General features: G+C 39.4%; 4 protein-coding genes across 4 annotated transcripts; all 4 read left to right on the top strand.

Moving 5' to 3' along the window:
- Nucleotides 1-1,507: 1,507 nt before the first annotated feature.
- parp4 (poly (ADP-ribose) polymerase family, member 4) lies at nucleotides 1,508-28,453 on the top strand. The gene is given in 42 exon segments (XM_080038611.1): nucleotides 1,508-1,619; nucleotides 2,184-2,320; nucleotides 2,762-2,984; nucleotides 3,750-3,864; nucleotides 4,249-4,327; nucleotides 4,413-4,517; nucleotides 5,180-5,338; nucleotides 6,039-6,176; nucleotides 6,636-6,818; nucleotides 7,445-7,596; nucleotides 8,002-8,133; nucleotides 8,620-8,718; nucleotides 8,942-9,125; nucleotides 9,624-9,765; nucleotides 10,246-10,388; nucleotides 10,743-10,874; nucleotides 11,286-11,372; nucleotides 11,829-11,993; nucleotides 12,241-12,287; nucleotides 12,610-12,691; nucleotides 13,021-13,158; nucleotides 13,671-13,860; nucleotides 14,746-14,816; nucleotides 15,244-15,431; nucleotides 15,920-16,019; nucleotides 16,409-16,501; nucleotides 16,503-16,583; nucleotides 17,156-17,236; nucleotides 17,563-17,643; nucleotides 17,748-17,843; nucleotides 18,023-18,190; nucleotides 18,545-18,709; nucleotides 19,519-19,578; nucleotides 20,347-20,505; nucleotides 21,599-21,655; nucleotides 22,096-22,212; nucleotides 22,821-23,201; nucleotides 24,198-25,429; nucleotides 26,075-26,141; nucleotides 26,615-26,717; nucleotides 26,811-26,943; nucleotides 27,381-28,453. Coding segments are annotated over 41 exon segments (6,462 nt in total). The 5' UTR covers nucleotides 1,508-1,619; nucleotides 2,184-2,194; the 3' UTR covers nucleotides 27,589-28,453.
- A 26,117-nt stretch (nucleotides 28,454-54,570) lies between these two features.
- trim45 (tripartite motif containing 45) lies at nucleotides 54,571-64,387 on the top strand. Its single transcript, XM_080038111.1, has 8 exons — nucleotides 54,571-55,054; nucleotides 55,850-56,141; nucleotides 56,582-56,727; nucleotides 56,887-57,206; nucleotides 61,732-61,861; nucleotides 62,450-62,564; nucleotides 63,102-63,228; nucleotides 63,729-64,387. Exons 1-8 carry the CDS (start codon nucleotides 54,576-54,578, stop codon nucleotides 63,881-63,883), a joined length of 1,764 nt encoding a protein of 587 aa, XP_079894237.1. The 5' UTR covers nucleotides 54,571-54,575; the 3' UTR covers nucleotides 63,884-64,387.
- A 24,308-nt stretch (nucleotides 64,388-88,695) lies between these two features.
- man1a2 (mannosidase, alpha, class 1A, member 2) lies at nucleotides 88,696-202,016 on the top strand. The gene is made up of 14 exons (XM_080038233.1): nucleotides 88,696-88,899; nucleotides 90,979-91,525; nucleotides 108,729-108,990; nucleotides 126,359-126,455; nucleotides 145,186-145,304; nucleotides 156,442-156,525; nucleotides 174,446-174,540; nucleotides 176,352-176,475; nucleotides 176,739-176,832; nucleotides 186,672-186,787; nucleotides 187,836-188,055; nucleotides 188,678-188,850; nucleotides 195,463-195,578; nucleotides 197,730-202,016. Exons 2-14 carry the CDS (start codon nucleotides 91,212-91,214, stop codon nucleotides 197,863-197,865), a joined length of 1,950 nt encoding a protein of 649 aa, XP_079894359.1. The 5' UTR covers nucleotides 88,696-88,899; nucleotides 90,979-91,211; the 3' UTR covers nucleotides 197,866-202,016.
- Nucleotides 202,017-213,194: 11,178 nt separating this feature from the next.
- On the top strand, nucleotides 213,195-214,346 carry tent5c (terminal nucleotidyltransferase 5C; the record flags this gene model as incomplete). The annotated part of the gene is made up of 1 exon (XM_080037754.1): nucleotides 213,195-214,346. The coding sequence occupies one exon, from the start codon at nucleotides 213,195-213,197 to the stop codon at nucleotides 214,344-214,346; it is 1,152 nt and encodes a 383-aa protein (XP_079893880.1).
- Nucleotides 214,347-234,822: the final 20,476 nt, after the last annotated feature.

Below are 234,822 nucleotides of genomic sequence, written 5' to 3'. Positions count from 1 at the left end.
CCTCTGGGTTGGGCTTGGAGCTCTTTTTCTTTTACGGGACATATTTCTCTGTAATATAGTGAATGCATTTAAATGCAGTGTGAGGAACTAAGCAGAAGAACTCTGTTGTCCAGCTACTGTATCTTTTTTTTCCACAGACAAGGCTGAAATAGGCTATAGACTATACACAGTGTATGGGCAACTGAGGGCAGCCCCATTTCCAATTGTTTTTAAATAAACTCAATACACACTGTGCATGGATGTGAACGTGACATGATCAGATAATTTCGGATTTCCTCCCAGATGAACTGATTACATTTTTAGGCTATTAATTATCTAGACCAAAACATTTTATTCCTTTTTTTGTATGATAACTCACATTTGCACAATATGATGTTAATATCAAACACACAAACTAAAAAAAAAAAAAAAAAAAAAAAAAGATATATTTTTTTTTTTTGGAGGGGGCCCCCCAGGCAGTCGGGGGCCCTAAGCGGCCGCTTAGTTCGCTTATGCCTCGGGCCGGCTCTGTCTGCAATATACTTATGGTTATTACAGAGGGATTTGTTCATACGTTGTTAATTGTCTGATTTATGATACATTTTCCTCTTTAAAACATGCAGAACATGAATGCTTTAAAACCTGTTCCATTGTATTTGTATTTATCGTATAGCGCTTCATCCAGAGGAGGGCAAAGTAGAGCAGCCCATGTTGATTACTGGAATTTGCACTGGACCAGGAAGACGCACTCTGACTAACCCGATCAAGTTACAGAAATTGACAGTGAGATGACTTCCGCTTCTTTCAAACACCTTTCAAATTAAAAGCCAGACTCAAAAGCTTCCTCAATTGAGAGAAAGAAAAGAAAGGGTAAATATAATTATTATTTTTTTTACAACATCAATGTTTATATTTGTATTATGACAATTATTCCTTATGTGTTATTATAATAAATGCTAGTAGAATAACAAAGGGGATTCGTTCTACTTTGTTCTTATTTTGTAATATGTTCAAAGCAAAACCCTGGTTTACTGATAGCCATGCATGTTTGGAGGGGGGATTATTCATCAAAGTTGTGAATGTTGTGATTGCCTAACTATTTTCGTTTTAAAGTTGCATCAAACCTTACTATGTAGACATTAAATAAAAAGTCTAATTTAATTCAGAAATTAGCATTTAAACCCAACTCTGCAACATTAAGTTGGATGTATCAATTTGGAGACACCATCATATTTTCAATTTATCATATTGTCTTATATATGAATAGTTTTAATCTCTTACTTTTGTACCGTTTGAATGCACGACCCTTTGGTGTTGCTATACTATTATTACTTGAGGAAAAAACATACTTCTACCATTTAAACATACTTATACAATTTTTTTAATATTATGATTGTAAGAATGAGTTTATGTGAATGCTGCATCTTCTTTTCCCACTTACACGTTAGGACCTTTATTTTGACAACCTAAGCAGACCGGAAGCTAAGACTGTTGTGCTGTGAGCTTTACACTGATATTATCTGGATGACGCAGTTGGCAGTGAAAGCTCTGTTTATTTCTGCACTATCTCTCATGCAAGAACGATTCTCCACTTTATAATCTCTGACAACTACCGCAGAAGCATCGGCTGCATGTTTACAGTAAGTGAACCTCGGTAACCTTATTCGACCAGACGTTGGACAACGACATAATGGCCTCTTGCTGTTATTTGTCGAATGTTTACAAAGAGTTAAGCGTGTTTTTACTGAATAAACACACAGCCATAGGCTACACAGGACATTTTCGTTTCACTATGACTATATTTGTTTGTTAATTGTTCAATTCGATTGATTTGTGTGTTTTATTTGTTTCCGTAGTCGTAAAATGTGTGCGTCGTGTCCAAAACTAATTCGAAAGTTGTCTAAAGTAGACTAATGCTGATTCCACTGCTTCCACATGTGATTGCAATGTGATAGGTTAAGTTTTATTTAAATGTTTTAAAACATTTAGCTTTTTTTTTACAGCGTGAATCTGCTTCCGCGTTGGTTTAGAAATTAAAGTGGGTGTGTCTGTCTGTTTATGTGCGTGAGTGCGTGTGTGTGTTTCTGACTTAGGTGACTTTTGGGGACACACACAAGACGTAAGAGCAGCTGATTGGGGGACTGCTTGTTCAATGGGGACCCCAATTGCTTGAACGGATATTTGACCCATGTGGATGTGTCCAGTATTTACAGGCATGGCTGTGTTTGAGAACTGCTACGTGCTTTTGGAGCTGAAAGATTTACCCTTCAAGGAGAGGAAAAAGCTGAAGACGGCAGTAACAGAGAATGGAGGCAACATTTCCTTTGTGGTCAATAAACAGGTCAGAGGATGTGAATATTCTCATCTATATACAGTATGGTATTCACATGTGTGTGTGTGTGTGTGTGTGTGTGTGTGTGTGTGTGTGTGTGTGTGTGTGTGTGTGTGTGTGTGTGTGTGTGTGTGTGTGTGTGTGTGTGTGTGTGTGTGTGTGTGTGTGTGTGTGTGTGTGTGTGTGTGTGTGTGTGTGTGTGTGTGTGTGTGTGTGTGTGTGTGTGTGTGTGTGTGTGTGTGTGTGTGTGTGTGTGTGTGTGTGTGTGTGTGTGTGTGTGTGTGTGTGTGTGTGTGTGTGTTCTGTGAGAGAGAAAGAGAGTGTGTCTGTTTGTGAATTTGTGTGTGTCTTTAAAAATGGTGTTTTCCTCCAGGAGAATTCTGCCTATTCATTACAGTAACAACATTTCAATTTGCATTCTGATTTATTTTCTGCCTACATTTCCCACAGTGCTCTCTGGTAGTGACCAGTGATGTGTCCAGCCTGAGCTCCAACCGGCTGCGCAGCATCCAAAGATACCAGACGCCTGTAGTCGGGGTGGATTATGTTCACAGCTGTCTGGAGAGAGGAGTTCTGTTGCCTGTGGATGAATACAAACTGGATAGTTCCTGTTGTGATGTGTCACCTCCTCTACTTATTTCCTCACTGAGTCAAAGTCCGCTGTCACATCAAGGTATTATTGGAAGAATGTAAAAGGAATGTGCACACTGTTTGCATGTCTAAGTGACTTATGCTATTCAACTGAATCAGGGCACCATAGTTATAGCTCAAAATAAAGTTACAAGAGGGAAAAATGTATGGATAGTCTACACATTGGTTTGTGTAATGAGTAAGTGGTTCACTGTTTTGACTGCAGTGAATAGAAGAAGAACGTGCTATACTGTACTTCTGTATGAGACACAAATGCTGGAGGCATTATCCCTTAACTCAACTTTCTGGCTCCAATTACAACCCAGTTCCAACACAATGAGCCATGATTCCTCTGGGCCATTGCTTTTATTTGAACTATTTGAACACAGAATCAATCATGAGTTTCATGTCTTTTCATCACTGGTTCAATAGTTTTGTCCTCCCACTCCCACTCCCACTGTTTCAACATTGTTATACTTTTGATTACAAAACAGAATGAGTTGACAAGTTTAACTACATAGTCTTTGGGTTTGGTGGAATGTGTGTGTGTGTGTGTGTGTGACAGTACTTTGTCCAACACTCAGATCTACTTCAGAGCTTCTTCTTAAAACCTGCAGCAGTGTTGTCAAAGGAGCGCTTTGTGAAGTGCATATGTATGAATCCATATGTCACCTTGTTCACACAGCCTATGTGTTCTTCTCAGGTGTTCAATGCATACCTGTTCTAATACATGTATTGCCCAACATGTGAAGTGAGGGTTGGGTGTGTCGTTAATGTGCATGTGTTCTTGTGTCATGTGCACCTTTAGTGTCCAAAGTACCAACTAGCAAAGCAGTTTCTGAGCCGTCCAAAGGGCCGACCAAGCCTGTGGCCTCTGTCAGCCTGAGCCAGAAGGAGGGAAGAAAAGTCCTGGGAAAATACAGGTGTGAACATATGCTCATCCTTAGCCCTGACATAGTGTTTAATATTAACATTGTGATATAACTACAATACAATCTTATTCATTGTACACCAGGTTAAAGGGGAAGCTTTTGCATAGACTTAAGAGTGAAGGCAAGCAAAATAATGATAATTTTGAGAAATAAAATCAGAATTTTCCTTACTTCAAATCTCTCTGTTATCCATTCAAAGATGATTTGACACCTCTGGTATAATATCCAATACTCACAGAAGAAACGACTGGAGAAAACACACAACGATAGTTTTAACAACCAAGTCAACATTTAATACACAATAGAAATTACAACAGATACAATTTAATTGTTTGCACTTCTCATTGTCAACTGTTTATTGTTGAAATTTTACAGAATTTATACAGAAACTGATTCTGATCTTCCGACGTATCCGGATAATTTTCAAGTGGCCAAGTATTCAATCTTTCAAAAGGTAAAGCTACAATATTTGTTCAGTTGTTCTGTTATACTATAGTAGTGCATAACAATTTTTAATGTAATATACATTTTGTCCCAAGACAAATAGCAACACCTGGTGCGTGCTGGAGCTACAGAGTTTCAAAGGAGAGAAAGGATGGAAGTACCGTGTGATCACGTACCGTAAGGACGATATACAAGCCAAGGTATGAAGCCTTCTTGGTATTACTGTTTGTGCTGCACAACAGCTCACAAATGACCTCATTAGTGTGTTAGTAATATAGCAATATAATCATTTTGAAGAGCTTGATGATGAAAGCAAACAAAGATAATTCAATCAACACTGCAAATAGAATCACTTTTGATAAGTTTTCATTGTTTGTATGCTTTTCATCTTTGTGTTGTTGATTGATTGATTGATTGATTGATTGATTTGATTTGACCATTTTGATATAAAATATGAACAGCACTGTGTCATACATTAAAATACATAAATAGTCAGGGATGACACAATAAAGCCCGAAGGCTTATTTCCATTGTGGTCCTTGTGGGGCAGGAGAAGAGGGCGAGTAGCAGAAAATGTTTGTCTGTTTGTCATAATAATTTACTACTAAATTGTTTTTTGTTTTTTAATTGATATAGGCCTACCTGTAATTTCACAAAAGATTATGGCGTCGTGTTATTTTCTACTTAATTCTATAGTTATGCTATAAAAGTAAACTATTTAAAAAAAAGTATGTTACATGTTAAAGTCACACCCTCCTCTGACTCACCTGTCAAATATACAGGTGTGCAGAGATTTTCTTTGGTATTTCAAGAAAAAATGTGTATACCAAAATATGTATAAAATGTTAACTTATAATATCAGAAGGGTGTGGTGAGGGACACGCTGGTGTTTCTGTCCACGTCAGAAGAAGCTCTAGAAGTGTACAAGACCCTGAGAGAGACCCTGCAGGACACTGGTCTACAGCTGAGGAGCACCATCCCTCCACAGGCCCACGACCTGGCCTCTGCCCCCCTACAGCAGGTCAGACACACTCACCGAACGCTTCAACAGAGTACACATTTTGCTCACCGTCTTATCCAAAGCAAGAAACAGTACAGCAGTAGGAAATGATGAGATGGATACAATACTGTACCTTTAAGAGTGGATTGACCTGAGTTACTACAAGGGATTGTGGGTGATGAAGTTGTATTGCTGCATGTGAGTGGTATTTCTAAAGTAAAATATCTGGCCAACATGTAGTTTTTCAAGATCTGTGTGTCTTTTATTTATGTATACTAATTCATTTATTTTTCTGTCAGTGACACATTAATAAAATAAATGTAATATCAATAGTGATGCATTTTGTAATAAAACAAAGTCAACCTAGTAAAAATGTTACAATACAAATGTTAATAATACGTTCGTACATACTGTATTTGTCTTGAAGGTTACATATCTATGACTAACTATACAGTATATTGCCGTTGCCTAGTTAGCATCACATACTAGATCACCAACGTTAAAAAGCGACCCATCATAATGCACCATAAAATCTGTGTTTTTGCATACCTATAATTGAAAACGTGAGATCAATAAAATGCATTCAAGACTCTATAAGGTTATATCACGTTTTACTGTGTGTTAAAGTCTTAGGAGTCACTACTGCTGGACAATTGTGTACAGTATCTCAATCTTGTGTAAGCTGATCAGTAGATGTTCTGGTTCCTTGTTTGACCGTCAGCTGCTGCTGGAGGAGAGGCTGAACACGGGGAGCTTATCGGAGGATGTGGGGGTATTTGTGGAGCTCCTGTGGACCGAGGCCCTGGGCTGCCTTGGCAACATCCTCAGCGTTTCGATCGACAAGCTAAGCCTCAATGATGTAAGGTTTTTTCTCTGTGGATTTGTTCTGTTTTTTTTTCAGTGCGTGTGTGCTGTTGTCAAACATCAGACTGTGCCATCAACCTGTTGTCTGTTTATATCACCTCATTGGAAAAAGGAAGTGCAATCATGAACCTAATTTAGAATAATTAGAATAGAATAAGGCTTGTGCTCCATGATTTCTGTAAGGCAAGGCAAGGCTAGTTTATTTATATAGCACAATTCAGACACAAGTGCTTTAGAGAGGCATGACAAAACATCAAGATTAGACATTAGAAATTGCATTAAAGAGATGATAAATAAGAAAATAGTAAAAACAGGCAGACGCATTGTTAAACATTAAAATAAATTGCATTCAAAAGATGATAAAAACATGCCAATTAAAAATATATATATATATATATATATATATATATATATATATATATATATATATATATATTTACTGTTTCATTTGTAGGTGAGTCGGGCGGAGGGCTTGCTTCTTCAGGCCCAGAGGAAGCTAATGGACGGGGATAACAGAGAAATTGGGCTCGTTGAGGTTCGGTCCCTCCTGGATGAGGTCCTCACCCTGCTGCCCCTCAGAGATCCAAACTTACCTCCAGACACCAAGATCATCTCACAGACACTGGACCTCTGTCAGGTAACACGGAACAGACACACAGGCACACATATGCAGATATGAACACATACACTTAAACAGTGCGGGTTTTTTTTTGTTTTTGCGGCTAGTTCAGAACAAACTTGGTAGAAATAGAATATGATATTCCTAAGTCTTTTTTAATTGGTGAATAATCGCTTGAAAATAAAAGTGTTTTTTTGTTACCTTAGAATGAGCCATTTCACAATAATATCCTGATAATTATCCAAATATTCTTAAACTCTTTAAATAGCTATGAGACATAATGAAACCACTTTTCCTGACGCTTTGTTAAGAAATATGTTTAAACACTGATGAATGCTCTTATCTTGCTAAGGGTTGTCAGTTTAGATAAGATTAAAATCTGTTATTGTTACACACCCACGTTGTTTGTGATGGTTGTCATCTTTTATGAGGTATTACAGGCTTTGCAATTTTTCTCTGATCTTCTGGGCTTCCATATTTGTCATTTGTATTCAACAAACACTATACAAATCAGAATTTAAATATTTAAATGTGTATTCATTGCATTTATTGCATATGCTAATTAAAACCTCATATTAACGTCAACACTGTCCTCTGTATATATTGAGTCCAACATCAACACGCTCTCATTTGTGTTTTTGTAGTTAATCCGAGATGTTCTGAACGTGAGTGAGATGAATCTGAGGAACCCTAAGCCCTCATGTGTGGGGAAGTACCGCGCTCTGAGGTGCAGCATCGACTCTGTTCCCCCAAACAGCTCAGAGTTCCAGGCTGTGACCGCTCTGCTACAGGACAGGTAGTGTACTGCCTAAGTCAAGTCAAGACACTTCATTTATATGGCACACACACCAAAGTGCTTTCCAGTCAAAGGCTTTAGAAAATATTTGTATGTCAGATATTTTGGTGGGGACCAGATGTTCTCTGGACATACGAATACAGATAGTAAATTGTTCACCCAGTACTTTATATAAAGTAACAGGGACATGCCATTTAAAGTAACTTTAACATAGAGATTTTTGTTAGTGGTAGAGATAGTCGTTTTTGAGGTTAGTGTCTATGTGCCACACACAACCCAGAAACCTGAAACACAAGAATGTTTTGTGTTTTTCTTAAACCTTTTCAATGGTGTCCATCCATACACTTCTTCATTTAATTTATAATATATTTATATAGTTATATGTATGTATGTGTGTTTGTGCAGCAAAGTTCAGATCCAGCAGGTTGTGCGTGTCAGCAGAGGGGTGGAGCTTCAGACGTTCAGGAGAGAGATCGGGAACGTTAAGCCCCTCCTCCACTCCTCAAGCCCCAGCAACTTTGTGGGAGTCCTGTCTCGGTGAGATCACACACACACACACACACACACACACACACACACACACACACACACACACACATACACCCACCCACACACACATGCACACGATAAATGTTTTGTGTTACTCAAAAACTATATATCCATTCATGAAAATTTACCTCTGTTTCTAAAACACAAAAGAGATTTAGCTTATATATCAAACTTCCTGTAGTAGTATTATTATTATATATTTTTTTAATGATAAACTACCTGTACTAGGCTATACATTGGATCGAGTTTTGCCAAGGATTCATGAATTAATAAGTTCATATTTTCAAGCAGAGCCTTTTCAAATACACTATATGTAGTGACAGTTAATCAATATTTTGTCCTAATTCTATTCATGTGTATATTCCATAGTGATGTGATATATTTGATGTTGTTGTAATGCTGACAGCCTGATGAAGTATCTATATTCATAATCGATACATTCTGTGACTCAGTATTTCCCCTCCCTCTCTTCAGCGGCCTGCTGCTGCCCCGCGTCGGAATGGAGCATCATGGGATACAGCGAACAGATGTCGGTAATCTAGGCAGCGGAATCTACTTCAGTGATGCCGTGAGGTAAATAAAAACAACGTGACGAATAATGTTGATCAACAACTATGACGAAAAGTTAGTTCAGTTTTCGTTGACAAGACGAGATGGGACTAATATGAAAGTGGTCGGCTAATGGACATTCAAAATGCAGGATGTTTTCCCTCAATTGAACGTCTATCCCCAAATGGCAAAAACACGGTCTTCATAAGTAAGCATATATTTTGTTCTCCATATTTTCCATCCACAGCACCAGTTTGAAATACTCCAAGCCCAGTGCGACAGACGGCTCTCGGCTGCTTCTGGTGTGTGATGTGGCCTTGGGAGAGTGCAAGGACGTCCGTAAGAAAGACTTCACAATAACCAAGGCTCCTGAGGGACACCACAGCGTGCACGGGGTCCGTCACACCCCTAAAACCACCTCTGAATTTGAGGTAGGAGTGTCTGCGTGTGAATTAGGCATCCATACATCTGATTTTCATTCCTAATATGGAACCCGAATCAGTTATTTATCATGAACTAATTGATTTCTATTCAAGAATTCAAGATTTTCAACTCTGATTCAGGCCCTTTGTCACGTGAACTTGTCACTAAGATGTGAAATAAAGGCATATGTGACCAGACAAAATAGATACCATGTCTCCCTGTTTTAACGATCTTTTTTTGCAGTTGATCAAACGAAATATGATTGAATGACTGAAACTAGAAATTAATGATTTTACCTATAAGTTGTAACATCCAAATTATAAATGACTGTTTGTGAAGACTGTTTGTTGTGTTTGAATCCTCTCACGGCTGCAAAATACGACCACATTTTTAATATTGAGGTATTCTTTAAAATTTGCTTCAAGACTTAACATTACTCCCCATTAACACATCTTTACACTTACGTCTGTGTGCACTCTAACATGTACTTTTATCCTGTGCTTCAGGACGATGAGTACGTGGTGTACAGTCCCGATCAGGTGAAACTGAAGTACGTGGTTCGGTTCAGTGTGGAGGGAGACCAACTGAAGGAGTTCCATCCTAATATCGACACCTCTGCTGAGCCTAGTCTGCCTTCTTCTGACCAAGGTAAGAACCAGACAACTGCAATATATGTTAAAGTATAGTGCACCAATTATTAAACAGTTAAAATGTTACAGACTGTATTATTTTTGGTGATTGTCTTGTTTTATATACAAATGTTTAAAACAAGCGGAAATTGTCACGTGTACATTATTGTCTCTACTTAAGTTAGCATGACAAATGTAATCCAAATGACATACCCACTATCATGTATGCAGTTTAAGATTATAATTGCTATTTTTAGTTTATTTTTAAAACTGATCCCTCTTGTAATCTGTATTAGATGAAGTGGTAGCATGTTCTAAATAAACATTACTTTATTCATTACAGTTTTATTTTATTTTATTTTATTTGAGTGTGAAGCAGCCCATGAAGGCATGTTTATTGTAATAGTGCCTATCGTGTCAATAAATGCATTTAGATAAAAGAAAGATATTCGTCATATTAAATCCACTTTGCATAAATATTCTGTGTCCGTGTGTGTAGAGCTCAGAGTGGAGGATGATGGCGTTGAAAACATTAAAAACCCATTGGAGGATGTGACAGCTGGACTGTTGGACAGCTCAGGCCAGCAGATCCCTCTGCAGGCCGTACATGTGAAGTGCAAACTGGTGGATATGCTTTCTCAGGTAAGACCATAGATAGTATATAAAAGTAAGACAAACGGCTACATCCAAGTTTTTTTTATTCATTATTTAATTGCTGTGATTACAATTCTGTGATCTTGATGAACAAAAATATTGTAATAAGCATATTTGGCTGTTCACAAAAAATGTACAATATGTGGGTTGGTTTTTATTTACATATTCCATTATGTATATTTAAAGAACATTAAATATAATGAATCTGACTAGACCTGACTAGGCAACTGGATATATCTAGATGTTACTGGCTGCTGAGTTTACCAACTCATGTCTCAAATAAGCAAAGGCACTGTCTCTCATCAGTCCATAAAATGTGTCCTCATTCCTGTTTTCTTTTAGGTCATAATATTCCAAAAATACACCAATCTGAGTTCTGTGCCCATTGAGGCAAAGTATGTCTTCCCTTTGGATGATTCTGCTGCCGTGTGTGGATTTGAAGCTTTCATCAATGGAAAACATGTGGTGGGACAGGTAACACAACTCATCTTTTCTCTAAATACACTTATTTTAGTTTTTTTTTTACCTCCTGTACTATTACTATTTCTTAATCATTTGATATTTGATTTATTTATTATATTATTACCATTGTATTATTACCATTGTTATCTTTATTCTGAGCAGTTTTCTGAGATCATATTGTAAATGTCGCTACTGTTAAATCTTCAAAATTAAAAAAGCTTGAGGTGTATAGTTCAACATTGATGCTATCATTTTAAAAACTATCTTTATTGTCTGCTCAGTGAAGGGTTACATTCTCATGCAGTAATTGTATTTCACCGCATGGCCTAGTTTTTTGTTAGTTTTACCAAAGAATGAAACTAACATTATGGATTATATTTAGAACCCATTTATGATATTTCTTTGTGTTTGATTGGATCTCAGGTGAAAGAAAAAGAGAAGGCCCGCAAGGAGTACAAGCAGGCCATCGAGAAGGGCCACGGAGCCTACCTCATGGACCAGGATGCCCCCGTATGTTCACACAAACACACACACATCACACTTACATACGCTTTTACTGACATTTAAGTTTATTTAAAATGCACCTTGGGAATCAAAGTTAACTCCTCCGTTGAAATGTCGATAAACCCTTTTCCTTCTGTCAAAGAACCAGATATTTCTAGCATTGATTTTATACTTTTGGTGTGATGATTAAATATTTATTTAATGATGCAATAGTTCCTCCAACTAAGCAAAACTTAAACTTAAAATTGTGTCTATGTTGTATTGCCTATTCCACTGTGCAGTAGCTTTCTGGACAGTTTTCCTTCAACGCCATACTTTGATTGATGTTTTATTGTAAATCTCCAAAGCACTTTGAGTTGGTTTTGTGTATGAAATGTGCTATACAAATAAAGTTCCCTTTCCTAATAACTCTATTTCTTCACTAGTTGTGTTGTGATGTCATTTGTTTTGTGCTCCCTTCAGGATATGTTCACCATCAGTGTTGGTAACCTTCCGCCCGGTGCGAGCGTGCTGATTAAAGTTACCTTTGTGTCTGAGCTGATTGTGAGAGACGGGAGTATCCTCTTCTCTCTGCCTGGGAGCGTGGCACCCTGGCAGGAGAGTGCAGCCCTCAACCAGACCACACAAGTATGGAAGAAACAGCATTACAAAAACAAAACAAAAAAAATCCCACTTTTAAGTACCTTTTAAATTGTTTTCTTAGATAGTGCTGTATTATGTCTTACTTTTTGAAATGTAGTTTAGAAGAAAGGCGAGGATACTAGATTTTATATTACGTGTTGGGCTTTTGACTGTTAATAATCGTGTGTGTGTGTGTGTGTGTGTGTGTGTGTGCGCGTGTGTGTGTGTGTGCGTGTGTTCTATTGCACGACAGGTCACTGTGGACAAGGTGTGTGTGACTGATGAGGCAGCCAGTATGAGGTGAGTTACGGTATATTTATGTGTTTGGACTATTTTAATTCAACTTTTCAATTTTTAATCCAGGTGATAGTTATTTTCAAAAATCTGACTGCCTTTATAGTGATGCATGTTTCATGGTGTATTGTTGTGTGGCATTCGATCTATAGACCAATTGATCGCCAAATATTTTGTTAATTATTAATCAACTACAGCATCTGGATAGAAAAGTGTGTTTTTCTTCTAGTGTCCTATGTGTTCTTCCCCATATTGTTCATTTAAAAAACATTCACTTAAATGTGTAGCTAGAGGCTTTTTTCAATGCGTTGTTTCTCTTTTTATTCAGAGAGTTCACCCTGGACATGTCAATTGAGATGCCCTATGAAATTAGCAGGCTGAAATGCATCACTCACCAAGTCAAGATTAAGGTAAATTGGCTGTTTTTACATTTTATGGATCAGATATATTTTGAGAAGGCAGATCTGTTTGATGAAAGTCTGCAAATGTGTGTTATCATACCAGAGGTTGATTTTCTATCTTTATCTGCTGCTCAGACCGAATATATTCAGGTCTTAACTTTGACTTTTAGAATCGTATTATGCAGATTTATAATGACATTTGATGATTTTAATACTGAAAAGACGAATCATCAAAACTCTGCTTAATAGATGAGAGAGGTTGTTTTTTCTCGATACAGGAGCGCTTTGTATTTGCTTTTCTTTTACAAACAAAGCTGTGTGCGTGTGTAATCCTTTAGAAAACTAACTGTAACGCAGTGGTGAGCGTGCTACCAGGAGAGGTCATGACTCCAGAAGGCTTCCAGCTGTCAGTCACTCTGTCTGAGGTTCACATGCCCAGGATGTGGGTGGAGAAGCACCCCGACAAAGACAGCCAGGTCTGTGTTCAATTTAGATTTTTTTAGCTATTTACTTCATTTATTTAAAGACCTATACTTCACCGGTGGGAATATGAATGTGTATTGAACTCTGAGATCATATGTAGTATAAATGTGCAAACATTTTTGAAATCGGTTCATCCTAGCCTGAGAAAAGGCAGAAGGAGTGTATTATGGTCCCACTGTCTAACCCTACATTTTACTAGTGTGACATCACACTGGTAAAAATGTAGGGTTAACAGGACAGCTGGGCCAAGGGAAGACTGAGGGAAGAAAAACCTAATTCATTATATTATAATAGCGATTTTATAATGATAGAATGCTGTTTCCGTATCGGTGAAGAGAAGTATTCCTTTAATGTTTATTTGTGTAGCATACACCAATGCCACACAGCACAGCATAACCAATGCTAATTTGCAATGTATACCCCTAGCTGAGCCTTCAAAAAAGACTCAGCAACAATACACAAATAACAATACTCTCTGGCCATCTCTGACTCGCTCCCCTTCCAGGCCTGCATGTTGGTGTTCTATCCAGACTTTGAGGTAAACTCCAGTTCAGAATACGATGAGGTCGTCTTGTTGCTGGACACGTCTGAGTCCATGAAGGGAGATTCCCTCCGCACGGCCCGGAGAATCGCCCTGCAGATACTCAAAACCCTCCAACACAACCTCAGGGTCAATGTCATTCTCTTTGGCACAGGTCAGTTTAAGCCTTTATAGGGGTTTTGATTATATGTAGAAAAGGAGAGAGGAAGTTCTTGTTGACAGGGTGAGACAAAGTAAAACTAGCTCACCATTCCTTCTAAAAAGTGAATATTCAAGGTATGGACTTGATGGAATTTCAAATCTAGATATGTTCAAAAGTTCTCATAGCTTTCTTTAAACATTCTAAGATGAGAAGACAGCAAATAATCTAAGATAAAAAGTATTTGATCACATTTATGCCTAGCAAAGCTGCAAAAGTATGCAACAACTTAATTCAAATACGCAGTTACTGGCACTACCCACATAGAGTGACATTAACACATTCATTAACAAATGCAGTCACCTTAAACTAAAAGTCTCTGTGCCAACAATCTCACAGCTTCTTATTCAATGATATATTTCCTTTTTGAATTGTGACATTTAAAAATGTCAAGACGCAACCAAAGATGGGTGCAAACAGGAAAATGAGGAGGAAAATTATGTAACCATAAAAATGTAGTAAAAATGGCATGACACAGTTGAATTAAACTTGCAATCCTTTGTTTTTGGATAATCTTAGTTAAATAGTTCAACTCTCTTACATATAAGAGTGTTTCAACACTCCTTTATTTCACATGAGCTGAGTATTATATAAAACATGTGATATTAAGACGATTTGCAAGCAGTTCACTTGACTACTGTACCTGGAGAGGTTTTGCCAACCAACTCCCCCTTTTTACATGAAAGATTCCTCCTGATCAAACACAGTTTGATGATGCTTCAAACACTCTCACACGTCCTGAGCCTGTGTAACGTTTGGTAAAAGAAACTAGAGATTTTTCTACAGCTTTCAGAGGTCATTTCCCTGACTTTGACTTCCGACTCTGTTTCTGTCTGTCAGATCACACGGAAGCGTTCATGACAGCGGGTCCGCTTGGTGAATCTCGCCAGGCAGCCGAGACCTTCATCAAGGTGAGTTTATGACACATTGGCAAATTCTTTCAAATTATTACTTCAACCTGGAAGCCGTCCCTATGAGGAATACTGAGTGGGCGGATTTGAACTAGGAGCAGACATGTGATGTTTTTTTTTAAAATCAGAATTAGAAGGATGCAGGTGCTTTGGTGGTTATGTCCATTGTTTCATCTAATTGACCTAGTTTGATCCGATATGGTCATGTTGAGAACAAAAAAAGTCTTGTTTTATGCTAAATCGTCTTCTTGAATGTAATTCTAAGTAGCATTAATAAAAGTCTTCAATACAATTCTTATATCTAATTTCCCTGTAAATACAATCTTATAAAATGTGTCAAACCTATACTTATATATGTTATATCAACTCGCCTAATGTTAAGTAATGAAATGTATTGTAAAAGCCTTGCTCCTCTCCCTCCTTCCAGCGCTCCCCTGCCGTAGGGGGCAGCACTGAGCTGTGGCGGCCCCTGCGTGCTCTCAGCCTGTTGCCTCCATCGCGCGGCGTCAGGAACCTGCTGCTGCTGTCAGACGGACACATCCAGAACCCCGAGCTCACTCTGCAGCTGCTAAGAGACAACACCCAGCACAGCCGCCTCTTCACCTGCGGCCTCAGGTATACGAGTCAATCCAGGGGTCATAGGTCATGGCAGGGTGTGAGGATATATTAACCCTGCGTTCCAAATCGCATACTCTATTGTTTTTTTACTGTCCTATATAATGTCCAGACAAAGTATGCAGTAAGCTTGCAGGAGGCATACAATTTGGGACACACTTTTACTTATTTATTTCAGCATAACATCTCAGTTTATATATCCGTCACATTGCTGGTTGTTTTCACTCGGAAGGCTCTGTCGATGTGACGAAACTTCCGCTGTGCAGTAGATTGTGGGTCAGAATCGCCCAAAAAGCATACTGGTTTCCACGCTTAAAATCCCGACCGGATGTAATAGGGCATCTGGGTATTTTTTAAGCACGCGGCATCTGACTACATGTACATGGGACATCTTACATCTTTTTCTATCTTACTAAATGGCAGGGAGGTATGTATGGGTAGTGGAATGCAGGGTGAGTCTGTCCTTACGTTAACTTTTGTCATTTCAGCCCGACAGCCAATCGGCACATGCTGAGAGCCCTGGCCCAGGCGGGGGGCGGAGCCTTTGAATTCTTTGACACAAAAACCAAACACAACTGGACAGAGAAGGTGGGTGTGAGATCTCAAGAGGATCTTTCTTATTCTAAAGCATTTTAACTGTGGCTCAGTTGGTAGAGCGGGTCGGCCGATGATCAAAGGGTTGGAGGTTCGATCCCCGCCCTGCCACCTGTGTCATAGTTGTTGTGTCCTTGGGCAAGACACTTCACCCTCCTTGCCTCGTGTGAATGTAGATAGTTAGCCTGCTATCGGTGTATGAAAGTGTGTGTGAATGGTAACGTGGGAAAGGAAAACAGGTCTCCCTTGCAAAAGAGTCTTCGGACTCAATGGGATATACCTGTATAAATAAAGGTAAAACAAAAAAAAACATTAGAATAGAATGTGACAAATACACTTTACAAAAAAACACTGTTCACCCTTGTTTTTGGTCTTCTTTGCAGGTGGCGTGTCAGTTGAAGCGAATGGCGTCTCCCGGCTGCAGTTCAGTGTCTGTTAAGTGGCAGCAGTTTAACCCGACGGCCCCCCCTCCTGTCTGTGCAAGCCCCCAAGCAGCTCCATGCCCTGTTCAATGACTGTCACACCCTGGTCTATGGCTTTGTGCCGCACTGCACTCAGGTAACAGCTTCAATGAGTGACTGCAAACTGAATTACAGAGGAACTGTGTTTACCCGCTTGTTGCTTGCAGGTATACACAGCTCTGGGAATAATTGAGAGACCAATCCGAAAAAATCCGTGTCTCTGATGTAACTTATTGTAGGCTGTATGTTTTGGATTTATTCTATAGACTAATGCCGACATTTCTCACAAGTACCAAAAAAGATTGTCATTTAGGGCATTTCCATTGATGAATGTAGAGAGATGTCGATTTAAAAAAAGTTAGATTGGTCTCTTTTTTCATATTTATATTTTTGTGACATTGTGTGTGTTATTTTGAATCTCAGTTAGGCCTGCAACTGACAACAAATGATCCTTCTTTTACTGTTCAATGTTTAATTAATTTCATATCCGAAATAGGTGAAGAAATATGGCAATCATAATTTGCCAGAGCTCAAGGAGACAACGCAAATGTATTGTTTTTTTCTTTGACTCAAACAGGAGCTTATCGTCATATTTGAGAGGCTATAAACCGAGCAAATATTTGCCATGCTCCCTGAATGAATGACTGAAATGATTGTTCCTTCACACAGGCCACCCTCCTGGGAAACCTCAGTGGCCAGGAGCTGAAAACCATGGTGTCCACCAGTGAACTGCAGAAGACCAAAGGCACTGTAAGAACTCAGACAATTAACAACATATGAAAAAATCCTTCTGTATTAACCTTCTAAATAGTGCTATGAATGATTATTGGAAGTTAAGTTTATGGAAGTGCTTTAGAATTTGAGATGTGTGTGTGTGTGTGTGTGTGTGTGTGTGTGTGTGTGTGTGTGTGTGTGTGTGTGTGTGTGTGTGTGTGTGTGTGTGTGTGTGTGTGTGTGTGTGTGTGTGTGTGTGTGTGTGTGTGTGTGTGTGTGTGTGTGTGTGTGTGTGTGTGTGTGTGTGTGTGTGTGTGTGTGTGTGTGTGTGTGTGTGTGTGTGTGTGTGTGTGTGTGTTCAGTTTCTTCACAAGCTCACAGCAAGGGCCCTGATCAGGGATTACGAAGACGGGAGCCTGGATACCAATGAAGCCGAGCATGAGGTGTGTTTGGGTCTTACTGAGTTTGATTTCCACCAAAGTTCAATTGCCCTACGGGGATGAATACAGTTGTTTGAATTTTGAGTTGTGTTTTTATTCTTTTTCAGGGAAAGAAAGCCGAGCTGAAGAACTTTATCATCGAGCTAAGCAAAGAGTACTCCATCCTCTCTCAGTTCACCAGCTTTGTGGCCATCGAGGAGAGGGTTTGTGAAAATATCAGCCTTTTTCACATTTATACCGATAGCTCTGTAACTTGTATGGCAGCCATCCTTCTAAACCACAAAAATTACCAATATGTCTATAGACTAAATCTTAATATACCGCCAAAATGAACCCTGTTTTGTGACATCCACAATCCTAAACTCATTCTTGTTTAATTAAGGACTCGGACCAAGCAGAGGAGGGCTTCACCGACATCCCCAAGCTGATCGCAGAGGAAGATGTGGACTTCCTGCCCTACATCAGCTGGATTTCTCCTCAGGATACTGATTCAGAAAAAGAACTAGAAGGGGCCATAATATACGAAGATTCAAGCAGACTTTTGAGCATGGTAAACACTGCCAATCTGGGAAATACTTTATTGATTATGCGGGGGGGGGGGGTGCAGTGTGTTACAGTTGCTCCAATTTAGAATAGAAACATGTAGGAAACAAATGAGTCGTAAAGAATATTATGTGCCTAATGCCACAAGGTACAGTCAAACAATAGGAGTCTAACAATAGTATAAGTATAAAAAGTAAATCAGTATGAACATTATACTACAATATGTACACCATTTACAGTATGTAATGGAAATATAGTGTATGAGCTATGTATTGTGTAAAAACAAATATTGACACTAAATTGGTTGTGGCAACTTGCATTTTTTCACTTTTTACGAGCTGCTTTTGTGTCTCTGTTGTAGGAAGAGGACCAAGATATTCCTGAGCAAGATGACATGTGCTTTGACGAAATGGAGTTGGACTCTTGGGAGGATGAGGAAGAGGAAGAGGAAAAGGAACAGAAGAAAGTTGTTGTTATTGAAGATTCAGATTCTTCTGATGATGACATGGGCTTTGGGCTATTCAGTGTAAGTCCCTTAACTGCTATTCTAAAGTCGCCTAGTCTGCACTTCTGGAGAAGGCTTGTTGTCAAAATCAGTGAATATCTCCTAACGATCCGCTCCCTAGTGTGCGCTGAAAATACAGTAAATCTGGTGTTAATACACAGCCTAGGCTCTTTAAAGTGGTATGTAAACAAAGGGGCACTATAGCTAGCAACATGCCCATTTACAGAACCTAGGCTTTGTATTAACACTGGATTTTTTTTCCCCAAGCTCACACACAGTGCGTACAGGTAGCAGATCGTGAAGGAGATATTCACGGATTTTGACTAAATGTTTTTGACAACAAGCGTTCTCCAAAATAGCTAACTCCACCTTTTTAAATGAATGAGTAATGTGAAAAATACACTAATTAATAAAACGTTAAAGTTTAACATGCACCACATAAAGATGTGCGACAACACCAGTGGGGGATGGGGTGATTGATTCTTATCGACTTGCTACAGATTTGCTCATGATTTGGATATCAGTGTTTATAAGTGAAATGGATCCGTACATTTTGCAAAAACATGAGTCCTTATTGGGTTCAAGCAGCACGTAAATTAGTTGTGTATTCATATGATTGTATCTTTTTATCTCGTTTGCCATTCTTGTGAATAGCGGCGATACTGAAAAGTGAAAATAGTGGCCAAATATTTCCAATTTTTAAAAAAGTTGTTTTAACGCTAACTGTGTGTATAACTGTGTACTGCAATCGGGGGAAGGAGACAGAAAATTGCTTGTGGGGATATACAAATGTTCACTTTCTATGAGCTGCTTTTGTGTCTCTGTTGTAGGACGAGGATCCATTCCCTACAAAACGTACAACCAGGGGTACTCCCCAACGTTCAAAGAAGGTACTTTTTCGCTATTTAGGCTAGACAATTAATGCAATTTTAGATTACGCTGCTATTTTAAATGCATATACAGTGTGAACAATAAACAAATGAATAACAATTTATAGGTACAAACAAATCAGCGTCAAAACACAGATATGCTATTGTTAAAGCAGGACAATGCCCTTCCATTAATTTGTCAGAGTTACTTGTAAAAGTGTAAAGTACAGTAGTATCACCTGAAATATTGTTTTCTAGTTTGTTGTTACCTGCCGCTTCTTTAATTGTCGATATCAGTTTGATTTATTCTCAGTGTAGTGAAGCGGAAGTGGAACAAGAGGCAGAATTTTTCTAAGTTTGAACTAAAAGTTGTTTTCTAACGGTAGAACACTGTATTGCAGTCGAGACATATTGCACACACAGATCTTTCTGATGAAAGTGATGATCCCATTTGTGGGGCTGCAATGCTTGAAGAAGAGAATATGGGTACTGTGTGCTACAGTTGCTACAATTTAGAATAGAAACATGTAGGAAACAAATGAGTCGTAAATAATAGTATGTGCTTAATGCCACAAGGTACAGTCAAACAATAGGAGTCTAACAATAGTATAAGTATAAAAAGTAAATCAGTATGAACATTATACTACAATATGTACACCATTTACAGTATGTAATGGAAATATAGTGTATGAGCTATGTATTGTGTAAAAACGCATATTGACACTAAATTGGTTGTGGCGACTTGCATTTTTTCACTTTTTACGAGCTGCTTTTGTGTCTCTGTTGTAGGATGAGGACCGAGATATTCCTGAGCAAGATGACATGTGCTTTGACGAAATGGAGTTGGACTCTTGGGAGGAAGGGGAAGAGGAAATGGAACATAAGAAAGTTGTTGTTATTGAAGATTCAGATTCTTCTGATGATGACATGGGCTTTGGGCTATTCAGTGTAAGTCCCTTAACTGCTATTCTAAAGTCGCCTAGTCTGCACTTCTGGAGAAGGCTTGTTGTCAAAATCAGTGAATATCTCCTAACGATCCGCTCCCTAGTGTGCGCTGAAAATACAGTAAATCTGGTGTTAATACACAGCCTAGGCTCTTTAAAGTGGTATGTAAACAAAGGGGCACTATAGCTAGCAACATGCCCATTTACAGAACCTAGGCTTTGTATTAACACTGGATTTTTTTTCCCCAAGCTCACACACAGTGCGTACAGGTAGCAGATCGTGAAGGAGATATTCACGGATTTTGACTAAATGTTTTTGACAACAACCGTTCTCCAAAATAGCTCCACCTTTTAAATGCATGAGTAATATGAAAAATAGACTAATTAATAAAACGTTAAAGTTTAACAAGCACCACATATGGATGTGCGACAACACCAGTGGGGGATGGGGTGACTGATTCTTATCGACTTGCTACAGATTTGCTCATGATTTGGATATCAGTGTTTATAAGTGAAATGGATCCGTACATTTTGCAAAAACATGAGTCCTTATTGGGTTCAAGCAGCACGTGAATTAGTTGTGTATTATTCATATGATAAGGGAAAGACTTGTATCGCTTTATCTTGTCTGCCATTCTTGTGAATAGCGGCGATACTGATACTGTGAGCGTTTACAAAACTCTTCAGGGAATCCATCTAAGGCCAGGGGCTTTGTTATTTTACACTCTTTTCATTTTTATTTTTTATTTTTTGTATTCTGTGGGTGTAAGTGGAGCATCTTGAAATTCAGATTGTCCTTTACTCAGTTTGGATAATGTGGTGTTATTCAAAAATGGTTATAGTCTGTTGGTCATCTGTGTTATTACCTACTTCTTCTTTATTATATTGTTATTTGTTAGATTTCTCTTCAGGATAAATCAGAATGCAGAAGTGAAACTAGTGGCCAAATATTTCCAACTTTTAACAAAAAGTAGTTTTACAACGCTAACTGTGTGTATAACTGTGTGTACTGCAATCGGGGGAAGGAGACAGAAAATTGCTTGTGGGGATATACAAATGTTCACTTTCTATGAGCTGCTTTTGTGTCTCTGTTGTAGGACGAGGATCCATTCCCTACAAAACGAACCAGGGGTACTCCACAACGTTCAAAGAAGGTACTTTTTCGCTATTTAGGCTAGACAATAAATGCAATTTTAGATTACGCTGCTATTTTAAATGCATATACAGTGTGAACAATAAACAAATGAATAACAATTTATAGGTACAAACAAATCAGCGCCAAAACACAGATATGCTATTGTTAAAGCAGGACAATGCCCTTCCATTAATTTGTCAGTTACTTGTACAAGTGTAAAGTACAGTAGTATCACCTGAAATATTTTTTTCTAGTTTGTTGTTACCTGCCGCGTCTTTAATTGTCTATCAGTTTGATTCATTCTCAGTGTAGTGAAGCAGAAGTGCAACAAGAGGCAGAATTTTTCTAAGTTTGAACTAAAAGTTGTTTTCTAACGGTAAAACACTGTGTGTATTGCAATCGAGACAGATTGCACACACATTTTTACTTTTTATAAGTTATTTTGTCTCTCTGTTGTAGGACGAGGACCGAGATATTTCTGATGGACTTGTCGATTGTGGGGCAATGCTTGAAGAACATGATATGTATGCTGGCCTAGTCCTAGCCTCTGGTTACGGGGGTCTCAAATGGTCAAAGGTATTATTTCAATATTTCAGCTGGCAAATAAATGCATTTATATTGAGCTGATATTTTAAATGCATTGACAGTGTGAACAATAAACAAATGAATAACACTTTACACTTCATATGTACCAACAAATCAGCACCAAAACACAGATATGCTATTGTTAAAGCAGGAAAATGCACAACCTTCCTTTCATTTGTCAGTTACTTGTAAAAGTGTAACGGTATTCATCGTGAACGGACTTAGGCCTACTCAATTCTTTCTGCATGTGTTTCACAAGCAAACTCAATGTTATGTGAAGGCAGTCTGTTATATTCAAACCTAGTTCAAAAGTGTTTTATAATAGCAACTTCATCAAAAGTTTGCTTGATAGAATTTTTTCTTATTTTTAAAAAATTGCGTCCTCTTGTAATCATTATATATATTTTATAAACATGCACATCCTTGTGTTTTTGGTGGTGTTTTAGCCAATTCACTGCCAACCTCTTCACTTTGAAACTTTCCATCAAAAAAAGCCCTCCCCCCCATACTACTAGCTGTAGTACGATCTGGCTGTGCGAGACTAGAAGTTTAGTGGTTGAGTTTACATTTTTCCTAACTTTTTTTCTCTCCTTTTGCAGCGTAGTTTGGATTCTATGAGTGTCCAGGAAGGAATATGTTCCGCTAGACCTTCTGAAGTTTGTCCACCACAAGCAGCAGCACGTCCTAGCACGGTTGATGAACTCCTCTCATTCAGTTCTTCTTCTGGTCCACCTCACACTGCACTCCCTCAACCTCCCGCTCTTTTCGCTGGATATGACCAACTTGAATCATTAACTCGACCTCGTGTCATTAATGCGCAGACCCTCTCACAAGGTGATTCCTTTTCCCCTCAACCTCCTCTTCCTCCCCTTCGTGGCTTCCTTCCTCCAGCTCCTTCTTCCATGGGCCCCCCACCGGAAAGAAAACACCACGGGTCTGTTATCAGGACAGGTGGCCCACCCCCACCTCCTCCCTCCCAGGTACAAAACAAATCAGCACGAAAACACAGATATGCTATTGTTAAAGCAGGACAATGCCCTTCCATTCATTTGTTACTTGTAAAAGTGTAAAGCACAGTAGTATCACCTGAACTATTTTTTTCTAGTTTATTATTACCTGCCGCGTCTTTAATTGTCGATATCAGTTTGATTCATTCTCAGTGTAGTGAAGCAGAAGTGGAACAAGAGGCAGAATTTTTCTAAGTTTGAACTAAAAGTTGTTTTATAACGGTAAAACATGGTGTGTATTGCAATCGAGACAGATTCCACAGACATTTTCACTTATTATAAGTTATTTTGAAGCCTGTTGGTGGGGCTGCAATGCTTGTAGATTTTTCTGTAGCTGATATGGGTGCTGGCCTAGTCTCTACAGGGGTACTCCCAAACGGTCAAAGAAGGTATTATTTCACTATTTAAGCTGGCAAATATTTATATTGAGCTGCTATTTAAATGCATAGACAGTGTGAACAATAAACAAATGAATAGCACTTTATAGGTACCAACAAATCAGCACCAAAACACAGATATGCTATTGTTAAAGCAGGAAAATGCAAACCCGTCCATTCATTTGTCAGAGTAACTTGTAAAAGTGTAAAGTTATTCATTGTGAACGGACTAACTCAATTCTTTCTGCATGTGTTTCACAAACAAACCCAATGTTATGTGAAAGCAGTCTGTTATATCTAAACCTAGTTCAAAAGTGTTTTATAATAGCAACTTTATCAAAAGTTTGTTTGATAGAATTGTTTTCTTATTTTTAAAGAATGATGTCCTCTTGTAATCATTATAGATATTTTTATAAACATGCAAACCCTTACAACTAACTTCACTTGGAAACTTTCCATCAAAAAAAGCACCCCCCCCCCCCCCCCCCCCCCCCCCCCATACTACTAGCTGTAGTACGGTCTGGCTGTGCGAGACTAGAAGTTTAGTGGTTTAGTTTACATTTTTCCTAACTTCTTTTCTCTCCTTTTGCAGGGTTCCTATCATGGTTCTCTCGTCGGTAGTAGTTTCGTGTCCAGGAAGAGTTACGGTGGCCCTACAATCGTGAGTGACGGTGCACAGATGTCTCTAGAGGTGGAAAGTTTGAAAATTCAGAAACGACTTCCTCAAGGAGAGACAAGCGGCCTTTATGACAAACTTGCCTCAGGGTTATCAGGCCTCCAAACGCGCTCCGCTTCCCTTTTTCATCATAGAGCGCAATCTCAAGCTCCTTCTGGGCCTCTTCTCGTAGGAGCTGCTGGAGCTTTCTCATTCCATTCTCATTCTGATTCACTCCCACCCCAACCGGTTGCCGTTAATGCTAGCGCTACAATCCAGGATGACTCCACCTACACCAGCGCAGTTGATATGAGGTCTGATTACAGAATACATTCCGCTGGACCTTTTGGTGTTCGTCCATCACCAGCAGCAGCAGCACCTCCTATCAAGGCTGCTGGAGGCTTCTCATTCAGTTCTTCTTCTGTTCCTCCTCACACTGCACTCCCTCAACCTCCCGCTCCTTCCTTCCTTCCGCAAACCTTCAAATGTGCTTCTTTTGATAGTCATCCCCACCCAGCGCCGCCACCTCCTAAAATGGGCGCTGGACTTGTCCCACTTGGTTCATTTCCTCCCCCTCCAGCTCCTCTACCTTGGGTCGTTAATGCGCGGACCTGGACTCCTCCACCTCCTTCTTCCATGATTCTCCCACCCCCACCTCCTCCACCTCCTTCTTCCATGATTCCCCCACCCCCACCTCCTCCTTTTGCAGTATATGGTTCTGATAATAATGCTTCTGCAAGTCATCTTGGATACTCCCTTGATTACTCCCTCTCACGTGACCTGCCCTGCGAAGAAAACGCACTCAGGGTTAGAGCAGACCCAGTACAGCGATCAAAGCTTTTTGGAGCTCGTGAGATGTCCTTGTCACCTGAAACAAGAGAAATCTCTGTTGGAGAGGGGTTATCGGCCCTGAAGCGCTCAGCTCGTAAGGCTAGGGGATTTGGTTTTGGGAAGGATGCGATTGGTCGTTGTTCTGGTAGTGGTGGTTTCGGGGGCTCAATAAAACATCAATCTCAAGAAGAGGATTCCTCAGAAAAGGACGTGATGTCGTATGTTTTGTTTGGATCTTCTGGTGTAGAAGATCTGGCCCAGAGTGATGAACCTGCACCTAAAAGAGAACACCGCAGGTCTGTTGGCAGGACACGTCCACAGTTTCAGCGACCTTTCGAGTGAGTACCTTGTTTAACAGTTGCCAAAATGTTTTTCGTACGTTAAGGTGGAACTCTGCAGGGGAATATTTTAAAGTGATAGTTATCGTCATGAAACATTGCTAGTTAATAATGTACATTTTACGTTATATATTTTATATTTTGTAATGCAATTTTCAGAAATGTTTGAATACATATGATCATTTTGACAATTTATAACTTATTTTCTCATTAAAAACTAAAAATCCAGATGTTGGATAAAGCAAATGGTAAAAAAATATTTATTTAATTTTCACAACATGTGTATTAGTATTTTCAGCCTGTTTTTTAGAAGAAAATGTATCATAAATCAGACAATTTGCAAACAAATCTTTCTCTAACAACCTTCAGAATATTTCTTAGAATTATTATGGAAAGTTGTGTCTATGTAAGTACCTTAGAAGTTTGGATTTTCGGTTCAGAGTGTTGAAGAAAACTAATGATGACAAAAATGTCAGAAATGTTACAGCACTTGCAGTGTCTCGCTTTAAATGGACCACTGCACTGTAAGTCATGTGTGCATGTCCTTTGTTTACATTCCTGGATGAATGTGTGTTTTTAGTATACAACACACTTGTGTCCCCTGGTAACCAAGAGTGTCCTGCTGCGATATTTTCTTTTTTTCAGGAGCTACTCAGTACTTTTTGAAGCACCGAAGCTGAGTTGGACAAAGATCTTCGGGCTGCAGCATTCAGTAAGATATGATCAAATTTCATCAAACTCACTTTAACTTTGCCACTGAAAAGATAACACTAGACCTTTCTGAAACTATTAACATCATAAATGCCTGCCTTTTTATTCGGGTGTTTGCCAATTCCAGGGTTATGATATTTAGTTTACCGGCTTTTTACAAAGGTTTATCAATGAACCATAAAATGTTCAAAATAGTTAGTCATTTTCTGTTCATTCATCCATTACTTTAATTCTGAATAAAATAACCACTTTACATGGGAAGTTAAAAGTGTGTGTGTGTGTGTGTGTGTGTGTGTGTGGGTGTGTGTGTGTGTGTGTGTGTGTGTGTGTGTGTGTGTGTGTGTGTGTGTGTGTGTGTGTGTGTGTGTGTGTGTGTGTGTGTGTGTGTGTGTGTGTGTGTGTGTGTGTGTGTGTGTGTGTGTGTGTGTGTGTGTGTGTGTGTGTGTGTGTGTGTGTGTGTGTGTGTGTTTTCAGGAGGGCTACTGGGAGTCGACCACAGAACTGGGTGAACTCATAAATGTCGACGTAGACTTCTTTGCCAACGTGTTCCTGAAAAACAAGGGCATCCATTCTCTTGGTGAGAACACTCATTACCTGTTTGCTGTTTTAGGCTTTCAGTGTGGCGATACTTTTGACTCATTTTTCTCAACTTTCTGTGTGTGTGGTGTAGGTGTGAAGGCCCATGCAGACATCCTGAGGATGGTGGCGACTCTTCTGGTTCTGCAGCTGATGCGGGTGGAGAAACTGGAGGAAGGCAAGCTGCTCCGCACGCTCTTCTGCCTGGAAGAATCCGTTGGTCCCAGGTACAAAAACAACATGAAAAAAATACAGTGTATAGATTATTTGTTTTATGTATTTATAATAAAAAAACATACAACAGTCTAAGTGTGATATTATACATCAAAGATTCAAGCGTACAGGTTTGCATCGTCAAAATAGGAACCAATCTGTAAAAGGGAGCAAAAGTATCAGCACTTTATTTAAACAATGTAAGTAAGACAGTTAATCTTTATTTATAAAGCACTTTTTAAAACACACAATTTCAAAGTGCCTGGTTTTACCTATTGTTATCAGATGCTTGATAATTTTCTGTAATGTAATGTTCTTCCCCTGTAAATTAGCTGTTAGCACGTTTTATTGTGAAACACTTTGAGTTGCCTTTGTGTATGAAATGTGCTACATAAATAAAGTTCCCTTGCCTTGCCTTTTGGTAACGACTTACCCTTTGTTTTCCTTCCAGGCCTGAGCATTGGGAGGAGGTGAAGAGGGCAGTGGACTGGGTTTGCTTTGCCGACCGTCAGTATCCATGTGTCTACAGCCGGCTGGAGTTTGGTATGAGCTGGGAGTCCTCCACTCGTCAGTTGCTAGGCTACGAAGGCCTCCCTCCATTCTCACCTCTGATTGGTCTGACCCTGCAGAAGACCGCTGTGCCACTGTTGGTCCACTGAGCAGGACAACACTTGGGTTTCTTGAGAGGCGCTTTATAAAGAACTAAGCTCTTGTTCTTATTAGGGAAATGGGAGAGAAATTTTGGAACCTCTTGCCTTTTTCTTTTTTTCGGGGAGGGGGGGGGGGTGGTGGTTTTAAGGCTTTATTGATAGTGCAAAGAGACAGAGATGAAATGGGACAGAGAGGGAATGACATGCAGAGAACTGACCACGGGTCGGATTCGAACCCGGGTCTGCTGCGAGGCCTGAGCCTCTATGGGGGGGTGTTCTCTAACCACTACACCACAAGCGCCCCCCGACCTGTTTGCTTCTTTAAGGGGATGAGATTATCTTCTTCATTTATTTTTGCATATATAGTATATATATCATACACACTTGTATTTGCCTTACCTAAATCCCTTTGTAACTGTGTCTGACAGTTTATTAAGGCGAACCACTGCAGGTGAATAGGCTTGCAGATGCAGCTGGCTTTTTTTGAATGCAAGAAATTCAGTTTACTTAATCACAGGGGTTTAAAATTTCCCCAGCCCGATTTATTCTGGGTGAAAACTCTTTTTTTAATAATGCATATGGGTTTCTAATCGTCTTTTTATATGTACATGTCTTTACCGAAGCCTCTAGAAGTTGAATTATCGCTGTCAGGGCCGACCAACAGCATAAAAAGAAAGATCATCACAAGTAGCAATGCGTTCACGTTCACAATAATTCCTACCAAAATCCAACTACAGCTGAAAGAAACAGAGCTTCTTTTAGAAATAAAAAAATAAGTGAGTTTTGATTTGATTTGATTTTGTTGGCCGTCTGAAATACACATACTGTATTATAAATTAATTTCCAAAATAAGTTGCAATGAGTTGCAAAATCTGATTATTGCCATGCTTCATGTTTATGCATTGTGTTGTCTGATTACAGAGTGCATGATTTTATACTGTGTGTTTGAAAGTTGTTCTGTTGTTGCACCTCGATGACTTTACTGTAGGCTGCTGGTTCAAAAGATAAAATGCAAACATACTTAAATAGAGTAAAAATATAATCAAATGGAATGAAAACATATTCTATGTGGTAATTTAAAGGACATACATCATGTTGAATCCACACAGTCATTATTGTCTGTCGCTCATTTGCATATTTTGTTTTGACCTGAAACAACAAAGACAACAATAAATAAAATAAAAAAAGCTTGCAACACATGCCATTGCTGTTTTTTTATCACACAAATTGTTTCAAACATCCAGGGTGACAAAACTTAACAAGATACATATCTAGAAAATATTGGGCGTGCATTAGATACGTTTTCTCAGTATTCCGTTTAAGGAAGTTAAAAGACAAATTGTGTTTGAGATAAAAAAAAAACTTTATCACGTCGGTTGAAAAAGTTACACGCAACACATGTGTGCTATTAGGCCTTGGTGTGACTTGTTGTTCATGTCTTATGGTTATTGTAACTGATGTTATTTTCAAGAACAGAATTCAAGTCTTTTCAATAGTTCCTTAAATGCCTGAATATTTTCTCTTGTGTTTATTATCATTATAATAAATTGATTCAGTTCGTAAGTGTTTCAAAATGAAAAAAGAAATTCGATTATCTTAATGCTGCTATGTGTCAGAATCTGAAAGTAAAAACTTCTCCATATTCATTAAGGTTATTTGGCATGATCGGATGTATTTCCAAAATAAAACGCTCAATGGACATGCATTTGCATTTTGGAGGAAGGGGGAGCACATTTGTGTGGAAAGAGTCAAGACAGAAAATATTGTCAGTAATGTACTGTATATCTCAGCCTGGTTTTGTTTTTACTTCTGAATGTGGAGAAGCAGGAGAAAGACAAGCTGCTCCACACCCTCTTCTGTACAAATAATTTAATCAGTTCTGAAACGTGTGACTTCCTCATAAGTTAAAGCGATGAGACATTGAAACCAAAAGGAGTATCTTCCTTTACATGTATTGCAGTCTGTGCTGCAAAGAGCGATGGAAGAAGAAATCTATATCAATGTTGAGCTTGCAACTAAGCCTGTCGACCCAAGACCTTCAACAAATCAGACAGGTGAGAGACTTCAGTGAGACAGAGAGGCTGATCATCTGTTGTGTCTCGGGTTGTATGAACGTGTCTTTTTTTCAGGTCCCATACGTTCGAGGAGGCGATTTCATGGAGCTGTTGTTCTGTGTCTGGGGCTGCTGAGTGTTTGCCTGCTGGCTGGGCTCGTCGGCCTGGCCGTCCACTGTATGTTTGACTTCACGCTCTTACTGTCTTATTTTTTTGTCAATATAAAACCTAACTAAAAATATAAACATGCATGTTTAAGCATCCAAGCAGTGAGGCCACGTAAGTAGTACTCTGTATTAACACACACTCAAGCAGATGTCATGTCTATCTGTTGGCAGTTAAATATTGTAAAATGTAACTTGATTTCTGAACATTTTGACTTCTTTAAGTCTAGTTACTGTTCTTGTATGACTTAGATAAAAAAGGTATTTTGTGTTCAGGGGACATAATAGAAGATTAATGATGATAATAATAATTATTATTATTATTATTATTATTATTATTATTAGTAGTAGTAGTATTATTATAATAATTATAATAATTGTTATAATAATAACACAAGACAAACATTAAATAAGATCACATTTAATTCAAGTCAGAGGATATATTCTGGACAAAAACAGCGAAAAAACAGCAAAAAATAATTTATTACATCTATATTTTTTTTAATTAAATATACTAATAAATGTAGTAACATTTTAACTGTTTAGCAGTTCCTAACTATTTAACTAACTATCTAACCTAAAATTTTAATAAGAACTACATATTCGTACTTCCTACAGTCCAGGGAATAGGTATATGTAGTTCAAATTTAGAGTATTGGGCCTGCCATATAGTCCAGCAGATAGGAATTGTGCTTTTGATGATACAAATATGAGCTTTGGCACACTGTTAGAGCATGCCTTAAGGAAGATTTTTGGCTATAGGGCCATCAACAATTTTTCCTATGGCACCAGTGGCGGCCAAATGGCCGCCGACGGTTGTTATTTTACATGTAGCTTAGCTTCTAGACCACCTAGGATCTTGGTTCTGGTGGCTTATCCTACATTGTTAAAGATGAGGAACACAGTGGCACTATTTAAAACATGCTGGAAACTACTGAAGTACATGTACATGGTATTCAGGGAACAAAATGATGGTAAAACCATTGAATAGCGGAATTTTACATATTTTCCAGTATCAGGCAAGGTAAGTCGCTAGCAGAAACTTATACTCACATAAAGATTTATGTAACACCCCAAAACATGCAGAGGTTATATGGACAATATGCTAATAACTACATACGAACACATATGGCATAAAAGGAATTCAATAACTATACAATAATTGACAGATTTATAATTATTTTTGAAAAAAACAGCCCACATCAGTGGCAGAGGGCATTCCGCTGTCCACTGCACCCCTTTTGCATCCACAGCAGAGAAGTTCACAACAGGCCTGTATCGATCCTGGTATTGCGGCCCAGTGAAGTTCCCATCCACCTGTGGCCTTCTTGGACTTGCCTGATGCAGTTACCTCTGCTCTCCCATGTGACTGTAGTGACATTTGAGAAACATTTCTGGTGGGTTCAGCGTAAGGTGGAGTGGTGGGGCTAGAACTAGTACATTGTTCTCAAGTAGCATAGTGCATTGAGGGACCATGGCCAAACTATTCAAGGTGGTGGATCCTAATGAGCAAGAATGATCAGAATGCCTGGCCAATAACCTGGAACAAATGTGTTCCATTTCAGGAAGACACAAATGATATGCTAAAATGTCCATCTAATTTTGCATGTGGCACAAACCCCTACTTGACTTAATAAATGTGTCTCTTGGTTGGTCTATACTATGTGTCCTTACGATGTTCAGATGCAGAACTCTCCGCTCTTAAAGCTGCGGTGACTGAAGAGAGAGACCTGCTGAATGCCCGCCTCCTCAACATGACTAGAGAGTTGAACAGACTGAGTAAGTAGCCTTGTGTGAGTGTACTTTGTAAATGGTAAATGGACTCCACTCATATAGCACTTTTCCCTGGTTTTTCACAGACCCAAAGCGCAATTTTAAGCAGCAGCTACCACGTAGGGGGCCAACTTACTAACGGGAGCAATTTGGGGTTCAGTGTCTTGCCCAGGGACACTTTGACATATAGCGGGGAGGAGGGGGATCGAGCGACTGACCCTGCACACCGGTGGATGACAGCCCTACCTCCGTCAAAGCTGCCCTACTTTGTGTATCTCTGCCTCGTGTTAATTGACCAATAAAGCAACTTAACTTAAATACCTACTTCACCGGTGGGAATATGAAGGTCCTATCCTAGCCTGAGAAAAGGCAGAAAGAGTGTTTTATGGTCTCACTGTCTAACCCTACATTTTGCTTACTGTGACATCACAGTAAGAAAAATGTAGGGTTAGGATTAACAGGACAGCTGGGCCAAGGGAAGACTGAGGGAAGAAAAACCTAATTCATTATATTATAATAGTGATTTTATAATGATAGAACGCCGGTTCCGTATGGGTGAAGTATTCCTTTAACTTACTTGTGCACAGGAGCAACAATGGTGAAAATATAAATAGATAATGTGTTTTTCTGTAATCTCAGTTCTGCAAAAGGTATCTAAAAGCAACATGTGTGGTTTAAGAAATGTGGAACCTAATGTACACTACGCACAGCAGACATTTATCTGATCATAGCAATGAGAACACAGGACACATTAGTACCACATCAGAGCAGTATTGCCTGAACTTCCAACAATTCACCTTAGATGCATCTTATTTACAGCAAAAGTATGTTTAATATGACTTTGTCTTTCTAAGTCGGAAAAATCTTTTTTTAAATGGTTACAAGTTCCTCTCACATATCTCACTGAATAATTAGGGTGTTAACATCCTGTCCATCATGATCTGGTCAGAACTTGTGAAACCTTGCAGGTTGTGATAGTTATTTTTGTATTTTTAAAATACACTTCCAAGACTGAAAAGGGGTTTTCATAGTCATCTCGATGAGGTATACTTTTCTTGTTAACTCATCAAATAGGCTACAATGATTAGCAAGGTGAACCAAAGGTTAACGCAACAACAGTGACTAGTTTTCCAACATGTATTTCATAGGATCCAACATAAAAAGAATTAAACTGAAGATAAAAAGATGATAAAAACTGCTCTGTGTGTGCAACTTCATTAGGCAACAGGGTGACACCATGCCCCAACTAGTTCCATGTATCCTCAACAATCTTGGCTCTCACCCTCCAGTATTTGTAAGAGAGATAGAAAGCGATCATCTTTGGCCCATATTCTCGTCTTATTTGTTATAGTTTTATAGTTTCGTTGTTTCTTACTGTCAACGAAACTTTGTTTCATTATAGTATTATAATATTTAATGCATTACAATACTCTTATCTTGCTAGTGAACTTTGTCCTAGTGAACTTAGGAGCCTACGAGTTTATGGCTCCATACATGTAACAGATAATGTGTCTCCAGTGGATGGGGGCAGACGGGAGCTCCCTAGGAATTCTGCCGGTGCTTGTTATTACAGTACGATTTATTATCATCCTGGGGAGGGAACAGACCCCCTCCACATTCTTTCTGGACATTGTACGAACTGTAACATCTGCTTTTGGATAACATTGGACACACGGACCTGGTGTTTTCGCACACACCTTCTTTACTGCATATAATCCTGCACAATTGTTCAGTTCTTTGTCTCAATCATGATGCCACACTTGTGACGTATGTTGAACCCTTGCTTTTGGCTGTTTGCAAGTAAAAACCTCACCTGCTTTGAAGATGCCTTGACTCAGTTTCTCTTTATTTGTTTTTTGATAAAAGAATTCCTTTAACACTTACAGAGCCTTGTCCTGGAGGATGGATGAAGTTCACTCCTAGCTGTTATCGCCTCTCTGAGAAGTCTGATTCTTGGGACAATGCTAGAAAGGACTGCAGGTCCATGGGAGCTGATCTGGTGGTCATAGACAGCGCTGAAGAACAGGTACTGTGTGTGTGTGTTGATATATTCCTAAATTTTTCATTAAATTTTTTTTTTCGTTAACAGTTTACAATAAGAGTACATTAATTAACTGTTTTTAGTTAATGCTATGAATGGTTAGTTAATGTGCAGTTAATGTTCATTAAGCATTAACTAACTCTGAATGCTTATTTGTTAACGGTTAGTTAATGCTTTGTAAATGTTTTAAAGTATCAACTAACAGTTAATTAATGTAACCTTATTGTGAAGTGTTACTGGCATTTACTTGCTAAATGCTGGTTTAGCATGTTATCATGCAAACAGTTGTTAATTTGCACTTCCAATCCAATACATCCAATAGTTCCATAAGAATGTCATGTTTGTTTTCATGAACCAAACTATTTGACAAAAGTAAATATTTGACCTGAAGCTCACACAACGGATAAGGATAAATACAAGAACAAGAACTGAATTTCACCTTATAATAAAACACAAATACAGAATATCATTTTATGTTAATGAATCGATAAAGTTTTATTAACAATGTTTACATTGAACATCTTGAAAACATAGAAACTAAAGTATGAATTCTGTGATTTTCTGTCATTTGATTGAGCAGGAGTTCCTCTATAGCTTCACCAAAAAGAACATTATGGCCTGGATTGGTTTGACTGACATAGTCGAAGAAGGTACCTGGAAATGGATCAATGGAGCTCCACTGTCTCTACAGTAAGCAGTCTGTGATCATTTAAATCCGGTATAATAAAACATGCAACAACAATTTCTAAGTGTATTCACAACTGTTAAATTGAAATGTTGTGAGTGGGCAACAATTTGACTCACAATATACAGTATAATATACTGTACAGTATATGATGCCATCAAACACTCTACCACTTAGTCCAAATATACAGTTTTTTATCTAGTTACACCAGCAGATGGTGCTTATAATCAGACTTGATACAACCCCAATTCCGAAAAAGTTGGCTGGTTATGTAAAATGTGAATAGAACAGAATGTCATAATTTCCTGATACTTTTTCGGCATGTATTCAATATCAAACAGTACAAACACATTGTATGTATTGTTTATATGTTTAAATGTCTCTTTTTTTATAAATATAAACTAATTTAGAATGTTGTGCCTGCAACACGTTTCAAAAAAGTAGGGACAGGGGACCCTTTCTTTAACAACTATGAGTAAGCGTTTGGGAACTGGGGACATTAATTGTTTTTTTTGGGGCATTTTTGCTTTATTAGACAGATTGGGGAGACAGCGTTGAAATGGGGCAAAGAGTAGAGGACATGCAGAGAACTGACCCGGGCAGGATTCGAACCCGGGTCCGCTGCGGGGCCTTGGCCCGGGGGGGGGGGGACACACCCTATCAACTGAGCTATGGGCGCCCCCAATTGAGAGGGGAGGACATGCAGAGAGCTGACCCGGGCAGGATTCGAACCCGGATCTGATGCAAGGCCTGGGCCCGGGGGCGACGCTCTGACCACTGCGCCACGAGAGCCCCATTAATTCCCATTCTTGCTTGAAATACAACATCAGATGCTCAACATTCCGGGTTCTTTACATGACATCACAACTTTTTGGGAATTGGGGTTGTAAATATATTCCAAAATACACAGGTACACATCCCAGCATCACACTGAACAAAACTGTTTAAGTCATGGTACCAGATCCTGGTAAATATCATAAGTAGGATCATGTGACCATTTCAAACATTAACAGCCTTGTTTGTTGATCTGTTAGGTACTGGCGTGAAGCACAGCCTGATAATGGAGCAACTCCAGAATACGGGGAAGAGGACTGTGCCCATATCTATTATCGGGAAGGTTCAAATAAATGGAATGATATGTCTTGCAATAAACGTTTGAGAGGGATCTGTGAGAAAATGGTTTAGAATTGGTGCATAATTCTAAACCATTAGAATTAATGAGGCTCACTCAGAACGGGTTTGAATCCGACCCGTGGACTCATTGATTGTCATTCCCCTCTCTGCCCCATTTCATTTCTGTCTCTCAGCACTTTCAATAAAGCATTTAGAATGCAAAAAAAAATCCAAGAAATTGTATTTGGTGCATAAAACGTTTTGAGATTAAAAGCTTGTGGGTAACTGTTTAGATACTGAACAAAAACCATCTTGGCTCAGTTGATAGCAAGGACATTCATGAGAATTATATCATTAAGTTAATCCAAATGGGTCTTGATTCTTCTTCACAAAACTGTCGAAAAAGAAACTTTCCAATATTGCTGTGATAGATTACACTTCTTGCTGACCAGACCATATACAGCATCTCCAATGAATGATCCTGAGTTACTTTAAATAGAAATCTGAGCCTCAAATATGCTGCCAGGCTTCCAAAGCGTTGCTGTTGACATTGTTGTCGGCATCACACAATGTCTGCTCCTGATCCCCAATTACTTGAAGGTATGGCTTACAGATTGCCTCTGCACTTTCTGCTGCTAGTTTGGTCAGTTTGCCTTTTGTCCTGGATGATATAAAAATAAACTTGTAAATAAATTGGCTATCATTTGTTGCAACACTTCTACAATTACAGAATATTTAAAGCTGTCACTGGAGATTCAACATCAGCCATACCTACTGTATAGTACGTTTGTGTTATTGCGAAAGGTCAGTTTGAACAAAAAACTATTTAAGTTCAGCTAACTACATTGCCTGTGTTGAGTTTTAGTACCCAAGATCAGTCTTGACCACATTTTGAAGGACTTGGTCTGGTCTCGGAATACACCACATTATTTATCTGTCTTTTCTTGATCTCAGACAAAAAGGACATGGATTTTATTTCAAGTCCGGTCATGACCCTAACTGTGGGTGATATCAATAAATTAAATTGCCTGTGCATGTGTCTGATGTATTTGTTAACATCATTATTGCGATCAGATGTAATATTTCCTTTTTCAAAGGCAACCAATGACTTCAGGCATTTCTAATCCAAATTGTAGTTACTGTTTAGGACACCACCCATCAGTGTAGGGCTAGTCTGGTCCAGGTCTTGACTCAGTCTCAAGCTGCATTGGTATTCATCTTGACTTGAAGCCTAAACTTAAGCCTAACCCTACGTCTTGAGCCCAGTCCTAATTGCCCCCTTACCTTTAACCCTGAAGCCTACCATTCCAAATTCACCCTGCGTTCCGAATCGCATACTCTTTCTTTTTTCTATTCTACATACTACATCCAACGATAAAAATAATCTAGTTAGGATGCAGTAGGCATACTATTGGGACATAATTTTCCTCTTTTATTTTCATCATAACATTGCGCCTTGATCTTGCCTGCGTCGCATCCCCGTTTGTTTTCATATGGAGGCTTCGTCGATGTGACGTCACTTCACGTGCGCACTGGATTGGGGGTCAGAATCGCCCAAATAGGATGCAGTTTTCAACACTAACAATCTTGGCCAGATGAAGTAGGACATCCAGGTACTTCTAACCATCCACAAGAATCGGGACATCCTAAATCTTTTTTCTACATACTATATAGTAGAGAGTATAGAGTAGTAGTATAGAGTAAGTATGCGATTCGGAACGCAGGGTGTGTGTTCACCTGTGGGGGTAGAGTGTCTCGATTTCCTCTTGCATCGAGGATTAGGGCTAGGGCTCAAGGGTTAGGGTCGCAACACTTCGGGTTCTGCAGCCGATGAGGGTTGAGAAGCTGGAAGAAGGTAAGCTAGCTGCTCCACACCCCCTTCTGTCAAAAACAGTGAATCAGCTCTAAATCTTGTTACTTCCTCATGAGTTAAAGCAATGAGACATTAAAACTAAAACGAGTTTCCTCCTTTACGTGTGTTGCAGTCCGTGCTGCAAATAGAACACGATAGAAGGTACTTTAGTTGTACAACTTATAAGCAATGGAAGAAGACATCTATGTCAATGTTGAACTTGCAACTAAACCTGTCGACCCAAGACCTTCAACAAATCAGACAGGTGAGAGACTTCAGTGAGACAGAGAGAGAGAGAGTGTGTGTGTGTGTGTGTGTGTGTGTGTGTGTGTGTGTGTGTGTGTGTGTGTGTGTGTGTGTGTGTGTGTGTGTGTGTGTGTGTGTGTGTGTGTGTGTGTGTGTGTGTGTGTGAGGTTGAATAATGAAGTTTTGACTTTGCATGATATCAACATCTGGTCTTTCTGTTGTATATTTGATCGTATTGACCAGTCTTCTCTCTGTTCAGGTCCAAATGGCTCTAAGAGGAGATTTCATGGAGCTGTTGTTCTGTGTCTGGGTCTGCTGAGTGTCTGCCTGCTGGCTGGGCTTGTCGGCCTCACCATCCACTGTGAGTCTAAATCAAATTCAGGAATCAGGGTTATGATTTGTGATCGTGATTTATTAGGATGTCTGTTTCAGTTTTTTAATCTTACCCTGACGTTATGCTCTTATTCCAAAAATATTCAAATATTTTGTGAATATAAAACTACTAAAAACTTCAACATATATATTCAAGCATGGCTGTAAAGCTTTGTACTTGTGTTGAAAGAGCGGCAGATGTGGCATATTAAGCGAACAAATACACAGCTGGATATTCAAAGTAGTCCATCCAAAAGTTTACTTCATAACCACATTGTTCTCTACCACAACTGAACCTCATCTGGTGCTGTGTCAAGTTATTTGGTATTTGATTTTGAGAAACTGTAATGTGCTTTAAAGTGTCCTTTGATTGATTTTATATCTTTCCATACTATGTTCAGCTGCAGAAGTCTCCGCTCTCAAAGACAAGCTGACTGAGCGACTCCAGGCCAGTGATGACGCGTTTTCCTCCGTGACTGAGGAGAAAGACCTGCTGAATGCCAGCATGGTCAACATGACACAAGAGAGAGACCTTCTGAATGCCCGCCTCATCAACATGACTACAGAAGTGAACAGACTGAGTAAGTATGGCCACCGCAGCACAAACACACTCTTTCACAGGAGAAACTATGGTGAAAATAGAAATAGATAATGTGGTTTCCTGTCATCTCAGTTCTGCTATAGCTATCTGAAAGCAACATGTGTGGTTTAAGAATTGTTGAACCTAATGTCGAGTCAAGCTGATACCATGCGGTGGAAAAGCGCCACATCGGCGCCACATTGGCGCTTTTCCACCGCATGGTATCAGCTCGACTCGACTCGACTCAACTCGCATTTTTGGCGTTTCCACCGCATTTTCATGGTACTTGGTACCTGCTACCGGCTGCTTTTTTGGTATTGCCTCGCTCTAGGTTCCAAGCGAGCTGAGCCGATGCTAAAAGGTGTGGTTTAAGAAATGTTGAGCCTCACAGTAGACATTTGTCTGATCATAGCAGGAAGAGCACTGTCAAATAAATGTCATACCGTTGCTGCATTTCATGCCGTTACCACCAGTTTACCACGGTGACATTTAAAAACTAAAGTTCTTACAGTTTTTTACGATTGCTAAACCACAGTGGGCACAACTGGAACGACAAGTGCAACACTCTAACAACAGTATGCAGAGTAGCGGTTCATTCGGACCAAACTGCAGCCTGTTTTTCATTGCTTAAACACAATTTTCAAAACTCTACACACCTATCTCATGGCTTAACCACAGCCTGCACAACAATGTGGATTTCCAGCACCTTTTTCAAATGCTAACACACTGCTGCCACAACTGTAAACCACACATTCAAAACAGAATTAATGCCTTTCAAACACTGCAGATTGCAATTTCAACTGAAACACTAAGATGTCTTGTTTTAGACTTGTCCATTGGGGGAAATGGACCAAGGAAGACAGGTTCAGATTCAGATTCAGTCTTTATTGTCATTGTGCAAACAGTACAACGAAATTAGGGTGGTGCTCACCACCCACAGTGCAAATTAGCATACATGCATACACAGACAACAATAGACAACAATAATTTAATAAACTATGCTAAATAAAAAATCTGAGTTTCTGTTTTTAAAAAAATAGAGGATTTCTTATGTCCAGTAGGGGACGGGGGGACGGAGGGGGGCGGGGGGCGGGGGTTCAGGCATTTAATAGGCGAATAGCCCAGGGGTAAAACGTATTCCGTAGCCTGTTTGTTCGGCTCCCAAGGGACCTGTATCTCCTACCGGAAGGGAGGAGTTGGAAATGGCTGTGGCCTGGGTGGGATGGGTCAGCCATGATGCTCCTTGCCCTATTTAGTCCACGGGAGGTTGCGATGTCCTCCAAGGAGGGCAGGGGGCAGCCAATGATTTTTCCTGCTGTCTTTATAACCCCCTGTAGGGTTTTCCTGTCTTTGGCTGCGCAGTTTGCGTACCACACTGTTATGCCATACCCAACAACGCTTTCAATGACAGAGTGGTAGAAGGTCTGCAGCAGCTTAGTCTCCACCTGGCATTTTCTCAACAGTCTTAAAAAGTAAAGCCTCTGCTGAGCCTTTCCAACCACCGCAGCCGTGTTGGTGTGCCAGGTTAGGTCCTTACTGACCTGCAGCCCCAGAAACTTAAAGGAGGAGACCCTCTCCACGCCGACCCCGTCTATCTGCAGTGGGGCGAGGTCACCTCTCGTCCTGCTCCAGTCGAACACCATCTCCTTGGTTTTGCTGGTGTTCAGCAGGAGGTTATTTGCTGAACACCAAGCTGTGAGCCTCTGGACTTCCTCCCTGTACGCTGACTCGTCATTGTTGGAGATCAGACCCATCACTGTAGTGTCATCCGCAAATTTGATGATGACATTTGAGTGATGGGCCGGGACGCAGTCATGGGTGTAGAGAGAGTACAGGAAGGGGCTCAGCACACAGCCCTGAGGGGAGCCCGTGCTGAGGGTCAGGGTGGAAGATATTTGTGTTCCCATCCTCACTGTCTGTGGACGGTCCGTCAGGAAGCTGTAAATCCAGTCACAGGTGGGGGCAGGGAAATCCAGGTCAGTCAGCTTCCTGATGAGAATGTTCGGCACGATGGTGTTAAAAGCTGAACTAAAATCAACAAAAAGCATCCTGACATAATTCCCCTGTTTCTCCAGGTGACTCGCTGCAGTGTGGTGGACAGTGGCGATAGCATCAGCTGTTGACCTGTTTGCTTTATAAGCAAACTGATGCTGGTCAAACCTTTTAGGGATGCAGGACTGAAGATGGTGGAGGACGAGCTTCTCGAAGCACTTCATGACTACAGAAGTTAGTGCCACTGGTCTGTAGTCGTTTAGACTGCCTATGGTGGATTTTTTAGGAACAGGAACAATGGTGGCTGCTTTGAGGGATGGTGGGACCGTAGCCTGTACCAGGGAGGTGTTAAAAATCCTTGTTAGGACCCCTGACAGTTGGTCTGCGCAGGCCTTGAGTACTTTCCCCAGTACTCCGTCTGGTCCTGCTGCTTTATGCGGATTAACAGCCTTCAGGACTCTTCTCACCTGGTGTTCCTGCAGCTGGTGGGTGGTCAGGGGCTGGGAGGTCAGAGGAGGAGGAGGAGCAGGAGCAGGGTGGGGCTTTTTAACTTCAAAGCGGGTGAAAAAGTTATTCAGCTCTTCCACCAGCGAAGTGGCAGCAGTTACCGCCTCCGATGGGGTGCCCTTGTAGTTTGTCAGGTGTTGTAGACCTTTCCACACTTGCCTCGGGTTGTTGTCAGCCAGATGGTTCTCCACCTTCCTCCTGTAGTCCCTTTTAGCTGTTTTGATGCCTCTTCTTAGGTCTGCTCGTGCCATGCTGTACTGGTCCTGGTCACCAGCCTTGAAGGCAGAGTCGCGTACTTTCAACAGTGACCTCACCTCAGCTGTCATCCATGGTTTCCTATTGTTGAAAACTCTGATCTGTTTGTTCACTGTGACATTGTCTGTGCAGGTCTTGATGTAAAACAAAACAGTCTCAGTGAGCTCATTTAGCTCCAGGTGATCAAAAACAGCCCATTCGGTGTGGTCAAAACAGTCCTGTAGCTGGTTGAGTGCTCCCTCAGGCCAGATTTTTACAGTTGTTGGAGGTAGAAGAGTGGCAGTGAGAGTGTGGATGTGTGGAGGAAGACCTAGAAGACATAGAGCTGTAATGTCTGATGAAATACAGTAAGGGCAACACTGATAGACCATGTTGTGAATCATGGTCTCGCATTGAGAGAGGCAGGGTTGAGAGTGCAACCCAATCTGCAAAAATCTAAAGTTGCATCTGTAATACGAATTTTCCAGCAAACAAACAGCTTAGAGTTGCATCCTTACAGTAAATTACAACATTACAGGAATTGATTTCTGTATTACAATTATAGAATATTTACACAAATAAATACTACATTTGGAAATGTTTTCAATAAAATATACAAAATGTGTATCTATTGAAGCAAACTTCTGATTTTAATTTATTTTTGTTTTCCTAAAAAAAAACTGGTATGTTATAAAATAAACAATTTCATGTGAAATAATTTCACCCTTTCATCAAAGAAAATATTATGTAATTTGTGTGAAATAACTAAAATTATTCAAACTGTAAAGATTAAAAGTTTGTAATTTGTGTATTGGGGTTTGATGCTAGTCTTTGTGCTCTGAGCAGGTTCTGAGTGACAGTGTGTGTTATCTCAATGAGGCTGGTTCATAGTGTTTGCTGCACTGAACCTGTTTTGCAGGTGAAGTGAACTGTTCAGCTCCAATGACTGTTGGTAGTGCAGACTGTAGTTAGAGTTTTGCACATTGAGCTACAGTTGTGCCCACTGTGGTTTAGCGATCGAAAAAAACTGTAACTGCATCTAATTTACAGCAGAATTAGTAAGTGCCAATGCTGGAGTATCCAGAATTGTTATCTGAATTTAAAAAAAAATCTTTACGTTTTTTGGCTCTCTGTGACTATGTTCGAAAATCCATACTTAAGTCCTTCATCCTACATACTTAACATGTATATTCTCCATACTGTCTACTTAACAATCGATTGTGTATGCATGGTTCGTCGAAACATTCACACTGAAGTATACACAAGGCATAAAGTATAAGATAAGCGTATTACCGACCTCCACAGGTTATATTGAACTATATTTTTACAAACAGTTCTGTGTTGTGCAGGAAATGCAGAATAAAGAATGAAAAAAAAAACTTCCTTGTCGTTTGAAAAGACGCAATTTATTGTCGGGTGGCTGAGTAGGAAAAGTATCCAATCGATCCATACACAAAATCTTCCCGGAAGTTAGTACTCATCCTGGCATTTCACGCCTACCCAAACTAGCATACACAACTGTCACATACTAAAATTGATGTCCAAATGAGTATGCGTAGGACCTAAGTATGGCTTTTTTTTGTTACACTTTAAAGTTGCATTGCTTCTTACAGAGCCTTGTCCTGCAGGATGGATGAAGTTCATTCCTAGCTGTTATGTCCTCTCTGAAAAGTCTGATTCTTGGGAAAATGGTAGAAAGGACTGCAGGTCCATGGGAGCTGATCTGGTGGTCATAGACAGCGCTGAAGAACAGGTACTGTGTGTGTGTGTGTGTGTGTGTGTGTGTGTGTGTGTGTGTGTGTGTGTGTGTGTGTGTGTGTGTGTGTGTGTGTGTGTGTGTGTGTGTGTGTGTGTGTGTGTGTGTTGATATGTTCCTATATTATCCCCTCAGATTTCAGAAGGACGTACTTGAGCAAAATTCTGGTTAGGCCTATTGACATGCAAACATATGCTAATAAGCACTTGAAAATCAAACTAAGTCTAATGAGAATGTCTTGTTTGTTTTCATGAACTAAACTATTCGACAAAAGCAAACTTAAAAGTCAAGGACTTACAATTCATCTATTATTTTGATTATTTAATAACTAAAAAGCCAATCTCATTGGCATCTGCAAAAAGGTTGAGAGATATTTGAGTCTGGACCTAAGTGGGGGGCTTTCCAAAAGCCTCATATTCATTCCCTAAATCCGTCCAACTACCATGATGAAAAAACTATTAGTGAAGCATATTTTCTAATGTAAAGTAATCATGTTGTACAAACTCAGTGATGGTAGGTGGCGGTATCCTTAAAGCTGGTACTGCAATCCGCCAAGAAACTCAATAAGGGAAAAGGATACAAGAACTGAATTTAAAACTTCTTACAAAACACAAATACTGAATATCATTTAATGTAATTAATTAATGAAGTTTATTCACACTTTTTAAATGTAGGATCTTGAAAACATACAGACTAAATATAAATGCTGTGTTTTTCTGTTATTTCATTGAGCAGAATTTCCTCAATATCTTCACCAAAGAAATGGCCTGGATTGGTTTGACTGACATAATTGAGGAAGGGACCTGGAAATGGATCAATGGAGCTCCACTGTCTCTACAGTAAGGCAGAAATGTTGTTTAATAAAAACAGAAACACAATAACTGTTGTATGTCTAGTTTAATCAATGTATTCAAATCTGTTAAGTTTAGCGAGTGGGCAACTTTTTCACTCACAATATATGATATACGATTATGATGCTATCAAACACTAGTCTAGTACCACATAGTCAAAATATGTTTTATTCAATGATACCAGCAGATGGTGCTATGGCTCTTAAAATTAGACTTCTATCAGCCATTTCCTAAAAAATATGAATTTCTATACATATTTTTTAAATACAAAGGCACACATCCCAGCAGCACACTTAATAGCATAGCATAAGTAGGATGTGATCATGTCAAACATTAACAGCCTTGTGTGTTGATCTGTTAGGTACTGGCGTGAAGCACAGCCTGATAATGGAGGTGGAATTCGAGCATACGGGGAAGAGGACTGTGCCCATATCCAGATTTGGGAAGGTTCAAATAAATGGAATGATAGGTCTTGCAATACCCATATGAGATGGATCTGTGAGAAAATGATTTAGAATTGGATCATAACACATTTTGAGATCAAACGTTTATGGATACAATTTTTGGATACTGAACAAAGAAGCAAATGGCTCCATTCATAACAAGGACAGTCTTGAGAATTATATCATTAAGTTACACCAAATATGTCTTGTTTCTTCTTAACAAAACTATCCAGAAATGATAAGCTTTCCAGTATTGCGTTCATAAATTACAACTCTTGCTGACCAGACCATATACAGCATCTCCAATGAAGCTCAGTTACTTCAAATAGAAATCTGAGGCTGAAATATGCTGCCAGGCTTCCAAAAGTTTGCTGTTGACATTGTCGTCTCCACCACACATGTTGTTGGATGTCTGCTCCTCATCCCCAATTGCTCGAAGGTGTGGCTTACAGATTGCTTCTGCTCTTTCTGCTGCTATTTTCGTCAGCTCCTCTTTTAAATGGACGCTCACTTGCTCGGCCAGAAGATCTTCATAAACCGCTCTGTAGTAAGGAGGGCACAACATCTCAAACCTGGAGCCCTTTTTCCATGTCTTCTTGCGATCTCACCAATGCTCCAAAACAGGACAAGTACAAGGATGACACCAAAGCCAATATCCTGGAAAATAAAATAAATTTTATTTGATAAAGGGGTTCAGTCAGGCTTCAATTTCTTTCAACATTTCATACAGAATATTTAGAGCCGACACTGGATCTCCAACATCAGCCATACATACAGTAATTGTGTGTTATTGAGAAGGGTCAGTTGTAACAATAAACTATTTTATTTCAGCTAACCAGACACCCAGTGTTGTATTTCTGTGCTCAAGATCAATCAGATTAAGGAATCGACTAAATTCTTACTCAGGCTTGTCTCGTTGTCTCGATCTAAGACAAAGAGGGTTTGGAATATATAAACTGCTGGGGATTTCACTAAGGGCACTTTCACATCTGAATTGAATCGAATCTGGGTTAATTTCCACCTTTACTGGGAACACAGGTATCGTACACGGGTGGGCAGCAAAAAAGAAGATAGATAGTTAAGAAGTTAAGATAAAGGTTAAGAAGATGGAGCAACACGTTGCTGTTTTGTTATTTTTTATTTTATTTTATGCCATCTCTGGAAAAAAACGCAAAGAATCTTGGGATATGTTGGGCCGCGAAGGATCCATCTGTTGCAGCCTTCAAAACCGTGAAACGAAGGCTGCATTTCCTGGCCGCATATGAAGGAGCCTTGCAAATCGTTGCAATTGAAACAAGCCTTTGCGTGCCGCTATGACGCAATCGGTGTTCAAATGCAGCTTATGTAGGCTGTAACCCCTGAATTGAGGTCCAGTTTATATGTTATGAGATGAGGGAGACAATCTACTTCCTGTAGTTTATTCCTATAGTTTTACTACATGGATATTCTGAACTTTTGTGAGTGAAATTATCGTTTTCACATGGCGATGAATTAAGGCTATTGCCAGTCACAAAGAGGGAAAATGTGCCGCTGATAGGCAAACTGTAGGAGAAGGGGAATGGGTTCCGATGGGAGATGGGTACTTTTTTTTTTTTTTATATACAATTGGAGTTAAACCTGAAGGCATGCATTACAGCACTGCGTAAAATGAATCTGTTTATTAATTTTACTCACTCATTCAAACTGATGAAGGCTGAAGAGAAACACAGAGATAAGTCGCAAGCCCATCTATGAACCAATCAATGTCCAGTAAATGGGAGACGCAGCCCACGTAGATGATGACAACAGAATGTTTTTATGTCATGGAAAATTCTTAAATGTGCTCTGAAACCAAAATTAATCAAATCTAAACAGTGGATAAAAGATTAGCACTTTAGTCTTGGCCATGACTTGGTCTCAGTTTGACTGGTCTTGACTACAACACTACAGATAGGCCTACTGTATCTTTACAGGTCACATATAAGAACCTTTTTTGTCTTTGGCGCCTATGTGAGGTACAGTATATGTTTTTGTTTAATTTATTATATTTGTTTGCTGTGTGTTGTTACTTACAAGTGATTCCGTCTTATAATCAGCCTTTATGCGATTCTCCTCATAGGTAAGATTTGTTTTGCAGGGAATCCCAGTCTGAGAGATGTTGTGGTTTGTCATCAGGCAAAAGTACCAGTCTCCATCAAACAGAACAGTGGCTACCCATACAGCACTAAGACTCAGGTAGCTGATTAACAACTTAAAAAAAAAACTGCAGATCTTGTTTGGACAGAGACTGTGCCATGTAGAAAAAAAACTCCTTTGGTGGTAAGGCTCAGTGATGTAGACGACCCAGGTGATGATCACAGGCGGGGCAACCATGTACAGCACACCATTGAGATGAATACCGGTACCTGGTTTGCACGAGCACACAAAATCCATGTCAAAAATGTACTGCAAAATGAAGAAGATAGCTATCAGCACGAAAAGGCTCACAGCAGTTGTTATTGCTGTGAAAAGTCTTTGAGGAAAATCATGACCAAGGTGAGGCATGCTGGCAGAGAGAGATGAGATGTCAAAAAATAATGGGTTAAAATGTTCTGCTGAAAAGCTCTTGCCAACAGAATGTCTGGTTCAAAAGCTTGAGCCAGGTGCCATCAACACAAAACCATTAGGAAAGGTTTAAATGACCTGGGGCATAATTCACCCACGGTATATATATATCAGTACATGGATCACTCTGCCACAGACTGACCACAAAGTTTCATGCTTCAGCACTTTCACAATGATGGCGCGGTATGATTTCACTTCTCAAATAACTAAAGAGGATTTTCCCAGGCAATTTTTTTTTTCATTTTGTGCAACAACAAAAAAATCTAATTTGACCACTGATAATATTGACTACTACTATTCCAGTAAGGGTTACGTTAAAGGTTCAGTAAGCGGAATGGTCAGTTTAGCTAACTTACTGTCAGTGACTGCTGTTAGCAGTCCTCTCCCTCGTCCCTTTGTCACCACATTAATGCACTGTGGTCTTCAAGCAGCGAGTCATCTAGATTCATCTCAGATCCATAAGTGTGATAAAATGTGATAACCATCTGTCGCTCTGCTCACGTGCACCGGCAGTGAGACGGGTGCCGGTTTGTTTCTTCTAATTGGTTATTAGTAGTGGGATCCCCGAAAAGTGTATTTGCCGATTACTTGCAGAGCGAGTGACTGAGAGATCGGCTTTATGAAACGCACACACTATATAAGTGATCACTGTATGAATAAAGAGCGATCTAACACTTATATTAACATAAATAAATCGTTAACTTCACCTTTAAGATAAATAAAGGTCAAAGTTAAAACATAAATAAGATTTATTTTTATTTATTTTTGCTCCAGTAGCAATTATTATTCCAAAACTGGTTTGACAATGCACAGGGAAAAAAACTTAATTGATATGTACAGAACACGTGTCATAGCATGTCCCCCAAGGATTTTCGAGTCGAACCCATAGGGGATGCCACAAATGCGAATAATAATAATTATTGACTCGTTTCAACTGACTTCACTGTCGAACACTATGTGAATTTATGTGATTTTAAAGGTTAAAAGTTGACAGTTTATGAAGATGCAGAGACACAGGCATTATTTAAGGTCACAACTTGATTTACTGGAAATGTGTTTTATATTCAGTTTTTCTATGTTTTTAGGAAGTGAAATAAATACTAGGCTACATCTTATTTCACATGGTTGTTTTAAATGACTAAAATGTACTTTTAAACTTCTGTCACATGCAGATATGTGGTTGGCAGAATATTTCTGTGGTCATGGAGGGCATCATGATGCTTTCTCACGCTGACACAGTTAGTCTCATTTCTCTCCTCCACCTTATCACTCGAGCTGAGAATATTTGTTATTTCTTTATTTATTTCATATATAATGGCAGAACTCTATAGGTATTTATTCTTTACCACGTGGCTCTTCAGGATGTAAGTGTTGTTAGTGAATATCACAAATATGAAATGATAATCAACTTGTTTTCCATTTAACTTTCTAATTTATTTGGCTTTTAAAAAAATAACATACCAGACAATATCAGATACTTGTCATCAGCCTCTGGATTATCCATATCCACAGATACAGAAAAAGCTGCCTGAGAAATATATTTTATATATTTTTTAAATATTTATAGTTTAAGTTATGTATTTATAATTTCTTCTATCATTGGATACAAACGATATCGGTTGGGATATTTTCTACAAAAAAAAGCTTCTAAGATTTTTTTTCATGTCAAATGCATTCTGTGACTCAGCCAGTTATGAGGCATTTTCACATTGAAACACAAAAATTTACTTCACCTTCATTAATTTTTTGGAGGAAAATCTTAGTTCTTCAAGTAGTTCAAGACCATAATCTTCCTGGTTGTTTTCACAAACTGTTAGTCAGAAGCAGCCACTGTGTGCTATAGTCAACTAAATAACGTCACATATTTCATGGTTACAGTAAAGTTGTTTTTGTATTTCAATCTAGCGTTCCAAATCTCCTTCTGAATTAGAGCCTCTGTGTCTTGTAAATTATCAAAAGCATATTGTTTTTGATAAAATAAATCAGCTACTGTGACGGCATGTCAAAGATACGAAGGTGACACCTTAAAGCTAATATTGACTTATGGTGTTGTGTTTAGAGTGCTTTGAGGGAGGCCAAACACTCCATATGTCATTCTGTGGAAGTACAGGGGAAGTCTGTTTGGCCGTACAGTACACTATGTGATTGGATTATTTTTGAAGCACTGATGGATATTAAGGAGGAATGGCATGCGTTGACCTTTGATTTATAAGCAATAGGATCAAATTTTTTCTGAAGCCATGGCTACTCTCGGGCAGACTATCTTCTACATGTGAGTCCGTAAGGTTGAAATGTGATCTCTGCTTATGGTGACTCCATTCGGAAAACATTTAGGTTTCTACGGTGGTGGGAAATAAATTAGCACATTGCAATTATGAATTACTTGTACTTTCCCTGAGTATTTCCATATTGTGATGCTTTGAAATTGAAAATATGGTAATTTATACTTCACCTTATTTACAAGTAATAAAAACATGCAGCTATTTAAACTAGCTCCAACATGACCAGCTATGTTCATAAACTGCTGCCTAGTAGGTGTTGATGCATCAGTAACAACATAATAAGTAATTTATCTGCTGAGTGATGCATTTTATTGTTAATGCTTCAACTATATTTTGCTATAATGTTTTCTGTACAACTGCTAAAGTCTGATTTTTGATGCAAAATGTGTTCTTCTAAAGGAGTAATCTTAGATTGTTGAGTTAATACTTTTACTTAAAAGTGCTCCGAGGAACTTTCAGTCTTTGTCTTTTCTTGCACACCCTTGGACAAAAGCAGTAGTGTTTTTACTACGCCAGCTGTCGTTCCTGGGTGAGCATACCCATGACAAATGCATTATTAAATACTATATAAAAATAGAGTTCTTTGCACTGATGGTCTTGTTTGCTGTTACATGTAATTAATGATCATCAGTGGAAAAATTTGACCATTAAAAAAAAAAAATCCTCGTAGAACCTTTAAGTAAGTGACATGCCTACTTCTTCCACCAGTGGTTTACAGACAATTTGTATAGTAGAAGGAAATGTGGGTCTGTCACCTTACACTTGTTCCCTGTGTTTGTGTTTCTAGCATGATTACCCTCATCGTCTTATTCGGGAGCATCCTCATCCTCTTCCTAGCCTTGATCTTCACCGGTAAGACCCGTGGATCTTTGTGGGCGTTTGTCACCATTAGTGACGACTGTGTCAGGCCTGAGGGGTGTTCTGTACATGTTGTGTTTGTTTAAAATAGAATATCATTCCTGTGGTTATGCACACACCACCAAGTTTTTTTTAACTGCCGTATGTGTGTATATATGGACGTATGTTTTTCTAAGCAAATTTGCTTTAGCTTTGTGTATCTGAAATTCATTCCCATAAAAATCCATTAATACTTTTGCGCTAGAAAGAAGATAAATGTTTTTGTTCCTTCCCACTTCTTTCTTTTATTCAATGTAGGATTTATTTCGAACCATATATTATAGGGTTAAGCACAGAGTACAGTTTGGTTATGTCACACCACCTGTTAAAGACTAATTTTTACATATATTACTCATTAAGTTATTAGTTTCCCCTTCTGAAATATGTTGGGAATTTAATCTGATTTTATTGAGGTTCAATGACTTTGTTGACACAGGGCATATGAATAAACTAAACTAATTATGATCAATTTAATTTAAAGTTTTATACCCTTAAGTATATCTATAGTGGTCCCAATCGAAAATGACAATGCTATTATACGAATAAAGAATACTGTTCAGTTTAGACCAGGAACACAACCGATGTTATTTTGAGCCACTAGTCAAAAATGTGAATGGTCTAAAAGAAAAAGGTTCTAGTAAAACCTCACACAATTTAGTCTGTGATGAATAGCACAAACTGTTTCATCTGAGTGTTTATTTTTGTCAAAATAATTACTTTATGCGTCTTCTTTTTTTATTCATAAACAGATTCAGGTCAATGAGCTCACAGGCACAGTACAGAACTTAAGTTTGTAAAAATATACCTTACACGATATAAGGTGGTCATATATTTATTATTATGGATCTACAATCAGCTATAATGAGGCATGAGTAATTTTTGACCTGGAATACAAAAGTAGTTACCATGAAACAAACACAACAGGACGGTTAAACATATTTACCAGGATGTATACACCATTATGAGACTTATCATGTGCTTGTGTCCTCTTCCCACAGTCTATTGGTCGGCAGAGAGCAGCAACACTTATCCAATCGGCAACATCACAGAGGATGTGATTCTCAGCTGCTATCTTAGAGCGGATGATCTAGGCGCAGTCAGACAAATGGCAGTCACCTGGACGAAGAAGGACATGGAGGGAGTAGTTTACCAATATAAGGGGGGATCCCCGGATCTTGGGGACCAGAATTCACAGTTTAAGGGGAGAACTCAGCTCTTCACCGATCTTTTAGCCACAGGGAACGCCTCTCTGCTGCTGAAGAGCGTGAGAAGAAGCGACGCGGGGGTTTACACCTGCAGAATCAACAGCAAGACGGTCAACATTAACCTCAGGACGGCCGGTAAAGGATGACTCGTCTTTCCAGCTTCACCGTGTGTGTGTGTGTGTGTGTGTGTGTGTGTGTGTGTGTGTGTGTGTGTGTGTGTGCTTGTTTGCTTTGAAAGTGAATCCCTCTGTTGACCTTGGTAACATTTTACTTTAAAGTCCCCATTAAGCACTCAGAAGCAGCATAAAAAACATTCAATCATTTTTAAATCCTTATTTGATCAAGAAGGACAATGAACATTGATGAACATTCATAAAATAATTGTTAATCCACACAGTTATAGGCAAAATACATTCAATACAGTTAGCCATTTTTCTTGATAGTTGTGGAGATGGCACCAGATTGGACAGTAGTTAATATGCAATAGGATGAGAGATTACGTGTACATTTTTTGCATGGCATATGATTCCTGAGATGCACAGAGTTAGTATGCCAGTGTGTTTGAGGCTCGATTGTGTTTTTTCCCCCCAATGGAGCCTGAAAGGCAATGTGCCTGGAAGGCCCCAACCCTAACCCTAACCTTTACCAGGCAGTGCAGTGCTGCCTTAAAAGCTCCGTTGGGGGCACAAAACAGCAAACACCATATTTGAGCCAGTCTCTATTTAATTAAGCAACTTTTTTTTTGAAAAACTAAAAGGTGACTTTTGACTTCTGACTGAAGTTGGAACATTCCCATTGCATCATGGGTTAAAGGTGTAATCTGCGATTTTGGAGAACATTTATCCGTAACCATAGCCTAGGCTGTATATTAACATTGCATTTTATTTTTGAGCGTACACAGTACGTTCAGGTTGTGCATCGTGAGAAGATTTTCACTGATTTTGACAAAAAATGATTTGACCACGAGCATTCTCCAGAATCACTGAATCCGCTGTTCATCTTAACTTGTAATTTTTATCTTCTCAGCCTTTGCAGCTCCAACATTCAATTTCTCAAGCGGCCTCCTGTCTGCCAGGGCAAGCCGGTGGTTACCTAAACCCAGCGTGGCATGGTCGGACCACGATGGGATCGTACTGGATGGAAACACGAGTTTCACTGAAAACTCTGCGGGGATATTCAGTGTATTCAGCACATTGCAGCTAATCAACATGAGCGACATCTACACCTGTATAATTGAAAATGAGCTGGTGGTCGCCTTCTCTATGGCAACTATAACAGGTATTCTTCTATCTTTATTAAATGGTTTGAACATCTGTACACATTTGTAAATGTTTCAAGTCTCAAACAGTCAGTGTGTTAGTCAGATGAAAACAGACATTTTGATGCAAATCACCTTTCATATTTTCCAGGCTCCGATGTTTCTTGGAGCACACAGTTCACCTACAACTTTGCGTCGTCTCAGCAGGCATCAATTCACCTGAACGTTATGGCCACTGTCCTCTTCTTCTATTATTTGACTGTCTGACCTACTCACACACACACACACACACACACACACACACACACACACACACACACACACACACACACACACACATTCTTGCACTTCTTTCTTTGTGAGGAAACTTGTTGACATCATGCATTCCTTAGCCCACTAACTCAAATCTTAGCAATTAGAACTAATTGCCTTATCCCAACCCTAACACTAACCCTAACCTAAAACTAATTCTAACACTAACACTCAACAGTTTGTGTATATGTCTCTGGGTGAGAGGATTTTTCAGATTTCTACAAAAGTAAGGATTCGTATTGTAAAGCTGTATTTTTCTCAGATTATGTTACTTGATTTTTCAGTTATTATAGTGAGTGTTGGTGCCTTCTAACAAAATTATGTGCTGCATTTTCAATTCATATAATTTGTATTTGCATGTGTCATGTTTTAAGGGATTAAGTGGATTATTGCAGTAAAGCTTCTACATTTCTATTAGTTTGTGTTTTTATTCATCTGTTTGCACATCATAAAGTCGAATGAAACATGATCCTTGGGCAGAAACAATAAGACAAGAAAAGAATATTGTATATAGGCATGACTTAGACCCATAGAAAAGTGTGTCTTATCAGCCTTATTTTTATTATTGATTAATACAGATAAATGTGTGAAGTTATTCTGAAATTAGAAATGATGCATTAAAAATTTAGATAAAGACAATATAACAGTTAATACAAATTACAATGTATTTTTAAAATTTTTGTTTTATATTAAGTGCATATTTACAAGGCGAAAAATCAATAATAATGGACTTTAAACTTTATTTGTATAGCTTTTCTCATGCAAGAAATTGAGTTCAAAGTGCCCTACAACATATAAATTAAATGCATGCATTGCAAGAGCCCTTCCAATTCAAATAGAAATAAAAACGAGGGTTGGATACCATAACAAGAAAATAAGATGAAAATCGCACTTAATGATAATGGATTGGATTTATATAGCGCTTTTCAAGGCACTCAAAGACGCTTTACAGGGTTCCAGGTTCCATTCATTCACACACAGTCATACTGGTGGTGGTAAACTACCATAGTAGCCACAGCTGCCCTGGGGCAGACTGACGGAAGCGTGGCTGCCATTCAGCGCCTACGGCCCCTCCGACCACCACCTCAAACATACAGCAGTCATACACATTCACACGAGGCAAGGTGGGTGAAGTGTCTTGCCCAAGGACACAACAACCATGACACTGGTGGCAGAGCGGGAATCGAATCTCCAACCCTTGGATCGTTGGCCAACCTGCTTACCACCTGAGCCACGGTTGCCCCACTTGATAAAATATGCAAAAAGTATATATCATTTATAAATAAATCATAAATAATTTATGCAAACAAAACACCTGTTTCTTGTAAACAAAATTCAGTGAATGTTATAGTCTGATCTGTTCACATATTAATCCCAATAAAAATCTCTCCATCCCATTGAAAACATGTTGTTTTTTATCCTGCCAGTAGGTGGAGACGGTCAGGGTCCCGTAATGATAGTAAAACTGTATTGCTTGGGACCACCCATGATATCCCCGTGAGAGGTCTCCTATTGGTCCCCGTAGTGAGTGGGGGTGTCATATGTCCCATGGAGCAGTGAACGAACGCAGCCTACTTCTCCCGAAGAAAAAGTGGGACTTTTATGAGTGAGGCTAACTTTAAAACTACTCACAGTTTAAAAGAGTGGTGGCTTTTTTTCCACAATAGCCGTTTAGTATGCAGGATAAAAGTCTAAATGTAGTATTATTTAAGTCCTGACAGCTTTCTGGAGCTCTAACGGTGGGATTCGGGACCCCTTTTCACTCACTAGTTTGTTTTTAGCACCGAACACGGACTATGTCTCAGTCCAATGAGAAAGACAACGCGAAGGATACAACGTTAAACCCTACAACAACAAAAACAACAACGAACGAAAATGGAACTTTGGTGAACCCTAGAGCGGTTTGTAACATGTGTAAACGCTTGTATCGTAGCCCGAAAATCCTCCCTTGTCTGCACACGTTTTGCTCCGACTGTATCGGCCAACTGGAGCCGTTTTCGGTGTGTCCTACCCCGGCGAAGGAGGAGGACCGAGCCGCCGCCGCTGCTGTTGTTACCGTGACGGTGCTGTGCCCCGCCTGTGACTCCGAGGTGGACCTCCCTCCTTCGGGACCGGCCGGGCTGAGCACCGACCACCTGGCCCTGGACGAGGTGTTCCTGGAGACGCTAGTGACGGACGGCCCGCTAGGGTGCGACCTGTGCGGGGAGGGAGGCGCCGAGAGCCGCTGCGAAGTCTGCTGCGTCAACCTGTGCGAGTTCTGCTGCCAGGCGCACAGGTAGGTACAGGGACTGCTCCATTCTATTCTGTTCTATTCGTTCATATGCCATGTGCAAAGGTAGAGCTTAGGTACAGGTAGGATAAGTGCTCTGCTCTTTTTAGGCCTATATGTTGTGCTTTCATTACAACCCCACCGTTCAAAAGTTTCCACTAAAGCTTAATTGGGTTTGCCAAGAGACTGATCTGTTCTTATGGTGTTTCATACTTTTTGTTTGCCGAAGTTCTTTTTACAAATATATGCTATTTTGTATTAGCAAATAAATAGTCATGTTTTGTAGTCATAGAGAACAAAATTCTCTACAATGGTTCAACCAGACTGATAATCTGGCCTATCCCTCTACAGTCCAGTGACACTGTTGTTTACTATCACACTCACTCTCCCACCATGATGACAAAGAAAAGCTTGAGGTAAATGTTAAAAATATAGCAAAAATTCCTGAGTAACTTCAATAATTAGGGATTGACTTCCACTTTCTAACTACTGCAATTGAAAAAACTGATTGACCGAAATCTGTCTTTCTGAACTGCGGTGTCAAGTCACTCTCCTAAAGGATGCTCTAGTCTAGTCCTACCAGCATTGCCACTGCAAAGGAATGTCAGGCATCCTATCAGAGGAGGGGGGCAAGATTATGAATCATTTTAAACATTATTTATGTATCAGAATAAAATAAGAGGTCATCAAAGCTGAGAAAAACAACATATTAGTAGAGGATGTAACAGTGATGGTGATTCATTGGATGAAGTCATGTATCATCAGCAGTGTCTACATGTCCTCCCCTGGTCTCTGCCACAGGCGACAGAAGCGAACAGCGTCTCACTCGGTCCGGTGTCTGAAGGAGTTGAGGTCTGGTGGTGGCCGTCTGTCCCGTCCGGTGCTGTGTTTCCTCCACGCGGACCAGGAGCTGCGTCTGTTCTGTCAGCCCTGCGACCTGCCCGTGTGTGTGGAGTGCGCCGCCACGCTGCACCGCGACCATCGCTGCTGCCCAACGCGTGACGTCATCCATCGCCACGGAGACAGTATCCGAGAGCTGGTCGCCGTGCGCCTGAGGCCTCGGCTGGACCGTCTGCAGGACTCGCTGCAGAAGGTGTGAAAAAAAAAGAGTCTGAGGTCTTCATAACGGCTTTAAGAAACCACCCACTACTACCTGTATATCTCTTTCTCAATCTACAGATCTTTAAAAAAGTCTTCAAAGGCATTGAATTCATTAATCCAAAAAAAAAGGCGTAGCTGATGTTAAAATGTTTTAGCTCGACCAAAGAAGTCAGGTTTTTTTAAACAACTTTGCGTGACATTGAAAAAATATCTTAAATCTACCTTTTCTGTAGGAACCTTTTTATCCATGTTTTAACACGTGTGGGTTAAGCATTGGCCTCCCTGTTGTTTAGCCTATATTACTCATTACAAACTATAATTCAAACCACCTCCCTGTTACTTTTTTGAAAAGACAAAATCTTTCTGAAGTCCTGGCGTTACATGATTGATTTGTCATACAAGTGGCTCTTTACTTAAGTTCTGTATCTCCAGGTGGAATTATCCCAGGATGCTTTGCAGGCGCGGGTGGATGCAGCAGCCAATGAGGTGAGGGCGTTTGCACGAGGCTACGCCAGCACGGTGGAAGCCCACTGCCTGTCTCTGCTGCACCGGCTGGAGGAGCTCCGTGTTCAACGCAGGTACAGTCTATAATATATTTCCACAGAAGAAGAAACTGCTCACGTCACTTTGATAAACAGTTTACAAAACCAGCCTCCGTGGTTTACCGTGCATAACAAAACTTACAATGAGTTCACAGGAGATTCTACTATTTATCCACAGTATCTTTGTCCAAGCAGGAACCAGCTCCACCTGCATAGGGCTCAGTTGCAGCAGGCTCTGTTGGACGTTGGCGGCGGTGTGGAGTTTGCGGAGCGGCTGCTGAACTGTGGCTCTGACGCTGAGATCCTGAGCGCCAAGGGTGTGACCTTGAGCAGACTGACTAGCCTATCAGAAAGCAGCTACGACCCTCACCCGGCAACCTTCGCCCCCGACGACGGCAGCATCAGCATCAGCTTCCTGCCCAGGGAGCCTGCAGGAGAGGTGGACGGCTACCCGCTGGTCGGCGTGATCAACTCTAGGACGGTGGACCTCAGCAAGTGCACCATCGAAGGGGAAGGTTAGTTACTACTCCTAATGGAAATATTAATACAGTTTGTTAAAGCTATTGTGCGTAACTTTCTGTGCGTAACAACACTGTCGGCGCATCTACATGAGGTAAGCCTTCGGTGATCGGGCACGGACTTTATACCTTCTGATGTGCGTCCAGGTTTTTTCTAAGCAGTAGAATCCACAACTGAACTGAATCCGCTTCATGGGATTTCTTTGAGCTACTGCGCCAGTGTCAGGGGAGGCGACACCAGTTTGTAAACGCTTCCCTACTGAGAAATACAGACAGAGTTTTGTTGAGCTTTATAGGCCTTGTCAACTTTGCGATGACTTGAATGTAACCGACATTTATTTATATGAAAAAGTTACGCGCTATAGCTTTAACAGTACATTCAGCAACGTGTGGCTCTCTTCCATCTTTCCATCCACTTGTTTCTCTTTGTCTAATAGTGCACGTTTCTAGACAACACCTAGGAAAGAAGTGTTTGAATAAAATGTTAATGATGTGTTTAAAATATTTCCACTAAGCACCTACTTACAAAGCTTTATATCCATCAGGTAAATACACAGAAGTATCATCAGGATCAGATTGTTTGTGGTGCACTTAGCATTGAATCCACTGTCCACACACAATATAACAAAAAGGATCAATCAGTGAGCCACACCCGCTATAACTGTAGTTTGTTTTAAGTTGATCCCTTAGGCACCATACTGGCGCACTGTAATTTTTCACAAAATAAATATTCATTTGTTCGTGAAAAAGGCTCAACAAATCCTTATATTTACTACTACTACTGTATTTATTCCTATTTGAGTAACATTTGTCAGCGTACTTTTTTTTCTCTTTTTTTTAACAATTATTATTTATTTGCAAAAGGGAAAGGTTATAAAATGAACAATTAAAATATTACAATAGTTTTAAACAGTGAACTCAACCCTTTCTGTTTTACATTTCAACTGGGGAGTGGGAGGACGGTGCGGACTGAGTTCTCCTGCAGTAGTTGGGTTGGTAGTTAAAGAAGAGTGTTACCTTCCTGGATGCTTTAGTTCAAAGACAGTCATTCCTGTGGGACCGGAGGAATGTTGAGGTGACTGAGGGGATATTTAAACATAAACAAACCTGACACACACACACACACACACACACACACACACACACACACACTGTAAAAGAGGGAAGGGAAAGCTTTTCAAGTGGCCACAGGACATGTTCCAGTGAATGGAATTCCTGCTTTAAAGACAAAGGACATTAAGTTCACCCTCCAGGGTTTCATAATGGAAGAAACACACACACACACACACACAGACACACACACACACACACACACACACACACACACACACACACACACACACACACACACACACACACACATATTATATATATGAAAAAATAACTTAAAGATTAGTTGATGATTAAAAATCCAGCCCTGGGAAACGCAGCAGATAGTTCATGTGACTGGTGAAGTCTTCCTCTGTTGGCCCTCCACAAGACTTTGTAGCAGCTTGTCTATATGTGAAAGGCTAAGCTATAAGTAGTGTTTACCTATACCTGTGTTGGAACAAGAAAACCCTCAGTAAATAAGGAGTTGAGTTGACTGAGTTCTGGGTGTCAAAGAATGTAAAGTCTATTGTCTTAGTGTTTGTTTAAATGTTGGTGCGTGTATAAGGTCAGTAGAGCGTTAACTTTGGGTGCTTGTCTGCATTAGACACAGTGCATTTTGTTTGGCCTCTTGTTCGGCCAGATGAAACCCTTTGCCTAGCCGTGAACTTTTCCTTTCCATATTAACTTCTTCATATGTGTGGTTAAGGCTTCTCCTCTTCTGCATTCTGCTTTAGAAATCCACGGTATCAATACATCAGCTAAACCTCAGCCTTTTCCTAATTTTTGAGTTGTTCGTCATTTCCGACCCCATCAGCTTTACAAAGTGTGACCTAGGGCTGCTTGATTATGGTAAAAATCATGATTGTGATTATTTATTAATATCGAGATCACGGTAATTTACCAATAATAACATTTATTTGGAAACATCATGCATTTAGTAACTTTTCTTGAAATGTATTGGAAAAGCTGTTTTTTTTAACAGTGGATTTCCTTGATTTTAAATATAGTTTAACTGTAAAATTTAAATAAAAGACCTGGCTCAAAGGCTTGATGTGACTTAAAATCATTGTCATGTAAAAGTCCATCATCTTATTTTCAGAATTGTTATTACGATTAAAAAATCCATGAATTGCACATCACAGCCCTAATGTGACGCTTCCATTCAGCTATGAAGATGATCCCCTGTCTGTGTGATAAGAGGGTCTCAACAGTAGTGGATTTGCACCATGAGGCCGGCCACGCAGCACAGGTGAAATATGGGCCAGAACAGCTGTGTGTGTAACCGTGGCAGCTGCTGCGTTCCTCGCCTTGGCAAGCACACACACATAAATTCACATATAATGCACACACATAAGAAGCGGCAGTGACAGTAGTGAGTATAGAAGCAGTCGGCAAAATTATAGCTATTGTGCTTGTAGCAGAAGGAGAGTTTTAGCAATGACAGTGGTGCTAATTATTGCACTTAAACACATATTTCTATTAAAGAAGCCAGAATTAAAAGACTGAATCCTCCTATGTTATGTATCCTAAGTCACAGCCTTCTAGGAATGACATGAGGTCAGCAGACAGACGCCATGTGCCAATTAAAATAATAACTGTTTCATTTGGCCAGGTTTAAGCTAACAGGAGAGTCTGGGAAATGTCAGTCAGACTCACGCATTACACATCCTTAATACATTATGTACACAGCCCTGACAAGAGCTTTATTCAGACATAATAATGGTAACAATCATGTGCGTAGGTGTGTATGTGTTCTCTCATCATCATCATCATCATCATCATCATCATCAACCTTTATTTAAACAGGCAAAAATTGCTAAGAAACAATGTCTTATTTAAGCAATGGCCTGGTAAGTGTTCTCTAAGTGTCCACGGCCTTTAAGTCAATTAAATTAATAAAAACATTCAGTACTAACAAAATAATGGTCCCCTACCAAGAGTTAAAATGTTGATTTTATAACGTCAATAACTTAAATCTTTAGATAACCAACTGTTCATTAATTTATTTATTGTTTTAGACGGTAAAATAAAAAAATAATACTCAAATGTGCTGTCTTCAAATTGTTTGTTTTGTTGGGCAACCACTCCAAATCTTTCTTGAATTTCTTTCAACTTTCAATCATATGAAAACATCAAAGCAGCAAATGATCAAATTTTTACAAGCATGGGGCTGCTTGATGAATGTTCCAAACCAGTAAGTTTTTTTCAAAAATATATTTTTTTTTCGATCAAAGTTTAATTTTAGCTTCAAATGTTGTGGCTTCATGTTACACTTTGCTTAGCGTAAAGAGAAGAGAAGTGTCATAATGTCAAGAGTTCACTGACACGTGATGCGGGATTATTTGCCTTAAATACGCAAACATTAGCTACAATTAGCAGCTGAAAGGTTCTGGTCACACCAGACCAAATAAAGACGACACAGCAAAACAAACAAGTGTAATTTGGATAAGCCTGGGTGTGTTTTATTCTTTAAAAAAATCTCCTTTTTATTTGTAACTGTAAGAATTCCGTAAAATGTATTTTTGAAAGTTACAGAATTTCCTTTTTAATCGTGGTTTCATTGGCCTAGCAAACATCCAAACAGCTCCCCCTGCAGCTCCTGCATACCAACAGGTGAACACACAGCGTACAGGGCATCATTACTTATCCTGCCGCTAATACAGTCTGACAAGAAAAAATGCAAAGCAACATTAATCATCGATATGAACACAAATGATGTTGGCTTTTATATGACAACGGTTGATAAATATCTGCAGAGATTGTGTCCCCAGAGCGCAGCGGGACAAGTAAATGAAACGCTAAAGAATGATGAGAGTTTTTCAGGAGAAACTGTGGTCAGCAGCACTGCACCCCAGCTGGGGCCTGGAGTCACAGTAAAACTGCCTCCAACCAGCAGCATAATGTTGAAGGTGAAATTGGCTTACGTTAGCACTCGGCAAGGGGTTGTTTGCAGGGTCAGATTGTGTGTGACTGCATCCTTTGGGGAAACCATTAAGTGTATACACAGTGTGTTGGTGTATATCGGTGATGAAGTGCATCTTTTGGTGCGATCACATATACAACCTGGAGGGAGGGACAACTCCTTCTTTCATCCATCTTATCAGTGTATTGAGTTACATTGTGATGTTGTCAAGGGCTGTTCAGTAAAAATTTGTATTCGGCGTGGGTAACTTCATTGTGATAAGTTCAAAGTTATCTTGTAAAATGTAGTGTTAGGGGAGAAACTAAAAATAAAACAATATGTATTTCTCAATGGTAATAACGTTTACACTGGTAGAATTTGGGGAGGGTTTGAAGGTATCAAAAATTGGACACCACCTAACCCTAATGCACACATGCAATGCGTATGTGCATCAATAATTCTACATTGTACTTTGCCATTTTTGTACCGTAGTTTATATGGTTCTAACCTGTAACCCTCCATTCCCAGCTCTACAGAAAGCTACGGAGGGTGAGCAGGGACAATTCACGGTGGTTTGCCGGGACTTAGCCGGGGAGCAGATGGCACGAGGGGGAGAGAACGTCCTGGTCAGCATCGTTCACAAGGACAAGAACAAACGGTGAGTGTCAGTGAGTTTGATCCGCTGGTGAAACATTTCAGATTTTGCAGGACTTTTCTGATTCAACCATGGACTGTATTCAACAAGTCAGACGAAAGATACAACGGGTACAAACAGCATCACACTCTGGCTGCCACCCAGCTGCTCACAACAGGTCAACTCAGCACATGACACCTGTGCACTGCGCTATTTTTGTCACGTATCAAGCCCTTTATAGAACCTCTCTGAGATCACACAATAACCTATAGTCCTGCTTTGCTTAGTCTGGTTCACTTTCATGAACATTCTTCAACTAGAAAAAAATGTGTTTATTTTATTAAGTGTAATGTCCAGAAGAAATCAGATTTTTTTTATTACTCAGTATTACAGGATGTGACTTTTTTGATTTTTTCTCATACTTGTATGACTTTACATCCCAACAAATATTTGTGTTTTTTCCTCATACATTTTAGATTTATATTCAGAGAAATTCCAAAAAATTTCAATTGTAAATGTACAACTTTAATCTCAGAAATGCAAAGTTTTTTTCTCAGAATATTACCACCTCTTCCGGTTCCTTTATCTGGATCTGTTTTTCTTTTCCTTCAGCCCAGTGGAGACGACGGTGGTTGACAACAGCGATGGATCATACAGCGTTTCATACACGCCTGAAGAGCTGGGGACCTACTCAGTGTGGGTCTGTGTCAAAGCTCAGCATATCAAGGTACACATCCAACTCCCAACGAAAAAAGTTTTTAATCATGTTTTGCAGCCGAGAACATTTCTGTCTTTATTTTTACATTGGCTTGTTATTTAGCTAGTAGTTTGAGGCTTTATTTATATGGCACTTTTGAAAACATACAGTTACAAAGTGCTTCAGACTGGAAAATGTATGTCAAACAGAAATATAGAAAGTAAAAAACCCATGAAATGTATATTTATATAAAAAAAAAACACAGGAAAAAGAGACTAGACCTAAAGTCATCTAATAAATCTTGTGTCGACCTTGACTGACTGACTGACTGACTGACTGACTGAGTGACTAACTGGCTCTCTCTCTCTCTCTCTCTCTCTCTCTCTCTCTCTCTCTCTCTCTCTCTCTCTCTCTCTCTCTCTCTCTCTCTCTCTCTCTCTCTCTCTCTCTCTCTCTCTCTCTCTCTCTCTCTCTCTCTCTCTCTCTCTCTCTCTCTCTCTCTCTCTCTCTCTCTCTCTCTCTCTCTCTCTCTCTCTCTCTCTCTCTCTCTCTTGTATTGTCCTGCAGGGTTCTCCCTTTCTTCTGACTGTAAAGAGGAAGTTGAGGCGTCACGGTGGGACGTTCCACTGCTGTTCCTTCTGCTCCAGCTCAGGAGCCAAAGAGGCTCGGTGTGGATGCACAGGGACCATGCCAGGTACACAGAGGAGATCTCCACAATGTTTGGTCTCTAAAAACCTGCCTGGAAATCAATTGTTGAGTCCTCTACATGTTTATTCATTCATAAGATTAAAAAAAAAAAGGCTGTATCCAAAAATGTTGTAATTTTTTTTGTAAAAACCTTGAACTATTAAATGTTGTAAAAATTATAAAAAGTTCAATTCTGGCTTAATCTAACATCTAGATTTTAAGTTTTTAAAAAGATGCACATTTTCTGAACAATAAGTTAGACATTGTCTAATTTTCATTTTAAGTCAAACGTTTCTCAAAATTTGTAATACAAAAAAATAAATTCTAATCAACAGGTTTAGTTTCCCGATGATATCTATAAGTTAAACATTTTACCCTATCCACCTGCAGAGTCTCGCCTTAAATGATTTTGCGGAAGTTTTAAATCATTTAAATCATCCTTACCAAACCCTAACCCAATCTCATGTGTGCCTGTCTGTCTGTCTTACCTGTCTGTCTTCACTCCAGGAGGGTTTAAAGGCTGTGGTCACGGTCATAAGGGCCACCCAGGGAAGCCCCACTGGTCATGCTGTGGCAGCACCGTGGAACAGTCCGAGTGTTTGCCCCCGAGCGTGAAGGCTGCAGTCTCCCCCCGTGGCCACATGCGAACCGTGGAGCTCTGAGTCGTCACGGAGACCAGACTGGGCTATCAACATGGTGTCACCATTGATGCAAGTTAATAAAAGATGGCGGAAAACTAAAAGGTCAGAGGAGTGGGGATGGAAGATGAAGGTTGTAAGTCTTGGAGAAAGGTCAGACAAATAAAAAGTGAAGTGTAAAGACACAGTGACTGAAGCAGGAAATCAAAGTCAGACATGCGGGTAACTTTGGCTAAATTGAAGCGAGCACAAAGCTATAGTGCGTAACTTTTGTCGCCCCCATGAGGAATTCTGAGTAATAACAACAACACTGTTGGCGCAAATACATGAGGTAAGCCTTGGATGATCATGCATGGATATTATGCCTTCTGCTGTACATCCAGGTTTTTTTAAGCGGTAGAATCAACAACTGAAACATTTCTTGGGCACTTCTTGGGATTTTTCTGAGCATCTGCACCAGTGTCGGTAGCGATACCAGTTTGAAAACGCTGCCATACTGAAAAATACAGAGAGTTTTGTGGAGCTGAAATCACCTTTATTTCAACTCATTGGGCGATGGCTTGAATGCATCTGACATTCATTCATACAAAAAAAGTTATGCACTATAGCTTTGATATGACAGCACCAAAGTGTCTGTCTTTTGTGTCAGAGTTCTGCCTTCTTATATAAAGATGGAGGAGAAAGAAAATGAAATGCTCTAATCACGGCACTGTGTAACTCCCCCTTTATCAATTGTGTTAAAGTGTTGCTGAAGGGCACCTTCATCTTCAGGTCTAAAGTTGATTTTTTTATATTTAACCTCAAGGCTGCTTTTATATCTTAAATGTCAAACTCACTGAAATAGAATAGAACCATTTTAAAATCACTTGACCGTTAGACTGTAATACTTTTGTATTTTTTTTATAACCTTCAGTCAGTTCAGGACAATATCTTTTTAAATATAGTGCCTAAAAACAAAGATGCAAAAAACATATGGACGATAGCAATATTCTAAAATTGGTCTTGTTCATGACTTGGTCTTGGTTAAGTTGGTCTGACACTGGACTACACTACATAACACTAACCTGATTCTTAGACAGAAGCACTGAGTTGGGATACACTGTCCCTGTTAAATAACCCCAGATTATTCTGGGATTGATTATAATGTGAAACATATATTATTTCTTTTTTTTTCTCTATTTTTTGTAATCCACAGCATTAGGTATTTGCTTTCACTTACTGAGATTTCCATCAAATGTACACGAGTCATGTTTGTTCCTGTGTCACAGCACTGACTTAAAACCACTCATAATGAACCACTTAATGCCTTTTGTGTATTTTTTTTATATTCTGAATATTAGTTAATTTTTATTTGACTAAGGATCTGCTGATTGTAATAATGACCACTAACACTAAATATGCAAATACTTGACTTGATCTCTGATTCGTGGTCCAATATCTTTAGAACACCAGGGAACCTCTGTAACACTGTGAGAACGATCGCTGCTGTCCACATTGTGAAACCTTTTCAATTTCACACAAACTGTTCATTCATTTCAGTGTTAGCCAGTACATTGACTGCTTCTCAAATCTTTTACTGACACGTTGCCTGTACAATCAAAATAAAATGTTTTTTCCGACCTTGATGGACTGACCCTGCTCTTTTGCATGTTCTAAGATTAAATGGTGCCTTGACAAGCTAACAAAAATACACCAAAGTCCGACTTTTTACGTCTCCAGTTCAAAACAAGTATTTTCTAATTTTACAAAAAATATTTTTACCCCAACTCAAAAGTGTTTTTCCTGTTGGATGGATCTTATCTCTGAACTGAAAATATAAACGTGGTCCGTGAAGAGAAAATGACAAATTATTACAAAAGGTTTAAATAAAATGAGTGTCCTACCACTATAACTTTTTGTTTCCACATATATTGCAGTGCATTTACTAAATGATTATATCTAAATATTTAAGAAAACGCATCCCATGAATATGTGAACACACACTGGAGTAAATCAAACAAAGTGTAAAAGGGAGGCGGACAAAAATAGTACTTTGAAAAGTGAGGATTAGTTTCCCTCACATTGTGAGTAGAAATATCACTTGCAGCATTAACTCAAATGTTGTAGCAGTTTATAGTGTGCAGTAAAACCTTGTAAATAACTGCATTGTACCCTCTGTGAATTTGTACACTTCATTGAGCTTCATAGTCCCTTTTTTGAACCACCAGAGGGCAGGAGAGAGCTACTTTCTCTCTGTCAGCTCATCCAGAACTAATGACCATGTTTTCCCTCCTCCGGTGACATCAGGGCTTCAGAGCTTGTTCCTACAAATCATTCATAATCAGCGTTCCTAAAGGCTGTAGTTACCGCAGCAACCACAAGCTAAGAGGCTCCTAATGAATACTGCAGTATCAGGAAAAATAGTCCTGAGCGGTTTTAGATTGACTCTCTTCATGTTAATGTTTGATGAATGGAGAAAAACCCCATCGCAGAATAAGTTACAACAGAAGTGATGCCACTGCTTAATGAAATACAGTAATTGTTCGTTTAAGGCGAGACACTGCAGGTGATTAGGTTTCAATTTTTAACTTGTAAATATCATTGTGAAACCTCGCCAGTTGATAACTTATATTAAAACAATAATTTTTTGTACTATGATTTTTTTAAAGAAATGTTTTAATAAATATGCATATTTGGTCTAGGTGCAAAATGATTAAGGAAATGTGAGTTGATGTAAGAGAAGAAGTTGAGATTCTTGGTTCAGAGTATTGAAAAAAGGTGATGTTGAGATAATGGTCGTTAAAGATGATGGTACAGCCGTGAAAAGGTTTAGATCTAAAAGTACATTTTGCACCTTGTCTTTCTACTAGTAAAAAAAAGAAGACATGTTATGGAAGCAAAATAGCTAAAAATGTACCAGTGCTTGAAAGAACAATGTTTTTGCCTGCTGAGTCTCCCCTTAAGGCAAAGTGGGAATGAGGGATTAAGGCTACATCCGGAAATTGGATGTGGCCGCGGGCAAACACACACACACACACACACACACACACACACTATCTCTCTCTCTCTCTCGCACTTCCAACACCCTCTCTCTCTCACACACACACAGACACACACACACACCCATTCAAGCACTCCCATGGTGAGGGCAGCTATGGGTTAAAGATGATGTAGTAGTGCTTCAAATCCTGCCTTTCTTTTTGATTCCTCGGTTCCTTCATACATTTCTCTCAGTGTAGTCATTTCAGGAGGACCCAATCCTCAAACACACACACACACACATTCATACACACACACACACACACATACACACACACACACACACACACACACACACACATATTGACACACACACACACACAAACTCAAACTCACACAGATACGTTAACACACACTCTCACACACACACACACGCACACAAACACACCAAATTGAACGATGACAGTGCACTGCAAATGGCAGGCTGTGAACCCCAGAGAGAAGGACTTATGCCAGACCTCATAAACCTCCTTCACCCGCCATTGAGCCCTCAACTAATGATCCTTGTAATTGAGTGAACCAACGATCATGATACAATATTGTCATACAAACGATAGACATCTTTTTTGGCGTTCTCCACTCTTTTACATTTGGTGCTTTTTATGTTTTCATGGTTTGCCAGTTACGCTTGCCCAGAGAGGGTGTTTAGAAAAGCTGCGGTGGAGGCAAAATGTGGCTTTTATCACCCTATAACAGGGAAGCAAAAGGGTTGCAAGCAGTATTTAATAAACGTAATAGTCAACATTATTATAACAAAAACTATACTAAAAGCATTTTTGTAACGCCATGTTACATGTGAAAAATGCTTTTTTTTTTCACGTGACAAATTCACATAATGTGGGAAATGGTGACGTTCTATTTTACAAGATCTCATATGTGAGTATGTAGCAAGGTTTATCTACATTTACAGTATATAGGCACTTGTGTTTTTTCACATTCAAAACAGCATATTTGTTGTTTTAATTGGACATTGGACTTTATACATGTGAAGGAAATGTGATATTCCACATGTGAAAGGCTTTTTATTTTATTCTTTATTTTATTTTTTTGTCTCCTTTTTAAAACTGAGCAAGCCAACATAGTTTATGGTGCGCTACAAAACAGAAGTTGAGTTGTGTCAAACAGCAGGGTGAAGGGTGTAGTAAAACAACACAGAGAGGATAATAAATATAAAACATACATAAAACAAGGACATAAAATGAACAAACAACCGTAAATTAAATTATAAAAAGAAAGACAACGATCTTGACAACCAGGGTTTTACTGTTAGATACCTTTTAATGTGTGGCACTAATATTTGTTATCCGAGACTTGCATGAGCAGCAACAAGCATCATTACCATTTATTTTTAAAATTAGATGATATAAAAGTCCTTAAAAATACCAAAAGTGATCAGAATGTTACAAAAAATAAATCTCCTATTATAACAATTAAAAATGGACTTACAGTAACGTTCAAGCTGTTGTAGAACCTAAGCTATACCATAGCATCATGTCACCTCTAATCCACTGTTGTGACAGCACCTGCCATCCATCTGAGAGAGACACTCTATTTCTGGGATGCAAAGGACCGACACTGGCTTTTATCATTGTCAAGACAGGAGGACACACACACACACACACACACACACACACACACACACACACACACACATCCATCCACACTGTACACTGAAGGTCACCTTTATAAAAGGCCTCTAAGAATGTTAATCACACTGTTACTCTGCATTCCCTGTTGGAGAGTCCCTGTGTGTGGAGATCTGAATAATTCATTTTGATTTGTTGAAATTAGTGTGGTGTCAATAATTCACGGCCGTACCAGAATGTGGTTTTCCAAGGCGAGTTATGTAATAAATGAAGCGCGCCCTGCCTACCTACACTCAAGACTTTGTCATCAAATATAATGAAACTCTGTCTTTCTACTGTGTTTTCTAGGACACAGGCCTCAATAACGCTGACGCAGGAATGTCTTTTAAAGCCCCTGTAAACCAAAACCCACAAAATCCTTCTAACTATGTAATTGGGGGAGATTTTTTCAAGATAGTAAAGCATCTGAAACGAGTTATGGGCATACTTATCAATCCAGAAAGATATTGTCATTAAAGTCATTCGATATAAACTTGACAGAAATGCGGTTAAGATGAGGCGGGATGTCCTCTGGTTCTTGTGACACAGTAAGTATTTTGAACAAATCTGGCAGTTCTTTGCCAGAACGTTCTATGAAAAAACAATGACTGTTGCCATGGAGACCTTTTGATACAGTCACATCCCCACAAACCTGTCCAACAGTCTAGAGTTTAGACAGTAAAAAAGCTCATTGTTTCAACTAAGCTTTACAATATTTATAAAAATGTATTTTCAGTCAGATGTTTTATAAAAGCTTATTAAGACACCCAACTTTGATATTGTATATTGATTTTTCCAGAGGCTTTAAAAATCAGAAAAGTGTCTGTGACTGTGATTTGGAAGACAGCAACACATCTTCCCTTAGAATAACCTTGTATGATTGTGTCCATGCATGGCTGTGTGGTGATCAGCGATGCCGGAGAGACTGCAGGTCATTTAGGGTGGTCCTGTGTAACCAGATTATAGACAAAGAGGTTATAGGCCACAGTCATGACGGTAATATACTTACTGGGCTCTAAATGGAACCTAACCAGCTCCCACTGGAAAGAAGTGCAGTTGTTAAAAGCCAATGAAGCTTGTTTGTTTGGAGCAAGTTCACAGACGCTCTGTTGGTGGAGCGATATGAAGACCTTTGTTTGCAAAGTGGACGTGCATTTTAAAAAGGTCACTGAGACATGTTTTCATTCTTAGGGATGGGTCGCAAGAAGGAGACAGGCTACACAAGACAACAGCACCCCATTTAAAATGTTACTTCAGCAAAAAGTACATCACGGCAGACCATCACTTAACAATATAGTGCTATCGAATTGGACTTTGACTTCTAACCAATTCATCTCTCCAGCGGCAATGAAAGACACATAAATACTTTAAACAAATACACAACATAAGCCACTGAAGTTAAAATAAGGTATAAATAAATGCCAGTCGGCACAGGTGGGGTTTAAGAGTCTTCATAAAATGTGGCACTGACTTATTCTGAGCGGCACTGACCCAGTTTCATAATGTTGAAACTATAACTATCACCATCTGCCTTTGTACTGAGCTCTGGGACTTTTAACAGCATTTGGTCATTGAGTCTTGATACAGAATATGATAAACCATATAAAACAACCAAATCATAAAAAATATGCTGTTGTGCAGCATATTTCATTCCATAATAAAGAAATCCTCATACAATCAAAAAAAGTGTTTGAGTTTTAGTTTAGAGACCCTTGACTCCACATTTTTGTGCAAGTTTGATACACATATTAATTTACTGCTGGCTGCACTCTGCAGAAATAATCATGGAGAATCATAATATTGGAAGTTTGAATATTTCATTGAATGCAGAGTAAACACACTGCATTAAAAAAAACACAAAATATATATATATATATATATATATCAGGGTTCGTACAGATGCTTGAAAGTCTGGAAAATGCTTGATTTTCAATCGAGTGTTTTCAAGGTTTGAAATGTGCTTGAAATCTGAACACTATGCTGGAAAATGCTGGATTTTCTCTTTATTGACTAGTGTCGTAATTCAACTAATTTTTTTATTATGCAAATAAAAAAAAAATCTGTCGCAATGTTTTCTTCGCCAACGTCTTGTATGCACGAGTGCAGTTGCTCCCCGTGTTTTCTTTCCTGGCGCACGCGCCACACCTGGCGATCGCTCCAAGAATTATCCAGAACCACGAGTCGCTGCTCATGGACCTATTGTTTGCTCCCGATTACCATACCAGATATCCGTTTCCATTTGGTTATGACGAGGCCCTAATAACCGGCAGGCATAGGCTACTGTACGGCTGCAAAAAGTACCTCCAGCTGTAGCAGGCTACACAATGGGGGAATCGGCACTTAGAAGTCATGCCAAAGGTAAATCAGTTTAGATTTTTTTTTCGTTAAAATTTATTGGACAATGTCACTCTGGATGACAGTTCATTCGTGTTCTTTTTTGTAAGTTGCACCAAATCCCGAGTTTGTATGTGTTATTGACTTGTTGATACAAATAAATAGCATGCTAAATTGATGCTCAACACCGTTAGCAATTAGCTGACCAGCTAGTTCTCAATAGTGTATTGCTCCAAATCCATGTTGTTAGCTAGATAACGTAAGCTTGGGGGTTACTTCATTGTAACGTGATGTTACACTCAGCGGGGTTAGCTCGATGCAGCTCCCATAACAAGTTGTAGGCCTATAACCTAATCCATTAGTCACACTGTAGTGAGATTAGTTACAGAACCAAGATCCAACATTTTAATTTTGTGAAGTTGTCGAAGTCGAGAACGGTCTTTGCTGTCAAGTGATTTCAGTCCACAGTCTCAGCATGTTAACGCTATGTCGCCATATTTGTACTGATGCTTTATTGGACCAGAGCCCTCTTAGTCCCATTTACGTTCTGAAATCATGGACATATATTGGCTTAAATACCTTTTTTTATTTGACTGAAAGCCCTTTTTGGGAGGATCACTTTTTGGCAACACACCAACATACACAAACTGTAATCTGGAAACCTAGCAATATTGAAAATGTCTGGTCATACACAAGCTCAAGAATGTATTTAAATATATAATATCTAGGCATACATTTATACATATTGTTATAATTCAGCCCGGGGAAAAAAAGGGGTGCAAAGGCTGTATTTGCCCTTTGTTATTCTTACATGTAGTGTGTGTGTGTGTGTGCAGGGCCGCCCATAAGGGGTAGAAATTGGGAAAGCTTTCTAGGGCCCAGCCCTTGGGGGGCCCATGGTCTTCAGAGGCCAAGAACCTAACTGAGCCTAACATTATTTTTAACAGAAATATTCACTATAACCATTTAAAACTTGCACAACCATAACAAAACAAACATTTTAAATATTGTAACTTGGGTAAAATGCCAATATCTCCTCCTCTGCTACCCTCCGCTTCATGTCCGTCCTGTGTGCACGGCACGCTGAAAAAAAGTCGCTAACACCAATTTTAAAAAGCCTGGCTCAGAGCCATTAGCTGTTTATATTTACGATTTTGACATTTCGGGGAACGGGCTAGGCGGGGCACTGGCTCTGAGAGACAAATATTAACGTGGTTAGTAAACATAAACAAACATTCGCCAAGTGTTCGCTAAAGATTAGCTTTGCCTTTTAGACATCATAACATACTCCCCCACCCTTACCCAGGGCAGGTGGACTGGGTACCACAAAACTGAGCTGAGGGGGAATGGAGGCTGGCCAGGGAACTTTTATAATTTGACCCCTTATACAGTAAGCCTTGTTGGCTTCCCACCTAGTTGTAGTAATGTGTTAATCAAAAAATAAATATCAATTTGTTCTCCCAGGAATTTTAGAATCTTTCAGCCCAGCCTCCATTTAATTTGAACTCTCAAAAAATAATCTAGTCTTGAAGAGCTTTTTTAAGTTTGAGTTACAGTAAAATTATTTCCTTGATTAATTCAGGTGTCTCCATATCAGATAAATGTAGTTCTTTAATGTATTCATTTCCTTTACTTTTTTGTGCCATATGGTTACAAAATTTGGTTTTGATATATTGTTGTACAGTTTTGGCTGGATTATTTTACCTGAGTCGTCCTGCTACTTGTGTCTGGGTGTTATTCTATGAATTCTTGTGAAAAGTATTTGGACCCCTCCAGGTAAAACAGAAAACATTCTTATAAAGTTGACAAGGTAATTACTCTGTTGTTTTCATGTGTCTACAAACAGGTTTAAATTTCTTAACGTACATTTTTGTGTTAATAGGCGGCTGCATATATGGAAAAAAAACACCTAACCCTAAAAAAATTCTAACAAAAGGTTTTTCAGCTGTTTTATGTAGTATTAGGTGTCCTTAATAACATACTAAAAGTCTACCACAATTTGACCACTAGAAAGGTGTCATTTTCAAGATGGACATTGTTTTAGTTTTAAGTTTTTAAGTTTTAGTTTTTCAACCTCTTTCTAAATTTATAATGGGATCCGGATGGGACGGAATGTTCAGAGGCAGAGTGGGGGAACCAACTGTTACAGTGTAGAACTGTTGTAAAAATACACCAAAACCTTCCACATAACTGCCTCTCACTCCCACAAATTAAACCCTACACGGATAATTTTGACATCAAAATGTAGGACATATTCTGCCGGTCGCATAGATGTGACTACTGAAGCAATTGGACCTACACAATGGGAGGTTTGGGCTTCCAAGCTAAATGGTGTCCAACCAACTGCCGCCTTGATAACTGAGACATGACATTTCTGGAGAAAGGCAGACTGTACCACACCTTTAAAATGCTCTGGTTCTCATATTCTTCACATTACAGACACAATCTTCACATTGTGTCTTCATCAGATTCTTCTGGTTCTAACAATACAATAATTGTGTCAGTTAGACTCACGGTCCGTCAGTTAGAGACAGTGGTTTGAGGTGAAGTTTCGGATGAAATGACCTCTCTGAGGCCTCGAAAAGGTGGGATTTATGCCTGATCAAAGACCCTCAATAAGACATACACTCTCACACACCTTGGTGACTCACTCTGCCCATTAAAGGGCAATTTCTTTCTTCTTTTTTTTCTAGATTTTTTTTTTCCCGCTTTATTAGACAGTTTGGATAGACACAGAGACAGATGGGGTAAACACTCTGCTCTTTGAAGGCCTATTTCACGCATGAAACATTTTTTCATGTCTTTCAATAATAATTTTATCTAGAAATGTTTAAATATTCCACATTGTTTCAATTAGAGTTCAACAATTCACTACCGTTCATATTTCAGACTATTTCTTACTTTTCCACATCTTCATAGTCCTTTAGCTGATTCATATACATTCTCTCTCTAGGTCGTCCTCAGACGAGCTCTCCATCAAGCCATCAATGTACTTTAGCTCCAAGTCTATTCAATTACTATTTCAGTTTTAAGTGTTTTATCCATGTCTTTCAACGTATTCATAATTTCAGAAATAAATATTATTCAAACCTCTATATATTCAACTTTTCAACTCCTTTTAAACTCCTTTTATACAATTATGACCTTCATAAACTTTTTCAAATCTTACTCAGCTATCCAGTTTAGCGTAAGCTGTTTCAGCATTCACACGCATTTTCAGCAGGAAATGCATTTTCTATGACCATCTTTAGTCCCCTAAAAAACATAGTCTTAATGCTTGGAGGTTTCCATACTTTTATGAACCTACTTGGTGCAATAGGCACACTGATGGAAGGCACAGGACTGAGGGACATTATGGAAGTTGTCTATGGATCAAATGCCGTCCAGCACATGATGACTGGAAAGTCAGTGCAAAGAGCTTTTCGTGGACATTTGCTGGTGGACAGATGTCTTAATCACCTAGTTGTGTCAGAGCTGCAGGAGGATGACTCACAGTTTGAGGCATTGGTGAACCAAGCTGAAGAGATGTACTCATCCATGGTAACGAAAGAAACAACTTTGGAGAGTGCTGCAGCATCAGATATGCTAAACCAAATCAAGGAAAAGGTGGACACGAAGAGGGCAGACCATAGCACAAGGTCAAAAACCAGCCGGCTGTGGGTAAACTATCAGAAGATGCTGCAGACAGCCCGAGCTCTGATCAAAGCAGATCGTACTGGACCTTGGAAGATGCACTTGCGCACAATGTTGGACTGTCTGCCAATATTTGCTGCCGCTGGGCACTACAACTACCTGAAATCGGCATATTTCTACCTCCAAGAAATGTGTCAACTCGAAACAAGACACCCTGATGTACATGACAAGTTTTCCAGGGGCTTCCATGTGATACGCCGCAGCAACCAGTACTGGGCCGGCCTTAGCTCTGACCTCGTCATCGAGCAGACATTGATGCGATCCTTGAAAAGCAGTGGAGGCTTGACCCATGGAAGTGGAATGACTGAAGAAATGCGAGCATTGTGGACCATGTCTACACCCATAACATCTGAATACAACAACGCCATGCAGGAATTCAATGACCTCACCAAGAAGCAAGAATGAAAAGAGATCACTCTGATTTAGAAAAGATCAAGGAAAAGCTTAGCATTTGCACACCATTCTCCCCAGACCCATCTCTGAGAAATATTGTAACTGGTGTTGTTGCAAAAGAGGAGGTGAATGTGCATGAGTTTGAGACTGCTGGCAAAGAGATCATTGAAAAACTCATTGGAAAACACGTTTTTGGAATATCCTTCAAACGGAGAGACCGGGCAAAAACACTTGCAGATGACTCCACCATCAAAGTTGCCCAAGACCGAACCATTGATCCTGCTCTGCTGTTCCAACGCTTCCTGATCATGTCGAAAACTGGACAGTTTTCACTGGAAGACGTAATGAGCTACGAGCTGTGCTCATTTCCTGCAGCCCTGTTCGCAGGCAAGGAAATCTTCCGTAAAGCCAACAAGCCCCAACTAGCACAGGCAGTCACTGAATTTTCAAGCAAGAAACAAACAACAAACAAAACTATCCTGGATCCCACCAAGTGAGCATTATGTCCTTGATGGTGGCTCCGTGGTTCACCGCTTGGCATGGAAAAAGGCTGTGAGTTACGGTGCCATTGCACATTCATATGCAGACTTTACCATACGGCATTATGGTAAAGCAACCGTTGTTTTTGATGGTTATAGCGAAGGTCCTTCCATCAAAGACAATACGCATCACAGACGTGGTGAAAACACTCACCCTATTGTTAACTTCAATGCAGAGACTGAGTTTGTGGGAAGAAAGGATGATTTCCTTTCAAGATCTTGCAACAAACAAGGACTTATCAATCTTATGACAGTGGAGCTGGAGAAGAAGGGCTGCACTGTTATCAATGCATTAGGTGATGCAGACGTGCAGTCAAGACCTCAGAACATCAGCCCACAACCTTGATAGGGGAGGATACAGACCTACTCATTCTTCTCCTCTACTATGCTGGGACGTGGAGTAGAGGCCTCTATTTTCGATCAGACAAGTCCAAAGTTACTAAGGTTTACAACATCAGTGAGATGAAAAAAGTCCTTGGTAGTGACTTGTGTTCCCAGTTGCTGTTTATTCACGCCTTCACAGGATGTGATACAACTTCCCGCATTTAGGACTACCATGCATGTCTGCTTGTGGATCATGTCAAGTAGGGAATTGTGAGAATCACTATAATCAACCTCTATGGCAGGAAGAGTGTGACGACTAATGGTAAATCTAGTGAAGGTCAAGGTGCAAAAAAGTAAAGAAAAAAAATCAGAATAAGAGGAAACAACTGATGAAAATATAAAAAAGATGTGTATAAATTAGAAAAGTATAACAAAAATATAAAAAACACCGCATTATAACATTGAAAGAAATATATATAAAAAAAACTAAAAAATAAAAGGGGTTAGCGGTACTGAGCCTTCACGTGGCAGCCCAGTTTTGACTAATTTTACAGTACCACAGTTATTTTTTGGGGGAATTTTTTCTTTATTAGATAGATTGGAGAGACAGAGTGGAAATGGGGCAAAGAGGAGAGGACATGCAGAGAGAATGGTTATGAACCACAGAAACCACCAACGCTAGGCAAAACGATATGAGAAAGGAGAAATATGGAATTACTTAAGGGAAATTGTCCTTATTTTTTGCATAATTATGCTTGTTACCAATTCCTTTAATATATAACTGTACTTTTATTCACTTATCTATCGTGCAAATATGCTAATTAGAATATTTCATGGCCAAAACATGTATCGGGCACCAGTATTCCTGTTCTAGGAAGAATACAAAGGAATGGAATGTTCATTTTAAGGACCTGACGGCCGCCATTTTGGAAATTTTGAAAATGGGGCCTTTCTAGTGGTCAGATTTTGGTAGACTTTTAGTATGTGTTTAAGTACATCTGATACTACTGTAATCCACTGAAAAACCTTTTGTTAGAATTTTTTTGGGGTCAAGTCATATCTGCAGCTGACTATAAAGAATTTCCCTTTGGGGACAATAAGGTCCAAAGTCTTTGATCTATGTCTTCAGGTTGACGCCAGCAGCCAGGTACAATTTGAAAAATGTTCCATGAGTTTCATGTCACATACTGAACATACTGCATAGACAACCAGACCCAGGTGTCACACCATAAGGATGTCTGACCAGTTCTTTACTGCACCTCAGGGGCGGCCCGCAGCATAGGCAATGTCTGTAATAGTGTCCTTTGTTGTTGCCTGCTCCTGTGATAAACCTAGTGGATACTCAAGAAAACCAATGTTATTTTGTAAAAATCTGTTGAATATTAAGCAATTGCGTGAGTTTTAGGGTATTACAATAAATTGGTAAGTAAGTCAGAAATGTGCTACTATTTTTAAAAACATATACAGTATAATAATCACAAAAGAGTCCTTTTTCTCACTTGAGCTACTGTTCCCCAAACTCTCTCTGCATGTCCCTAGTTGATAAGCTAGTTAGTCTATCTACAAATACATGTATGTGTTTATTTAGGGATGAGCGCACACACACACACACACACACATTGATACAAGTGAAGTAAGAGTAAGGGGGGCCCATTGACAGGAGGTGTTCAGGGGCCCAGCCATTTGTGTCGGCGGGCCTGTGTGTGTGTGTGAAATAAGTTATTAATTAGTAACCATTTCCTACATATAGACCTATTGATTATCATTATGGCATTTTCAACTGAATCACAGCAGCACTGATATAGTGACAATATGCTCCATCTCATGTGATATTGCTCAAGTAGGCCTACAGGTGAAACTCGAAAAATTAGAATATCGTGCAAAAGTTCACTTATTTCAGTAATTCAACTTAAAAGGTGAAACTAAAATATTATATACTCATTACATGTAAAGTGAGATATTTCAAGCCTTCATTTGTTATACTTGTATTTATTATGGTTTACAGCTTATGAAAACCCCAAGATAAACTGAAATATTTAGGAATACTAATCCATAAAGATTTAAGTAAAGTTCACAAAGTTAATTATCAGAATCTAGAGAACAAAATCAAACAGGATCTGAACAGGTGGAAAACTATACCGGACTCTCTTTTTAGTAGAGTAGACACAATTAAAATGATGATACTCCCACAATTCCTTTTCCTTTTTCAGAATCTGCCAACATCAATTCCTTCCCAAAGTTTTAAAAGATGGAATGGCATAATAACTAAGTTTATATGGAATAACAAAAGGAAAAGGGTCAAATTTAAAACATTAATAAAATCGAAAGAACATGGTGGACTAGCACTTCCAGACCTCCAAACCTATTTTCATGCCACACAAATAAATAACATAATGAAATGGACTAACGATAATATTAAAGCGAAGTGGCTTCCGATAGAAAAGGAACAAACTCCATTTTCAATAAAAACATTACCATTCATTGATAGAAAAGATATGACACAACTGAAAGGGCAAAATAGATGGATTAACAATACTTTATGTAATTGGAAACAAATTTGTAAAAAATATAATATAAATAAGGAACTATTCTATCTTAGAGAAATGGCATGGGATCCAGATTTCAAACCAAACAAAATGGACAGTGTCTTAAAAGTCTGGTCCTTAAAAGGACTACAAATATATTCACAAATAATAACTAAGTATGAAGTAAATTCCTTTGATGATATTTTAAAGAAATATGATTTAGTCCAGTCAAATTTCTACAAATATTTACAGCTTAAAAACCTTTCAAAAAAGAGCAGGCTTTCACGAGCAGCATCCCTTAATACAATTTATGATTAAAAACTATAATATTGACATCAAGAATACACTTTCCAAAATATATAAAATACTACAAGAAAAGAATGAAACACAAGACACGGTGGCATTGAAGTGGAACTTAGAACTAGGGGGACAGTTAAAAGAAGAGGACTGGGAAAACATTTATAAAAAAATACATAAAACAACAAACTCTAGGTTTTGGAGGGAGTACACATGGAAAATATACACAAGATTCTTTATCACACCAAAAATACAATCAAAGTTTAGGACATTAAATTCATCAGATTGTTGGAGAAATTGTGGGTAAAATAACGCAGACCATTCACATGTTTTTTACTTTTGCCCATCACTAAAGACCTTCTGGCAACTGATTGCAAATTCTATTATGAAAATTTTCCAAATTAACCAGGTACCTGAGCCAAAATGTTTAATTTTAGGTGTAACACCAGCTGAACTCATATCAGAAAGAGACAAATACTTATTTAGGATTAGGATAGCAGCGTTTAAACAGATAACAAGGAACTGGCTAAAACCTAGTCCACCATCTTTTAAAAACTGGAAGTCAAACGTTAATAATATTTTAGAAATGGAAATAATTACCTATAAAATTAGAAACCTAGAAACTGAGTGTTCGATACGATGGAATAAATGGTTAACATATATGGATTGTAATTAAACTAGTATTATTAATATTCTGAAGATAGTCGTGAAGAGCTGGAAGAGTTTAACTCGTGTATATATATACTTTCTGTGTATTTTATTTTTTATTTTATTTTATTTATTTTTTCACATGTAGTACTGATGAATATATTTTGGCCTAGGCATGTGTGGATGTACGTGTACATGTATGTGTGTATATATGTATGTATGTGTATGTGTGTATGTGTATATATGTATGTATATATATATATTATTTATCATTATTTTGTTGTTTTTGTTTATTTATTTACTTATTCATTTATTTATATTGTTTACACTTATAAAAAAAAATGTTTGTAGGATGATGTAAATGTAAAAATAACTCATTAGAAATACTATATGATCCTACAATAAAGTATAAAAAAATAAATAAAAAATAAATAAATATCAATTTGTTCTCCCAGGAATTTTAGAATCTTTCAGCCCAGCCTCCATTTAATTTGAACTCTCAAAAAATAATCTAGTCTTGAAGAGCTTTTTAAGTTTGAGTTACAGTAAAATTATTTCCTTGATTAATTCAGGTGTCTCCATATCAGATAAATGTAGTTCTTTAATGTATTCATTTCCTTTACTTTTTTGTGCCATATGGTTACAAAATTTGGTTTTGATATATTGTTGTACACTTTTGGCTGGATTATTTTACCTGAGTCGTCCTGCTACTTGTGTCTGGGTGTTATTCTATGAATTGTGAAAAGTATTTGGACCCCTCAGGTAAAACAGAAAACATTCTTATAAAGTTGACAAGGTAAGGCCAGCAGCCAGGTACAATTTGAAAAATGTTCCATGAGTTTCATGTCACATACTGAACATACTGCATAGACAACCAGACCCAGGTGTCACACCATAAGGATGTCTGACCAGTTCTTTACTGCACCTCAGGGGCGACCCGCAGCATAGGCAATGTCTGTAATAGTGTCCTTTGTTGTTGCCTGCTCCTGTGATAAACCTAGTGAATACTCAAGAAAACCAATGTTATTTTGTAAAAATCTGTTGAATATTAAGCAATTGCGTGAGTTTTAGGGTATTACAATAAATTGGTAAGTAAGTCAGAAATGTGCTACTATTTTTAAAAACATATACAGTATAATAATCACAAAAGAAAGAGTCCTTTTTCTCACTTGAGCTCCTGTTCCCCAAACTCTCTCTGCATGTCCCTAGTTGATAAGCTAGTTAGTCTATCTACAAATACATGTATGTGTTTATTTAGGGATGAGCGCGCACACACACACACACACACACACACACACACACACACACACACACACACACACACACACATTGATACAAGTGAAGTATGAGTAAGGGGGGCCCATTGACAGGAGGTTTTCAGGGGCCCAGCCATTTGTGTCGGCGGGCCTGTGTGTGTGTGTGTGTGTGTGTGTGTGTGTGTGTGTGTGTGTGTGTGAAATAAGTTATTAATTAGTAACCATTTCCTACATATAGACCTATTGATTATCATTATGGCATTTTCAACTGAGCAGCACTGATATAGTGACAATATGCTCCATCTCATGTGATATTGCTCAAGTAGGCCTACAGATGAAACTCGAAAAATTAGAATATCGTGCAAAAGTTCATTTATTTCAGTAATTCAACTTAAAAGGTGAAACTAAAATATTATATACTCATTACATGTAAAGTGAGATATTTCAAGCCTTCATTTGTTATACTTGTATCTATTATGGTTTATAGCTTATGAAAACCCCAAGTTCAAAATCTCTGAACATTTTAATATTACATAAAAATCAATAAAAAAGGGATTTTAAATACAGAAATGTCGGCCCTATATAAAGTATAATCATCGATATGTACTCAGTACGTGGTTTGGGCCCCTTGAGCATGAATTCTGGCCTCAATTCCAATTCATTTTCCATGATATTCTAATAATATGAGTATCACCTGTATAGTCATGTTGTTATTAACCTGATTGATGGTCATTTTGGGCATATGAACTAAACTGATAAAGGTCTCCTTAGGGCCATACTGCAAATTGGTGATTGTCCATATACATTATATGAACACTCCCATTTTACAGATAAGGCAATGTATGAAATCATAAGCATTTATTTATATACTGTATATTTAAAGCTTCGTCTTCCTTGAAAAAGTTGACATCTTGATAGTGCTGGAAAAGTGCTTGAATTTTACTCTTAAAAAGCTGTACGAACCCTGATATATATATCAATATCAATCTGGCTCATGAGATAAGGTGCACTTTGTCATTCCACCTTTACGATAACCTTATTTCCAACTGGATCACTATGTGTTTAAAGATATTGTATGGTGATATTATGGGTGAGGATGTGTTTCTCAAATGGATATGTATCGTTTTCCAATAGGACTCCGGTGCAACACAAAGGATTGATCACACTTTGTGGGGAACAGCCACAGTCTGGAAACAACAAGAACCTGCACTAGTTTAATGAGACCGCAAAACACAGTGGATAGACAATGGACGATGGATGATGTAAGAAGAGAATGAGTATGTATAGGGGAATGATTTAGACCGATCTATATACTGTACGGCACAGACAGGGTGAAACAAACACACTGGAGGATGTTTTATAGGAACGGATTTGTAGCCGACAGCATGTTGCATTATTTCACTGATGTTCATTTGCATCTTTTTGAATAATTTTGATACAGGTAATATGGGGAAATAGTGCCTTAAAAAACAAGCTAAAACTCAACAGACTAGTGTAAAATGTAATAAGAGATTCCATCTTGTGTTTTTGGAACTGATAATGGTCCTCTTGGGAGCCATCAAACAGTTTTTCTGTTTACAAAAAATAGCATGCATTAACAAAGCCATAAAGCGGACTATTTTATATAAATGCAAATGCCATTTACGTTTTGTTTTGCAAAGTGCTTTTTTGCGAGTCATTTTGGGATTTCCGTGTCTCATTTTATATCCACAGATTGTGTTTGAGTAATTTTATTGCAAAATGTTGCTGATAGCTGAAAAAAAAATTAAAACACTACTCTCACAAAATGATGCTCGAATGTACTGAAGGCACTGACTTTCTGGAGCTTAAAACTTTTTATTTACTTTTTTTTAGGCTTCTTAAGTCATTATCTTTAGAGACTTTTCAACTTTATTTTGAATTCTAGTGACATTTTTCAAATACTTTGCAAATTTGTGTACAAATGATGACATCTTCAAACTGTTTTCTTCAGGTAAAAAAATCAATACATTTTTGGTTTGATACAATACAATACTTCACTTAATTATACACTCCAAAGTTATATAATGCTTGAGAATTTAACAAGATTATTATAATCATTTAGTTTGGGTCAACATAAATCTTAATTTCAATTGAACCTAAATCTTAAATTGTTATATTACCAACTGGATATTTGGTATAATCTGTCGAACAGATCACCACCCTATAGTATCATTTGTTAGGTTGGTAAATGTCCATACAGCACTGCATAAAGAATATGTGCTTTATGGACAGAGTCGTGCTTATCTACCCATCACCCCTCACTCTCTGCAGGGATTCATGATCACTGTTCTTGGCAGCGAGGGAAGCCGCCTGTCGCTCCATTAACTGGAATGTCAAAAACCAAGAGTGCGTCACAGAGCGCATTCTCAGCACTATATGCAGTTATCGCCGCTGGAGCGTTGGATTGACAGTTTACACACACACACACACACACACACACACACACACACACACACACACATACACACACACACACACACACACGCACACACACGCACACACACACACACACACACACACACACACACACACACACACACACCCTCTCCACTGTCCACCATGGCCGGAGGTTGCGGCGGGTTAACCTTGCCCGTGAACTGACGGGTGGGGTCCCTCAGGTGATCCAGTGCGGCATGTCATTCACGATGTGGAAACTTTCATAGTTCAAGCCTTCATGCAAGGAGCTGAAGGACAGTGTAGGCCCAAGCTTATGTTTACTAGCCGGCATACAGTATCTCATATCAGTCCAAGGCCCACTGTAAAACCGTTTATGTTCCTTTTATTTTGTCTTCTGCTTATTATTTCTCCTTTATGAGAAAGTACGATATTACTTTATTTTCAGAGCAAGTCTGAACATTTGTTTTGCAACTTTACGCAGTAGCTCCATTTTAAGCATCTGATAAACAGAAAGGAGACTAGAGAAGACAAAGATTAAGACATGAAGACAGGACCCAACCTTTCAGGCCATATCAGTGTGCATTGGATCTGGGATTAGGTGCCATATTCAGTTCAAGGTTTGGTGGTGCATGAAAGAGTGCTTCAGTCTAGCCTTATTACATTTTGGGACCCATATATCTCCAGTAACAAATTGGACTCACTGTTCGGAAATTGCTAAGGACCAGAAGAAATGTTCAAGACCATCCTCACTAGGTTTTTTATGGCAGTTTCTGAAGTCCTTGACTAACTTACAATCTTTGAGTAGATTTTTCATTGTTGGATCAGTTTTGATTTTGAAGTATGCAGACTTAACTATTGGTAGCACCATTTAGTGTAACAGTACTGTAAAACACTCATCACAGCGGTACAGAAAATAAAAGGATTTGCCTACTTGCTCCGAAAGATCTTCAGAATCGATATCAGTTAATTGTCAACACTACCATACACACTCGGCTTGCATGGGAGCAAAAATATCATTCCCCATAGATCATGGTATATTATATTTAAAAAACAGACACATAGGTAATAAAAAATAGACAAATTCAAATAGACATTAAAATGTTATAAAATGGAACATTGAATCATAAAACAATATAAAAAGATGGCCATTCTCCTTTCCACAAAGAAAGAAAGCGAGTTTTGTCTTTGCGGCATTGTAATTTGCGGATGTGATGTATGTGATGAATCTTTTCCCTTAGTCCTGCAATCCATCCCACTGACAGTGATAATCAGAGATGCATTGAAGCAAAAGGACGCCCTCTCTTCTCTCACTATAACACACACACACACACACACACACACACACACACACACACACACACACACACACACACACACACACACATCCTCCTTCTCTGCAACTTGGCTGTGAATTGAAAACTGTCAGACAGTTTCTGTCTGCTCAGCTCTTTTCTGGAGTTTTTTTTTCATTTTATTTTTATTTTTTTCATTTTCTGCCCTGGCATCAAACCCAACCGGCCCTGAGAGGGTGACTCACTGGATGCCTCTCCCAAAAAGAGGCAGGACTTGAGAGTGATTACGACGCAGCACTGCCACTAATTCAACCACTGAAGGAGGGGGTGTCCTGTAAATCAGACGCCCCGGTAGCCATGTTTGTTGGCAGCTCAAGGACCAGCCGATGGACTCTGGATGACTCCGCACGTTAGCCGGGGCCGTCTTTATGGTTGAACTTTAATACCTGGATAGATTGCCTGTCAGGGGAGAGCTCACTTGGCTATATGGTCTATATGACAGTGTCACGGTGCAGCAGACCTGCTAAGCTCCTTACTCACAGTGGAGCCTTCACAGTGAAAAACAAAGGGATAAAAATATAAAATAAAAATCCTACTTCTCCAACAGAAAGTCTTGTTGTTGGTGAGGTCAGCAGCAGAGTTATAGTTTTGTTTGTTTCACTTTTCGGAGGATTTGAGAAATCTGTCCTTGAGATTTCTGCCTCCGTCCTCTTTTGTGCAGGAAAGAAAAACTACATTTATCCAAGACTAAGAGTCCAAATATTATCATTTATAATTTGTATTATTTCTACATTTTTCAGTTTCGTAGTATATGTACTTGAGGGTTTATGTGAGTGTTTTCACTTGGATGTAGTAGTATGGCATGTATGGGAACATGTATGTATTCATATATGTATATTATTTTGTGTGTGTGTGTGTGTGTGCGTGTGTGTTCGTGTACAGTTAACATTTTCATGAATATGCATCAAATGTGAAATAGGTCTTACCATCACATTATGAAATCGATTGGGTGAGCGGAGGTCAGCTCAGTTTTTGCAGCTTTATTTAGTTGTCTTTTAGAGGAAGTTGTCCGTCTAGTTTACTTCCTTTATCTTGTGTTCCCTTTTGTCAGTCCTCCAGACTATCACAGTCCTGGTTTATCTGTGGTATGTTTTTGTTAAGAAAATAGTTTTGGCATGCTTTACAATTTCACTCAGGTACGACATCCTTTTGTATGCTGTTGGTCACAAGGCTGCGCCCATGTTTTCTTGTTGTGGCCCTGACAACTTCACATTTCTCCAAGGTCTACAGAACTCTGAAAGCTTACAGTCATCCATCTCTTCATAACCTGCACTTTTGTTGAAATGGCGGGTTGTATGTTTATGTGGTTGTCTCGTACTCAACTTTAGTTCTACCAGAGAGAGAGAGATAGAGACTGGAGTTCACTGCTCCTACACACTGAAATCATATCGTGGTCACCTTTGTCGGTGGCAACTTAGTCTCCGAGAGTTTAAGCGGTTCGACCAGGTTTGTGGCCCTTACCCAAAGCACACCACATGAAGGCCAACTATTCAGCAGCAGGAGAAGTGTAATCGCAGAGGGTTTTTCTAACAAATTATACCCCGCACTTGCGGTGAACACAGAGCTCTTGGCTGTGTGACTGTTATTTGTCCTAGGGAAAGCCCTGGGAGTGTAAGAAATGCTCCTATTAGCAAAGTGACACCTGTCTCATATTGAGCGACATGTCTCTGCTGGAAAAAGAAAGACAGAGTATCATTTATCAGGACAAAACATAATGAAACAAATATAATAAACTGTGCCCTCTTTTTGGCAACACAGCTCATGCTGCATTTGATAAAGGAGAGTGCATTTTATATAGAATTCTGCGTGGCAACCATTTGTCTGATTAATGTACTGTATACCTTCCACTTCATACCATGATGGTGCAGTCCTCAATTTCTGTGTATCTTTTTGTAAAGGGGGGTGGGGGGGAGGGGGGGGGGTTAACCTCTTGATCTTAGAAGGAAATTGCATTGGACATTGTTTATTGAGGCTTTAATTGAAGAATTGTCTTCACTTGATTTTAATTAATGGTGTTGCTCTGAAATCGCTGGCCATGCATTGAAAATCTCTTTCTCTATATACTAAAGCAGTATGCATACAAACAACCTTATACACCTATATATTTCATCATAACATTGCACATTGAACTTGACCCTTTTGCTCATATATCCCATTGCTGGTTCTTACTGCATTTTCAGTCATACTAAATAACTCGGAAGTATACGATTTTGGATTGCAGGCTGTTTCCTACATTTCACAAGTCTTTCTGTTGTAAATATGAAGTCAGCAAGAAGTTAGACAAACCTCATACAATCACTAGAAATATCATGAGGGTTATTTTCTTGCAGTTGGAAAAAGATTCTCAAGAGTCACAGGAGACATTGTACAACTCGTTTTACAGGATAATGAGTTCTGATAAAAAATCATTGGTCCACCTTTTAAAACTGATTTCTCTAGTGTTTGAGCATTTCTTACACAGTTATCTTAAACCTATCATACATGGGTTTCTGCTGGATAAGAAGCCTGATCCTCTATAAGGCTGACCTGCCAACATAATGTGGGCCTGTATAATTTCCCCCCTGGTTAAGCAGAGTGCATCCCCGAGATAGTAAACATGATGTACGGTCGTTCCTCGGCTACATTCATTTGTTTAATTGTTTTACAGATACACGTTTGGACTTGAGTCAAACTCAAGTTTCCACTAAACTTGTTTCATTACATCGTCTGCGTAATGAAGTCATTTATTATCAGAGCAGAAGGGTTGGGAATCAAAAGGCATCGTTCCACTGTCATTCCATTAAATCGTTTATAAGTGTGTAAAGAGGCCAGTGCTGAGATATGCTTATTAGTCTAATGATGGCAACAAAGACCTCAGGATTTTATAGGGTCCTGTTCTGCTCTTTACAGTAGAATGACTTGCAATTTATAGAAAATCATTGCAAAGAAAATGCTGCATGTGCTGTATAGCCTCTATAACAAGATCTGGCAATGTCCCCAAAACCCAAATCCCACTAGATCCTTGTATTAGGGGCTTCCAAAGGTAAATGGTTTAGACTACAAATCCTTTATATTAAGTTTGTTGTTTGAGCAGTTCTATGACATACGCAACAGCCAGTGTATGCTTTGGCCAGCTTGTGTTCCCCATAATATGTGTAACCAGGCGAGCCAGTGCAGATGAGCCTGTGTGCGGTATGCAGTATCACTTATTTAAGGGGAAGTGCAGTCAGTCGGTCCAGAAAGTGTTTGTTATGATTCATTATAATTTCATTCTTGCCTTAGGACATTTTCAGACGGCCCCTAATTTGGGCAGTTTTGCGCGTACATGTTCTTTGCTAATTCTGCTGTAATAAAATATTAAGATGTTATATTATGACTTTAAGAGCTTGTTGTGGGTTAAGCACTCACTGGATCCTAAGTTTTCCATAAAACTCACAACTTGATATATTTCACACATTCAGTTGTAACACAGACTTAATGTTGTGAATGTAAAGTCTGGAAACCTTAGCTGAGAATATCTCCTAACATTACAGTAACATCATCAGGGTTATTTTCTCACACCAGAGTAAGATCCCCAAGAGCCACAGGAGACATAATACTACTTTATTGGCTAAATAGTTCTGAATATGAAGAGTGAATCGACTGCAGATGTAGCCTACAAGCTTCCTCCAGAAGCATGTATGTTTTGACTTAGATGGCTCCGTAGAACAATGTCTGTATGATAATGAACAATATTTCTGTCCCTCCCTCAGTCAGTATTCTGCTCTCTCCCTCTGAGAAACGTAGTTGCTGATTCTTTTTTTTGCAAACAATTAAAATTTCTTTATAATTCTACTTTGAATATTGTGTCATCATTGTTGCCAACTCTCACCCGGAAACTAGACAAGCTTTTTTTTCAGTTCCATCACACCAACACCTCAATATCATGCAATGCACGACATTGCATGATATTGGTATTTTTCTAAATCCAAATGATACGAGTTAATCAGTTAATCACAAGATATTGAGAAAACATTTTGAGATAATGGCATTAATGATGAAGGTTGGTTGACCCAACGTTGCCTTAATATCAGCGAGAAATGAGTCTGTGGGAATGTTTTTTTTTTACCGTTGTTTTAGTGCATCTTCCTCCGACGCACCTGTCACCCACTCAGGTGTGCATAGACGGTTTTAAACATTATATGAGATAATGGCATTAAAAAAATTATTGTGACCCAATGTTTTCCTTTTATTTTTTAATTAAAAAATATTTGCAAGCACTACCATTGCCGGAATAGTGTTTGTTTGTATATTTTATTTGTTTTCATTTACTATTTTCTTGTACTGTATACAATACATTTCAGACGGTCCCTAACTCGGACAGGCAGGGTAGTTGCTGCTGCTGGATGGGAGCGATAGCAGCAGTTCAGTCAGTCGGTCGCTGCAGTCCCACAGAGCGGCCAAATCATCAACATCCTCCCATCGTCCCCGGAGCTGCAGCGCTATGTCGCTCTGCTGAAACCCACCGCTGGAGCATGTTTTTAAGGCGGTGTTAACACGCGTGGACATGAGGACAGCGGTCCCGGATACTTCTCCTTCCAAACGGCGGACCGGGAACCCCGACAAGCACCGATTTTCACCGAGCAAATGAGAGAAAAAGGTGGTGATGCAGCGCAGCGGTGTTTCTGTCAGTTCATAGCCAGCCAGCTAGCTTAGCGTTAGCAACATAGCCCCAAAATAGCTAGCACCTCACTCAGGCTTTACCTCCCACGGGATAGCTTAGCCCAAAATGTCGGAATGCCTGTATTCGCCACAGACGTTCCTCCATAATAATATTTTCATGTCAGTTTATTTTCTTTTGCCGTTTATGCCGTTTTTCTTCTGCTAGCTAGCCAACGTTAGCTGGATGAGTTAGCCGCTCGTTAGCTAGCATTTTGTATCGGCTAACACAGACTGGCACTGTCAAGAGAATGAACTTGGTATTCAGTGAGGAGACGCAGACACATCATAGCTACACACTCAACCCACTGGATACAGATAAGAGCCTTAACATGAACATGTCTCGTTTATTAGCTGGATTGAGCCCATGGTGCATTAATACCACTGCTTATATTAGTCTCTGAAAGGGAGCTTATCGCTTAATTTACCATCCATCTTTCACAAATACACTTGGAGCAGATGTTGAGCGGAATCTAACATTTTTGCACCACTTCTTTCTTTCTATCTAGATATAAAGTGACAGTGAGGGGAAGCCGGCTTGTGCATTTTTTAAAAACACAGTCCCAAGTGTATTGCTTGAATTTAATTAATTTTCAGAGATGATAACAGCACTGCCAGGAGACGTGCCAGCAGCAGCGTATGTGTTTGGCTTGCATGTCCTGCCCTACACACCATCTAGTCGGTCCACTCCTTTCATATGGAAGCTCGTTTCCACTAGTAAAAATGAATTACTTTTCATCTCATTGTTATGCTTTCACATTTTATCTCATAATTTCGAGATTATCTGGTCATTTTGATGTGGATATTTTGACTATCAAGGCAACGTTTTCATCTTGTGTTTTTCTTTTACTGGCAGAAACGCGTGTCCATACGGAGTACAAGTGGCGAGAGGATTTGTGTGTAGCAGGCTGATCTTGGTCATTACCTCTTGTCGTTTTATTGCGATTTATGACTGATGGCGAGATTATGCAGCACTGCAATGCAATAAAACAACTGTATAGAAATAAACTGTGCTCATTCTGCAACGTTAGTAGTACTGATAGAGTTGATGGAATATACATAGTGGGCAGTCCTTATGTGATGGTCTCACATATATTCCATAGCCTCTTGGTACCTTGAGCCTCTTAAACATACGTTTGCCATGTTTTCTCATGGCCCACAGTTGAAGTGTTTTGTGTGTGTGATTGTACAATGGGATTCTGAGGTATTCATTTTGTTGAGATGGCGATGGTGTGTTCTGTCAAATTCACCATAGCGAGTGCAAGAGGATTTTTTATTGCCCTTATGATTCAGCTGTCACTTGATATATAAGACATACCGGTTTCTTTAGCTATTACCTCGTGTTTGATCGTAATTCAGTGCTGGTAAACTCAACAGAAGGGCGTCATACAGCTTGGCAGGATGACACTGGTGGTTACCATGCTGCCAAGCTGGAGACGTGACAGAATGATTATAGACAGATAGATATTGGCTTTTTCCTGATGGAATACAGAGAATACTGACTGTGTTGAGGGACTGTGGTAAGGTCAGGTTTGTCTAAAATGGTGGAAAGTCTCTGGTAGGGCTGCATTGATTCATTTATCTATAATCTCATTTCTAAATGATGGTGATTACTAGCTTGCTAATGTCCCCCTATGCATTCACTGCATGCTGATTGCTGACTGCTTTGCTGATCGTAACTTACTTCCTTGAAGTCCCAATTTGTTGATCCTGTGGGCTTGTGTTCTTCACCAAGCCTCTTTTTAAGCAGTGGCTGCTTTTACAAAATGTACTGGGTTCTAGGTCTTTTTTTAATCAAAAGCTGCTGTACCTTCCCATGTCAATCGTATGAGAGAAATAGATTTCAATTCCTAAGGAAAATAAATTGTAATTCACATTTTAACAAGAATTGTTCAGCCCTTGTCTCTGGTAACTAAGCTTTAAATCTTTCTTTCTTTCTTTAGACTTAGCCATATGTTCCATAACTCTTCAACTCTATCTTAAACGCTAACTCTTTACCTTTTATTTCTCTCTTCTTCAGACCCGTCATGACTATTTCGCTGCTGACCAGTCACTCCTTCACTGAGGGACCTCGGCCCTTTTCGCTTGTTTCTGGACTTAACAAATCAGGGATGAGATAATAACGTGGACTCAGCTAAGTGCATGCCGCTACAACAACACCACCTGTGGCACTTGTAAACCCACCGTTGCCCCCCCTTTAGACCCCCCCTCCCCCCAAGCCCCAAGCTAAGTTCCTTTTCAACGGTCAGAACCATGACGACCCCTGCCCTCCTGCCGTTGTCGGGGCGTAGGATACCCACCCTGTCGCCGGGCGCGTCCTCGTTCCCGCACCACCGGGCCACGCTAAGGCTCTCCGAGAAGTTCATCCTGCTCCTCATCCTCAGTGCCTTCATCACCCTATGCTTCGGGGCCTTCTTCTTCCTGCCGGACAATTCCAAGCACAAGCGCTTTGACCTGGGCCTGGAGGACGTGCTCATCCCTCATATCGACCCGCCCAAGGAAGGCAAGCACGCCTCCGGACAGGTGGTCATCCACGGACAGGGAGCGCACGACGAGCACAGACACAGGTGAGGAGCAACCGCAACCGTTTTATTTTTATTTAATTTTTTTAACACAAACTTCCCCCGTCATGTTTATTTTTCATTTTTTCTTATACTTTATTTTCTCCAAATTTTTCTCAATTGAACTGCATTGGTGTGTTTATTGGACTTCTTACTGCTTGACTGCTTACTAGAATAAAATGAAAAAAGGGAGAGCAAAAAATTCTGATGTGTGACACAATCTTCTCCGTCACATCTTAAGGAGATTATAAGAGCTTATACTTTCGCAAAAATATATCTTATATATTGATAATAACTAGATTTATTTTTTATTCTTATGTCACACTCGTGTTCAGACCTCTGCCAAGAAAGGAAGAGTTCCGACTCTCATTACTTGTTGGATCACCAAGGGGTGTTGCATAGTTTATTTAGTGATGCACTGCACTCTGCCCTGAATGTTTACACACACGTCAGCACGGACCTGTGTTCCTTCTTCCTTCATTTTTCATCCTCTTGTGCAGCTGGCACCTGCTCTGAATACTCTCACCCTTTGTGTCTCCATTGGGTGTGGTTGTTCAAGTTTCTGTACAACGTGGACGTAATCACCTTGTCCACGATGTTGTCTTACCATCCCACTGGTAGATGTGGTTGAATTTAATGAGCTAGAACACACACACGCACACACACACACATACACATACACACACACACACACACACACACACACACACACACACACACACACACACACACACACACACACACACTCACACTCACACTCACACTCACACTCACACACACACACACACACACACACACAAGCTGTTTGGAAAGCGTTAGTAACTGCTTAAACATTGGCGCGAAAATTTACCGCCCACCATGCACCAAATGCTGGTAAATTCTGGCTGCCTCTTTCATTTGGTGTTGTCCAGCCTCTTTGGATTAGAGCCAGCCATCGTTTTTGAGGCTCTCTTCCACTTCCTAAATCATATTGACATCAGGCTTCTCTAAGTGCTTTTTGGAATGTACTGTGTTGGGCAGCTTCATGCCCTTGTTCCAAATGTTATTCCCAACAGACTGTATATGTTGCAAGAAATTCTGTTGTATTTACATTTCAGTTCATTTTTGTTTACTTACTGTAAGCCGGCACATCAGTACTGGAGGCTATTTTTTAAATGATTAGACACATAGCATTAGTGTTTAAGATGCTAAAACAAAATGGTTTCCTTAGCCTTATATTTGGTGATGATCATGCACCGTTCGTTTAATTTTATAGTTGAACCTTTGAGCGTTAACATTTACCATCAAAACAAGAATACAGTTTTTCCATTTTCTGATCACCTGCATTTTGAATGAAAGCATCTGGGTTATCAAAGCTTCCGTTTGCTATTTGATTGTCAAAATGCTTATATATGCAAATTAGGCTGCACTTATATATTGTGATGACAAAAGTCTTACGGCTGAAATATAATGTGCAAAATGCCAAACAGTAGGTGGATGGGGTATTTATGGGAAGGTCTCCTCCTCCATGCTGTTGTATGAAGTCATTAGTATAGTTGAGTGCTGTGCACGGTGTTCAAAGCAATTTTTCTCAAACAGTTTCACAGTGGGAACCATTGACTCTTTCATCCTTGTACCCTGGGGTGCCTTTTCAGTTTGTACTGTCCAGAAAGCCTTCTAGAGCTCCGGATTGGGGATTCTGCTTAAAATAACTTATTCTAGTCCAGCGATATGGGGAAAAAACCAGACTGAAGTGCTGCCATGTTTCATAGTTGGAACCAAAAGGGTTTTTTGAAAGTTAAAGTAGATACAATGAGTTAACAGTATTTGTTAATTTTTGACGCACCTTTGGACAAAAGCTGTTACTTTACCCTCTATGTTTTTCGGGTATCTTCGGTGTCAGTAAATGTTTTTGTTGAAAAAGAAAATGCGATAAAAATGTGATAAAAATTCCTTCGGAGAAAAATTGTGATTCACGTTTAAGCGAGAATCGTCCAGCCCTTATGAGCATTCATGTGAAGCGATATGTTTGATTTTTTTCGCTGCTTATTACAGCTTATGAAAATGTGTTCAATATGCTTTTTGCTCAGCTTTTCTTAAAATAATCATTGTGTGTTCCAGAGCACCAAGGTTCAAACCGCCTGCGGAAAATGAGGCGCGCTAGCCTTTAAAGAGCCCCTCGAGCACAGGGCCGCTCGTAATCATTTCACCTTTACTTTTATTTGTACGCTGAGAAACGCCACACAACCAGTTTTCTGTTCACAAGTTCATCCAGTTAATGGTGTTATAAAAAGCTTATGAAAGAGAAATGGTATTATTCAATTTGCCTGGGGGGCGATCCATCTGTTTAAGTGAATGTTTGAGATATTTTATTTGAAATGTCTTGAGAATATTGTGGTTAAAAGGGCATTTCACACATCTGGTCTGAACCATTTGGCAACGTTGCAGTATTTTCTCATTTTCTAGGACAGCATCTACTGTATGTGTGTTAAACAACATTGAGCGATGATTCTAAGCGGGCAATTTGTCAAGCATTTGCATGTGCTTTGCTGTTTACTCCATGCAAGATTTAGTGCTGTGCCCCAAACATGTGCACTGTCTCCACACCGGTCACGTGGCTCAAGCAGAATGTAACGCTACTTATCGTGTCATAATTTCATATATATAAATTAATTATGAATGATTATCCAGTATTTCAACCTGTAAACACTGCTGCATGTTTGCTACTCAGGAGACAGTTATGAGGAAATAACAATGTTGTGTCTCTTTTGTTATGATGAAATACATAAGGAACAATCTGTAAGCTAGTAGCTGGTTGTTTACCAAATAATGGAGACCTGTTAAATTAGATTGGGGCAATATCCAGAGAAATGGTTTGCATTTCTAACTATCTGCGTGCATGTGATTAATGAATGTGTATAGAGCGATTTGTACTTTGTTTGCATATATTATGAAAATGGAGAGCCAGGATCCTATAGTGAACCGCTTACAAAGAGAACAGAACGGGGAAACCTCCGGATGGCTGTCTATGAGTGCTAAAAATCCCCCTGGATGTATTTCTAAGTCAACCTTAACATACTGTGAGCCCGTTTAGGATCCTGCCTTGGTTTTTGTTTTGGCCTGACTCAAACACTATAGGAGCAGCCAGAGGCAGTATTCTTCATCTGAGACGGCGGCAGTTTCACATGTTGAAGGAGGCAGTGGCATTTCAGCAGCAGATAAGCCATAGGCAGGAAGGCGGAAGAAATCCATCTCATTATATGGTCCGACATGCATATATCATGGGGTCTTAGTAACATGTGTGGACTAAGTATAATGTGTTTCGAGAGGGGAGGTTGGTCGTGCAAAACAAGTAAGTAATTATGCCTCAACAGTCTAGACAACCTAGTAATGGTTGATGTATGAAGGAAAGTGCATGTGAAAACACTTTGTATGTGGGGCATTCAGAAATGCATACGTTGTAGGGCTGGGGTGATCAGTTCCTTTGATTATTTTTATCTATCAATATCATTGTGATGATAAATTTGCCATTATGTCATGCATCTATGTCCGAATTAATTTTTTGTTGACATAAGACCAATTTCAAATATATAAAACCAGCTCTACATGGCAGTCGAATCCCTTATGAAGCATTGTTTCGAAATATTTTCTGACAACCGATACTTCTCCATTTAGGATTAGAGCACCCACTGAAGATCCCTGGGTTTTGTTATCCAGGATTGGAAATGTCAACATGAGCATTCACACTGTACTTGCCAAAGTAGTATGGTTGTGTGTGTATGTTTTTTTATGAAGATAACACCTTTTTTGTATTGGTTATTTTAACCATGGCAAGTGGAATCATTACATGACTCTGGCCCATATGGAAGGGTTGATAGCACCATTTGTAAAGAGTGTTGTTCTTCACTGAACCTTTCAGTTTTTTCAACTCAAGACCTTTGTAGGAAGGTGTCACCCTGTCTTTTGACACAGATCTTAACCTCTCACGTCATATGAGTTTCGGCCAACTAGCCCGGACCTCAGGTAGACATTTCAGAACTCTGGCTTTAAGCAGTTTGACATCTTGTCATACTGCTAGATTTTTCTTCAAACGAAAAGCACTTCTCACAAGGTAATAGGGGATTTTTTGAAAGTGAGAGCAGCGCCATCAAAGAGATAAGGGGAACCTCCTGCTGATGACACTTAAAGAAGTCAAGGATATTTATATGCTGCTGCAGCTTATTTGCATCCATGGCTTATTAAAGTGGGTTAGTACAACATCTGCTTCTGTAGCATTCATACCCATACGATTGAAACGTTTAATTTTCTGCCGTCGTGACCCATGTTTTAAGTGTCGGCATTGTGGTGTTCTTTGTGTTTTTCGCTGTGATGGGAAGCATTTGCCAGGTGACTCATGTAATGTTCAAACAGTCAAAGGTAGTGGAGAATGTACAACCTTTTCGTGCTGTATTCCCTCTCGTAATGGTGTTTGGTGCTGTGACCGCAAGTGACCTGTTTTCACCACTTATTGCCTTGTCAGTTATTGTTAGTGTTGCGTGGCCAGAGCTTTTTTTTGCACGCTACTGTATACTACGGCCATAAATCAGCATCAAAGCCCCGCATATCATATTTAAGACGTGGGCCAACATCAGAGCGCACTTATTTATCATATTTACTGTGATCTAAATGTCATTTCTGTGTCTTCACGCCTCATTCGCCTGTCAGCTGCAAAGTAAATCTAGATTGGAGGGTGTTAGTGGATTTCTGGTGTGTGGATTTCTCTGTGTTAGAGTGCTAACAAAGGCTTTTACGTGCACCTTGGCCCATCACACACACACACACCACACCACACCACACCACACCACACCACAACACAACACAACACAACACAACACAACACACACAACCTACATAAAAGAGTTTTTCACCTATCCATCACCATTGTTGAGCTATTTTCATTTGTACATCTGAAGCTTCTTGCTACGGGGCTGAATTGATCAAGCTAAAATAAGACTTCAAAGGATAGCATCACTGTAATTTCAGAGCTTTGTCCCACGCCACGATTGCTTTTAAGAAGTCTAACCGTATAGCAGAGCATTCGCCACATCCAGTTCAAGATCAAGTTCAGCTGTAGGTTTGTTTTCCGATTCTGAAAATAAAAATGCACCTGTTGTTTCCCAAACAATAGCTAATTATAAACATCATACTTCTGCCTTGACGCATCCTGTTGACTTATAACATGTGTTCCTCCTGATGGCTCCAATTGCGAGGACAATCTCTATGCCAATATTTGTAGATGAATGTTGGTCGTTGGGCAGACCTTTCTGGTTTATAGTTTTAGAAGAGTATAGGTCCTCCAAATGATGTGAGCTTGCTTGCTTGCCCAAATGGCTGACGGTGCACTTTAAATTTCCAGCTGCACTAAGAACTTGACTTGAGTTTGGAGTGTTTTTTTTTCTTTGTTTTTTCTCGTTTTTCTCGTCGTTTAACAGTAATGCTCAAAAGTAGTGTTCACAGGAGCAGTTTATTCCTCGCGGCCAGTGTGTTGATTTCTCCAATAACTCAAACTTTGCCAACAAATGCCCAAAAATGTACGCTTACCGGAAGTTAGTTATAGTCAAACTTTTAAATTATACAAGAAGTATTTCATCATAGTGGCTGTCTTCAGATATGACCTTCTAAAGAGATAGCTATCCTTGGTTAATAGACAGTGACATTTTAATTAATAATTGCTGAGCTAAAGCTATACAGCATAAAGGTAATCTCCAAAAGTATAACAAGTAATTACAAAAAAAAATCATTGTTGCTGCAAGGCTTTTAATCTCATTTAACTTGGCCTTGATACTATTCCCATTAAAATGGTGTTATTTTGGACACAGAATAGATATCACTACATCCATATTTATAGTAATGTGTGTGTTGTCAGGAGATATCATCTAGTGCAGCAGATTGAGTAGTGGACTTAATCTCCTCATTAAGACTGCTGCTTTTTATCAGATGTTCTCTTTGTGTGTCACTTCCTGTCTCTCTGTCCCTTGTTTTGTTTTTTTGTTTCCACTATTTTCATGTGATCCTCCCAATGTTGTATCTCTCTGTAGAACGCAGCTGCAGCGTCTCACATCGGCTAAAGAGGGGTGTGTGTGTGTGTGTGTGTGTGTGTGTGTGTGTGTGTGTGTGTGTGTGTGTGTGTGTGTGTGTGTGTGTGTGTGTGTGTGTGTGTGTGTGTGTGTGTGTGTGTGTGTGTGTGTGTGTGTGTGTGTGTGTGTGTGTGTGTGTGTGTGTGTGTGTGTGTGTGTGTGTGTGTGTGTGTGTGTGTGTGTGGAGTGCACTGCATACCTTTGTGTCTGCTTTGCCATCCAGGTTTTTGTTTTACTCATGGTTACATGTTAAAGGCAGCACAGGTTTTTTCATTAATTCTAGGTTGACAAATAATACAGTTTCTGGTTTCACTGATTAGCCTTTGTTAAGTTAACAGGAGGAACAGTGACCGAATCACATATTAGGAGTTTTCATTTCAACTAAAAGACTACATTATACATTTAACTCTTAATGATACACATGGTTATTTATTGACCAACATATTTCCTTAGTCAGTCACTTTGGCAAGGGACCAATCATTATTTGGATGTCCTTTTTTGGTTGGAAAAAATCCCTTAATTAATGAAAGCAAACAAAACACATTTTGATATTTTCAGAACATCCTTACCAGATGACCAAATTAACCTCTTAAAGTCCTTGTTTATATGTTGTTTTTCTGGGTATTGAGTCATGTTTTAGATCATGTCTGGCTACAGCAAAATGGGGCTGTGGCATTGTTGTGACTATACTGTGTTTTCCTGTATGAACATTGGTTTACTTCTGACCCATTATGAGTGGATCTCTGTCCTCTACAAAAATTGTGTTTTTTTGTGAACTGGGCATTTACAATGGCCAATATAATATCCTTACTACACAAACACAATTAACTACAGCATTTGATCCTATTTTAAATCTTTGTTTTTGTGCTATACATATTGATAACCCCTTTGCCTACTGCATCTGCCTGTTGGTGCAGAGGCCTTTTTTTGTGTTGTGTGCATGGCTGCCAAGGACTGCAGTCTCCTAATGAAGTCAGGCCTCCAGTCAACACTACAACAATGCCTTAAGTATATCTCCTGTCGAGCATGACAACAGTGGCAGAGATAAGTCTAACATGCAACTTACCGTACAACTCCTCGAAACTGGTGTCGCATTCCCCAGAGAGACTGACATGGAAAATGTAATTTTGTTTTACAGTAAAAAGAACCAGAGCATTCAACAAAATAAAAAATATGAATATTAACATGAAACTATGAATGCAGATGTAATACAGGAATAATAATGTATTGTGCCTTTCAGTTTGAAATGTATGAAAATAATGAGGCAGAAAGCGACACAAAACAGAGCGGAGTGAAAAAAAAATTTTCAGTAAAGCATCATTATATCTCCATGTGGTCACCCTTTCTAAACGACTGTATATGTAGTTGTGTCTTCATGTCAAAATTCATTATCTGGGGCTAGTCAGAAGGTCGAGCCATATTTTCCACACACCAGAGAGGCTATCAAATGTCAGGCAGTCAGTTGAATAAATCAATTCTAAAGCCATGTTACTTACAACAGTGTAAAACAAAAGAGACCCATGATAAATAACCAAATAAAATATTATTACTGCGGTCTACCATTGGTCCTCTCTCCAGAGTGAAAGGACTTCTGGTAAGAAAAAGACAGAAGGTCAGTGACAGAAGGTCAAGACGAGCCGCCGCTCAAACAGAAAGAGAAGAAAAAAAAATTATTGAAAGAAGAGAACCAGAGAAAGGAAGAGTGAGGGAGGCCTTCAGTCTTCTCATCAAATCGCAGCCCTGCCAAACACTGGACCTTCAGCACTGCAACATAAGGACTCCTTATCAGCTAAAGCAATGGGATCAAAGTTGGATCGCTCAACACACAAATCGTAAATCGGCCCCTCAGGTTTCCGACGCATACATTTCAAATAAACCTTTCGAAATTCACAGTCAAACTCAGCCCCGTCTCTCCATAACCAGCACAACCGCATAAGCTGTATCGGAGCCATTCGGGCTGATAATAAATGTGCCTTGTACTAGAGCTGTAACACACCAGCTGTTGGATTTATGATTGGCCTTGGGATGGGAAATCGGATATCTGTTCTTAGGGTGGTTTCTTTCTCTCCGAGTGTCATGGCTCTCGGGAATCCTTTTTGAGGCTATGAAGATCTGCAGGAATCTTCAGCCTGCATGAAGGGGATTGTGCGATTGTGTGTAAACGCCACAAATTTTGCTTGATATTCAGTCAGTTGTTATTCAACAGTTTAGGGAGCAATTTTTATTTTGCACTTTTGACCATTTCTTATAATGTTACAAACAATATCTATTTAAATCATGTTGATTTTAAAATTGCCTTATCTTATTGTTAAAAATTGTATTGTGTTTTTACATGCCGGCCAGTGCCACCACAACACCATAAAAGGAAATATAAGACTTTGATGGCAAAATTGCAAAGGCATAGTGTCTTTTTGCAGCTGCAGGACATTACCGGAAATAACTAACCAAGAAAAAATGCTCCTGTCTACAGCTTAGCTAGCAGAGGGAGAGACTGCAGATGCTGCATAACTCACTATTTAGATAGTGGGACTCAATCCATTTTTACCCCTAATGTCACTTTCAGTTTTTCCTATCTAAACCATACATTTACCTTTTTAGAATCATCACTCTAGCAATTCAAATACATCTTTGAAATTGTTGACAAAATTTCTCCTCTGCCTTATTTTTTGCCGGGGGGTGAAAATGGGAGCATCTTAACAGATGTTTCTCTCTAAAGGTTTCGTGATTGAACCTCTCAATCATAAGACTGTTTTCCACTCTTTGAAAAACCTTATCCCAGCTTTCCAGCAACCGTCCAGGCGAAATGCTTATTTGTTTTATGGCCGGCCTGTGCCAGCTGCAGGAGATGGACTTCTTTGTTTGGTACAAAGGCATTAGTCAGCCATCCATGATGTAGGTCATAAGGCCTGGATGTGAACATTGGTGCAGGCCGCCAAGGGCTGTCAGGGCTCAGGTGTTCACCGGAAAAATACAGCGGGAAGGAAGAGTGCTTTATTTATGAATTGTACACATTTGAGAGAGATGTTGATACACAGAAATGAGAACAAAAAATGCCCCTCTTGGTCGGGGATAAATCCGCAGATTTATTTATTTTTTATCACCAAAGGTACTTAGGATTATGAACTATAGTGTAGGACATGCTTTTAAAAAAAGCAATTTAGCGTTTATTTTGGGGTTAGATTTTTATTTTATTTTTTTTAAATGTTCTTTGAAGGTATTAAGACTGATAAGCAGCCAATGTTCAATGTTGGACTCGGGGTTGGCAAAGATCTCTGATTTTCCAAGTAGTAATTCTATTTTCACGGGGCGTTCAAGGTGAAGGTTTTCGACTGGGAGCTCGGAAACTCCAACTTCCCACTACAACTGGGACACATTATAACTATATGCTACTAGAGAGGCTGTAGCTAGTGGGTGGAGGTTGTTAGGGCAGAAAGAGAACTGAAAGAATATGCGATAGAAGATGCTATTATACACACCCACAGTTAAGCTTTAGAGAGCCGTTACACATACAGCTATGCAGCTTCCACTTGAGCTTAGTGGGTCATGGGAGAAAAGCAGGACATGGAAACCTTCTGATAGTTCCTGTTGAAGGGAAACCCCAGGAGCTACAGTTGTGCTGCCGTACCAACTTACAGCATCGACCTCTTCCTCTCCACTTGCGCTGTTTATTCGGTAGCAAGAGGAACACATGTCCACAAAACTCAGTTGCGAAGATGGACTATGGCGACCGAGATTCTCAACTTCAATGACCCTCACACAGGGGTACACTTTATCCAACCTCTAACCACTACACCATGAGCGCCCTTGGAAATATTCTTACTTGACGTGAAAAAATATTGAGTATGCAAAATCACGGTTCGATTTAAGACACATACCAGCTGATTTTGTTCCTCCTCTAAATTGACAGGTGTCTGTCCCCATAGTGCAATCAGTGTACTGACACGCCCCCATTTCTCTATAAGTCAAATAGCTCTAATTTTAAATGTATGGTTCAGTGCCTTGCCCAGGGACACTTGTACATGTGGCAGGGAGACAGGGGATCGAACCAGCGACCCTGCAGTTGTGGGTCGACCACCCTACCCACTGAGCTGCATCCCCCCAGTACAACTAAAGAGATGGGCGATGTTTTTGGAGGACCCGAGATGACAGCGGTGACAGTCTCGTACGAATGGGGTTACACTGGCTTACCTTGAGTGATGACTGGCATCTAGCTGAAAGGGATTTGATTATCTTTGTGTAACAGTATGTGTTGGCCCCATTGTTTTAGTATGTTGCAGTTGTGGTGCCTGCTATTTCAGCTCAAACCTTACTGACAAAATTCACATTATGTATGTGCTGAAGCCCTGGTAAAAAGGTTTTGCTTAAAGTACTGTTGGAACACTTTTTCATTGTCTAAAATAATTGAAACCTCCATGTTTGCATTGTAGTATCTCTGCAGTCAAATACTGTGAGGTCACTCACTAATAAACAGCATGCTGTCTGTCGCACTCTTTGTTGCCATAGTAACATGGCATCTAGTCTGTGCTGCTCTCCCAAGAGTCTTGTGTTATTTTGCTGAACAGCAGATATCATGATGCCAGTGACAGACAGACAGGAGGGAGAGAATACTGACATGACTGAATATACTTATTAGGAAGATGGGGCTCTCTTTTTGGAGGCATTCTTAAAAGTACTCTGAATTTAAAAATGGCATCCTATTCATTTTTGTATGGAAAGTTGCTCAGTGGTGTATGGTGAAATTTGAAATGGTAAATGGACTCCACTTATTTAGCGCTTTCCCCTGGTTCTTCACAGACCAAAAGCTCTTTACATTGTTTTGCACCCATTCACACACACATTCATACACCGCTAGCAGCAGATACTTATGAGCCTTTGATTGATATCCAGTAAAAAAAAAAAAAAATATGAGAAGATTTAAGTAAGCTAAAGGAGTAGGTGTAAAGTGGTGTGGTCACCTGTGTTCTCGATAGCAGCGAAGACGATTGAGTCAGGCATCTCTTGATATGTTCCTAATAGAATGTTTGACATGGTATCTGACTCAAAGGGAATCCTCTGCGATGTTAAAGGGACTGTGATAAGGGCTCAGTCGAAGAGAAAAGATTGACAGGAAATCAAGGACGGAGGAGGAGAATGTACGGAGAGAAAGGATAGGGTGCAAGAAGCTAATGATGTTTGTGTGGGAACGAGTTTCCCTCTGTGTTGCTGGAGTGCTGTGCTCTGTTTTGAAAACCTGAACACTTGTGTAATTTGACGACGTGATGTGCTTGCTCTTTGTGACACACACACACACACACACACACACACACACACACACACACACACACACACACACACAGCAAAATTGCCACCTATTAGAGATGATGGCGTCGGCTTAACGTCCTCATTTTCTTTTGTCATGCTCCCTTGCATATATGTGAGCAATTACAACACATTAGCTAGTAAAACAACATCTGCACCGTCTAAATATCACATTTAAATGCATGATGCTGAGGGCACAGTCACTCACAGAGGAGACATTGGCATCCTCTGGGCTCTCACACACACACAGACACACACACACATATTGCACATCACACACCTCGAAATAGAAGATGAAAATATTGATGCAAACACACATTCAACACAGTTTCATACACACGCTGTATCACAAACTCGGAAGTACTACCAACACGCATAAGTGCTACACGTTAACATGAAATCCCCCCCGAAAATAAACCAACCACATTTGAAACACTTCTGCACATCTATACATTCAGTGGCACCTCGCATACATAATTGCCACCTCTGTGTTGCAAAATATGTTTGCCATCAATTAAAGTCAGACACGCTGCGTTGAGATTGAAATATTTATGAGTTGTTTCCAGGGTGATGAGATGATGTTGCGTAACTCGGAGGCTGTTTATTTTGGTCTCTCTTGGCCCCCCACATCCAGCGTCATTGTAGAATTATAAAATAGATGCACAGTGTGTTGCGTGAAGGGTAATTAGTATTAAACTTATTTTTTTTTCTCTTGCACACTCTCTCCTGGGCGTTGAGTCATAGTATCAGTTCTCTATATTGTTTCTGTTTTGTTTAGTTTATTTTGTTGTTTTTAAAAAGCCTCCTGTGGACAGGTGTTGTAAACTAGCATTTATGCTAACACACTGTAAACAATGCATCTGGTTCGTCCAATGACATTGTCATGTCCATGTCCAAATAAAATCTACTATACTATATCAATGCTTTCTTTCACACTGTGAAAAATATATTCACTCTTGCTCACTCAAACATTGTGACTGATGCATTAGTCTGGGTTTTACATTACCTCTACCTCAGTGCAAATAACCTGAACAGGATAAGTGTTTATAATAGAAAATAGATGATTGAGGCATGCTGATTACACATATTCAGGGTACCTGCAGGGGGTCTTAAAAGCCAAAAAAAAAAGCATTGCATTTAATATTCTCATAATATTGAATATCGCTGTAAAGTATTCCTTTACAATGGTCACACATTTTTTGATTGCCCTTTTAAAAACTTGGAGAGGAGTATTTATGTGACTTATTGATTTTGTTAATAAGAATATACACAAACTCCACAAAGCTATTGGTACTGTATATCAATGTGAGTATGCTAATACGTTCTTGATTAAAAGTACCTTAGAATGCGACAGATTTCCCATTATAAACTTCCTACCTTTGCCAATATGGCCTGACTTTGGCATCACATTTCATTTTAAGTGGAATTAAACAGGTAAAAAAAAATCAAATTTAACTTGGAGATTCCTGCGGTATACCCTGATACTATTTTCTAGCTTTTTCCCCATCTCATCCCATTCTTTGTAGCTTGCAAACAATCTCTCCGTCTTGATACAGTACATGCTTTTTTTCTTCTGTTTTTAGCTCCTTACTGGCATCCCATTATATCCATGTTTTGCTTGTCTATTTCACTTTCATTCTACATTCTTCAACCAGTATCTGAATGCACGAACGAGTTATATTCCACTTATGGCGGTACTGCTGGAAAGCCACAACTGATTCTTGGCATCATCTCTCATCTAAATGCATGAGTGCTTTTACTTTCAGTATATGAACACTCTTTACAGCCATTCTGAAGGTTGCTTTTATGTTGAGATCACGTGTCATTGTGCCTGTGATTTTTTTTCCACCAAATGCTCCCAAACACACTACTTCTCTTTCATGTCTGCTTTTTATAGCGACCTGCTGGGGCTATAAGTGCTTTGTCTCTCTCTGAAATTGACTCGGGTTGCACGTATACCAATTTACAATACAAAATACAAGACATCTCCTTCTAATGGAGGCCTTACTCTTCTGCTATCTACCAGCAAAAATTTTAGTCAGATGATACATCCTGTTTATGGGTGTGTGCACGGAAGCATACACAACACCTGAGCAAAGGGAACAATGTATATGAATCCACTAATGCAGACCTATAAGTGCTTCTGTACATGGAAAAAAAGCCTAGAGAAATACAAAATCATCACAATCTCAGACTAGGATACTAAAACATCCTATGTCGCTGTTAATACTAAAATAACACTAGATGAGAAGTTTGGAGAGTCTATTTTTGCTCCAGAGACACTACTTACTTAGCCAAATGTATAACCCCATGAATTTATTTTTTGACACACCGTGAAAGATTACATTTTGCATTCTTTCAAACAACTCTGAAGACATGGGTTTACTTTCAAAGCCAGTCTGATTTACAGTAAAATGACAGTTGTCTTTTTTCCAAACAAAAAAATCCATCAGAAGACACACACAAACTCACTCCCTCACTCCCTCACTCACTCACTCACTCACTCACTCACTCCCTCACTCCCTCACTCACTCACTCACTCACTCACTCACTCACTCACTCACTCACTCACTCACTCACTCACTCACTCACTCACTCACTCACTCACTCACTCACTCACTCACTCACTCACTCACTCACTCACTCACTCACTCAGATGTTATGCTGTGTGGCTCTGTGGAGACTTGCAGCTGAATCCACAGGGATCACAGCAGTCATCCTCCCAAATTTCCTGTGTTTATCACACGGAAGGTCATTAATAAACACACTCACATGTTTGCACTTAGATGGGACACAACGCTGTTTTTCGGCCTTCTCATATATCTTATACACAAACTCGAGTAGCTAATTAATCCTTAATATTCACAGTAAAGGTAATTTTGGAACCCAACATGAAAGCAGTAAAACAGGGTTGATGAGAAAAATAGGTAGTACTGACTGATTCAAGTGTCAAAGGAAATGCTCCATTTTTGTGTTTCTTTCTTCTCTATGCTGTTCATATCATCTTGATGTTTGGTAATTAAGTACGTTGTTGCCGAGTGCTAGTACAAGACATGAAGATAGGATAACACAAACAGGATCAGAACACTTTCACTTTGACTTAAAATGTATTTAAAGCCTAAAATAAGCATAGTTTTTTTTTTTTTTTTTTAAACCTTTATTTATACAGGTATATCCCATTGAGTCCGAAGACTCTTTTGCAAGGGAGACCTGTTCCCATTTACACGTTACCATTCACACACACATTCATACACCGATAGCAGGCTAACTATCGACATTCACACGTTAACACATAGTTAAATAAACATAGTTAAAATATATGAAAAAAATACATAAAATGTAAAAGCCTTGGTGCGATGTAACCCCCGAAATCCACCTCCCGTTCCCACAAAACGATGCAACTCATCAACCTGTTACACGACTGAAATTGTGTTATTTGGCTGATGATTTTAGATGTGTAAGCCCCTTTTTAATATACAGTCTACTGTATATGTCTAAGACCCCTATACAGTCTATGGCAGGGGTATTCAACTAAAATTCAAATAGGTCCAGTTAGAGAAAATGTCCTCAAGCAAAGGTCCGGAACATCATAATGTCTAACTTGCGTTATGATTCAGTGTGATATATAGTGAAGTAGCCTAGTAGTTGTATCAACGTCTGCATGTAATTAACAACTGACTGTCAGATCAATATAGAAAGAACAATTCAAAAACATTTCAACAATATTTATTCTCACTTTTAAATAATTATAGATATATAATACTGAAGATATATGTATTATTTAAGTGACTCAACTGAAACTAATCTCTTCATAGAGAAGGGCTGCATTTAAAAATAAAATGGTGAAAATAAATATAATAATAATCTTAAAATAAAGATAAAATATATAATTCATTTTTGAAAAATTAAATAATTTTGAGAAATATTTTCAATGTATCATTTCTAAACTTCACTATACCTACTATGTTTGTTTAACATAGTAATCTCCCACTTTGTCTAATACTGGATTTTTATTTTGCAATTTTGAAAAGCTCTGATAAAGTGACATGTCAGAAACTAAACCCCTGTAGGGGGGTCTGGGGGTTTCCCCCCCAGTAATTTTTTTTTGTGTTTTTAGAATGTAATCGGAGCATTCTGGTGCAAATAATAAAAGAAAAGGTCAACATTTAATATAGTTAAGATGAATAGAAAAATTAACAAAACAACATAACTTGCTAGCAGCCAGATAACTGGACTGAGGGACGGATGACCACTAGCTTTCGCTAATGTTAGTGGGGGCTACTGCCAAATATCTTGCTAAAAAATTAACCTGTATTTATAAATTCTGCCATTACTAAGAATATGTAAAACTTAAAATGTAGATAATTGAAACTACATACAACATTTTTTTTAAAATAATGTTTTTCCTGTTGCTGTTGTGGGCAGTAGATGCAGTGCTGCTGGCGATTGGTGATTATGTCAATCTTATGTCTGTGTCATTCACACATAGGTCTACATCAGGGTAATAGAGAGTCCACATGATTGCACCTTGACCGGTTTTCACCAGTCTTACAAAAGGGGAAAAAACCATAGAGAGTAAATAATAGGAAAAAACTCAGCTGTTGATCGCTCGTTAACTCGCTCGCGACACACGGAGCCGGTGAGCGAGCGGGCGAGCGAGAGAGAAAGCTGTCTCTCACTCTCCTCCCGCTGTCTTTCTCACTCTAATCTGACTTATTTCGCTGAAATTCTCGTAATTCTTGCACTTCTCTCTGTCATCTCTCGCATGATAGCTCACTGTCTCTTTGTCTGTGAGCCAGCCTGAGCCGGGAATGCACAGATTCGATTGGCTGCCTGAGTAGCAGGAGGCGGGATGGCTTAACTCGAAAGCATTTCCTGATTCGCTAAACCAGTACCGTAAAGTCTAAAAAAGCTGCGCCGGTCAAAATAGAAGCGCCCCGTCAAAATTTTAAATACTTAAATAATTGATTGACTACAGGTCCGGGTCCGTATAGGACGGCGTCTGGGTCCGGACCCGGACCGCGGTCCGCCTGTTAGTGACCCCCGGTCTATGGTAAGCCCACATTACCTACCAAGCGAGATTCAAACACACATTTTCTTCCTTTTGGTAATGGCATTAGAAGAGTCATCCTGTGCTTGGGCTCCCCGCTGTGTTTGTTTTCCATTACTGACCCACATCCTCGTGGGGGAGAGTTATGTCAACACCTTGGGGCTCGCTCCACCGTGTGAAACCAAATATGATTTTCTCATTCTGGCACTGCGAGCCTCTTCATTGTGTTTCTCCACACCTGTCCTATTTCCTGGAGCCAAAGTCACTGCAGCAGTAGTGTAGTGGAGTGAGGGCTTGGTTTCATAGTTAAGAATGATGGTTTTTCTCTTTCCCATATAATAATGGTTTGAATTAAAGATGGGTGACTTTTAAGTCCAGTTTCCTGCATATATTTTGTGACCACCTCTGTCTATAATATTATCATATTATAATTGGGTCATTTTGTTTAAAAAAAAAAATATTGGATTGTCTTCCTGGGGTGGTTATACAATCACTCTATGAACGCTAATGGGATCGGAACTAAGAATTGACATTGACTCTATTCAGACTTAATCTTTTTGTGTGTGTGTGTATTTGTGTGTTTGTGTGATTACTGTAATGTATTTTGTCCTTTTGTTTTTGTTTTTTGAAAATGTTAACAGTTGCTGTTGCCTGTCTTGGCCAGGTCTCCCTGGAATAGATCGTAAATCTCAATGGGACTTAACCTGGTTAAATAAAGGTAAAACAAAAATCCCCTTACCTCTTGCCTTTTTGCTGTGTCCTACAGGGAGGAGGAGGAGAGCCTGCGGGATAAGATTCGAGCGGACCATGAGCGGGCGCTGCAGGAGGCCAAGGAGAAGCTGAGGAAGTCCCGTGAGGAGCTCCAGGCCGAGATCCAAACGGAGAAAAACAAAGTAAAGGAGGACATGAAGAAGAAGGATATAGGGCCTAAACCCTTGCCCCCCGTCCCCATGCCCAAAGTGGTGGGCGTCAGTGATGGTGAGCCGTCGGAGCCCGACATCAAAGAGAAACGTGACAAGATCAGAGAGGTAAGATTACTACCTTTGGCATGTTATAGTTGTTTAAGTTATAAAGTAATTTGTTTTACTGGTATGGTGTCATTTTGGACCATGCATGTAGAATTGATGCAAGTTATTTGAATGCTTCCTATTGAGAAATCGAACTAACACTGTCATAAAAACCATGAATTGAGTGAACACTAGCTAGCTTCTAAAAGTCAATCTATTTAATTTGTCAGTACATCCATCATTTTGCCATATAATTAGGAGCTTTCTCTTTTCTTTAGTCCATATAAATCTCAACTCCCTCTTTGCACCTTCTGTGTCCTTATTTCTATACCTGCATAATAATATGCCTTTTTAATTCAATATTTTATGCATTCAGTATGTGTTTTCCATGTGGGAAATGAGGGGGAGCACAGCATTTTGGGCATTCCTCCACCATGATAATTTGGCAAACCATCTCCAAATCAGTGCCATCGCTTCACTTCCCAATTCACATTACATCCTATGAAAGCCATCATGCAGTAGGCTGGGGTGAAAACCTGAAGCCACACGATTGCTGTTGGGTGAAATCTGAATCTCAGCGTGTGCGTGTGACGGGCCAGTTTGTGCTCGACAATACTGTACGTCTAAATACACTTCTCCTGCCTAATGTCTTGTCCCGACGCCAGCTTTTCATTGAGGGCAACAGCGTGCCAGACACAAAGTGCCTGTGCTGAATGCAGATGGCGCTGGCTGGTCTGGGTCTCCATAGACACTAAGCCAACCGTGGCCTATCTCTCTCTCGCTCTCGCTCTCTCTCTCTCGCTCTCTCTCGCTCTCTCTCTCTCTCTCTTTCTCTCTCTCTCTATCTCTCTATCTCTATCTCTATCTCTCTCTATCTATACCTCTCTCTATTCTCCTCTCCTCTGCTCTCCCTCTCAATTAAATTCATTTCAAAAAGCTTTATTTGCATGACTATTGTGAATTTTTTTTTGTTACAGACTTTACAAATAATAGCAAATAACAAAAATCAAAACAACCCCCACCCCTTCCCCCACATATATCAGGATTTTAAACGATATGTATGTACATAGTATATTAAAAATAATACAAGCAATATACCACACAACATAGTACACTTGAATTATAATAGGCAACACATTTGTAATACAATTATTGAGATTTTGATTGGTCTAGGAAAAATTTAAATATTCTTCAGTTCATAATATAAAAAAAAATAAAAAAACTGTGTGGCCTGCCACTAGTGTAGAGATGAGATCATTCCCTCTCTCTCTCTCTCTCTCTCTCTCCTCCTCTTCTCCTCCCCTCTACAACTTCTCCTGCATAATAACCTCATATCATCTCTCTCTCTTGAAACCGCACTTGGAGTCAGAACACTCGCCGCACATGGGAGCTGGCCCATTCACTCCAAACCCGCATTTGTCTCTAAATGCCCCTTTTGTTCCCTTCATAATTGCCATTCAGAGAGAATGAAATACAATCCTCACTGCGCAGCTGTATGGGGCTACAGTACAGCACACTCCCTTTTCTGCTGATTGCCTTGTGATTCCAAGGAGAAATCATAGTCGCTACCATACAGAAGTTACTGCAGCGTTTTTTTTTTGTAAATTCTGGCTACAGGCAGCCATTTGGCCTGTGTTATGATGCTGTAGAGCAGGGGTCCCCAAACTTTTTTCACTGAGGGCCACATACAGAAAAATCTACGAAGGGCCGGGCCACTTTGCAAAAATAACGCATTTATCAGGACATGTCGCTGCTCTGATGTTTAGTTTCATAGTGTCTTCGTAAATTGTAATCCTTCTTCACGGCAACACTTTCCTTGCACATTAAACAGACACATTCCCCCTCTTGTTTATATGGCAATGATACACCCAGTATTTTCTGCCTTTGCGTCCAATGTCCAGCAGGGTGAAAATAGTATCCAGCCGAGGTCCCGACCCGGGGGTCCGGGGGTATGCCCCCCCGGGAGATTTTTTAAAGTTTTTAAAGCGAAATGCATGAATTTGGTGCACTTTGAGAGGGAAATTAAGAGGCTAAATCTGAAGAATTTTGTATGAAAAAAAAATGGAGACACGGTGTCAGATGAATTAGAAGCTATTGGAGAAGGACGCATAGATTTTCCATAATAATATTAATTTAAAATAAAATATTATGCAGGGTCCTCTGGGATGGGCTTGTTGCTCATTTTCTTTTATGGGACATATTTGTCTGTAATATAATGAGTGCATTTAAATTATTTAAAAGCGCCATATTACATTATATTTTTAAAATGTGCCACGGGCCAATCAATCAGTGTTTGACACCCCTGCACTAGTGGGTTAACTAAGAAATGCAAAAAAAAATAAATAAAAATAAATATAAAAAAAAAAAAAAAAAAAAAATTACATTATCTTTTTAAAATCGGCCGCGGGCCAATAAAAAGCGGGCCGCGGGCCGCATTTGGCCCGCGGGCCGTAGTTTGGGGACCCCTGCTGTAGAGTGAAGTACTGGGAGCAGCCTATGCTTCTGGTTTTTGATGATTGAGGTAAAGTTAATTTATCAACTTTAATTATCGTCCCATTTTTATGGCTGTGAGGGAAGTTTTGTATCTGGTGGTCTCGCCATTTAAAAAATGCGACAAACACTTTTTTTGCAAGATCAAACTCCACATTGGGCCCACACCTAGCAGGCATTTACAAACATTTTGTCACATGCTTGAATATCTAAAATGTGTAAACCTTATGTTGATGTTACAAGACAGACTTCAGACTTTACTTTTTTACCTTTCTCCTTCCAGTGTGGTGAAGTCAGGGGAGTATTTTCCATCCAGCCTGGGTACTTTACCATGCTACTCAGGCTCCTTCACCCCCCCAGAAATAGCAATGAGCCTAGTTTTTTATGCTGCAATCCAAATACATATTTAATTGATTCTACAGAATACAAAAACCTTTTTTTTCCCCATTAGCTCAAAGCTCAGTTCTCTTTAGCCATTCTGCTAATTATACGACCCGGATATGAGTGGCTCTTAAAACCTTTATATGTAGATGGAAAGAGCTGTAGGGCAGTAAAGAAAAAAAGGAATGTATTGAATTTGAATGACTATTAACCATTCGGCCACTATTCACCTGTCATATTATGAGGTATTGCTGGCCCTGAGCTGTAGAAATTATCTGGCCATAGCCGCAGTTAATGGGCCGTGGTACAACGGCACACTTCACTTTCAATAATGTTTTTTCATCAATAATGTTGGAATAACACTACTTAGCCCAAGCAGTTTACAGGCCCAAAAATGCAGAAAGGAAAATAGGTTTGAATCTAATAATAGGAGGTAATGTTTTCCCCGGGTTTGCATTCATTACAACAACGAATTCTTAATATAACTTAGTTATTCTTGTTCAAGTCTCTCTGAAGATTTGGAATGTACTGAACTTTGTTTCCTCAGTAGGATACATGCATGATATCCTAAAATTAGATGTTGGATTGCCTGGGTAGATTGCTTGTGGAAAATTCACAATTAATGCTTTAGTTTCGTCTTGATTTGAAAGAATTGTTTAGCAATCTTTATAGCATATCGGTAATTGGTTAATCACCATTTAAAGGCTGTCCTAGCATTATAAGTAAGGACCATGTTTTTGGTGTTGTTTGAAAGAAGATAATCCACACAATTCAGTATGGAAGTAGGTTTCTGAACATTAAACATTATGTAAATCCAAAATAATGGATTTAGTGTCGGTTATGGCTAATTAATGGCTACAATGACCAAATCAGTTAACATTATTTATAAGGTGCTTTTTATTAATGGAATATTTAAAACCCTGTTTTAGTTTTGGGTATTGATTAATACTCTTTATATAAAGCTATAATTTCCTAATTAAAAAAGTATTTTTTTGGATCTTTGAACATACAATGCAATAGCCATTCATTGTACATATTAAGCAACATGGTGAGTAGCAACTGTCTTCACAAATATGAACCCAAATCAGGAGAGCAATGGCCTACCCATCATTTTGAATGGGACCTGGCGTTACAGCCTGGTAGCCCCCCTGTGAGATGCAGAGATTTAAAAGCCGTCTTGACGCAATGTTATTGACAACCAGTTGAGAGCCAACAGCCTCTGAAAGAAAGAGAAGAAGAATCTCTTACATCTAAGTCTCATGGCTTACTTTGGCTCGCTGGGAGGCAGTTACAATATTTGAAGGCCGTCCATCCGACTCAGATGTGACTGTTGAGTGATACGAAACGATTACTGATTTCTGGCTGGCATTGGAGTAGAGAGTGAGCGGGTTTTTCTCTGCAGAGCATTGGACTGTGGCCGTTAAGCCCAGATAAATCGATGGCCAAAGCAGTCCGCTTTAAGTGCAATCTAAATGCTGCTGCTATCCAAATGTACTGGACCATAAAACGCCGACAAAGGTTTCCAATGGAGACTTGGCATTTCTGCTGGGATGAAGACGAGCATCCCAATCTCCTTCTCCTGTACTTAACCCTCTCTAGCACCCTCCTTCCTTCTCTCCCTAACCAGAGGTGGGTCGTAACGCGCTACATTTACTCCGTTACAAATACTTGAGTAACTTTTTGAATAAATTGTAATTTTAGGAGTAGTTTTATTGCAACATACTTTTACTTGAGTAAATATTTGAAGAAAGAACGGTACTTTTACGCTGTTCCATTTGGCTACGTGACGGTCGTTACCTTATTTTTTTATATATTTTATTTATTACATGCGAGATCTATTTCTCTCATGATTTCTCTCCCCGGGGACGTCTTCAGCCAACATCTCTATCACGTGACTATTTCAACCAATAAAACCACATTACAAAAGCTTGCCAATCAAATGTAGCCACTTCAGTCACATGACAAGTGTTGTCATGTTGTCATAGGGCTCAACCATGGGCTCAACAATGTCCGCGGACTTTTTTAAAGGCTCCGGTTCCGCACCAATGTTGTGTCCGTGGCCGTGCCATGTAGGTTAAACGCATATTTTACTGACTATCTGGGTTCTTGGAAAATGGAAGAAACCGCTGATTCCGAGGAGCAATAGCCACACCCCTGGCCTCAAATACAAACTCACACACTCGCAAGCTCTCAATCACGCTAACTCACAAAATAACAATCACACACTCACAATCGCATTGACACAGACTCCCACACACTCGCAATTACAGAGACACTGTTCTTCTTTGACACATGTCCTGTTCTCCCTGTAGCCTACTCACTTCGCATGCCCCAGTCTGGCTGTGTGAGAGTCTGAGAGTGGTCTCTTTGTTCAGCCACTCTGTAGTTTCATACGTTAAGTGAGTGTGCCAGCAGGTTTTGATGTGTAACGAAGTTTAATTTTGTGTGTTTTATAATTTTGGGGCTAAACACAACCTAGATGATTTTCTCAGGGCCAGTGACATATTGTAGGAATTAGTTTTAAAATGTGTATGTGCAAAACAATTGCAACAGTGTTATAAGTGTATTGGTTTTAATTAATATAATTTTGGACAAGCCTAATTTATTATCATTTTATTTGAAGGGTGATGTATTTAATTTGTCAGATAATTAATTTATTATTGTTTGAGTTCAAGGTAAGGATGTCCATGGTTAACTGGTTAACCTGTTAACCGTTAAGAAGATCTTTAACCGGTTAATACTAAAGGTTAAACGGTTAAAAAATATTAAATCATCTTAATTTCTCTCAAATCCGGACTCTTATTTTGATATCGCTAAACCGGATGTAAGAAAGTGAACTGTGTCAAAATGCATTTACATTGGCCACTGGTCCCTGAATAGTTTTTAATTGAATATGCCGGTCCTTGGAACAAAAGAAGGTCGGGAGCCCTGCTATAATGCTTCATGTATTTCACTATAAATAGGCTACATTAAATCTTAACGGTTAACCGGTTAATAACCGTTAGTTCTTGTGGTTAACCGGTTAAAGAAAAAATTCTAAATGGCCATCCCTAGTTCAAGGGTTATTCATTTATAGATATATAGCACTTTTCTAGGAACTCAAAGTCATTGTCATTGTAAATGCCTCTCCTCCTACAGCTTTGGACATTTAATTTTTTTCTGTTCACATGCCAGTTACGCAATATCGATATGCCCGCTCCCGACTCGGATTAAGGATTAGGGGGCCAACTGGGTAAAATCCAGGTCGAATAACCCAGACATACGTGTTAACACTTACAGCTCCACTGCAAAAAAAAAAAAATCTGAGATCCAGTGCATGTGCAAAATGGGCTTATGTGTGTGTTTGTTGCACAAATGCCTCAAGACTAGGGCTCCCATCTTTGTCCTTTTTTCCCCAATTTTATTTAATACTTCCTTATTTAGTTTCACCTCAATATCTCTTTCTAGCCATCCCCTCCTCCCCTTGCTCCTTGCAACACTCTCTTGCCTTTCTTACTCAGCTGAGTGTCATTCGGGGCAGACTCCTCGAAGGAATCCAGCCACTCTTAAAATCATCTGTTTCCATAAAGACTTCTGTATTATATATTTCTCTGAACAATGAGCACTTCTCATCTGCATACAACTCAGTATATCATTTTAATCTAACAGAATGTAAAGGGACAGGTTTGAACTATTTTCCATTATCTGACTTTGTGGTGTTGTCTATGTTAAACTTAAAAGAAGAGTAAACTATTCTGGAGAACGCGTTTTGTCAAAATCACTTTTTTGTCAAAATCATTGGTATCTCCCCATGATCCGCTACATGTCTGTACTGTCTGGGCGCTGAAAAAAAACATCCAGTGTTAATACACAGCTTAGACTCTCTAAACGGGCTGATGAAGTGATTATGACACAAAAGAGATGAACAAACATTCTACACACTCTCTGTCTCATTGACATAGATGGAGGCTGGGCTCCAAATGATTTTGTGTGCGGCAATCATTTTTGGTTTTGTAAAACCTGATTCTCTCTTGTAAGCCAGCCCCTTAGGGCGCACTCACACTAGTGCCGTTTGCCTGTTCCGTGCTCAGCACGATTCAGCACGATTCCCCCCCCTCCCCACTCCCCCCGCAGGCCCGTGCTCACACTGCTCGTGGCCTGGGCACACTTGCACCTTGCCTACGTCACCGTGCACGTTTAGGATTTGGAGCTTAGTCTACTTGTAGGCTGTACGACTGTTTGTGAATATTTTCATCCGGCCAAATTTGCATCAAATATTCCACTTCCACATTAGAGCAACGAGAATCCTTAAGCTATTGTTTTTTTTAAAATGTAGTCTTGACGTAATAGGTCGCGGTGAACAGTCTCATATTTGTGCAGCACGCTGTTTATTATTAATATAACGGCCCGTCATCAGACCATATGTATCCGGATGGTTTTGTACACATCGATCGCTCCATCAAATCCAAGTCAGAACTTTTTGTATGGGCAGAGATCGTTTTTTTAAGTGTCTTTATAAAGTTTCTTGTTAAACCTTAGTGTAGGCTACTGTTTCCTTATCACCGGGCTGCGGTGTGTTGTTTTGGGTGCGTCTCCACCGCCATGCGTAAATGCAGTTATGACAGCTGACGGGAGGAAAAAGAAAAAAAATCATCTGACGAACGTGAGTAAACACGAAAACCTTTTTGCTGTGCTTTCTGAGCCGACCTAATTAGCTCTCTCCCTCTTTTATTAGCCCACACCTAGGCTTACACACACGTTAATTCTCACACATTATGGCTACAAGTCCAAGTGGTGGGCAATTCTGGTGCCGACTAGTAAGGCAGCGGACGTTAACGGACAATGCATCCTTAATAAATTCACGTCAGGAACGCCGCCTGTGCGCTTGCTTGTGCGCGTGTCATCTCATTAGCATCTGTACTTTGGCCACGGCACACCTCTCCCAGGTGTGCCGTGGCCAAGGGGCTGTTCCGTGCTGGAATACGGATGGCGTGGTCACACTAGCCAAACGTTCTAGACTTTAGTATGCTAATGAGCTTTGGCACGGGGCCGCGGCCCTAGTGTGAGTGGCCCCTTAAACCATGTGGTTGGGAGGTGACATTTGAAAACCAATCCCCTATGCAGCAGAGAATATGTAATATATCTTTACATTATGTATGGTTCTATATGTCAACAGTGTTCATATCTGCATGTAGTCCAGAATACTGGGTTTAACCTTTTAGCAAAGAATATATGTTAGTTATCCAGTGTTTGGGCATTGTTGCATTAATGGTACAATATTACTGCATAAAGTACTGCTCTTTAGTGTGCTAGATTTATTTAACAGCGTAGGTAAGATTACATGCTGTGTTCTTTTCATATTGTTCAGGCTGGCGGTATTCGAAATCTAATGGGGAAAATGCCCATGATCCAGGGAAAAAATTAACAAAAGGTTATGGAAGAATACATGGAAGCTAAGCTGAAAATTGAGCATAGTTTGAGAAAAGGCAAAGCAGACATATTTACTGGCACAATGGAGTTTTTTGTGAAGGCTATTCAGGCTATACTTTTCAAAGCTCTTGTGAAAATGTTTCCGAGGACTGACTAACTGTATTCAGCAGCCATTTCAAATTATGATTTGTATGCAAGGAGAACACCTTTTTGTCATATTCTCTTGTTCACTAGATGGAATAAAAGGATTGGAAACTTGAGAGGCTGTCTCACTTATAACTTCACATTATTCACAAGGTCTTAAAGTTTATGATTTTTTAAAACCTTTTGCTCCTGTATATTTTCCTTTTTAAAGCAGCTCTGAGTAACATTTAAATATATTTTAAACAGCCCTTTAAGCATGGATAGTAGTGACTGAGTGTGCAGCGGAGTGAGAAAGATAGGCAGACAGACTTGCCCAAATTATTGACTAGTTAAATGTCATTCACACACCCAGTGTTTTTTCGCTAGAGCCTCCAATGTCCTGATGGAGTAAAATAGTAGCCAGTGGAGAACCAGACCCTCCTAGGGGTGTCCGGGGGTATGCCCCCCCGGGAGATTTTTTTTTCACCTTTTTAAAGTGAAATGCATGAATCTGGTGCACTTTGAGAGGAAAATTAAGAGGCTAAATATGAGGGATTTTGTTTGAACAAATAATTTGGAGACACTGGGTCTGAAGAAAGACACATGGATTTTCCATAAAAATATTAATCTAAAATAAAAAAATATATACAGGGTCCTCTGGGTTGGGCTTGGTGCTTTTTTTCTTTAACGAGACCTATTTCTCTGTAACATAATGAATGCATTTAAATGCCGTGAGAGGAACGAAGCAGAAGAACTCTTGTCCAGCTATGCCGTGATCTTAATATAAAAAACACAAACTCAAATTTTCATTTTTTATTTATTTATTTTTTCACATTAATCCGCGCCCCCCTGCCATAAGCTATTTTTTTTAGTGGCTTTAAGAGAACATGTGGTTGTTTAGCCTTGATCTTCATACAACTTTTTTCTAAACTTACCTCAGCTGCATTTATACCTCTGGGTTTTGTCAGAATACCCTTTTGTTCAGAAACCCCTGATTCAATTCATTTGTTTGTCGTACAATATCTGTCTATTACTCTTAAGGTAACAGTAGGGCCGTAGACCTATTAGCCACACCGCAGAGCTTAATTGTATTTGACTGGAAAACTCTTGGCAACAACTTCCTTTATTGGATGTAAACCGGAGAGAATCCCAATCGCTTTAAGTAATGTAGAGGCATTGTAAGTCTCACCAATTAGAGTTCAGGTGATGGAGAGAGAGACTGACAGTGAAGCTGGGAGAGGACAGGATCAGCCCTCAATAGCTGCTGCCACAGGAGAATATATATATATATATATCTCCATGTTTCTCTATTGTTATGTTCTAAAGCACAAAGACAACAGAAAATACCAAACTGAAACAAAATGCCTGGGTGGGTGTGTGTGTACTGCTTGAACAACTATTTTTGTGAGAACCAATTTAAGTTTGAGGCCTTAAGAGTGAGGACATTTTGGACAGTTTTCCCTTTGGCACATACCTTTTTAAAGGGCTGTTGTTAGTTTAAGGGTTAGGATGAGGCATTTCTAAGGGGCTACGGGATGCATTATGTCAATGAAAGTCCCCAGAAATATAGCCGTACACCGTGTCTTGTCTGTACATCATGAATCAAGAGGATGGTCAGTCTGACAGATCCAGCAATCTTAACAAAGAAGAAGAAGAAGCAGCAGCAACCTGCAAGTAAGGGCATCATATCTCAAGCTACATTTATCCCCTTGAGAACGCGCAGGCAGAGCTGAACACATGTTCTGCTTTTAATAACTCTGATGTCTAACATTTCAGAATTTGTTGCAAAAGAGAAAGGTGAAAGGCGGCATTTTGGAGTGGGTTGTGCAGGTCCTCAAGGACACAACAGCGATGTGGAATCATGTGTGGGTGGCTTTAATTTTGTTTAGTATAAATATAGGTAACTTATGAAATTAGGTTATAATTTGTCATAAGTCTAACATTTGTGCAAGCCTGTTAGTAGCTGAGGCAGTTTAAAACTTTCATTTATTTTAAAGCTATAGTACGTAACTGATGTTGCCCCCCCCCCCCCCCCCCATGAGAAATTCTGATTAATTACAACAATACTGTCGGCGTATCTACATGAGGTAAGCCTTCGATGATCTTTGTTTATTTCTCACTCTGGCGGCAGCTGTAGTTTAGGCTGTGCAGTTAAGTCGATGCGATCATAACACTTCCATATTGCTACTTCACAATTCATGTTTCCACTGTTAGGTCTTCATTTTGAAGCTTAATCTGGCGTCTGTGAGCAAATTGACTTTTTACTCCTCTGTGCACAAAAATAGTTTAACAGAAGATAAGCTTTATCACTAAATGGTCCTCTACATTTAGGCAACAAGCTAAAAATAAAAAAAATATTGAACTATTCCTTTAAGGGAAACTCCAGTTATGTTTCCAAAACGTATCTATGGATTAAGGTTTTTTATTTTGGTAATATAAATATTAAACCTTTTATAAATTATAATGACAGTTCACATATATCAACATTTTATAAAAGCAGTGGTCACCATGCCAAATATGATAAATCAATGGGTAGATAGAATAGGGAAAGGAGAAGCCATCAGCTAAGTGGTTGTCAAATATAGTATGCATATGGTGTTGTTGGCCCTCCCTGCACCCTGCAGACATCTGCTTTTCTATCCAATTTTCTTACTTCCGTGAAAGTAATTACATGAATTTGATTTTTATTCAGCAGCAGTGCAATTTTGCAAGCACTGTATTTAAATGGGAACAAGTTGATGACTCAACAGTTACCTTGTTAAGAGCTTTTTCACCCTTAAAAATGACATTATTTTTTCTTATTACAAACCAATCTTTTACATTTTTATTTTTTAACATACAACAATTTCGTACTTTTTTTTCCTGAATTTTCGGAAAACTACGGACTTAGTCTCAATTAATATATATTCTGAGTGACAGAAAGCCACAGGCAAATTTCATGTAATGGACAATAAAGCCTCTTATCTATTGAATGCACAATAAACTGATATCATCAATAGATCAAATTATAAATAGCTTATTATTTTGTCTGTTTGAACTCTTGGCTTGGGCGCAATTAAAATGACCGGATTTCATAGGGAATTTATTGCCAATCTCTGCCTAAAGGCCATGCATATAAAGTATCTACTACAGGAAGCAATTCACATGTCACATTCTCTCCACCCTTTTGCATCTTCTGAAAGGACCTCCATTTCGGCAGATAGGAAGGCGCAATGAGGGTAAGTTGGAAGGCGATGAGAAAGTCGAGGGCAGGTGGACAGGTGCTTTCAATCAGTCGAGGGAGTCATCAGACTTCGGAGGTCATTCACAGAAGCACATAACTCCAGCTCAGGTCTACTCTCTTCCTCCCCAAACCTCCAAACTAAAGGCGTGCTACTGTGTGCCGCCTCTGTTGGGAGCGGAGTTTTAAATGTTTTTCCTAAACAATGGAAAAAGTAATGGCCTTGCTCTTAGACGCTGGCTCTAAGGGGATTTATGAATATTTCAGTGCCCTCTGTGGTTGTGTGTGTTTCCGCACATTGTAATTGTGTGTGTGTGTGTGTGTGTGACCTTGAGCACATGAATCACTGCTGCAGGTCCTTAAGGACAGAGATGGCAAGGGGCTGATTTTGCTTCTTTTCTAGAGAAGCAGGGCCAGGCAATTGGCTGCCATTGTGAAGGTCACACTACCAAGGAAACTGTGGAATCTTGTCAGAAATCAAGCCTCTCCTGAAACATGTAGTTTGTCGAGTCATGCTGAACATCTGAGTGCTCTGCATGTAAGATATGCAAAGAAGCTAGATTAAATGTGGCATTCAAGGTGGAGTCAGCAATTCTGGAGAATGCTTGTCAAAATCACTTTTCTCCAAATTAGTGAATATCTCTTCAGCTACCTGTCTGTACTGTGTGCACGCTGGATAGAAGTCCATTGTTAATACACAACCCAGGCTCTGTAAGAGGGTATTTAAACAAAGGGGCTCCACTGTAGCTAGCAAGTACAGAGCCTAGGCTGTGTATTAACACTGGACTTTTTTTTCAGCATGAACACAGGTAGCAGATCAGGAGGAGATATTCACTGATTTTGACAAAGTGATTATGATAACAATCTTTCTCCAAAATCGCCGACTCCACCTTTAATGCATAACTTGTATTTAAATATGTTGTCAAACTCTGTCTAGCAGTCTTAATGAAGCCTGTTTTGGGGTGGATATGTTGTGGGTGACCCAGTAGCAGTACCAGCTTTAATCATTGACAGATTTCTGCAAGGTATAGCAGTGAATATATGATCACAAACTTGGACAGTATTGCACCGTTCTGGCAGACATCTAAATCAGGCTGCTCTTTGGACTGGATTTGGAAATGTATTAACCATGGAAATGGAAATATATTGAATGTTTGGGCGAGCTGGTAAATAAATTCATCAAATGTGAAAACGCTGCTGCTACCTCCCTAATCAAAACCAGTCCCATATTCTAGACTTCACTTTTCACCCTCAAACTCGTCAGTCGACGGGAGTAGGGAGGGGACGAGCGTTTTTTAATCTCCCTCAGAACCTGACCTTAATAACGCAAGGCCACTCCAGGGCTGCCAGTTTGTTCCAATGCCACCTTGAGCGTATAATGTGGCATGATTAATAATTTTAAGTCGGCAAATAGAGACTGGGCCACACATAGAAAATAAGCACGTCTCCGTAGACAGAGACAGTTTAGACCTACAATGAAGGCACAGAAGACGGGTCATTGTTTTGTTCATTTAGTTGTTTTGTGGTCCTCAGAACAACATATACCATATGATATTTTATATATATTATATGCGAGTGTTGTATGAATGGGGGCTTTTGTCATTTGTCTGCGACCCCTCAGAACTACTTTGAATTTGCGTTGCAGTACCAGACTAGTTACAAATTCAGCACTCTACTGTTCTTTTGATGCAAGACACAGATGATGCACTCTCAGAGAATATGGTGACCGTTTGACCTTTTTCCCACATCTCTGTGGACCGGCGCCTATGGATTTACACCACTGAACTATCAAATGTTCATTCATCTTTGTGATTAGGTGTTTATGGTCATCAACCCTACTATAACATCCCTCTCTGTGTAATTGTGGACGGATTGTTCTTGTTGAGTCAATCCAATCACGTCCTACATAGACATTTTCATTCAGGAAGAGGAAGAGAATCTATTTTGCTTTTCCCTTACATATCACAGTAACAACGCTAATAAAATGTTGTCAACAACTATTCCCCTTTTTACTGATGTGCTTGATATAAATTCAGATGTCATTTTAGTCACGAGCCAGTTGAGCAGTCTCTGTGACTGAAGCTCCACTCATCCGTCCCCCGACAAAGGAACTCTCTTTCAAAGTCATTCAGATCTTTTTCCCCCTCGCCATCTTGTTACACATTCTAAATCAACTGGGCCTGCTGAACATTTTTACCCCTGCTACAAAGCATGATTGGATATAGCTAAATTGCACCATGCAGTGCACCGCTGTGCAAACACATTCATCATAATTTATTCAGGCTTGTTCTCTAATTTGTCATCCATCTTCCATCCATATGAATATAAACACAAGTTTGTAAACGCTGCCATTCTGAGAAATACAGAGAGTTTTGTGGAGCTGAAAGGCTTAATCAACTCTGTCAACTCGTTGTAATCGACATTCATATGAAAAAGTAAACATGAATTATAAAGTATATATTTGATACTCCAAGCCTTACCAAGCAGCTGCCACCGGAAAAAAAGTATGAATCATGCAGTCTGTCCCGGCTGTGTTTGTCTGTCTGTGTTACCTCGTAGAGTTGTCAGGGTTGAACAGACTCTCTTCATCCTGCACCACAAGCTGCTGGTTGTCATGGTGCTCTACAGGCCCAGATGTAGTTATTCACAGTGGGTCCTAACTGACAAGAAGACAGAGAACCACCAGCACCCACTACGGTGAACATAAAGGATGCAAAATGATGCAAAAATGTAATATTTTAGCATGATGTGGATGGGAACGTGTTTGAATAAAGGCAAATACCCTTCCTGCACTGCACTGCTTTGGTGAGGGGCAAAGTGACGTTACCTTTGTATGCAGTGTCACAGCTATCTGTCAATCAGATTTATTTTGTTCTTTTTCACTTAGCTTGAGATGTTTTTCTTGTATGAAGCTAGAGACTGTTGGTTGCTTTATGGCCTTGATACAAGATATCTACACTTGTTGTGGAGTACAAACCCCACAGTTGTATCTAGATCTTAATAAGTGTGTTTGGATTAACTCAACATACATTTTGCAGTCTGTTATGTGATGGTAGCATAAGGAAATAGGATTGAAGTGATTAGTAGGCTTTTTGTAATACATTATTTTAAAAATAAGTGTAAGTTGTTGTGGTCTTACAGGGGCTCATGCAGTGATCCGTGAAATTGTCCCCACATTGGCGTTGCCTCAGTTGAAAGCTTGTCTCAGGGTAAACACTTTGAAAGCACTTTAATTTATTGTGTGTATCTTAAAGTGCTGCATAAGAGGATGCATCATTAAACAGGATTTCATAACTGCTCAGATTAAACGGTACCCCATACAGCTTGCCAAAACAAGATTTGGGAGAACATTTTTCTAGGATTTTGGCACCACTACCCCCCTCCCCATTACACCAAGCTTTTTGATTTAGTCTTAATATTAGAAATTTAGATTGAAGGCTTAATTATTCTACTCAGAGAGATAACAAAAAAGTTGTTTTTGGCTCTTAATTTATTTTCTGCAGCCTATTTTGGATTCACTGTTGACGAGGTTCAGTTCCCACCCTGTAAAGAATCAACCTCTTATGCCAATACAAACCAATTTGTCCTCCACTTTCCATATGGCTCCCACGATTCTTTGATGGAAAGACACATCTGTCAGAAATCAATCACAGAAATGTTGTAGTTTAATGTCCAATTAGTATTCCAAGGTCCCTTTTTAAATAAAGCAGTTTGTCAACATTGTCAAGCACCCTGCACTGTTGCACTTGTCCTTGGCATATGGGCCAATCAAAATTTGATGAAGCATCCAATCAACACCGATCACGGGGAACCAGCCCTGCTTAAGTGTCCATGTCACGGTGTGTATTAATTTGATTTACAGTCCTCTGTGTGCATGGCGTGCGTCATGGAAAGCCATGAGGCCAAGATCACAATGAAGCTCCTGGCCCTTGTCTTTATTAGCTTGGCCGTCTGCCTGCTCCAAGGGGAGAATGGGAGATGAGAGAGGATCTGGATACCCATCCTCATATGGTGGCATAAAGAGGCAGGCAGTAAAGGACCAGGGTTTCCTTTCTACGCAGTATGGACAAGAATGGAAACATATGGAATTTTAATTTCAGTTATTTCCAAGTCTGGAAAAGTATGGAACAAAGAAAAGAGTATGGAAAGTATTTGTGTTTCAAGACTCTTGCCCCTTCTAAAACAAAATATATAACATTACATAAAACTTTATTCAATTTGATGCAAATTCTTTCTATCTGTGTAGATGGGTTCTTGTAAAATAATGAATGTGGCATTTGTTATTTCATTTCTAAACAAGTAAGTAGCCTGATTTTGCCTGTGCCAGCCTGTATCGTATCATCCTCATCCTACTCAGTAACATTCTCAAGAGAGATCTCTCGATCTCATTCGAGCCTGAGGAGAAGGATCCCCTTTCAGGACTGTTAAAACTGTAGCCAAATAATAATAGAATATTAATGAAGGATCGGACTTTGCAATAAATAAAACAACTGATAGTCCTCCAAACCAACATTTCACTGTCCATGCTGTATGAGCATGTGGCAAAGACAGTATTTAAAATCTTTGACTGACAAGACAACATTGAGAAATGTACTTTTCTTGAGGTTGTCAGTGCCACTCGCAGAGGGGGAAAATGTTTGAAATTGAAGGAGCAGCAGTAGTGCTTCAGTAAAAGCTAGAACTCTATTTTTTCCTTGGCCGTGTCATCTTCTGTGTTTGCCCGGAGTGCCTTTTCTCAGCATCAGCCTCCATGTCAAGGCTCATCACACAATCTCTTGCCCTTTTTATCCACATCCCACTCTCTCCAAGCCTATCTCTTCTCTCATTCATCCTCCTTTCAAAGGTCACATGGAGAAAAGGATCTTATTTTCTTCTATTAGATAGACGCCTACCGATACAAGGATTGGGCTGTATATTGTTTTTTACTTATAATTTGGGTTTGATTTCCCTGTGTTAGGGCTGCTCGATTAAGGCAAAAATCATGATCCCGATTCTTTTGATTGAAATTGAGATCCAGATTATTTAACACAATACTCACATAGACTTTGAAAATCATGCATTTAGTAACTTTTTTTTTGTTATTAAATGTTATATTTGAATATAGTTCAACTGTAATATGCAAACACAACCTGGCCTGACTTAAAAGCATTATCTTGAAAAAGTCGATTATCCAATTTCATAATTGTTGGAGGTTGTAATTGTAATTGCGATTAAATTAATTGCATAGCCCTAACAAGGCAAGATGTGTCTTAATTTTTCAAATGGTAAATTATTGAATAAATTATTTATTAATAGCGCTGCCCTGATGTGCTGAGTGATTAAATATTGAAAGAAAACAAAGTAAACCACAGGGGTTTTCAACAGGAGAAAAATGACCTTGTTTTACTACCTCACCAGCAAGACTTAATGATCAAACCTTAATGATTTATATTTTATTCATCTTGATGAGTGAGAAACAAAACAATATAATTGTTTGTGGTTGTGAAATCTATGTGTTTGTTGGTGCTTCGATTTAGTGACAGTGTGACTAATTTCAGGGCCATCAGCTGTTGTTATCGAACACATATTATTGCAAAATTGTAATTATATTGATGTAAAGTAAAATTATGATGATTCAAATTCAGACATCGTTATCCAGCCATCGTTTCCAAGCCATCATTTGGTGGAACAATCATGTTATTTGTTGCCGTGACTTCACAATCTAGCCCTGCCAAGTCAGGAGCCTTCTCATCTTTTAACATGTTTATTTGTTGTGATTTTTCTCAGATGACGAAGCATGCATGGGACAGCTACAGAACATACGGATGGGGTCACAACGAGCTGAAGCCCCTCGCCAAGAAAGGACATTCCACAAATATCTTTGGTAAGCCAGACAAACTCATTTCTCTCGCACCGCTGTCTGTGCCCATTGGCAGTCTTCTCACACAGCTGTAAATCAAACCTAGATGCATGCATGAATGCACTCAGACTTGGACATACACACACACAAACACACTTGCACACACACCTTGTATTTCTATTTTTGTGAGGACACCCATTGACATAATGCATTCCCTAGCCCCTTACCCTAACCTTTACCATCACAACTAATTTCCCAACCCCAACCCTTACACTTACATAAACCTAATTATTACATGAACCTTAAAACCTAGTCTTAGCCCTCAAACAGGCCTTTAAGGAAGTGAGGACTAGGCAAAAAGTCCTCACTTTCCGAAAATGTCCTCACTCAGATTGTTAAAAGCTCACAAAGATGCCTGTACACACACTCACACACACCCTCTGTCTTCCCTCTCATGGACAAGGTTATGCGATAAAGCCTCCGGCAGGATGCATATCACTTCAGGAAAAGTGTTTACCAGTGGTTTCAAATCAATGAAACCACAAGATGAGAACACACATCATTGAAATGCCAGATAAGAGAACATGTATTGTATATTTGAAGCACTGGTAATATTTCAAGTCCTTATCCAGTGTATACATCTATGGAGCGTATATTTTATGTATTTTAGAGAGCAGTGTTATGAGCACACAATGATACTGTGTTAGTTATGAATGAAAATGTCATCATATTTCAGTATATATCACAATCTGAGGTTTACAGACGGTAAAATGTTATGTTATCTTGCATTAGACAGTGGGAGTACAAACACTTTGACTTTGTCTTTGTCAGGCTCCAGTCAAAATGGAAATTCTTGTTTGTAAACAGAGAATTTTGCCATTGGCGGTTCCCACTGAGAGGTTAATCCAACACACGCTCTAATCTGTGATGTGTGTTTATGAGGCTGTTTTGTGTGTTCACCCCTGCAGCTGCCATCTATAATAACACCAATCACTATGACTTCACACATTGAGCTCAAAATTAATATTTTTTTCTCAAACACATCCTTCACAAATAGAAATTAAGAAAATTATCAAATGATGGCTTAGTAAAAAATAAATACACATATTTTCTAACTGCTAAATACGAAATTATTCAAGTCGGAGTGGAGAAGCACCCACGCTAATGTACATTTTAAACAGTGTTTGTGTAATGTGGAAAATAACATATTTTGCAAAATTGCACCATAAGTATGGACTTTGCAAACTACATAGGACCCCTAATAAGGTGCCTCCATAATGTTTTCTAGTACCAACTAACTGGCACAAGTGAAGTACACATGGAGGCCCTGGTGGATACAACACATTATATTATTAAATTATTATAACACAACACATATTGCACAAGAATACTCACAACCCACATTTCTTCTCCTTTTTTTGACTGTAGACATCCTGGCAAGTGATTTTTTTCCTTTTCTCACACGTCTCCTCGGCCTACTCTGCTGCTTCGCCTTCTTCTCTTGTCAGCGGCTAGATAGCATGTCTTCTTCTGTGGTCTTGTATCTGTCACTGTGGATAGTGAGGGTGTAAAAATATCCTTATTTACACTGTCATATTGTCAGCTTTACACAGATATTTCCCGCTGAGACCCATCATATTAGGAGGCTGTGTTTTTGACTTACTTTTGTTGATTGTGTGTGCTCACTTAACTTTAGCATTCATGTTTCCCCTTATAATGATTGACAGAATGATTTAAACTTTTAAATTAAAATGATAAATGGACTCCACTTATATAGCGCTTGTCCCTGGTCTTTCACAGACCACGCCTTCATACACCGATAGCAGCAGCAGCAGCTACCACGCAGGGTTCAAGCTAACTATCGGGAGCAATTTGGGGTTCATTGTCTTGCGGGCAGACGGGAGATCCAAACCACCGACCCTGCACTCAAGTGGACAACTGCCCTACCCGCTTTGCCACAGCCGCACATCTTTTACTAAAGTAACGCACCCTTTCACTCGCCCCTTCGCCTGTCAGTGACGGGGGTCCGTCTACTTCCTGAAAAACCCGGCAAAACCATTAACTAGTAAAAACAAGTGGAGTAGCGGATAATACAGGGGGAGGAAGTCCCTCCACAACCGCGCCAAAAAGAAGAAGTAGAAGCTTCATAGCATTGTATTGTTATGTTTGCACCATCGTGAACGACCAAGTTCATGCCTTCCCCTCCGCTTCTTTGTTGTTGTTGTTGTTGTTGTTGATAAATGCTTTTGTTGATGAAAATTCAAATTCTGAATAATCTGTGCTGAAATTGATCCCTAAAAAACCCCTAAGAGTGTTGGCTTAGTGTGAATGTATGTGTGTGGAGATGTGGCTTAAAGCTTCGGTGCTTACGAGTTGGCGGTTTGACTTATGTGTTTCCCTGGGTTTCCGAGTTTTGTTGTTGTGCCTTAGGTTTTTGGATAAATGTGTCTGAGCATGGTGTGTGAGGATGCATGCTTATGAGGCTTTTGTGTCAAATTGTAATGTTCCGTCTGGCAAATTAGCCGTGGGCGCCTGTGTTTTATAGATGCTGTTTGTGTGTGTTTACATTTCTTGGTGTTTTTTGTGTGTGTGTCTGTGACTGTTCATCTGTAGCATGTCTCAGTGTGTTTCTGGATGTCTGTTTTGTGTGTTTACTTATGCATTCTCGTAATGAGTATGAGTCTATTCACATGGTGGTCAGGAAAAAACTCTCGGCAAAGAATTGGCCATCACACTCTTCACGAAACACCCTTTCAATATAGATGAGGTGTATCCTGTCCTACAGAATGTGCCTGTATTGATTTAAGTGTGTGTGTGTGTGTGAGTGTGATTGAGTGGGCACACACATGTGTATGTGTCTTTGTAAGACAGAGTAGCACAGAAAAGAGAAAGCAATCTATTGGAGATGGGGCACACGCTGGTTGCCTTGTTGCTTAATAGCTTCTACCAAAGAGACACATACTCACGCACGCACATGCGCACAACTAAAAACGCTGGCTGATAGAATAGAAACTGGAATTGCTGATTGACTTTGAATTGTGCATTCAAATCAGTTTGATGTTTTTCTCATTTAAAGTGAAACCCCTACTTCAGTAGTCTTTGGTTGTAAAGCCAATCCAAGACAAAGGGTATGCTTATTTTAACTTGACTCTTGAGGCTGACAGAAGGGAAATGTGGAACCAAGTAGCACAGTATTGTCCGGCAACAGCAGTCTTCCTGCCGGACAAAAGCAATACACAAACAGTTGTTGTTGGCAAACAGTTTTCCAGCCCTATGAAACATGCCTTCCATGCAGACAAAAGGTAAAACTGTGTGTGCTTGCTCCTCGCCTGACAGCAAAGCCTTAATCTGTCCAGAGAGTGGAGGAGAGGCCAGAATGGTAACAAGAGGACCAGGGCTCTCATTGTGTCACCCGGCTCAGATAACCTTGAGTTCACTGCCTGGCCTTGTTTGGTCTTATTTATTTATTTATTTCTTCTTCTTCTCTGTGGAGAATAAGTAGATTTCGAGGACAGATACAAACAGCCTTTTGTTTTGGAGGGTAATCGGTCCAAGCAGGGATAACGCATGACCCTGTAAATGAAATACAGTTCAAGCTGGGTCAGACACAGTCAGTAGTCTGCCTTTAAATTCACACTCACTTTTTTTGCGCGCGCACACACACACACACACACACACACACACACACACACCCTCTCAGACGGTGTTAATAGCAAAGATTCCATACTGAGAAAGATCGAGCAAATACATTCAATCAGCAATGGTTTTTAAAGAGTCACAGATTTTTTTAAACATCATTCACAAACTTAACCGGCTCTATGGCCACTGGTTAGAAGAGGAAGAAGAAGTACAATAGAATAACTAAATACATCCTTAAACTCATCACTTGATAGAGTGGAAATACTAGAGGAAGTGATGCATGATGTCATGACAAACCTGAATAAAGTACCACCTTGAACATAAACCTGCTGGCAGATAAAGAGTATATGTTAATGTAGAAACTAAAGAACTACAGTGATTGAAACACCACCTGCTTTTTGTGTCTCATGGCTTTGATCATAGTAACTCTGTCCTCAGCGGTCAGCCTGTTCAGATGGGTGATAGACAACTCCATTCATCTCTCTGTTGTTACACACAGACAGGGTAATAATACCCATGGGGAACCGAAAAAAGGAACATCAGCCACCATTGATTCGGCCTGAAAGCGTTTTGACCCTTGTTCAGGTTGTGGGTCAGTCAAAGCAAAGGCATGGGCTTCACCAGCGGCTCCGGTGGCCTTGTTTCATTGTAGATGGACAGCACAAGCTCTGATTTGTTGGACAATTCTCCCAGGGGGCCGCAGCTCATTTAACATTGGTCTGGACTTTACAATGAGTCTAAGTCCACACTACTGTCTCTATGTCCTTCTGTGGTAACCTAAACCTAAGGTTCATCCAGTTTTCAGAGTTGTAGTGGTTAAGGTGAGATGAAGTAAAGCAGGTATTGTTTTCAGGTACATATGATTCTATATCCAAATTGAAATAAGACATGCCTCTCTTTACTTGAGCCTCATGAACAAATAAATCAATAGAGCATAACATGGTAAGGGTGTTGATAATCAATGAATCCTGCAAGTGATTTAAAGGGAAAATGCATTATCTCATTCTGGCTGCTCAAATGTGAGAATATGATGCTTTTCTTTCTTACATTTCAGTGTTGGATACGTTGTGTGTGTCACACAATAAGAGACCTCCCCTTTTATTTAGAGAAATCCTGAAGGGCATTTTCATTATTTTCAGTTTAATTAGACCAAATAATGAATTGATGCATTGAAAAATCAATTCAAGTAATGACTATTCATTATTTGCAGCCCTAGATGTTACTGAACTTAAAAAAGAAAATATCATTTAAATGACAGAAAGGAGAGAGCTAGAGAAAGAAAGCTTGCTTGGTAGAAAACCAAGGTTTTGCCTCGACTAATTCTTATTCAATGGCTGGAGGATGACTTGAAGATCTGCCTGAAAAATATTTTTCCGCCAACAATAGAGGATCAGAAGAATCTTTGTCAGTTTTCCGAGTTGCTTCTCTCCAAGGATCTTTGCTTTTGGCTTTCAGTAACCTTATTACACTCATTGTTGTGAATTTAATTTCGTCTGCACATGAGGGATTCACTGGCCAGTCTGAGGCCTGCCCTGCCTGCCTGACCTAGTGACTGTTTTATTGGTTTACTTGAGAGCTCTCCATTGGAGCGTTTTATTCTATAAAATTGCAAGTGGAAAATCTCTGACTTCTTGGCCGCATGACTTTCTCCCAGAGGAAAATTTGACGTGCTCACAGTAAGTGATATCGCAGATTGCCTCAGACCTTACGATGAGACGATGCAACTTTAGGATAAAATAATATACAACATTTATTTTCCACTCAACCAGAGTTTGTGGTATTTGTAATCATACATGATGTAGGATTCGGCTTCATGTTACATTTCACATACAACAATACAAATCAAAGTAATAAAGTGCATCCATATCACACCACATCTCAGAAAAATACCATAGACAAGACACTATATAAGGTGAGATAAACACAGTCGACCACATCAAATAGTCCTCGTTGTTGTATGTTAACGGAGGGGATTGAGGAAAAGTTTTTTTTAATTGTCTTCTATATGATTACGTACTTTGTTGTTAATGCATCATGTTTCTAATAGAGGCAATATTTCCATTTCCATTCAGTTCTACATGCTTATGAAAGGTTAAAACATACAGTCCATGGTTATAATTTGTATTTATTCTTTGTAAACTTTTCAGAAATGTTATGATAGTAAAATGGCCTCCCTATTTTCTTTTTTGAACTTATTTTAGTGTCTTACTAGTGTTAAAACTAGTCTGTTTACAAGCATAGTCAAGTTAATTTATCATGTTAGACAACGTTTTATTTACTATTTTAGTTTTGTCTTGACTCTCATTAAATCCCAACAGAACCCGTTGAAGTCACCATATTTGACCAGAATGGAAAAACCTTTATTAGCTATTATTTTTATGGATTTACCTCTTGCTGATTACCTACAAAACATGTTGCTGTGGTGATCAGTGGAGGCAGCTCAATGATGATGGAATATGACAGTTTGGTATCATGCCTCAGCCAGAATCACATACAACCACAATTCCACATCAGATACTTCTTTGATTCCCAGCTTTTCTAATCAATAAACACTGAGGAGTCTAATCTTCCACTGAGCCATTGGGTATTCGTTCCTTCTTGCAGTATCTCCGCTGGGTTTATGTGGATACTGTGATAAATACAATCCTGCTCTTGCTTAGAGCTATGTAGCTTTACTTTTTCCCCCCCTGGCATCTAGGTCATGTCTTCACATGATTGGCTCCCTGGGCATAAACATTGCTTGTAATCCTGGAAAAGGGTTGTGAAGAGGCACCATGGCAATGACCCCATCAGCCAAGACCAGTGAAACAGAAATAACATGTTTCTGTGTAGTTGGAGAGTTGGGCCACCTGGATTGTGTCCAAATCAAGTTCCTTAAAGGTACAGGGTGAAGAATATATTGCCATTTTTCAGAACATACTTGGTAGAAATGGAATATAATATTCACAAGTATGATTTAATCGCTGGAAAAAAATTATGACGCCATCTTTAGTAACCAGCTTCTTGTCCTTGAAAGCCACTGTTGCATCAGTAAATTCTCTGAAAGTGAGGGGTAAGCAAGGGAGCGTTGCAACCTAGAATCTCACTACTACAGTAGATGCCGCAAGATACTCAGATATGACACACTGCACCTTTTTAAACTAATACCTTTTTATTTGATCTTGCACCACCAGGTCCAATATTTACCATGGGAATTAGCCAGTGGAATAGACCGGTACACCCAATGCATGATAATTTAGAGTAGGTGTGTGCAAATCCATAAAACCTAAGTGGAATAGGTGCTGGATGCAAAACATGAATACAAATACAATGCCTTATACAAAGCTGAATTAGATAACCTACTGAAACGCCTGCTAAGTTGGACGGTATCCACATTGTGTTTCATTTCAATGAATTTAGCACAGAATGTTTATCAGATGGACAACATCCCAAAGGGATGAACAAAGCATGAAATCACTGACATGTCATATGATTCCTGTGGCCTCAATTTGGGTTGTAGCATTTTTCATGTTGTGCATGGTCTCTTTTTGAACCCCCTTGGAAGCTCTACAAAGGGCCTGTTCAAGTATTAATCAGTTTCAAGCATTCACACTCTATTCTGAAGGTGAAAGGTTATTAGTGAGAAAAATACAGAGGAAAATGTGACGTATAAAATGTGAAGCCTGCAAAGACTCTTAAATGTAAGAAATAAGAGGTGCCACTTGTCTGCAGCTCAATTATATTTGTCCATATTGAAATAAAGTGTTTACTATGTGCACTGTCGGCATGGATTGATTGCAAGGCAAGATGCTGAATAACCTGCAAAAAGTAAGCCATTAAGTACTTCCTGTGATAATCTTCAACTACATGAATACAGCATGCTGTCAGGTGGATGCTATTATCCAAAGCACCTCACAGACCCATTAATGTAAGCATCTTTATCCACCCACGTTGATTCCAGTAAGGAATAGGCTCAGAAAATCTTAATTTACAAAATGGGAATAGACAAACATACAAGACAGATGATGATCAACATCCAAGACAATGTTTTTGTCTACCATTAACCAAAATACTGTATGTCATCTGATCTATTTAGGTTAACGTGATTTGTTTTCCCAAAACCTTCAGGGATGTTGGCTTGATGAAGCTTAACACTACCTTGGGAACATTTCTTATCGCTTTCATATTTATGTGCTAACAGATTCCCATCTCCCCCCTGATTAATATTAAACAAATGTATGTTTTAACGACTAATGCGTTCATCTGTTGTTGTTTTTTCGTTTTTAACAACTGAAAACAATGACACGCTTCAAGGGACAGCACACCTGCTGCCCTATTTTTCCCTTCTAATTTGTAGACTCTGATGTCTTCATGACTGTGATAGTTGAAGGGGTGGAGTGAGTTGAGATGTTTCACTGATGATCACTTTGAAATCACTGCCTGAGGGCCCAAAGCTTTCTACACGACAGATGAAGAGAGCAAAACAGATATAAGGGTTTGGGACAGAAACAGACAAATGCCTCATTTCCACGTAGCGGTGCGGTTAAGGTCAGCACGGTAATGTTAGATCTGGCTTGAATTTCCATGGCCGACAGCACCCTTACTTGATAGGCTGCGATAATGCTGGACGGTGAAAGTAAATACAGTCAGCAGTGTTTCCCACAGCGCATTATAGTCAAGGCAGCTGCCTGAACTAACGTTGCTATATATATACATACTTCTCCAATGTGAGCATTTTATCTAGCGATTCTGACTTTTTGGCACATCGTGCTGCGAAAAAGATACTGTGGAGGGAAGGAGTTCAATGCTCCCAACAAGACGTAAAATTTACTTCAGAACTTTTGGACTTACTCCCCTCATTCCTTTCAGATTAAAATTTCAGCATGGCTGCAGGTGCCAAATTCGACAGCAGGAAACAGGAGGATTTGCCTGCTTCTGAGCCCAGCAGGAATGTGAATAAGCCCTTCAAACAGTGTAGAAAAAGTTTCCTCAAAACCTTCTAAGTTCAGACCCACAAGCTTAAGTTTTTTATTGTCAACCATCTCTTTGACCAGATGATGACAAAGACTGGAATCTACTAAGTAGTTGCTCTGAATAATAGGATGAGTCACTTTGGAACAATAATCCAAAGTGCAGCTCTGCATAACTCTCAAGCTGTTAAGGTTTCTATTAATATTGATATACTAGCCTGTTACAGACCCAATGCAGCTGAGCTGAGTTCGTCTGATTGGTCCTCCTACCTGCCTCATGTTTATGCAGCATGGTATTCAAGAACAGGCCTGAGCGATATGTTTATTTAATGCCATGCCATGTTATGGTGACCATGTGCCACAAACTTAGATATACATGCAGTGTTATCTCTGGAAATTGGAGTTAATTGTTATACAATGTTTTTTATAACTTCAACTGCAATATTTAATCAGTTGGCTGTCGAGGATAGTTGCCATTTTTAAAGTAATTTAGTATGTTTTTTTTAGACTGCTTTCAGAAGACCCATGAACTAAGAATGGGCAATATAGTTGAAATCAATATCTTAATATACAAATGTTTACAATTCTGATACATACAAACACATACATACATACATACGTACGTATATGGACATGATATGGTGAAAACAGAGGCAAAGCACCAAATACCCGCAAAATAATTGAGAGAGAGAATTTGACCCCAAACTCAAAGAGCCAGAAACTTGAGAGGGAGATAATGGAAACACATCATTGTGGAAAATAAAATGACAAATAAAAACGCCAAGGAGGATTTAGTATTTAGAACATTTGACGAGAGGAAGTTGTGAAAAAGAACACCTAATCAATACACTCTCACTTTGGTAAACTACAATACTGATGCATTTTTCAGCTTGTTTTTTTTTGTTGGATATGTGTTTTTCACTGATCAATTGATGTAATCTGAGTTCTGAGTGGGCCAACAGTGAGACAGCTTTGTGTATACAGCACAGTTCTGAAGGATTTGCTGATCTTTCTTTGGCTAAGATAGTGAGTGCATATAACCCCACCTCCCACTCTATACTCCTACACCCTTACTTTACATCTCTACAGACTTGACTCTTCTCCCAAAATGTATTTGACTGACTTACTCTTTCTATTCATCTGATGTCTAAATGGACCTACTTTTTAACATTGTACGCTAAATATTTTAATCCAAGCAGACATGTAAGGGAACAGCAATTGGATATTTCAAAGGCTATAGAGTGCAGTTATAGTGCGTACAAAACGAAGCAAAAAGGGCAATTACTTCTCCTGCTGACAGTTCAAAGCCCACCGCATATTCTCTGTCACAGTTGGGTGGGTGGATTATTAAGATGGCTTTTTGGGGTTTCCTTTTAGCTATTGAATTGAATTTCTGATCAAATAAAAATACATTGTAGCCATCTGATATACCTCTATCCTTGTGGGGCGTTGTCACTTTGAAGCAATATATGATTTAGGTTGATTTTAGTTTGACTACCTTGTGAAAATCCCATAGACAATAATTGTTTTATGCTATTTCACCTTTTTTAGAGTGCTGGACCTTGCCATAGTGCAAAAGACCTAATTCTACCAAGCTTCACATTTATATTGTGACTTCTAAGGTATATCAAGGTGTGACTCCAATTATGACACAAAACTCTTCTATATGGCCTGATTTTTTATAACCGTGTGAAGGATTGAGATCTAAAGGTTGCACATGGACGAAACCCACAGTGATAACGCACAAACGTATTCTGATATGTGATCAGCCCCCTTTATGAGAAACTGACAGGGCTTATTAGGGAATCAATTCTTGAGTGGAGCAGTGACGGAGGTGAATGGGGACACAGATGTGATATATATTGACTACATGAAGCTATGCTCTCGTCTCTTGATATATGACACGAGAGAGGTAATATTTCGATCTATTTTACACTTTGGTATCAATTTCACAGTTATCGCATTTCATCCTTTTGCCATGAGAGTGGTAGTTTCGGATTTCTCCATTCTCTGTGCGTACACGTGGGTAAGAGTTATTATGGAGGTCCGCACATTCTCCATTTCAGAAGTTTTTTTCTGAATCCTAGAGTTTGCTTAGAAATTTCATAAACTGCCTTTCGTAGGTCTTGCACAAAGGCGCCACAGCATTTTTGTCTTGCTGTTGAAGAAAAATCATATCATCACATTTATTGTGAATCCAATTTTTTTTTTTTTTAGTCAACATCAGGGCACAACAACTTTCACATGTCAGTCAGGAGTGCAGTGGTTCTCACCAATAACATTGCATAAAAGCTGAAAGGAGGCTATCATGGTGTTATATTATACTATCTATTTGAGCAGCTGTTCAAAATGAACCAGGCCAAAACACAAAATATATTATGTATTCAAGGTGAACCCACCATTGTACATGCACTATATGCATCACTGTAGAAATATTGTCTTATTATGCGGATCCATCCACAGTCAAAACAGACTGCTGATTCAGTCTAATCCCACATTGGCTCGTAGCACTGGCTTTAGTTAGACATATTATACATAATGGATGTCTTCCAAACATGAAATTCAGAACTCAATTCCAGTAATCCTTTGATCTTTTGACTTATATTCTTTACACATAGCTTTTTACATAAGCTACAAGTTATTTATCCAGTTTTCTTTGTACAGACAAAAGAACACTATAAAATGAAAAAGTTAGCAAAACTTCATTTCAGGCAACTCTATACACTAGCAGAGACATTACACAACTTTTTACTTTTTGCAATTCTTAGTGTAGACCTCAAATCTTGAAGTAACATTACATTAATCATACGTGATCTCAACAAAAGATTATAGGTTGGTACAAATGTAGGGAGTTTTAGTTGGTCTGAAATTCAAATTTCTAGTCAAGACATTTGCCTTAAAAATTTGAGTTGTCCTTACTTTTTCAAATGTACAGTGAGTGTCACCAAAATACTCTACAGTGAAACCAGTGCAGACTAATGCACTTTGGCAGCTGGCCTTGTAACAGACATTCTAACTCGGGTTTAGTAGGAAGCTCATGTTGATTGGAAGGGCCCACTCTGACCAATAACCCTCTGATTCAGAAAGCAGAACACAGCAGATGTTTCAGTTTGGTGCCAAATAAGTTGGGGACCGGTTGTCCTCTGCCAGCCAGACTGGTCTGAAGTGTCCTGGGGTTAGCTTTGTTTACCGCTGCTGGACTCATTACAAAACAGGCAGAAATGCCAAAGTGGACCTGGAGCAAGAGAAGAGGAGATGGGGTTGAACCTGCGACAAAGTCTTTACAAAATTGTGTAGAAAGCTTTCAAGGGGGTGTAAGTGCTCCCTGGCATGAGCTAACATGGTGGAACAAAGGCTAAAAAGCCTACAAAGAATGTGATTTTGAGAATAGTTTTATTTTATAAATTACATAAATTAAGTCAATTTCTTCCATAAAAAAGTGAGAAGTATTCTAAAAATGTCAATGAGGTTTTTACTAAAATTCAAAAAGTGTTTTATCACTTACTGCTTTTGGCAAATGGGCTAGCAGTGGAGATCCTTTTGGTTTTATTCGGCCATTTTATGAGATATCCATCTAAGATATTGTTTTTCCCAATACAATGAAGCTGTAGATCACAGCCAGTCAAATTACAGTTAAAGATAAGAGCAACACATTTTGCAATGTCCTTTTATTCTTACTTCTTTGTCGTGGTCCCTGTGAAAACTGTGGACTAATGAAGTATTCGCAAATAATCAAACACTAGAACGAAAATTGTGTTGGATGTTCCAGTGAGAGAATGTAGGCAGAAGGAAGAGAATCACATGTGCAAAGGTTTGTGGAGAGTGCATCACAAGGGGAGGTCAACAGTAGGAAGGTGAAATGATAGAAGCTGCTTCTAGCAAAATGTAGCCTAAATATTAGAGATGGACACCTAAAAATGCACCAACCCTCAGTCAGCTCAGTCCAACTCTGTGTTTCTGTCAAGTTAAAAACCTATCCTCCGGTCTGGCTTCTGGATCCGATCTTGAAGAGAAAACATGAAAGAAAATGCCTCTGCGAAAACTAGCACACAAAAACATATTTTCTGACCCTGCAAACCACCTGCGCACACACGCATGCACACACACCCACACACACCTGAGCTCTTTGTCATCTCCCATTGTCCCAGAGCTGACAGCTTACAAGATAGAGAGAATGGAGACTGAATAATGACATTGCGTTGTCCTTCCTCATGGGTATTCATACCAGAGTGCCCTGAAAACCTGTCATCTAATGAAGCCGGCACAGGGACCGACACAGGGAGGTGTTAAAGAGAGAGAGAGATAGTGGAAGAGGAGATAGTAGGGAAAGAAAGCTGTGCGAGATGGTAATTGATGGAGATGGAATCTGAAGAGTGTGAGAGTTGAGGTCAAAATATTGTTTGCCATGGGAATTTAATTGAAGAAAAAGGGGCATACATTGTATCTATGTCAATAAAGGAAGAGAGTTGAATTAAATTAGTATGTTACATTTTGTGTGTGTGTGTTTGTATAACTATTTTTGTTAGAACCAATTTTAAGATTTTTTTAGGGTTAAGAAGACATAGTTTCAAAGGTACAGGTATGAGTTTGGGTGAGGGTTGGGGTTAGGCATTTAATTTTCATGGTTAGGGTAAGGGGCTAGGGAATTCATTATGTCAATGAATGTCCTCACAAGTATAGCTGTACAAACGTGTGTGTGTGTGTGTGTGTGTGTGTATACACACATGCACGCTTCGGGCTGTGGCAGTAATGCCCCAAATAAATACACCACATCCCCGGCCAATTTGTCTCAGATAAGCAGTGCCTGGCAACCCTACACCCCCCTTGTGAGAAGATGCCAAATCAGCTACATTTGATGCAGTTGGCGTTGTATGATAGAGTGCATGGCACTCAGATGTAGGGAGGTTGGTGCAAACTGACATCAACAAACAGTGTTGTGTCGACTGAACTGACAGTCAAACAACACAAGCTCGGATATGAAGACTGGCGACAGGTAAAGGCGGGTCTATGCCAGATTCAGAGGGCAAAAAATTAGACATAGCTTAAAGATCTGGAAACTTGGTCTAAAGTAGTAAATATATCATATCAAAGTTGGCTCTCCCAATAAGCTTTTACAAAAATCTGATCGTAAATGTTCATAGATTTTATAAACTTAAAACTTAACTTAAATAAAAAGAACAGCTTCTTTACTGTATAAACCATTTGACAGGACTATTTGGGCGTCACTTTATCAGACCATGGCAACCGTCAATGTTTTTATAGAACGTTCAAGCCGAGAACTGCTGTGATTGTTTCAAAATGCTTACCGTGTCATAAGAACCAGAGCATCGCCCGCCTCATCTAAACCAAATTGAATTCAACTTAAATGACAATATCTTAATATCTTTAATTTAAATTGATTAACGAGCCTAACTATTTTCAGTTGCATACTATCATGCAATTAACTCCCCAAGATGCATGGCCTAGTTAGAAGGATTTTTCTGGATTTGGGTTGACTGGGGCTTTAAAGAAAGTGAATTGGCAACTGAGAATAGCACTTATAAGTGTAAAAGTTGTATTTGTGCCATCAGGGTTTTAATCAAGCAATAGCCGGGATAGATTAGTAAAAACACAGCAAGACAGTGATGAATGAGAACAAACAGATGCTTAGGTGGAAGAAGGAGGGGAAGAAGAAAAGATGGAGGTTGTGTGTAGCAGAAAGGAGCTGGAGAGCTGGAGACTCTTCGGGGTGATCACAAGGTTATATTATCCATACACAAACTTGAGCTGAACTTCTCCAGGTTGTATCTGAAAACACCACATAGAGCACCACCCGCCTACCTACTTCCGCTCAATTTTAATTTCCCTTCAGTAGTCAGTCTGTCTGCGGTAAATTTGCGGGCTTTCTCAGGATACATAGTTACATCACCAATCAGCTGAGAACAATGACGTGCGGCAGTTTCAATTGCAGAAGCCAGCGCATGATATACAATGCTATGCGATTGGTTGGCACACCCAGTTTTAAACTTCAACAGACACCCGCCTTCAAGAGCGATTCCAGACCTTCTGTACAAAATAAATTAAGTACGATGGTCTGGTAGGACCAGGCTAACATAGGGCAGTCCGAGAAACACAAGTTAACTGCACAATTAAGTTATCTATTGCTGTGGATAAGTCATTGCAGATAGAGAGGAGAAGTGTTACGACTAGGCTGGACCACAACCATACATTTGTTAAGAACATTTGTCATTTTAGAGGAGTGACTTTGAAAATATTGTTTTTCAGTTAAAATCTCTGAACTCAGTTTTAAATACTACACTGAAATTCTGATGTCCCTACTAGCTGAATTCAATTGATTTAGGGTTTCTGTAATTTAGGCAAAAGTCAGATTCAAGTTCTGACATTTGAAGTTGTCCCATTCGGTTCCCAGAGTTTGTGAAAGGCATTTTATTATATATTATATAGACTTAACAATTAATGTTTGAATCCAAAGGTTAACCAATAATGAAAACAATAATGGATTATACTGTACTGAATGCAGTCACAAAATATCGTAGAAATCTTTTGTGTGCCATACAGTGTATATGCTAAGAGTAAAAACACACCAAATTGCGAATCAGAGTTTTGAGAGAACAGCTGGTTGTGTCCAGTGTTGTTGTTGTTGTTTTTATTGTAGTGTCAATTTTACTCTGAAGATGCCTGCTGGACAAAATACTTAAATACTTAAGAGGAAGGAGATTAGAAGCTTTATCTGAAACAATTAGGACGACACGTCTTGGTATTTTAGATGAAAAAATCTGTCCAAATGACTTAATGACAGTGTCAGTTTAATTTTATGTATAGCCGTGACGGAGACTAATCACTCTGTTATCACGCTGTATCTTTGATGTGAACACACAGTCAGGAAGCGTTGCATTCAGGAGCTGTTACACAAAACCTTGACACCAAAAGAATATTCTCTCCTGACACAAGGCCTCTGTCTTTGACCCAATGGTGTCCCAGTGCTCTGAATGCCTAAAGCGTACCTATGGGTGATGCAAGTGACAGAAGGGAGGAGATGGGAGTTTTGTGGTGCAGTAGATCAGGCTCCGCTCCACCAACAGTCGGGCCAATCTGTCAAGATCGGGCGTGCGGCCAGGGCATCTTGCTATCAGCTCTGCCTGCCTGACTGCAGTGTATTTTTAGAGTGATTTAGAGCTTCCTGTCTATAATGATAATAACACTGCAGCTCCTGCATGAGGCCAGGCTTGTGCTCTCTCCTTCTGAATGGAGCCCAGAGATAAGAGGGGATGGCGGGGAGGCTCAGGAATTCCACACGCACACACTGTATCACTGATATGAAATGAGGTGGAGTCAGTGATTCTGGAGAACGCTTGTTGTCAAAATACATTTTTGTCAAAATCAGTGAATATATCCTCATCCGCTACCTGTCTGTATACTGTGTGTGCGCTGGGGGATTTTTTTTAATTAATAGACAGCCTAGGCTCTGTAAACAGGCATGTTGTTAGCTGCAGTGCGCCTCCTTTGGTTAACAAACTCTTTGTTTATATACCAGTTTACAGCACCAGATTGTTTTAGGGCACACACAGTACAGAAAGGTAGTTGATCGTGAGGAGATATTCACCGATTTCACAAAAAGTGATTTTGACAAAAAGCACTCTCCAGAATCGCTGACTCCACCTTCGGAGGGCAGTGCCACTGACTTTTACCACTAAAATGTGTTGTGACTGTATGTGCATCGAACTGAAGTTAATACAGCGAGCAGCAGTAGAGGGGCGTCAGATTATCTGATGAGATATGGGAACATCTTGCTGCATTGTTTTACATATTAATGAGATTTCCTTGAATTTGCTCTTAGCCCTTTATGATTTATATTGTGTAGTTGGTTTTTTTTCATGTAAAGGACTAGTATGACATAACACTTTGATAAAAAAAAAATATATAAACCCAACAGATATTTATAGTCAAAGTATAATTAAGACAATACTATTAACAATTATTAGTAAATATCTGTATTATGAAGTTACTGAAATTTTAGTTGTCTGAATATCTCATGGTGACCTATTTGATAAAATGACATTATCTGCCTTCCTTAAGTGTAAACTCTGATGTGGATACATTTAGATATCCATCAACGGGGAGAGAAATTATGATAATGATGAATAGCGCAAAGATATACGTTTGATAAACGTTTGAAAGAGACAAGATAACATTTATTCACTTTCCAAGCCATTTGGTATCACACCAACTAAAGAGGATAAGAACAGTCTGATTTATGTTAAATTCATGTGTCTCCAAAAGGCATGTAACTGTGGCGATATCTTCAAAGCCTGTAGTATAGAAGCAAATCATAACATTGATGCCTGTGTGCATTATAAAGAGATAGCATTCACTAAGCTATAGATTTGCGAACCTTAGCTGTAAAATCGCGACATAATTAAGTGACAACAGTGAGCTGAACAGCACTTGATGAGATGAAACCACCTTAAAGGGACAATGAGTAATTTTATTTCTGTGGTGCACAAAACAACCATAATATTCTTACAGGGCTCTATGGGGCGGTTGATTAATGACACTGACAGTTCAGTGGTGCAGTTAGTTACTATGTGAGATTTCTGGCTTTCAAACGGTCTTGTTCTGTAATGAAGTGCTTTTGTCTGCTACATATTGATCAGCTGGATTCCTTTGTCTCTTTAGCCAGATAATAAACACAGTTGTTTCAGTGTAAGAATACTGCAGTTCAAGGAATGTAGGTTGGTTAAACTTGAGGCACAACAATAAACAACAATAGTGATTCTGGAGAATGCTTGTTGTCAAATTCACTTTTTGTCAAAATCAGTGAATATCTCACAATCCATTATTTGTACATAGCCTAGGCTCTGTAAACAAAGGGTGCGTAAACAAAGGGGACCCACTGTAGTTAGCAACATGCCCGTTTACAGAGACTTCGCTGTGTATTAAGACTACATTTTTTTCAGCGCTCACACAATACGGACATGTATTGGATTGTGAGGAGATATTCACTGATTTCAACAAAAGGTGTTTTCATCGCCGACCCCACCTCAGAATACAGTCATCCTATAATGTTTGTTAAAAGAATACTTTCAACCTTGATCCTTAAGAGTAGACTCAGCATGCCAGCTGTATGTTGCTTCACATTCACACTGCTGCCTATACAGACCTGGAACTAACAATAGCTGCTTGGACATTTATACCTCATTGGATCTCATTTGCACGACAAGACAAATTGACTTTGAGGAGTGGAGTAGTTGGTCGCACTCGGGGGAATTTCATCTTCAATCTGTACTGCACCAATCAATAGAGATGTTGCATATTAATAATATGAGATGGTAAAGTAAAAAGTTAAGCTTTTTTTTTAATGGGGAAGTCGATAGTCTTGTGTGCTCCTCCGGGTGTCCTTGAGAATGGAGATATTGATTACCGGTAGACTAATTTTGAAAAAAATAAAACGAGAAAAAATAGTATGCTTTCGTATCGCTTCGTGAATAACTTAAATTATAGATATGTAAGTATTATAATTATAACTTGTGTGGGGCTGCTAGCCATGCTTTGATCTACTTAATTCACACTTTCTGTCTCTTTTTTTGTTGTCTTAATAGTTTGTCAACTTACTGTCGACTTAGCAAATACACATCCGCCACAGCCTGAATGAATATACTGTACAGTAATAGTCTATGAGAAAGTGTAAAAACACTGAATTGAGCTGATTTTTCAGTATGTACTAAAGGTCACCCCATGTCGCAGCGTCTAATACTTGTTGAGGGATAACACTGCACAGATTGCTTGGAAGAACTGGCTTTGCCCCCCAGCAACATGATATGACTCATGTTACTCATCTCAGCATTTATTCAAATATCAGACCAGTGACCAAAGTGTACAGCTCTTCCCATATGGAGTTGGCAATCTCTTCCTATGTTTGCATGGGTGGGTTTCTGAGCAATTTTCAGTGATTTTCCATTTCACCTGAGTAATTTCTCTTTTTTAATTTAATTGCATCCCATATCTCCTTCACATTATCAGGCCCATTGTGTTTAGTGAATAGTTTTCCACCCACAGTTCCCACAGGTGCTATTTTTATTTTATACAAGGCTGAATAGGTTAGTGCGTGCGTGACTGGACAAATTAATCAAACAATTCTATTTGCTTTACCATGTGTCTTTGTACAGGCAATTCCCAACTGGGGGCGACCATTGTGGATGCCTTAGACACCCTCTACATCATGGGTCTGCACGATGAGTTCAAGGACGGTCAGCAGTGGATCGAACAGAACCTGGATTTCAGCACGGTAACTACAGATATTTATTTTAATTTTATACACATACGAATGTATTGAACAAAAGTTTAAAAGTTAACACAACATAGAGAGAAATTCATTTTTTTCCATGATCCACATACTGTACGTATCCGATATGGACACACTCAGGACTAAAGTGTGTAAGAGAGGACATAGTTACATTTAATATAACTTCATCATTTGATTGGAATTGCTGCTACATATATTGCTGCTATGATAAAGATCATTAAGTTCTTTATCAAGGTTGTATGCCAAATGCTTGATTTGGTTGATCACCAGCACTGCAAAACCTTCGATAACAGGCTCAATTGGGATAAACTGACACTGGCAATGTTAAAGGTTGAGCCAGTAAAATCACATAAAAAACTATTCAAAATACCTAATTCACTATGTTTGCATTATCTTGTTTTACTGTACTTTTTAACCATCTAAGACATACACACAATCTTTTCTCCCTTCATTCTTATTTTTACAAGGCTGCACAGTTACATGTTTGTGAGATGTTGCTATGAAGCATCAAATGATAAAGAATTGTTTCCTTACATTTAGAATAAGTATTCCTGTTTAATTCAGACGATAAGGTTATATTTAGGACTGCAGATTCTTAAAAAAAAAAGTATGTGTATGTATATGTGTATATATATATGTATATATATATGTGTGTGTATATATGTATGTATGTGTGTATGTATGTGTGTATGTATGTATATATATTAGAGGTGGGCATAGATTAATTTTTTTAATCTAGATTAATCTAGATTAATTTTGAAATTAATCTAGATTAATCTAGATTAAAATGGCTCATTTGAATTCATTCATAATATGTGTGTGCTCCTAAATAATGACTCAAAGTAAGTCTTTGAGAACGTGTTTCTCAAGCCAGGTGGCGCATCAGACCAGGGGCTCATCTCCTGTTTCCAACATGCATCACAAACTGCTTGAGGAAGCTGTTCTACTATGATAATTGGTGATGAAAATAAATAATGTTCAACAAGATGTACTTGTGTTTACAAACTGTTTATTCAGTTAAACATGAACTTTGAACTGTAGGCCATAAGAGGTAACGATGAATTGTTTAGGGCTGCAACTAACGATTATTTCAATAATCGATTAATCGGTCGATTATTTTTTCGATGAATCGGATAAAAAAAATAAACATTTGTAAATGCTGCATCTTTATTCAAAAACTGAACATTACTTCAAATTCACAGTGCACACTGAAGTGTCAAAACACCAGGTTATTGCTCCAACGTCCCGGAACTATTAAAAGTAATATTAAATGATAAAAAATTAATAATAAACTTAACTGGGATAACACAAAAAAAAACATACAATGTATGATATACATTTATACAGTATAAGGGATGTCCATGGTAAACCAGTCAACCGATAATATTTTTAACCGGTAAATACTAACGGTTAAAAAAATTAAATCATCTTAATTTCTCTCAGATGACAGGAGAGTTAATTTGTATTGATATTGATACCATTTTCAAGACTCCTTAACGATCCAAGTCTTTATTGATATCACTATTGATACTTTTCTATTATTTTGTTGAAATAGAACTTGTATTATCGCTTTAATTGCTGATATGATCATAGCTCTAGATAGGACATTAAACAGGTCATAATTCCATTCCATCTTTACTATCTATTTTATCTTGCTGGGAAAACAAGTTTCGCCAAAATCTCAAATTTCTTTTTTTTTGTGTTGCATTTGAACACATCAATCATATTACTGAGCCGGCCTGAACACATCACAGTTGACATGTTTGCTACTTTTTTTAAGCTAACTAGCTTTATATCCTTCCGATTTTAACATGGATTTAAAATCTGGATCACTATTTTTAACTGACGGGACTTTCTACACCGTTCGGTTGTATGATTACTGCCGCTGCATTGAATGACTGTTGATGCGCCGATGCCGATTCTCCGAGCACGTCTGCACACCGTCTGCAGCAGCAGCTGACAGAGTTTTTTTGGACTAGACGGATACTGAGTTGATGGAGTTTTTTTTAACCCAAAGAAAGCAAAGGTACAACACTTTTATATAGGCCTGCAGTCCAGTGTTAGATATGACCAAAATACAAGCTGTGGCCGCTCACACTATAGCTTTCCCGCACGTGAAGCAAGCCTTCACGTGCGGAAGGGGGTTCACCCCGACGGCGAACAGCATCTCCCCTGAGCCGAACAGGAGGTGGAATTAAGAGATTAACGGCGATATTTTTTTTATCGCCCGATAAGAGTTTGGCGTTAACGCAGCCGTTAACGCCGTTATCGGCCCACCACTAATATATATATATATATACATATATAGCTATATATATATAAAAAATAATGTTTTTTGTTTGTTTTATTTTTATTTTGTAACAGTAATCTGTGTATCTGAATCCGAATTTGATGAAAATGGGGGCGGGACCTGATAAGCCTTTGGCTTCTTCCGTCTCCCTTCGGACAACACAAAGTATGATGTATGAATATTTGCAAGAGAAAATTGTGTATTGTGTGGAATTGTCCGAAAGAATACTAAATAAATAAATAAATAAATATTTAATAGAATAATAATAATTTTTTTTTCTAAAAACACAACAATCGTTGTAATGCTTATTTATACTTATTTTCATCATAATGTTGAATAAAATCATTATTATTTCAGCTTGATTCCCTGCTGTGCCTTTGGTTCACACCATCATCCCTCATCTTTCCTTCTGTCCATTTCTATCAATTACCCACACACCACTCCATCTCCTCTCACTCTACTGGTAACAACCTCTTCTCTGTCTCTCGTGTCCATCTGAACTGCAGCAGCTCTCATTTATTTCTCTGTTTCAGTTCTCCTGTCCCGTCACCAGCTTCCCCTTGCAATATTTCACCTGTCAGTCAACTCTGTCCGCACTCTTTTCTGGTATTTTTTAAAAAACGTGTTCCCTTCAGACTGTTACAACCCAGTCTTCATTTTAACTCACCTTATTATTCTCAATTTCTTTCTACTCTAACTGTCAATCTTTCTACCTTTTTTTTCCCCTTTATAACCTCTTTTCTACTCCCTGACACAAACCAGATGGTCTTAAAGTGCCCCCTTCTAAATTATATGTGACACTCAAAGTATTTATCTGTGCTTCTGCCTATTATCTGCCATGTCTATCACTTATTTTAAAAAGAAAGTAATGGCCGCACAACAGCTTATAGCTATATTGTGTAACTTTTTCATATAATTGAATGTCCGACAGGAGCAGGAGCTCAAGAAGCGGCCACATTTTTTTTTGCGACAGAAGTTATGCACTACAATTTCAATTCCTAATTAATTTTCTCACTCGGTATTCTATCCTTTCACTCATCTTAAATATCCCTCTATCATTTTGTCCTACATTATCATCTTGTCTTGCCTTTTACTTTCCCATTATGACCAAGTTGTCATCCCTCCATTTCTTAATTTTCTAAGATCGGTCCCCTCCCTTGAAATAATTATCCTTCCTGTCCATGCCTCCTCCTTTCTTTTCTTCTTTTCTTTTTTTGCTCCAATTGTCTGATGCCCGAGCTTATTAGTCCTGTTACCGAGGCAATCACAGGGCCAGCTACCTAGCAGCTATACGCAGAGGGGATCTAACAGTCTGACACTTGCAGGGCTAATTAACCTCAGGATCACTGTGGTCGGTCGGCCGGTGGAAAGAGGGATACGGGGAGGTATTAGGGAGGGAGAGAACGAGGGAGAGACTGTGGAAGAGTAGAAAAGGCTTTAGATTGAATGGAGGATGAGAGAGAAATTGGGTTCTGGAGAGATGGAGTGTGACGAGGCAGGAATGGAGAAAAGTGGAGAAAGGAGCATGGATGGATAGTTAGATAGAGGGAAGAAAGAGAGGAAATTTAGAAGATCAATCACGGACGAGGATAGAGGAAGGAGATTGGATGGAAAGACCAAAAGAAGAGATAGAGGAGGATCAGAAGTGAAGACGAATTGATGGGGCTACAAATGGGCCGTGGAGATTGCTACGAGAAATAGAGTGAAAGTAAAGAAAAGACACAGAAATAAAGATAGATAGATAGATAGATAGATAGATAGCTTTATTGTCATATGCACCGTTACAGCACAATGAAATTTGAAAGACTATTTCAGGGTTGAGTGAGGTGATCAGCTTTTAAAGAGTCACTACATGTATAAAACAGGCAAACAATATTTAAAAAAAATACAATTTCAGAATGGTTTATTTAGAACTACGAATTTGTATTATACATAGTTTTATCGTCATTGCATATAAAACACAATTTATTTTAAGCCCCACTCCAAATACTATAGCAGCATTTATTGTTTAAATAGGCTTTTTACAACATTGCTGCACATATCAGGTTTATGCGCATGGATATTCAGCTCAAGGGCTTTTTTCAGGATAATCACAGAACTGGAGACATAATATCAAATTCCAAGTCGAGGCAATATATCACAATATATACTATCTATGGTCACAACACACCGTGCAGTTGTTTGCACTGATGAGTGATACACTCTATCTGATTGATGGATGAATGGGAAGGAGTAGATAGGAATGAAACTAAACACATTCACCTGACAATGGCAAACTCTGGATTTATTAAATAAAAGTGTGTAAGTGAAAATGTGGCTTTCCAGCAAATTAAATTGATATCCATAATACCTGTAGGGGCAGCCACTGTAATCCAATTTAGCTTCTGTAGCAAACAATATAAGACTAACAGACCTGTAGAAATCCGTGATTTACACAGGATTCTCTAAGTGCAATACAAGACTTGAACAAGTTGAATAATTATAACATGTTTAAGAAATGCAATAACAATGACAGGAATATGAGACGATGAGAAAAAAATGCAAATGTCTTTTGTCTTTTGAATTGAGTAAAAAAGAACTCCACCAGCAACTCCACTGTAACATTCATGAAAGGGTAAGCTATTTTATAGGCTGAAATCTTAGCGATATGGCCGAGGCATTACTCTGGCTTTTTGCTCAGGCCTTCTACAAAACAGGTAATTCTCCAGCTCATGGGGAGCAGTACTTTTCAAGCCTGCAGTGGCCTCGCAGCGTAATTGGCATCAAAAGTGTTATTAGGCTTGGCTCTTGTGGAATCAAAGATTTGTTCAACCCAAAGGGTGCGGCTATAGCCAACCTCTCAAGTCAGAGCTCAGAGGCAGGAATAAGTGCATAGTCTGCATTTCCATTTAGGAGATTAAAGACATCACTCTTAGTCAAGACTCTAACCGATTCATGCATGTATGAGTGCAATTTCCCTAATTTTACATTGAGCTAACGTGCCATGGTTGAAGCAAGTTTAATCTTTATGGTAAGGATTTTTTTAGCTGTATTTTTACTTAATCAATTTACTTTAAGATCAGGACAGACTATTATTGATTGCTGATTGATTACGTAATTGGTATTTTTCAGAACAGAATTGTTGGAAATGGAATTTATTCATAAGTATGTTTTAATTAGTGTATAATTGCTGAATGGACAAACCTCAAGGCCATACACGTTTTTATATATAGTAGATATCCGCTGGCAATGCTCCTGCTGGAAGATGCAGGGCTATAGAATAAATAACTAAATACATCTTCACCTCATCATTTGATATTGTGGAAAGAGTTGAGGCAGAGGTGGATGATGTCATTTTTGAAAGAGAGGGAGGGACTTTTGTGTGGTTCTCGTATGCTTCTAACTAGTGTGCACAATTTTACTGCATGCCACAAACTTCCTCCACCACCTGTCAGTTCGGCCACCCACCACCACATCCACCACTTCGACTACTGATAAATGATTAAATAGCTGCTATGTCTGGTTGAGCCAAGCAGTGAGTCATTGTTGGTGTCTCCAGCGTCCTGGTGGGGCCCCCTCCACTGCAGCGTTCCTTGCCCCCTTAGACGATGGATTATTGGGCATAGTAACGTCTGCATCCATCCACCCAGCTCAGAGATCCACCACCAGTTTCAATGGTGCTCTGTTAACACACGCCTTAATAACGCTGGTTAAATTGAAGATTTTGATCAGAGACGATGCGTGCAGAGATGGAGAGATAAATCAATGGAAGCTGTCAGAGACTGCGCTCCGACCCAGTTTGATGAACCAGAATTAATTATAAAGGAGCAGGAGTTCCATATTCAAATTTTTCCTTGAAGATTTAACATGGTGAGAATGTCAGCACTTAAAAACGTTGGTGTTGAACATGACACTGTCAGGGTTCCTACTAAGTATGGATTTGATTTTAGTCATTTCCAAGTTAGGAAAAAGGTAAAGGGAATATGGAAAGATACTTGTGTTTTTCCAGACTTTTGCCCCTACCCTCTTTCATAAGTAAGTACAATGCAAAACCAAAACAAGCTAGATAAAGTTATTCACTGTTCGGATCATATGCAACAAAACAAGCTAGATGGAGGAAGGTGTCTGGTAACCATGGAGATGACTGAAACCTTTCGCCCAAACATAAATTGTAAACATCTCGCCAGCCTGGACATTTGAGTCCGGAAAAGAATGGAATTTTGCAATGGAAAACGTGAAGGAACCATACACTAATGTATATTCTTTCAGACTTGATTAAATGCAGAGTCTTTTGGAGGGGCAGAAAAATATGGTCCCTTATTTTTCATGACGTTGCTGAGCTTTCACGATCGTACATGGTGAAATACGTCTTGTTTGACATTATTAGACGTCCACTCTCTCATCCGTTCCCCTCCCCTCCCTACACACACACACACACACACACACACACACACACACACACACACACACACACACACACACACACACACACACACACACACACACACACACACACACACACACACACACACACACACACACACACAAACACCCTCCTTGCCTTTTGCTGAAGGTGAAAGACAGTTGACAGCGACTTCCTCTGCTCCGTGTGTTCCTCTCTCGCTTGTCATGACAAGTCATTGCAGAATTTAATATTTTAGCTGTGTCGCCCGGATGACATGTTTTTCTATTGTTATCCCTTCAAACTTCAAAGACTATAATCATATTTTCACATGCTCTGGTGAAGAGTTTCATCCAAACTGTGTGTTTGGCTACACACACACACACACACACACACACACACACACACACACACACACACACACACACACACACACACAACACATACTTCAAATGAAAAAGAAAAAAGAAAGAAAGGAAAATCAAAATAGAACTCATATTACTGGTGAATGTATGCTGTGCTTTTCACTTTTTCCAATACAATGTTGTCTCACAAAATGCTTTTCAAGTACAACTTGACCGTGAACATGTAAAACCGATGCTGTATTGAAGCGAAGGGAATAATAATAATACCACAGTATTTATTTATTTATTTATTTCCTTTTTTTCTTTATGTACTGACCTCAAATTTACTTTTACTTGTTCCTGTAAAAGAATAAGATATGTATAGGAAGATATGAGATAACCGGAGTAAAACTAATTGCATACAGCCCCCGAAAGAACACCAAAAACACACCAAAGTCTCTAATGGAAAGATATTAAAGTGGATGATCTTACTGTGCTGAGTTCTATTCAATTTTCCTCAGACACTGTTATTTATTTATTAAAGCAGTACTTCAGTTGTATTATCTCAATGCTAAGCTTAGTACAGTCTGGGTTTGAAAAGGTCAGGACCAAGAGAGAACAAAGACATGTAATTGGTGTTCATGTCTGCGTCTTTTCCATGCCTAATGGGTATGTCTGTTCCAATTCCGGATTGGATTTGTTCTTAGAATATAAGGACAACGATTAAATCTGATATTTTCAAAGACATTTTTTACTTCAACCTCAATGAACAATTATTTAAATTTTAGCATTAATCTCTTTATAACATCCTCCCAAATGGTTTGGCCTGTTAAATGCAATAGAATGGTATCAAATGTCCAAGGTGTGATGTCTTCAAATGTCCTTTTATGTCTCACCAGGAGTCCAAAACCAAAAGATTTTTAGTTGGACCGCCATAGATATCAATGAAATACCAGAAAATATTAACATTTGAGCTTGAACTACATCATTTTGGCACATATTCAAAGTTTTAATGATTCAATTCCTGCTAATAAACGTTTTGAACTTAATGCTCTAGCTCACAGTCTTACCAAGGTGACTCTTTAGATTATAAGCTTGAATTGATAACAAAGCTATTAGATTGTATTAGGAAGAACACGGTTGACAATACATTGACCTAAATGTTAATGTGCCCAAGACTATGGACCACAGAAATAGACACTTTTACTTTAAAAGTAGTGACAGGGTACAATTTAAAATGTAAAAAAAGAAAAACAGGTCACTTGACAGATTTCAGTTTATTCTTATATGTGCCGGATATTTATAGAAGAGGTAGAAAAACGTTGGAAAGTAGATTTAATTCACAAGAGAGACTGAGTACAGTATTTCATTATCACACATCTAATGATAAAAGATCAGAGAAGGAAATGACTTTTCTGTGCCATCTTGCAGCTTCAGCACAAAACAATTTATTTAAATCACAACTTCTATTCTTGTTTTTGCTCCCATGCGTCATTGCACAAGCTCCGTGATACCTCGCTGTCGTGTCTGCGTTCACTGCAGGCATTTTTAAATCAGGGCTGTTTTATAGCCCTTCTGCTTGCGGGGTTCTCGGCACCTATCTACACTCTTAAATGGTTAACGAGTGAGCCTGACTGACAGACAATGGAGTTAGGTAGATGAATGCTGCCAAACAAAGCTGGCCTTGAGCTTTTACAAGATCTTCCTATATCTTTATCACACAGTTCTGCTCAACATGCCACTGGATGCTGCATCCACCGTATCACTAGCAGCCCCTGTTGTTTAGGTATGGGCTTCCTGCTGTGCTTATGCACTTTCATTCTGCAAAGTAACTGTGGGGTTAAGCAAAAAAAAATGGGTTTAAATCATTGGATATTAAAAGCAATTGTCTGCGACATACTGGCATCCAGCAAACACTTGTAGGTTGAATAGACGTGTATGTGGCAGGCGGCTTACATCAATGCTTAAATAATGGTCTCTGTATTGTCCAAACAGCAAGTTAATAAAGAATGCAAATAATAGACAGATGATAAAAACAGAACGAAAAAGCAAGAGCCATTAAGATTCACACTTAAGGTTTAAGATGATTAAACCCGAGAAAATATCATGTAGATGGAGCTGTGTAGATAGGAGCTATTATCCATCTCATTCCTTTTTGCAGTCAATATGCAACACTCTCACGTTAGCACGACTGCACACATGGGAGCTGAGGGAGGGAGGACCCATCTGCAAGTGCCAGTGCATTGTCACACATTCTGACAGTGTGCAAATCCATTTTTACTCAAGGTCGATTGTAGGTGCCGCTCCACTCTTTCTGTATTTTACTGACAGCCAAGTGGAAAACAAATAAGGTGACCAGTTTGTAAAGATGCAGAAATAGCAGTCGCCTTTTTGAGTGTGACCTGTTTTGAGTGTGACCTGTTGTGACCAAGATGCTAAAATCCAATCCACTTCAAATCGCTTACAGATCTTGAGATGGCGAGTATGAAGAAAGCTATATATAATACTGAGAAATACAGAGTAGAAGAAAATAAAAATCTGGTGGAAATGATCATCCTTTGAGGGCAGACTGGCTGTACCCCATTTGGTTCTGGTGCAAAGACTTTCCAACAGCAAGTTGACAGTTTTCTGAGACCTTAAGAGAGACAGAAAGGACAAGAAGCAGCGATAGCCTCTTGGGAGGATTAAGAGGTTAATGAAGGGTAGCTGGATGTCCAGCAGGGCAAATAAATGGGAAGAGATTTTGCTGCCACCGCTGACTGGCCCAAAAACTGGAGATAGGATGTCACGGCTTAGCATCAAAACCGGTTTATGAATGGTCTCCGTCGACACCTGCTCCTGACTAAAATTCACCATTGCCTCATCTGGTAACGGAAAGCTGTGCCAATAATGGTGTAAGCATCGATCTAGATATTGTTTTTTGTCCCAACCGGTTCAACTCTCTCTTCTCTGTGCCCTCTGAACTACATTTACTCTGTATTAAGTTATTTCAGATTGGCATTTAGAGATAAGTGTGGCTTATCCTCATCTCTTTGCATGTTTTCATTTGTTCTGTAAAAATATTACATGAAGGTCACATAGAAATAGCAGCTCTCAGCATGTTAATGTACGGAGGCTGCAAGGTGTTTCCACTTCGGAAGTAATATATCGGAGTTGCCATGGCATCAAGGAAATTGTCAATCCCTTGAGAAGTCGAATAATTGTACATGAATGTCCTTTCTATGATAGCCTCGAGTATGTCTGCACTAGATATACTAGATGTATTGGAAATGCTTATGGTTCACGTGCCTACCAGAGACCACAGAATCTGTTGTGCTTTCTGGCAAGCATTAGGGGCGGCAGTGGCGAAGTGGGTAGGGAGTTCGCCTCTGGTGTGCAGGGTCGGAGGTTCGATCTCCCCGCCACATGTCGAAGTGTCCCTGGGCAAGACACTGAACCCCGAATTGCTCCCGATAGTTAGCTTAGTTAGCTTAGCACCCTAGTGCTAAGCCTACCCTGCGTGGTAGCTGCTGCTATCGGTGTATGAATGTGTGTGTGACTGGGTGAATGTGTACAAAAACAATGTAAAGCGCTTTGAGTCTGTGATAAACGGAGATATAGCGCTATACAAGTCCATTTACCATTAGAGTGGAAGAAATAGCGGGTTTTATTGAGGTTTAGCCCAAATTAAATGGTGGTTTGCCAACATGGAAATTGAGGTGAATACCAACATCCTCTCTCCTCTCCCTCGTAGCAACACAATCATAGCCATGGTCACGACTGTGGGCCTAATTAGTGGACAAAATATGCAAAGACTTGTGTGCAGGGTTTATCCACCACTTGTATTAAGTTTCTGGCTTTAGTTTAAAGTTCCTTCATTTCTTGGATCTCCTTCAAAGGCTTTCCAATGGCCATGACACTTGTTATGCTAATCCACATCGATATGTTGCTAGGATGAAAAAAATAAATAGTGAAACAAAGATTTTCTCACTTGGAGAGTTGTTGCTTTTAAATTTTACTGTCTTATCCAAGATGTGTTAACAAATACATAGTTGTCATGAATTGAACAAAAGTCCATTATTTGTGTTGTCTGATGTTTTTTTTTCTGTGCTCTTTTTGTTATAGCAAAATGCAGAGGTGTCCGTGTTTGAGGTCAACATTCGGTTCATTGGAGGACTGCTGGCTGCCTACTACCTCTCTGGACAGGAAGTAAGTAATCCCTTAGTCTGTGAGGGTGCGCTCACTCAAGCGTGAAGAGAGTGAGAGGTGTTTGGCAATTTGCTGCAACTTGAAATGAGTGTCAGGAAATGAAAGAAAAAGGTGAAGAAATAACTGGAATTGGAAAATTATTTGTTCTTTTTATTACCAAAGAATAATAAGAAAGATGTACAGAAAGAAAAGCAATTGGGCGTTCTGTCCATTCTCTCCTCTGGTTGTCATATATTTCTTTCTTTTCTTTTTTTTATGTTAAAAAAAAAACACAATAATATTTAATGCTTTTCCTCAAACTTCCACCCCCTCTGAGTAATTACACAGCCTCTGACGGCGCATCTACATTGGGTTAAGCCTTCAGTGATCGTGCATGGATTTTATTCCTTCTGCTGTACGTCCAGGTTTTTTTCTTAGCAGTAGAATCAACAACCGAAACATTTCTTGAAACATTAAAACATTGTTGTTATAATTACTCGGAATTCCTCATGGGGCCAAAATAAGTTACGCGCCATAGTTTTAAGTGCTTTACAAGCAACAACCAAAGGTGGGTCGTAACGCGCTACATTTACTCCGTTACAAATACTTGAGTAACTTTTTGAATAAATTGTAATTTTAGGAGTAGTTTTATTGCAACATACTTTTACTTTTACTTGAGTAAATATCTGAAGAAAGAACGGTACTTTTACGCCGTTCCATTTGGCTACGTGACGGTCGTTACCTTATTTTTTAATATATTTTATTTATTACATGCGAGAGCTATTTCTCTCATGATTTCTTTCCCCGGGGACGTCTTCAGCCAACATCTCTATCACGTGACTATTTCAACCAATAAAAACCACATTACAAAAGCTTGCCAATCAAATGCAGCCACTTCAGTCACATGACAAGTGTTGTCATGTTGTCATAGTGCTCAACCATGGGCTCAACAATGTCCGCGGACTTTTTTAAAGGCTGCGGTTCCGCACCGATGTTGTGTCCGTGGCCGTGCCATGTAGGTTAAACGCATATTTTACCGACTATCTGGGTGAGTCGAGAAAATGGAAGAAACCGCTGATTCCGAGGAGCAATAGCCACACCCCTGGCCTCAAATACAAACTCACACACTCGCAAGCTCTCAATCACACTAACTCACAAAATAACAATCACAGTGACACAGACTCCCACACACTCGCAATTACAGAGAAACTGTTCTTCTTTGACACATGTCCTGTTCTCCCTGTAGCCTACTCACTTCGCATGCCCCAGTCTGGCTGTGTGAGAGTCTGAGAGTAGTCTCTTTGTTCAGCCACTCTGTAGTTTCATACGTTAAGTGAGTGTGCCAGCAGGTTTTGATGTGTAATGAAGTTTAATTTTGTGTGTTTTATATTTTTGGGGCTAAACACAACCTAGATAATTTTCTCAGGGCCAGTGACATATTGTAGGAATTTGTTTTAAAATGTGTATGTGCAAAACAATTGCAACAGTGTTATAAGTGTATTGGTTTTAATTAATATAATTTTGGACAAGCCTAATTTATTATAATTTTATTTGAAGGGTTATGTATTTAATTTGGCAGATAATTAATTTATTATTGTTTGAGTTCAAGGGTTATTCATTTGATTTTTAAATACCTTATTTATTGTTTTATTTAAAATTATGTTATTTAACATATCTTTACTTGAACATTGCTGTTTTATATTATGTTCGTGTCTATTCTGTACCGTTTGTGTTGCTCTGTATATTTCAAAAATAAATCCAGAGTAATTCAGTAGGCCTACTTGTACTCTTGAGTACTTGAGTAGTCTTTTCACTGCATACTTTTTTACTCTTACTTGAGTAATAATTTTTATGAGTACTTTTACTTCTACTTGAGTAATTATAATCTTAAAGTAACTTACTTTTACTTGAGTAAATTTTTTGGCTACTCTGCCCACCTCTGGCAACAACTAATGCCACGCTCGTTCTTCACTCTGCCCCTCGCATTCCCTGGCTCGATGTCAGCTCCTCCCCTTAAATCAAACTCAGTCATTCATCAGAGCCCACCCGAGCGATAGTAGAGAGGTGTGTGTGTGTGTGTGTGTGTGTGTGTGTGTGTGTGTGTGTGTGTGTGTGTGTGTGTGTGTGTGTGTGTGTGTGTGTGTGTGTGTGTGTGTGTGTGTGTGTGTGTGTGTGTGTGTGTGTGTGTGTGTGTGTGTGTGTGTGTGTGTGTGTGTGTGTGTGTGTGTGTGGGGTTACAGATAAAGAGATCGAAGTAGTGGAAAATGATGTTGATTAATTGTCGAGGGGTTAAAACGCAAAGGGGAAGGCTCATTCTTCACTCTCACTACTGGACATGTCCTTGAGCAAGGCACTTAACCCTTTAGTCACGCCTGTCAACCAGTGGTGACGTTAGATTGAATGTTACTGGGAAGTTTCCCAGGGGAAATTGTGTGATTACTAACACTACCTTAAGGCTAGAAACTGCAGGTGAATGGGGTTTTTAACATGTAGATATCATCATTAAACCTTTTCATTTTATTCTTTAGATTAAAGCAATTTTAGTTTAAAAAAAACAAATCAAAAATGTTTCAATGAATATTCAAATTTGGAAATATCTAACGAATAATGCTTAAATTTGTATCTTTTTAAAAACCAAAAATATAGATTTTTGGATAAAGCCGGAGTTACAATATTTTTCACGTTAACAATATATTAGAGTCCAAAGTTTGAACAGAACAGATTTTGGATACATTTTATAGGTTTAGAGAAATGGACCTTTGATTCATACCAGTATGAAAGAAGACATGTTATGCTAGCAAAATAGATTGAAAAAACAAAGGGTGTTATTTTCCGACACTGTCTCTCCTTAAAGAAAAGGAGTTCCTCGTTCATCAGGAGGAGGTGTTGTTCTGGGACAGTCCGGGCTGAGCAGCAGTGATGGATTGTGTTTACTGCCGTCTGTCCCTGGCATTGTTCTTTTAGTCTCCTTCTGTGCCTACCTAATGTCCTCAACTCCGCCTCCTCTCTTTCACACTTTCCTTGTGTTCAAATTCATACTATTCTACATACTACAACTGATCATAACAATCATCTAGTTTACAAGCAGTAGGCACACTATTAGGACATACTTATTTATTTAGTCAAAACATCGCACATTTAAGTTGTGTCTTGATGACATATCCGCTGGTTGTTTTCACTGGGAGGCTCCGTAGATGTTACGTAACTTCCGCTGTGCAGTTGATTTTGGGTCAGAATCGCCAAAGAATACATTCTGATTTCCACACTAAAAATTCTCAACCAGATGTGGGTTAAGCATCTAGATATTTCTCTGCATGCTCCATCTGACCACATGTTTTGGGACAACCTATATGTTTTTTTCTACCATACTAAATAGCAGGTAAGTATGGGGATTGGAACACAGCCAAAGCCTTTCTTTTTTTGGCTCTCCTCTGCCTCCTGTCTGTGCTGATCTGTACAGACAGATCATCTCCTCTCTTCTCTCTCATCTCATATTATTGTTGTATTCTCTCCTTATGTTCCTCCTCCCTGTCTCATGTGATCTGTGTTAAATCTCCTTTGTGTGTTTTTCAGCTCTCTTACCCTCATTTCTCATTTCTTCCCGCACGCTTTTTGTGTTTAGTCTTTTTCTTTCTTCTCGCTCCTCTGCTCCTTTGTCTTATTCTGTCCTTTATACTTTCTATTGTTCTTTCTCCACATCCTCTTCCCCCTTTTGTATGTATTTGCCTTTCTTTCCATATTTTAGTTCCCTTGTCTTCTCTGTGCATTCCTCATTTTAGCCTTGTTTCCACTGAACGTTGTGGTGAAATTAATGCATTAATAAATAATACATACAAAAATATATGCTCCAGATACATTTTGTGCAAATGTATCAAAGTGAGAGAAATGTGCGGCACCTATTTTTGTCACCCTTTGTTGCGGTACCAAGCCGTTCCAAAAGGGGTGGAGCTACACACTGAAGTCTGTTGATTGGTTGACAGAATAGGGAGGTGAACCGCTGTGTGTAGTCACCTTGGTAAGAGTGACGAGTCTTGTGTTTGAATGATGCTATGCCAAAAGGAATTGTGCTGCTCAGTGGAAAAAATAAGGCTTTTTAGTTATTCTCATCATGAAGTCCTTGCCAACCCTACCCTTCCTGACTCCTTACCCTTTCTCTCTTTTTCTTCATCCTTTCTTTTCTCCTTTATCTAAGAGGCTTTAAAGACGTTTGTTCGTTCTTGCTCCTAGCTTGTTTTACTGCTCCATCTCTTTCTCATATATATTTTTTTCCCTCAGCACTCACTTATACATTTTCCTTCTTCTCTTCTCTTATAGTTACTGCACAATGCTTCTATCCTCCTCTAATGACTTCTTGTATTCTCCTCACCACTTGTTCCTAGCCTGGCTCCGCCCGCCTACCTACTTTCGCCCAAATTTCATTTTCCCTTCAGTAGTCAGTCTGGGGCTGGGGTGTATTAGTAGGATCCTGCTCAAATCAGATTTCTGAGTGTCCAATCAGCGAGTGGCTGAGAACGATGACGTTGAGGTTGCGCTCCAGTTTCAGTTGAATGATGCGTTTCTTTAAACTCGGAACTCGGAAATGTCCGACTTGGTAGTTCCGAGTTCCGACCTGTCTGTGTTCCAGTGCATCTGCTCGGGAAAGTATGGACGCCTACAACCTTTCTCATCCAAATAACTAAACGTTAGGCTCTAGCAAGTTACCGTTGCCAGGTACCGGTAGATCCATAGACTACAATATGTAGTGAAGTAGGAAATTTCCGAGTTCCCAGTACAACTGGAACGCACCGTCAGAAGCCGGCTCATGACATACGTCACGACCAAACGTTATGCGATTGTTTGGCTGATCCAGAGTGGCACTGGGCAGATCCAATAGTTTTAAACTTCAACAGACACCCGCCTCCAAGTGAGTGAACGTTTGCCAAATAGAGCAGTTCCAGACCTTCTGTACAAATGAAATTAAGTACGATGGTCTGGTAGCACCAGGCTAACTTGTCCCTATTTCGTGTTTAAATATTAATCCTCATTATTCTTATTTTCCTCTTTCCTTGGGAACTCTTAACTTTTTGTTCCCTCCCCTCAGCTATGATCTCGTGCCCTATCGTCTGTTTTCTTCTCTTCACTGCCCCACATTGCTCTGTTTTGTATTTTTTTTTTATATTTCCCTCTCACAAGGGAATGGCCCAATTCCAGTGTTGTTTCTCTGCTAATTAGTAACTATTAGGATGAAAACATGAACTTGACAAGAGTTGACTTAAAACTGTGTTGTCATGTTTAGACGAACATTGTTGTATGTATCTGTAGACAGTAACACAAATGAGTAGTTTGGCTCGGGGATAATCTGAAAAAAAATTGTGACTCACTCAGTTAATTTTTTACAGTGTTGTCACATTAGAGTTGAGCAGCTTGAAGATAAATTTCTCCTCTAGCATGTAGAATAATTGATGAATCTGCAAAGTCATTCGCTCCTTTCGCTGGCAGGTAGACAAACTTTTAATCAAACAAAATGTGTTGCCTGAATTTATTTTTCTTCTTGCAGCTATTTTGGTGTTTTGGGGTTTTGTTCTCTCCCAAATTTGTTCTGCAGACACATGCTGCAGCTCATTAGCACACTAGTTTGTTTAAAGCTGAAATAGTACATATTCCAACAACTCTAAAGCTGTTTTCTTGACGCAATGCATTGTATTATGTCTGTTTAAAACATTAGAAATGGTAACTAAGACATTGTGTTTTAGCAGCTGTTAGCTTGTGAACCTGATATATAACACAGGTGACTATTTGATGAGCTGACACCTTAATCATATGTGTTGATTACTTTCACTCTCTTTCTATACCAAGCAGGCGTTTCCATTCACAGACACTTAAAACGGTGGCAGTGCCAAGATCAATAAAGTCAGTTTCCCGTGGAAGAAAATTGTGTGGAATTACAGTCAATGGCCCTCCAGCCATGACAGGTGGTTGGAATGGAGTGGCTTCCCATGTGTGCAATAATATACATTTGGGAGTCTGGAGGAGAGGCAGTGAAATTGCATTGTACCATGATACAACAGGACAAACTAATCTCATCCAACATCCGATCAAGCGTGCTTAATTTCAGGCAGTTTTGGGCTTCTTTGCTGAAAATTGATTTGCAATACAGGGATGTAATCTACCATTGAGATGCGTGCGTGCTGGCTTAGTCATGAGACAGTTATGGAATAGTTTTCATTCCCTGCGATCTGATATTGACCTGTGCTTTTAAAAGAAAAAGGATCACAGCCTTGTTGACCCTGTGTGGTTAGCAGACCAGGCTTTTGTACCTCATCTAACTGACCATCTGAAACACATAGAACGCCCATTGCAAAGAAAAAAAGGGCTCATGTCCCAAAGGTATGTAAACATGATATGATTTGTTGGGAAGAATAGTATGAAGGATTATACAAAGCCTCATGATCTTTACCCTTATAAAAAATATATATATGGTAAGTCAGTATGATAGATTAAATAGATACACTACACTCGCCGTACTATTGTTATGCTCAGTTTATTTGGCTCTGCATAAATATGTGAGCAAACTTTTAATTTTTTTTTGAAACCGGAGAAGAGAAGACTAAGGTCCAAGATGACTCATGTGCCTTTAATTCTTACTACAAGACTTGAACCTGGCTCCATGACTTGCACTTCCTCAGTTCAAGACCCACTAGCAATGTCCCCAATAGAAGTTATTTCTACTGGTGAATGAAATGCAATAGTGATACAATAATCTTACTGTAGATTTCACAAGGACTTTATACTTTTTTTAACCATCTGGTCCCAAGTTTGGACGCCCCCGTTTTCCAGGTTTTTTTTTTCTTTTACTGGCTTTACATGCATTATACATTTTTTTTCTTTGTTCAGTCAAACTGAAAAGTAAAGGTTCTGGAACGCTGTGAATGATTTGAGCTCAGAACAGCAGATTGCACAGAAGGGAGAAGGTCAGGGGGAGCGAGCCGTAGCCTGTAATGTAGCATAATGAGAGGAGAGCGTGTTCTAACGGAGCTGCTGCACAGTCTGCAGGCAAATGAAGCTACAGCACAACCAGCCTGTAGAGGGAGGGAGGGAGGGAGGGAGAGAAGAGGGAGATAAAGAAAATGACAGAAATGGAACAGCAAATGAAGGGGACGGTGGCGGAGAGACAGACGGACTGAGATAATGATGGTGAAGAATGGAAAAACAGTTAGGAATGGAGGAAATTATGAGGAGGGAGAGACGTAGAGAGAGAAAGAGAGAGAGAGAGAGAGAGAAAAGTGTAGACTGTTCAGTGAATATCTCCTCACGGTCCATACGTGGCCATACTGTTTGTGCGCTGAAAACAACTCACTTTAAAGCTGGAGTCAGCTAGCCTAGGCTCTGTATTGGCCTTTTACAGAGCCTACGCTGTGTATCAACACTGGGTTTTCTTTCATTGCATGCACACACAGTCAGGGGAGGTAGCAGATCTTGAGAAATTCACTGGTTTTGCCGAAAAGGGATTTTGAAAACAATGGTTTCCTAGAATCGCTGAATCCACATTTAAGGAGGTAGGAATATGGTTGGTTTGGGGAATTGTAGAGAAAGAAGAAATGTAAGGCAAAGAGATAGAGATAAGACAAAGAACAAGAAAAATAACGAGTGTGTTTACATGCACTGTCTCTCCCACCAAGAACCGTGATTTTTTTCTCACTAGTTTCCTTAGATTCCTGTCAGTCTTGCTCCTTCCTTCTCTCTCCAAGTATCAAACTTTAACTTATTTCAACTTACACTCTTGTCAGTCTGTGCTGTAATACGGAGCTTAGCTTGTCTGTGGTCCAGAGATGTGAGACTGGAGCCTGAAGACTGGCAGTATATATATATATATATATATACACACTCCGCTGTCGTTCTGATCTCACCAGGGAGCATTTGATTCCCTCTCATTTCTGCACTGAAGCCGTCAAACAAATTCAGGTCATCGTACTCTCTCTCTGACTGCCACTGTGTTACTACCCAGCGGCAAAGCACAGTGACTCTCTTGATTCACATGCTCATAAAGTATGTGCAGTGAAATGTTGTTTTGGAGGACTCCATATTATCAAAATTAAAAAAAATATACAATAGAATAAATTAAAATACAATAAAGGTTTTAACAGAATACACAAGAAAGGTACAGTGTTGAAGTTACTGCAAGTATTTACATATGCACACGTTGTTGACATGAGGAATATTATAAATAGATCATTTTAAACTAGATAAAAAGGAATCAGATAGGTGATAGTGACTGAGTTCAGGGCTCGTGAGTTCCATAGACGGATAGAGTAGGATTGGCTAGCATTGCCAATCACTATGAAACGATGAGTATATGCGACTCTACGCTAAAAAATGCAGCACAGCATGTAAAGATGTGCCAAGATTTTCTCATGAGACGGCAAACAAGCTCAAAAAGATGTATCATACATATGTAATGATCACTGCAGCCGTACAGCAACTTGAAGATTTCCAAAATGTCAACAAACTAGACCTCCTCATTCGTTAGTTTGGAACACAGAGGGAGGGAGTAGCTGATGCACATGGCGAAAAGGGCAAGAGGATGTCTGTTAAAGCTCAGGTAAAGGAGAAACCCCTGCTTTGCTCCCTGACGTTTGCAGCTTGTTACAGAAGCCTTATTGAGTATAATGGGAGTTTTCACACTGGCTATGATGCTGTTAGTGTGAAGAATAGTTTGAAGGAATCTTCAAATATTCCGATCTTGTCTAGTAAAAAAAGCAAAAACAAAAAAACATCAGTAAGTCAATGTTGTTATGGTTACAGGATCCATATTACAATTAGAAAGTAAGATTTTATCATGATCTTAATGGTTCACAATTTCAACCTCGGTTCTTTCATCAAGCAAATAGATTTGTGTTGCCATGGGCTGGGAGCTTCCTGTGATTGTGATTATCTGTTTTCAGCAGGCTGCTCTCTGTCCCGTGTCATCTGGTCTCCACTCTGGTTTCTGAAGTGATAAGAATGTAATGAGAGCGATAAGAAGTCATTATTAGTGCTCTGTTGAGTTGCTGACACATTGATTGGACTGTTTTCAAGCCAAAACTATCAGCAGTTCAGTTAACCTGTAAATATTTAACTTGTGCTATAGCTTCAACATTATTTATTTTATATGAGAGTAAACCCCTTCAATTAAAGACTTATATACTTGTGTGTGTGTGTGTGTGTGTGCGTGTGCGAGCAAAATGGTAGAACATTTGCTTGTATGATAACAATCTGTTGCAACATTTGCAATAGACAGCCATTGAGAGATTGTTAAGAAGGTGAATCGACAGTATATCTTTGAATATATTCCGACATTACTACAATAAGAGAACAGCAGCACATTGAGGCCACCCTCGATATGTGCTGCTGTGTTTTCTAGCAATAGTCGTCTAGTTTCCCCTGGGAATCTTTTTCCCCTTCCCAGATACGTCTGTGCTGACATGCTCAGTAACTAGCTGCTGCTGCAGTGCCAGCAGGCAGGCCACACACACACTCACTCACACACACACACACACACACACACACACACACACACACACACACACACACACACACTCACACACACTACACACAAGGAAAATGAGGAAAAAGCCAAGATGGTGTAACCAACGGGAGAGAAATGTTATTTTCAACACGGCTTAATGGATTCCACACTGCGAAAAAAAAATTACTCACTCTGCCCTTACGAACGGGGGAAAACTACAAGCTATTAATAAAAGGTCCAGTCAGCAATTCTGGAAAAGGCTTGTTGTAAAGATCACTTGTCAGAATCAGCGAATATCTCTTCATGATCCACTACCTGTCTGTGCTGTGTGTGAACTGAAAAAAGACCACTTCAAAGGTGGAGTCAACTAGCTTAGGCTTTGTAAACAGGCATTTTGCAAGCTACAATGTTAACACACAGGATTTTGAGGAGATATATTCGCAAATTTAAGTCAACAAGCGTTCAGTCGCTGATTCCACCCATTAACTGTATGCGATATTTAGGTTCAACCTCATTGCAGAAGTACAAAATCATGTTTTGGTGTAGGTTACAAGAAAGTCAAAACGAGATAAAGAAAGGGAAGAGGACAGAAAGACTGAGATATATTTTTAATGTAGATGACAAGCCGAAAGACGTGGGGAAATGGATCATGCACCGAATACATCTGAAGAGACGGGACAGAGGCTGAGTTAAGTTAATGAAGGAAAGAGGGCAATGGTGTAGAGCGGGGAATGAAGAAATATATATCTCTGTGAATTAATAGTCAACAAATGCAATTGTGTACAACAGTTAGTTCATGTAAAAGTTCTATATTTTTATTTGCTGCAGTTGGTCTCCATCCCCGAGAGGAATTGATCCGAAAACTCTGCAGTAATGATGAAGCTAGAATCGCTGTTTTGTTTGTGTGTGTTCTTCTATTCTCAGCTGTCCTAAGGAGAAACGATGGTAACATTTAAGAAAGGATAATCCAGAGGACAAATGTCAAACACAGCGTTAACAAGCGCCATCAACTGGGACTTCCAAAGCAGAACTAGTCGCATTTGTTCAAGACTCAGGAGATCAGGGGCTGTAGGCAAAATAACTCCTCTCCTTTTTCAAGGCTACACAAGTGCATCGTTTACATTAATGACAAATCCCCCCCCCCCCCCCCCCCTCAAAAAAAAAAAAAAAACAGCCCTAGCTTACAGTGTGATTTGGTCTGATGGCAACATATAAAGGGATCATAGAGCTAATTTTATAATAATGGTCTTTGTATTGCCATCTCTGCCTTTGATGCAGGGCCACTGGCTGCTAAATGATATGGGCAAATAGATGAGGTTACGGTGAATTGGTCTGATGGCACAGTATGTAGATGACGCACAGTCACCACAGACACACAACATGTGACTTAATCCTGCCTCTGTCTCCTGCTCGACCCCACAGGGCCCCTTCTTACCGAGTGAACGCATTCAGCACATTTCACAGTCTACCCCTTAATCCATTTAGAAAGGATCCATTACATGTCAACAGGAGCCCACTACGTACACCAGAGACTGTGTGTGTGTGTGTGTGTGTGTGTGTGTGTGTGTGTGTGTGTGTGTAATGTTTTGTATGCCTTAGCAAATTCTTCATTGCAGTGTGAAAAGTGCTGATCTTATTAAGTTATTTAGTCAAGGACTTAGAATTAGTCTTAAATCATTTTACACTGTGTAATTGTCATGGAGAGTTTTGGGTGAAAAGAGGCTGATTTTAGTGATTAGAATTGTTCACATAATTAAACGGCACTGATGATGAATGCTGTGTTCTGATTGCTCCAGCACTGCATTCTACGGTCTGGATAACTGACCCACTGATAGGGTTATTCACAGTTGCTATGGGTAACAGACTGTTGCGATGGAAATGTGTTTTGATCGATCACTTCCTGCCATATCACCACTGATAGACTTTGCAGAGTAGTTACAAACTACTCCTTTAAGAATTGATGGAATACTTTTTCAACAATACTTTGTATGTATGTGGTGGGCAGGGAACTTTGGAGTCATGCTCAATATCTAAAAAGACATTGAGAAAGACTTGAGAAAGGTTTGGCCACACAATTACATATTAACTGTTGCTAAGTAGGAAGTTCCGTAGCGTAATAAGCGTGAACATGTACAATGTTAGAAATGAATGTTGTTTGGGGCCAAAAGAACCCAATGAGAGATGTATCTTTGCAGGGTTGTTATACCAATCCATTAGGCTACTTACTCAGATTTACAGCAAACACACTAGCGCACACACACACACACACACACACACATGCACACACACACACACATGCACGTACAAAGAGATTTGTGTTATTGATCGTTATCTGAAGAGCAGGATGGGTTTTGCTTGGAGCAGGATTTCTGTTTGAACAGTACATCAGAAGTGGCAGTTAGAAGCTGCAGCAGAAACACACTCTTTGATCATATTTGACTTTACAGGATCCGATGGAACACACACACACCACTGATAGGGTTGAGTTGACTGTTCAGGACGTATGTGCATAAACATGTGAGATTGTGTTAGAGAAGATGGGCATGAAATGAAATAAGGCAGTCAGTGATTTTTGAGAAAGCTTGATGTCAAAATCAGTAAATATCTCCTCACAGTCCACTACCTGTCTCTTTACTATGTTAATACACACAGCCTAGGTTCTGTAAAGTAGTATGCAAACAAAGGGTATGTAAACAAAAAGAGCCCACCGTAGATAGAAACATGCCAGTTTACAGAGCCTGGGCTGTGTATTAACATTGGATTTATTCTTAGAGGTTCCTGAGGAGATATTCACTGATTTTGAAAAATTATCGATTTTGACGACAAGCGTTTTCCAGAATCGCTGACACCACCTTTAACTTCATCACTACTAGTTATTTTGAAGGTGAAATTTGCTACTTGTGTGTGTGTTCTTGTCAATTCTTTATGTAAGTCAAGTTTATTTATATGGCACATTTCACAGCTACAAAATCACAAAAGTGCTTTACATTAAAAATAAAAAGGTACACAATTGAAATAACTTTGTGACATTTTGTTCTTGGAACACACTGTGTTGTGTGCTATTCTATGTGGACTCTCATATCTATGGGCTCTGTCTCTACAGTCTCTCCACCAGCTGCTCTCACGGCTTTCCCATAATATCCTCATGTGTAATAACTGGATTATTGGCTGACTTTAGGATGTGTTTGAGTGGCGGATTACAGCTCTCCCTGTCCCCGGGACGTTAAGTTGATGCACCATTTGGCAGACGATTTCCTCCAAAAAGCCCCTTACAGGACCATCGCATGCATTCTATCCACAGCTGGTCCCAGTAGAATCGCCAAAAAAAAAAACCTCTCAGCCCTCAGCAGCGTAAACGTCATTCTAGCAACCCAACGGGGGGTCACAAAACCAGCCGGTTGCCTCCTCTGAACTCCTCACCCCTTTTACTTCCATTCTGTAAATCTGCTGTCTGGGATTTAGGCCTGTACTAATCCTGACAGAGGGAGAGAATGCAGAAGATAGAAATAGCCCAAATGAATTTCCTAACAGATAAATGAAGTTAATTGAATTGAAATGGGAAAAATAAATGAAATATTTGAAGATTGGCGAGAGATGGGGAGGGAGGACACTGCTAAAATTCAGATGAGTGTTTTGAACAAGCACCAGAAATAATGTCTGAGTAATGTGTTAGGAATGTATTGGCTGATAGTCAGTTAATGAGCACATACCAACAAGAATTTTGGGATAAAAATCCCTTAATTTTTCTTTGTCCATAACTTTACTGTGTACCAAGTACCAACCAAAACAGGCTTATACACAACAACTGAGCAGATATGAGAAGAACATATAACATTTGACAAACAGATAACTTGTTTCTTGTGAGTGGACAATCCAGGTAAAAGTGACACTGTTTGGGGGTGTGTGTGGGGGGGGGCGTAATTTCTGTAACACAATGTCTTGTTACCGATCGGGCCAACATGCTTGTATGGATTCATCTCATAATAGATAAAGTCATCCATGTGATGTTAGTGTGTATTTAAAAAGAATGCGCATCAGACCATATTTATTACCTAACCTTGTCCCTTTTCCAATGTCTCCTTTATGCATAGTGTGCTGTTGCATGTGTTCACTGAGTGTGCATCCTTCAGTGATCGATTTGGAAGCGTGCTGTAATGCATTTTAAAAGGCTGAAAGCTAAAGCTGTCAGGCCTGCAGGGAGACTGATAGAAACAATTTAGAAGACACCGGGCAACAAACTGTCTGTGCTCTCCGGGTCCCTGAGGATTTTCAGCTCAAAGTCCCTCAATATTCGCATCTTGTCTCCGTGCTACAGTAAATATGATGTCAGCAGGATACTGTAGATGCTTATAGGCCTTGTGGTTATTTGGCTGCATAGTAGAGGTATAGAGATTGGGTTTGGTTTGTTTATTTTACCTTTAGTCCTATTGAGAGAAAGGGTGTATACACTACTTACTACTGGGGCGGACTATTTAAGAAATGTAGACATTTTTTTGACAAAGGATAACAAACAAAAGCCATGTATCTGATTTAACTTAAAACCAGTTAAAAAAAAACTTTACGAAGACTTACTTGTTCAAAGCTGAACCTCTACAGAGAGAGCACTATTGTGAAATCATCCAGGATACATATTCAGTGGAAAAGATGACTTTCTCAAAAGACATACCCATGACAAGAACTGGAGAGAAGATGTACTTTATACATGGATGGTTAAGCCAACAAATACATTTACTATTTAAAAAATTACTGAGATGGAAACTATTCGCATACCTGAAATGCTCCTGATAAAGTTTGTTGATGTTGGTTAAATATGTCTACCAATGATAGATTGCTAAAACTGAAAATCAACAGCTAAAGTGTATCTACATTTCTGTGGCTGGCAGCGTAGTGTTGCACAGTGTTTAGCTACACAAGTGAAGCAGCAGACAGAGCACCACTTGTCTAAAGTTTGATGATTCTCCAAAGCAATAAAAAACAAGATAAGGATACAAGGAGTAATTAAGCACACACTCTGTCTTCCTCTTCTTCTCTCAGCAGGTTTACTAGATAGTTTAACCACCAATAACACCGCCGCTGTTTCTTAAGAACTTTGTGTGTGTGTGTGTGTGTGTGTGTGTGTGTGTGTGTGTGTGTGTGTGTGTGTGTGTGTGTGTGTGTGTGTGTGTGTGTGTGTGTGTGTGTGTGTGTGTGTGTGTGTGTGTGTGTGTGTGTGTGTGTGTGTGTGTGTGTGTGTGTGTGTGTGTGTGTGTGTGTGTGTGTGTGTGTGTGTGTGTGTGTGTGTGTGCGTGCGTGCGTGCGTGCGTGCGTGCGTGCGTGCGTGCGTGCGTGCGTGCGTGCGTGCGTGCGTGCGTGCGTGCGTGCGTGCGTGCGTGCGTGCGTGCGTGCGTGCGTGCGTGCGTGCGTGCGTGCGTGTGAGCAGGCATTTTCTTTCATCCCTCCCTGTGGTAGAAGGCAGTGGAGGAAGATGATTATCATAAACTGTAGAGTTTTATCTGTGAAGGCGGCTGGCTGTGCCGTCTCTCTCCCCTGATGGGTCGTTTGGATCCTGTCCCCGCTTGATGACATCAGCAGCGAGATTGGCAATAAATGAAATGGAGTTTGTTAAGGGGCTCGCTGCGGCCACTAGACCAGGCCGCACATCAACTGAGGGGTTTATATGGTGACTAGGCAGACATTAGACTTACATAAAGACATGTGGGCAAGCACTCACTCACTCACTCACTCACTCACTCACTCATTCACTCACTCACTATGCACTTAAACTTGAGAGTCTGATGATAATAACATAAAGATGTGTTCCTCATTTTTCTACAGAGGGAGAGTCAGTCTGGGGTATGGAATAGATTTCGAGAACCATACTAAATTGGTACCAGTTTCTGAAAATATCAATAAGCTCCTTGAAAAAAAAAAACGATAGTTCTAAGTATTTAATGCAATCTCAATTAATCACAACCTGGTGGCATTTTGAAGTTCTTAACAGTCCCCTAATGATGATGAAGCTGTCGTTGTCAAGCTGTGATTATCTTTGATGTCGTGTAACTGCGTGTTGAAGAATAGAATAAAACAACAACAAGCAAAAGCAAATATTTCCATATCAGCCAGTCTTAGTCCCTCGTTATCTTTTTGATCCTCTCTCATCTTCCTCCGTATCCTGCTCATATGCATCTCTCTCTCTCCCTCCCTCCCCCTCTCCCCCTCTCCCCCTGCCTTGTCTGCATTTGCATTTGTCTCATGTTTAACTCCACAGTTTGACCTCCCCAGTCCTCTATAAGATGTCCCAGTGGCTGCTTGAGTATTCTGCAAACACCTTGGTCTATTGTCTCTATAAAACTGTTCGGCCCTGACAGATTGTGTCGACTAACCAGCCTCCACCTGTGCTGTTCTGTGCAGTCTGCAAGTTGTACAATTCCCTCTTTTCCCCGCAAACACTGTCCTTCAGAAAGTAAAATACACGTTTGCAAAACTGAAAAGTCAACGTCTTGAGCCATTTCGCTTCTCCATGTTTTTCCTGACGAGTTGTCATAATGTAGGTAACAATGCAGGTTTGGAACAGTGTTTTTTTACGACCAATTTGATACACTGCTGGAGGTAGCTTGTTATTTAGAGTGTAGTCAGCCTTTTCCTCAACCCTATAAAGTAAACTGAAATACAACTGAACACTTTATGGTCCCTAAACCAGCTTGAAATTTACCATGAACGTCTTTGGACGAGAGCAACACCAGAGTTTATTTTTTCTGAAGCACTAGTGCAGCAGACGTCTGGCCTTCGTGCACTGACTGCTTTTATTTATCGTCAGCTTCGTGAGAAAAATGGTTCCTTTTCTTTTTTGTTCCTTGCGACTCTCTTTGTGTGTGTGTTTAATTTACCTTCATAGGTTTGCAGTTCATGCTGTGAACAATTGGATAATTTCTTTCAACATAAAAGTGTTGAGGTTAATTACACTCTATAGTTATTGTCCCTCAAATGAAAATTCAGCTTGAATAACTCAATATGTTAATAATTTCTGCATTTTCAATCTATGACATTGTAACAAAGAAAGAAATGTATCTCTCTCTCTCCTATATGTCAATGGAAATGGTGGTTAAAAGGGTGTAAGTTACGTGTGGCGTTCTTCGTGAGAAAATTCAATAACCGTTAATGAGTGAGTGAAGGAAAATCAGTTAAGTGCGTTAAAAAGGATTCACAGAAGACTTGACATTAAGTCTGAACCCCTGTAGGGCAACGTGACCTCTAGGAAGAAACATTAACATTAAAACCTCCCTGTTAAACTGTGGTCCATTTATTTTGCTTTGAATCTTATCTTGATATGTCTTGTCTTCTAAAAAGTATTACACCATATCCCTTAAGACTTTCTGTGCGTGCTAGTTCAGCTCAGCAGCAGAATAACCTTATTTTTCTTTCATCCTTTTGATTGGCACGCCAAGGGAAAAAACAAGAGGCTACAGCAGATTTTTTTATTTCACGGCCTTCATCTGTCAGACGAGCACGAGAACTTGTGTAATCTCAAAACGAACACATGTCCATTTTTCTTCCAGCGGTCGGAATAAATTAGACGTCACTCATGATAATAGAAAACCAACTCAGTGATTGCTGGGTACTTTTGGTATCTCTCTTTAAGGGCTCGGTCGATGTAGTGTTGTTGACCTCAAAAGTTCCGTTTTGTAGATGTCTTTTTGTGACATTTCATATTACTACACCACAATTTGAAAGGTTTTTTCGTTGCATATATACTGTATTATTCTCACAGTCTCCTCCATAAATCTGCCCGGCTCTGACACTTTGCGGCCATCAATGAGCAATCATTTGTCTCCCGACATCTGCCTCTGCCTCATTTGCTTTCTTCCTTCATTTGCTTTGATTGTTGGCAAATGTTTTGTGCTTGTACCTGCCAGCTGTTTGAGGGAAAAAAAATATATTAAAAAAGGGAAGTTGATGGACTGCACATTGTTCCGAGTAAACATGATAAATGGGAGCTGTTAAAGCTGAAGTGCGTAACTTTTTCATATTAATCAATGTCGGTTACATTCAAGCCATCGCCAAACGAGTTGACACACAGGTGATTAAGCCTATCAGCACCACAAACCACTCTCTGTATTTCTCAGTATGGCAGCGTTTACAAACTGGTGTCGCCCTCCCCCGACACTGGTGCAGGAGCTCAGAAAAATCCCAAGAAATGTTTCAGTTGTTGTTTCTACTGCTAAGAAAAAAACCTGGACGTACAGCAGAAGGAATACAATCCATGTGGCTTACCTCATGTAGATGTATTGCTCCAACAGTGTTGTTGTAATTACTCAGAATTTCTCAGGGGGACAACAGAAGTTACACACAAATGTTATAGTGTTACCATCTTGTTTAATCGACCTGTCTCTTTCTCTCTCTCTCTCACTCTCTCTCTCTACCTCTATCTATCCCTCTCTTTCTCCCTCTCCCTCTTTCCCTCTCTCTCTCTGTCTCTAGATGTTCAAGCTGAAGGCTGTCCAGCTGGCTGAGAAGCTGCTTCCTGCCTTTAACACCCCCACGGGAATCCCCTGGGCCATGGTCAACCTCAAGAGGTCAGTGACAATATATCATCCACTAGTTTACCAGCGATTCACCACTCACAATCACTGACAGTATCACCAAGCAGCATAATCTATGTGTGATGAGATGGTCTGATATCTCTCTTCTCTTTCTTCGCTTTGGGATAGAGAAAAGCGCAATATAAATCAAATTTATTATTATTATTATTATTATTATTATTATTATTATTATTATTATTCATAAATATGTTTCAATACACAGACAAATATCTCACTATATTTTAGGGTTGGGGCTGTAATTCGACAATAGTAGTATGTATTTAACAAAAAATAGCATCAGTTTTCCTTTGATTACCGTCATGAAGAAATCTGCTGTGTAATGTGCGCATGTTTCTAATAAATACATGTTTTGAAAAGTATTCACTATAATACAGTATAAGGATCTGGAAGTAGTATCATAATATCATATCTGATATTTAAAAAATCTTGTTAAATCTTAAGTTAGAGTCCTGAATTCATTTTTGGAAGTCTTCCAAAATGCAATATTTCCACGTAGCCCCGGCACATTATAACAATCCCATGCATTGGCAGTCTAATTAAACAGGTTGTTTTCACTTTTCTTTCCTGATTAGACCTCTTCACAGCTCTGCATGTACGCACTGTAAGGTCAGCACAAATTACACTTTCATCAGTCTGATTTATGAAAGATAATTGAGTGACCTTGTGTTACTCCCAATGTTGTTGCACTCGACCTCGAGCTGAAAAGGAGTCTAATCGCTTTGAATAGCTGAAAATACCTGTTTATATAAAGCTGGGTGGTTTTTGGTTCCTGTGTGACACTGAAAGAGCAGCAAAAAGGTGTTTTAATTCATCTTTTAGAAACCTGTAGACATGCTGTTAACCCACAGCTTGTCATAATGCTCCACTTTGCCGTTATCGCCTCAGCCTCAAGTGTTACATTATCATAACATTTCAATCCCTTTTTCTATTCCTCTCATTGGTTTCTCGTGCCTATTTTTTCCATTTAAATATAGCTACGAAGAGAGTGGTGTGTGTGTGTGTCCGTGTGTGTGTGTGTGTCCGTGTGTGTGTCCCTCCCTCTGTTCCCCTCTGCTCTCTGTTTTATCAATTTACTTATTCATTGAATGACAATGAAATGAAATACAATTGCTTTATCAACCTGCGAGCAACTTTGTTGCAATTGGTGCATATGTGTCAGTGTTACTCTGCGTGAGAGGCAGTGTGAGTGTGAGCACATACGTTAACAGGTTGTCGCGCCTCCTTTTTCTCGAGGTAATTCTAATTTGTTAGAGAGCAGAGGCTTTGTGTTTTGTCCTTATCTCGAACTGGACAAACGCACTGTAGTTACACACATTCATACAAATATGGATTCCCCTGGGGGTGATTGTACACAAAGGAATTAAATCAAACACAAGACACACATTAGGCATATCTCTCTCTCTTTGAATTTGAGTTGCTTCACACAAATGGTTGCTCCTCACAAGTTGCACCCAAATAATGTTGCATGTGTTCATTTATAATTTAAACAGTTTTTTGATTCCTCCTGTGTCACCTATGGTCGAAGATTACATTGCTTTAGTTTTTTTAGCATTGCACTTTCCAAAATCATTATTACATATTGTATTATAAGTTAAAATAATAACGTTTTGCCTGAAGTTCCAGTGTCTGAAGAGTTTTTGTACCAAAATGTAATACAGGCAGATACGTTACGATAATTTTTGCTCTGTGGGCTCTTTAACATTGGCTGTAATGTTTTTTTTCTTTATCCCACCCACTTTCTCTCTCTCTTTCTGTCTTACTCTCCTCTTCACCCCGTTGTCCAGTGGTGTTGGTCGTAACTGGGGTTGGGCGTCCGCGGGCAGCAGCATCCTGGCTGAGTTTGGGACTCTGCATATGGAGTTTGTTCACCTCACCTACCTGACCGGGAATCCTGCTTACTACCAGAAGGTTCAACTCAGTACTATTATGTTTTAGATGTGTGTGTTGTGTTTTCTTTACATTATATACCAGAATATCATCCCACAGTCAACTGAAAAGTTTTGTTTCTAGAAGTTTTAAGTTCACAATATATATATATATATATATATATATATATATATATATATATATATATATATATATATATATATATACATACATTTGTTTTTAATACACCAAAATCCTGATGACATTGTATATTATCAGTTAAAGTGATTATTTTTTGCACACAGGTGATGCACATCCGTAAGCTGCTAGCCAAAATGGACCGACCCAACGGACTCTACCCAAACTACCTGAACCCACGCACAGGCCGCTGGGGCCAACGTAAGTAACTTTTAGGTTTAGTTTGACAAGAACAGACAACTGCAGGGTTTGCCTCAAAATATTTTATTCAACACAAGGGCAACTGGTACATACCGTAACATTTTTATATATACTTTTGTGGTTTAAAAGCAAAAGGGAGTTTTTCAAATATTTAAAGTGAAAGCTGGAGTCAGCGATTCTGTAGAGCTCTTGTCTAGGCTGTCTATTAACACTGGATTTGTTTTAAGCGCACACACAGTACAGACAGGCTGCAGATGATGAGGAGATATTCACTGATTTTGACAAAAAGCGATTTTGACAAAGAAACTTTCTCCAGAATCGCTGACTCTAGAAGGAAAATAGAAAAAATAAATAAATCACAATTAATTTAAAGAATACTCCTGGGTCATTGATTTCCAAGCACCCAATCAGGGGACGTGTTCTTGTGAGCTGCTTCAGTTAATAACATCCTTACAAGTGCAATGAGGAGGAACTGGAGAAATCTACACTTAACGGAAAAGAGAAAGATTGAAATGGATCTCCTGTAATGAGAACACAGTGTTTCCACTAGATTGATTACACTCCGCCCGCAAGGGAAATAAACAGCTCACTGACTCAACTTAGATGTGCAGTCGGTGACACTATTTTTGCCCTAAAAAACCTGTAATTTCTAGTTAAAGTAATTTTTTATGAATATATAATTAAAGTTGGTTTTGAATGAGACACCACTTGTTGCCACTGACGAAAATCTAGTGTTTTAAGCCCATTTCAGACCAATGATTCGCCTTGCAACTCGCAACTCCTTGCTACGAGACGGCTGAGACGTTCTAAAACTGGATCTTGCGATTTGACATGTTGAATCTTCTGCGACTAATTGCAATGGCTTGCAACGCGCTGCAATGAGCAGTTCACACCGCTGCGATTTATCCCCCGTGACGTTCTAAAACCGTCTCGTCGCAAGCAGTTGCAAGGCGAATCTTTGGTCTGAACTGGGCTTAAGATGTCTTCACACATGGTGATAGACAAACAGAATGCCAGCTCTAATTTAAAAGAAATAACAAAATCTATTCAAAGATGTTAAAACCAATGGTATAATGCCGTGCTTCTCAAATGGGGGGGCGCCGTGAGTTGTCAGGGGGGGCGCGGGCTGCCTTGATTTCCAATCAAGGAATTTGCCGCGATTTGCAGTAAATAAATGTCCATATGTGTCTCCAAGTGTCTCTGTAGGCCATTTAAAAAGAAATCAAGCAAGTAGACTAATAATAACATTAATGAATTATTGGTTATCTCATCACAGAAGGCCTATTGGCCTATAATAATATAACAAACACCACCTTTACTATGTTTACAGTTTAAATTTTTTTGAATGAAATGCAAACAAATTGAGCTAATAAACTGAACTTTGAATTTTTTTGCTGCAGAAGTTATCTCAGCTAATTTTTGTTATCTAATTTGATAATAAGGTGATTGTATGCAGAATGCTCGTGCCAGAAACTCATACAGTGGTTTTGTACAGATAAATAAATAAATATTAGCAGGTTCTCAATAGTATTTCAATTTAGGGGGGGGCACGAAAAAATGTCTGTCCCCTAGGGGGGGCATGACCACTGGTTTAATGACATTTTAAACTTTTTAGATGGATGGGTTTACTTTTATTTTCTAAGGCTGGAATAGATTCTGGATTCTTTTGCTGACTTTGGCAGAACTTACAGCATCCTGTTTTGAACTTTTCCCCTCATATTACTTATGGATATTTAAGTTTAGCGTCCAAGAATTCACAAGAGAACATTAAATATTAATTTTTATTTTTCAGCATTTCAGCAGGGAGCGTTTTGAACCTGAGACGGCTTTTAACAGAGATTAAGAAGCTGAATGACTGATATGTAGTTGTCAGACGGAATATTAAACCATTGAGATGGATATTAAAATATTCCCTTTGTGTGCGCGCTGTAGAAGTATTAGTTTTCTTATTTATTTCAACTGAGCGCTCACATTTCTTCCCGGTCAAATCAGATGTGACTATCTACTCTGGGTTTATTACTCTTTAGTCCAGGCAAAGGAAATGAAAAGATGAAATCAGTATAAAATTGAATACATTTAGCTGTGTTCATTGGTCCCGGGGAATGAGTTGATCTGTAAGAGAGTGCCATTATATGACTATTCAATTTCACCACACTCCCAATAAAATGGTAAATAGTAAATGCACATAGACTATTCACTGATGAGAAAACAAATAGAAGATACCACTCTTTAAAGCTATAGTGCGTACCTTTTTCACACAAATAAATGTTCGTTATATTCAAGCCATCGCCTAAACGGGTTGACACAAAGTTGATTAAGCATATCAGCTCCACAAAACTCTCTCTTTATTTCTTAGTATGGCAGCGTTTATACACTGGTGTCGCCCCCTGACACTGGAGCAGGACCTCAGAAAAATACCCAAGAAATGTTTCAGTTGTTGATTCAACTGCTAAGAAAAAACCTGTCCGTACAGCAGAAGGAATCAAATCCATGCTTGATCACTGAAGGCTTAACCTCATGTAGAGAACGCCGACAGTGTTGTTGTAATTACTAAGAAATTCCTCATGGGGGGCGACAGAAGTTACGCACTATAGCTTTAAGCAAAAAATATTATTTCCTATCAACTGCTGTGATCTAGCAATATGATATTTCTGTTGTATCTTTTTTTACCTGTCGACAAAACTAATGGAGAGCAGTCATAGATGGGTAGATAAATGCAGGGGCGTATTAATGGAATTGGTAGGTGGCTTGGCAGTTGCACAGATGTACTTGTAAGTGCACAGACTTTGGGCCAAAAGCAGAAGGAAATAAATGGAGTGGAGATGGTGGTGGGGGCAGATTGATTGATTGATGGATGAGTATACTAACAGATGGATTGGTCGCTGGCGGGCTGCATGACTTCACAGGTGATGAAGGATATTTTTTTTTTCTTAATGTGTGTGAGTCAGAGTGAGTCTTTATTTGTGTGTGTACGAGTCGGGAAAATAGTCTGTTCACATTTATTTGTATCAAAGGTAGCTTTTCAGTGTGTGTTCACATGTGGATATGTGCAGAAACACCATACCACCTTATACATCTATTGATCTTATGTCTATGTTTTGCTGTGTTTGTGTACGGCTGTTGTGGTCCAAAAGCCTGGGCACGTTAATTAGCTGTCATTCCACATTGTTGGCTTAACCATTTCAGCTGATTACAGCAGCACTGGTTTAATTTAAGCTGATAGCCGCTCCAACACAGAGCCTGACCTGCTGTAGTGGTCCCTGAGTAACGCATGAGGAGGCAGCACGCTACAGTCAGAATGAGCAAAGGAGAGCTATGTGAGGGGAATGTAATTATTGTGAAAATCGAGCGGGGTTAAGAGCAAAGACGCCCTTGACTGCTGATTTAAAATTATAGCAAAATAAGTAATGTCATGGTGTCATTGAGGATTGGAATGAATTAATTTTATTTGTTTTGCAATTGCATCACTAAAAGTTTAAAAAATAAAAATAAAAATTGAACATATTTGTGAAAACACTGTCAAAGCTTTCAAGCCTCTGGTTGGCCATTTCCCATGGTGGTGGTACAGACTGGCATTTGACAGATGGTGTTGCTGTGCTGTCAGCTTCTATGGTGAACATCTGACTGCAGCATGTCACAGCTCTGGATGGCTTACTGACATTACTACAAGATGTTCCTTTCCCCCTTTCTCAACATCCCCATATGGCTTTGGTTACAGGCAGGGGTGGACTGGCCATCTGGCATACCGGGCATCGTCCCGGTGGGCCGGCAGGCATTTTGGGCCGGGCCGGGTCCAAAAAAAAAAAAAATTAAAAATCTTTTTTTTTTTTTTTTTTTTTTTTAATGGACCCTCGGCTGTGTGACTCCGCCCGGCCCGGCCAAGTCACACAGCCGAGGGCCGAGGTACCTTCCCTCTCGGGAGTGCCGTGGACATATAAATGTGCGTGCAGGCTGTCAACTTCACCTAAAAGTTAAATAAAACTTTGTCCCAGGCCATTACTCATTATGAATGGTTCTAGGCTGGGCCTGGCCCAAACACACACACAGCAGAGGGCCGCCCATTCAGAGGCTGCATTGAATTGTATTATCACAAATTCAACTTCTACTCGGTAATTATGAGCATCTGACGATGGCCAGTTACGTTCAGGGCCGTCGGACGGCGGATAGGCTTGGGGGGCCCAAGGCAGAGGGGGGCTGCACTCAAAAAGTAAAAACGTTATTTTTTAATAATTTTTTTTTTTTACTGGCTCAATATAGGCCCCTGATCTTTGAAGGCCTGACAAATGTTATTTAGGGGAGAAAAAAAAACAGATATCAGGGGCCTTTCATTCGTCAGTAAATTTGTTATTTTTTAATTAACATTGTTCAGGGCTACAAAGATCAGGGGCCTATATTGGGCCATTAAAAAATACAAACGAAGGTAAAAAAAATCCCGAAGCTGACTGGATTTTTTAAACATGTACATTTCTTCTTTCTGCTTTTTGGTCATTCTGTGTCTATAAATTATTCCAGAAAATAGTACTAAATAGCTTACATAGGAAATAGTTGATTTAGCCTTAGTTTTCTCCTCAAAGTGCACCAGATTGATGAATTTTACTTTAACATTTCAAAAATAATCTTCCGGGGGAGCATTCCCCCGGACCCCCCTAGAAGGTCCAGGGTCCACGACACAGTCTCCCAAATTCCTGTGAGAAACACTGTGCGTGTGCATGTTTACTAAGAGTCATTAGACCAGGGGTTGTGTTCAAGTACGCGTAATGATTTGGTCATTCATCAATAGAAACATTGTGTTGTTATCTGGCTCAGAGAGGGACTAGTCACTCATACGTTTTGGACTATAGACAAACATAGCTTTTACATGTTTGTGTTGTAAGACCGCCTCTCAGAGGGCCCATCAGGACTTCCTGTATAGGGGCCCAGAATTTGGTGCAACGCTCCTGCCTCCGCATATCGTATAAATAATCATGGTGGGCTGCCATGGCCAAAAATGCCAGGGCCGATTTTTTGTCCCAGTCCAGCCCTGGTTACAGGTACAATAATGAGTGACTAAAAAAATCTGTTCTTGTAGAACTTTGAAGATTTAGTGAGACCCTTTGTCTCACTTAGTTTATTTAACACTAAGGGAAATAGAAAGAAGGGTCTAAATTATATTCAATTTAAATATCAACACCTGCAGAGTCATCAGCAGATCCCACACACAAGTTAGTGTTGTGTTGCGTTCTTATCACATTATGAAAAATGTATCCAGTGAATGCAAGTGACCAGGCATAATAAGAAATAATAATACTAATATGATGAGGAATAATCCTGTAACCTCATCACTTTTGTGCGTGTTGTGATTCAAATCTGAAAGTCCCTTAGAGAATATTTAAAAATCACAGATGAGGGTAAACAACAGCTAACATCGCCCTCCCAGCTGCTTAACAGTCTGTTTTGGTTTGGGAATTAAAGTATTAAAAGCTACTTTGCAGATAATGCACCAATATTATTTTTGGCGGGCAAAATTTGGACCAAATAAGAACTCAAGTTAAATCAAGCACCAATGAACCAACCGTATGTTTTTTCTTTTTTTGAATTTGAATTTGAATTTGAATTGATTGGAATCAGGTTAGGTTTACACATTATAATGAGAGATTTGGGAAGAGAAAAGGGCTTCAAACCTTGACAAACAGAACACTTTCCAACTTGTTAAACATGCTTTTAATCAATGATACACAAATCAATAAAGCCACAACAACAAAGATCCTCTACGGTGGCTGCTCACGGCGCCGTCATGATAACATGAGGATTATCATTCACAGATTCAGGAAGGCGGAAAATGACAGTAAATTAAAAATCTCTTTTCAGATAAACAAACAGCGTGGGGAAACTTGCTGTTGTGAGGACGTGATTGTTATTCGCATATTTACACCTGTAACGGCTGCCGGAGCAAACGGGAACACGCCTCAACCATTAAGATTCATTACAGGATCATTTAGAATGAGCTTTCAGGACTGAAGAGATTTATCTACTGCAACAGCGGCTGTAGAAAGAAAAAAAAATATTGAAAGGTTTTGTTTTCCTCCTAAAAATTCAAATTTCTTTATAATGAGAGTGCACTTTTAACACCCTGCCTATATGTCTTGCAACCTGGTTTATGATGTGTGATGTCGTGGGTGTGTGAGTGTTTTTAAACTTGTGAACATTTTAATTGTGAAGGACGGTAGGTGAGATATTTATATGTGTGGCTGTGTTTTAGAAGTGTTTGAAGGGTGGAAACGTGTGTGTGTGTGTGTGTGTGTGTGTGTGTGTGTGTGTGTGTGTGTGTGTGTGTGTGTGTGTGTGTGTGTGTGTGTGTGTGTGTGTGTGTGTGTGTGTGTGTGTGTGTGTGTGTGTGTGTGTGTGTGTGTGTGTGTGTGTGTGTGTGTGTGTGTGTGTGTGTGTGTGTGTGTGTGTGATTATGTGTAGGTGTGTTGACAGTAGTTAAACTAGACTAATGAGGAACGGGGCCAAACTCCTCTGTCTTAATGAGATCCCGCCGTGACTGACAGCCTTATTACAGCACACACACACACACACACACACACACACACACATCCCACCCACTCTGTCCTTTCAACATTCTCTCTAAAACTCAGACACACACTCGACAGTCTGTCGAACCCTTTTTTATTACCGGATTTCCTCGTAGAAAAATGAATTATAACTCAAACAGACATACAGTACATTTGAATTGGTAACACTTTGCTATAGGGAACACAGAATCATAGGTCATTACTGAGTAAGACATGAATAACTTATGTAGTAGTCTTGTTATTTACAGGCTCAAATGCTAAAGTACCTCTTACAAAAGCTTGTGTGACATTAAGACATTACAAAATGTCAAATGTATCAACCGTCTTCTTTAGTTCAACATTTCATGAATTTGTTCATTGGAGTGTATAGTTAGTACATTGTATTCATTCAAACTACATAAGAATCAAGCTGCTCGTAATAATGTTGTTGAATGTCCTAAAACTGAGTATTTGTAAGATTGGATGTTTTGTAAGAATAGTTTCAAATATTCACAAAACCAAAAATGTAACTTATTAGATGAGCCTTGGATAAGAACATCCATCCAGCTAATCAGGTCTCACTTTTCAAGGACTCTGTGGTTCAGATTTATCAAACTCAAACTTATAATTCCTACTGTACTGTCTCTGGGATTTACTGTCACTCTACAACTAATGAATTATTCTGAGCACGAACAGAAGGCTATCGATATCCAATACAAATCTAAAGACAGAGGATCTCTATCGCTCTAAACTTTCCACAAGTGAAGACACTTTCACCTCTGCAAAATAAGTAAACTTTTGTAGAGCGCATCATCTTTTTAAAAAAAAGTTAACTAGTATAAGCACAACAAATTCAATAAAAAACTCACTAGTTAATTAGTTGGATTGTTTCTCGACCTTACTAGTTCAAGGTGGTGTCAGCAATTCTGGAGAACTCGTGTTGAAAAATAATCCGGTGTTAATACCAAGCCTAGGCTCTGTAAACTGGTATTTTAAACACAGGGCTAGGAACATGCCCGTTTACAGAGCCTAGGTTTTTTTTTTTTTTAGGTTTTTTACAAAAAGTGATTTTGATAACAAGCGTTCTCCAGAATCGCTGACGGCTTGCCATACACGTTACTGTCAGCACTTGACCAACCGAGTCTGATAATGTGGCGTGGACCAGAGCCACCACATAACGGGGCTGGTGACCCTATAACACAAAATAACCCATCTGGTGCAGAGGCGGTTATTTTCCACCCAGGATCAAATAGTGTTGCGTGGTGTGATTGAAGCGGGGTGAGGTAATTACGCCATGTTGGAGGGAAAACATTACATTTCCTACTCACGCATCGTTAACTGCCAAATAACACCCAAGAGGAGGTCCTCGTGAGTGCTTTAGTGTCGCTCATGCTGCTTGAACACCCACCGGTTCTGTTATGGATATCGTAAAACATGTGCAAAGTACTTTTTATTGCTGCAAAATGCCAATGCCATAGGCCTAAAACCTTCAAATAACAGACGCATAATTAACATTTTGCTGCGCTCACAATAAACAACAAATTAATTTATTCCACCAACTGGACTCATTAACATAAATTTAGTATAGAGCCGTTTCCAAAGTATGTAAATTTGGAAGTTTTTTTCAAATGTCTAATTGTGTGCTCATTTTGAAGTCATTTCATACACACTAATGCTGAGTCATTTTGTGTACGGATATGATCCCAGTCACCCACATGTACATTCACACACGCCAGCACACTCTGCCCTCATTAATGTCTCAAAGGTTGTTTGCGCTCTATCCACACAGTATGAATAATTCATTGCCTCTTCATATCACTCGCTCCTTTGCATATCCCTCCGTTTACCTGGGGCCATGGTAATCACATACAGAGTGGAATGTCTTTGGTTGAGAAACAAAGCGTCTGCCCAGATATATCCAATATGATTACATTTAGCTGACGAGATGGTAAAACATAGAGAACGAGGAATATTTCGGGGGTGGTGGGGGGGTTTACTCAGTAAAAACATAGCTACATTTCTTCTTAAAATTGCTTCCTATACGTTTCAAGATCACAATGACACAAGGCAAGCTCCTCAAGAATGACTGAAAATGGGAAATTTCTACTACACATCTACTTTATCTGTTCAGCTGAATTTATCTCTTAACACATGCACAGCACAACCAAGAAAAAGTTTATTTGGATTATGGCTAAATATTGAGTTGTGTAAACCAAATTAACAGATCATCAAGGAAACTATATTTGCGGTTTCAATCATGATTTACAGTATCTTGTCATGATGGTTTACTGTGGAAAATTTTCAATGCACAAATGTATTTTTTCTTCACATCACATGTAAAATGAGATCAAGTGGGCTCAAAACTCTCTTTAGGGGAAAATAAGTCATTGTACTTAGTCAGATCAGAATGACTGCTGGCTGCGTCCCATCCTCTCTGTGTGTGTGTGTGTGTGTGTGTGTGGTGTCCTGCAAATAACAGCATGCATGACAGCTGTGTCAACTTTTATGAGGGCGATTGGGGACATTCAAATGTGAGCACATCAGGGGACGGGTAAATACAATGGGAAATTAGAAGAAACAACCTGCCAAAATATTGTGGGTGACGAGAAGAAAAACACTCATGTTTAAAGGTGGAGTCAGCGATTCTGGAGAACGCATGTTCTCAAAATCAGTGAATATCTCCGCACGATCTGCTATTGTCCGCATACACAGCCTAGGTTCTGTAAACTGGTATGTAGGATGGCCTAGAGGTAAGGTGGCCGACCAGAAACCATGAGGTCGCTGGTTCGATCCCCGGCACCGGACAGGAGGGTGTTAGTTGTAAAACTAGCAGTGGCTGGTATTGTGTCTACGGTGCCCACCATCTCTACCATTGTGTCCTTGAGCAAGACACTTAACCCCAAAACTGCTCCAGGGGCGCTGTACTGCGGCTGACCCTGCGCTCTGACGTGTGGTAACTTGAGAGGGGATATGCGAAAAGACAAATTTCAATGTGCCTCGTGTACAACTGACAAATAAAGATAACTTAACTTAACTTAACAAAGGGTATATGTAAAGGAGCCCACCATAGCTATAAACATACCTTTTTACAGAGCCTAGGCTATGTTTTAAAACTGTTTCTTCACAGACAGGTAAGTGGATAGTGAGGAGATATTCACTTATTTTGACAAAAATATTGATTTTGACAACAAGTTGACAACAGAATCGCTGACTCTACCTTTTTAATAGATAGCTGTTGATTTCAAATGTTGTAGAGTGGAAATTCTATCTTTTTGACCCTCCTTTCTGTTCCCTCCCTCTCTTTAGACCACACCTCAGTGGGAGGACTCGGGGACAGCTTCTATGAATACCTGCTGAAGGCCTGGCTCATGTCAGACAAGACCGACACAGAAGCCCGCAAGACCTATGATGACGCCATCGAGGTAGAGTGCAATCAGAAATGTGCCTCCATATGTCAGTTACCAAGCAGATGCCATCTTTTAACAAAGCATGCACAGAAAGTTAACAGAAAACATTTTTACAAAAAATAAAATTCACACCGACAGTACATTGACTGCATTTGTATAAGAAGTGCTACAGAAAAGATTTTTTAAATACATTTTTTGGGCATTTTTCATGCTTTTAATGACAGTGAGGACAGAGATGAAATGGGGTAGAGAGGGGAATGACATGCAGTGAACAACCCGTATTGTGATGTGTTATTAGTGGTGTGCAGCTGTTGAAGATGTCTGTCCATCATAACAAGAGTCGGATAGTGAGCAGAACTGATTCTACAGAGCCATGGGTGAAGGATGTGGCTGGAATTTAAATTCTGTCTGACCCTCATGCACTCTCACACACACACACACACGCATGCACACGCACAAACACACACACACACTAATACACAAACACACACAAACACACACACACTCGTCCATATTTATACCCTCCACCCACATCCCTGCAATAACAAACACTGTGTCCTTTTTTGACCTCATATCTTCAAACATTCACAATATCACCCAAACGCATACATTCAACACAACCACATTTGATGTTTCATCACTACCTGCATACAAATGCACTCATACACACACACACACACACACACACACACACACACACACCAATGTGTGACCTCTGTAACCACTGAAAACATATTGCATCTTTCCACTATATATAAACAGTATATCCCATAAATATGTTTACACATCTTTGACATTCTCATTGACTGTTTCTACACAGATAGATAGATAGATAGATAGATAGATAGATAGATAGATAGATAGATAGATAGATAGATAGATAGATAGATAGATAGATAGATAGATAGATAGATAGATAGATAGATAGATAGATAGATAGATAGATAGATAGATAGATAGATAGATAGTAAAAAAAGAGCAATATTGCATATGAAGAAAAGCCAGAGGTAGGTATAAATAAATAAATCTTTGTCTGCTCTTAACACACTCACTCTCCTTCCAGGCCATAGAACGCCATCTGATCCGTAAATCCAGCGGCGGGCTGACGTTCATCGGTGAGTGGAAGAACGGTCACCTGGAGAAGAAGATGGGCCACCTGGCGTGCTTCGCTGGTGGAATGTTTGCTCTGGGCGCCGACGGTTCCCCTGACGACAAGGCCGGACACTACCTGCAGCTGGGGGCCGAGATCGCACACACCTGCCACGAGTCCTACGACAGAACAGGTGAGGAGTGTGTGTGTGTGTGTGTGTGTGTGTGTGTGTGTCTGGTTATAAATTGTGCGGTTGCTTAGAGATATTGGATAGGTTGCTGTGGCAACACATGAAGATAGAGAGTGGAGAGAGAGCGGCCTGGAGGGTAGCAAGATAGACAGAACTTTGTGTTTAGGTGGCAAAGTTCGATTAGATAGTTAAAGTTGGCTTGTTAATTCTTAATGAGCAGTCCTTCACAACAACCGTGAGTGAGTGAGTGTGTGTGTGTGTGTGTGTGTGTGTGTGTGTGCGCGCGTGTGCGCTTTTTAATCCTTTCAGAGACAGTCCTGTCACCGCCTCCTCAGCTTCTGTGTAATTTCCACAGAGAGACTCTTAACGCCTGTCCCACTTAATTTGCAGAAAACACTCGTAAAAAGATGAAAACCCTGTAAAATCAATTGGGTTGGAGGCTTTTTTTTATTGCTTAACACACACACACACACACACACACGCACACACACACACACACACAGCTACTAATTCAGCTGTGGCCTATAATCACATCCAACTGAACCATAAAGACGAACAAGGAACAAAAGATAATGTTTCTGTATATATTTTTTATTAAACCTTCATTTTCCTCGCCTCTCTGCAGTATTGAAGCTTGGCCCGGAGGCCTTTAAGTTTGACAGCGGGCTGGAGGCGGTGGCCGTGCGTCAGAATGAGAAGTATTACATCCTGCGTCCCGAGGTGATCGAGACCTACTGGTACATGTGGAGGTTCACCCACGATCCCAAGTATCGCCAGTGGGGCTGGGAGGCAGCACAGGTAAATAACTATCAAAAACTTGTGTTTTTTTTTGTTTGTTTTTTATAAACTTTATTTAGTAACCGGAGTATTCACACATCCAGCAAACTTGATTGGATTGGACAAAAATACGCTTGGATGAAGAAAAATAAATGTGTTTATTTATTTGAAATGTGCAAGTTGTACACAATCAATCCAAACAACAAGATTGACACATGGAATACAAATGTAGAACACAAATACAAAATGTTCAAGGTGCTTTTAGTGTATTTATTTTTTTAAATAATAATAAAAAATGTATTAACAATGGGGGGGGGGGGGAAGGCACAGTGAAGATAAACTAAATACATTTCATAAGAGGTTTTTCTACCTCTGTACTACTTGTGAAATGTGAACCATCAGGAATCTGACAAGACATCTATTGGGGTTTTCTTCCCAGCACCAACAACACACAGAGAGTTCTCTCAAACAGAAAGGAGCTTTCAGAGTTGTTGGCGTCGTTTAGTGGAGGAGAGCCATGGAACAGGGATCGTCTGATGGAAAAGTTTACTCAATTAACCATCAGCTCTGGCTTTAATGCCCTTAAAGCTGCCCACAGACCACCAGGGAGAGGGGAGTTACAAGAAGCAAGATACAGCAGGGATTATGGGAAATGTAGTCTAGTATCAGTAAAAAAAAAAATCATAAGATTTAGTCAGAAATAAATAGCACAGATAGTGGTAAATGGGGATTTAGAAAATTGCTGTTTACATTCACAAGTCGGTTCAGGAGCGAGAACAGTTCGCAATGGAGTCTGATATCGGCCATATTAAAAAATTGCTGTGAACAGCAAAACAAAAATATCATATCTGAGCATTTTATCAGAGATTAGCACGAAGGCCTTGCAGTCTGAACGTTGCATAAGATGTCTATTGATTGCTCTTGTGTAGCCTGTATGGATGGGTTTTTTTTAAATCATATTTTCTTAACCTTGTGGCTCAAGTTTTTATTTTTTAATGTTTTTATGGTCTTGTTTTTAACTTTTATTCTTGTAAGCACTTTGTGAATTGTATTTCTGTTTTTATTATCTACTATTATTATGCATTTTTCGAAGGACAAATTTGGTCCAAAGCAGAGAGTACATTTATGATGATTAGCTAGAGAGATGGGGGAAGGAAAGTACAGACAGTGTGGGTAAAGTTGGCACTGATCTTTGAGGCACTTAGCACATCTGATGCAGTAATGGCTCAATTATACAATGCAGAGATGGAAATGAAAGAATCTCATCTCATGTTATCAGTGGAAGGTTGATTCTGTGAAACCTTTCTGTTTAACACAGAAAAGTCCTTTTTAAAATAGAATAATTTCCTTTGCCCTATTAACTTTCTACTTCCTTGTGTATAAGTATTTTCTCATCAAGTATTTTTGCAGTTAATTTAACAGTTTTTAAGTGGTTTCGTGACCCAAAAATGGCAACGCTTCTGAATTTTTCTTTCTCATATTCCATTATCGGCTTTGTGTCAATCAGAGAGTGAAATTACAGAAGCGGGGAGCTGAATTTAAAACTTTGAATATTTACTTTTTTTGTGTCTAAATGAGTTGAGTCAAAAGGGCAGACTGTAATTATGATGGTTTGAATTTGTCTCTCATGTCGGAGCAAAAACAAAAGAGCTGTTTCAAGGCTCTTCCCCCTCTCTGACCATGACAACCTGTGGCAGAGAAATGTTGTAAGCTGCGGGGGTAGTGCAGGTCTAACCAGCTCCAGACTGAAAACTTAAGTTAAAGGTGGAGTCAGTGATTCTGGAGAACGCTTGTTGTCACAATCACTGTTTGTCCAAATCTGTGAATATCGCCTCTCAATCCTCTACCTGTCTGTAGTGTGTGCGCTGAAAAGAAAACCTGGTGTTGATACACAGCCTAGATTCTGTAGCGCACACACAGTAAGGCCAGGTAGCGGATCGTGAGGAGATATTAACTGAGTTTGTCAAAGTGATTTTGACAACGATTATTCTCCAGAATCGCTAAGAAATAACAAAAATGTGTACTTATTTCACTTCGTAAAAAAATAACAACTTCTGTTATGTGACTGTGTCTCCATGTGTTATCTGTACATGTACGTGGCAACCTGTGAGTCTTTCAGGTGACGTAGATATTAACTCCTCCTGCTGTGTATTGATTTGAAAATCTCTTTGAAAGTAGAAGAGAAATGAAAGACGTCTCTATCCTACATTCCCTCTGACAGAGGCTTAGACAAAGAGCTCCTTGTCTTCTGTATGCCAGTCCATAGCTCAATTATTTATTTTCTTTACTATTTTTCTCTTTATCTTTCCTTTCTTCCTCCATTTTTAAGCCATTCTCTTTGTTCTTCTGAGTGGGAGTAAGTGCACACTGACTCACTCGCTCGCTCAAGTTCAAAGCAAATACATAAGCAGGTGTGTTTGTGACGTGTGATTGTACCGAGTGTGAGTGACACTAAAGAGTGGCTGCTGAAGGCCTCATCTTTACCTGCTACATTATTTAATAGTGCACACATACAGATGCCTGCGCCTGTATGGATCTCTTGACGTATATATAGTGTTGTGTCTGTTTAACACATTTATATGCAGAAGCCACTGAGTTTAGGTAAAGTTTTCAAAGTAATATTTGAAATAATAATAAAAAAGAAATAGTCAGGTATTTTGGTTTAATCGAGAAAACAAATAGTCAAAGAAAACTACAGATATGAGATAAACAAATTCTTGTTCTTTTATCTTACAAAGATTTTCAAGAACAACATATTACATCACTATACCTGTGCCTTGACGTGCACGTAAGCTTGTAGTCTAAAACACATCAGGTTGTAACATTGTTGTTTAATTATCCTTCGGCTTATCTCTTGTTCTTAAAAAATATAAATACTCTGAAATAGATATGCAACTGTATAACTGTGATGCAATTTCATAGTGTGTACTAATGTCATACAGTTCTTACTTGATACTTAAATCCTCTGTTTTGCTCAGTTATTATAAAGAATTGAAGTCCTTTACCATTTCAAACTGACAGAAAGATAACAGGCGCAAACCGTCTGAAATAAATCAAAGTGCTACATTAAAAAGCTACTGGGAATTTCACCGCACAAATAAAAGGTTTGATATATTCCTTTCTTTCTAGAGCTGTCTAACCACATCTACAATTTATTTTATTTTCAAGTTCTAAGCACAGCCGCTCCATTTCCCATTTGGCAGGCCAACTGACTTTGATTTATATATTATTATTAAAACCTAGAATTGGTTTTAATTGTGGATTTTGGCCAATCTCTTAGATCCTTCTCTTATTTATGGCTTTCTACTTATTTTCCACACTTTCTGCATTTTTTTCTATCATCTTTGTTTTGTCTTCTGTTTCATTTCTTTTCATCTCTTTTCCTCGTCTCTGTATTTGACACATTTACTCTTAAGTTTCTCACACAAAACCTGCGCCATTTTTCATGTTCACACGAAGCTCAACGTCCTACTCTCTCCTTCTATTGATCTTTATCCCCCCTGTATACATACACTCACACACACATACACCTGCAATCTTCTCTGTATGTTGGCTCAAAGCGCATTCCCCTCCCCCTCTCTCTCACACACTTACACCTTTATTATACTATCTATGACTTACACACACACACACACACAAACGTACAAACACCCGCCATACCCCAGCTGGATCCATCTGGTACACCAAAACCTGCCTCTGTCTGTCAACGCTTCATTTTCTCACAGCAGCCATTAACGTGTGTGTGTGTGTGTGTGTGTGTGTGTGTGTGTGTGTGTGTGTGTGTGTGTGTGTGTGTGTGTGTGTGTGTGTGTGTGTGTGTGTGTGTGTGTGTGTGTGTGTGTGTGTGTGTGTGTGTGTGTGTGTGTGTGTGTGTGTGTGTGTGTGTGTGTGTGTGTGTGTGTGTGTGTGTGTGTGTGTGTGTGTTGTGAAATGACTCTCAGCTGCTGTAATTTGAAATGTGTCTTCAGTAAGCAGCTGCCGTCACACTCCTCCTCCTACAGGTAGGACTGTTTTACCAGATAATATATTTGGCACAGATGGCTGTGGGGTTGTGTGGGTACACTTACACATGTACTGGCTTTACTGTAGTGTGACCCAATGGAGGGATTTGAGGTTCCCAGGTATGTGAACAAAGGGGGCCCACTGTAGCTAGCAACATGCCCATTTACAGAGCCTAGGGTGTTAATTAACACTGGATTTATTTTTCCAGCACACACACACTGTATGTACAGGTAGCGGATTGTTTTAAGACATTCAATGGTCTTGACAAAAAGTGATTTTGGCAAGAGTTCTTTCAAGCACCCAGACATAATGTATGATACACTCTTGACACTTTGAAGCTATAGCAGGACACTGCAGTTTGGCTCCAGAAGGACAAACGCACGTCAGGCGCAGCAGCCCATTAATAACAGGAATTACTGTCCAAATTCCTTGCGTCGAAAATCTGCTGATGGAGGGACGTGTGTGTGTGTGTGTGTGTGTGTGTGTGTGTGTGTGTGTGTGTGTGTGTGTGTGTGTGTGTGATTGTGTGTGGTGAGAGAGAAAGCGTGTGTGAAAGACAAGGACAGAGATAATGCTTTCAATTACTTGCGTTAATAGCGAAAGTCGATAAGGTATATGCAGGAGTGTAATTAAGCCAGAATTTTTTGTAGAGAAACAAATTTCACTGTAACAAGTCCTCATTGTAAATCAATACAGCACAATTAATAATAACACAAGTAATTGTGTACTGCCAGTGTGGACGATCACAGCATTTTTAATGAGGTATTGCTTACTCGTGTGTGTGTGTGTGTGTGTGTGTGTGTGTGCGCGCGTGTGCGTCATTTGGGGAAATAAACACGATTAAGAGGAGCAGGATTACTATTGTCTGTAATAATAATCTGGATCAACTTGTTAAATATTAAAAAATAATAATAAATAAATAAAATTCTCAATCAAAAATGTAATTCATCCCAATACATTATTTATCAATGTATAAATCATTAATCAGGAAAGATACCATGCTGATGGTGTATTAATATTTAATAGAAATGTTCAAATACTGATTATTTTTGTACATGTTTTCAGAGATACTTAAGGTTAGGTTAGGTTCGGTGTTACCTTTTAAGTTTTACAAGTTTTCGTCTGTACAAAGTCTTAAATTAAGTATTAATCACAGGCTGTAACTTTAATTTTCAGTTATTTTAAAAGTTTTTGTGAGTTTCAGTTAAGACAAATACAGCCATGAAACCATATTAACAGTCCAGGCTCTGCTATCTATTGTCCATGTTTGCTGTTGTTGTTGAAATTTGACTGCACATCTGTCATGTTTCTGATGATAGTAGATATACCCTCCAAAGCCTAATTGAATTGGACATAGAGGATTTACAACACAATTCAAACCACCAACAAAAGTGACTTAAATTTGTCCTTGAGACCAACACTGATGTCCAAAAATATCTCATTCTACCTGTATGTACAGTAGTCATATCCATACAAATTCACATTGAACATGCAAAAGCTATCACTCACCACATACAGCTAGAACAGAAACACGGCAAAATAAATAAAGGCGCATTTTAAAAAAACACACTCACGTGTTTCAATCAGGTCTCATTATACTGTTCATTGGAATTCTGCAGACGAAGGTGAAAAAGACATGCTGATTAGTACTTGATGGTAAAAATGACCCCCAATAGACCACCTCAGGCTAAGAGAAAAAACCTTCACATCACCATAACCCAGCAGCTCCCTCACATGCAGAATAACATTAACAACACATGAGCGCCTTCCCTCATTATGAATGGGCTTTGTGTAGATGAGGAGCGAACAGGAAAAAAGTCTCGGAGAATGGAATGTAAATGCAGGGCGTGCTGTTTGTGGTAATCTTCCTCTGTTTCCCTGTATGTGTGTGTCTCCCCAGGACTCGCTCTAATCTGTCACAAGCAAAGAAATTAATTATAGCATGCTCCTGAAAGCTTATTAAAAACGCTGCTCCATCCGCCCCCACCTTTTTCTCTCTCTGCCCTTTTCCCTTGTGCTTCTCATAGCATTTTCTTCATATGTGATTCGTTCATGTGACTTTCTTCTCTTTAACCGCCTTTCTTTCTTTCTTTTTTATATATATATTTTTATATATTGGCATTTAGAAATCGTACCTACTTCCAATCATCCTTATGGGTGATGATGTAGATCGGAAAATTGTCTATTTCCAAAAGAACACAAACAGACACAATACAATTTGGAATAAGATAATAGAACTATAAACAGTTATAAAGTAGTCTGTTTCTAGTCTGAAGTATGCAACTTGTCATCATCACAGGCTATCTATTTTTTTGGGGGGTGGGCATTTTTATGCTTTTATTAGACAGTTTGGAGAGGCAGAGAGGGGAATGACATGCAGAGAACGACCATGGGCCAGATTCCAGCTTGTGGTGTGCTGTGATGAGGACTGAGCCTCTATGGGGAGTGGCTATGTTTTGTTATGGTCTGTTTCTAAAAGTGCTATATGAATAAAAGTGTACTTACTTTTCTTCCACCCTCTTTCCTCTTTTCCTATCCCTCCTATGTCTTGCTCCTTCCCTCCTCTCTCCTCCCCCCTTCTCCCCTCCCTCCCCTCCCCTTCTCTCCTCCCCCCTTGTCCCCTCCCTCCAGGCCATTGATAAATACTGCAGGGTGAGCGGAGGATTCTCTGGGGTGAAGGACGTCTACTCTTCCAACCCGACATACGACGACGTGCAACAGAGCTTCTTCCTGGCCGAGACGCTCAAGTAAGACACCACACACACTACTGATACAGCTCTGGGGAAAATATAAGAGACCACTCCAAATGTTCAGTGTCTCAATGTTTTATTCTAAAGAGGCATATGTTTAAGTAAAAGGAACATTTTGATTTTAGAATATAAACTATTGACAACATTTCTACCAAATTCACAATAAAAATATTGTCATTTAGAGCATGTTCATTAAGTAATGTAGAGATGAAGATTTAAGAAAATTCAAGACTCTTAAGGTCTCTTAATTTTTTCCAGAGCTGTAGGTTCACTCATTGGGTTGACCTATGAGTCATCAGTACATTTGCTCATTCAATCAGTAAAGTTTATTTTTTTGATTAAAGCAATGATTTAGTAGAGTGGGTGAAAGGGTTTGGCTGATTGAAAAGGACTTGCACCGAAAAAAAGTGATTGCAACAATTACAGCCTTGAATTTCTTTTTTGGAATAAATGAGCAGAGAAACCATTAGCCGAGCATAAAAAGCAGCAGCATGTCAATCAAAGGCCTTTGATAGGCATCCTTTAAATACACTCTTAAACAAAGAACGAAAAGAAAATTATTCAAACCCATAACTAGTGTTTAAAGTTAAAGAGTTCAGTCCTGGTTGATTTGGCGATACGGTGCTTAATGGTGGTGACAATTTAAGGATAAAAATCATATAGTTTATATAGAGTTGTGCTTGCGTCAAAAAATTATCCGGTTTATTTTTACTGTAACAAAACAACATAGGGCATCTGTATGGAAGCCCCTTTTCGTGCTCAAAAAGATTGTGACAACTTTTGAATTTCCTTCAATTTAAGGCCTCAAAAATGATAGGATCCCAATAAGCTTTACAAACATTTTACATGTTGGTATTTATAAAGCAAAGTCACCTGACCGTTCAGTTTTAATTACAGTTGTAATTAAAGTTAAATTTAAGTGGCATCTGTTGTTATGTTTTTGCCACAAAGTATTTAAAAGGCTGATCAACGCATAAGGGGCAGCAGCAGCTCTCGAGTCTCTGTGGTCCGTCGTCATGGTAACCACTGATGGATGAACACAGGCTGAGGCCTAACCAACGCAGCTCTCTGACGACCCCTGCTGGCAACTGTTGTCATGGTTATCTCCTCCTGTTTGATGCTGCACATATAATATAGAGTACAAACTACAAAGTGTTTGACACATTTTCTTCTTATGGACATGCTGAAAGTGCATTTTTTAAAGACCTGTGTATATATTTTTTTTTTTGCTTTTATAAAATGAAAGGAGGCTGCACCCAGAATCTGTTCGGTGGAAACTTTAAACAATTAATGTGTTGTGAATACGAAATATAGTTTTTAACTCTGAAAAAAAAACATTGTATGTATATATATATATATGTTGCACACAGCTGTTAATGTCAAACACCAAACAGTAATTCAAAGAGGATCATTATAACAGAACTAACTGGGCTTTATTGGTTGCCAAGGAAACTTCTTATCAGTCCTCCACAGAGAGACAAATATCCAGGGAACCTTGTCTTTGGAGTATTGAGTCGTTAAAGGTCACCCAACACGCCAACACGGGCTGGTAACTTTCTGAGGCGGTGACATTTGAATTCCTCAAGAGTTCCGCAGCCCTTTGTTGTGTATCTGTCGGTCCCAGTGTGTGACTCCGATGGCTGTGAGCCAATCACATTAAAGCAAAACAGCAGACTCAAAGTCAAAGAGTTCCTTTGATTGGTCACCAGACACACTCAACTACACTGAGACATGGCATCCAGACTTCTATTGGTTTGCTGCATGGGACTTGAGTCAGACTCCATCAATGAGCATTGTGAAAATGGGAACCTTATTCACTGAACACTTTAACACTACTTCAGCAGTGAGTGAGTTCCGATTAGATTTTTTTTTATATGTTGACGACCAGTTATGTGTGTTTATACTGTTTATATATATACAGTATTTACTAAATGCATAAATATGTATATACAGTATATTCTTTTTGATGTATGCATTTGTGAGTTTTATCATGGCTGGGTTTTTCAAGTGAGTGTTTGTCTTACAAATCCCAAATAATATGTAAAATGAATAAATAGCAATGACAGAAATTCAAATCTACTTTTAAACTTGTAGAAAATGAATTGCGGATTTGCGTGGCAGTGATGTCATTCACTTTCTCCCCCTCAGGTATCTGTACCTGTTGTTCTCCAGTGACGACCTGATGCCATTGGACAGTTGGGTTTTCAACACGGAGGCTCACGCGCTCCCTGTGCTTCACCTGGGCAACATCACGCTGCCCGGGAGCGAGCCGGCCCAACGGTAAACACACACACACACACGGGCGCTATACCTCCACCGAGGCAACAGGGGGCGCCACCTGTCTGCCTGACCCATCCACCAACACTGGACAAACTATCATTCAGCTCTACAAGACTCTCCACTGCTTTTGGACTGCAGACATTGACCAGAGGAGACCCAAGAGAGAGGCTTTACTACACGGGGGACGACTTTAGAACATTTAGTCCTCCCATCTTCTTCTACGTTTTGATCTTTGACTCTCTCTCGCTCTCTCTGCCGATCTCTCTGTCTTCTTCTGCTTCACTCAGAAAGACGGTGGGTTTCGCTGCTTGAATCGACTCTTTTATTTTGAAGGACTGTACTCCATAAAACGGAGGCTTGATTAAATTTTTTTTGCATTTTTTTTGTTTGTTTGTTTTTAAATTGAGATTTGACCAAACTTTCCTCCCATACAAACTCATGACGAGGCACTGAGAGTGCATAACGGGATTTTTTTTTTTGTGAAGGATCTGCACAGTCAGTTTCGACACTTCTGCACTGATGGAAGTGTCATTGTTTTTCCAGGCAGACTTTAAGGACTGTTAAAAGAGTCTGCCGGTAAAGGTGTGTTGTTGTTTTTCTGTTTGGACAAATCGTTATTAATGGGGGACACAGGGTTGAATCACAGCCCGTCGCTTCACCCGGACCGGACCCGACCCGACCCGCTCTCCCCTTTTCCCACTTCCTATTTAAACCTCCATCGGATGAACTTTGACCTGGAACTGTTATCAGCTCGTGACATCATCAGTGTGTGGGCGGACCATCTTCTTCTTCTACTAATACTCCCTTTTTACGGTAAAGTTGGACCATTGTAAAGTGCAACGGTAACTACACAGGGACGACAGCAGCAGCCTACACATCTTTACAGCATCTTTTCCCGGTTTCCTCCTTCCCGTTACTATGGTCACAGACGTCACCAAGACACAACTCTTTCCCTCTCAAAAGCATCTGCTGCTACTTGTTTGGAAGCTGCTTTTATTAACATTTCTCATCCACCTTTTCCTGTTCACACATTCTCCCTGGCCCGTTACAGAGAGCTGAGTGTCAGAGTTACACCTTCGCAAAGCTATTGTGGAATTTGACTAAAGGCCCCTGCTATTCCCTACTTGTAGGCATCACAAAAATGCAGTACTTGCAGGGTCACCGAAGTTGTTAGCCGTTAACCCGGGGTTTGCGTTTAATTTAATATTGCGTAGTTTAAAAAAATAAATAAAAAAAATTTAAGAAGAATTTCTGTCTCTCACAGACCAAAAAATCTTTGTTATTGAAAACTGCACAATATTAAATAAAAATGGAAAAACCCCAAACATATGGATAACAAGTACTGTTTTTTTTGTATTACTACACGTTTGAAAGAGCAGGTGCCTTTAGTAAAGGTATGCAGATGTGAAGCTCTCTCTGATGAGGCCAGTTTCTCCCCAGCTTTCCAACCGTTCCCCTTTGTCTTAGTTCGTACCTTTTCATAAATCATTACAAATAATTTTCAGGTCTTTCATTGTAATGGTGATTAGACTAGAACCCAAACCATGCTTATATACTGTATGAGTGAGTGAGTGAGTGAGTGAGTGTGTGGTGGTTTTTAAATTACCGCTGCTGTAAATCATGTATTTGTGCACTTTGTGTGGGAAGACTGAAGAATAGGTGAGCAGAGGGTGTAGCACTTAGAGAGATGAATACATGAAAACCTTCCCATGTTTCCCTGCTGAGATCCCATGCAACATTTTCTTCTCAATTCTCTTTCAACAGTCCATTTCTCTCTCTCTTTCCTCCATGTTTTACCTCTACCTCTCTCGTCCATAAAGATTTCTATGGGGCCTTTAGTCCAGGTTTCCCACATAAATCTGAAAAATGTCCGACTCGGTAGGAAAAGCTTATTTAATAATGTCTAAAAAGTTTTGGATAATCTCTTTAAAAATCTCATTGTTTTGGGAATCACAAAACTATTTTGTAAAAAAATTAATGTGGATATATTGTTTTCAGCTCGAGATATACAGTCCATTCGCCTGTTACATTGATTATGAAGCTGCAAAGTTGTGCCCATTGTGTATAGTTGTGTGAATGATCACGACCAGCTAACTGTACAGACTGATTTCAACCTGTTTATCGTATTGGCCTGCTACTTGCTGACATCATATCATCGAAATCTTAATATCTGTGAAGAAAATGAGGTGTGGGGGATAAAGTAAGAAAATTCTGAAATTGAGCAAATAAAAGCCATTTTTCTTTTTGGTTTTGCATACAATTTTCAAATGCACATCCTTTGACGAGTCATTTTAATTATTTATTTTTTCTCTGCCCTGTATGGATATATCAAAAAGTTGGTCCTGTTGGAAGAAGTCCTAACCGCCACACATCACCCTGTCTGTCCCTCACACAACTGTCTCACTGTTACGTCCGCAGCAACAAAGCGGATTTGCTCACATAAGAGATAATACAATTTGTTGGACAACATTAGTTTAGCCCCATGAACCAAATCAACCTGACTCTGAAACAGTCCTGCCTGGTGTTACTGAATATCAAACATTGACAATTGAATTTTACACTTCTTATTTCAATGGGACTGCTGTATCAAGCCGTTTCGGAAGAGCCACACACACACACGTTCATTTAGATGCTGCACATTCTGAAGTCCAAGCCTCTGAAATTTATAACGCAAACGTACAAATGTTTGCCCGCGGCTAGGATGTTGAGTGATGGAAAAACAACATGTATAAAAACCAACCAGCGTACAAGAACATCATTACAACCTTTCTGTTATAATGAATGAGACTGTGTGTGTGTGTGTTTTTTTCTCTTGACTTTGATTAATTTAAAGCCTTATCATATGTGTGACGCTTCGGCCAGTACTGTGCTCTTTCACAACCTTTGCTTTGCGTTTCTTAATACTTTCTTTTGGTTTAAATAATTTTTGGGACTTGCACAAATATCGCCAAGAAGCAAAATGCAGAAGAGTTTAAAAAGAAAAGTTGAAAGACAACTTGACATTAAGCTAAAAAAAACCTACACCAGGATTACAAGCTAAGATTGAAAGTGTAAGGCTGGAGATATTATTTTCCTTTTCTTATTGTCGACCAATCCTTCTGAAAAGACCCAAACCAACAATGAATGAATCCCACTAACAAGATGTGTGTATCCTATCCACAGCCTAATACATATCCTGATAAATATCCATTACAATATATTCAATATTGAACCACACTGGCTGACATGTTCTTTCATCACCATGGGAACACACACTTTATTTTGATTTGTTCTGTCTCAATTCCCCCCCACACACACACACACACACCGTCCTGCTGCTGTAAATACTCACTAGAGTGCCAAATGTGTATTAATCTGCTTCTGAAAGAATAGTCCTTTACAAATTAAATATTTACCAAGGTTTTCTAAAAAAACTACAGTCAATTTTGTTTTGTGTTATTTGACACTGAAGAGACGTCAGGGATTGAAGAGATGCATAGTTGGTTTTTGGTCTTTTCATTGGATTGTATGGCAATAAAATAAAGAATAAACAACTAAACCTATGAAATAATATCTGCCTTGTACAAACATCTTTGGAAATAGTTCTCACCTAATTGTATTAATATGTAGTTTTTTGATTAACCAGAGGAGGCAGCAGTTGAAGGATTTTTTTAGATAAATGTCTTAATATCAAAATGTAAGCTGGGTTTACGAAGGCAAAATGGCTTCGACCAAACCTCTGGCCGGGGTCAATGATAAGTTGAATTCATATCAAATATATGTAAGAACAACAACAGTCCTTGGTTTATGGTTTTAAAAAGTCGGATATTTCTTTGCCCTGTCCCCAAATCATTACATTTCATATACTCCATTAATTTCTCCCCGTCACCCAACAACCATAACATGCCCATCTCTGTCTGAGCTCTTGTTTGCGAGTGAGTCCACCTTTAACAGTCCATTAATGCAGTACAGTCTTGGCTCTACCCCTGACCCCTCCCCTTCCTCTATGACATCACGCTGACATCATCACTGCCTCTATCTGATAGGCTGGAAGCCCCGGGCTGAACCTGGGCCACCATCAAGTCGATGCGGAGGCGACGGCGATTTTGAAAAATTGAGTGTTCTGTATTTGTATTTTTACTGAACTAAAAAAAAAGTGAATAAATAAAATTAAAGTTATCTGTAAATATGTTTAAAACTGAGACACACATTCAATAAAGATGTTATGAAAAGTGATCAGAAAAAGAGTGTAATTCTGTGTTTTTGTCTTGTGTACATACCTATTTACAGAGCCTAGGCTGTGTATTAAAAATGTATTGTTTTTTCAGCACAGTACGGACAGTTTGCGGTTGTGATGGGATATTCATTTATTTTGACAACACACATTCTCCAGAATCACTCACTCCACCTTTAAATGGTTCTCTTTCTTGTTGAAATCCTCTGCTAGACACAACCAACAGTATGAACAAAGATGAATTACATTTTCATGAAATGAAAATAAATATTCAGCCTGACAGGTTTTTCTAAATCTGTGTGTGTGTGTGTGTGTGTGTGTGTGTGTGTGTGTGTGTGTGTGTGTGTGAGCACGTGTGCCTGCCTGTGTGTGTGTGCACGTGTGCCTGCCTGTGTGTGTGTGTGTGTTCGTCCTGCCACAACAACCTGTCGTTTCATATTCATAAGAACTTGAGCCTTGTGTCGCAGTAGAAGCTCTCTGGGGATTTTCTTTATTGCAAGAACAGGAAAATTGAAACCACTGTGACGTCAGGAACCAACAAACACCTGGTGACTGACATCAAATATAATCTTGTTACTTACTCCACCCATCAGTGAAGACACTCTGGCTGTAGCAGTGGTTTTTAAAGTTGTTATGGCCAAGGCACTCTAAAGAGCAATCCAAAATCTCAAGGCATACCTGTATTCAAAATCATTCATAACCTCTTGTACAGTTTAATGCAATAGGCCTAATTCTTTCAAAATCCGAAGACACACCTTGATTTGTCTCACGGCAAACCATTTGGGAACCACTGAGCTGTCAGGTCTGTTTTTGATTGATATCCTGTTTGAATTTACCTACAGACAGCTGGCAAAAGTGTTAAAAATTATAATATAAAAAGGTTTGTTGGACACTTTCAATTTCTCTGCACAAGTCCAAAGTCAAGGCTTGACAAATCTTCCTCAGATGTAAAGCCACTTATGCATAAGTCAGTAAAACGGCTGCTTTATTTAATATTGGTGCACTATTTACCAAATTAAAAAAAGGCAAATCTATGTCATGAGTTGCAGTTTCCTTATGTCAGCTGTGGTTTCAGTTTGCAGTTATTAAGACAAAGTGCGACTTGTGTGTGTTGATAGTTTCTGTAAACATGGCTTCCTGTTACTTTCACACAGACTTGAGCGGTACTAGGCTAAACCCAGTACCCCACCACATGTAGCTTAGCATCATTGTGTTGTTTAGCGATGACATCACTGCAATCTGTCGTCCCGAACTGTAAAAGTGAAAAAAAAAAAAAACGCCACTGTTTCCTTCAGTCACAGGAAATTCCTAACACCAGTCGCAATGTGGTAGATGTTTAGAAAGTCACGGTACGTTACTTCCTCTCTGATAATGAACTCATAGGTCAAAAGTTACTGTGACCCGACATATTGTGAGGTTGCATGTTTCTGTTATGTTCACTTCAGTTTGGTTTAAGTGATCATTTAACAAACGTTAACTTGTCTCCAAGGGGCTCCAACTATGAGCAATTATTTTGGGCTACGATAAAATCAAATATGTAGAAAACCTTTACAGGGTTTCAGTCTGTAATGTCTTAAAGAAAAAGGTTGCATGTAACATAACATGCATTTATTGACTATTTAAATGTATTGATAACATAATAAGTGTAGCCTATATTGTTTTGTCATGTGCCTTATACATTTTTTTAGCATGTTTAATTTATTTTCACATATAGGTTTAAATAATGATTTGACAAACTCCAAGATGCTCTGACTTACAATCACTTCTTCCGTTTGACTAGGATGACATCAAACATTTCAGAGAGCTTTCACAGCAGTTTTTAGTCTCTCAATTATCAAAAGGCATTTGGTCACTAGCTCATTTTTGGAAATAGAATGCATTTATTATATATTTAAATTGATGGATACCATAATAAGATTGTCTAATTTCTTTATGTCCCTGATTAAGTTTTGAAGAATTTTTCCATTCTGTTCAGTCAAGATCGGTTTATCATATCGACCCATATTAAGTCACACAGTCCTGTTTCCATTGTGCTTTTGGTGTTAGAAGTTTTAAAAATAGAAAAGGGAGTGAGAGAGTCCATTGAGGGGGACAGGGTTCTCTCTCAGACGGAGTGAGGTTATTGGAAAAACTGATTGTTTGACTTTGACGGTTGCTGGAGTAAATACAGCGAGTCAGTCCTGCCGACATACAGACACACTCCCCTGAACACCTGTAACATTGCACTAAGCCGTAGCCCAAGCTTTGTCATTTTCTCTCTCGTGTCACTTTCTTTCAGACGTTCGGTCGATTACCCAACACGTTTCAACTCCCTGTAAAATGATGCTCACTCCGTTACACACTTCATTTTAACCCTGGCCACTGGATGTTTTTTCATACTGCAGTTTCAGTAGAAAACGATGTCTGTTAATGACAGCTCTCGGCAGATCAGATAGACGGGGTTTCCCCCTTATGTTGGGTTTGGCATTTTGATGGTGATGATGTGTTATTATTACTCAAAGAGATTTCACACTCACTGCCAAATATCTGAACTGACCAAAATGGCTCATACAGGCCTTTTTTCCATTCATCTGATCTTACACACATTTTTCATTTTTGCATGAAATGCCCTACATTTAAAAAATAGAAAAGTAAAACATAGCCTATTGTAAGAGAGTTTTTACAGAGAGTTGGTGTATTGATACTATGTGATAAATCATGACATAGGCTACGTAACTTAAGGGTTAACGGTGGATTCTGGAGAACGCTTGTTTGCAAAAAGTGATTTTGACATCAAGCGTTCTGCTATCATGGAGGATGTTTGTTGACTAATCACTTTTTGTCAAAATCAGTGAATCTCCTCACAATCTAGTAGCTATGCCTTCAAACTGACTGTTTCTCAAATGAATACACAAAATAAACATATATGCCACATCTCTATCACATATTTTTGTTTTCCACCACTGGGCATAATTTGCATAATGTGACCCGGCGTTTGGATAGAAACCTGAGTATTTATTGACTCTTCTGACAGTTCCCACAGTCCACAATCTGTTATTCCACTGAGAGGAGGAACGCCAAGTAACGTTCACGTCCGTCTTTCCACAGCAGCCTCGCTCCCAAAACTGATTTTTATGATTCATGGATGCTCATGATAAATTAGTCGGGAAGTGACTCTGCAGGGCGATGTAAATCACTGAAATCACCGTTGAGGAAGGGTGAAACTTTTATTCTATTTTATATTTATTGAACTGCTGGATAAGGCATTGTAAAAGTGCACCAGCCAGATCCAGTCATGGAGAGCAGAATTTGACCTTCGGATGAGGTTGGAACATGTAATAAATATGTAGAATGGAAGGAGGGGAAGGACTAATCTGCCCACTTATAACCAACAACAGCTAAATGATGTCATAGGAAGCGTCAGGCTTTGAACACTCCGTCTGAAAAGATTAGCACGTTTTTGTCAGCACACGTAGTGGAACCTTTAATGGCACTCGTGTGTGTGTGTGTGTGTGTGTGTGTGTGTGTGTGTGTGTGTGTGTGTGTGTTTTCTTACATGGGAACAATATGTGCATTAAGGAACATGTAAATCAATTGTGTTTGTGTGTCCGTGTGTGTTTAATGTGCTAATGGCCGGGGCTGCTTACCCATCCGTGGCCTGGACACACTGAGTCACCTCTCAGATGGCACAGCGCCCGAGAGAGCAGGTGGCAGAGCTCCAACTAAACACACACACATGCACACACTTTCTCTCTCTCTCACACACACACACACACTCACTCTCTCTCACACACACACACACACACACACACACTGTTCAGATACACCGATCCATGCTCTAATCAACCACAACAACCATCATAAGCCCCATGGTAACACTCTGTAGGGTGTAGTTCATACATACTGCATATTGTCACAGTGAGGAGGCAGATGGTTTGGGACAAAATAACAACACCTAATGCACAGAGGACAAACACAGCTTGTTCCATCACAGAGGTCGTTTGGAGAAATCTTCAATGTATAATACCATCGCTTAAACACATGAGATACATTAGAGAGACTGTCTGTGTTTGTGTAAGAAGTAACATGTAGTAAAAGCTACAGTGTGTAACTTTTGTTGCCCCCCATGAGGAATTCTGAGTAATTACAACAACACTGTCTGCGCATCTACATAAGGTAAGCGTCCGGTGATCACACATAGATTTTATACCTTCTGCTGTAGGCCTATGTCAGGCAGGAGAATCAACAACTGAAACATTTCTTGGCCGCTTCTTGTAGAAGTTGCCATAGGCCTACTGAGAAATACAGAGATAGTTTTGTGACGCCGATAGGCTTAATCAACTTTGTTGATCAACTTTTTTAATCAACTTTATTTGTCAATGGCTTGAACGTAACTGACATTAATTTATATGAAAAAGTTACGCACTATAGCTTTAAGACTCACATTCATCACCATAGGAGTAAAACCATGACTCCGACCGAGTGCTAACGTTGCTTATGTGTCTCTATTTGCGAACATGTTGGTTTTTATCATCTTTATAAGGCACTAATGTTGTGCTAACAGCTTGTTATGTGCGTTCTGACAAATTAAACGGCGCTTTCCATATAACATTTCAATGGCTATTGCGATGCCAGCGCGTTTGACTGCCAAGGGAAAATGTCCCGTGGAGAAAACAAAGTCTTGCAGTTTAACGGGAAATCCATCGACGGTGCTTCTTCCTTTCACCAGTAACAGTGAGCGGGTCAGAACTTAGAGGGGAGCCCATTTCCTACATAACTACTCTTTCCCAATGACAGTGTGGCTCGTAACAAACACACACACAATGAACTGTCTGTAAAGGCCAGGACACACCAGTCCGACTTGTTTCTACTTGTTCCGACTACGCAAAAAATGGGGTCGGCCGTTTCAGGAAGCTCCAGGCTTCCCGTCGCGGCCAGAGAACACACCAAACTGACTGCTGAATTTCCGTACGCTCTGTTGCTTGCGCGGGACGTAATGTCTCCATAACAGCAGGCGGCGCTAATCTGTATTGTGGCCCGAAAAAATAAGAAAGCCGGAAATGATGGGACAGCTCTCTAGAGCATAAACATTAGATAGAAATACGTATTTATATTTATGGACCATAAGAGCACAATTTTTAGCAGAGAGTGTCGAGCATGGTGTCGAGCAGTCAACAAGGGTTGATGCATGTGAGTACTCTCAAAACGAAACGAACAAACACATTAAAACGATGGCTAGCTGTTGTTAGCTGTTTGTGCTACCCGCCTCACTTCCGGGCTTCACTGATTCGCTAGCCCTCCACCAATCAAATTGCTCCAAATGAAAGACGGTCGGCCAGCCTGTCGCCGCCGATTGAACATGTTCAATCGGCGGCGACAGGCTCAAAACAAGCCCGACGACCTCTACGTCGGCCGACGTTACGGCACACACCAAACAGATTCGTCTCCCGACCCCCTATCGACTCTACGACGGCGATTTTCGGGCTGGTGTGTCCTGGCCTTAAGTCTCTGCACAATTTCCGTGCAGGTGCCACGCTGTCGATGGTAACAAACTACCCAACCCACCTTATCCTCGGTCTCAATCTCTAGCTGTGTCTGCTCCATCCATCCTCCCACTGTACTACTCCATACCTCTCATTACAAGTCACAAAATAATTAAAGGAACAGTTCCCTATACAGAACAAGCATTTAAAAATTACAATTCAGAGCAACATCTCTTTCCAGGACAATGTTACCATGCTTAGCCTATATGGGAAAAGAGAGCCTATACTTTCTGGTGAATAAATAGTCCCTATGAAAACTGTTGACGCCATGTTTTTGTGGATTATCCACATAACTGGGACATTGTTTCTGAACTGTTGAGTTTAAAAAAATGTGTTTCCCATGCTTTGAGCAGCACACATTTTTTTTATTTAATTTGGGTCATTTCAGCCAACAAAAAATAATTGCTATATTAAAATAATAACTTGATTAAAATAATAACTCTACCTTTGGCTCTTGGACCGTTACAGTAGATTTACAGTAATCATTTCTGTCAATGGTGTGTAACGTGAAATCAGACATGAAGAATTTGTGTGTGTAGGAGTGTTTACGTGTGTGTGTGGGGGGGGGGGGGGGATTTTTGTTGTACTTTTATAAAAAAAAATAATAATAAAATAAAAATCTCATATTGCTCTTATATTGTCTTGATATTAAACTATTTTAATTTAAATGTATTTCTGTTTGGTTTGTATTTGTGTACTGAGGTCTCAGGTCTTGATCTCAATGTGATCTTCCTGATTAAATAAAGTATATACAGTATAAGCCAAGTGTTGACAGCACTACCAACAGTCTGACAAAACCTCTGTTCAGGATAAGCACTTAAATCGACAACACAGGTAGAAAATGCATGTTGGTTCACAAACAACGCAGCCTCTGAATTTGAATATCTTGTCTGACTCATAAGTGTTTCATCCCCAGTTTGTTTCCATGACAGAGTAAAAGCTCTGTCTCTTCTGTACAGTTTAATTAAATATCACTACACACACACACACACACACACACACACACACACGGAGGGAATGCCCTCGCTGGTTAACTAGTTTCCTACAGTACTGCTGACTCACACTGAGCTGACTTACAACCTATGCCTTTAGGGGCTCCCCCGCAAAACACACACACACACACTTTACAGCTGCATGGCCTGAGCTCCACACTGGTGTAGTTTAACAGTTTCATGACACCTCCTCATTTTCTCATTAAAGCTGCACAGAAAAGGAAATAGCGGAAAACTGAATTCTTAAGATCCTCAGATTCTCACTGACTCACTTATTTGTGTGTGTCACGTGTGTGTTTGGTATCATTTACTGAGGCCAGTAGGCCCAGTGAAGAACAGCCTATTGAAAATACAACAAAAAATTGAAATATAGTTTAAAAGCAGTACTCCACGAGTACTCAGTTCAACACTGAATGTTGAGGGGAACAAATTAACTTTCTGGGTTCATGTGGTAGATGTGTGGGCAGAACCTCCTGCACTCGTTCTAGCTTGAATACGATACTTTTTGATGGTGTCTATCAATTTCATTAATTTCATCAATAACCTGCTTTGTTTTGCACTTTAGCTTTAGGCTGTTCACCTATCAAATTCTGTTTCAAAATAAAAATCACCTTTCCAAGGAAACTCTCATTGTTGTAGTAGGTGTATTCTGTGGTCTGTGTTTTACTTTCCAAAGAATCAACATACTCACATAGCGTTCGTAGTTTCCTACTAGCGTCATTCACAAAGATTTACCTCCGCTTTAGTGAGGGAAGAACTCACCCACTGTGTATGTGGGTGTCACAGGGGGCTTCTGTAATGCAGCTGCAATGTAGAACATGTGGGTGTGTGTGTGTGTGCAATAAAATATGTACACTGGCATTTTTGAATGGGTTCTGATGAAATTACTAAACAAGACTTTCTTCCAAAGAATTCTAAGGGAGGAGATGTTCCCCTGCTGTGTGTGGCATCCACCCAGACAGAGCAGAATGTCCCCGCACTGTTTCCTATATGCAGAGAAAAGCCTGCCAGAAAGATCAGCACAGGAGCTGAGTCTCACGCTTCCTCTGCTATTAAACAACAGCCTGTTCTTCCATTTCCAGAACATACCATGAGATATTTACAGCCCTTATCCTATAGGCTATGTGAAGGACACAGCAGTATCCATAATGATGTGATCGCAGGGCCACATGAGCACACTGTTTGAAGTCAATGGAAATGGGAGTTTCAGATATGTTTTGATAAATTCATATAGCGGTAGGCTATCTGGTTTCTAGAGCTAGGCTAGTTGTTTAGATCTGCATACTAAAATGAGAAGATAAAACATAGCCTAAGATCAATTATGGAGGTACAAAAATGATAGACCTACAGCTATTTGAATGAATGCAGGCTATGGATTTTAATTAAAATTAATTGTAAATGTGTTTATTGTTTATATAAAATAAATGGTTCTGTATTCTACCGTATTTTGATATTTTGGCAACATTTTTCAAACGTAGACATAGAGGCCTACATGACAATATTTTTTATAATTGTATTTTTATTTATTTTATTATTATTTATTTTTTAAACAAATGTTTAAACCTGCAGTGTGTAGAATTTTGGGTTTTATTTCCTATCAGACTTTGTAGAAAATAATTATAATATCCATAAGTACATTTAATTTAGTGCATAATAGCTGAAAAAAAATTTAGAATTATTTTTTTTTTCCCTTAGAAAGGATCTCATATATCTCCATATTTCTTGGACCAAGGCATTGGCGCCGCCATGTTGGAAGCGTCATGGTTGGAATGCCATCAGGTGCATTGTTTAGAATTTAGAATTGTTCTTGTCCTTGATGGCCACTGTAGCTTCTGTTATTATTCAAAAGGGGTGGGGATACCCAGGGAGCGTTGCATTCTAGAACTTTCAAGAACTTTCTTGATGATGTCATATTACACACTGCACCTTCTAGAACTTTCTAGAATTTTCTAGAACTTCCTTGATGATGTCATACTACGCACTGCACTTTTATATGACATCATCAAGAAAGTTCTAGAAAATTCTAGAAAGTTCTGGAATGCAACGCTCCCCTTTTGAATAGTAACAGAAGCTACAGTGGCCTTCAAGGACAAGAACAATTCTAAATTGTACACACTGCACCTTCTAGAACTTTCTAGAATTTTCTAGAACTTTCTTGATGATGTCATACTACGCACTGCACTTTTATATGACATCATCAAGAAAGTTCTAGAAAATTCTAGAAAGTTCTGGAATGCAACGCTCCCTGGGTAACCCCACCCCTTTTGAATAGTAACAGAAGCTACAGTGGCCTTCAAGGACAAGAACAATTCTAAATTTTAAACAATGCACCTGATGACATTCCAACCATGACGCTTCCAACATGGCGGTGCCAATGCCTTGGTCCAAGCAAGGTATGGAGAAATTTGGACATATGTGAGACCAAAGACATAATAAAGAAGTATGAGACCCTTTCTAAGGGAAAACAAATCATTCTAAAAATGTTTTTCAGCTATTATCCACTAAATTAAACGTTTATGGATATTATAATTATTTTCTACAAAGTCTGCTAGGAAATAAAACCCAAAACTATACACACTGCAGGTTTAAGTAGGCCTACACTAATATATCTAACAGGAAAACATGTAGCCTACATATAAATGTACCGAAATAATTCAAAATAAACTCTGAAAAAAAGGTAGGCTACATTTGCTGCTTTTAAACATAAACTGAACCGTGACACAGCAACAGAAACAGAACGCCCCATGAGACGAGACGGCCCGGTTACTTGGCAACGAAAAAAACCTCCTCGACCAATCAGATGCTTCGTTCGGCGCATTGGTACAATCAAACTCGACGATTCTCCGGCTATGTGATCTGCTGATGATGAAAACTGGACTTTTGGGTAAATATTTATCAAAAGATTGTGTTTTTTGACATCAATGCTACAACGATATGAGTAGCATTGTGAATTTCATCGAACATGAGTCTACTCTACATAAACGGGGGGACTGTGTGTCGTGCTCCGGCGGTGTTATCTGTTTCAGAGGGTCGTGCTATGGCTGTATAAAGAGGGCGTGCCTTTAGCAATGTGAGAGGTTTTAAACACTGACTGCAGCGGTAATATTAGTGTGTCGCTCTTTCCTTACCCAGGCTGTGGACTATGTGGAGGTGTCTGCACCGATTCCAAGTTATCATCTTCTTTATCTGACATTGAATGCTTTCGGAGCCCGATTTTGGACATGTATGTACCGCTTTCTTGCCTTCATTTGTTATGTTTGTGTTGATAAACGTGTGTGTAAACTGTGTATTTAGAAAAGTAATGTCAAGTTAAAAGTTTACCAAGTCGTGGCCATGCTTTCAAAAACGTGTCAGCAATTGGGGTACGAAGTGGTAAGACGTAGATAAGTATTTCGTTGTGTAGGCAACTACATCTTTCTGAACTTTGGAGTGACTTTGCTGATTTTCCAGAGGGATTCGTCGCCATATGGAGTGATTTTTGAGTCTAGTTAGCGTGACACTCACGTTTAGGTTTTAGAGCCCAGCCTGATAATTGATTACAAATGTTTTGTCAGCATTTAGCATCGTGTAAAGCTTGTGGCAAACTAATGTGTTATTCATGAAGGTAGAGTTAAACAAGTCAGCTGGAACAAATAACTACCGGTGATTTATTTTGTCGAAACGTGGGTAACGCTATACAGTTTTATTCCCAATGCGTTTTTTTCTTGTTTTGTAATGTGGGAAAATGTCGGCTTTGGTGCACTTTTTAGCTCGCTTGGTGTTTGTCTCTCAGCGGTTCTGGAATAAAAGCCAGGCTCGTGCTGTGTGCTGTTCTAGAACCCTCACGCGCTCTGTCCTTTACGGAGAGCGAGCAGGTTGTCTCGTGCTCACATTTCTGCTCTACTCGTGCTGAATGTGAATGGGATCGTGATGCTGCAGTTTCATGAGAGATTTTAAAGCTGCCGAGCAAATGGTTCCTAGTTGTCACAGTTTTATTTGTTGACATTTGACTTGTTTGATATTTATTTTTACAACTAAAACCAAATCTGACTCTCTCTTTTTTTAAATATATATTGTTGTGTTGGGGAAGCTACTTTGAAAGCAGTAGCTTTACAAACGACCAAGAAGGTGGAAGGTGGAAGACGTTGAATTACAACACACCTACCGTATGGAAGAATCTAGTTTGGTTAACTAAAGCTACTTAGAAAAAGTAGTTCAAATTTTGAATTGATCAACTTGTCAATTTACATGTGATATGAAATTACAATACAAAATGGCCTGTCCTCACATCAGTCAAGGTGAAAGAAAAGTGGTAGAGTTGCAATTAGAGAAGCAATGTTATAAAAACAGAAAATGAATTCCTTGCCTTTTATGACTCAAAAATGTTTGTAGTTTCAGTAATAAACTACACAAACATTCAAAGACATGAATCACTCTGCAGATGTGACTGTAGTTGAACTACCAACAAGCTACTGCAAAAATCTAGTTGAACTAAGAGTTTCATGACATTTAATCCACTACTCTACAACACTAGGAAATGTCTTTGTCACATGTTAAAGCCATGACTAACATCTTTTTTTTTTTCTTTCCTCTCGCCATCTTTAGTTAATCTGAATTTTGTGAGAAGATGGATACCAAGGAGGAATCAAAGAGTTGTTCCGTCAGCGTCCTGACCTGGGATCAGGTGAGCCGACTGAACGAGGTGCTGACGGAGGTGGTGCCGGTCCACGGACGGGGGAACTTCCCCACGTTGGAGGTGCGTCTGAAAGACATTGTGTCCCGTGTGCGCTCCCGCCTGGAGCTGAGCGGCATCAGAGTGAAGGACGTGCGTCTCAACGGCTCCACGGCCAGCCACGTGCTGGTGCAGGACGTGGGCTGGAGCTACAAAGACCTGGACGTCATCTTCAGGGTGGACCTGCCGCACGAGGCCGAGTTCAGGCTCATTAAGGACGTGGTTCTGGGCACCCTGCTGGACTTTCTGCCCTCGGGCGTGAACAAGGAGAAGATCACGCCCATGACCCTGAAGGAGGCCTACGTCCAGAAGCTGGTCAAGGTCAACACGGAGCAGGACCGCTGGAGCCTCATCTCCCTCTCCAATAACAACGGGCGCAACGTGGAGCTCAAGTTCGCCGACACGATACGCAGACAGTTTGAGTTCAGCGTGGACTCCTTTCAGATCGTGCTGGACTCGATGCTGTCCTACTACGAGCTGGCGCAGACGCCCATGTCCCAGGCCTTCCACCCCACCGTGAGCGGGGAGAGCGTGTACGGGGACTTCAGCATGGCCCTGGGACACCTGCGGGACAAGCTCATCGCCACCAAGCGTCCCGAGGAGATCCGGGGCGGCGGCTTGCTCAAGTACTGCAACCTGCTGGTGAGGGACTTTCGCCCCGCCAGCGAGGAGGAGTTCAAAGGCCTGGAGCGCTACATGTGCTCACGTTTCTTCATTGACTTCCCTGATATTGGCGAGCAGCAGCGCAAAGTGGAGGCCTACCTGCAGAGCCACTTCATCGGCGAGGAGAAGAGCAAGTACGACTACCTCATGATCCTCAGAAGGGTGGTGAACGAGAGCACGGTGTGTCTGATGGGCCACGAGCGGCGGCAGACCCTCCACCTCATCTCTCTCATGGCCTTCAGGGTGCTGGCGGAGCAGAACGCCATCCCCAATGCCTCCTGCGTCACCTGCTACTACCAGCCAGCGCCCTACGTCCGAGACCACAACTTCAGCAACTACTATGTGGCCAACCAGAACATTCCAACATGGCTGCCATGTAACTGACTAAACCAGTGGAAGGAATTACAAGAGGCCGCTGCTGCTGAGAGTTAAGAGAAGGAATAAACAAAAAATAGAAGAAAACCCTCCAAAAAAATGTATTATTGAGGCAATAAATGCTCTGTTCCTCTCAAGGCACAATTATATTTAAGTGGACAAGTGTTTTGCTTTTTTTGGAATCCTTTCTCATTCCTTATCTACAGAGTCTAGGTCATTAAATAGAAAAAAAGTGATATTTTTAAGTGTTTAGATTATATTTTTTTCACATCATGTTTGGTTGTTTCCCTGTTTATCAACCTTTATTATCTTAATGGAGTTGTGTTTTGTGCCTTAACCTCCAGGTTTACCCCCTGATCATTTAAGAATGGGCTATTGTTTTGAAGAAAGGAACTAAATAAATTGTAATGGCCTTAAATTTGGTTTTCTCCTGTGATAGAAAAAAGAAAAACATTTAAATTTAAATATGGACAAAAAAAGAAGAAAATATTGAAACATTTGTATTATTGGGGATGGGGTAATATAATAAGTGATGGCACCCCCCCCCTAAAAAAACAGAGCACCAGTGTTATAAAGTTTACTTCACTGGGGAGGGATGAAAAGTGGTACACTAGTAACTTTGTTCACATCAGGAAAAAAAAGGAAAGTGAGAGGAAATTAGTTTTTTTAATTAATTGACATGTCAATATCTCAGACATGTGTGCTCTCCTCTCCCCAAAACGCCGGCAGTGCCTGTGATTTGTGAACAATGCAAAAACAAAAAAAAATTGTATATATTTTTTTTTTTTCTCACTGTGAATGTCAGTGTAGGACTCCCCTCCTCTTCCTTAAATCCAGTTTGCTCCTGTACTTTTTAGCCACCACCAGCTTTCACTGGAAACTTACAATGGGACATTCTAGGCCTCGGACACTTGGGCCCCTGTGTGTTCCTTTTTTTTTTTTTTTTTTTTTTTTTGCTTTTTAAGACACTTCCAAAGCCTCACCAGTGACCTCCAGATGTCACAATCTGCTCTTGTCTATTGTGGGAATCGGGACAGAGTGGACTCAGACTAGTTTCTGGCTGGTTGTAGGCATGGACTGAGCGTTTGACTGGCTCTACCTTAAAAGGAGCAGCACATGTTGGATCCACGCGGTCGTCCCTCACAACCATTGCAGGCTCTGACAGCAGCACTGAGCTGGAAATGGGATCCTCCTCTTACGCAGCTCAAGCTCTTGGCTCTTAAACTATCAGGCCGTCTATAATTACCCTTTTTTTTTTTTTGTCTCTTTTCTTCCCGGGGGGAGGGACCTTCCAAGCAGGGAACTGGGCCATCCCTAGAACCAGCAGTGGCAGCATTCGTTCCACCTTACATGTGTTTGGCAATGAATCACTTCCGGCACTCTTCTATGCACTGCCTGTTGGGACCCTTTTGTGGTCATGAGAGGATAGACGCCAACGACTGCTATGTTAAGAGAAATGCCAGCATGTCTGCTAGTGGGAATACCGCTCCCCTTTCGGACTGGGATTTTGATTTATCTTTTAGCTTGTGCCACAAGGTTCCCCCCCCCCCCCTTGTCCCCCCTCCCCATCCCAAATCTATGAATTTCTATTTCTAGTCTAACCTATTATTAGCTGTTTAATTCTGAAGACTTGCAGTGTGCCATGACATGCACACACGGCCAAAAGCTGTCACTTAAAGGCCGTAGTCAGCGATTCTGGAGAACACTTAAAATCACTTTGTCAATCAGTGAATTTCTCCTCACGATCCACTACCTGTACGTACTGGTTGTGTGTGCTGACATAAATAAATAACCCAGTGTTAATCCACAGCCTTGGCTCTGTAAACTGGAATGTTAATAGCTACCGTGGGCCCCCTTTGTTTACATACCAGTTTACAGAGCCTAGGCTGTGTGTATTAACACTGGATGTTCCTTTCAGCACACACACAGTACGGACAGGTAGCGGATCGTGAGGAGATATTCACTTTAAAACTTTGACAACAAACGTTCTCCAGAATCTCTGACTCCACCTTTTTAACAGGTCATGTCTCCTGACATCATAGCAGGTTTTCAGTGGAACAAAGTTGCTGATATAGTTCCTGTGAAAGTGTCAGCTGCCGTGTGTCCTCCCCTCAGTTCCTCAGAAGCCCCTCGCTCATTCCTACTGCAGTTTGTGTCTACACCAGATAACCAGGAACAGCTCTTATCTCTTGCCCGCACACAGCAGCATCCCGGGGCTGGTTCAGAGAGAATTGTTAGTGGAAGGTCAACTTGGCCTCTTCTGCAGGTCACAAACCCCTGGGCATGTGCTGCTGGCTCAGCGGTTCCACTGCCACAGTTTTTTTTTTTTAAACGAGTGAGGTGCCACACACTGTTTCATTCTGGACCAAAGTCTGCTCTATTACAACCAGCAACTGAAGCACTCAAGTGCCTTTTGACTTTGTGGGGAGTGATTTGGATTTTTAACCTTTATTTTTTTTTAATGGTGATCAGGAGGGAAAGGGTTTGCATTTTTTATTTTTATTTTTCAGTCCCTTTGAAACCTAGCTGATACATGACTCATCACTGTATTAGATACTAGTTTAGGGGCAACTTCATACAATTTTCGTTAGGGAGCCAAAATCATTTTGGTTTGACTTTAAAATTGAGTTTTCACCATTTTTTTTCATTATTTTTTTTTACAGTCTTGGTTTTATTCCTTTTCGTTTTAGTCCCAAATCACACTTTTCCTTATTAAACCTTCTGTCTAGTCATTCCTGTCATTTAATTATTTGTCATTGCCTACAAGTTGTCCCCGGTGGCCATGTTGGCTTCTCTTTTGCCTGAATGCCTTTTTGAAATCCAACTTTTTATTTAATTTTTTTTCTAAACAAACATATCCTTTATTCAATAGACCGCCTATTGTAGATCCAACTGCTCCTTAACATACTTGCTAAATCTGTTTAGCTGACAGCGTCCCCATCCAAACTAAACCAAAGCAATAACTTAAAGTGCACTGATAGTGTGGCCCAGCAGCAGAGACCCACAAACTAAACGGAAGCACTTGTTTTACTCCAAAGCCAGCCACCTGAGAGGAATGTAAATAAGCTAATGTGGTTATTCGCTGGAGGGAGTTGAGCTGGTTCTCAGGGACACGTGTTTTTTGAGGCTTTGTTTTGTCCCTTTTTCTTATTATTTGGGGTGAGGGTAAATTGGTTTAATCTGCCCTTGACATTGATAGTTACGTCCCCTCCTGATGCTCACCTTCATTTTGTGTCTGTATCATTGTAGCTCTGACTGTCCTCTTCTAAACCCAAACTACAGGTTCTCACTATAGTATAACTAGCCTTTAGCCTAATAGCAATGCTACGTTTTACCTGTGCATCTTTTTGCTCTGAAACCTTATCATTACTCGGTGGATACTAAAGTGGAGTGGGAATCAGTTGGATTCCTCACCATATCCTAATCCTAAAATGGTATTTTGCCTTGTTTGAAAGCCAAGGTGTTTGAATTAGTGCCAAACAACCCAGAACCGCCATTGTTCCCCAGTTTTGATTATTGTGATAGTGATGACTTAATTGGTTTATCAAAGCTTAAAGTCACATTTAAAGCGCACAGTAGCAGGCTGAAGGCTACGCAGTGTTGTAAAGACTGATTTCTTGTTGGCGTTGCTCACCAGAAGTTTATTTTTTTTGGCGAGCTAAGTCAAAGAAAATGCAACCAAGAAAAGGTTGCATTTTCTTGACAATCGATAGTGATTGCAGCCTGGAATGTTAATCCTATGCCCTTTTGTGTGTGTCCCTTTACCTTCACGTGTTTACGGTTATTGTGGCTTTTTTTTTTTTAACCCTGATTGACTGAAAGCGTGCGCCTGTTTTAAAGGTGGAGGTAACGATTCTAGAGAACGCTTGCTGTCAAAATCACTTTGTCAAAATTAGTAAGTATCTCCCCACGATCCACTACCTCTCTGTGTGCTGTGGAGGGGGGAAATCCAGTGTTGATTCACAGCCTAGGCTCTGTTTTGTTTTTCTGCGAACACACACACAGTATGGACAGGTAGCGCATCGTGAGGCGATATTTACTGATTTTGATAAAGTGATTTTGGACAACCAGAATTCTTCAGAATCACTGACTCCACATTTTTCTTAAAGTTTAATCTCCCCCACTAGCTGAGAGTGGGGTGTAGCAGGGCTAATGCTAAATCACTTCCGACGTCAGGGTCTGTGTGTATGTCTATGTATGAACTTTTTTTGTAAAGGACGATGTGAAGAAGAGAAAAAATTGGATGAAGTGTATTTTGAGATAGTTGTTTTCCGGCCCCACATTATTTTTCTGCTGTAAACTTGTCTGTTATTGATCCCAATGCTTCTCTCACTCGCCTTGCCTTTGGTCGTCCGACTTGTTTGGGCCTATGTTAATTAGTACAGCGTGTTTTATTTTATTTATGACACCTGTAAATGTATTTTTTGCTGGAGAGAGTGCAGAGATAGCTGTGGATTAGATATTTAGTGGTTACACTTGTCTAAAGTACAAGTCTTACACCTTTTTTTAAGAATGTGATGGGAGGTCCTCTGGAAGCTCTCCTGCACTTTCTTTATGAAGAGTTGTGAATAATTTTTTTTGCAGCAGATTTGTGTTTACGTTAATGCGTGGAGGTGTGTGTGCTTGTTTGCATGTGTGTATGAATAAGAAGGGATGCCTGTGGCTGTACAAGTTTAATACGTGGGGAAAAATATGAAATTTGTCGCACTATATATATTTTTTGAAATAGTTAATGCAAAAAAAGAGCTTTTTTGTCAGCTTTGTGATTGTGACGATGAGTTTTGATGGTTACAACCATTATACTATTTCATTTTTCAGCACTTTTACCTCACTTGAGTTTTTCCTTTTTGGATGGAAATGTACATCAGGAAAATGTGTTTGAAGAGGAAATAATGAATAAAGAGTATTAAATGCAACGTCTGCTTCAGCTGTTTCTGTTGACTGAGATATCTCATGACACTTTGTCTTGCGTATTTACCTCAAAACAATTGTTTCAAGGATTTATTTGAAATGTTTTATTGTTTAAACAGAAAACTCACACTTATTCAGATTTTAACACACCTTCCTACATTAAACTAGTCAATGTAAACCTGTTAAACTGAAAAAGGTCAAATGTGAAAATTCAATATTGATCTTTTAGAAACAGATTTTTGTTTTAATGTGGTGTCATATTCACATAATGACTGTGCTTGTGGCTTTTGATGTGACTTGGACATTTTGACCAATTAATATAATGATTATATCAGCAAAACCCAACTTGTGAGTTAGGTTTAGGCTTAAGGTGATAGAAATATTTTAAAGAACACATTCTTGTACTTTTCTTTCATACAGTAGATGGAAATTGCTGTACTGGGGAACACACAATGAGTAACACAGCATGTAGGACTTGATTACATTACAATTTAATTAATTGGGTAAAGCAGCTGGACAAATGAAGGCTGACCAGGAACTGAGAAAGGAGTCGACGCTTTTGAAACAAATGACCATTTGGAGAATCAAGGGCTCCTGTAAACCACCCCTTTGTTCTTTTTACTATAATACATACTGCAGATGCCTTTATAAAGTATGTATACTTTGCATTATGCTACAATTGGGACATACTGGGTATGTTGAACGCAGCATGCTGGAAAATACCCGGATGTCCTATTATATCCGGTTGCAATTGTTAGTGTTCAAACGTCACATCGACTGAACCTCCAAGGGAGAACTATCAGCGATGAGATGGATATACAAGCTAAAGAGTCTATATATTCAAGGCACAATGCTACTCCAAATATGTCCCAATTGTATGGTTCATGCAAACTATAAAAAATGGTATGGTCAGCTGCAGTATACAGTGTAGTAAAAAGAAAATGTATGTGATTTGAAACATGGGCTATTTTGTCATGACATTGCACCTTGAACTCTGACCCTCTTGTTAATATATATACAGTATGTCACAGTTGAAGGTTTCTTTCTGCAGGTCAGTCAATGTGACATAACTTCCTCCATGCAGAGGATTGTGGGTAAGAACATCCATAAAATGTGGTGGTTTGGAGCCTGCAAAATGCGACCAGATGTAGTACCACTTTATTTTTAGTATCTGACGTCATGTTTTGGGACATCCCAAATCTTTTTCTGGGTATGTGTGGGTATTGGAACGTAGGGCATGTAAACCGTTGTCACTTTTGAAATGTCATGACAAAGAATATCTCCTCATGACACCTTCAAGAATGTATTTACGCATGTGGGTGACAGCGGGCCCCCGGCTTCCTCAGAGGCTGTCCATATGAATATATCAATATCAGTTGTTGACAGCAGCATACAATAAAGTGAATACTGTGCTTGTCCTTTTTATATTTTGCTCAGCACTTTTTAACATTGTCAAGAAAAGTGCTATATAAACAGTTTATTATTATATACAGTACAGCATATTAAAAAAAATCAAAGGATAAGATATGTTTATAATCACAAAGCTTGGAACAAGCCAACTTGAAATAAAGTTACTTTCAAATAGTGGCATCCAGAGGCTTGTTTTACTTGCTTTATGCTTTTCTGTCAGTAGGTTAGTTACAGAAATGTATGTGACAATAAAATGCCTTGTGTATATCTGAAACATTAGCCTAATTGCCCTACAGTGGCTAAAAGAAATACTTAGCCTTTGAATGCTCTCAGTGGCAGATAAACATTTTTCTGGGAGCTTTTACCATCCCTTACGTGGGTATTGCGATCGTGACTTTAACCAGAGATATTTTCTGTCTTCCTCAGTGGTTAGTGGAGAGATCAGTCTGCTAAACACAGAGAACCTTAAGTCCTGTTCTGTTCTAGCTGATCTGAGTGCAGTGGAAAACACTTTTACCCCATGATGCCAGAGGTTTTATTGGGCAATAAAAGCCTGGAATGGGCATTTGGCTTTAGCACTGTAGTACTTCAAAGGCCTAATGCCCATCGGCCTCTCTGTACTGTACATTTACAACTCCACAAACACTGCAGAGAAAAAAAAGGAAATTGTGTAATTATATATTGACTGTTTGTGTGTGTGTGTGTGTGTGTTTTTGTTAATTGTTAATTTCCTGGTATAGTAAGCTGTCTGGGAATTATTCTTTGAAAAGTTTGAGTATTAGAGTATGTGTGTGTTTTCTCCCCCTATCCATTACAGCATGTCAATGCACATAGTCATTTAATGTAGTTTTCCGCTTCTTATACAGGAAGCCACCCTACACACACACCCACACACACACACCCACCCACACACACACGCACACATACCCTTGCGTCACTTGCTGCCATTCATAAAACACATGGCCTTATCTCATCTGCCGGCAATGACTCACTGTGTGGACTTATGTGACGCAGCAATCTGCCCTCACAAACCTACTTTTCCATTCACCTACGTCCACGTGCTGATGCTGCTTTACAGCTGGCATTAACCTAAAGCCTCTGGGAACCCTGGTCTAAAATAGTGAAAATCAATACATGTCATGATATGGAAATTGGGTGTCTTAATACACTTTTACAAAAATCTGACTGTACATTTTTTTTCATAAAAACAATGTAGTTAAAAAAACAACATTTTAACATTTGACATTGTAGGTGTGGCTGCATCAAATGCTCAATGGTGTTTTGTGCCCCCAACGGAGCCTTCAATGCAGCGCTGCCTGGAAGGCCCTAACCTTAACCAGCGCTGCCTTGGAGGCTCTGTTGATGGGCACAAAACACCTTACCAAACGGTTCATAGAAAGTTCTGGCAGAGGACAGCTGCGCTACTTATTCAAAACAAGACAAAGGAGATAATTGTCGACTTCAGAAAAACTCTGCCTAGTCACAAACCACTCCACATAAATGACACTGCGGTGGAAGTCTTCAGCAGCACTAAGTTTCTGGGGGTCCAAATGACCGACAAGCTAACCTGGTCCCTCAACACCACCTGCCTAGCGAAGAAGGAACAGCAACACCTGTCTGCTGTCCAACTGCATCTCCGTCTGCTTTGGGGCCTGCAAGGCCTCAGGAGGTCTCTGCAAAGAGTGGTGAGAACAGCGGAGAAAATCATCGGTCCCCGCTCCCGTCCATCCGAAATTTTGTTTAATAGGTTTGATTCATTTTTTGAATGACCATAAAAAACACGTCTAAGTCTCAGTCTAAGTCTAAGTCTTAGTCTAAGTCTAAGTCTATGTCTATGTCTAAGTCTAAGTGCGTGCGTGCGTGCGTGTGTACGTACGTGTGTATTTTCCTGTACAGGGAAGGGAGTAAGGGGGGTTGTTTGGTTTTGTTAAAAGCCCTGAAACCCGCTATGGTTGTTACTTGGTTTCCTGCGCCGAGACTCAGGAAACGAGATTGTTAACTGTGAGAGGTTGACAACTCGATGAAGAGAAAAGGAAATGAGTTGTTGACAAATTCACACAAACTGCTGGATACGCAGTTCTCCTGAAAATTTCATAGAAAAGCGCTGAAATAATTGGTGAAAAAATAACAAAAATTTAGTGGTTATAAAGGATCACCTCAATATTTTGCTTGGATGAGTCAGATGAATAAGGGATAAGAAGAGGGAATGTTTTTCCGATTGTGTTCAGTTGTTGTGACAAAATGATTGAGATACACAAGTTGCTTTCAGAGTGAGGCTGACCGTTTCACACCCATTCAAATCAATGAAAATTCAGAGAAATGTGAGTGCCTCTTACAAAAACAGCCTTATGTTTGCTGCATACTTTCATACACTCACTTTTATTTAATAACTATTAAACCTATTAATATATTTAAACCTGGTCAATACTAACTGCTCATGTGAAATATATATATTTTTTTACTATGTACATGTATATGTTGACAATTGTGTATGTATGAGCTGCATGTGTGTAACTTCACCATTTCAGTCGGAGAAAATGTGTATAATTTCTGAACCTTTTGCCTATACTACGAATCAAGAGAGAACATATGTTTTTGCCAGAATTCAGGAGACATCTCATCAAAATGACTCTAATGTTTTTGCAGTGTGAACTTGACAAACACAGGACAAGTTGCATGTTGTGGCTGTGAAGGCTATAGTTTCATAAAGGGGCTGGCTGATCACTGCAGCTTTGCCAGACAGTCAGAAGCACAGAGGGGGTCCAGGTGCTGCTTTGCAAATGTTCAAAAATAAACTGCTGGCTGGGAAAAGAGTGTTTTCAGATGCCTGCTCCAGCTGCACAGTTGTTAAAGAGACCCTGAGGCAATCTTTGGTCCACTGCATAGACACGTTCAATAAAAAAATTGAATTTATTTGGGTGAATTTTTTCTTTTTACAACAAAACATTTAGCATGTCCCTATAAAGAGGGTAACTCTCTGTAGGAAGATATGATCTTATTGAAGTCTTGTAGCTTTATTCACATGGAACCACAAACCACAGAGGAAGAAGAGGAGGAGGTCTGAAATGAGGCTTTGGTGAAATACATGAAAGCCCCTGCAAACCCATATTCACACAATCCTTCTAACTATGTGATGTGGGGAGTAAGTTGCATGATAGTAAAGCATCTGAAGAGAGTTATGGGCATATTTATCAATCCCAATGAAAGATATTGTCATTTAAGTTTGATAAACTTTACAGAAACTTGTGAGGGAGGGCTATGCTCAGTCTAAGTCTAAGTCTAAGTCTAAGTCTAAGTCTAGATAGATAGATAGATAGACAGACAGACAGACCGACAGACAGACAGACAGACAGACAGACAGACAGACAGACAGACAGACAGACAGACAGACAGACAGACAGACAGACAGACAGACAGACAGACAGATAGATAGATAGATAGATAGATAGATAGATAGATAGATAGATAGATACTTTATTGAACCCGAAGGAAATTCTGACATGACTGAGTATCTTTTTTCATGTACCCACATTGTCCTGAAGTCATTAATAACTAATCATTTGATGAAGTGCTGTGTCATTTTGAGGAAAAGACAGGAATTTGCCGAGAAGGAAAAAATGCAGAAGAATTATTCTTAGTGGTTACAGCACGGAAGCCACATTAGTCTTTTCAGCTGTGACCACAACGTAGTCTTTGAAAGAGCTTCCTGCTAGATCAAAAGCAACACAATTTTTTTATTTTTTATGATTTCTTTATGTCTGTTACAAAGAATAAAGAATCTTTAAAACACGACATCAATGCATAACTACTATCCTCAATTAAAGTGATGATTTAAAGCACATTGCATTTGTGTTCTCTATTATTTGAACCAAAAACACATCATTATTCATCCAAAAACACAGTCTTGAGTCTTTTTTTTCTATATTCAGTTTATTGACTTAATAATACTGCAGCAAAAATATGTTGTAACTTTAGGGTGTAATGTTGAACTAGAACTACTGGCTAAAATTGAAGAAACTTTGAAAGCACAGTGGTGGTTTAAAGAATGTAAAGCTCCTAATAATCTGCAATATGGTTTATGGCGTTCTATGTTCACAACTACAATGTGTAAGGTCACAGTGACTTTTGACCTCAAAAATCTAAAGTAAGTTTGTGCTGAATTTGTCAAAAATCCCCAAATGCATTCTTAAAATATTATAAATATTATGTGATTATATAATCACGGTGACCTTGACCTTTGACCTATGAGCTCCAAAATCGAATCGGTCCATCATAAAGTCAGAGTCACAGACATATGTGCAAACTTTGCAGAAAGTCCATCAGAGCGTTATTCAGATATTTTGTTCACAATAAGCGAGGTCATGGTGACCTTGACCTTTGACCTCAATTTATTTTAATTTTTTTTTTGAAATTCTCGTGTCACCTCCAATATACTCAATGTTTTCATATTCATGTTTCGGCACAAAGTTTGGTTAAAAAAAAGGCAACGCTGATTGAATCATAAACCTCAAACTTTCACTAAGTGTTATTGTTGCCTTAACCACATGCGGTGTCGGCTTTGGTCTCTAGTGATAAAGTCGTGCTCTTTTCACCACCCGACTACTTATGCCAAGAACTGAGTGGCTATTTTGTAAGGGGAAAAAAAGTTTCCAGGGAACAAAATGTAGGCAACAATTCTGCTTCCTTCAAAACAACATGGCAGAATGTGAAAGAAGTTTATAGGAGCCGGCTAAAAGTAAGAGAAAAAATATTATTTTTCTTAGGTAGATTGATACTTTTTTCAGCACAGTTTCATTTATTTCTTCGGAAGTTAAATAATGAATATAGGTACACTACGCTAAAGGGACACATGCACCCTACTAGCTAGTTCAGTAGGCAAAGTGAAGCCAAATCATCTGATCGTCTATGTCAAAGGCCATGACTGAAGTTAAGCTATCTGTGTACCAGCAATATTTACAGTGGAGATGATTTGGTTATTTTCTGTTTGTCTACTCCCACTCTTTGTTTGACTGAGTGGGGCAGAATAAAGTTAGTCTGATAAGTCATTACCAGAAGTGCTTGTGTTCCAGGAATCATCATCAAACTTTGATGAGTAAAACAGAAAACCCCTCCTCTGTACATATTGCTGATACAGCTAAGGGTCTAAGGGCAGAGGCCGGTTGTGTTAGTGTGTACCTAAAGTGAATCCCAATGAGGCAATTGTCTCTTTGTGGTATTGGGCTTTTCACATAAAACTGATTTGATTTGACACAAAATATTCACCAAGTTGCTACACCAATCACTCATTTGTGTTGTAATTAATGTTGAAAAAACGCTTTTCATATCCTCTGAGTTCTTTCTTTTTTTGCAGAAGGTGCAATTTTAACAGCATAGCATAGTGGAAGTACTGGATTGTATGATTACATCTCTGTAATGTAGGTTGGGGGTTGAGCAAGTCACACCATGATAGGTTGGTACCAGTGTCTTCAGAATAGCATGGAGATGAGTGTTAGTCTAGTTGGTTGCTTTCTGGGTGATGTGTAGAGGTCAGAAGGGACATACAGACATACACCAGCCAACACAGTGCTGCAGTAGTTTACACGCAACATGATAAAAACCTGGACCAAATCTCTACCGCCTTCTGGGAACTATAAATTGTGTTTATCCTGCTTTAAATCTGCTTTGAATCACGGACCAGCCAGACCACCTACTGGCTTTTTTTTTTAACTTCATTCTAATGCTATTTTTTGTTTTGTATATATTGTATTTTATTTTTTTACTAAGAAGCAATTATACATTAACAAAAACAAACTTGTGAATACTAATATTCCATTTCTACCAAGTCTGTTCTGAAAAACGCCAATTCCCTTTTCGCTCTGCACCTTTATGAGCAACGCCACCCAATAACTATTGAACTAACTCCATTCATTAGGCCCGATTAAACATCCTCTCCACGTGCTGACCGCCTGTACTTTGACCTGTGGAGGAAACAATTAAAAAAAGAAAAAGGGAAAAGTGTGAGAAGTCGAGCAGTGTGTATAAAGTGTGCACACTTCTCAGGAACCAAGCAAGCTGTGCAAACACACACAACGGCCACTTCCCTGACCATGCAGAGCCCCACAGGACAGCCATATATAGGAGCATGTCAAGGTCCCGAGAAACAGGTGATGGGCGTGTGTGTGTGTGTGTGTGTGTGTGTGTGTGTGTGTGTGTGTGTGTGTGTGTGTGTGTGTGGTGGGGGGACTGACCTGTGGTTGAAACAGAGAAAGAAAAGGAGAGAGAGAGAGAGGATTCGGCATGTTCTCGTGTACCTTTCCACGCACTGTTGGTTTGTTTCCCAGAAGAAGCACTTGCAATAAAACACTTCAGCACACACACACACACACACACACACACACACACACACACACACACACACACACACACACACACACACACACAGAAAGTTAATCTGGATTGCCACTCTTGCATGTTTCCTGAGGATTTATGTTTATTTTAGCATCAGATTCCTGTTATATAACATATGCGTGCTTTGCATCCTGCAGGTTTCCAACAGAGCGCAGCGGCCGGAATGTGTTTGTGTCCGTCTCTAAACTATGTGTGAACAGTTGTTGGCTGAGAGTTTTTGCCTCTGTACTTCTACTGGCATATTGTTCATATTATATCCCTTTCATATAGATCCCTCTGCCTCACTCGGGGTGTCTGATCCACGTCCAACCGCGATAAGAAAATGGGCTCAAACAGCACATCTCACACACACCTTGTCTGTGTTTGGACTTCAGAGTGAAGAATAGATAAGATAACGTTTAAACTATCAGGCTACCACTACAGTACCAGAACAAAGAGATTCTTATTTTATTTTTTATTTATTTTTTTTACAAAGGTTTAACATAATTTTACCAAGTTCATTTCAAAATGTAGTTTTTGTGTAATATTATTGCATACGAAAATATCTTTCTCCATTAAGTCACTTGCATCGGCGGTCCTACTCATAAAGAAAAGTCTTACAACAAGCCCTGAATTCAAAATTCTGTTACATAAGTAAGAGCACAGAAATGTAGCAAAGTGTACGAAAAGTATAAAAAGTCAAAGTTATTTCTCTACACTAGATTGCATTTTACTGTTGTAGCTGGTTGAGGTGGAGCTAGTATTTAGCTGCTTTGTATACAGACATATAGTTTAGTGCATTGGTTCTCAACCTAGGGATCGGGCCCCGACAAATGGTCACAAGAATAATCGAAGCCGGCCCAGAGAAGATTAATCGGATAGGAAAGTCCTGGTATTCAAATCTAGTCTCTGAAGTTTTTGCTGAGACTTAAAAAGTGATTGATAAGAACCCATGTGAGAAGTTTAGATGAGAAATCTCTTTTTAGTGGAACAGCAACCACTCATACTGTAGACATCTGAAACATTAAAACTTAGCCATGCTTGAGGAAATGCACATTCCACCAGCGGTGATGACATAGCATCCTGGCAACCGAAACATCCAAATGATTTGTATGCTCCTTATAAGTTAATTTATTTTCTCATTACAGTCACATCTGCTGAGTTAATGTTCAACATAAAGAACAGACAGGAAGCCAATGGGCTGCACATTCTGTCTCTGTGCACAGCTGCTCTTTAACACTGAACTACCAGTTTCTGTCAGTTTACTTTCACCTCAGACTCACTCTTTTATTTATCCTTTGCTTGTTTTCAGTTTTCAGCAACAAAATACACCAAATGCATGCCTTACTTTTTGCAGTATTTAGAATGTACTTATTGTATATATTACGTATATTTTTTATTTTTTCAAATTATGGGTCGGAGAGAAATGTTTTTTTTTTTCAATTCCTCTGTATATGTTGCAGAAATTTCCATAAAGCTGACATGACTTGACTTGACTTGAAAGTGAGACTTGGGTTATTTTGCATTTTGACATTTTGAAAAGCCCAAACTAAACAGGACAAAGTGTTGTGAAGTGTAAACTTACTATATTCTATTCTATTCTATTCTATTCTATTCTATTCTATTCTATTCTACAACACAGTTCATAATTCTTGAAGGTGCTACGAGGACCTTTTAAATATTCCTGAAACATTCAAATGTTTTCACACAAACTGAAAGTTCTTTGGGGCACCTTCATGTTAACTTGGTTATTGTTTATAGCTGGCACAACTGATTCAGCAAACATGATGGCAGGTGGAGATTCAATTACTTTTCTGTGCATTCAAACTACACATATCAAACTTATAAGAGGCAATTTGGCAGGTTTGCAACCAAAACAAAGCCACACATTGGACTTGGATCCAATGAGAACATTTCAATGTTTTGTAAGAAACAAATCATCAAAATCGATGCAGCAGAAGTGGAGATTTCCTGACTTTTGATGCCCAATAAATGTCAAGCTTGAATAATCTCACATTTCCTGCATATGTAAAAAATACAGTTTTTTGAGTGCATTGTCTGTGTGTGTATGTGTATGTGTACATGTGTATGTGTGTGTGTGTGTGTGTGTGTGTGTGTGTGTGTGTGTGTGTGTGTATGTATGTGTGTGTGTGTGTGTGTGTGTGTGTGTGTGTGTGTGTGTGTGTGTGTGTGTGTGTGTGTTTCCCTTATATCATTGGTCCCTAATGATGGAAAAAAGCGCTTCATTTATTTAGAAAAATCTTAACACACATATGTTCTTGCTCTCTCTCCATCCAAACATCTGATCCATACACTGCATGATTCCCTGTTCCACAGCTGGTAAAGTTAACCGTCTGCTGAATAAGTAATTTGTGTGTAGTAACAACAGTAACACATCAGCAACAGTGTTCCTGCTCCCAGTCTCAGCTGTTGCAGTGAAACACCGTCAAAATAGAACCCAGAGTGATTCCCCCGAGCCTCAACAAAGCCTCATAAATTTACATGAAGGAAAACAAAACCCGAACAACCTTAGACACAGTGTGCCCCCAATGAATAATTTCCGAGTTAGGTAACAAGCTATTCTGGCCGTGTTTTATTGGTAGTGAGAAAGTATGTCTGCTCTGGATTACACTGGAGCTCTGGAAACGTAATCAGACTGTAGCTATGGAGATACAATTGTTGAGTTATTTAAGTCTCTTCAGGGGAGTGTCTGATACAAATGAAAATATTAGGTAATGCCTACCATCCTTTAGATATAATTAATTTTATGATTTATGAGAGTCAGACTTTCCTTGTGGGAGATAGCAACCCTATCCCAACCCTAACCCTACAGGAAATCAATGGAATTCAATGTAAATCACCCCAAAATCGACTGGCTTGCTGTGAAAAGCACCCCTTCTCAAAATGGATTTCTCTTCATCCGAAAATCAAATTCTTTGGTGGGTATATTTGCATGCATGATGTTAATAAGTGGAGTAAGTTTCATGAGCATCAGCCTCTCCTTGTGGGAGATAGCGACCCTAGCTCAACCCTACAGAAAATGAATGGAATTCAATGCAAATAGCCCAAAAATGGACTGGCTTGCTGTGAAAAGCAGACCCTCTCAAAATTTAAATCCCTTCATCTGAGAATCAAATCCTTTGGTGGGTATATTTGCATGACTGATGTTAATAAGTGGAGTAAGTTTCATGAGCATCAGACTTTCCTTGTGGGAGATAGCAACCCTAGCCCAACCCTAACCCTAAAGAAAATTAATGGAATTCAATGGAAATCCCCCCAAAATGGACTGGCTTGCTGTGAAAAGCATGCCTGATGTTAATAAGTGGAGTAAGTTTCATGAGCCTCAGGAAACTTACTCCACTTATTAACATCAGGCCATTGTTGTTTTGGGCCATTTGCATTGAATTCCATTCATTTTCTAAGCTCCACTTATTAACATCAGTCATGCAAATATAGTATACTCTAAAGGCACCCTGATTTTAAACATCTCTGACAAAAATGTTATAACTTCCTTCCAGAAATCCTGGAACATTCCCATAAGCAATGGAATAGAGTTCCTTTCTCATCTATACCTTTAGAACACACATCTGGAATATTGGCAGACATATGGAGCTTACATATGGATAGGAGTTATGTATGTTCTCATCATCTCATTCATCATTTAGTTTGCATACAGTCTCAACCCTGATTTAAACCCTGGTTTTAAATGTTGTTCACCAGGGCCTATAAAGCTGTTGCCTATCGTATTTATGCACTGTAAACAAATGTTAAGTGGAAGCTTCAACATTTCTTAAAAACCAACATAAAGACAGATACTTTCTTTACATGCCTCGGTGTCTCAGCCAGTATCGACAAACAAAAGATGTACTGTAGGCTGTTATAATCAGCCCTGCACCTTATCTGTGTGTGTGTGTGTGTGTGTGTGTGTGTGTGTGTGTGTGTGTGTGTGTGTGTGTGTGTGTGTGTGTGTGTGTGTGTTTGTGTGTGTGTGTGTGTTTTGCATTTACGTTTACAAAATGCCTGCGTGTCCTGAGTCAAGCATGTTTGCATATAGACAGGGACAACATGTCAGTACACTAACACAAAGCATCTCTTCATGTGGTAATAGCACTTCCACAGAAAAGTATTAGGGTGAAAAAAGTTGAAATGTGGAGAACAAGCTGGACAGTTAAAGACTGAGGTAACTTTGGAAAGATTTTTAACTACCAGCAAGGATCGGTAATTCACAATCAAAATGTTCTTCACGCAACTGCATCAGAGTGAAGGTATGAGTGAATACTTTTAATTTCAATGTTATTTTTGCTTTTCAGTGTTGACCTTTGTAGACGGTCCCTGCACTTTCTACCACAGCCCGCTGCACGTAGAGAGTAATGTATGAGGACGTCTTGTTTCCGTTCAAAATGAGGTTGTAGCCAATTGTCTGCCTTATGACGACAGCAAAGATGTATCGTTTTTGTTTGAATAACTTTTTGTTTTTGAGTGATTGATCCTGGACGCTCGAAACTGTCAATAGCTTTTTAACGCTACCGCAATCTTGAACTGTCGAGATTATCCTCGACATTGGGACTTTATCAACAAAGTTGTATTTCAATTGTATTCTTGACATTTCAACTTTTTCCTTATTTTTTCTCTCCCGGGTATATATTTGTATATATACAATATAAAAATATGTATATATATAAATATATACCTGTACTCTATATAAAAGAAAATTATTTTGACCCCCGCCGATAGAATATGCCCGTTTACTCTGTACCAGGTTGTAGCAGCTTCTTCCACACATCTTTTCTTTGGTTCTGACCCCGTCCTGCCCCCTCAAAATTACACAAAAGATACAAAATTCCCTTCAGTTTTAATCAAGCGAACACATGCTACGTTTGAACCCCTGCCACGTACTGTATCAGACTCGTGATAGGAGACAGACCAGACCACTGGGATGACACACTGCACATTGACATACAGAGATAACAGCCTGCAGAGACTTGAACTACCAACTCACATGTTCCTCGATGCTGTTATTTCAGATAATATTTTGCTTCAGATGCAGCTCTAAACTGCACTGGTTACTGATTATTTTCCATGTGTAATCTGTGTTTTATGATGTTGTGAGGTTTATTGTAGTTTTCAATGCTGAGTTGAGGTGTATAGTACAGGTGGTTTGTAGGTGAGTACCTGTTCCATGTCTTGGCAACGCAGCCAGTTCATCAATTTGGTCTGGATTGGAATAACAGAAGGTTAACACACAATTTACAAAATGTTGTGATGCATTTTCTACTTGTTCCCAATGATCCTTTGAGATTAAATAAAGATGGATGCATTACAGTCTCACAAAGCCACTTGCTGCAGTCTCTTGTTTGTTCTCACACTGGTGTGTCACTAGTGTGCATCAGATTTTCTTTTGGTTTTATGCTTTTCCCTTATTTCTTCTGCTGACTCAGTGTATTAATTTATCTATTTAATACATCAGAGACTAAACATCCTAAACCAAACCAGACTTAACGTGGGAACACAGACGTTTGGAGTGTGCGGTTACCACCACCAGTGGTTAAAAGGGACAAGCCACCATAGAAAATGATAGAAACTGACTCATTGTCAGCAGTAGAATCATCTTTTAATCTTATTATGTAGCAGGAGAACATACTGTATTAGCAATTGGAATCTACTCAACTACTCAGCAGTATGAGGGCTTTCTATTTCCATACACTTATTATCTATCTATCTATCTATCTATCTATCTATCTATCTATCTATCTATCTATCTATCTATCTATCTATCTATCTATCTATCTATCTATCTATCTATCTATCTATCTATCTATCTATCTATCTATCTATCTATCTATCTATCTATCTAACACAACCCTTTAGCCCTGCTACCAATAACTTATGGACAGTTTGTAATTTTAATCATCAGGGCCCAGTTTTCCAAAAAGTTGACTCGGGATCAGAATGATCTGGATTTTGTTAACCCCTTTTTTTTGCTATACCAGATAAAAGTGAACTTATAGTTTTTTTCCCAGTTTTTCCAAAGGCTTTTCAGATAGGATCAATCTAATGATCCAGATTAAACTTTTTGACAAACTGGGCCCTGGAGACTTGCTTTCATTATTGATCAGCTCCTCAATCTGAACTTCAAAGGAGAAAATGCTGATTCCTAACGACCATGATCTCATCTCTATCCACATTAGGTCTTAGCATGCGGCTAAAAGTTGAAATATTTTACCCCTGTTGCCGAATTAAAGTCTGTATCTTGTCATTAGGATATGTTCAAATGTGTGTTAACCTTCTGTTGTACAAGAAACCCTTCAGATGAATCATAGTGAATCACCTCCTGTGCTTCTCCCTGGAGGTGGACACGGCGCTGTGGAGTCACAGCGGATAATATGAAACATTATCATGTAGAAACATCTGCTCCACAGTCCATGTTACAGATGAGTCATGACATTACATTTCATTTAGCTGACACTTTTTAACCAAAACGACTTCCAATAAGTGCATAGAACCATGAAGGTATAAAACTCTGAAATGTCCCCTTGAAAGTACATAAGGTTCAAATAAGCCGAACGGCAAAGTGCCACCTGTAAGCTCAAGTACACTACAAGTAGGTGCAACATCTAAGTGCAAATTTTATTTATATAGGATCTTCAGTAAGGAAGTGACCGTGTTTGATAATTAATAATCCTGCACATAAGCAAAACGACCACAGGTAGTTGCATTACACTTTGGTTTCTATAAAGATGAAATTAATAAGATATAATGTTTTGACTTATGTCGGCATATCTTTTTTCAAAACCTTTTTATTGATAGTTAATCACAGTGTTGAGAGGGGCAGAGAGAGGTGGAAGACATGCAGTAAACGTCCTGGGCCGGAGGTGAACCCGGGTCCGCTTCGGCAAGGACTAATGCCTCAATGGTACGCGCTCTACCATTGAGTCAACGGGTCGCCACGAGTCAAAGTGTAGGCCGATTGTGTTTTGTGGGACCGTTCCAAGCGGCCTGTTTCTCCACGTTTACAGTCTTTTTGCCAATCCAACTGACCGGCTGTTTGCTGTAGCCTTCATATTCAACACACAGATGTGAAGGCCATATCAATCTTGTCATAACACTCCACCATACAAGCAAATCATTTTTTTTTTTCAAAATCTCCAATGATTCCTCGAAGGAAAAGTTCAAGTCACGTCCAATGTCCACACAGGCTAATTAATAGTCTTTCAAGTCTTATTGTTTATATGGTCTGTACATCTGGGATGGTTTCTGTAATCAGGGCTTCATTGAAAAAAAAGATCTTGCTCTCTCAATGGCCCGCCCTGAATAAACGTAAAAAATTTGATCAGATTTTGGTGCTAAGCTTCCAGTTTCTTAAAAGCAGGGACAGGTGATTTCTTATATTCTTATTTAATTGTTGCTCACAGGTCTCCCTCTGCCCTTTCAATTGTCAGTCTACTTTAGCCATTGTACAGGGTTTCGTTCTGCAAAAACTTTACAAAACATTACCTTTTTTCTGCAAATCCTTTATTCCAAAAATCACCTACTCTTCTACAACATAAACTATCTGTCTGTCTGTCTGTCTGTCTGTCTGTCTGTCTGTCCGTCCGTCCGTCCATCTATCTTGCAGCTTAATGTTAGTGATTTAATGTTTTGTTGTCCATAATATATTTCTCTCAAAAAGTATATTTTTAAAAATGTTAAAATTACAGAGTGTAATTTGAACTGAGGCGACTGATAACCTCCTGTGTTCTTGTACCAGCTAATATAATCCTCTGCCTGTCACAGACGGAGGGAGGTCCATAGAAGATGG

The sequence above is a fragment of the Ammodytes marinus genome (genome assembly GCF_949987685.1).
Source record: "Ammodytes marinus genome assembly, chromosome: 12".
Lineage (NCBI taxonomy): Eukaryota > Metazoa > Chordata > Actinopteri > Uranoscopiformes > Ammodytidae > Ammodytes > Ammodytes marinus.
Note: the sequence above shows the minus strand (reverse complement) of the source record. Positions and strands in the feature narration are given on the sequence as shown.

Coding starts and splice junctions, on each gene's coding strand:
- trim45 (XM_080038111.1), top strand. CDS start 54,576: ATGTCTCAGTCCAATGAGAAAGACAACGCGAAGGATACAACGTTAAAC. Junction 56,142..56,581: donor TGCAGGACTCGCTGCAGAAG/GTGTGAAAAAAA, acceptor CTGTATCTCCAG/GTGGAATTATCCCAGGATGC. Junction 57,207..61,731: donor GTGCACCATCGAAGGGGAAG/GTTAGTTACTAC, acceptor CTCCATTCCCAG/CTCTACAGAAAGCTACGGAG.
- man1a2 (XM_080038233.1), top strand. CDS start 91,212: ATGACGACCCCTGCCCTCCTGCCGTTGTCGGGGCGTAGGATACCCACC. Junction 108,991..126,358: donor AACGTGACAAGATCAGAGAG/GTAAGATTACTA, acceptor GATTTTTCTCAG/ATGACGAAGCATGCATGGGA. Junction 145,305..156,441: donor AGAACCTGGATTTCAGCACG/GTAACTACAGAT, acceptor TTTTTGTTATAG/CAAAATGCAGAGGTGTCCGT.